The following is a 288,358-nucleotide window of genomic DNA, read 5'->3' as shown; positions in this document are numbered from 1 at the left end:
AAACCAAGATGCTAGCTTGCCACGGAGTTCCCACACTTGGCCAAAAACCCAATCACTCGGAGTTTGCCGTTGTGGAGATTTGACTGGTTCAAGCTGGAGAAAGGTTACTCTTCTAAAGGTGGGTTTTGTTTTGAGATAAGGCCGTGTCATTTACAGCCCAGACGGCTCTTGAACTCATTGTGATGCTTCTGTCTCAGCCTCCACACCGCACCCTGCAGCGTGATTGGCATGTGCCATCTGCTGAGAGCGGGCCATGGGTGCAAAGACGGTAAAAGTGATGCATGCATTAGGAAAAAAGAGGAAGCAGGAATCTAGCCAAGTCTCACAGCGGTGGAGGCTGCACTTCCTGTCCTGTCCCACCCTTAGCATCTCATTCTGAGGAAGACTCAGCTGAGACTTGGCTCCACACCCTGTCCCGGGTGGGGCCTCACACCCGAGGCCCTGACCAGCAGGGATGAGGAATGGTGGGAGGAGAAAGGGGTGTGAGAAAGAGAGAAGTCTGGACCAGGAGCGAGACACTGTGTGTCCAGTTCCTGTGACACACTCATCTATCCTCGCAGTTCCAGGGTTGAAATACGGTTGCCAAGGCAACGGAGTTAGGCGTGGGGCCTCTCGGATTTGATTAGATCACAAAGGCAGAATCCCTATAGGTGATTAGTCACCCTTAAAGAAGAATTGGGCAGTGGCTTTTCTGTCCCCCCAGTCTTGTGAACGTGCTTTGTCACAGAATCTGGGGGCGCCTTGACCTTAGACCTTCCAGCCCTCAGAACTGTGAACAATACGTTTTAATTATAAATCAATAGTTGTGGCGGTTTGAAAGAGAACAACTCCTGAAGGCTCTTGGATTTGAATGCTTGGTCACCAGGAAGTGGCACTACTTGAAAGGATTAGGAGGTGTGGCCTTGTTGCAGGAAGTGTCACTGGGTGTGGGCTTTGACATTTCAAAAGGGCAGGCCAGGCCCAGTGCCTTTTTCTTTCTGCTGCCTGAGTGAGGGCACAGATGTAGAACACCCAGCTCCTTCTCTATCGCCATGTCTGCTTCCTGTCACCACGTCCCCACGATGCTGATAATGGACTGATCCTCTGAAACCGTAAGCCAGCCCCAATTAAATCCTTTCCTTTATAAGAGTTGCTGTGGCCACGGTGTCTCTTCATAGCAACAAAACACTGACAAATCGTCTAAGATACTTTTGACACAGCAGCCTGAATAGGCTAAGACCAGTTATTTGGTTGCGATCCCTTGACCCAGAATTCAGGTGAAAAACTACATCCTTGTGGGTCTTTAGCACAAACTGGTTCAGAAGTTATGAGCTCTGTCTTGGGTCATTTGTCATTGTACTGTTCAAGGACCTAGCTCTACAACTGGAGCTCTCCCTTTATCGTAGGCATTCACAGGGACTGTCATCTGTTAGCCCCCTCCCCAGGAAAGGATAAGGCCTTTGCACAATGCTCACACAGAGTGTCCTCAGTGTCTGCACAAGGGGCACCGGGGGCGGAAGCTCACATCTGAGCCTCCCCTTAGCCAGTCTCTCAGTCTCTGCCCCTGCAGAGGGAAGAGCCCATGTTGGGCTTTCCTCTGAGATTTTACTCAAATAAAAAGCAAATTGGTTCCTCATAGTTCACCTTTTAAGAAGCAGGGTAAGAGACAGAGTTCAGAGTTGAAATGGAGAATTTGTGGTCAGCCTTAAACATGCATTTACGTGTGTTTTCCCTGGTCCTCAATTGGCGTTTGCCGATGCTCTCAAGTTTGTGAGCATAAGGTGAGCATAGAGCAGTGTTTCTCAACCTGTGACCCCTTTGACAAACCTCTAGCTCCAAAAATATTTACATTATGATCATAACCGTAGCAAAATTACAGTTAGGAAGCAGTGTTTCTCAACCTGTGACCCCTTTGACAAACCTCTAGCTCCAAAAATATTTACATTATGATCATAACCGTAGCAAAATTACAGTTAGGAAGCAGCAATGAAAAATGCATGGTTATGGGAAACCACAGCATGAGGAACTGTACTAAAGGGTCGCAACATTAGGAAGGTTGAGAACCACTGATCCTAGAGGGTTGGGATTATTTAGTCTGGAGACAAATCCAAAAGACAAAAGCCAGAAGACAGTCACCACCAAGTAATGAAACAGTTTGGTTTAAAGAGAAGAGCTACTTCAATTGCTGCACGGTGGATTTTTATTTTAATGGAGGTCATTACGGTTTGGAACAAGTTACAAGGAGAAGATCTAGAATCTTTTCTCAGGGTCATTAAACAAAACTTTTCATGATTAGCTAGTTCTGTCCTGGTCATAACTGAAGGAGGAGGGGACATCTACCTTCTATTTTTATGCCAAGGGGGGGGGATTCCTGGTTCTGGTTCTATTAGTCTAAATTGAACATTTACTCTGCTGTGCCTTTGTAACTAAGGACAAATGATTGTCCTAGGAAAATCTTTCTTCCTAATACATTATTTATGAGGAAAACTAGTGTGGACTAGTAAAGAAAAGGGATTTTTAAGTGTATGTATAATTTATGTATAATCATCACTCTTTGCTCCGATTTTAAAAGCAGCCCCATCAAAGGAAAATTGAGAAGAAAATATCCCTTAGAGTCTTGTGCACACTTGAAAATGATTTACATTTTTAGGTTCCATCCCTCTGATTCTAGAGCATCATCAAGCTCTGTAGGCTCAGTGTGACAATGACTTCAGATCATGCAGTGCCTCTGAGGCCTAGTCCTGGTCTTTCCTGGTTTGTCTCTGCACTGAAAAAGAAAAAAGACCCTTCAGGAAGAGAGTCACCGATCCCTAAGTAATTACAGCATTCCTAAGTATTTATAGTCAATTGTTCAATAAAGAATCCTGGGGAAATTGATTGGCTGTTTTGAAAAAGAATGAAGTTAGATCCTTCCTTACTTTAATATATAAAGTAAAAGAGATTCCAAATATATCAAGTAGATGAAATGAAAACAAAAGAACAGGTTAGTAACTAGTGTGTTTCAGTGTTTAGAGAGGGAAAGACCACTTCTAGAGAAGAGAGAAAGTGAAGAAAGGGCTAATGAGACTTGGAGGGTAAATGTTAAAAACTCTGGTTGGCAAAGGTATAGTCCAGTGGAGGAGTATATATGTCTAGCATGTACAGATCCTGGGTCAAGAAATACCATAACAATGTGTGTGTGTGTGTGTGTAGATTGAAAATATAAATATATAAAATAAAAGAAAAATTACATACTAGGAAAAATCTTTGCAACATGTATGGAAAAATACATCTTGAGGGTAAGAAACTCACTACCAGAAAATAAACACAATGGCAAAGGGAAAATTGAAATATGAAAAAAATAATCACCAGCATGACTCAAAATTATAGAATAAATTTTCTTACATTTATTATGTTCTTTTGTTGTTGCTCTTTTGGTTTGGTTTGATTTTTCAAGGCAGGATTTCTATGTGTAGCCCTGCTATCCTGGAACTCACTCTTAGACGAGGCTGGCCTCAAACTTGAAGAGATCCACCTGCCTCTGCCTAACATTTATCAAGTTCTAATTGTGTGGTGAAAACGTTTAAGGTCTGTCTTAGCAGCTGTCAATCATATGATATTACTCTAGTCATCATGTTGTGCAGCGCACTTCTAGAGTCTATTCTTGGCTGACTGAAGTTGTGTCCCTTTGGCTAACAATTTCCTGCTTTCCACTTTCCCCTTCAGCCCTAGCAAGTGAGTTGATTTTCACTGGAGAAGTAAGATCCTATGATCCTGATTCCTGTGCCTGACTTACTTCACTTAACTCCATGTTCTCCAGGATATTCTGTGTTGTAAATGGCAGGATTTCCTTTTCCAAGGTTAAATGACAGCTCATTTTATTAACTTATCTATCCACTGATGGACATTTAGGTTGAACCCATATCTTGGTGGTTTTGATTAATGCTACAGTGAATAAACATGGGGTGCAGATGATCCTTGACAAACTATTTCTTTTGGATATGTACCCAGAAGTCTGACTGTTGGGTCAAATGATCGTGCTCTCTCTCTCTTTGTCTCTCTCTGTTCTTCTGTCTCTGTCTTTCTGTCTCTGTTTCTGTCTCTCCTTGAGGGAAGCAGGATTTGACTGAGCTCAGAGTTTTTAACAGGGTCCAGTGGGACACAGCTGGGAAGGCATGCCTGGGCCCCTTCCACAGATCAGGAAGCAGAGAGCAAGGGGTTCTGCCGCTTTCTCCCTCTTCCCCTTTTCTGTAGATTGGCTCCACCCACGTTTGGGGTTGGTCTTCCCACCTTAGTTAATCATTTCTGGAAATACTCTCACAGACACACCCAGAGATCAGGCCTTGCTATGTCTCTGAGGCCTGGTTCTTCTTGCTTTGTTTCTGCATCGAAAAAAGACACACCAGATAACAGTGGCCCATTCTTTCCTTTTAGCTGTGTGTGTGTGTGTGTGTGTGTGTGTGTGTGTGTGTGTGTTAATCTTTCCACCTCTTTCCAGGAGATGCAGGTTACTCTCCTTTGCCCAGCGGAGAGCTACAGGAGCCACCTTTAGACACCTGCCCAGGAATGATAATTCGCACTACTGTAGATCTTTACAGGGCAGAAGCTGCATGGGCAGAAGTCGGTTTGCTTGGCTGCCTGCTGTTATTTATAGTCTAATAGAACCTTCCATATTGTTGCAGCTAAAGAATGGTTAGAGTTGCCTAATGAATAGAGTTTCTATAGCCAGCTGCTAGAAAAAATACTGAACAGGAAACTGTAAATCAGCAAAGAAATGTTTGCCTCTTGCAGACAAACTGATCACTCAAATTCAAGATGTATACGAACTTTCAGATCAGATTCCTCAGTCAAGAAAGCAGGAAAATAGCCCATTATTTTCTTCCTTCCAGCATACTTTTACTTTTTTGTGGGCAAGTATTGTTTTTTAATTAGTACCTTGGTCCAGCAGTCCACTAGCATCCTGTCCTTGGATAGGAGCAGCAAATTGCTGCCTTCTGCAGTGTCATGTTGGTAAAAGCACCGTGGAAAGCCACTTGCGATAATATAATGTTACATGACCATGATTCACAGGGCACCGAGGTTCAATAGACAGAGAGCACACACAGGATGTTTTCTGAACTCTGAGTTGTTTAGTGTAAAAATAGCCACTGAATAATAGCACTTGACACCGCGGTGACCGGCATTTAAACATTCTTGTACCTGGCTCTGAGACTGAGTGCTGGCTCTTCCCGTGCGATGCACTAAGACAAGCTGGGCTGCAGTCATCTGGGATGCTTGGTGGGGCTTTTGCGAATGGGTCTAAATTTCTAGTACACATTGTGAAAATAAAACTATATTCATAGTAAACCTGAAGGAGATATGTTAAAAGAAAATTCTGGAGTTAGGCCCAGTTCAAACAAGCACACATGCGCAGGATTTCTTTTTAATTGCGTATATGTGTGTATATGCCTGTGTGTGTGGGTAGATAAACAGGTTTGCGGATGCTCACATGCCCTTGGGGCTAGAAGGCAGTGTCAGATCCCCTGGAGCTAGAGTTACAGGCTGTTGGAGCTACTCCACAGGGTGCTGGAAACTAATCCAGGCCTTTCTTTGCTCTAGCCCCTTGCTCTGTATCTTGTTGGACATATGACTTCAATCTGTATGAGTTTTGAGCCTCCTGGGCTGTAAAACTGAAATAATCGTGACTAAATGGCCATGATGTTTATAGTTTTGCGATGTATTTTCAGATACGTCATCGACTCATTTGTTTTATCCCAGAGGGAAGATGCTATCTGTAACCTGGAGTGAGGAAGCGGGTTCAGACATGGGAGCGCCCTGCCCTGAGCAACACAGGAAAAGACACTAAAGGTTCTGGCTCGGGGTGTCATGCTCTTGCCACAAGAGCACACGGCCAGCAATAGAAAAACAGTTAAAAGAGACCTCTGAAGTGCAGCTGCTTGCCAACTTTTGGCTGAACTTGAGATCTGGTCTGGCCTGCCCTTTGTGGTGCTCTGTGAGGGGAGCCAAGCCCACAAACATCCCAGAGCAAAGCAGTGGACATCTTTCTACTTGTGTTCAGCAGCAGGCCTGGGGTAAGCAGGGAAGGGAGGGGCTGCACAGGACAGCTGCTTTACCTGTGACTTTTGAAGGTCACCCCTTCGCTTGCAGATGTGAATTGAATTCAAGCTAAATTGGCCCGAATCCATTAGGGAGCTCTGATCTACCTATTGGAAGGGGATTTTACACAGCAGCAGTCAGAAAATGTCGATAGCACAGAAATGTTCTCAGTTAGCTCATGTGAACCAAACACGAGATTTTTAACGGGAGATGCTGTGGAAATTTGGCAACGAGAGCCTGGATTCCATGAAGCAGGCTTCGATTTTGTGTTCCCGTGGTGGCTTTAAGATGTCGGTTAGTGTGCATCATTAACTCGGTTCATCACCTGTAACGTCTTTTTACTCTCTGCCGGATCAGTTTCCCGAAATCTCTGCCTGATACTATGATTTAGGAGCCTGGAAAATGTGAGATTTGTGACCTGGGGTGTCTCTAGTTATAAACTGCAATGTCCTCATTTCCATAAAATGCTTCAGGAAAACACTGAGAGACATTTTGTTACAACACAGTAAGAGTGAACTATGCTTTAATGCCCAAATTCCCTTTCAGGATGGAATGTTTGAGAGCTGGGGTGACAGCTTGGGTTTTGAAATAAGACACAGTGGATTGTAAATTAGCTCCAATTGTGGGATCTTGGGTGAGTGAGCTCTAACGTTTCTTCATAGTCTCAGTTTTCTCGTCTGGGACGAGGTGGCAATATTTGTACTCATAGAATTACAATTCAAATTTAAATGACCACGTGTGCAATGAACTCAGTGACCCTCAAAAATCATCCACACGTCTTCCTGATGGGATTGTCCATCAAGTGACTGTTCCCCAAGGTGGGCCACATTACTGCCCCAGGGAACCACAGTAGACCACGGGCTTTTCTTTTCTCTGGGTGCCAGAGGGCCAGTGCTGACTCATTGTAAGTGGCCCAGCTACAGGTCACATAGACAGGATTCAGGACCTGAATCCTTTAGCTGTTTTGTTCAGAGACCCAGCAGTCTGAGAAGATAGTAGTCCAGCATCCTACAGATGTGTCTGCCTCTCATCGTTAGGCTGCAATTACAAAGTGGGGAAACAAAGGCAGTCAATCAATCATCCCCAACTTCAGTATTGTCCCTGTGGTCAGGTGACCAGTCTTTTCTCCTCATCCGTCTCCTCTCTGCAGCAGCAGGAAGGTTCACAAACACCAAGTCCACTGAGCCTAGCATTCCCACTGAGCCGATTGTCTGGACGACATCCAGATTGATGGTTAAAGCAGAATAAACAAACCATTAGCAATGTGTGCCTTAGACTCCTCCCTACAGAACAAATGCGGCTGAGTTCTCATGCTATAGAACACACAGGGCCTGCCCCTCCCTCGCAGGAACCATCAGCATTGGGCAGCGACAGGAAGCAGTGGAGGGATTACTGGAGATCCCAGCTTGAAGACACAAGACAAGCTCCCTAACCAGAGAAAATCAAACCAAATCAGCTGATCGGGGCTTAAAATCCTTCCACTATAAATTGTCCTAACCCTGGAACTTAGAAAAAGTAGCCATCCACAGAAAACTGGTCAAGAGCTCTGTGTGCACATGTTGGAAGCAAAATTCACAGAAAAGAATAGCTGGTGCCTAAAGAATGGGAGTCATGCAACATACAGTGCTCACTTCAAAGGGAGTAAGAGAAACTTTACTCTGAGCCAAACATGTGACCATAGACTGGGAACACGGGTGCACCGGATTACAGCCTATGTCACCTGTGGCAGCATCACAGGAGCTTTTCTTGTCACAGAACAAAACAAGGCCATATGTCAAGGACCTCACCAGATACATTCATGGAAACATCAGGTGGGTTGGATATACACAGGAAGGAGGGAGACTCAGCTACGGGTTTAGTTGTTACCTGACGACATTCTGAGCTCTTGAGTTGGTGGAGGCTGGAGTTCTGTTGATATATTCCAATGCTTTACCTATTTGTTGAAACAATGCTAGGTCGGATGGGGTCTCAAAGGACTAATGATAGCTAATTTGGTTCTGGATTGTCAGCATTCCAGCTCCCTGCAGATGCGCCGGTGTAATCCCTAGCCTTGTGGGACCTTTAGTCTGGGTGTGGCTTTTCCTTCAATTCTCAAAGGTATACACAGAAAACCTCTGTATATCCCTTTATCCTTTCTGGATTCCTTTCAGACTTGCTGTGGACTCACTTAAGAATCACTTTAGACTCTTATTTCTATAGAATTAGAACTTAAAGTGTCTATAAATGAGCATACGTGCCCTGTTGACACAAAACCACATCTAAAAGGGAACAAAATACAGTTTATTCTAGAGCCACCTTAAGTGACTGTGGCCTGGGAACGTAGATTTATGTTAATCCAAATTCCATGTTCCAACATGGAAGCAGTTTCATGAAGTTTTATAGCTTTATAAATCAAGGCCAGTTTAAAGCACATTGGTGGGTAGATCAGAGAGTCGGGTGCAGTGAAATGGGGGAAGTTTTCTGTAGGTCTAGGATGCTATCTGACGACATTCTTAGCTTCTGGGTTGGTGGAGTCTAGTGTTCTACCTAGTTAATAGTTTCCAAAGGGGTTTTACCTATTAGTCGCAGGATGCTAGTTCTGACACAGGGATGGGCAAGGAACGGCGGCTTAGGAGGCTGAAGCTCGCTCAGGTTAACGGCATCAGCTTCTGGATTTGCAACATTCCAACCTCTCCACATCACGAAGTTCTATCAGTGAATCTTTGCAGACACAGCTTTTTTCCCCAGGAATTCTCACCCTCTTGTCTGGTTCTCAAGTCATAAGCACGCCTGTGCCAAACATTTTTCTTAATTTCTGCAGAAGAAACGGCCTACTGGTGTCATTTAAAACACGGCTTCTTGGTAAGACACGAGGTAGAAATGGAATGTCGTCATCATTTCTAGGCAGGAAGACCAGAAAAGGAGGCTTCATTAGGCATCATCAGATTCTTGGCAGAGAGTAAACTAGGTGGGTAGGGGATGATACAATGTTTCCATAATTATCTATAAACATTTAAATTAAAAATTTTTTAATTTAAAAATTTTTTCTTCTTTTTATTTATTTAAATTAGAAACAAGTTTGCTTCACATGTCAATCCCAGCTCCCTCTCCCGTCCTCCCTCCACTCCTCTCCCGTCCTCCCAATCCCCCTAACCTCCCATCCAATCCCCACTTGACTCTCCAGGGAGGGTGAGGCCCTTCATGGGGGTACCTCCAAAGTCTGTCATATCATTGGGGCAGGGCCTAGCCCCTTCCCTATGTGCCCAGGCTGAGAGAGCATCCCTCCATGTGGAATGGGCTCCCAAAGTCCATTCGGATGCCAGGGATAAATAAAGATGTAGTAACTGAGGCCCCAAAGCTTGCTGAGGCCTCCTCACTGACACCCCCATTCAGGGGGTCTGGATAAGTCCCATGCTGGCCTCTCAGCCATCAGTCTGGGGTCCAAGATCTCCCCCTAGTTCAGGTCAGCTGTTTCTGTGGGTTTCACCAGTCTGGTCTTGACCCCTTTGCTCATCACTCCTCCCTCTCTGCCACTGGGTTCCAGGAGTTCAGTTCAGTGTTTAGCTGTGGATGTCTTCCTCTGCTTCCATCAGCCACTGGTGAAGGCTCTAGGATGGTATATAAGGTAGTCATCAATCTCATTATCAGGGAAGGACATTTAAGGCGGTCTCTCCACTATTACTTAGATTGTTAGTTGGTGTCATCCTTGTAGATCTCTGGAAATCTCACTAGTGCCAGATCTCTCCTCAAACCTATAATGACTCCCTCTATTATGGTATCTCTCATCCTGCTCTCCTCTATTCTTCCCCCAACTCAACTTTCCTGCTCCCTCATGTCCTCCTCTCCTCCCCATCACTTTACCCCAGCTTCCTGTCCCCTCCCAATTTAAGACGCTTTTTAGTGTTATATTTTACCAGGTGTCTTAGTTAAGGCTTTTACTGCTGTGATGAAACACCATGACCAGAAGCAACATGGAGAGGAACGGGTTTATTTTGCTCACACTTCCACATCACTGTTCATCACTGAAGGAAGTCAGGACAGGAACTCAACATGGCAGGAGCCTGGAGGCAGGAGCCGAAGCAGAGGACATGGAGGCTGCTGCTCACATGACTTGCTCAGTCTGCTTTCTTATGGAACCCAGGACCATCAGCTCAGGGATGGCACCACCCATAATGGGGGTGGGTCCTCCTCCATCAATCACTGATTAAGAACAGATGGTGGTGGCGTACTAGGGAGGCAGAGGCAGGAGGATCTCTGTGAGTTCAAGGCCGGCCTGGGCTATAGAGTGAGTTCCAGGACAGCCTCCAAAGCTACAGAGAAACCCTGTCTTGAAAAACTAAAAAGAAAAACCAACAAACAGCAAACAAAAACAAAAAGAAGGGAAGGAAAGGTAGGAAGGAATGAAGGAAAGATGGAGAGAAAGAAGGAAGGAAGGAGGGAAGGAAGAAAGGGAGGGAAGAAGGAAGGAAGGAAGGAGGGAAAGAAGGAAGGAATGAGGGGAAGAAGGAAGGAAGGAGGGAAGGAAGGAAGAAAGGAAGAAGGGAGGGAAAAAGGAAGGAAGGAGGGAAGGAAGGAAGGAGGGAGGGAGGGAGGAAGGAAGGGAAAGAAGGAAGGAAAGAAGGAGGGAGGGAGGGAGGAAGGAAGGAGGGAAAGAAGGAAGGAGGGAAGGAAGAAAGGAAGGAAGGAAGGAAGGAAGTGCCCTATAGACTTGCCTGCAGATTGATCTTACAGGCATTTTCTCGGGTGAGGGTCCCTGCTCTCAGGTGACTGTAGCTTGTGTCAAGCTGACATAAGACTAGCACACTCAGAATGACGGTGTGAGTTAAACCAGACCCAGGTGAGGCTGGGCCACTTTCCTCTCACATCTTCCAGTTACCCCTTTCCTCCTATAGCTCTTACTCCCGACTGCCCCCCAACCTTGGAAGCTTGGAGATGCTTTGTGCTTCAGATCCCATCACCAAGCCCTGGTTCTAACTCTTAGATAAACCCCGGGGTGCAGCATACTCCATCCCAACACCAAGGCTGCTGCTACAGTTGACCCCTGAACTCTGGTATTGACTCCCTAAGAGTTTTCTGAGTCTGAATGAAAACAGCCTGCTGAAGGGCAAGGTGACCCCTGCCTGTAACCTCAGCACTGGAGATGCTGAGGCAGGAGGATTGAAAGCTCAGGGCTAACCTGGGTCACATCTAAAAGTCTGTCTCACACAAAACAAAAAGCAAATGGCAGCCTGGTTAAAATGTAAACTCACTGTTTTGGTACTGCTGAAAAGTACCGATGGCCCTTACTGGTTTTTCCCTGCTGCTTCAATTATGGGCTTTCATTTTATTCTTTAGTCGTATCTGTATCACACAGTATTATTTTTAATGAGGTCTTTTTAAAGGCGACCTTTATGATTGGGGAAAAAGTGTTTAAAATTCTAATAAACCAAGGTTAGCCTATAAAGGATAGCAAAGCCATCAAAGTGTGAACAAGTTTCACGTTACTGAATATAGTGTGTACATATTATAAAACTGCAGCTATTAGAACTATTAGAAACTTAATTGAGGTAGCTGGCTATGATGATGAACTCTTATAGTCTCAATGCTTAGGAGTTAAAAACAGGAAGATCAAGAATTCGAGACAAGCCAGGCTTGCTACACGGCAAGCCCAAGACAAACTTGAGCTACATGAGAAAAAAGGGGAGAAGCATTACATTGTGTGTGTGTGTGTGTGCGCGCACACACACTTGGAAGTAAAAATAAAGGATTGCTTTGTGGTCATGAAACCGCTCCCTTTCCCTGGTGACTTGGACACCTGTGCCTTTTGTCTTGAGTGTGTATTAGCTAGTTTGAATAACAAACTATGTGGTTACCATATCTAGAATGGACATTTATTACAAGGTCCCCCTCCTCTCAGGCATATGAATTCCTTCGCCCCATAAGTATCTGTAGTTTTCCTGTAGGTTAGACCTGCTTCACTTTCACTGTTTTGCTGCATATATGCCTGCAGGCCAGAAGAGGGCGCAAGATCTCATTACAGGTAGTTGTGACCAGGAGATTTTTGGGAATTGAACTCAGGACCTCTGGAAGAGCAGCACTGCTCTTAACTGCTGAGCCATCTCTCCTGCTCCAAGTTGTGGATTTCTAGAATGGTCTCTGTCTGCTCCAAAAAGCAGTGGTGAAAACGAATTCTTATCTGTGGGTGTAAGTGCAGGTGTTTAGAATGCTTTTGGGAATTTTACTGGTTTAGGAACACGACAGTAGCATGTTCTCTTCTAGGGTCCAAGTAGTTGGTTAGGTTTACAGTACTAGGCATGAATTCCCTCCTACTGAAACGGCCTTAAGTCCAATTAAGTGGCTATTGGTTATCTCTGAGATATATGTGCCACTATTATGGTTGGTATATTTTGCTGTGATGGTCAGTGTTGTGGGTTCAAAGGTTTTATATCTAGGTAAGACTTTTAATTGCTTTTCCCCATCGGCAGCTTTCATGGACACTTTTGGATGCTATGAGAACTAGTCCTCAGGGAGGAAGTTTCCAGATTAGTTCCAGTTCAACTCCTCAAAGTCCTAAATCCAAAAATAGCAATAGATATTTGCCTTCAAGTTCTAGGCAACCAAGAACAACATCAACAGCCTGTATTGCTCTTGTAATCCACTGACCAATGACTTGAAGGGAGATTTCCCATGCCTGGCATTGGGGTTTTTGTTAAGTCTTCTGTAGCCTTGGGGGAGCATTAGCATACCAAGGGCCATAATTTACTTTATGTATATACACATATACGTACATGATATATGTTACAGGGAGCAGAGAAAGCCTTGAATGAATGTATAAGGAGTAGATGAAGTATTGACATGATCACAGACATGTAAGGATCCCAAGGCCTCAGACCCCTGGGAGTGGTGTATCCTTCCCTTGGTGATGCTCAGAGAGATGCAGAACCTCCCTCTCGTCTGAATGTGTGTGTTGACAGTGTATGTGCAGACTCAACCACAGCTTCCTCTTCCACGGTGACTGCAAGTCTCAGTCTGCTCCCTACGTGGAGCTCCTGCAAAGATTAGATAAACCCGCCCCCTTGTTCAGCTGTGTGCCATGAAACCTCCACCTCACTCAGCTGTAGACAGTAAACCCGCCTCCTTGATTCAGACATATTAAAAAAGCATGCTGAGGTTCCTGACTGTAGTTGATGACATCTATCAGAACGCACACAAACTACCACCCCAGCTTCTCTGTACGTGCTTCTGTGTGTCTATCCGCATCACTCCAGTTTTAATTCCCAAGGACATGCAGACTGGCAATATATACCAAGTACACATAAAATAATGTTTCCTTATGACTTCTCAATAATCCTTAATTTTCTTTATCCATCTCCTTCCCTCTCCTCTAGTACTGCCCCCCCTCTCCCCTTCCTTAAACACCTCCTGACATTATTCCCATTTTCTCTTTCATAGCACCTTTTTCCTACTGCCTCCCTTTCTAGAGCTCCTTCTCCCATCTCCCAACCATGACCTACATCTGTTTTGTGTGTGTGTGTGTGTGTGCAGTGCCATGCCATTTTTTATTACTATAGTTCAGTAATATAGCATGCAATCTGGTATGCTAATCCTTCCATTTCCATCATTGATGTGCCCCCAGGATTACTTTGGGGGGTCTTTTGTGGTTCCATATAAATTTTAGGACCTTTTCCCCCTAATTCTGTGGAGATTTTTATTGGAATTTTGTTGAATATGTAAATTGATTCTTGTAGAATGGTCGTTTTCATGATATTATTCTATTAATTTATGATCATGGGAGGTCTTTCCATTTTCTAGTGTCTTATTCAATCTCCTTGTTCAGAGATTTAAAGTTTTTATTTAAAGGTCTTTTACTTCCTTGGTTAGGTTTATTCCTAGATATTTTATTTGCTTTGAAACTATTGTGAATGGGTGTGTGTCATCTCTTTCTCCATGTTATTGGTGTATCGAAAGGCTACTGTGTTTTGTAAGTTGACATTTTATGTTGCCACATTGCTCAAACTTGATATTTCTAGAAGATTTCTGGTGGAAGTTTTGGAATCTTTTATGTATAACATTACCTGCAAATAGGGATAATTTAATTTCTTTATCCCCCTAACTTCCTTCTCTTGTCTTATTGCTTTGGCTAGTAATTCAAGAATTATGTTGAAAAGGAGTGGGGAGGATAGAGGGGAGCCTCATCTTGTTCCTGATTTTAATGGGATTGCTTAGAGTTGTTCTTCATTTAGGATAATGTTGGCCATGAGTTTGCCATTGATACCCTTCTATTATGTTGAGGTATGTGCCTTCCATTTCTTGTCTCTCTGGGACCTTTATCATAAAGACATACTAAATTCTGTCAAAGGTCTATTGAGATGATCATGTGATTTTCTTCAATAGTATGATTTTCCTCGGGGATTAAAACTGGGGTGATGAGGATAGACACACGGAAACACATACAGAGAAGCTGGGGTATGGTAGGCTGTGCACGTTCTGATAGATGGCATCAAGTATAGTCAGGAACCTCAGCATGTTAGATGCACATATGTTTAGGGTGTAATGTCTTCTTGGTTAATTGTTCCCTTGATTAAAATGAAGTTTTGGTCTTTATCTCTTCTGATTTTTAGTGACGTCAGATGTTGGGATAGTGACACCTGCTGCTTCCTAGTCCCATCTGCATGGCATGCTTTTCCCCATCCTTTCACTTTAAGTGGCTCCTGTCTTTGAAGGTGAGAAAGTTCCTAGCAGACAATAGAAAGATGGACTTTGTTTATTGGTTTATTCAACTACACTGTCTTTTGATTGGAGAGCTGAGGATATTAATGTCTACAGTTACTTATTGAAAGGTTGTGTTGATTTTTTTATTGAAGTTAGAAACAAGCTTGTTTCCCATGTCAATCCCTGCTTCCTATCCCTCCCCTCCTCCCCACCCACCAGGCCCCCCAGTCCCCCACCCAATCTCCACTTGGATGCCCAGGGAGGGTGAGGCCCTCCATGGTGGATCTTCAGAGTCTGTCATTTCATCCAGGGCAGGGCCTAGGCCCTCCCCCAAGAGTCCAGGCTGAGAGAGCATCCCTCAAGTGGGATGGGCACTCAAAATCTATTTGTACGCCAGGGATAAATACTACCCAAGGCCCCATAGATTACCTAGGCCTTCTCACTGACACCCACATTCAGGGGGTCTGGGTAAGTCCCATGATTTCCACACAGCCATTAATAAAAAAAGAAGGTTGTGTTGATTGTCATAATTTTGTTTTCTTTTCTCGTTTGTGTTCTTAGACTATTTTGTGTTTCAATGATTATGACTTCATTTGTTTTCTTTCTATAGTCTTTTAGCCATGCCTTTTCTTCCCTTTAGTCCAAAGTAGTGCTTCCAGTATTCTCTGTGGTGGGCATGAATTGTTTTAGCTTGTTTATATCATGGAACAAATTTTATTTCTCCTCCTGCTACAGCAGATAGTTTTGCTAAGCACAGTAGTCCTGGTTAGCATCCATGGGATTAAAGGCGTGGGCTGCCACTGCCCAGCTCCTAAATGGTTTTAATGGAAGAGATAAACACCAACTAGAACACAGTATCTGTCAATAAATTAGCACCTCTGTTATTACAGCCAGGGAGGAACCAGAGATTTGGAGGTGTAGCTCATTCAAAATACAAGGGAACTCAAAGAATAATGTTACTTGTTGCATATTAATGAGAATGGAGCCTGCAGTGAGCAGTCTTTGGGTATGTGTGGTTTTGTTGGAAAGATGTCTAATTCTCACCTTCCTCATGACCCCAGCCCGGGTCCCAACATCCACCCCTCCCCTGAGCTTCATCCTGGATGCAGGAGATGGCAGGGACTGAGAATCTGGGTTGAGGTGAGACAGCTGTTTTGCATAATTACTTGGTAATTTGGGAAAGCTGAAAATTTAATCACCTTTAGGCCAACTCAAAATGCCCCCATGAAAACACCTGCATCTAAGCAGCAGCTTGCTAGTGCCAGGCCTCAGTGTTCTTATTCCTTCTGGCTCCATCCCCTTCTGTCTGGTCTCCTGAGAGTTCTGTGAGATGCAGGCTGGATCTAAGGACCTCATCTGAAGGCCTTCTGCGTCCTCCCCTCACAGGCTCCCAGGTCCAGTCATACCAGGATGACAGTTCTCCCGTAGCCATAGCCATAGTCATGTCTGCCTGCCCCCCAGGCCCCCCCCAGCCTGCCCGGGTGCCCACCTCCCTGCTTGCCTGTCTTTGAAAACCCCTTCCTCTGCGTGGAAGCCCCCTCCTCCCCATCAACCTGAGTGGTTTCCTCCCGGAAGGACTCCTGTGTGCCAAGAAGGAGCTGGTTAGGAGTTTCCTGCCCTGGAAGGCAGAGTTCTGATCCCCTAACCTCACACTCACAGAGTGGAATAATTCTCTTATCTGTCTGTCTCTGTCACCAGACAACAGGTGCCTCTCTCCAACTCAGTGCAGGATACGTCTTTATCTTTATAGTGGTTATGCTAGGTGTAGGTCATGCCAGGGCAATCATCCAATAGATGTCAAATGAAAGAGCAAATTCATTAGTAAACAAATGAACAATAAATTGGGCAGAAGAAGTCAAATACACCAGGACAGTAATGCTAGGGCTTTCGTGTGTGTTTGTTTTCAAAGGCACACACTTCTCAGTTCATTCATGTGAAGTGTCTAGTTGCTTTAGCTTTCTGCTACTGTGAGTTTCTTGTCAACTTGACACAAGTCAGGGTCATTTGGGAAGAAGGTACTTCAAGTGAGGAAATGCCCTCATTGCATTGGACTGCAGGCAAGTCTGGGGCGGGGCATTTTCTTGATTAGTGATAGATGTGTGAAGGCCCAGCTCTCTGTGGGCAGTGCCGCCATTGGCAGGGTTCTAAGAGAAAGCAGGCTAAATAAGCCACAGGGAGCAAGGCAGTCAGCAGCATTTCTAAATAGCCGTTGCTTAAGTTCTTGCCTCCAGGTCTCTACCCTGCTGGAGGTCCTACCGTGTGTTTCCTCAGTGACAGACTGTGATCAGGCTCTGGAAGTCAAGTCCTTCCTGAATTGCTTTTGGTCATGATCCTTATCACTGTAATAAAAACCTAACTAAGTCATCTGCCTTCCACACAAGAAGTGACATTTGTAGCTGGGCAGTGGTGGTGCACATCCTTGATCCCAGCACTTGGGAGGCAGACGCAAGAGGATCTTTGAGTTTGAGGCCAATCTGGTCTATAAAGATCGAGTTCCAGGATAGCCAGAGCTACACAGAGAAAACCTTTCTCAAAACAAGAACAAAAAACAAAACAAAACAAAAAAAACTATTCTTGGTCTCCATTTTCTAGTCTGTATAAGCTGTTCACAAATATTTATTGAGCATTTCTTCTGTCATCGACTGATCAAATGCTAATGCCCCATACTGAACCAAATAGACTAAACACTATCCTCGACGGGTCTGTTGTCATTGTGTGACATTCAGCAAACTGCCTCATGGTGGCTGAGAAGGCTCAGTGGGAAAACCATTGCTGCATAAGCATGGAGTCCTGAGTTAGGGCACAGTTTCCATGTGCATGGGCAGGCATGGTGTGGAACACCTGTAAAGCCAGTGCTGGGTAGGCAGAAACATCAGATCACTGGCTTGCTGACTAGCAGCCTATCCTATTCAGTGAGCCCCAGGTCCCATCGAGAAACTGTTGTGGAATAATCTTTTTGTGCATGGTGAAGATGTGTCTTTGCCAAGTCACCTTCTGTTTGGTCTAATAAAGAGCTGAATGGCCAATAGCTAGGCAGGAAGAGGTTAGGCTGGACTTCTGGGCAGAGAGAAAAGACAAGATGAATCTAGGAGGGGTAGAGATGCCAGAGGACACAGAGAGGAAACAGGACATGCAGGAGGAGAGGTAAAAAGCCATAAAACAAAATGTAGATTAATATAAATGGGTTAATTTAAGCTATAACAACTACTTAGAAATAAGCCTAAACTAAGACCAAGTTTTCATAAGAAGTCTCTGTGTCATTATTTGGGAGCTGGCTGGTGAGACAGAGAAAGACCTGTTACAAGAAACCCGATCTAAAAAATATGGAGGATCCCAAGAATCAGGCACTGGGAGCAACCTCTGGCTCCCATGCACACACGTACACCTGCACACTCACAGGGACACACACACTTCACTCACAAACAGTTCAGTAGTGGTATATGCTGTGATCGAAAACTCACAAACGCCATAGGTCAGAGCTGTGATTTTCCAGTGCAGTTTCCAGGAAAGGCCGTGTCCGGCAGATAGCACACGGTCGAGGACCTAAACGCAGACAAGAAGCAGAGTGGGACAAGACAGAGAAGGGGTAGAGCCCAGCGCTGCTTGGCGGGCGCTGTAGGAAGAGAATTTGGCAGGCAGAGGACGGGGCCGGAGCAGCACCAGGGACAGAACCCAGAGGCTGTGGGAGGGACTGGCTTTTTCTCAGAGAGCTCGCTGGAGGGTTCGGAAGAGGACAGGCAGTACGAAATGAGAATGACTGCTGAGGGGTGGAGGCCAGGAGGGCTCGGAATAATTCAGTGTAGGAGGGAGAATGCACTCTTATGGCCCGTCATCAAGATGTTTTTCTTTCTACCTCCTAGAAGATTGTTGCGGCGTGCTCACTTTTCAGAACCGCCAGCTGCTAGGAAATGACTGGACTCAGTACACAAATCTATGGTGTCTGGAAGTGGGAACCACAGCTCATTCCATTTACCCTGGGTGGCTGGGAGCCTGGGCAGGGGAAGGGGAGAATTAGAAAGACCTTGAGATATTTTTAATGTAAAAAATGGGAAGGATGAAACTTCCATGAATTGGGAAGAGTAAAAGCTGGGCATGGTGGTGCACGTCTGCAACCCTATAGGAGGTGGATGCAGAAGGAGCCAGCCTGGGCTACAGGGCCAGCCTGGGCTATTGGGTGAGACTAAGAAAGGGAAGACTATGAAGAAGATTTGTGGTGGTGCAGGCAGGTGACAGGCTAGATCTGGGGTGTGGGATATTGATGATAAGAAAACAGCCTGTCTTCTGTGATTGGTGGAGGACAAGCTAATTAATATATGCATGCATTTCTTTTCTTAAAAGATGTAATTATGTATTTTATGTATATGGGTGCTTTGTCCTCATGTATGTCAGCATACCAGAAGAGGGCACTGGATCCCACGGGACCACAGTTATAGAAGGGTGTGAGCTGCCATGTGGGTGCTGGGAATTGAACTCAGGACTTCTGAAAGAGCAGTCAGTGCCCTTAGCCACCGAGCTATTTCTCCAGTCCAGTATAAGCTACATCAAAGCACTTCCTGTCTATAGTTGCTCAATAAAAGTTAGGCATTATTTACGCATAGGACTTTCAGTCAGATAATTAACGAGGGCCCTGTGGCTGGGCCCTAGCTGAATGTGACCTTTGTCCCTGTAAGAACAGAAGGGGAAAGCATGGGCACACACTGGAAGAACTGTGAGATGCCAGGGAGGCCAGCCCTGTCGGTGCTGATCTCAGACCTCCATCTCCATGAACAGGAAAAATAACTGTCCTTGATTAACCCCAAATAGGCATTATTATAATCAGGCTCCTTACATTTTAATATTCGCATTTACATTTAGTTGCTATGTGTATATATGTATATAACTGCATGTGCATGTGTGTAGACACAGGGAAATTCTGTGTGTAGACACAGGCATGATATTTCCAAGCATAATTCAGTAGTTTATCCTAGAGTAATTTAGACTATAAATTAAAAAGTTATTTTAAATAAGTATATAAAACATATATATACTTCAGTATGCATATTTAAATTGTGTGTGTCCATAAAGTCATGCGAGTGTGTGTTTAGGGTTCTGTTTGCCTTATAAAGTGTTCTCTCCTCTTCCCTGGACCAATACGGGCTGCTGTGCCCTGATAACACAGTAACAAGGAAGGCCCCATTTAACAGTGGAGTTGTTTTTCTTTCAAAATGCCTGTTTCTATCCAGATCTGACAAATAAGACTGCTCAGACAGAGGCTGTAAACATGGAATTAAAGTTTTGTATATATTTCATGCAGTACCACTGAAGCAGAGTATTTTGATGTGACTGTTTAAAAATTACCCTGTCATTATGTAAAAGCATGCTTATTGCAATCAGGCATAACAGGCTTTTGGGGAATCCTGCATGTTCTCTGGACCACATGGAGCTGTACTAATAAAAGAAGGACTTCAGAAAATGAGGCATCCTTTCAAAGTAAATGAGGACGGGAGGTGTAGCTCAGATGGTGTGTCCAGTGGGCCCTGGGTTTGATCCCTGTGGTGATATCTTGTTTGTACAAGTAAAGCTTGCCTGACGTTCAGAGGGCGGAGCTAGCCACTAGTTAACCACAGAGGTCTGGAGGTCTGTACAGACAGACAGGAAGTGATACGGCTGGGCGATGAGAGGAAGTGATAGGCAAGGGGAGACAGAGCTCAGTCTTTTTTCGGGTGGGGAGCTGAGTAAGTAAGGTAGCTGTGGGTTTGCTCTTTTGTCTCTCTGATCTCTTAGCACTTCCCCTTATATCTGACTCTGGGCTTCTATTATTAAGACCTATTAGAACTCTTGTTACAGATCCCCAACATGGTGGTGTATGCCTATAATCTAAGCACATGGGAGGTAAGCGCAGGAGAATCAGGAGTTCAAGGTTATCTTTGGCTACATAGCAAATCAGAGGTCATTCCGGAACAGTCCTTCTCAACAAACAAACAAACAAACACCCCAGCAACCATGGAGTTAAGCGAAGTAGTGGCCATTCTGGAGGTCTCTGACAGGACAAAGAAAAAGAGCATTGCCATATAGTCTAGCATTAGGACGTTTTAGTGCTGCATTCGACTGGACACAGCAAAAGAATTCTACAGAGCTTAGTTCCCTGGCACTGTCATCCCAGCTCTAAACTAACTGAGTTGCTGGTTTTGTGGTTACTAACTTTAAAGGCAGAATAGAGAGTGTTTTCTTAAGTGCATCAACTTTTGTACATCTAATTTGAAATATGTAGTTTGGGGATACTTTTTTGTTTTAAATAAACATGTCACAATTTCAGCAAGTCACTTATAATCCCTGGTAAAGCACCCAGACTGACTCCATAGTTATTGTTCAGTTATTTTTTGTGTTACACTGGGATCTAAGAGAGGCTGTGTTTGACTTACTATGGTGTGCACAGTTTCTGGAACATGTGTCATAGACATGGGTCGTGTTGATTGAAAGAGTTCACACTAATTAGTACATGGTACTTGATACAGTACATTGCCTGGGATATAGTCAGGATTGGAAAGTCATTCCTTGTATGATTTTTGTTTTCCCCTTCAAGACAGGATTTCTCCATTTAGTGCTGACTGTTCTGGAACTCACTCTGTAGACCAGGTTGGCCACCAGCTCACAGATATCTGCCTGCCCTGCCTCCTGAGTGCTGGGATTAAAGGCAGGTACCACCGGGCCTGGCCTCTTTGTATTATTTCTTAAACAGCCACCTTATTCTGTCCAAGAGATACCTCCTGTCTAAATTTATACCTGATCTGTCTCCATAGTTCCTTTCCAGAGTTCTATTTTGGGAGATGTTCCCCGAATACCCACCCATCCTGCACTAGGGGCTCATTGTGCTGTCCTGACACAGGGACACTGTCCCCGACACTTAGATGGCAGTGCTATCCAGTAATGTATCTCCATAGCCCCACCAGATTGTCAGCTCTTAGTGTCACTAGTGGTTGCTGTCTGGACCAGGCTTCCCAGGATCTCAGTGTCTTAGCCAAGGAGTTATAAAACACATGCTCCTGGGAAGGAAAGCAACAGAAAGTTTTTATTAGGAATTAAGTGAAAGCTTGTTTTTGTCCCATGGTCAGGAGAGTCAGCGGGTCACCTGAGTGAGAGAGTACTGGGGGGGGGTGCTGGATTATCGTTTGGGGTTTCTTTTTATGGTGTCAAAGGGAAGGAGGGGCTAGCTGCTATTTGGGTGGTTTTCTATTTTGGTTGATATATTTAAGTAATACAGTCTATTTTCTATTGCATGTGCCTTCCTATATTGCATCTAATTTTAATCATATGCACCATCAGGAATAGGTATAAGATGGTAAATAAGGGGTTTCCCTAGATGTTCTCTTCAAGGACACATTTGTCTTCTGTGCTTGTATCATAAGCCAGTCTAGGCTGGATTGGAGCCTTATTTTCTATACACATATATGCTCTGGAGTAGAAACTACCTACAAAAAGGAAGCCCTTGTTAGTTCTTAGGGGAGCTTAAACTTACTCTGTTGTTCAGAGCAGGGTGTACATACAGCTTGATGCAAGTAAGTGAGGTTCTAGGTTGTTAAATCCATTGTTAGAAGAGGCACGGGTACACACCATGCACACATGAGAGTTACCAGTGCACTGTACACACATAGCCCAAGCCAAGTAGAGTTCCAGATTGATAAGATATTCTCCATGCTTATCTGCCTGACTGGAGGCCGAGATGTTCTGCTTAACATGGGAACCCTAGGACCAACATACTTTTTGAAGCATGGCAGGTATTCAATAGGCATGTCACAAACCTCAGTGGCTGGAGTTACAAGCACCACTGTGAGCTACCTGACGTCGATGTTGGGAACCTTAACTTGGGGTCCTCTGGAAGAACAGTGTACGCTCCTAACTGGTGAGCCATCTCTCTCCATTCTACCTCCCTTTTGAGAATTTATGGAGACAAAGAGTTGAAGGGGATTTCTTCCTCCAGCGAATTGCCCAAGCTACTCCAGACTAATGGTTGTTGAGCCTATTTTCAAAGCTGCCCAGTGACGGTAATGACAGAATTTAATCACCTTTGTGGCTGCGTTCTGCCTTGGGTCAAAGAAAACTCTCTTGTTGCATCCTAATCCAATTTTTTCATCTCTATAGAGATGGAGGAAAGCCAACTAGCATCTTTCTTCAAACAACCCACCCTATTCGTGATGAAAGTTATTAAGTCAGCCTCAGCCCTCAGCCCGCAGTTTCCAAGGGGAATTCTGCTCACTCTGCTCACCTTTCCCCTGGTTTTAGTCTCCATCCTCTTAATGGTTTCTGTCACTTCCTTTTGGATCTTTTCCAATTCCTCTTCAGCTCTCTAGAAATTCAGAAACCAAAGCTTGACTCACCACTAATGAGGGCCTGACCAAGGTTAAATATAGAAAAATTATAGGCTCTCAGACTATGTCTGTCATACTCTGTGCATGTCAGAAGAATGTCATTAATGTGAACCAAAGCATCTAAAACAAGGTTGGATGAGGACTCACCCTTCTAAAAATGGCTTTTTTGTGGTTTTAAAAAGAGATTTATTATACCTGTGTATAGATGTGTGTTTCTATATGAGTTTATGCACACCACATGAATGCTAAAATTATCTTCATAGACAATATATGGAGGAGAAAACACAGCAAAGTATTTGGCATGCTTATGATAAAACCATTTTAAACGTTAGGTGGGAACTATCTGGCATTATAAACTGTAACATTTCCCAGACCAACCTGCCCAAACTCTTTAAGCTCCGGTTCAGTTAAGCAGATGGTCTTGGGTGTCTGAACATGATGCTGTATTTTGATAGTCAAATACATTTTGTTCATTAGTGCTTTTATTAATTCAGTTGCCTTCCAGTTCCCTCAAAATTAGTGAAAACTTCTTCGTTTTAAGCATGATAAACACCAACCATTTTTGGAAAGTCACTAAATTTTTTCAATTGACTTATTTTCTCTTCCTTTTAGATATTTGTTAAAGACCATTCTCTAGGACTAAAAAAAAGTATTCTCAGTCCTCCAGTTTTCCTGGGAATTCATGGCAGCATGAAGGCAGAGCGAGCCCTTCCCAGCTCCTTCCTGAGGAGAAGGCAGCTTTCAGCTGCTGGCTGTCTCTTTGGACAATTGTACTCCCTGGTGTGTAAGAAATGGGTTCAGAGGCCATGTCTTAGTTACTATATATATATTGCTATGATGAAAACACCATGACAAAGGCAACTTATAAAAGGAAGTATCCAACTGGGGGCTTGCTTACAGTTTCAACCATCAAGACAAGGGACATGGAGAGAGAGAGAGAGAGAGAGAGAGAGAGAGAGAGAGAGAGAGAGAGAGAGAGAGAGAGAGTGACTGAGTCTCTGGGGGGCCTGGTGTGGGCTTTTGAAAGCCCAAAGCCCGCTCCCATCAATACATCTCCTCTAATAAGGCCATGCCTCCTAATTTTTCCTAAACAGTTCACCAGCTGGGAACCCCATAATTCAAGTATATGAGCCTATGGGGCCATTCTCATTCACACCACCAGAGACCATGAACCTCTCTGTTTTGTATACCTTCCAAATTTTGCCACTAATTTTTATGTTTTGGCCTCAATTTCTTTTGTCCCTCTAATGATCATCTATGTTCCCCTAAGTCACTCTTTTTCTTTCTTTTTTTATAAAACTGTTTCCTAGGTTGGGCATGGTGGCACACACCTTTGATTCTAGCACTCAGGAGTAGAGGCAGGAGGATGGCTGTGAATTCAAGGCCATCCTTATTTACAAAGCAAGCTCCAGGACATCCAAGACTACATTGACAGACCCTGTCTCCAAAAACATAATAGTAATGATATTAATAATAATAATAAATTTAAACTTGAAAATTACTTCCTAGTCTTTTAAAAGTATTTATACACACCATTGTAAAAGTTTCATTTGGGCTCATTAAATGTTTTCTATAGTTATGTTTTCTTCCTCAGATTTGATTCTGTTGAATTTATATTTACTCCGAGCTTCCCTGATGACGGAGTCCTGTACAGGGTCTTGCTTGCTTGCATTGTGGTTGGGTGGTTGTCCCCAAGAACAGGAAGTAGGGGCAAGGAAAAGAGACAGGCAGGAGAAGACATCACCATAACACGTTTCCAAGGTCCAGCTACAGACACCACCACTTCAGTTTTATACCAAGTGCCCCTGGACTATCCCCTGGAGAATCTGGGACAGAGTAGTGCCTCTGTCAGCTGCAACCTCATTATTTTAAGAACAGGGCCCAGGGGCATTACACCTCAGACAGTTCTGGGCTGCCTGTCATGTTGGATTTGCTCTCTTCCACTTTTTGAATGCTAGTCTAGACCCAATGAGTTGTTTATGTGCCCTTCGAGCAGGTCACTGACTACAGTCGGAAGCCACTGCTCTGGGCCACTGCAGATTTGCACACGCAATTCCACAACTGGTTAGTTTCTTTCTGTGTCATAAATCAATGTACATGTGATTTGTCATCTGCCCTCACACTGGAATTGATTTCTTATCCAGCCCTTTTCCACCTACCAAATCTGTTTCCTTAGGCCAAGAGTATTATACTGTCAGGCCTGTTGTTTTGGGTCTATTGGCAACATTTCTAAATCCTTAGCTACTTCACTCTAAGAAGGCTGGGCTGGAAAGCCCTACAAAAGAAGGTTCTGACTTTAGGTACTTCAAGTTGCAAATAATGGAAATCCTGTCTGTATTCATCTGGCCATCTTAAACACCCAATACACCTGTTCTTTCTAGCATTCAGCACAGCCTACCTCCATATTGGTTTATCTCAAGATTGGTACCAAGATGGTTGTGGATTCTCCAGGTATTGCCTCCAGGCACAACTGTATCCACAGGAAAGAGTGGCTCTCTTTTTTTAAGAGACAAGCTCCCAGTTATGAACTCTCACATCCAATTGGCTGTTACCAGGTCACATACATATTCTTAAAGCAATAGCCAGTGAGCAGAATGTTAGTGCCTTTAAAGAGACCAGTTTGGAGAGGAGAAAAGGAAACCTGTGCAACTTAGTGAAAATCCTTAAAGTTATTCTTTTTTTTGTTTCTTTCTTGTGCTGGATGCATGGAACTTGGTCCTTGCACTTGCTAGGCAAACACCCTATCATTGAACTAAATCTCCAATCCTTTAACGTTACCTTCCATAAAAATTATAATATTTAATTTAGTGTATACATGTGTACATATGCACACATACATGCACACATATGCCACAGAAGACATGTGGCCATTAGAGAACAACTTGGGGGAGTTGGTTCCCTCCACCGTGTGGGTCCCAAGGCTCAAACTCAGGCCACCTGGCTTTGCAGGCAGTGTCTTTGCTAAGATAGTTCCCCCATCCTTAAGTTATTTTTTCTTCTTTTAAACATACTCTATATGTAATTTGTCAAGGCCTGATGATTCTATCTCAAGGCATGTTCAGAATCAGGATACCTTCCGTGGTGCCCACTGTGACTTGCACAGTCATACAGGATTGATTAGTCATTTGGGGCTTGGGAGCACTCCATGACTAAAAGCAACACAGCTATGCACTCTGCTTAGGTAGAGATATTCATCTGTTCAATGATCCAGGGCTTGCAGCTCACTGACACATTTTTAACAATAAAACCCCAATCTATCCAGTATCTCCAAGTGTTCAAAGAATTATCCCTGTTTGACTAAGGAAGGAACCAGATTCAGCTTTGCAGCGACATCTTCCACAGGCCTTCTATGGGAGCACGTAGCATCTCCAAGCCTCACCTAACGTGGCCTTCTTCTAAAAGGAATGTCTGTGTCCATAAAAGCAAAACCATCACAGCCTGTGTGACTAGTGCTTTGGGTTTCTGAGACAGGGGCTCTCTGAATAGCCCTAGCCATCTTGGAACTCAATCTGTAGACCAGGCTGAACTCAAACTCAGAGATCCACTTGCCTCTGCCTCCTGAGTGCTGGGATTAAAGGCCTGTGCCACACTCACTGCTCAGCGGTGATTTTTATTAATAACAACTAGAAATTTTTCAATATTCATTGTCACTGAGCTCAAGGAGTCATGCTGCAAGGAACTGGTCCAAGTGGGTAGCCTTTTGGGGGAGGGGCGAGATGGCACAGAATCAACAGTGAAGCCTCTGGAGCCAAGTGAAGCGCTAAAGCCATTCACTATTGAGGGTATGGGCAGACCTTTTATACCCCCTGTGGGGACCCAGGGGTGGGACAAACCCGGAATGCTGTGTTGTCTCTCTCTCTCATTGGCCCAGGCCATCATGACATCAGCAGTCTCCAGGCCTTCTGGCAGACTTCTAGTTGGCTCACAGGGATGTTATTAATTTGTATGTTGGACTGGCCCTGAGCCAGCTGTTAGCCTCCTCCTACAGAGTCACCTGAACCCTATTTAATTCCTTTCATTCATGAACCACCCAAGGCATGGAAGACACAGGTCAGGATTCATCCGTGAGGGACAAACAATTCATGCTTTCTCTCCTGCTTTCAGCACTCTAATAGGATCCTAAAATGGACTCTGTATTCCATCAAAGTAATAAAGCCAGTTGATGCTGACATTAAGCTATTATTCAATAGAAAGCAAGTTCTAGTATAAGAAAAGCTAACTTTACACACGTATACATGCGTGTAGGGTGGGGATGGGGATGGGGTGATGATTTTGTGGCAGAAAGATAAGCCCAGGAATTTGACTGCTAAGCACTCAGCCCCAAGACTTCCTGGCCACATGACTTTGGACAAGCTATTTATCCTCTTCACTTCCTCTTTTATAAACAGGCCACAGTGATGAATGTCTCATAGCATCTTAACAATATGACATAAGACAGCACATATAAAACAACTGGGAGGGTCCTGTCATACAGCAAGCATTCAGTCAATATACATTCTCATTGTCCCCCATGGAAACCAAGTCTTTGCTGTGGTGATGCTTTCCTAGCGTTCCCTCCTGCTTGCAGTCAATGACTAAAACAGTGAGACGTGACCTTCTGATTTTCTCAGGATGTGCTTGTTTGCTGCAACACAAAGTCTCACTGTGTAGCTCAGGCTAGCCTCAGCCTTGCAGACTGTCGATGAGTACCACTGTGCCTGACTTAGGTCTTTAACACTGTTTGCAGGTTCAGCAGTAAACTCGGTCTGAACTGCTTGGCCTTTGTTTCATCAGTGGCGGCACAGATTTAGGAAACCATTTAAAGCAATACAGAATCCAGCACGAGCTGCTCATTTCATGTAGTGTTTTAAAAAATGAATTAAAGAATGGTCTGGAGAAGTAGTTCTTGCAGACAACCTGTGTTTGATTCCCAGTGTCCATATGGTGACTCAAACCATCTGCAACTCCAGTTTTAGGGGATCTGATGCCCTTTTCTGACCTCTGCTGGTACCAGACACACACATGTATATTATCATAAAAATATGTATTGCTACATATATGTGCCATATATATAGCCACATGTATAATGCATATCACCACATACATAATACATATGAACACATATAGATGCAGGCAAACACTTATAAACAAAATAAAAATAAATTGATGGAGTCTTCTGTTTTCAAGAAGCTGCTAGTTTTTTGTTTTGTTTGTTTTTTTGGTTTTTTGAGACAGAGTTTCTCTGTGGCTTTGGAGGCTGTCCTGGAACTAGCTCTTGTAGTCTTGTCTCTAACTCACAGAGATCCACCTGCCTCTGTCTCCCGAGTGCTGGGATTAAAGGTGTGCACCACCACCGCCTGGCTAGGAAGCTGCTAGTTTTTAAGGATAGACAGTGACACTTGGTGACAGAGTACTTGCCTAGCCTATTTGAGGCCCTGTGTTCACTCAGATCCTAGTACCACAGGCGTAGCAGCTATGAAGTCAACACAGAGCTGTGGAGTCTGCCTCCGCCTCCATCATTCATCCTTGGACACACCAGACTTCAGACTGTTTACGTATGTGGCTTCCTCCACGAGAATGCCGCATGGTTTTGTGTAACTAACACTGGATAAATGAGGCCACATGCTTGGAAGAGTCTTGACACTATGAGGAAAGAGCGCACGTCCATAAACGGAGAAAGTGGTGTTTGGTGACAAAGGGCCAGAAGAAGGGAAAGAGTTTAGAGAAGTGGTCCAGACCAGAGCAATCAGGAGGCAGTGAGCAACGACCCAAAGCAGGATTTGCCCTTGTCTTATTATCTAAATAGAGGGAATCAAGGCGAGTGGGTGACCTCCTTCTACTTCCCCAGGGAAAAATGTGTTCAGCTGCAGAACACAGGCAGGCGGGAGCGAGCCCTCTCACTGAAGGAACACAGGGCTGATGAAGCCAGGTGGGCAGGGGGAGGTCTGTAGACTCTGGGTCCCACGCTCTGGCCTCGAGGAAGATGCCTAGGCCCAATAGCCCGAGTCTGGTCTGGGAAACAGGTCACGTGGGCACCAAATGTGGGCAGATTGAGGAAGTCCATGAATGCCCGAATGAAAGAACAACAGATAGATACTTGTTTTGGGGGGACATGCACACAATGAAGGAAAAAAGCCATAATGGTCTTCTGCCACTGGAGGTACTGTAAGCGTTATGGTATTGTTGCAGTCTTTAGAATCTAGAATGCCCACAAGGTGTGTTCCTGCTGAGCTAAAGCAGTCTGAGATACCGAAGAGAGAGATGTGGGAGAGATAAGGGGTGGTAGTAATGTTTGGCTCAGAGCAGTTTAGAAGTGGCAAAGTGGGAAAATCTGTTAAGACAATGGGTGAGGCCACAAAGGGTGGTTGTGAGTTTGACCCAGGAGGGACACACAACCAGCATTCTTCAAAGCGGTTAGGCAAGACATTATTTAATAGCTGGTATGTAGAGATTAAGGTTTGAAATAAGAGATGGTATGACAGGGAGCTGGGATTAGTATTAATAAGGGGTGCCATTAGGGAAGTAAGAACCTTTGAGGAGCTTTGAACCACTTCTCCTACTGTGTCTATACTTTGAGTCTGAGAGAGTGGGATGAGTACTCTCTGTATTTTGAGTGTGCCTGATGGGCGGCTATAATAATTGTTATAATAAAGTTTACCAATGACCTCTGTCTCCCATCTGGGGTGCTCTGGGTCCTTAATTAGAATATAAAAAATTCCCCATTCTGCATAAAAGGTAGAGTGTGTTCCTGAATATGCGTTGTGTCTCTTACAGGACCAGTAAGGACAACCTCCATAAATCTTTGGCCAACGTTGACAATAATCTCTAGTCTGGTCATAGAGAAAACAGGCATAGGGGGCAGATGTTTTAGAAATGGATTTAGGTGTTATAGGGATAAGTATCTCCTTTTTGCAACCAGCTAGTGGGCAATCTCTAGATCCTACCATATGAGTGGTCCATTTGGACTGTTGGGTATAGGTTTCTTGAACCTTAAATCTCCATATATAGGGCTCGCTACTGATAGGGGTGAGCAAAGAGAGTAGAAGAAAAGGCATGACCCAATAGGGTCCTTGAGTCTTGGAAGATGTGTAATGTCTCATTCTTCTGAGACCGGAGGCAGGCTGGTCGACCTTGGTATCTTCTGAAACTTAAGAGAACAAGGTCCTGTTGGGGTTGAAATGTAAGAAGGGTTATCTTGGGCTGATATAAAAGGTTTGAGATGAGAAAAATGAATCCAATGAGGGAATCCCTTGAGCTTGGCAGCAGTTGGGGTAGTAAGGATGACCCTGAAAGGACCTGTCCATTTTGGAGAAAGAGGAGGGAGACTGTGACCTGGAGGAGAGAGCAGAACTAAGTCTCCTACATTGACTGGAGGGGGACAGGGATTAGGATGGGGCTGAGGTAGGTGATGGTGGGTGAAGTTCCAAAGAAGAGTGCGAAGGTAGTGTAACAGAGGGGTAAGGAGGTGATCTGGGAGGGGTGACAGCTGAGACATAAGGCCAGGTGGCATTATCGGCCGTCCATACATGAGCTCAAAAGGGGAAATAAGGAGGGGTTTCTTTGGAAGGGCTCTTAGTCGCAATAGGGCCAATGGTAAGAGTTTGATCCAATCTGTATGTAGCTCTTGGGAGAGTTTTATAAGAATATTTTTGAGAGAACGATTAGTTCGTTCAACTTTGCCTGAAGACTGGGGATGGTAGGGGATATGGAAATGCCATGGGATGTTAAGGGCCTTTGCCAATGTCTGAGAGATTTGAGAAGTAAATTCAGGGCCATTATCTGATTGAAGGGAGGATGGAACCCCAAAACGGGGGATGATCTCCCTGAAAAGGAGATCGGAAACTATCTGTGATCTTTTATTAGTGGTGGGGAAGGCTTCTACCCATCCTGAGAATGTGTCCACTAGGACCAAAAGATATCTGAAACGTCTAACTGTGGGCATGTGGGTGAAGTCAAGCTGCCAGTCTGATCCAGGGAGGGATCCCCTGGCTTGATGAGTGGGGAAGGGGAGATTTCGATGTCCAGAGGTAGGGTTAGAGGTTTGACAGATCTTACAAGAAGCAGTGATAGACTTTAGATAGGACAGGTCTTCAGAGGTAGGCTGTAAATAAGTTTTAACAAAATGAGAAAGAGCCTGACTATTAGGGTGGAAGATCTGGTGTAGATAGGATAAGATCTGTTGAGTATTGGGAGGTGGTGATGAAGTTGTGGGTTGTAAAATGAGAGTGCCCTGAGGCTTGTAAGGGGAACTTAGGCCCCTGAGAGCCGCAGCTCTAGCTGCCTCATCAGCTCGGTTATTTCCCTTGGAAATAATGGAATTGTTTGCTTGGTGTGAGCGGCAGTGGACAATTCCTATGGCTGTGGGAAGGTGAGAAGCCTCTAGCAAGTCCATGATTTGTTTTGAATTGGTTATAGAACCTCCTTTTGTCGTTAGTAGCCCACGTTCCTTCCAGATAGCTGCATGCGACAAGAGAATGTGAAAGGCATATTTAGAATCTGTATATAGGTTTATGGACCGTCCTTTTGCTAGTTGAAAGGCACGAGTAAGAGCCACTAATTCGGCTTGTTGGTTTGTGGTTTGGGCTGGAAGGGCCTGTGCCTCAACCACTTTGGTGTCTGAGACAATAGCATATCCTGCTTTCCGTACCCCTTCATGTAGGAAGGAGCTGCCATCCGTATACCATGTATAGGTGGCCTGGGGTAGAGCTCCCTCATGTACATGTGTAGGATGAGGTAGTAACTCTTCTAGGGTCTCAATGCAAGAGTAAGATGGGGAGTATTTTGAGACTGGTTGGGGGAGAAGATTTGAAATATTAAGAGGTGGGCATGGCTGAAAGGTAAGTGTTGTATCCTCTACTGATGCTACCTGAAGGGAGAGAACTCTGGAGGCGGGTAACGTATGGAGACCCTTATATGTTAGAAGATGGGACAGGTGGTGAGGAGAGAGGACAGTAGTAGGAGACCCAAAGGTTAACTTCTTTGATTCTCGTATGAGGAGTTCAGCTGCAGCCAGAGCCCGCAGACAAGGTGCCCAACCTTGGATAGTGTGGTCTAATTTTTTTGATAAGTATGCGACTGGTGCAAAGGAAGGTCCCAGTTGGTGACCCAGGACCCTCTTAGAGCTCGGTTTCCGTCTATGCCTTCTGGCCTCTAGAAAAGCCCTGGTACCAGGCGCCGAGTCTCTTCTGGCTTAGCCGGGCTAAGCCTGACCCCCGTTGAGTTGGGTGACGACCCTCTGAACGGCTTGGTCCTCTTTCGGTGGTCCTCCCTGAGTCCTGGGGACGCCCTTGACTACAGGCTGCAGTGACCTTTTCCTTCTCATCCATGGGAACCGTGTCATCCGTACCCTCCCATTCCCCCTTGGGATGTCTCCTAGAAAACCTCAAGTCTCTACACCTGACACCTGAACTAAAGGGTTCTAAACTTATTCGCTTCTGCAATAAAATTTGGCCTAAATACCATTTAGATAATCAGTCCAAATGGCCACGTAATGGCACCCTCGATCCCAATATTATTCGGGACCTTTACAACTACTGTGAGCGATTGGAGAAATGGAAGGAGATTTTCTATGTCCAGGCTTTCTCTCTGCTACGCTCCAAGCCTTCTCTCTGTGCCTCATGCTCTCCCACTCAACTCCTTTTGGCTAGGAAGTCTGAACAAGATGATCCCTCCACTACTTTTGATCCAGCCAATGAGCCTTCTCCCCGTCGAACAAAACCCTCAGCTCCCCCTCTTGTGCTGGCCCCTCCGATTTCCCTTCCTCCCTCTTCAGTGACAAGTCACCCTAGTCAGCATTCACTGGCACCCTCCTTCAGCTCACCACCAACAGTCCCTAGTCCTCCCACTACTCGGTCCCGCTCCACTAAGGGACCACCCCCTTTACCTCCCCAACCTAAACCAGCTCCAGTTCTCCCCTTGCGAGAGGTTGCTGGGGTGGATGGCTTAGTCAAAGTTCATGTCCCCTTCTCATTGACTGAACTCTCCCAAATAGACAAAAGATTGGGATCCTATAGTGCCAACCCTTCCACCTTTATTAAAGAATTCCAGTATATTACCCAGTCCTATAACCTTACCTTCCATGATGTTTATATGATTCTTACCAACAATCTCCTCCCTGAGGAACGCAGGCGAGTTTGGGAACAGGCTAGAATCTATGCAGATGACATCCATCAAACTGATGATACCTACCCAGTTGGATCTATGGCAGTTCCTGACCAGGAGCCTGACTGGGATTACAATACCCCAGGGGGCATCCTAGCTAGGAAGCGGTTTTTAACTTGTCTCCTGGCTGGTCTCCGTAAGGCTGCTCTTAAAGCAGTAAATTATGAAAGGATCCAAAGGGTCATCCAGGACAAGGATGAAAACCCATCCCAATTCCTAGACCGTCTTACAAAGGCCCTCTTACAATACACCAATGTGGATCCTGAGACTCAAGATGGAAACCAACTCCTTATGACCTACTTTTTTCCCAAAGTTACCCTGATATTAGGGCCAAACTCAGACGTCTAGAAAAGGGCCCCTTAACTCCACAGTCAGAAGCCCTAAATGTGGCATTCAAGGTGTACCATGGAAGGGATGAAAAGGCCCAAAAACAAAAATACCTGATGATGGCTAAAACCTCTTGGCCAGCCAAAACAAAAGCCCAGGCTCCCAAAGGACAAAGGCTCCTACGTCCTTGTTTCAAATGCGGTCAGGAAGGCCACTGGGCCCGGGCCTGTCCAAACCCTCGTAAACCACCAGGACCATGTCCAAGGTGCCATCAAGAGGGACACTGGGGCATTGATTGCCCCCATGTTCCTGACAGCATGGGGACATCAATCCCAGATCGCCCTTCAACTGACCTCCTTGGCCTGGCCATTGATGACTGACGGGGCCCGGGCTCCCTTGGCCTGACCACCGCCATCTCCGACAGGGAGCCTCGGGTAGTTATCATAGTATCAGGGAGGCCTATCTCCTTCCTCCTGGACACTGGAGCCACTTTTTCAGTCTTGACAAATTTTTGGGGACCAACCACTCTTTCTTGTTCCTCTATTGTCGGAGTAGGAGGACAGCCCTATCAGGCCCAACAAACCCCACCACTTAACTGTATCTTTAAGGGTATCCCCCTTACTCATTCCTTCCTAGTGATACCAACCTGTCCCATCCCATTGCTGGGAAGGGACCTTTTAGCCAAAGTGGGAGCCTCCATTTCTTTTGCTCCTCCTATCCGTTTGGCCTCAGGTTTGCCAGCTGTTCCCCTTCTCCTCCTCCTACAAACCACACAGTCTGACACACTTCTTCCCTTACCATCCTCTCAGGTAGATCCTCAGGTATGGGACACCCAAAATCCCTCTATAGCCAAACATCACACCCCTCTAATCATCCGACTACAAAACCCTGCCAAATATATAACTAAGTCTCAATACCCACTTTCACTCCAAAGTCTCAGGGGACTCAAACCTCTCATCTCTGACCTCCTGAGAAAAAGTCTTCTTCACCCCACTTCTTCCCCCTTCAACACCCCCATACTTGCAGTCAAAAAACCTAATGGAACCTACCGCCTGGTTCAGGATCTCCGACTTATTAACTCAGCAGTAGTGCCCCTTCATCCTGTAGTTCCCAATCCTTATACTCTACTCTCCACCATCCCTTCAAAAACTTCTCATTTCTCTGTCCTTGACCTCAAGGATGCCTTCTTTTCTATTCCTCTGGACCCCCAGTCACAAAATATCTTTGCCTTTACTTGGACTGACCCAGACACACACATTTCTACCCAACTTACTTGGACAGTCCTACCTCAAGGGTTCCGGGACAGCCCCCATTTATTCGGTCAGGCCCTAGCCTCTGACTTATTCCCTTTGTCTCTCCCAAAATCCAAGTTGATACAGTACGTAGATGACCTTCTCCTTTGTAGTCCATCCCTGTCACGTCTGCAGCGTGGCCTGTGTCCGAGAACGTGCGGAGGGTGTCGGGGATTGACAACACAGAGACTCGTTCAATGATATAAAGAGAACTTTAAACAGGCTCCAAAAAGGTTCAAGAAAAACTTCCTAAGAAAAGCTCCCACCAGAGAAACTTCTGCTCTCTCCTCTCCCCTGGCTGGTTCTGCTCTGACACCAGAGGTGGATGTGTGTGGGTTTTTGAAGGTGCGGTTAGTCTCTGGACAAGGTCGAGGTCAGGGCGGTTTCCGTGGGAAGGCCTTTCCCAGGAACTTATTGTATCGTTTTCAGTAAACATGTTTTTACTAAACATTGTCTTACAGCTGCCTACTCCCAGGCAGAAGGGGAAGTGGCCAGGAACTTATTGTATCGTTTTTAGTAAACATGTTTTTACTAAACATTGTCTTACAGCTGCCTACTCCCAGGCAGAAGGGGAAGTGGGTCTCTGCTCAAGGTCAGGTGTTCCCACAATTCACCCCTTTTTATTTTCAAATGAGGCACTCCTGGCTTAGGTCAAGTAGGGTCACCCTCCCTTTCCCGTCTTTGGGGGACCTTGAACCCCTGTTTTAGGTGGGAGGGGTCTTCCCCACAGGTTGACCGTCATCGGAGGTACCCCAACCTTAAATCATCTGTAACCAACCTTCATGGCTATCGGGATTGCCATGGGCTAAGCTAAGCAATACTTGGTTACGGATCTCTTGTCTCTGGAACAAGGCACGTTTGAGCTCGGCATAAAGCCAGAATGCCTACCGCCACTGCCACCATTTCCAGGACTCCCATTGACATAGCGCCTCTCCATTACCATACCCATCACCAGATCTGGGCCATAACATTCTACCAGCCTTCGTCTGTTACAAGGGTAACCCGCATGTGATTTACATTTACAATTTGATAAAGTTTCCAATCGTTTTAAGATCTGCTCAGGAAAGCATTTAGAAAGTGCACTTGCACAGATACATTGGGCACAATCATTGATGTTACACATGTAGCATTATGAAAAATATGAACAATAGTTGTCACATTAGGACAAGTTGCATTTCTCCAGAAAAATACAGTGGCCTAGTCGTGATTCCAGAAATAGGAACCATCAAGTCTGATATTTCAAGTGACCATGTCCTGTTCAAATACTGAAAAGAGGCTTTTGCCACTCATCATAGTCCATACCAATGTCCAAATGCTTTAAATGGGTCCTTTTTTCTCTGTTGGCTTCACGATGAAAACTCATGGGTCCGGAAGGTTGATGCAGCAGGTCTGTTGAGAAACTGGAAATCTCGAACCGACTGTTTTCTTTCTTTCCTGGGCTCTAGATTCGATGACATCAAGAATCAGGAACACTGATTTAGGAGATCTCACTCAAACTGGATTAGGTAGGCTCCCATGGTCTCAGGTCCAGTTTTTCTCTGCTCCATGCATCTCACTAAATGGTCTGACAGTTGCCGAAGCTTTATTCTTTTCCTGCAAGAAAACACAAACATGCCCTCGACCCCAAATTAGGGTCTTCTCCACTGTCTAGTGTATGGCTGTCTCCATTTGACCTGAGCAATGGTTGCTCAAGTTCCATCATGCCAGAATCTGTCTGAAGCTCACTGGCATTCACATTATAAAATTTTTAAATGAGGAGTGTATTATTTGATGAGTCATGTGGGGACTGGGGACATTATTCCCCCTTTTTTATTTTCTAAAAAAAAAGTTTTTTTTTGAACTGTTGAAGCTGGACCATAACAGTAGAAGGATTTGTCTACCCTCCTTGGTTGACTATCTCGGTAAATTGGGATTACTACTTAGATTATTTGTAGATGTCCATTAAAAAGGACATATCCTTTGAATATTTCCCAAAAACTTCTGAAAATCACTCAAAGATTGTAAACTATACTGTGTACAAATAACTTTTGAAAATTATTTGAAGTCTGTGAGCAGTCTTTCCCAATCTAACCTGCAGAGCTCTCACTAGCTGACAAGGCCTCATTTGCATCTTAAATTTTTTTTTATTAAAATATTAACAGACTGGCTGGATGTTCCTTTTGGCTATATTTAAAGCAATCTAGGTAGCTTCTTAACTATTTTTGAAGGGGTTTAAGTATCCTTTTAATCATATAAGCAGTTCACACTCATGCATTCACAATCACATTTCATACATACCGGTGTGGCCACACCATACATTCAGAACATACATGCATCTTTCAGTCATCCTTTTTCCCTAGGTCATGATTAGTCTGTTGCAATGAAGCTTCCTTAATTGAAATCTATGTAAAAGAACAACTCCAGCCAATCCTTGAACTAAAAGGGTTAAAAAGTCCTGTATGTTCTTTATCATTCCTCCATTTGAGCTACAGTCATGGGGTACAGCCGTACCTACTCCTTGTAACTGTAGATGCAAGGTAGAGAGGCCAAGCTTTTGGCCAAAAGTTTTTAGAGATGACTCACAAAATAGAACTTAAATGTAAACAAAATTTTTCATTCCATATACCTTTGTCTTTGTCTTTTTCTTTAATTAATACCAGTACCAGTTTTTTTTTTTTTGAGTCAGGGTTTCTCTGTATTGTTTGGAGGCTGTCCTGGGACTTGCATAAAGGTGTGTTGGGATTAAAAGCGTATGCCGCTGGGAATCTCTTGGATTCCCCTACTTCCTGACCCTGGTATCAGGCTTAGGAGGGGGAAACTCAGAATGTCTAGTTTCTGACTTTTTAATCTCATTGGCAGCAGCCGCTTCCAATGTATTATTGGTGTTATAAAAATTGATGAACAGGGAGCTGGCATTAACATGGGGGGGAATCCTCACCAACGCCCATATTTCCCTTACCTGAGTGTTCAGCAATGGTTGGATCATCTTTATCATGGTGAGCATTCCTAGTATCCGGAGTAGTATTGGGGTCGACATGCCTGATGCACCGTTCGGGGACCCAAATGGGCTTCTCACTTCCTGGAGGGAAAACACAAACAGCCCCTCGGACCCTAGCTAGTAGGGGAGTGGGTGGCTGCCATTTTCCTGTAATCAAATCCTTCCATCTGACCCATCCCAAGGACTGGGAGGGTTTGTTCCAATGTCTCTCCATAGCAGACAAATTATTATGGTCTATGGTCAAAAAATTTAAAATGTAAAGTATGGTGGATAACTGAATATTGGGGGAGGTAACATACTCCCCCTTTTTTATTTTCTTAAAATACTGTTTGAGAGTGGCATGGGTGCGCTCCACAATAGCCTGTCCCGTGGGGTTGTGAGGAATACCAAAAGAATGGACAATGTGATGTTCCCTGCAAAAGGCAGCAAAGCGATTGCTGGCATAGGCAGGGCCATTGTCCGTTTTTAGGGCATCGGGTACGCCCATGTAGGCAAAGGCCTGCAGGCAATGAGAAATAACATCTTTAATCTTCTCTCCTGAGTGGAGAGAGGCAAAAATCAGTTTAGAATACGTATCCACCGAGACATGCATGTATTTTAATTTCCCTGCCTGTGGCAGGTGAGTGACATCCATTTGCCAGAGATGGTTGGCCCTGAGGCCCCGGGGATTTACCCCCTCGTTGGGAGAATTATGATAAGGGGCACAATCAGGGCACTGAGAGGTAATCTGTGTAGCTATGGATAAGGGGCACCCAGTGTGAAATTTAATGGAGCGGGCATTTAGATGATACCTCTCATGGAGCTGGTGGGCCAGCTGCTCCTGAGTAAATAAAACCCTAGGGCGGGTCAAGGAGTCAGCAATTTCATTGCCCTGGGCAAGGGGTCCTGGAAGGTTAGTATGTGCACGAATAAATCCCACATAAGCAGGGTGGATGCACTGCCAAATAAGATGTTGGAGCTGAACTAATAAGGAACGAACCTGGGAGGTTGGAAGAACATATGGAGAAGTTTCTAAAGGTCTAACAATGTTGGCAACATAAACACTATCAGTATATAAATTAAAGGGCTCTCCCTCAAACATTTGGAAAGCCATCAAGCATGCAAACAACTCGGCAGCTTGTGCTGACATCTGCCCTATGGGTACCCTCTTCTGCACCTGAGAAGAAACCACCACCGCGAAACCCTTGGAGGAGCCGTCTGTAAAGACTGAGCGAGCTCCAACTAGAGGGTTCTCCTTTAAAATCTTGGGAAAGATCACAGGGTGTTGTTTGAAAAAAGACATCAAGGGGCTGTTGGGATATTGGTTATCAAACTGTGCGCCTGTAGATGTAATAAACAGGGTCCACCCATCATGGAAGATCTGTAGATGTTCCACCTCCTCCTTACCATAAGGAAGGATAATTTTATCAGGACTCTTTCCAAAGGTTTGAATGCTAAACTTGTGTGCCTTCCACAACAATTGTAAAATGAGATCATAGTAAGGGGTCACTACCTTCTTAGGGGAGGCTGACAAATGTACCCAATAAATAGGACCAGTCTGCCAAAACACGGCAGTGGGCGAAAAGCTAGATGAAAGTACAACCAGAACAAGGGGCTGCCCATAATCTATACGCCAAAGGTGGGCTTGCTCTATACTTCTTAACAACAATTGTAGGGCTTCCCTGGCCTCTGGGGTAATCTGTCTAGGGGAAGTTGGAGCAGGATCTCCAGGAAGAATATCATAAAGCGCTTTAAGAGCCCCTGTTTTAATAGAAAGAGAAGGGCGAAACCACTGCACCTCTCCCAAAAATCTCTGCCAATCATGAAGTGTTTTTAAATTTGAACAATCGATCTGGAGTCTTTGTGGCCGGAGGCCAGTTTGTTGAATTTGATGACCCAAATAAGTATAAGGGGGTCTCTTTTGGATCTTTTCAGGAGCCAAAATAAATCCTCGGGCCTCCAGAAGCTCCTGTAGCTCTGCAAAGGCTATGTAACATTGTCTTTCTTCGGCCGCAGCCAAAAGAATATCATCCATGTAGTGGATAATGTAAAGATCAGGGAACTTACGTCTGAGGGGATCTAAACAGGCAGCTACATAAATCTGGCATATAGTTGGACTATTAGCCATCCCTTGGGGGAGCACCACCCATTGGAAGCGAAGGGCAGGCTCCCTAAAGTTAATCGCAGGAAGGCTAAACGCAAACCGAGGACTATCTTGAGAATGCAAGGGAATAGAAAAGAAGCAATCCTTCAAGTCAATGACAATCAAATGCCAGTCTCTAGGAATGGCCGCAGGCACGGGCAAGCCAGGCTGCAGAGCCCCCATAGGCTGCATGGTCGCATTCACGGCCCTCAAGTCTTGTAGTAACCTCCATTTCCCTGAAGATTTTTTTATTACAAATATAGGGATATTCCAAGGGGACGTGGAAGGAACCAAATGACCTGCCTCCAATTGTTCTTGAACTAGCTGGTGAGCCGCCCTTAGTTTCTCCGCTGGTAAGGGCCACTGTTCCACCCATACCGGATCATCTGATAGCCATGTGATGGGTATGGGGGCTGGCGGCGCAACAGTGACCCTCATCAAAAATGGCCAAAACCCTTCCTATCCCCTGGGGCCCTGGTCTCCAAAGGGAGGGATGCCACAGGGCAAACCTCTCCCTGTTCTAGTTTACCTAGTTCCCTCCCCGGGCACCAGCCCCTCCCTTGCATCATCTGGGGGCCCCTGCTTTTGGACTTGGGTGCCTGAGTGGTGAGGACCACTCCCATTTCTTGCATGAGGTCCCGTCCCCAGAGGTTAATAGGGAGGCCAGGCAAAACATATGGCTGGAAAAGCCCTGTGTGGCCTTCAGAGTCTTGCCACTTTAAGATTCTGAGGCTTTTTGGGGCACAGCCTGTCCTATTCCCTGGAGGGTCACTGTCCCTTCCTCTTTCGGCCAGGCGGGGGCCAGAATTTATCTGAGAGGACAGAGAAATCTGCCCCAGAATCTAAGACGCCCCTAAAGGACTTGCCTTCTATCTTTAATGTAAGCTGGGGCGGTTCTCCATAGTGGCTACCCAAAATGCTGCCGGGCTGGTACTTCCAAAACCTTGGTTGCCCCTTTTCTCTTTAATTTTTCTAGCCTCACAAGGAGCTGTAGGGAGAAGGAGTATCTGAGCAATCTGTTCTCCTGCAGGGATGGCAACAACCCCACTGCCCACTGATGTCATTATTTTAATCTCCCCCTCACTATCCTGGTCTATAACACCGGGGTGTACCTGGATGCCTCGAAGAATAGTACTGGACCGTCCCAAAAGTAGTCCGACCATGCCTGGGGGCAATGGCCCATGCACCCCAGTAGGGAGGGCCTGGATCCCCATTTCCGGTGTTAGGATTGCCCGGGCAGAGGGAGCGAGGTCCAATCCTGCACTCCCCGAGGTGGCTCTAAGGAGGTCTGAGATATGAAGGGGTTGCTCTGGGGGAGAAAATGAGTCCTGCCACTGCCCAGAGCAGGGGTCATTGCCCCGTACACATTGGTTTTGGGGCCCTGGGGCGGGGCCCTCCTCCCGTTTCCCTGATAATTATTAGCAGAAAGGAAATTTCCCTCCCTGTCAGTTTTAGAGTAGCAGTTATTGGCCCAATGATATCCCCTTCGACAACGGGGGCATAAACCAGGTCTCTTGAGACCCGTAGTACTATTTTGAGGGCACTCTATGGAAGTGTCCCTCCCTACCGCAGCTAAAACATGTTTTTCTCCCTCCCAGAGTAGGTCTTTCTTTCCCCACTTGGGGCCGAATAGCAGCAGCTAACACTTGGCCCTGGATGAAGTTCCCATCAATGTCCCTACAGATCCGGATATAGTCATTTAGACTTTTATTGCAATAGGGGCGAAGGGCTTCCTTACAATATTTATTTGCATTTTCAAATGCCATCTGCTTTATGACTGGCATCGCAGGCCCAATGCCCCCAAATATTCTTTCTGTTACCTGACTGAGACGGTCTACTAAGTCTTGAAAAGGTTCAGAAGGTCCTTGAAGGATTTTGGACAGATGATCCCCTCCTTCCTTGGAAGGCAATGCTTTCCAAGCCCCTTGGGCCGCTGCTGCCACTTGGGCATAGACTGCGATGTCATATTGCATTTGTTGCTGAATGGTGGCGTATTGACCACTCCCGGTAAGCATCTCCACATTTCTCTGGGGCTGTCCAGCCTGTGCATTCCTTTGGGCTGTCTGGCTGCATCTTTCCTGAAACTCACCTCTCCAAATCAAATAATCTCCCCCCGACAGAGCTGCTCTGCAAAGCTGCTGCCAATCGCCAGGTGTCAAATTAAGAGACGCAAAAGATTCCATTAAGGAAAGTGTAAAGGGAGCCTGTGCTCCATAATTTAAAGTTGCCTCTTTAAGTTGTTTTATATCCTTAAAATTTAAAGGGTTATGATGCCGAATGACCTGTCCAGAATTGTTCGGATCTGTAACTTCCATTACTGGGGCCACCACCGGGCAGCATTGGACCCCTCCTCTGGGTCTTCCCTCCAGGTCTGAGAAGGACTGGGTTATCTCATAGGAGGAGTCCCTTTTTTCAGAGTATGGGGAAGGGTTTCTCTCCCTGTCCTGTCTTTCCTTAATTAGAATCTTTTTTAGTTCTTTTTTAAGGGCTGTGATCTCAGCAAGTAACCGTTCCTTTTCAGACTGTGACAAGTCTGAGTCTGAGCTACTTCCATTTTCTAGGTCTGATAGAGAAGGATATAGCCGATTCTGATCGGAGTCCTTCTTTTTGGGTCGCACCCGGAGATGTCTACCCGTTTTTTTGTTGTTACTAAGAGACTCCTCCTCATCCTCACTAACAATGGAGCCTCTAGTTTCAGTCACGGTCTCTTCATCATCACTCTCTGCCCCTGAACTCAAGGAGGCTTGAGTCTCAGTCTCTTGTAACTCTAAAAAAGCCTCTTTTGTGTCCTGAACTACCTGGCGGTGACGAACCTTATCTGTCAAAAGTACTCCCCTCACTAATCTCCATAAGGAGAATGTCGTAGGGCGCAAGGACTCAGATCCCTCTTTTCGTAAAAGTCTATGAAGATCACGGCGAACCTCCTCCCAATCTGGAATATTTAAGCTTCCCCCAGTAATGAACCATGGACTGGCTCGTTCGATCAATTTTAGAAAGCCTTCTAGGGTTTTAGACTTGACTGCAGTCCCATGTTCTTTAAGTAACTTTTTTAGTTGATACTGTAATGATTCTAGCATCCCAGAACTATTCCCCATAGTTTCTTAACCCCGTCCACTTACCTTGCTTTCACGATCTCGGTGGAACCTCCAATTGTCACGTCTGCAGCGTGGCCTGTGTCCGAGAACGTGCGGAGGGTGTCGGGGATTGACAACACAGAGACTCGTTCAACGATATAAAGAGAACTTTAAACAGGCTCCAAAAAGGTTCAAGAAAAACTTCCTAAGAAAAGCTCCCACCAGAGAAACTTCTGCTCTCTCCTCTCCCCTGGCTGGTTCTGCTCTGACACCAGAGGTGGATGTGTGTGGGTTTTTGAAGGTGCGGTTAGTCTCTGGACAAGGTCGAGGTCAGGGCGGTTTCTGTGGGAAGGCCTTTCCCAGGAACTTATTGTATCATTTTTAGTAAACATGTTTTTACTAAACATTGTCTTACAGCTGCCTACTCCCAGGCAGAAGGGGAAGTGGCCAGGAACTTATTGTATCGTTTTTAGTAAACATGTTTTTACTAAACATTGTCTTACAGCTGCCTACTCCCAGGCAGAAGGGGAAGTGGGTCTCTGCTCAAGGTCAGGTGTTCCCACACATCCCTAGAAATAAGCCAGGCCGACACATCTACTTTGTTAAATTTTCTATGTAGCCGAGGATATAGGGTATCACCCTCTAAGGTCCAGCTGTCTTCCAATAAACACCTTTGGATGAGCTTCGGGTGAAGATCTTCTTTTGTGGTGGCGACAGAGCAGAGGCGACCCTGGGCAGAGCAGAGCAGAGCAAGCAGAGGCGACCCTGGGCAGAGCAGAGCAGAGCGAGCAGCGCTGTAACACTTGCCCGGAAAACCTTCCTTGGCAGAGCTGAGTTGTTACACTCTGCTCCCGGCTCCCTGCTCTCCGCTCTCCGCTCTCCAGGAGCAGAGCTGAACTGTAGCAACTTCGCCCGAGAACCCGAGAAACCTCCTGCGGAGCAAAACTGCTACACTAGGCGAACATCCCCAGCTGGAAGACCCTGTCCTGCAGGAGCGGAGCTGACACACTGGAGAAGCCTTTCTCTGAGGCAAGGCTGTAAGCTGCCAAGCTTACTGCAACCTGTGGTGGTCCTTGGCTCCCGAGCTCCAGGATACCTTTCTACCTGAGCTGTGTAACACTCAGTATCCTTGGCTCCCGAGCTCCAGGATACCTTTCTACCTGAGCTGTGTAACACTCAGTATCCTTGGCTCCCGAGCTCCAGGATACCTTTCCACCTGAGCTGTGTAACACTGGGTATTCTGTGACTCCCGAGTGCCAGAATACCTGACCCACTCCTGTTCCTGTTCCTGTCCTGACCCATCCCGACGAAACGCTTACAGGTACAAGATGCTGCAATGCAGGACGCTCAGACCACCACCAAAGAGAAAAATCCAGTGAGCCCTCCACTTCCTTATACGTGATCGTGTCTGCACACAATGCCCCCAGACTCTGGAAGTGCCGGTGGAAATGAATTCCCACTACAAAGGGCCTCATATGGTGTGGTAGTTTGAACGTTATTGGCCCCCATAATCTCATAAGGAGTGACACTATTAGGAAGCATGGCTTTGTTGGAGAAAGTGGGGGAGGGCTTTGAGTTTTCCTGTGCTCAGGATACCTGTTGCCTGCAAGGTGTAGGATTCAACAATCACTCCTTCAGTATAATGTCTGCCTGCACACCACCGTTATCAAATGAACTGAACCTCTGAAACTGCAAGCGAGCCCTCCCACCCCCAATTAAATGTTTTCCTTATAAGAGTTGCCATGCTCTTCACTTCCAGTACCTTATATCGGTGTGGCGTGGTCATCTCCTGCTTCCTCGGGGCATCTCCTCTCGACTCTATGACTCCGCCCTTCTTCCCATTGGTCCTCTCAGTTTGGACCTCCTACCTAACCTCTTCCCGTTTAGCTATTGACCAGTTAGCTCTTTTATTAAACCAATCAGAAGGTGCCTTGGCAAAGACACAGAATGGAAACATAGATAGGTTTCTGATTGCAGTCTGAAATGTAACTACCTCACTCTCAGTAAAGAACAGAACAGCAGACACAAGGAAAGCAAGAGGACTTACAGTGAGCGGAGCTGACAGCCCCCTACAGAGAACACACCCCCTGACAGCAGTCACACGGTGTCCTCTGGTTCATGTGCTCCTCTTCAGATTGAGTCTCAGTGAATTTAGAAGGCTCCACAGCAGCAAAAGATGAAGTTAGAGATCCATAGCTGCAGTCAAATTGGAAAAGTCCTGGAATTAGGGAAATTGAACACCACATTTCTAAACAACCAGTGGGTCAAAGAAAGATCCCAGGAGACATTTAAAAGCACTTAGAACTGGACGCAGATAAAAAACAACAAACCTGATGTAGACAGCATGCATTAAAAGCAGAACAAACTGAGGAGGAATTTACAGCGATGAGTACTATGTTAAAAAAATGAAACAAACAAACCCCAAACTAAAGTCTCAAATCAGGGCTCCATCTTTCCAATTTAAGGAACTGGGGAAGAAGAGGGGCAACCCAGTTCCAAAACTATCCACAGAAGGACATAATAAGAGAACAGAGGTAAATGGAATGGAACATTGAGAAACAATGGGCAAATCAGTGAGACCAAAAGAGGTTTCCCTGAAAAGATTAATGATTGACAATTCTTTAGCTAGGTTGCCTAGAAGAGAGAAAAGATTGAAATTACTAAAATCAGAAATACAGAAATACAAAAACACTACCAACACTATAGAAGCAAAGGCACTGTAGGCTAGTGCTGTGAACAGTGCTGACACGCTGGGTAGCCATCTACTCAGGAGAAATCACAAAGACATAGGAAGAGGCCTGCAACAGATGTATTATTACAAGTACACTTATATTGTGTCTGATTATTAGAGCCGTTATGAGAACGTGGTAGTGAAGTCTTTAGCTGCTATTGTAGGACTCTTGTTTCTCCTTTCAGTGGTGCGAGGTTTTGCTTCAATATATTTTGATGATCTGTTATTCGTTATATAATCAGTAATCAAAAACTTTCCTACAAAAGTCCTGGGCCAAGTGCCTTCACTACTGAGTTCTACCAAACACTTAATGAGGAACTAATGCCACTTCTTCTAAAAAATTTTTTTAAAAACTTGAAGAGAAGGAAACATTTACTATATTACTCTATGACACTAATGTTACCCTGATCAAAACCCGATAAATCACTACAAGAAAGGAAAACTACAGACTAATATCCTTTAGGCACTACATTGTAAAATTCCTCCACAAAATACTAACAAACCAAATTTAACAGTATATTTGGAGGACTCTGCACCATAACCAAGGGAGAACTGTCTCAGTTACTGTTCTATTACTGTGAGGAGACCCAAGGTGCCTCTTATAATAGGAAGCATTTATTTGGGGAGCTTGTGTATAGTTTTAGGGGGGTCATGGCAGCAGATAGGCTTATATCCTGATGCACCGGCAGGCAGAGATAGAGACACTGGGCCTGGTGTGGGCTTTTGAAACCTCAAAGCCTGCCTCCAGTGACACACCTCCTCCAACAAGAGCATATCTCCTAATCCGGTGGTTCTCAACCTGGGGGTCAAACAACCCTTTCACAGGGGTCATATACCAGATATTCTGCACACTAGATGTTTACTTTTGATTCATAACAGTAGCAATATTATAGTTATGACATAGAAACAAAGATACTTTATGGTGGGGAGGGGGTCACCACAACATGAGGAACTGTATTAAAGGGTTGCAGCATTAGGAAGGTTGAGAACCACTGGCCCAACCCTTCCACATAGTTTAACTGGGAACTGATGTGGGATAGCCTTCTGGATGCTGCAAATATGTGTTGCTTTAATTGGTTGTTAAATAAAGCTGATTTAGCCAATGACCAAGTAGAATAGAACCAGGCAGGAAATACAAAGATGAGGAAAGAAAGAAGCTGGAGTCAGGAAGACGCCATGCAGCCACCAGGGAAGCAAGAAGTGAGGTAACAAGTCACGAGCTCATAGTAAAATGTAGAATAATAGAAATGGGTTAATTTAGTTGTGAGAGCTAGTCAGTCAATAATATGGCTGAGCCATAGGCTAAACAATTATAATGCACAAACTGATTTTGTGGAGCCCATTCTATAAGGAGGGATACCTTGCTCAACCTGGTGGGGGGCTTGGTCCTGCCTGAACGAGATTATGGGACAAACTTAGTAGACTTCCTAGCAGATGGGAGGTGGGGTGGGGGGCAAATGGGCAGAGCAGAAGGAGAGGATAAAGGGGGAACTGGGATTAGAATATAAATTAATAAATTAATAAAAATAATCTTAAAAATTATAGCTAATATTAAGCCATGGAGTAGTTATTTGGGAACTGGCATCTGGGACAAGAAACCTCCAGCTACATGTGGTGCCCAGTGAGGGGCCTGAACCCACCACCCTGAGATTAAGACTCTCATGCTGTCCTGACTCAACTAACTGGGCAGGACAGGAAACATCCAGCTACAGGGTACTAACCATGCAAAGGTATGAGCCTATTGTGTGTGTGTGTGGTGAGCATTCTCATTCAAGAACCACAAGAACTTATTACCATTTGCAAGAATAGTTTAACCCATTAGATTGGTCAATGAATACACATTAGCAGAAGAAATTAAATAATGATACCAATGGATTCAGAAAGAAAGAATGTAACACTATTTAATATACTTCATGATAAAAATACTCAACAAACCGGAAATAGAAGGTACCATACTGTAATAGGCATATAGGGAAGTTAACAGTTAACATCACATATTATGCTGAAAGGCCAAAAACTTTACCTATAATGAACAATTAGGGTTGCCTTTGCTCAAAACTTTTTATCAGTACAATACTGGAAGCTCTAGGCATAATAGCCAAAAGAAAAAAGAAAAGCAGTAAAAAATAAAGAGGAAATAAAGTCAATATTTTAATGTAAATCAGAAATAAAATTACTCTCCTCACAGATGAAAGGTGCTACACATAGAAAATCCTAATGGTTATACACATGCACAGATGCACACACACACACACCACACATATTGGTACACAAAAGAGTTGCATTTCTATACGCTAACAACAAGCAGTCTGAAGAGGAAATTTCAAAAGTAATCCAATTTGTTAGAGCATCAAAAATAACAAAGTACTTAGGGATTAACCAAGGTGAGATTTATATAATTAAAAATATAAAACATTAATGGAAGAAATCACAAAATCATAAATGGAGATTTGTCTCATGTTAGTGAAATAGAAGACTTCACCTTGTTAACATGTCAATATTATTTGTATTAGTCACTTTCCTCATCTAAATTCCTGACAGGAGTCAATTTAAGGAAGGATGGGTTTACTCTGCTTATGGTTTGAAGGGATACATACCATCATGACAGAGAAAGCATAGTGGCTAGAGTGGAAGTCTGGCCGGTCACGATGCATTGGTAGCATTCAGGAAGCAGAGAATGAATTGGAAATGGAGTAGGACTATACAACCTTGAAGCCCACCCCTAGCAACCCACTTCCTCCAGTGAGGAGACTCCACCTCCAGTGAGACTCCACCTCCTCCCAACAGCACCACTATCTGGGGACTGAGTGTTCAGACACATGGGCCTATGGAGGGTATTCACACTCAAACCTCAATATGGCCCAAATTAATCTATAGGCTAGATGAAATCTCAATCCAAATTCCCATGGTCTTGTGGAAGAAAGCCATTCCTAACATTTATATGACATCTCATGGTACTCTGAATAGTCACAATGGTCATTAAAAAGAGTAAATCTGTAGTGGGGGTGAGGCTCACACATTTTGACTTTAAAAATTTACTACAAAACCACAGTAACCCAAACAGTGTGATTCTGGCATAAGGACATACATATTGGCCTATAGAATAGAGCCAAGATCCTTGCATGTATAGGCAAATGGTCTTGGCATATGTTCAGGGACATTCTCTGAAGAGGAAAGTCTCTGATATCAATGAACAAAGAGTGAATGAAATTGGACTCTCACTGAATACTATATGTAATATATGTAATAATCATATGAAACAGCCAAAAGTTAATTCAAAACGAAACAAACACTTAAAACTACAAAGCTCCCAGAAGTAAATATAGGTAAAAACCATGTATCATTAAATTTGCGAATGATTTCTCGTATAAAACAAAAACTAGGTAATGAAAATTAGATACATTGAACTACACAAAAGACACTATTAATAGCCTGGCTGTGGTGGTGCAAACCTTTCTTTAATCCCAGTACTCAGGAGGCAGAGGCAGGTGGATCTCTATGAGTTCAAGGCCAGCTTGGTCTACAAAGGAAGTTCCACAACAGCCAGAATAGTTACACAGAGAAACTCTGTATTGAAAAACCAAACCAAACAAATAAAAAGAGGATAGCAAGGCACCCCACAAAATGAGAAAAAAATTTTACAAAAAATATATGTCTTAGTTAGGGTTTCTATTGCTGTGATGAAACACCATAAACAAAAGCTACTTGAGGAGGAAAGGGTTTATTTTACTTACACCTCTGTAGTGATATATTATTTATGATTTATTAAAGCTTGCCTGAGAAACCAGAAAGCAAAGTCAGCCTCAAGCTATAGAGATCAGGCAATGGTGGTACATTCCTTTAATCCCAGGACTCAGAAGACAAAAACAGATGAATCTCTCTGAGTTCAAGACTACCCGGGGCTACACAATATTGAATCAGTCTAAAAAGAGCTCATGCCTTTAATCCCAGCACTATAGAGATATAAAAGGTAGGATCAGGGTCTTCAGTAGTCAGTTTCAGGATTTTCCAGCTACGTCGAGGAGAGCATAGCGGTCTGGGATTGCAGTCTGAGGTTTGATAGAGCGAGGATCACCTTTCAGTCTGAGGGAGAGGTAAGAGGTAGTGGCCAGCTGCTTTGCTTTTCTGATATTCAGCTTGAAACTTTAATAAATCATAAATAATATATCACCACACACCTCCTTATCACAGTTCATCATGGAAGGCAGTCAGGACAGGAACTTAAGCAGGGCAGGAACTTGGAGGCAGCAGTTGATGCAGAGGCCAAAGAGAAGTGCTGCTAACTGGCTTTTTTCTTCTGGCTTGCTCCACTTGCTTTCTTGTAGAACCCAGGACCACCAACCCAGGGATGGCACCACCCACAGCAGGCTGGGCCCCCCCTCAATCACTAATTAAGGAAACATCCAACCGGTTTGCCAATCTTATGGAGGCAGTATCTAGCTGAGGTTCCCTCCTCTCAGATGACTCTAGCTTGATGTGAAGTTGACGTAAAACCAGTCAGGACATCATAAGTGTCTCTTATCTGCAGTAAGAAGAGAACTCCAAAATCTAAAATCATTCAATTTAAAAATGACCAGAAGGGTTGAAAATGATTTCTCCAAAGATCTTCAATCACCTGCTACATATATAAGAATGTGGTCAACAGAACAGCGTGAATTATTGGTGAAACGCAGATTAAATCTACAGAAATGGGAGATGGCTATCAAAAATAAATGAAATAAATAAATAAATAGGAAAGAGATGGAAAGAGAGAAGAGGAGGGGAGAAAAGGAGTGCTGGTGGAACATGGAGACATAGGAAGCCTTATTTACTGCCTGTAAGGGTGTAAAATAGTATGCAGCCACAGAAAGCACATAACCATCCCTAAAAAAAAAAAAAACTAAAAAGAGAACTATCTTTATATGAGATAGCAATCCTAATTTTGGTTTAATTCCCCCAAAGAACAAATAAAACAGGGTTATGGAGAAATATTTATAAACTCAAATTATTTTCAAGAGTTAAAGTACGGATGCAACCCAAGAGCCTGCCCACAGCAGAATGGGTAGCAAAATGTGGGACAGACATACAATGGCATCTTGTTCAGTCTTGAAAGGAAGGAGCTTCTAGCACAGTGACAATGTCAATGACATTTGAGGACAATCTTCATTTGAGGATGTAATGTGACTCTCCCACATCTCTGAGTTGGGAGTTCTTGTTTTATTTAACTGAACATCTATTGTTTAACATCTGCTTTGGTTTCCTCCACTGTCCTATAGAATGTGGTATCAGTAGGACAGAAGCAGATGAAAACTCATGAACTTAGGATCATTTTCTCTGTAACGTGTAATAAATCAAGCTCACAAAGCTCCCAGCACACACTCTTCAGGAATGCTAATTCTCTGAAAGACACATGTGTTGTTTTCTTTTGAAAATAAAACTTTAAATGTTTTTGTCAGTTTTCAAGTTTAAACCAATACTCCTCTATTCTTACCACTGTGTGATTGGAAGGAGGATTTTTACCTAAGATATATTGGCAGACCATGTCTAATCAAGGGACACATAATTGGATCTGTGTGCTTTTTTCCCCCAAAGATTCATTATTTGTTTAAGGTGCATGTATGAGTTCCGGAGTGTATGTATGTGTGTTGCACCTGCAGAGTCTAGAAGAAGACATTGGATCCTCTGAAGCTTTATAGGCAGTTGTGAGCGGCCCAGTGTGGGAGCTGGGAACCGAGACCTGGTCCTCTGGAAGAACAGCAAGTGAGTGAGTCATCTCTCCAGGCCCTGCCTTCACTTTCTAACTTCAGGTGTGTGATGAAGGCACTCCCTAACCCTTCTGCATATAAGGCTCTGTACTCAGTATCCCAAGGTCTTAATGGATTGCTTCTAGTTTGAGAAGAGGCAAAACAAAACCATGTGGTGATCCTGATAAATGCCACAAGAGAAGCCAGTGAGTGAGGTGGGTACTAATGGAGACTACTTCCAGACACCTTCATGATGAAGTCAAATCAAGCCTTAGTTAGTTAGGGTTTCTATTGCTGTGAAGAGACACCATGACCACAGCAAGTCTCATAAAGGAAAGCATTTAGTTGGGGCTGGCTTACATTTCTTAGTTTAGTCCATTATCTTCATGGCGGGAAGGATGGCAGCAGGCAGGCAGACATGGTGCTGGTGAGGTAGCTGAGAGTTCTACATCCTGACTGGCAGGCAGTAGGAAGAGACAGTGTGCCACTAGGCCTGCCTTGAGCTTCTGAAACCTCAAAGCCCAATCCATAGTGACACACTTCCTCCAAAAAGGCCATATGTCCAATAATGCCACTCCCTATGAGTCTACAGGTGGCCATTTTCATTCAGACCACCACAGAGGCATACCGTATTTAAGTAGAAGGAACTTGACTACAGAAGAGTGAGCCAGGCAGGTCAAGTTGTATAGAGAATCAGTTGACTGGGATGGTTTAGCAGGAGGGAAGGAGCATGGAGTCAATGGCAAGGGTCTTGTTGTTTGAGGCCTTGCCAGCCATGCGGCTCTGGAGTGTGAAAGTTTCTATCGACTACCAATTAGAATCATCTAGAAAAGGAATCTAGGCATGCCCGTGAGGGGTTATCTACATTAGCCTCTGGGCATGCCGGTGAGGGATTTTATTGTGAATGTGGGCAGCACCATTTCATGCTCTGGGTTCTAGGCTGACTAAGGAGGAAGGGATCCAGCAGCAGGGTGGTTGCTCTCTGCTTCCTGAGTAGAGACTCAGTGTGATCAGTGGCCTCAAGCTCCCGTCCCATCCCAGTGACTTCCCTCTGTGATGGACTGCACCCTGGAAGTACGAGCCACAATCAACTTTCCTTGCTTAACTAGCTTAACTAGCTTTAGTCAGTCAACTAACACACAGGATTTTTATTAGTGTTTGGCAAGAAGTCACTGAGGAATTGAATGTGGCCTATAGGCACACTCTCCACTTTGGACTCAGTGCTGACTTCTGAGCCTCAGTTTACCCATGGCCTTTTTAAGAGTTTGCAGCTCCAGGACTGTGAGTCATGCACAAGACCTATGCAAATTCAAGCCAGACACAATCCCAGAATGGCGAGGCTAAGGCACACAGACCCATCTCTGAAGAGCTATTGGCAGTTGGCAGCTGCTGGGAGACAGAGAGTTGGTCTTCTTTAAGAGTACAGCCCATGGTAAGTTGACAGTACTCCACTGGAAGACCACAAATCCAAGATGATGGGAAGCTCGAATTAGACCAGCTATGTTAAAAGAAAAATGAGGTTAGAAAGTTAAGTGGTTAGGGTGGGAGGGGGAGGGGGCTGGATCTGGGAGGAGCAGGGGAATGGGTGAATATGACCTAAACACACTGTAAAAATTTCAAAGAACTAATTAAAAGATGGGGGAAAGGATAGAGAGAGGGGTATAGGGAGAGGGAGAGAAAGATAAAGCATAAACTGGAAGTGGAGTGAAGCTATAAGTTCTCAAAGGCCACCCCCAATGACCTACTTCCTCTAAGTAAGGCTGTACCCCCTGAAGGTTCCAGAACCTTCCCAATGTTCAAATAGGTGAGTCTGTGAGAGACATTCCTCATTCAAACCACAAGTGGAGGTCATCACTGATGTGAAATAAGGCAGATTTGGTCACATAAAGATTATTGTGAGGAGCCCAACCCCAGAGGGTACATCTACATCACGGATCTTGCATCTGTGGCACAGGCAACATCTTGGAAGAGGGGGTGGAAAGATGGTAAGAATCAGAATACCAAGAAGTCTACTGGGAAACAGTCTCTCCTAGACATGGCTGCACAAACATGACCAGAACAATGGCAATATCAGTAGACATGCTAGGGTAGAAGGGGAGAATCTCAAAGTCCCACCCCTAGATAAAGAACTATGGGCAACTAATGATCGCTGAGAGAGCCAGCATCGGCCTCTCCCAATGACGAGCTTCCATCCTGGTTGCCAAACTTATTAGTCCTGAAACCATATGCACACAAAATACAGAAATGGACCCAGCAGACTGTGTTTGTACATGTGCATGCACATGCAAATATGTATATGCATATGTATCTAGCAATGATAACAATTGAAGAAGAAGCTATCAGTTTGAGAGTCGGGTCATGGAAGGAGTTGGAGGAGGGACATAGGAGAAGTTGGAAGAAAGGTATATGGGAGGGGCTGAAGGGAGTAAGGGGAAGAGGAAAGTGATGCAATTCTATTATAAAATTAATTTAAGAAAATCCTTCAGGATTATGTGTTTTCTCTCATGGGATTTTTTTCTTTTAAGACATGCAGCGGGACTATTTGGGAAAAGGAAGGGTACTGATGTTAGCATGGTAAGATCAAAGTACAGTATATTCGTGCATGCAAATATTAATTACATTTATCTTGTATAATTATATACATATAAAACTAGATAAATAAAAAAGGGAGCTCACTAAGGAGAAGCAGAAAGACATATTACTGCTGGCCTAGAACTAGAAACTAGAGTCTATGTAGTGGCATTAGTTGGCAAAATTGTGTTTTTTTTTTTTTCTATTCCTTAGCTTTATGAAAAAAGATGTTAATTAAACAAAGTAAAATATCTATGTAACCATTAGAAGTTGTCTCAGTGAATATTTAATGGCAAGGAAAAATGCTCTTTCTGAGGCTGAGCTCTTTGCTCAGACTCCATTGGCATTCGTCTCCATGCCCAGCTCTGTCCCTGAGAGGCTGCTTGCTGTGAACACCAGACACTCTGCCTGAGGCTGTTCTCTGGTCAGGACCCAGCTGGAAATCTATGCTAGGGGAATGAATGCTCAGCTCTCCTCCTGCCAGCTCTCTCCAACCCTAACCAATTGCTGATGGGAAGTAGACAGTGAGCAACCTTACCTTCCTCAACTTCCCCAGGGGCAACTGTGAGATGTTTTCCACACTCGGGTTTCTTTTTTTTTTTTTTTTTTTTTTAATCATTTTTTATTTTAATTTTAAATAGCTTGTTTCACATGTCAATCCCAGTTCCCTCTCCCTCCCCTCCTCCCGCACTCCCCTTCCACCCTCCCTCCCACCCTATTGCCAAATCCCTCCACATAGGGGATGTCTAGAGTCTATCATTTCACTCTTGGTAGGGTCAAGGCACTCCCCTAAGAGTCCAGGCTGAGAGAGCATCTCTCTTTGTGCCATAGGCACATGAAGACAGATTGTATACCAGGGATAGACACTGATCCACAGCTCAGAGCCCCATAGGTTGCCCAGGCCTTCTCACTGACACTCACATTTGGGGGGTCCAGATCAGTCCCATTCTGGCCTCCCCACTGTCAGTCTGGGGTCCAAGAGCACTCCCCCTGTTCAGATCAGCCGTCTCTGCTGGTTTTGCCAGCCCATTCCTTGCCAATTTGCTCATCACTCCTCTCTCTCTGTCACTGGGTTCCTTGGGTTCAGTTCAGTGCTTAGTTGTGTGTTTGCCTCTGCTTCCATCAGTCCCAGGATGAAGGCTCCCGGATAGTTATAGACATCAAGTTCATTATCAGGAATGGGCATTCGAGGTGGTCCTTCCACTATTGCTTAGCTTGCCAATTGATGTAAGATTTCACCAGCAGAGCTCAGTTCTGATTATAATATAGTACCTATTAGATTAATTACACAGAGTCGATCTTCTTATTGTGATTTTTTTATCAAAATTTTCCTCGTTCCTCTCATGAGGTGGTTGCGTCTGTTGTCCCCTCTCCTTTGGGGACATAACTGCTTTAACTAAAAGAGTAAGACAGAAGTGATCTTGTGTGGTTTTCAAGACTGCACTCATTATACAAGAGCATCAGTTTCTGATTGCCCTGCTGGGTACTCTCTCTTGACGAATTTCACACATCAGGTGAGACTTACAGAAATCCCCATGCTACACAGCTCTTGTCAACCTGTCTGATCCTCAGGATCACCTGGTAGCCCACGAGAGTCTTCAGGTGCCTGAAGCTCTGCAATAGCTCAAAGCTAGGTTCCTGGACTCCTGTTAAAGAAAATGTTATAAAAGACATGCTGGGGTTTTTATATCACCAATAAATAATTTGACATAGCAACAGTGACTGGAAAAATTTCTCTCTCTGTATGTCTTCACAGTATCTTACATATATTTTCTGGCATCAACTTAAAAATAAATTATGTTGGTGGTAGAACATTCATCTAACACATGCAAGGCCCTCTTTTATGACTCTAAGACTCTAAGACTACGGCTTGGTGGTGGTGGCACACGCATTTAGTCCCAGCACCCAGGAGGCAGAGGCAGGTGGATCTCTGTGAGTTCAAGGCCAGCCTGGTCTACAGAGAGAGTTCCAGGACAGGCTCAAAAGCTACACAGAGAAACCATGTCTCAAAAAGCCAAAAAAAAAGAGAGAGCAAGAGAGAGAGAGAGAACGTCAAGGCTGCAATGAATGGATGTATAGATGGATGGTTGGATGAATAGATGGATAGATAGATAGATGGATGGATGGATAGGTAGATAGACAGATAGATGATAGATAGATAGACAGACAGACAGATAGACAGACATAGATGAGTGGATAGGTAGATGGATGGGTGGGTAGGTGGATGGGTGAAAGGATGAATAAATAATGGATAGATGGATGGATGGATGGATGGATGAATAGATGGGTAGATGGATAGGTGGGTAGGTAGATGGATGGATGGGTGGATGTATGAAGAGATAATAGATGGATGGATAGATTGATGGATGGGTGGGTGGGTGATGAGTAAATAAAGTGACTCTGATACTCAGCTTTCACTGCTATAAGAAAATATCTGATGTGGAGAGTAGCTACTTAAGAAGAAAGGTTTATTTGGCTATGGTTTCAGTAATAGTTATCTGACTGCATTGCTTTTATGCCTGTCACAAGGCAGAAATGAACATCAGTGGAAAACCGCTCGCTTCACAGCAGGCAAGAAGCAGAGAGAATAGACAGGCATACCCCAGTGGATAACATCTTCTCAGTCTGCCTCACTTCCTAAGAGTCCATTTCAGCTATGAACTAGCGTATGTAATAACCCATTAATGAAGTCAACACCCCCATGGTGATTAGATTAAGAATTTTATATAGTTTTCTTCCTTTATATTTATTTCATGGCACAATCATTAGTTGGCAACATAGTTTTTCTTTTAAATTTTATTTTTATTGATGTCTGGGTATATGTGTCTGTGAGACTCTGCCACATATGTGCAAGTACCAACAGAGGCCAGAAAAGGGGGTTGAATCTCCTGGAGCTAGAGTTAAAGGTGGTTGAAATCTGTCTGGCCAGATGCTGGTGCTGGGAGCTAACTGAACCCAGGTCCTCTGTAAGAGCAATAAGTTCTCTTCCCTACTGAGCTGTGTCTCCAGGCCCACAACATAGTTTTTCATGGTCCAACTTTTCTGAGAACAAATTTCAATGTAAAGATTCAAGTATATGTAATTTATTTATTTTTCATCTTATTTTTAGCTGACAAATAACAATTGTATTTTTTTTTCTGGGGCACAAAGGGATATTTTGACACATATACATTGTATAATGATCACATCAAAGTAATTAGCATACCTGTCACCTCAGTTTTCATTTCTTTATAGTGTCATTTTCAACAAAGTGAGTAGGCCTGGAAGATGTTATGCTAAGTGAAAATAAGTCAGGCCCCAAAGGGCAAATCTTGCATGGTTTCACTCATCTGGAATCTAACAAAGTTGATCTCATAAAAGCAGAGAAAAACAGTGTTTATCAGGAGCTCAGGGAGTGTGAGGTTGGGAGAGATTAATCACATTATGATTTATAAGAAATGTCCTCAAGCATTGAAGGCTTGGTCTGTAGTGAGAATCCATGAGAGTCTGGGCAAGGTTTACAAGAGTTTATATGTAAAATAGGGGCAAACACTCACAGATACGGGACAGGTTAGATGCTGCAGCAGCTGTTCTACCCAAGGGGAAAGAGCACCAACAGCAAGCTGCCTGCTCCACTCCTACCATCCCAGAGAGCTTGAGAGCAAGAGAGCAAGAGACCCTTCCCCCACATCTTATCAGTTGTAGCAGACAAAACCATGCCCTAGAGCTGCCCCAAGTCATTCTCTAAATGGATTGAAATCGCATGACACTTCCCCTTTTTCTCTAAATAAGAAGGTTCTAAACCTAGTACAAAACTACTTACAGTAAGAGCAATTATGAAGTATTGTCCAGGAGAAAGAAAGGGAAATAACGTACACAAAATGGAGCTGCAGCTAACAAGAACAACTTCAAGCAAGAAACACATACTAAATGTCCAGGCTACAGGTAGTTGGCAAATAGCAGAGATTATTCCATTAGCTGCCCTGTCCTGAAGAGTTTGTCTTGTAGCTAATATGCCTTAGCTAAGATAAGAGAGGATAGTGACTGCGACTATCTAGTCTTCAACCCCATCAAAGACCAGTTGAGGCAAATAATATTACCCGAGGAAGCAGGAAGTACAAGCAAGTGATTTCCAAAAGATGCAAGAAATGACAGAAACAGCTGGCTACCTGGACAGTCACCCAAAGTCTTTCTGTAACATGGGCATCCGTCTTTGGCTATAGGCCTAGAATATCTGACAGACAATTTTCAGAAGCAGGAAAATTCGAAAGACTGTCCCACCCTGTCTTGGCAAGGTTCAGCAGTGGCTTGTCCTTGTTTCCTGTTTGTCCAGACTGGACAGCATGCTTACTGTCAGCAGTTTAGGCAAGGTGGTTCTTTGCCCAATAGGCCAGTTTTGACAAGAAACAAGCTCCATATGGAGTGTCTCTGGTGTCCATCATTCCCTTGGGTATAAATCAGTGCTGCCAGGAGCAGTAGTGTCTCATGTCAACAGAATTCTAAATTATTAAAACATTTAAATGCCATATTCTGCAGGCCTTTGAAGATTAGCTATCTATGCAGAGTACATCTCTGTGCATCTAGAGAACCTAACTGATATAACTATAAGCATGACAAACATGGGTGACTATTAAACTGTAAATCTTACTAACCTATATAGATTAAATACTAAAGCTTCACATTATAAAAAAATCTTCAAAATGTGTACATCATAAAGACAATAATCTCAAAACTGTAACAATATATAAAATATCTTAATCAGAGGTAGAAATGTATAGTGCAATATGACAAAAATATCCTTAATTTGTATCAATATGCGAAATATCTGAAGCAGATGTAAAAACATATGTACAATATGACAGAAATAATTTTATACTTGTGTACAAACATATTGTAAACAGAAATAAGAGCATATACAATATGACAAATATAATTTTGAATTTGTATCAATATACAAATTAGCTTAGACAGGAATACAAAAATAATTTTGCGTTGGTCTCCGTGTTGAAAGAAGACCTGCCCACATCTGCCTGATGAGTGCTGGGACTAAAGGCATGCACCGCCTACCTAGCCCAGCCACCTCCCATTATTTCTAAAGGGATTCTTTTATCAGTTCACACAGGAGTTTAGTTTGTAGGAAACGCGCCTTTGTTTTAACACTCCCACCAAAGAGAGGCGTGGCCAGCCCTGCCCAGGTTTGCACTGTGCCTTGCAGATTACAGATGTTCTGATAAAAAGGGCTTCTTAAACTCCAGAGCACTGGAATCTAGAAAGGATGTTGCCGGGGACTGGCTGCTGTGGCATCCAGGAAGAGCAATTTGTTCCGAGTTAGCTATCCCAGCTGCCTGGCGTTATCCTCGGAACTGCATTTTAAACCTTTGGGAAATCAGATTTCCAACTTGCACCTCCTGGAAATAACGCACTCCCTAAGAGAAATCTGTGACACCAACAGGCTGTGCCTGTGGTTCTCTGCATGAGGCCTCCTTCCTGTAATCATGACCCACTTGTGCTGTGTTTAAGATGCTGGTAGAGGATCTCTGCTCTTCCCTTGGATTTGAAGATGCTTTCTTCCTATTGTGTATTGCTTGTTCAAATACTGTTTAACAGCAACAATAGCTCCTTTAAAAGGCATTCTTGGAACGATGGCCATCACCAAAGTTTCTATTTTGCCAGAAAAATTGAACATAAATAAAATGCCTTTAAATCTATCCCTGACAGATAAGAGCTCAGGGCTGGAAAGATGGTTAAATGCTTAAGACCTAAGTTCATTCCCAGCACCCACACTGCAGAGTACAACTTCTGCAACTTTAATTCCAAGAAATCTAATGCCCTCTTCTGGTCTCAGCTAGCAATGGGCACGCATGTGGTGTGCATACATGCATGCATGCATGCATTCGTACACATAAAGTAAGAAATAAATCTTGTTAAACATTCAAGTAAAAGCTAAACGGAAGTCAAGGTGTTCTTTAAGAGAAAATGCTAGCATCATGCAAACCTTTCTACTCTGGACAGTCTTCCCTATCTGTAAATTACTGTAATTACATTGTCCACTCCTGATTTGGCATTTTTTTCCTAGGAGTTAGACTAGTTAAGCTAGATTCTCACCATCTCATACTTGTATGCAGAATTCTCCCAGCAATTTGTAGACCACCAATCAGCATGTTTCCCAAACTGACACGTCTAACAAGGTTGTAGCCCTCAAATAAAATAGTCTGTGAACCTATCAACCACCTGGCCCAGCCCTCACACATCAGAGTCTCCTGAAGTCTGTCTCCTAAGTCAGTCTTCCAAACAATACTCACAGAGGCATTGGAGAAGTGAGGCGTCCTTTCTCAGAGGATAGCCACCCAGAGGTTCGTTCTTTCTTCAGTGTCACAAACTGTCTGCGTAGGCCGTGCTTTGGAGGCAACTGAGGCCATTCAAGAGGCTTTTGGGATGAGGTTACATGGGTTAAAGATGGGAGCTCGGAAGACTGAACTCAAGGCTGGAGGTACTGAGCAGCAGTGCCCTCATGCTTTGTCACTTAGTGGTGCAATGTCACTAGGTCACTCTTCTCAAACGAAGCAGCAGTAGCCACGGTGCCTCCCGACACAGTTCCATTATTTGATATCAGGTCCTCTCACGTTGCTGAAATCATTTCGTGTGGGAGACGCCTTGTGCAGTACACCCAGTGTGGGAGTCTGAATGTCACTGACACCCATAATCTGACAGGGAGTGGCACTATTGAGAGGCGTGGCTTTGTTAGAGTGGGTGTAGCCTTGTTAGAGGAAGTGTGTCACTGTGGGGGTGGGCTTTGAGGTTTCTTATGCTCAGGATACCACCCATGTCTCGGTAGACTTCCTGTTGCCTGCAAAGAGGCAGGACTCTCAGCTACTTCTCCAGCCCCATGTCTGCCTGCATGCCACCATGGTCCCCACCGTGGTCTTAATGAACTGAATCTCTGAACTGTAAGATGCCACCTCAATTAAGTGTTTTCCTGTATAAGAGTTGCTGTAGTCATGGTGTCTCTTCACAGCAACTCCTATAAAGGTTTTGTTTGTACTGGATATTTTGCTTGGGGCTTACTTGGCCCTGTTTTCATCCCTTGGCAGAACTATCATGTGACCTACACTCACCAATCGGCAGCTCAGCTAGTGGTCACCATACCTGAGCCCAGAGGAAGAAATTCATCGTCTGACCCAAACTTAGCATCTCTATAGAGCCTGTCTGAACAAGTGCTGGTACTCACAGCCAGATGAGCGCCCGTGAAAATCGCATGTCTAAGGGTCAGCAGTGCCAAGTCCAGACTTTGCCCATGGTGGGATAGCATGACATATAAACTAAAGTTGTGTGGGAAACAGAATTCATGAGGCCGTTGATGTACCAAGTAGAGAATGACAAAGGAAAGTAATGAAAAACCCTGCGTGTACATATGTGTGTCTGTGCCTGCGCACGTGTGTGCTTAGGGAGTAAGACAGGAGATGTCCCAGTTCCAGGAGGATGCATTGAGCTTTTCACTCCACGTTTTCAGAGGTGCTTGCCTTCTTTCTTCTGCACGACCCTGCCAGAGGGCTTTCTACTCTTTGCCACCAGTGGGATTGCCTCTTAATTCACATCCCGTGACCAAACGCCGAAATGATCCAAATGCTGGTACTAATGAACACGGGCATACCAAGGATGCCTTATTCATCTCTCTGTGTCATATCGGAGGCAGCAAATCACGGGACACTGTGCAGGTCCATGGTCCCATGGCTACTATGAGGGGTCAGCCTCTGTCCAGACCACAAGCCTTTCCCTAGCTGCTGTTCCACTTTTCATTTCCAGACCTGCAGGTTCTAGAATGGGGGAGGGGTTTCAAGCTCCCTGTGGAGAACATGTCACAGGGTGCTGAGGATAAAGTATCAGTGTTCCCCAAACTGTATAGCAGTCGGCAGCTGCAGTAAGATGTTAATGAGCACTCACTGCTGGATGACTGAAGAAGCTGCCTATGCCAGCGTTTCACACGCCCTGTGCTTATGTGTTTTCTCCCTGTGCGCTGAGGAAGCTCAAGAGATCTCAAGAAGGGCGAGAATGAGCCAGCACACACTGGGAGAAAGACAGCAGAAAGCTAACGGTGGGCTAGCCTCGGGCATGCTGAGGTGAGAGGATAGCTTGTAGTTTAAAGACCTAGAAGCAGCACACTAGTGTCTTCGCTGATATTCCCAAAGGCAACTCTCACACCTCCATAGGGCTGCGTTTATTTTAGAGATGGAGAAAAATGAGGCTCAGGGAGAGTAAATTATTTGCCAGAGCAGAGAATGGCAGAACTAAGACTCTCAGCTCCCCACCTGGACTTCAGGATGCTACCCTTGGTTCCGATCTGCTTTACGATGGCCTTCCCCCAACCTCTGAACTGCCAGGTGAACAGTACCAGCAAACTGGGCCCTAACTCTGTTACAATGTCAGTAGTTGTTTTTTCTGTGAGTCTCTTATTAACCATTAGGAAGCAATGGCCTCCCTGCTGACATTAAAAAACCAGTTAGATCATCTTTTCATTAGCACAGCTTTTCTGAATGCGTCCGTCTTTTAGTCTGTCAAGGGCTAGCGGCAGATGTCTGATGACTGACAGCAGACGCCAACAGACCCGCCTTCCACGCCCACTCTGTGCCGTGATTCCTACAGACACGTGTCAAACAAGGAAGAACACGGCAAGCAAGGGTCACAACCGTGTCTGGAGACTCCTATTTTGTAAGTGCTGGCTCATCTGCTTATGGGGTTAACTGATGCTGCTTCTGGAAGCGAATGTTTTTGCAAAGTGTGGAAACTGAATCCCAGCAATCTGTAACGCTAGACAACGAAGAGGAAAATGTCTCTCCAAGATTTATAGAGAGAGGACAGATAATCCACATAAATAAGGAGGCTAGCATTTTTTACAGAGTGAAAGGAGGTCAGTCGCTTGTAACGATATGCCATTTCATACCTCAGCGGCTCTCCGGGTCTTTAAAAATGCAGCGCATGGCCACAGGCCAACGGTAGTTCAGGACTGTGTCTTTTGATCCAGCCTGGGAGGTAGCTCTGAAAGCGGCACATTTGACAGGAGCCATCAGAGCTTTGGGAATGTTGGGGAAAAGAAGGCAATGTGCTGACACGAGTGTTCAGGAAGAAAGAACATGCAAAGACAGTCTGGCTGTGCTATTCCCCCCAAAAACAATGACACTGAGGGGGAAAGGTATGGCCTGGGCGTAGTGGTGGCAGTACCGTCACACGACCTACCTTAGGATTGAAGAGTTTCTAGGTTCTCTGACAGCACAGCAGCCCCTAGCCACGTAAATCTCGCTTTCAAGAGCTACACTCAGGCTCTGGGTAACAAGTTCTCAACCTGAAGCCCTCAGGGTCTTTTAACAGAGCAAAGGATCACGAATAGGAAACTATGGAGGTTCGTTGGTTACTTTTCTTGGTTTTGTGATAAAATCCTTTGACAAAAACAACTAGAGGAAGGAAGGAAGGCGGGAAGGGAGGGTTGTTTTTAGCTCACAGTTTGAAGGTACAGTTTGTCACAGTTGGGGAAGGGTGAGGCAGCTGCTCACATTTCAGCCACGGTTAAACAGAGGGGAGAGATAGACGCAGACGCTCTGCTGGCTTTCTCCTTTGCAGGCGTGCCTGGGTTCCAGCCCGTGGAATAACACCTCCCACAGTTAGAGTGGGTCTTTCCACCTCATTAATGTAATCTAGAAAACTCCTCACAGACATGCCCAGGGACCTGTCCCCTTGGTGATTCTAGATCCTGCTAACTGACAGTGTTAACTATCTCATGGGTAGACACAGAGACTCAAGGAAGCCGGAGCATGGCTCAGGGAGTCGTCCATCGGGATTGTGACCGAACAGCTTTGTGACAACAGATGGATTACCCCAGTCTCCCGTTCATTTATCACTCAACAAACATCTGCTATGTCACTGCAAGCTCTTCTTGGAACCAGAATGCAGAGTCCTGTCTCTATAGGTCATCCATCCTCTCTGTCTCCAAACCTTCAAGCAAAGCTTGACTCATAGTTATAGGTCTGGGCTGGTGATGGGGAGTTTGTGGTACCCTTTAGGAGGCTCAGTAGAAAACTGGGCTCTTGTCAAGAGAACTTGATGCATTTGCAAGGTCATTTCTGGATCCCCAGTGGGGGCACTCAGGGCTAGATATGGAGTTCAGCTGCACTGTTTACTGAAAAGGCTACAGGCAGCCCTGAAGCTTCAGTGCTCCTGAGCTGCAGACATCTGATCTTGTCACAAAGCATGCCCAACTTGTCTGGCTATCTGAGCTGAGATGCTCAGAGTTTCATTCTGTGACCAAGGACCCCAGTATAATATGTTGGGTTCCAGTGTTTGCATGCCTGGTTGCTCTTTGGAACTCAACTTGGACCTTTAATGAAATTCTGATTAACAGCATGTTCGCGTGTGCATGTGTGTGTATGCAGGGAGTAAATCAGAAAGTATTAAAAAATGGATCAGGTTGACAGACCCCAAGTTAGACTGCCTGGGCTCAAATGCCACAGTTTCTCCATGTATAAACTAGAGATAAGCAAGGCTGAATACTTGTAGGAGTGAACTGAACTAGAATATAATCTAGTTGCTAGACTAATATGTAATGACAGTGATAATCCTGTCTTACCTAAAGGGGTAGGTACCATGACAGTCTCAGGACTGGAAACAGCCTTTTAAGGGGTGTCAGAAGGATGGCCCGAAGGATGAGAAGAAAGAGGACAGTGGGGATGTGTCTGCTCCAAGTGACAGAGCTGTTAGAGAGTGGTTTTAAGGGAAGTGATGGCATGGCCACACACACACACCATGCACGCATGCACGCACTCACGTGCACGTGCACACGCGTGCGCGCGCACACACACACACACACACACACACAAAGCTGAGTGGCGGAGGCACTGAGGAGCTGAGCTAGTAGCTTTTCCTCTGGAAGGACCCCGCTGCGTGACAGCAGAATGATCAAGCAGATGAGCTACCTGTCAGCCACCAGGAAGCAGTGGTCAGTGACCTAGGACACCACTTGTTAATGGGTTCACAGAGCAGGTGGCTCTAGAAAGATGAGGCACTCATTACCAAGCACTGTAGGGGGAGAAGGACTTGTTAATGTAGCCAAGGCCTAGGAGGCACAGAAAATGATGGCAGGGCAGATTCAGGTGTTAGTGAGGAGGTTAGGGTTCCTGGAGCAAGCAGGCCAAGAGGTGCAGCTGGAATGTGAGGCTGGTGGGGTAGACCCAGAGGGCTTTAGAAGCCAGGCCAAAAGTGGGGATTTACCTTGGACGGCGCTGGGGAAGTGTTCCTGGTTTTGGTGTGAAGAGATGAACTAGAGGTGAGAATGATGGGAAGCAGAGGAAGCAGGAGGCAGTCGCTAAAGTCCAGTTGTGACATCATGAGGAACTGAGCGCTAAAAGCAGAGTGTGAAGGAGGAGAGAGGAACCCAGAGGCCTTTTCTACAGCCCAGGGGTGGATTGAGGGATGGTGTAGGCTCCTGATGGGGACGCTGAGTAGATGGAAAAACATTTCACAGACCAGAGCAAGGGTGACAAATGGTCGCTGTATTGGTTATCTTACTGCTTTGTGAAAAAATTCCCTCAAACTTACTGGACTTAAACAACAAACGTGTATTTTCTTGGGGTTTCTGTGTGTCAGGCAGCGATCCTGGCATTGGGTCCTCTTGTCTAGAGTCTGTGAGAAGACCACAATGCAGGTGTTTGTGGTCTTATCAGGGTAGGGCCATTTGCAAATTCAATCATGTCTTTGTGGCAGCGACCTGGAGTCACCCCAGTGGTTCACTTCCTGTTGTGAGGCTTCACCTCCTAAGGAAGGCTCCACACCCTTTCAAAACAGCACCACTGGCTGGCAGACACACCGCACTTGAACATATGACATTCAAGCTGGAGCTAGACAGCAGGCGTGCGTCCCTCGGGAAGGAGAGAGTGTGCCCAGATATGACGGGCCCACAGAGCACTCTGGGGGCAACAACGGCAAGGCCAGCTAGATCACCATTGTCAGCTAAGCACCACAAGACTTCTGGTCTGTGTTCGTCTCAAAACCAGACCATTCTTTCTGTCCAAAGAAGCATCCCCACCCCCACCCCTCTGGCCCAGCTGGCCTCGGGACCCCATGACTTCTGTGCACTCACTGCAATCCCTCAGGTCTGTAGGTTTCTGATTCTCCTCCAAGTTTAGCTGAACTGAAGAGTTCAGTTTACAATTACAAACACACACGAACAGTTTTCGACAGAAAAAAAAATGGGATTTACCTTTTTGTGACCTAATCTTGGATGTGTCATCTTGTAGGAGTGAGCCTGCCCTGGGAGGGAGGAGAAAACGTGACCCTGAGTAGAGTTATTATGACTGAGTGGGAGGAAGAGACCCACATGCCTGCCCGGGAGGCAATGCGACACTGAGGAGGCAGAGGATGGCGGATCTCTGAGTTTGACACCAGCCTGGTCTACAGAGCGAGTTCCAGGACAGCAAGGGCTACTCGGGGAAACCCTGTGTCTGGGGAGAAAAAGTGAACCACGAAGTCCAGTCCACACTCAGAGGAGGACATTCAATAAGGATGTGTATACTAGAAGATAAGGATCATTGGGGACTGTCTCTGTGGCTACGATATGGTGACTGCCTTCAGGGATACTGTTCAGTATGACTAATGAAAGAAAATTAGGAATTGTTCCTTTTGTTTTATATTTTGAGACAGGGTTTCATGTAGCCCAGGCTGGCCCTGAATTGATTATGTAGCCAAGAATGGCTTTCAATTTCTGTTTCTTCTGCCTCTCCTTTCCAAGTGCCTGAATTACACACATGGACCACACACCCAGTTTATGCGAGACGGAGGATCAATACCGGAGTGTTGTGAATGCTAGGCAAGTACTCTATCAATTGAGTTACATCCCCAAGCCTCATCCAAATTGTGATGCAAAATCTTCTGATTTGTAAATATTGGCCCTTAATTTTTAAAAATGTTATATGGTTTTAGTCAAATAAAACATCCCAACCTTGGATTATGAGAGCCTGCTACGAGATTTCTGGCATAAGAGTGGTAACAAGGGACAGGACTGGAGAGCCGGGGAGAACAGAGACCTTGATGTGTATGGCAGGCCAGGTCACTGTTAGGACAGTGGGTTGTAGAGTAGAAATGCCAATCCTTTGTTCCAGGTATCTGTATCCCTGTAAGTTCTGCAGTCACAGCGGTGGAAATGACTTATTTCCGTTAAAGGCGAGCCTCTGAGCCTGTGCTGACAGCTGCACATCTGTATAAATGAGACACCTTGACTTCCCTGCTCTCTGAAGGAGTGGAAAGACAACTGAGCCTATCAGGTGGGAGGGAATACTTCACACAACAGGAAAACAGTGCTTTGTTTTGAGAGAGTGATGGGCAGGGGGCAGGGCTCCCGGTATGTCAGGAGAGCTGCCTGAGCTGACCCACGTTAAGGAGGATTAGGCTCTGTTTCCAGACAGATACTGGAGCATTAGCTGGCTCCGAGGAATGTGCTAGGAAAACAAGCTGACTCTCAAGTGTGTCAGAGAGCTGGGATACAGCGTGGGCTTTCATCCCCAGCACACGCACTTCAGTGAAGCCTAATTTCTGTGCATTTGCTCAAAGGCTTCGTAAGCAAGAAAACTTCACAGAAATCCTCCTGGTTGCTTCATTCAACAAATCCATCTGGTACATACATGTGCTAGCTGCTGGAGTCACAGTGGGAGACGGCCAAGGTCACTCTGCCCCAGTGCCTGGCAGGCTACCAGGCAAGACAGGTACTCATCCAGTAAGAATAAGAAAACCTGGATGTATATTTAATGGAAGCAAGCAGAGGTGATATGGGAACATCACTGAAAGTGACCTATCACAAACCAGTGACCTGACAACACATTTTGAGAACCGTGAGGTTCAGGGGCACTTCAGATTATGTAAGTGGTCGTGAAGAAACTATGCATATGTGTATATGTGTGTATACACACACAGGCACAGATACACACACACACACTTCACATTCAGCATTGAGTTTCCCTTTCACCATCCAAATGGTTCTAGTACATCCTTGAAAAGAAAATCATCTTTAGAGTAGAACCATAAAGTAGGAGTTGAACATTTTTTAGAATACTAATAACAGTGAGCCCCTTCACCCCTAAAGCAAACCCTATATATTTATCTCCCATATGTTATCATGCAGAAGAGGTTATATAAATCCAAAAGATGAGGGCACTTGACAGACACCAGCATGGGATGTGGGAAGCCTCCCATCCTGTAGGGGAAGCAAAGGCCTGTGACTGCTCTGAGGGGAGCCTGGCAGTTCAGCAGTTAAGTACAGAGTTGCCCATGGCTCCGAAGTTTCCCTGCTGGGTATGTGGACAAGAAAAATGAGGACATATGCCCACATGAAACATCTACGTGAAAAGTTTAGGGGATCCACAGGGATGACCCCAAATAAGAATCTAGGCAGTGGTGGAAAGGCTACCTTTGATGCCTTTCCCCAATAATGAAATTGATGGCTACCATGGTTGCCATTCCTAGAATCTTCATCCAATAGCTGATCCAAAGCAGAAACAGGCACCCACTGCTAAACACTGAGCCATACTCAGTGTTTCATAAGCACTGAGCCATGCCCCTGGAATCCAGTTCTGGAGAGGGAGGAGGGATGAGCAAAGGAGCCAAGACTGTGCTGAAGAAACCCACAGAAATAGTTGACCTGACCTAGTGAGAGCACGGAAAACCTAGTCATAAAGCTGGGAAACAGCATTGGACCAAACCAAGCCCTCTGAATGTGGGTGCCAGTTAGGAGGCCAGGGAAGTCTATGGGACCTCTAACAGTGGAGCCAGTGTTTATCCCTATAGCACAAATGGACTTAGGGAGCCCATTCCCTATGGAGGGAAATTATTGTAGCCCAGATACAAGAAAGAGGGCCTAGGCCCTCTCCCAAATGATGCGACAGACTTTGATGGTCCGCCGTGGAGGACTTCACTATCCTTGGGGAGTGGGTGGGGGATGGGTTAGGGAGGTCAGTGGGAGCATGGGAGGATGGGAGGGCTTCTAAAATAAAATAAAATAAAAAACAAAACAAAACAAAAAACACCTACGTGAATATTTATCCTTGATATTTGTGATAGTGACAAAGTATCGCAAATATAGAAAACAACTTAAATGACTATTGTTGATGAATGCATAAGCACAATGGAATATAGAAATATAATGGAATATTATTTACCCATATAAAATAATGGAAAATCAGAGTGTTATTTCCTCAAAATAAATCTGAAAATAGAACTTATATAACCTTCTTGGGTACACCTAGAGGATGATAATTCAGTATATCATAATGATGCTTGCATTATGTCCCTGTTTATTGCTGCATTATTCATAATAATCAGGGATAGGAAACCAGTCTGAATGTCCATCAACAGATGACCTGACAAAGACAATACTAAACAACATACAATGGAATTTCAGACAGCCATAAAGAAAAATAAAATCGTGACTTTTGCAGGGAAATGGATGAGACTAGAAATCATTACATTAAGTGAAATAAGGCAGACTAAGAAAGGCAAATAAATACTTCATGTTTTCTCTGATGTGTGGAACTAAGATTTAAAATTTGTATGTGTACACGAAGAAGAAAATTCATTGAGAAGGAAACTCAGTTTCATAGCACATTTTTTAGCATTTTGGTGAAGGGCATTTTATCCTTAGGATCAAAAGCAGGAGCATTTTCACGCAGGATGGTGTAGCGTGCCACAGTGGACTAAGACCTTGAAACCTGGCCAGTGTGGCTATGAGTCACGATGCTTGGAACCCCTGCTGTTATTAGTTGTGTTCACCAAGAACAGATAATGAAGTGACTTGTACGGCGAAACCAACTCATGCAACAGATGTTGAGGAATTCTGAGCACATTTTATAGATATGAGGATGAATTTTTGAATTCAGCAAGAATTTGAGAAAAATTACCATATGTGGCTGGAATAAAATCTTTAAAATAGAAAGAGGAACCACTCAATGTGTTTGGTGTGAATGATGTATGCAGAGAAATGAAATTCTAATTTAATGAATATATTTTTGGAAAAACATACATATAAGGGAAAATAACAGCCTACATTGAAGAATCAGGAAACAGTATTTTAGTAATTAAAAGCAGGGTCACAAAATGAAAAATAGACCAATCATAATGGTGTGGTAATGATGGCTTTGAGAGTATGCAAGAACATGTTCAGATTGTTCAGATGACCTCTCCCAACACAGACATGCCTGCTTGCATCCTGATTCAGCCTCATCTACCCCGTTCTTTTTAGTCATAGTTTTCTCTTTGGTGTTGATAAACAAGGCTTTGCATTCATTTTGCATGTCCATTCTCTATTTTCACTTTGTAGTTATCTGGATGATATATATACTTTTTCCCATGCATTAGGATCCAGCATCTAGACACTCACATATAATGTTATTTATTATTAGTTACAAATGCTCATCTTCAGGGAAAGGATTATAGCTACCACCTTGTCGTTGGCAATGGGCAGGCTTATGTTGATTGGCAGATTCTCAGCATCACGGTGAGGGCTCCTAATCCACCTGCTGGCTGGCTTGTTTTGCTGGCTTCAATTTGATCATTGCTTGTAGCCAACAAGACAGCTGCTCTAACCCTGTATCTCTCGTCACATATGCTTAGTGTAACAGCCACAGGCACACATGTTGGAGATGAGCTCTTTTAGTCTTTAACCTTATTTGATCTTAAAACCAAAATATTGCTTGTGAGCAAGCTTCCTTCCTCCACGTAATCATATGTGACTTTATTAGAACTGTTTTTAAATGCACAAGGTATGTAATCTTGTTCATGTGAACATACTTTAAAAGTAACACAAATCAAGATTTTTCATATTTCAACGTCTACCTCTTATGCCACTATAGAAGAACTTGCAGCGTTAAAGCTAATATAAAAAGTGAAGTACCAGTATGTGCTACCTATGGGTGAAGCTTGAAAACATTATGATAAGTAAAGCAGGCCAATTCAGAAGATGACAGATTGCATGATTCCATTTTAATGAAATGTCTACAATAGGAAGTCTATAAGCAGGAAGTAGAATAGGGCTTATGCAGGGGTGTGGGAAGAATAGGAAGCTGGGGGTGTCATTGTTGAAAGATATAGGTTTTCCCTTGAAGCTGATGGAAATGTCTTAAAACTGTGATAGTTGCACACTTGAACCTCAGGGTTTGGATCTGTTTTTCCTCCCAGAGTTTTAAAAGCTTAGTCCCCAGGGTAGAGCTACTTTGAGGTACCGGAAACTAGGAGAGCCGGGACTTTGTGGGAGATGCCGAATCATTGTGGGTATGACCCTGAACGGGATCATGACGACACTGATCATCTTTCTCTTCGCTTTCTGGCTTATGGTGTAAGTAGTGTGCTCCAACACACAGCCCCACCATGATGTGATCTTCAGAATCCAGGAGAGTGAGGATTCATCACCTAGAGCCGTGAACCAAAATTCACACTTCTCTTTATAAGTTAAGTGCCTCAGGTATTTTATTTTCATGACAAAAGTGGACTAACACATTGAACATAGTAAAATGCATTGATTTGTACATTTTAAATGGTGGCTTTCATGGTATCTGAACTTTGTCCCAGTGATGATACCATTAGCAAAGAAGAAAACCGCAGGACCAGCCCTCATCCATCCTTCCTAACGTGGTGGGAAGATGTTGAAACACAGCCCTGCTCTTTCAGTGACGCTCTTTATATTTCATTTTCTCATCAATAAACCTCAGGCATACTTAATACTTATTTCTCCTTAAAAATTTGTATGCACTGGCCATTCTTAATATACATCGTCTTCAATTTAGAAATCCTGTACTTTTAATTTGGTCTGGATTTATGAAGCTGTGCTTTTCTCGGTGATAACCCAAAGCCTTCCGCTTTGGATTCCCACAACTGCACTTTAAGCACCCCCTGTATTTACATCCCAGCCCTTTTCTGTGCCTCTAACCTTGCCTCTTCTCCATTAATCTTCAGGATTCAGAGTCGTGGAGTGTGTGATACCTCATCAGCCAGCCACAATTCCATTAGCGCTTTTCTCCTGGGGCTGAGGCAAGGAACCGAGGGGAGACGTGACTGATCTGATAATCCCAGCTGAACCAGTGACAGCAAATATTTTAGATGTCAGAAAAGCTGTTGTGTGAAAATTAATATTGGTGTTAAATCACACATAGGCATGATTTAAGAGTTATGTCAAAAATTAAAAATCACAAATCCACACAACAGGTTATTCTGTTTCTCCACTCAGTGCAATAAATTAAAATGCTTACATCTTCCAAGTTCAGCAACTTGGCAGGTAACTGCAAGTTCGAGGATCCAAATGCCTCCTCTGTTTAGTTTTCTAATGTATCTAACTTGTGGCTGTACATCTACCTCCATACTAACTTAATACATGACTTCATATTAAGTTGTTTGCATTTTTATAAACACACACAAGACTGGAGGTGGGAACTCAGCCAGGAGAAAGCAAGGAATTCGTGGGAAAATCTACTTACTCTCAAAAATGGTGCTGGAGCTGATTTGCAGAGAGACAAGCCACATGTGATTATGGACAGTTAGCCGTGAAATCCCCGAAGAGCGAAACACAGATTAATTATCCCTGCTGAGGGAGACTTACTGCCTGCTTCCGTCTTCCACGGACTTTACATACATTATCTCAGATTCTTACAGTAAACTTACAAGACAGGCATTATCACTTGTATTTTCTCGGTGAGAAAACTGAAGGATAGAAACATTAAGCGATGCATCAAGGGCATGAAGATGTTACAGATAGGACCCCGCCCCATGACCCTCCCCCAGTGCAGGATGCAGGACAGAAGGGCATGCGGAAGGATCTGAGTGTGCGACTCAGGCTGGCATCGAACTCGGATTCCTTCTCTTCACCCTCCCAAGTGCTAAGAAGACGAATATTCACCCTGCTCCGCAGTGATAAAGCCGTGCTGTCATAGATTTGGCTTACCAAGATACAGCGTCATTTCCTTTATTCACTCGCTCTCCTATTGAATTATTACCATAGTAAACAAAAAACTGCTCTGGTGGTGGGTCTGGAGCAATGAAGAAAAGGAGAAACATGTTTGAGATTAGTGTTGTGAATATAAATAATTTTGATGGCAAAGGATGAAAGGGTATTAGTAGAAGCCAACACCTATATGAAAAACAATAATTTTCTAAAATCGGCCTCCCCAGTCAGTAGGGATAGCTGCCAAAAGAGTTCCCCTGGGTCTCTATTTCAATTGCAGCTGTGACATCTTCCTCCATGTATGCTGGGCTGCTTTTGAAGTTAATCCAAAAAAGAATGATTTTTCTTTGATATGTAAAGTTCAAAGTGACTGTGTTAGACTAAAAGCTGAATAATGGCGTGCAGGTGAAAAGAATTTTGGGTTCATTGGTAAACTGTGGCCTCCACCCAGATCATAAATATTTGGATAAAATCAGGAAATCACAAAAATGGCAAAGCAGCAATGAAGGGAAATGGACCGCCTAGAAGTCTGGAAGTGGGCTTTGATGCCCCTGGGTTTCACTGTACAATCAGCATTTAATTCCAGCCAAGACAAACAACAGTCATAGTATGGTTATTCACCTCTTGGCTGTATGACCAGGTGGTTCACTCAGACAGAATATCAACAGGAGATCTTTTGAGGATGGATCTGGCTAATGTTGACCATTTGTTTAACAAAAGCCTTTCCCATGCTCCTCACACTTACACTACCATGTTGGAAAATTTCTTGCATTTGGGGCTTAGGAATGGGACTATTTTATAAAATGTCCCCTGCAGTACAGTAAAGGAGGGACTGGGTAGAGGTGTTTGGCTCTGGAAATGTTCTACAGTAGAGAATGCAGTTGGAATCACAAAGGTGAGTATTCACTTTTTAACCCCCAGAACCTATGAAGATTTTCCCTTCTGTGGCCAAAGAGGATTTTGAGTTGTGATTAAGGGCGGTAATCTGCAGAGAATGCCTTGGGTTATCCAGGAGGGCCCAGGCTAAGCACATCCTTCTGAAGAGTAAAGAACCTGTCCCAACTGTCTTTAGAAACCATTCTATGATGGAAGAGTTAGAGAGAAGCTACAATGTCAACCTTTAATTATTAATCAAGAGTGTCCCTTTGTTTTAGAGAAGCCTCTCCTATGGCCATGCATTCATGTTCCCTTAACGCTGGTGGCTTTGCCAAGCAGAATCCTGCAGGCCCACGAACTAATACTACCACTGTGGCTAAGACCAAACTTGGGCATGTTCCCGTCTATTGTCCTTATGGAGAAAAACTAACCCTTACACATTCGCCATGTATTAAGACATGAAGGAAAAGCATATGATAATAAGGTGCAAGGTGATGTCTGTAACTCACACTCAAATTTGCTAGTAGCGGCTAAGGCCTCGTTTGATAAGCTAGCCTTTATATAGAAGGGATTACTTTTCTGCGCTCATACCCTATTAATGCCATGCACGCTCCCTCTTTCCCATCCTCGGTGTCTTCTCTCATGCTCCTCCTCTGTCTTATGCACCACACCTTGCTTGCCCCACAGGACTCAACTAAACTTAATTCCCTGCTGCCAAAGACTAAATGCTCCAAGATTAATGTACTAATCTAATTAAAATATGTAGAATAGGCTAGTGACAAATTCACTGAGCTTTGTGAGGGGCAGGTTTGATAGGAAGATAATGAGATCTTGGCTACATGCCTCTCTCATTGTGGGTACATATATGTGAGCTCTTGCCAAGGCCCCATGTGGCACATTGTTGGTTACAGAGTTTTATAGGAGTCCCAGAAGGAAAATACTTGGATTGTCACTGGTCATTGCCTCTTCCCACTTTGGCCATCTGTCACACTGCAGTCTACTGGGACATTGGGGTTTGGTTTAATGGGATACAACTATAGGAGACACAGTCACTTCCTTATATACTTAGATGGTTTCTGTCTGGCCCAGTCTAGAATGACTCCTAGATACTTCCTGTTCCTGTTTCTGGGGTCAACTACTGGCATCATGCTGAAGAAATAGGATAAGAATATGTTCTACACACCCTAGCATGGAGAGACGTGACTAAAAGAAAGCTTAACAGAGCCAGAAATTATTCTGTGGGAAAACTCTCTAAGCAAAGGACAAGGTTCTCATCTAAACAGAAATTCTCTCCTGTCAGGAACATGCTTGACAATATGTCATATATAATTATAAACACAAACATTTTATGCATATCACTGAGATGGATTTTTATTTAGACAGGATTCTCTTACAGTAATCTATGTGAGGTTACATGCCTTATGTATTCTGTTAATAATAAGACAAAAACTTTGATCATTAATTCTAGATGAGGTAAGAATTCATTTTTAAACTAAATACAAAGCTATCTGATGAAAATTCATTTTTGTCATTCTATAGACAGTCTCGTTACAAAATTGATATAATTTAAAGAGATGATAAAATAATATGCATCAAGATGATATATTATAAAAGAGACCCAGAGAATTAATAAGAAAAACAAGTATTTCTCTGAGGCTGGGTAATTTACAGAGAAGAGATTTAGTTCTTACAGGTCAGAGGCTGGGGAGTTCAAGGCGGAAGACTCCATCTGATGAAGGTTTTCTCACAGCATCACCTCATGGTGAAAAACAGGCAAAAACACCATGGAGCAGCAGTTGTCAACCTGTGACTCACAACCCCTTGTGGTGGGGGCGGGGTAGGGGTGGAGGGGTGGGAGTGGGGATGGAAGGGTAGGGGTGGGGCTTGGGGGATGTCCAAAGACTCTTTCACAGGGGTCACATATCAGGTATCCTACACATCAGATATTTATTCATAACAGTAGCAAAATGACAGTTACGAAGCAGCAACAAAAATTTTATGGTGGGGGGGGTCTACCACAACATGAGGAACTGCATTAAGGGTCGTAGCAGTAGGAAGGTTGAGAACCATTGCACTAGAGAGAGAAGGGGAGGGGGCTAGTAGGTATCACTCTTCTGATAATGACTGTAATTTCCACTTCAAGGTTCCACCTCTCAGCATCGTGGCATGGAATACTCAGTTCCTACCATGTGGACTTTGGTAACCATATCAAACATTTATGGTATTTACTATTGTTGTAATTTTGAAGATTTATCTATTTTTATTTTAAACAAAAATTATGTTCACGTTTAATTTGGTGCATTTTTGAGGGTGCTGGTTGAGTGTTGAAGCCAAGACTTTGCTTATGTAGGACTAAGACACAGTCCCAGTCTATATGCTTTTTGAAAAATAGTTCATTGCCCAAATTTGGCAATACATTGTTCATCGCCCACGGAAAGTCTTCATTTCACTCGGTTATGTTGTGTCTAAGGCAACACAGAGAAGTAACCCCAAAACACAGTGTGATACTTTCTAGACTGACGATCTGAGCACAAGGGTCAAACAGATCAGTTAGTGCCCACATCCTGTCTGTTCTCTGTCTCTGCTTCCAGGGGGCCCAAGTGAAGAGTTAGCTTGTTAAGGTTGACATAATACAGTGCCACCAACAGTGCGACTTACCAACGGGAATTCATTTTCTCGCAGTGCTGGAAGTCAGGTGTAAGCTGAAGGTGTCACTAGGGCTGGCTGCGAGAATCTCATCTGGTCCCCCCTCACCTCTTGTGGTTGTCAGAATCAGTGTTGCTTGGCCTCTCCCTTTGCCTTAACCCTCACAGGATGTTCTCCTGGTGTGCGTGGCTCTGTGCCAACACCCACTCGTCGTCCCTGTCTCCTTCCCCTCTCCTCCCCCTTCCTCCCCAGTTATCACATCTGCAGCAGTGTACACGGTAAACAAGCATGACCACTGAGCTCCAAATTTCCCACTTTTTGTTTTATTTTGTTCTTTAGTTTCGAGACAGGGCCGCTCTCTGTGGCCCAGGCTGGCTTCAAATCTTCCAGACTCCTGCTTCACCCTCCTGAGTGTTCAGAGTGCAGACACATACCTCCACGTTTAACTAGTTTCCTGCTTTTTCACAGATAACAGTTGTGTGGGTAGGGCCCACTCTAATGGCCCTTGTTTTATCTGCATCCACAAAAAACCCATTTCCAGATAAGTTCTCATTCTCTAGTAGTGAGATTAAGACTTCACTCTATCTTTTTGTGGAGACATGGTTCAACCTAGAATTGCCCAAGGGCCTATTAAAGTTTTCTCTTCATTATAAAAGCAAGCAAAGATAATGCTAAATGTTAATGAGCAATGCAGTAAGTGATCATCTCTGGGGCTGGAGGGACGGTTCAGTGGTTAAGAGCATATATTGCTTTGGTTTTTTTGTTTTTTCAAGACAGGGTTTCTTTGTGGCTTGGAGGCTGTCCTGGAACTTGCTCTGTAGACCAGGTTGGTCTCAAACTCACAGAGATCTGCCTGCCTCTGGCTCACAAGTGCTGGGACTAAAGGTGTGCGCCACCAACATCAGGTGCAAAAGCATATTGCTTTTGCAGTTTGGTTCCCAGAGGCCACACCAGGAGGCTTATGACCACTGTAATTCTGATTCCAGAGCTTCTGGTCCCTGTGGGCCCCTGTACCACACACACACACACACACACACACACACACACACACACACACACACACACGCACACACTTAAAAGTAATAAAAATGTCTAGCAGTGGTGGTGTATGCCTTTAATTCTAGCACAGAAGAGGCAGAGGCAGGGAATATCTGAGTTCAAGTCCAGCTTGGTCTATAGAATGAGTTCCAGCACACCAGGGCTACACAAACACTGTCTCAAAAAAGAAATCCTCCCAAAACAAAACCAACTAAACAAACAAATGAAAAAACAAAAACCCACATCTTTTGAAATGATCATCTTATATATTGCTATGGAGATTGTCAATTAGAACCTCTGAAACAGAACTTAAGTTCATACTATGTTTTAAAAAAATCCATAAAATCAAAGACCTTGTCCAGTTTCCTCTCCTCAGCTGCAAAACACAAATTAGCATGTAGTATGTACTAAATAGAGATTGTGTGATGTAGAAATCCCTATACCCATGTTTTAGCAATGGTTAGCATGCCCACACAGAGATAAATTTTATTAAACACTTGTGTCTGGGCTAAGTAGATATGAAGTTTCCCTAGCCTGAATATACCCCACAACTTAGGTCTTTATAAAAATAATAAATAGATCTTTATAAAATTGATAGAATGTATAAATTATGTTTACAATGAAATTTGCACAGTGGATCACAACTATATTTATATTTAAGTTAACTATGCATAACAAGTATCTATTATTCATACACTGGGCCCCAAATAATTCAGTTCCCAGTTCCTTCTGAACTAAGATACTTGTAGCAATGACCATCTCAGATTTATAATTTTTTACTTTTAAAATGTCACTAAGAATGTCAAGTTCTCTGGAAACTCAAAGGTTTCTGTCTCTGACATCCTCTGGTGTTCACTCTCACAGGTCTCAGAGCTTACCTTTAGTGTTTAGCCGATTTGAATTTAAACCATAGTGTATATTACTACTACTCTCTTATGAAGTCTGACCCTATGATGTAGTCTCCGAAAGCACACTTTTATTTGCTTATTTAATTTTGTTAAGGGATCCCTCACCACTTGCCTAGTGTTTGGCATATACTGACTAAACTGATGGATTATAGAAATGAAAAAGAAATATAATAAAGGATTCAACTCATGGAAGAAAGTCTTGCAGTTTAGTCAGGTCCCGTTTTTCCCTTCCCTGAGTTTTGCTGAACTTTCTCATTAGTGGTCTCATTCTGTGCTAGTTTTTGCAGAAATACCAGTTTTCAAAAAGCCCTAATTTCCCTGCAGAAAGCCTTCGGTTTGCGTTTGTCTAAAATAATAATCATTATCTATTTTATTTCAAAGGAGGCTTTCTTCGCCTTCAATAAGCTCCCTAAACCTGTTCACTTGTGTTTGTCTGTCTTCAGGAGGGACTTGCTTATTCTCACAACCCTGCCATTCTCTGACTCCTTAATCTGAGTTCTCCACATTCCCCGGGCAGCGGTCTCCAGATCCTGCCCACACTGTATGATTAGAAAGCTAAATTCTCTTTTGTTGGACAAAGTAATATACTGACCAAGGTCAGGGTTACAGAGAGATCCCACTCTGTAGATATGAAAACAATAACTGGCCACCTTTGAAACATTATTAAGAATTACTTCTGGCTGTGCCAAAAACCTTTTCAGATTTAACCATTACATGTCCAGTGTTCTGCAAAAATGTTTAGAGATGCTGATATATAATGCTGTATTGGTTTACTGCTGTAGGCTGCTTATTCTGTGGAAAGGTTTGTATTTCTTTAAGATAGTCTGTAAGTATTTGATGCTGGGTCGCCAGTTGAGTGTAGACATTTCTACGTTTCTACAGGATACGGTTTAGTACAGATCTAATCATCTGATTTTAGATTATTGGGACAAAAAGAATCCTCTTTACTGAGCCTCTTAAAAACTAATGTTTGGTAACAGTGTTAATGAAATACAATCACAAGTTTTTTGGTTTGGGATTTTTGGATTCTTGTGTTTTTGTTTTTGTTTTGAGACAGGGTCTTACTTGTAACCTTGTGATGGGGAATGTTCTTCTGCATATATGTTTTTCTTATTGGTTAATGAATAAAACACTGACTGGACAGACAGGAAGTAGCGTATCTGGGTAGAATCAGGATATAAGCAGGGACAAACAGGAAATTGCTCTCTTTTCTGTGGAGCCACTGAGTAGTTATCATGTAGCAGGCAAAGGAGTTGAAGGTCTGGCATACTCCATTAAGATAAGACCACTTGGAAATATATGGATTAGTAGTTATAGGTTAATAATTAAGACAGAGCTGGCCAATAAGAAGCTCAAGACAACGGCCAACAATGTTATAATTAATATAAGTCTCTGAGTGTTCATTTGGGGCTGATGCAGTTGTGGGACCAGGCTGGCGGGAAAGAGTTGTCCTAACAGCCTTGGATGGCTAGAAGTGACTCTAGGCTAGACTGGTCTCAAATTCACAGAAATCCACTTGTCTCTGCCTCCCAGGTGCTGGGATTAAATGAGTATGCTATTAGCCTTGGGTGGTAACACATTTTTGTGTTACTTCTTTGATTACTATAAAAACCCAATATTCTAAGATGGGTGGTGGTGGTGCACACCTTTAATCCCAGCCCTCAGGAGGCAGAGGCAGGTGGATCCCTGTGACTTCAAGGCCACCCTGGTCTACAAAGCTACACAGATAAACCCTGTCTCGGAAACAAACAAACAAACAAAAACCTAAATATCTTGTTTTGAAAAACCAAAAAAAGAAATACCCTAAATATTCTTATGAATGTGAGTTGACAGGTTGAAGTTTCTCTTATGGTTAATGATCTTCCCACAAATGCTCCATTGATAAGTTGTTAGTTGGGGTATATCTATTCGCATGAGCTGTTTGTATAGAAAGTGCATCGGCTTTAATATTTTATTGGAAATATCTTCTCATTTTAGTATTTCACTTGTAATTTTTTTACATAGAAGTTTTCATTTTTATAGTCAACTTGGTGTGATAGAATTCCCCTGGAGGATGTGGTAGGAGGGGTCACAATTTCAAGGCCAGCCAAGGAGAGACCCTGTGTAATATTCACTGTGTTGGTAAATTGTCAAATGCTGCTTGAAGCTGTTGAGGAGCCAGCTCTGGGAATATGGTTGTCCACCTCCCTATTTCAGAAGCAAGCCTGTTTGTCCAAGGTGTCCTCCAAGGCCCCTTATCTGGGGGATGAGCTGGCTCCCGACTCTGTGACAGGCAGGGAAGAGAACAGAATAACCCAAGAAAACAAAACAAAATAAAACTTTGTATCCTTGAGAACAGCTAGAAGGTGAACTGTTTCCAACCAACTACCCTGTTGTTTATCTCATGATGCAAAAGGGCCAGCACCAGAAGAAAAAAAGCCAGGGACTCTGCATGGGGAAAAGCTCAATTCCAGCTGGTAGGCTTTGCTGGGTGTTGGAGCACCAGATTCCATGTTGTCCTCTCTACTTGTTGCTGTTTAGAAAGAAGATGCCTGCTCTGCTGCCCACTCTTGATGGGGGTACCCAGCTGGCCGCTTTAAGGACACTACCTCAGTTGGTTTCTGCTGGATGTTTGTAAACCCCCAGTTTGATGATGCCACCTTTTGCTTCTACTTGTTCTTTTGCTTGGAAGCTTCACCTGAGGGGATGGGACTCTATTGGGAACATCTACTAGCCTTTAAGGGGCCTCCCTAGTTGACTTCTTCTGGGTTAAAATTTTTTCTTTATTCTTGAGAATTGCATAGGCATAAATAATGAAATATGAAATTCACATTTCCCCCTCCAACTCCTCTATGTGCCCCTCTCAACACATCCCCTCTCAATTTCATGTCTTTCTATCTTGTTTTCCTGTTTCTTTTTTTCTGGTAACCTAATTCCAGTTAGAGCTTCTCATATGTGCATGAGTGTCAGGTCATCCACTGAAGCATGGGGTTCCTACCGGTTATCATGTCCTCCAAAAAGAATGATTTTTCCTTCACCAGCAACTATCAGCTGCCAATAGCTCCTTGGTAAGGAGTGGGGGGGGGGAGTGCTCTGGAGATCAATTTACCCCAGCTATGATAGAGTTTTGGCTGGCTTGATCTTATGCAGGTCTTGTGCAGGCAGCTGCAGCTGCTATGAGTTTGTGAGTGCAATTGCCTTGTCATGTCCAGAAGAGATGCCCTCTCTTCCACCGACTTTTACATTCCTTCTACACACTTTCCTGTGTTGCTCCCTGAACCTCAGTGGGAGGGGCTGATTTAGGTGTTGCATTTAGGATTGAACACTCAGTTTATTATTTCCAGGCACTTGAGGCTCTCCACAGACTATTGCTCACTGCAAAGAGAATTCCCTGATCAAGAGTGAGAGTAATCCTGGTCTATTGGTGTAAACATGAATATTTCGAAAATCATTTGAAAATCATTTGCCAGCACAACCATTTAGCAAAATAACAATAACATGTTCTGCCCTAGAGCCTATGACTTCTTCGTCTATGGTTTTTTTTGACAAGGATTACAGTACTAGACACGTAATTCTTCCTTGTGAAGCAGGCTTCAAATCCAATTAATTACACCATAAATGTCATGCCCCTACAGCTCCAATGAGCACATCTTGCCTGGCAGGTTGATATTGTAGGATACAAGGTCCAGAGCTGGGAAAGACCAATGATGTCTTTTCCTGCATTCTTCATGGCTCTTTCTGGAACTATGACAGCTGCTGAATATTTTGCCTGTTCAATTTGATGATGTTTTGCTGTTATTATTTATCTTTTTATTGGGCTTGCGGTACCCTTAATAAATTCATTCATTCAAAACAAAAACTATGGTTGTCATAGAGCAGTTTCCAGATTATATAGCATACCTTATTTCAAAAACAAAGATGGATTCAATCCATGCATCTGAAACCCAAAATTTATTAGACAAAATTTAGTTCAAGAATATTCTGCATTTTTACCATTTTTTAAAAGAATGCCAAGAAGGTGTCTGAGAGAAGTGTGCCAGGATCAAATGGAGGCTTATACAGTAGAAGACAGGATGCCTACATATGCAAGGAGCTTTTCTTTTTTCAAGTAAGAATAATTTAGTTTTCCCTTTTCAAGATCATAAAAGCACCATATCCATTCAATTGCTAAAAAGGAAAGGATGTGGTAGAATGGTCCATTATCCCAGGCGTACATTAGACTTCTCTGGCATGGCTTACAATCATTTTATCAGTTAATAAAGATAAACCATGGATACTCTAATGGGATTTATATTAAACCACTTCCTTGTCTTCCGGGATGTCAAACTCTCATGAGTGGTCTCCTGTTTCATCAGGCTCCCTCTCTCAGTCTCCTCTGCTGGGTCTTTCATTCTTATCTTAGGTTGGATGCTGGCTCTCCTGGAGCCTCCATGCTCATCTCTCTATGGATGACCTTTCCAGGCTCCTGCTCTGCCCCATCTCTCTGTCGGCGACCAAAGATGCTTCTTCTGACAGCCAGACTAGAGCACCTGCCTACCCACCACCTCCAATTGAAGTCTAATGCACACTCCATACTCAGCAGGACCCAAACCCCTGTTCTAGATCCTTTCCAAGTCTTCTCACTGGGGTTAGCAACCAGCGGCTTCAGAGTAAAGACACAGGAGACAGTGTTAATTCCTTTCTCTTCCTTGCCTCTCATATGCAGCCCATACCCCCCCTTTCTGAGACTGGGTTTAATGTAGCTCAGGATGGCCTTGGTATGTAGCCAAGACGACCCAGAGCTCCTGATCCTCATGCCTTTACCTCCAAGGACTGAGATTACTAGTGTGATCTTCAGGTAGATCATTTTACAAATCAAATTAGAGCACACCCAAAGCTGGCCAGGTGCAGTTGTCGGCCTGAAGACAAAACTCCAAGTCTTTTATTGTCTATAGGCCCCTACATGATCTGGCACACACTCCCTAACTCCCTCACTCTGCACCAATAGCAATATTTCCAGCATCTTTGCATTTTGCTGTTCCTTTGCAAGAAACACTATTCTTGTCGGGTAGTGGTGGTGCATGCCTTTAATCACAGCATTCGGGAAGCAGAGATAGGAAGATCTCTGTGAGTGCAAGGCCAGCCTAGTCTACAGAATAAGTTCCAGGACAGCTAGGGCTGTTACTCAGAGAAAATCTGTCCTGGAAATAAAGAAAAGAAACACCATTCTTCTAGACAAGGCTATTGACTCTGGACTGTATTTTATTTAAATATCTACTTAAACTTTACTTTCTTGGAGGTCTTTGCACGCTGCCATGCTGGACTGTATCCCCTGAAACTACATCTGTGCCTGCAATTCCTTGTACAAAAGGGTCTCTCACTGTGACAGGGAGTTAGGGGGCGAGGATGGAAGCAGAGTGAAGTGAAGACCCTGGGTGAATTAAGCTGGTGATGGAATTGAGAAATGTGCTCTGGCAGAGCTCCTGGGGATGGGCCAGAGGGAGTGACTTTAAGAGGACTAAGCTATAGGAGCTGTGCTGGTTACTTTAACATCAATGCAGGCAAGTCAGGGCCATCAGGGAAGAATGAGCTGCGAATGAGAAGATGCCTCTATTCATGCTTGGTGAAGGAAGCCTACCATGGGCAACCCTGGGTGGGTGGTTCTGGGCCATAAAAGAAAGCGAGCTGAGCAAGCTATAGAGAGTAAGCCAGTCAGCAGCGTTCTTCCAAGTCTCTGCCTCCCGTTTCTGCCTTTCTTGAGTTCCTGCCTTGGCTGCCCTTGGCGATGGAGTATGATCTGGATGTGTAAGCCCAAACCATTTCCTCTGAGAAGCTTTCCGCCATGTTTGTTTGTTTTGGTCTTGGTGTTTTGAGATAGAGTTTCTCTGTGTCCTGGAACTCTCTGTAGATCAGGCTGACTTAGAACTCACAGAGATCCATTTGCCTCTGCCGCCTAAGTGCTGGGATCAAAGGTGTGAGCTACCACTACCCAGCTTGGTCATGTGTTTTTATCATTATTATTGTTGTGATTATTTAATCACAGTAATAGAAACCTAATTAGGACAGAGGCCCATGGGCAGGATGGGAAGGAGGTCACACGCTACTTTGCAAAAGCATAGGATTCTAAGATAGACAGACCCGAGTCTAAGTTCTCTTTCTTACTAACAGCAAGTGACCCAAAGTAACTAAATGCATTTCTCAGGAAATATGGCTTCTTGTAGAACTGGAGATTTAAAAAAAAAAAAAAAGGTCGTCCAAAAGCTGTTTGCATAACATACAAGTCCTGAATCTTGCTGTTATAATAATTTAAGAATTAAATCAAACTCATCCTCACAAAGAGATGCACTGGTGATCCTGCTGGGCAGCCAGAGCTGGAGCAAGGGTGAGGTCAGAGAGAGAGTGCCCTGCCTGTGCCGGAGCCCCATCTGCATCTTCCAAATGTTTCTTCATTGCACTGCTCTATTGCTCTCAGATCTGTGTTTGCTTTAGCTGGTGGTCTTCTCCCCTTAGCACCATGTTGAAAATCAGAGGGTGCTATAGCTGGAAATTAAAGGATTTAAGTCCAGGGCTGTAGTGGTATCTTGCTTGTAATCTAACAAATAAAGCTTGCCTGAAGATCTGTGTGCAGAGCTAAGCCACTAGTTAGCCACACACATGCTAAGATACTAGGTAAGCACACACCTAAGCCACTAGTTAGCTATAGAGAACAGGCAGTGGTGGCCACATCTTCAATTCCAGTCCTCGTGAGACAGAGGCAGAGGGGTCTCTGAGTTCCAGACCACCCTGGGTTACATGAGAGTGAATCAGTCTAAAAGAGAAACAGAGCTCATGCCTTTAATCCCAGCATAAGAAAGGCATATAAGGCAGGAGCTCATGCAGTTTCAGTAAGTCTGAGGTTTGGTGGAGAGCATTGCAGTTTGCAGTCACACGGAGGACAGGGCTGCCCCCCCCCAATTTGGTCTGAGCCTTGGTAGATGTAAGAACTCTCTAGTGGCATGGCTGCTTTGTTTCTCTGATCCTCAGCTTGAACCCCAATATCTGTCTCTGTGTTTTTAATTAATCATGCTACACAGGGATTTGCAGATTTCCCTGGGCATCAGGCACATTTCAGAGAACGGAACCTTAGTGTATGAACAGATAAAAGCAGAACCGTTATTCTAACACCACCCGGAACCCACTTCCTGCTGCGTCACAAAGCGACTCTGCAAGATCCTTCGAAGTCTCTCCCCCAGCAGGTTCGATGCAGCTTTTTCCTTTCGTACACGGAGGTTTCTGAGTGGGAACTGACTGAAGAAGGATGCGTACATGGTTAAACTCCTAAATCCTTCCATCTTCCTCTCTGGGTCCATCTTGGTCACTCGCTGTCTGCCCACACAGAAAGAAGCAGGGGAACCGAATTCCCTCCAGCAGCTTCGCCCCAAGGTGAGGTGAGGGAAGAGCAGCGAGGCTCGACTGCCCTGGATTCCGCCGCTACTCCACAGTGATCTCATTTATCTAGGCTGCTCCACTTTTTATTCTCTCTGGTAATTCCAAATGGACTGTGCAGTCGTTATCTGACCCGTGTGGGGAGATAAACAGCCTTGTTAGCTTTAAAGGGAAAGTTTCAGTGATTGAAATTTTATTGTTAGGATGACCGTGCAAGTGGCAAGTGTGTGTGCGTGCGTGTGTGTGTGTGTGTGTGTGTGTGTGTGTGTACACATACGCACGTACATACATCCATACATACACATACATATCTGACTTAGGAACTAGCACCGAGACCTATGAGTTCACCATTGAAAATGAGAATTGTTCAGTAACTTTTGCTTGTCTTAGGTGACTGTCAAAAGAGGGCCACTGTAAGGCCCATTTGGGATCTAATACGCTTTCCGTGCTTCATATAATGACACCAAAGTCATTTCCTGGCTACAACTTAGATCCTTGGGAATGTCTGCCATAAAACAAGGATCCACAACTTCTAAGGAGGCTAAGAGGACCCCCTGGGGTGATGAGTAGTTATCTGACATTTCTCCAGCCTTGGAATTTATTCAGAAGCTTGAAGGAGTCTTTCCAAACAGTCATATTTGGTGACTCTCACTGTGTTTTTCATGTGATTTTTCTTGGATAATGAATTTTCTTTGCTGGATTGAGTTGTTAATATTTGTTTGCATAATCATATGTCTAATGAGATGGTAAAAAAAGACAGCCTAACTGTAGGACCAAGCTCCAGAGAGTGAATCCATCTTAAAAAAGATTCATTTTTCATCACGCATATGTGCTTGTGTGTGTGCGCACAGGAGTACAGTTGTCCTTGTCCTCAGAGAGCAAAAGAGGTGTTTGGGTCTCCCTAGAACTAAAATTGCAGGTGCTTCTGAGCCACCGTACATGGGTGGCAGGGAATGAACCCAGCCTCTGCTAGAGCAGTGAGTGTGTTAACCCCTGAGCCATTCTGCAGCTTCTCCATCTTCCTTTGAAGGAGACTTGGGTCAAGGGGTTCTTTTGTGCTAAGCCAGTTGATTCGGCAGGCTCCTACACAGAGTGTTTGGTATCTCTGCCTTCCAGCATGCTGCAACAATACTCATTGTTTTCATTTCTCTTATCATTGCACATTTCCTTCCTTTGTATTTAGGGAAGGGGCTGGACCTTAGGTTTGTGGGGAAACTGTGTTCTGTCATTGTGCTGGCTAGTTTTACATCAACTTGATACAAGTTAGAGTTATTGGAGAGGAAGGAGCCTCAATTGAGATAATACCTCCATAAGATCAGGCTGTCGGGAAACCTGCAGGGCATTTTCTTGATAGTGATTGATGTGAGAAGGTCCAGCCCATTGTATGGGTGGGGCCATCCCTGGGCTGCTGGTCCTGTGTTCCAAAAAGCAGGCTGAGCAAGCCATGGGGAGCAATCCAGTAGCAGTATCCCTCCATGCCCTCCACATCAGATCCTGCCTCCAGGTTCCTGCCCTGTCTGAGTCCCTGTTCCAACTGCCTTCAGTGATGAACAGTCATGAGGAAGAGTACACTAAGTAAACTATTTCCTCCACAAGTTGCTTGGGACACGGTGTTTTGTCTTGGCAATACAAACCCTAACTAAGACAGTCATCCATCTTTAATTTATAGGAACTTAACAGCAAACCTGACAGACTAGAAATGGCTCCCAGCTCTGTCCTCATATAAATGAGTGAGCACACAGGCAACCCGCTTAGTGTGGCAACTCATCACACAGGTGCTCATCTTAGAATCTAGTGGTGTCTCCAAACTCAAATTTGTTCACATAGTACTACTAAAAATAAAATTGGAAGTCAAGAAAATGAATAATTCAACTAGTATATTCAGTCTGGAATATCTGAAAATTCATATTTAACACAGGATTGAATTTTCCCAGCTGTTTACATTTTCTCTCTGCCTCTCCCACCTTCTCTGTCTGATTTATATCAAGAGCCAAAGCAGCTGTGGAGTGAAATACATATGCATTGGTTTCTAGATTCCAGCTTGGCTTTTTATCCTTACCTCTCTCCTCCACTTTGGGTCACTTTCCATCCCCCTCCACCTTCGTGGATCTCAGACTCTTTGGCTGCTCAGCATCCTGTGTACTGAGAAGCAGCTCACCTGGTTGCACGTATTGCTTGGTGCTCGTGGCAAAGGTATATGACCCCAATAACGACCACAGGCCCTGGATGTACATAGACTGTCCTGTGGGAAAAGCTTCCTGATATCTGTAGACAAAGCTTTCTTTGTCTCAGTAATCCACATGCTTAGATAATGAAGAACAACTTCCAACCAGGAGACTTGGGGGAGCACTTTGAAGATTTCATAGGCTTGGGATTTCCCAGAGTTCTTAACTGAAGAGCAGTATATTGGCACTTGTTAAAGATTCAGATTCCTGGATCCCAAACAGATGCATAAATAAAAGCACCCAGAGAAAGGGCCTGCAAATCTGTGTTTATATCAATTGTCCTAGAGAATGCTTTGCCATGACACGAAGTTAGAAAAACTATAAAGATTGCTGAGGCTCCACGCCAGCAGTTCTGCAAAGAGCCAGGAACCAAAGTTCTTGGTATTTATATAGTGCCAGTTTTAAAGTGTCAGAGGCATATTGACAGCAGGGTACAAGGAGAGGCTGGTCCACACGGACTACATTCTTGGTCCCAGGGAGGTTTTCTGGGGCCTTCTGAGTTCCGAGGGGTGGACGAGTTAAGCAAAGGGACAAGATGTCTTTTAGTAACAGAAACTGGACTCCCTTCTAATTGTCTTGGCTCCAACCTGGTTATACTCTGTCCCAGGTATGCACTTTGGATGGGTTCCTCCTCCCCAAATGGCAGCCTGGTCCATTAGTGTCCATTCTACAGAGTGCTTCTCCAGTTCACCCAGTCTCTTCCTGGCCCAGACACTGTCACAGAGAGGGAGGTGATGAAGGAGCAGTTAGAGCTGAGGCGTCGGCAGACAGTGATGTCACAGAACCTGGACGTTGACAGCACCATCACTTCTGGGGCTGCAGAAGAGACGAGGGTACTGGGTTCAACATACAATATTTGCCTTAGCATTAATTCACCAAACTGAGGGATGGCTAATTCTTGCTCTGAGCCTCTGACTTCAGTTTCCACGGGTAATTAAGTATTTTTAGAGTAAATATGAAACTCAAGTTTTTTTCAACAATCTTATGCCTTTTTAATTTTTTATAGAAGATAAGTAATTGAATTGAGATAAAAACCAAAAGTCAGGTTTTGATCATAACCTGCTTTGTATTTTATATCTAGTAACTTAAACATGTCACTCTGGAATTGATGGATTTGAAAAAAATACCGAATATTAGCTACTGCTATTACGCTAGTGGTGTGAAGATGTTGGGTTTATGTATGTTAATTTGACTCATATGCAAGTCAAAACATGCACATTCTTAATCAGCAGCTGGTTTAATATGCTTCCCACACTTGTAAAAAATGAAAAGTACCGCAAGCTATTTTTTGCCTTGTCATTCATGCTGTCAGCTGTACTTACTGTGAATCCAGTAGTAAGGGTCCAGGACCACGTTAAAAATTCTGTGGAAAACATGTCCCTTTTGTAGGCAAAGGGAAGAGAGACCCAAGATTAGATTTCTGTAGTTCATGCTTCGAGGTGTATTCTTCTAAAATTACATGTCAGCTGGGTGTGGTGGTGTGCACTGTAATCCCTTTTCTTGGGAGGTAAAAGCAGGAGAGTCAGGAGTTCAAGATCACCCTTGGTTGATAAGGACGGTTACACAAGACTCTGTCTTTAAAAGATAAACAAGTAAATAAGTACAAAATTGTTTGTATCACTTGAATTTTTTTTTTTTGAGACAGGGTTTCTCTGTGTACCCTTGGCTGTCCTGGAACTCACTCTGTAGACCGGGCTAGTCTCGAACTCACTGAGATCTGCCTGTGTCTGCCTCCCAAGTGCTGGGATTAAAGGGATGCACCACCACTGCTCGGCTCATTTGAATTCTTAAGTAGATTTTCTATATATTAGAATTCCTGAGTGGACTTATAGCCATTTTTATGGGACCTTCCACTGGCATTTCTATTAAAACTTTTAATTCATTTGGTAAGTTATACTTCTTTATAATAATATATGTAAACAATATTGTGCAGAGCATGTGCAGGATACTGGCAAGGCAGCACCATACAGACCCAGCCCGATTCTTGCCTTGTATTGGAGAAGACACTGAATCATTGCAGGGACAAGCAAGGCGGCCCTGCTCTCATCAACCGATGGGGGGGTACTCAGTGCCTCCTACAGAGCAGAGGGGACAGAAAGGGCTGCCTGATGACACTGCCTAGAGTGGCCCAGTGTCCAGGGCCCCTGTTTTTGTGGCCTCCTAGTTCCTCCTTCCAAAGAATGCTTCTATTCTCAACAGCCTTCCTTGGGGGTCTAAGGAACAATTAGCGATTGATTACGTTATAGTAGGGGGCAGTTCCTGCATTAAAGAATGCTGGAGTAAACCCTGGGGTAAAGCATCTTTTTATGTGCAACCACCTCTTAATTAGTTTTCAATTCTATTTGATTTCCCAGAGTGAAGACACACACAAGTCAGCTGTAGAACACATGTCGTGCACATCACATTTTTACTCCATTTGAACTGCGAGATCAACTTATTTCTCTGTCTTGAACTGTATCTCAGTTTGTCACCAGACTTTGCTTCTATGGTAAATTATGTATCAGGCTGTTTACTGTCTTCCTTCCAGGCTTATATCCATCTACCATTATCCACAGCCCAGACCTACCTGCCCAAGGATGGTAATGTCCACAATGACTGTGCCTTCCCACATCAATTGGCAACCAAGGAAATGTCCCATAGATATGTCCACAGGCCAATCTGATGGAGGCAGCCTGTCGATTGATGGTTCCTCTTCTCAGGTATGTTTACTTTGTGGCAAGTTGATGTTAAAACCAATCATCAAAGTTGCACATATGTAATTATGTGACATATAATTTTGTTATATGATAATATATAGCATTTTATTTACCTGTTGATGGCCAGTTGATTATTTCTACCCTTTGATTGATGGTCAGTGATCAACAATGATGTCACTGTTTGTTTGGCTTCTTATCCTTAGTTCTTAGAGAGGAGCCCAAGACTGGAATTTCTGGAGTGTCTGGGCATCCTCTATAACAACCTGGGGAACCACTGAAGGGTTTTCCACAGCAGCTACCACCTAGTAGGTAAGTACAAAAATTAAAATTCACTCTTTCAGTCTTTACCTCATTCAAATCAACAGGCTCTAAGGCAGCCTTGATTGATGCGGTTTTTGTTCCTGGTAGTTGTATTCAGTAAATGCTGCTATGAGAGAAGATAAGGGAGGAAAGCAGGAGCGAAAGAGGTGTTTTTAATATAACTCCATCCCGATCATTAGCCACAGGCACCCTGCATGCTGCACTTCATTCATTCATTCATTCTGACCCATGAGTTTGCTTTTATTTCTCCAAGTTCCTGGCTCAGTCAGGAGCCCTGGCTATGTGTTATCTGTGTGGGGATGGTGCTGCCATTGAGTCCTGGGATTACAGGCGTGCATCACTAGACCAGACTGGGCACACATACCCTCATGGGCTGTGTACTCAGTAAATGTTGGCTGTCAGTCAACTGATGGTGAATAATAAAACCAGAACAGACGTCTGATGTGTCTGCTAATACCCATTCCTGTTTTTAGACACCAAGTTCAATGGTCAGTAATTACAGTTGTGTAGTTGAAATTTTCTTTGGGCTGCCAACCAGCTCCCAAATTAAGACACAGAGACTTATTATTAGTTATGAATTCTTGGCATTAGCTTTAGTCTTGTCCAACTAGCTCCTATAACTTAATTTAATCTGTTTCTGTTCATCTATATTTTGCCTTTTTTTTAACCTTTCTTTCATTCTGTAGGTCCTACTTTCCTCCATGTCTGCCTGTTTGACCCTGGAGCCTTCCAGTTGTCTCCTTTTCTTTCTCCCCTGAGCCTATATTCCTCCTCCTGCTTACTCTCTCCACTTGGAAGTCCTGCCTCTACCTCCTCCCTCACTATTGGCTGTTCAGCTCTTTATTAGATCAGTCAGGTTCCTTAGGCAGGCAAGGTAAAACAGCAACACACCTTTACATAAACAAACGCAACATTTCCTTACATAGTTAAACAAATATTCCAAACATAAACAAATGCAGCACATCTTTGCCTGTTAGACTGATATTCCACACAACAGTTGCATTGGAAAGTCATGTGTCACAGAAGCAGAGTTCTGTTTTCAAAGATTTTGTTTATCCTTTGCCATGGCTAGGGCAACTCCTATGAAGGAAAGCATTTAATTACAGTTCAGAGCTTCAGTCCCATGTCATGGTGGGGAACATGGCAAGGGAGCATGGTGGCATGCAGGCAGACATGGTGTTAGAGAAGTAGCCGAGAGTCCTGCACCTTGCAGGCAACAGGAAATAGTGTCAGAGTCACTCTAAGTGAAGCTTGAGCAAAGGAGACCCCAAGGCCCACCCTCACAGTGATATACTTCCTCTAACAACGCCACACCCACTCCAACAAGGCCACACCTCTTAATGGTACTACTCCCTTTGGGGGCCATTTTCCTTCACACCACCATACAGATCCTTGTCAGCTGTCATGTGGATGCTGGGAACTGAACTTGGGTCCTCTGCAAGAGCAGCAAGCACTCTTTATCAGTGGTCTATCTCTCCAGCCCCAGAAGCAAAAGTTTTGGAGGTAAATAAAAATCAATGGTCACAGGAGAAATCACCGGCTACAATTAGCATGCCCAGAGTTAAATGGAGCAGGCTTCGTAAAGAGTTAGATTGCATTAAACGTGGGAAAACGTTTGTGACGGCTAGGCGAAGTCTGTGGTGTGGGAAATGGCATTTCAAAGCTGTGTGGGAATGAGGTTGGAAATACAGGGCATATGCAAGCTGTCTGCCTCCTATGAATGCAGCAGACTGGGAAGGAAGCCACCCCGGGACGTTTGGGCAATGAGGGCGCAGTCTGAGAAAGGACCTGGAAGAGGCTCCCATTCTGTTGAAGGGTTTCTCTGCTCTGTTTCTGGGCACTGGCAAACAGAAGGTTTAATGAACAAGATTTTTTTCTTTCTCTGCACAGTAAGAGCAAGCATATTATTTATTAATGGAAAAAATATGCCAAAACATCCACAGTAGTTTTCTTTGTGTGGTTTCCATGAAGGGTTCTTTAAAGGCATCTCTTAAATATTAGATAACGAGGACATCTTATTTTTCTCTGTAAGGTGAAGCGTTTAAAGTTCACGTCGTATTGATTAGGATGTTTTGGTCTGAGCAGGAAGAGCCTTTAACTAAACCAGTCAGAAAGAAAATCCACTGGGGGGAAAACAGGCTAGCTTGTGGGAACAGTGGGAGGCTGGAGAGCCAGGAAGGTAAGCAGACCACAGCCTCAGGCTGGTCCAGACCTCAGGTGGAAGGCCCAGGTAGTGCTTGGTCTTCCCCTCACTCTGCTAAGTATCAGGAAGGGAGCTTCTGGTGACTGGTGCACTATTCTTCCTATGGGGAGGGCGGGGCTGCTTCCCAGATGCTCGTAAGTCCAGTTGTTTCCAAAGCCAGAAGAAATTGAGGGACTATTACTTAAAGGAAATAGAATCACACACACACACACACACACACACACACACACACTCTCTCTCTCTCTCTCACACACACGTATATGTATGTATAGCACCTCTTTGTACTATTTTGAATTTATTATCCCATTATAAAATTTTTTCATTGTATTTTCATGTGTGCCCATGTAGGCATGTGTATGTCACGGCTCATGAGTGGGAGTGGGCACTTTCCTTCCATCGTGTGCTTCCTAGGGATCAAACTTAGGTGGTCAGGCTTTTCAAGTACCCCGGCTGGTGAACCATCTCACCAGCACAAGTTATAATAATTTTAAAGTGTGACAACTATGTCCTATATGGGATTGTTCAGTCCTGTTGTCCTCTTTTTGTCTTTTTCTCGGGGCTCTGAAAACTCATCATTTTTTCTTGTTTCTAGGTCTTTTTTTTATTGAGTTCCCCCTCCTTCCTCTCCTCTCACTATCCCCATCCCCCCACCTCCCATCTGCTCCGCAGAGACGGTGAGGCCTCCCCTAGGAAGTCTACTAAGTCTGTCCCATTGTCTCATTGAGGCAGGACCAAGGCTCCTCTCCACCCCCACACCCCTGTGTCTAGACTGAGAAAGGTGTCTCTCCATATAGAATGGGCTCCACTAAGTCAGTTTGTACATTAGAGTTAGATCTTGGACCCACTGCCAGTGGCCTCATATATTGTCCCAGTCACACCAGTGTCACCTATATGAAGGGAGTCTAGTTCTGTCTTATGCAGGTTCCCCATTTGTCAGACCTGAGTCAGTGATCTCTCACCAACTAGCTCAGGTCAACTGCTTCTGTGGGTTTCCCCATGGTCTTGACTCCTTTGCTCCTCCCCTCACTTTGATTGTACTCCAGAAGCTCAGCTGAGATGGTGTCACACACATTTAATCCCAGCACTAAGGAGGCAGAGGCAGGAGGATCTCTGTGAGTTCCATGCTAGCCTGGTCTACAGAGTGAGTTTCAGGACAGGCCCCAAAGCTATAGAGAAACCCTTTCTCGAAAAACAACAACAACAAAAATAATCAAACCAAAACAACAAAACAGACATGATAATCCACAAGTAATCACCTTTTTTAAAACATAATTTCTTTGGGAATCGTGGTCTTAATTCCACTCATTTCTAAGTCCCCCCATATCTACTTGTCACCCTTGCAGCATCCCCCCCCCCCCCGCAAAAGAAAATTCAAAAAAATTAAAACAGAACCAAAGCAAAACAAAAACAGACAAGCCTCTTCATTCCTCCATCTTTCCCGACTCTCCAAAACCTCTTCTTTTGTCCCAGTGGTATTGAGAGATGTGGTGTATCACATGGTATACCCTGTTGTCCAATCAGCTTTACTTGCAAATGTTCATTGCAATGTGTCACATCTGCTGCGCGGCCTGTGTCCGAGAACGTGCGGAGGGTGTCGGGTATTGAAAACACAGAGACTCGTTCAATGATATAAAGAGAACTTTAAACAGGCTCCAAAAAGGTTCAAGAAAACCTCCTAAGAAAAGCTCCCACCAGAGAAGCTTCTGCTCTCTCCTCTACCCTCGCTGGTTCTGCTCTGACACCAGAGGTGGATGTGTGTGGGTTTTTGAAGGTGCGGTTAGTCTCTGGACAAGGTCGAGGTCAGGGCGGTTTCCGTGGGAAGGCCTTTTCCAGGAACTTATTGTATCGTTTTTAGTAAACATGTTTTTACTAAACATTGTCTTATAGCTGCCTACTCCCAGGCAGAAGGGGAAGTGGCCAGGAACTTATTGTATCGTTTTTAGTAAACATGTTTTTACTAAACATTGTCTTATAGCTGCCTACTCCCAGGCAGAAGGGGAAGTGGGTCTCTGCTCAAGGTCTGGTGTTCCCACAGCAATGAGCCACTGGTCTTGCTCAAGGCCTCTGGCTTCTGGTATACCATTGTCACTGGGCCCTCACTGAAACTCCTCTTGGACATCCTGTGGCTGCCCGGAGTCATGGAGATCCTTCAGGTGCCATTCCATAGGACCAGTCTCTTCACAAACTCTTATCAGGTCATAGATGGAGTAGATGATAGTGTGGGCCAACCCAAGGTCTGGCTGTGGGCCTGGGTGGCAGGTGAGCTGGTCGGTCCAGGCCACTGGAGTGCTCCCTTCAGTTGAGGGGCAGAACCAGCTCTCCTGTATCCATGCCATTAGGGTGAGGAGTGGAGCCATGCCTCTTGAGTATGGGCAGCTCTCCTGTGAAGGTTTGGGCCAACTCTCTCACTACACTGACCATTGAGGGCCAGGGCCAGCAAAGGGTGTGATTTTGTCTTTAATGGCTCCTATAGCTCCCTGTGGCAACACGGGCCAAAGACATCAACACAGACCCCAGCTGCAGCAGGACCATGGACTCAGGCAAGGCCCTTGGCAGCTTCTCAGAGCTGGATAACACCTTGGCTCCGGGTGGCAATCAAGGCCACTCAGATCAGCACAGCTCTGGAGGCAGCAGGGCCCTTGGACACCAACAAGGCTACCATGTAGCCTTTGGTGGCAACATGGGCCACAGACTTCAAAACAGACCCCAGCTGCAGCAGGACCATGGACCTAGACATAGTCCTGAGCAGCAGTTGGGGCCTGGATGTCACCATTGCTCCAGGTGGCAGCTCAGGCCACTCATATTGGCATGGCACTTGGACACCAACACGCATGATTTCTGGTGGCTGATCAGACCCTGTGCATACACACGGCCCTTGATGGCAACAGGAGCCATGGACATCAACTCAGACCCTGGCTGCTGTAGGGCCATGGACCCAAACATGACCCTCTATAGCAGCTTGGTACCAGATGACACCATGGTCCCCGGTGGTAGCACAGGCCACTCAGATAAGCATGGCTCCAGTAGTGGCAGAACCCTCAGACATCCACAAGGCCACAGGTTGTGACCCAGAACTCAGGCTTCCATGTGACCTTTGGTGGTAACATGGGCTGTGGATGTTAACACAGACCCGGCTGTGATAGGGCCATGGACCCAGACATGGCCTTCAGCAGCGTCCCAGGCCCAGAGGACACCATGGCTCCAGGTGGCAGAGAAGGGCACTCAGATCAGCGTGGTACACTTACAGTTGGCATGGCTCTCGGACACCAACATGGCCTCAGATGGCAGGCCAGACCCCAGACATCCCCGGAGCCTTTGGTGGTAACAGGAACCACAGACATCAACTTAGACCCTGGGTGCAGCAGGGCCAAGACACGGGCCTCAGCTGCTGCTCTGTTCCAGACATCTCAGGTATGGTGTCAGCACAGGACACTTAGGTCAGTATGACCCCTGTGTGGCATGGTCCTCAGACACCTTCATGGTCACAGGTGGCAGCCCAGTCACTGGGCATCCTTGTGGCCTTTGGTGGCAGCATGGGTCACAGATGTCAGCACAGACCCTGGCTGTGGTAGGACCACGAACCCAGCCTGGTCCTGGACATCAATCACCATGGCCCCAGGTGAACCCAGCCTGGTCCTGGACATCACCATGGCCCCAGGTGTCAATCAGGCCGCCTGCATCACCGTCTTCATTTCTTCCGTTTCGCCTCTTTCCACATCCCGTGAACCGCTCTGCTTCCCTTTCTCTCCCATTTCCTCACCACACATTCGCTCATCATAATGTCACCCACCTCAAGGCACCAGGCTGGCCTGTGGATGCCTTCCCACCAGCCCAGGCCTTGAAGACCCAGGCTGGCCTGTGGGTGATTAGCAACCACCTGAACCCAAAACTCATCATCTTTAGTGAATGTGCGAGGGGCATGGGACCAGAGGTCATAGTGGTGGGATAATTCCAGGGGAAGTGGTTAGTTATGTTTTAGAGAAACATAGCATTTACTTTCCTTACTTTGCAATGGAAAAGAAGGCACAACATTCCTTGAACATAACAGCAGTGTTGTTTGATTTTATACCATGGCTTGCTAAGAGAAATGTGTTAGGTTGACTTAATTTGCAAAGCACTTGAGTTGGGGTGACCATGGTTTTTATCAGGGTTCTTTGCTTTGCAGATTTGAGACACTCACTTCAAAGTATCTAAAGGCAGGGTGAGAAGATGTGATAAAATAATTCTATGCGAAGAATTTGTAAACCTCGGGCACAGAGCTCTGTTGGAGAGTCTTAGAGCAGGCTGTCAGAGTGCAAAATGTGTGAGCCTTGGCAGCTGCTCCTGCTGTCTGAGCTGGTGACGATGTTTCCTCCTCATTTAGCCTCCCTTCTTTTTACAGAGGAAAAGCCTGGCAACATTGTCTCCTTCTGAGCTGCAGTCAGGGACACCCTTGCTCCTGAATCCCAGCTGGTGAGAGAGAGTCTGAGGTTTGACCTAGTTTGCATTCATCCTGTCAGGGTGTGTAGGGTCCACCTGGGGCTGTGAAAGTCTGAGAGAGAGGAGTGAGTGAGAGCTGTCAGGTCCCCTGAGAAGTTCCCTGTGTCTGGTGAACAGAGACAGAAACTGGGTAAGACAGATGAACATGTACAGATGGTGGTGTGGGAGAAATGTGGGAGACGCTGGTGATTCTAGAAGATGAAGGACGGATGAGAAACTGTCCTAGTTAGGTTTCTCTCTTGCTGTGATAATGCACTGACCAAAACCCACACTTCAGGGAGGGAAGGGTTTGTTTCATTGTATAACTCCCAGGTCATAGTATATCACCGAGGGAAATCAGGCAGGAACTCAGGCTGAGACCCTGTGGGCAGGAACTAAAGCAGAGGCCATGGATGGGTGCTGCTCACTGGCTTGCTCCCCATGGTTTCATTCTGTTTTTTTTATATATATATATATATAATCCAGAGCCACCTGCGCAGGGGTTACACCCCACAGTGGGCAAGCCTTTCCCCAACAGTCGTGAATCAAGAAAATGATCCACAAACATTCCCATGGGCCAATATGACATATGTGATTTCTTCAACTAAGGTTTTCTCTTCCAAGGTGATCCCAGTTTGTGTCAAGGTGACAAAAACCTGACCAGCACAGAACCTCCAAAGGAAAGTAATGAAGTCAAGATGCTTTCTTTCAGATGCATAGAAACGGCACCTTCTCTCAAAGTACCATAACCATGAAAGTGGTTTCACAGGCAGGAAGTCGGGAGATAGAGTTCTTTCAAGGCTGGCTACATCCGCCATGCAGTGCAGTGTGACCACCCAGGTTCTTTTATTTTTTTTTCTGTTGTCCTTGGTGTGGTCATTATTACCAGGGACCAGGTGTCACACACTGCATAGTGGATGGAGTTCAAGGGCAAGGTGAGGTCATTTCTTAGATGCAAGAAGACTCCCAGAAAAGTCTCCGTACCACACATGGCAGAAAAACAAAGCGAGGCCTCCACACTGGCAAACCACCGGGGTTCTGGACAAAAGAAGGCAATGGCAGGCAACCAGCAGTATGGGATACAAAGCAGACAACGGGAAAATCAGAGCTGAGGGAAGCAAAGAGGCCTCGGAGTCAGAGAGTGGAGGGAGGCAGGCGGGCGGGTTTGCTGAATGCAGTGTAGGCAGCCGAGATGGGGGCCATCATATCTTGTACATCAAGGCAACTATTAGAACATGCTTTACCTGTTTTCATGCCATTTATAAAAGCCATTAGCTCTTCAGTAATTAAACTTATTAGCCGTTTTCCAACCTCGGAATCTTAAATGAGATGGTTGTAGCAAAATCCCCCCAGATCTGATCTCTCCTCAAAGTAAGCCGGAATTTATTGGATTGTGATGGAGTTATATGAAATATGATCGCTTACTTATTCCTGTCTTTATTTATAATTTGCTTTCTAATTATAAAAGCAATATTTCCTCGGAAATTGACGATCAGGACCATGAAAACAAAACCACCTGCGATTCCAGAGTCTTTGTGTGCATTGCTGTTTCTGGAGGCTTCTAGAGACAGAGCTGTGTCCGGGAGGGAGAGTAAGTGCCCAGCTCTGTAGTTGTCAAAAGGGAAGTGCTTATGTCTTGCGGATTGGGGCAGACATCTGGATGACTAGACAGACACCTCATTATTTTGCTGAGGAATATATTTTAAATTGTGAGTTTGTTTCTTCTTGGGACGAGCTATCTGTGTAAGATGTCACAAACACTACGCTTCAGCCTGGATGTTCTGGGCCTGCTCATTAAAGTGTGGAATCTTCTGCACTTGTGTCATGATTCCTCTCAGCAAGACTGCAGCTAGGGCTTGTTATGGTCACCTTATTCTGGTGAGAGATTCTGGTGAGGGTTTCTGTTCAGAGACAGTCATGGCTTTAATCTGAGTTTACTTGCTTGGAGGCAAATGTAGCCTTATCTTGAGGGTAGAATAGTTCAAGCGCAGCCAACAGGCCTACAACTGTGTCACATCCCCAACAACCGTTATTTCTCAGGAAATGACTCTTAACATTTATATATACATGTGAACAATGTGCAGAGTATATCATGTACATGGTACAAGAATATGATTAACAAACATCATATTCGTGACAAGATTTAGAAAGCAAATGCATCTGTAAAAATAAAGCATATCTCATTCTCACCAATATTTTTGAGTCTCCTAGTTTGCTTCCATGGCTATACTTTTCTTATTTCCTACCATACATAGTATGATAGTTGGTTTTTGCCAACTTGAGAAGAGGGAATCTCAACTGAGGGGTTGCGTGCATCAGACTGGCCTGCAGACAAGTCTGTGGAATGTTTTCTTGAGTAATGATGGATGTGGTAGGGTACAGATCGCTGTGGTGGTCCTGCCCCTGGGCAGGTGGTCCTCAGGTCCATAAGAAAGCTGGCTAAGCAGACCATGGGCAGCAATCCAGTAAGGAGAATTCCTCTGTGACCTCTGCCTCAGTCTTTGTCTCCAGGTGCCTGCACTGGCTTCCCTCAGTGATGGACTGTAACCTGTAAGCCAAATAAACCATTTCTTCCCACAGTGTTATCACAGCAATAGAAAACAAGCTAAGACGGATGGCTTACTCACCAAGGAAATATGCACACGTTCTTGTGCCAACATCGTTGTTATTCTACCACATGGTAACCTACTGTGTATGTTGCTAAGCATCCTTCATTTTGTCATTTAACAGTATTACTAGAGATAATTCCATGTTCTCTGCCTTTAAACTTTACAATATGTCAATACGCTGGCACACTCTTCATAACCATCATCCTTAATAGCTATAAAAGTTGAGCAAATGATTCATGCAATACTCCAATAAATATTTACCACACACCTGCAGAGCCCTGGTTGAGTCTCAGATAAGAAGTGACAAGCCACACCCTAAAAGGAGTCATGGCCTGGAAAAGGTAGCCCGGTAAACAAGTAGGTTACAAGCTGTTGCTAAGCTCCAATACGGGGTGCTGAAAGAACAAAGGATTAAGGCTCCAAGATGTCAAGCAAAAGTGTTGAAGGGTCAGTAAGGCAAGTTGGCTCATGGACAAAAGGCAAGAGGACCCTGGACAGAAACCAGGAACAAGAGGCACAGGCGTGGGAAAGATCATCACAGTCACCTGACTGTAGGGAGTTGGGTACAGCCCCAACGACTTGATCTATCAGTTTGCAGTCAAGTGTTCAACATAAATAATGCTACCACATACAACTTTCAGTATATAGCTTTGTCCATATCTTGGAGTATTTCTTTGGCTACATTCCCAGACGTGAGTCAAAATGTAAAACTTTGACCTGAGACATATGGCTAAACCTCTTTCCAAATGGACCTTATCTCTCATATGCTGCAGTTGCGTAGGCCTTGCGATACATTGCAATGACATATATGTAAACCAGTGCTTATTATATTTGAAACTTTATCATTAAGTTAATGTATATTTTTATTACCAGAACGTTACATTTCCACATAGATGTTAGATTTCTTCTCATGCCTTTTGATATTTATTTATCTACTTATTTTTATTATTTTGAGACACTGTTTCTTTGTCTAGCCCCAGATACCCTGGAACTTGCTTTACAGGCCAGTCTGGCCTCAAACTCAGGTGAGATCCACACTGCCTTCTGAGTGCTGGGATTAAAGGCGTGTGTGCCACAATGCCTGGCTTGTTTTTGGTTTAGACACAGGGATTCTGTACTTTAGCTCTTATGAGCCCTTCTCACAACACAGGTATTCGGACTCACTGTTCATGTTTGCTGCCCATAGCCTCTCCTGGTTAGCTGGATACAACAAGCGTCTGACAGATAATTTATGAAGGCACACTTAGTCATATCCATTGATTATCCCCTTCCATTGTTTCTAAGTCAAGGAATATTTCTATTATGAAGTTTAACAAATATTCTATTTTATTCATTGCTTAAAATATATTTAACTTATTAATCTTCACAGAACTTTGGATATATGATGTGGCACAGACCATTCAACTAGTGTTTTTTTTTTAATGGTTCTCCAAATTGCAAATGAGTGATCGAACTGTACCTTCTCCATTAATATTTTGTGTCTTTTTTTCCTTTTGGAGATAGCACCTCAGATAGCCCAGAATGGTTTTGAAATTTAATATGTAGCTAAGGATGACCTTGAATATTCCTGTTCCCATTCCTTAAGAGTTGGTAATAAACACACACACACACACACACACACCACCACCACCACCACCACCACCACCATCACCACCACCACCGTCCATTGATGTTTAAGGCTTTATTTTTAGAGATGTTTTTAAGTTCAAGGTGAAGGAGGAGGAAACTACCTATGGGGTTTCTTCTGTATGAAATCCAAAATAGGGCGAAAACTATGGACAGGTAAAACATCAGTGGTTTCGGGGGAAGGGAAGCAAAGGTTGTCTTGGCAGAACGCAGAGGGTTTATAGGACAGAGAAAATACGTGGTATGATTCTCTAATGAGAGATACATGTCACTAGACATTCATCTAAGTCATGGATATCAGCAGCATGGATATGATGGGGCAAGGACACTTGAGCTATCACTTAAGGGTAAAACCCAGCCTTCAGTTGGGTTTAATTCTAGTCCTCTGTTGAAATGTGTCACACAGCTTAGGGGAGACCTTTCCTCTGGCTTTCCCAGAATTCTGCAGTTGCAGCTCTATTTATACACAGACAGAATTACAACAGCACGAGTAGGTTTAGGTAAAGCTCCTCAGTGCCATGTTAGTAAGGATCCATTGTTGGCATCCACACTGTCTGGGCTGGGTGGAGGGAGAGACGGCTCTTTCATCCCCTGCTAGCCGGTGTCATGGTATGGAGTGAGTAGGATTCCTGGTCCTCCTGCCTTTTGGATACCCTGACTCAAAACATAGTGCCAATCCCTCTGAAGACCAGGCCCATCTGGAAGGAGCTTACTGTGCATAAAAGTAAACTTGCCTTACCAATACTTGGCTACAGGTTGCCAGCTTGAAGCCAGTTTTTGAGCAAAAGCAGAGGCAGTCACTTAGCAAAGCCCTACTCTGGATCCCAAGCCTTCCCAGACCCCGAGGTTACCGTTTTCAGACTTTATTCACCATGCCCGGGAAGACAGTCTCAATGGGTGGTTCTGGATTTTCTTTTTTAATGTCTATCATAGATGTTTGAAGATGTAATCAAATTCCTATAGAAGCTGCCACACATTTCTTAGCTGTTCTTGCTTCTCCTACCATGAAACACCGGCACCTGTTTCCCTGCACTTGTGAAGCATGTGGATATGCAATTGCTGGGTACCTGGTCACCGATGCTTCTCAGTTTCCACCCTCTAACTCTGGTCTTTGTCAGAGGTCAGGAGTGGCCTGAGTCTATACACCCAATTGAGATTCCCCAGAGGAAGACGGTCCTGTAACTCCTGGATCGCTTCTTCAGTTAGGAAGCTGTTGTGTTCCTTGGCCTCTAATTCCATCAAGGGTGGAAGTTGACCTGGATCAAGAATCCTCTGGGTGCCCCCGTCCCCGTCCTTGCCCCCATTTGCAGGATGAAATTCATATCTCTTGCTAGTGGGAAGGTTGGGTTAGTCACAGAGAGATTCAGAGTATCCTCACACCCCTAGCCTCTTCTCTTCAACTCCCTAACTCCCCTTGCACTCCTCAGCAAAGTCCCGCCTTCCACATAGTGGTGCTGGAGGAAGATGCATGGTTAGATAGCAAGGGGACCTTGTGTGTGTGTGTGCGTGTGTGTGTGTGTGTGCGTGTGTGTGTGTGTGTGTGTGTGTGTGTGTGTGTTGGAGAGGGATTCACCCAGCTTTAGCGCCCCGAAACCACTCTCTTTTCTGGTATCCCTCCAGAGCAGCTGGTGGTCTAGTGAGGGTTCATCTCCCGCGTCGGTCCCTCTACCTAGGCTGCTCTGGATCAGCGCACGGTGGAGTGCTCCCTCGGATCCCCGGGCAGCAAGAGGCTCGGGGAGGAAGGAGCCGGGAGCGAGGAGTCGAAGCAGAGGAGCAGGCGGACGGCGACAGAGGTGGCGCGGCTGCGTGGTGCCTCTCGGGAGCTCCCGAGCACGAGTCGAGCGCGCGCGCGCCTGGCCGACCCGGGCGCCGGGCGGAGCTGCGGGCCGGGGCGGGCGGAGCGAGCGGCGGGCGGAGCGAGCGGTGGGAGGCGCGCGAGCGAGCGGGCAGGCGGCGGGCAGCGTCTCCGCCGGCTTCTGCGCGGCCGCCACTGCCTGGAGCCCGGGGACCGAGCGCTGGACCCGCCGCCTGGCGCACGGACGCGAGGCTCCCGCTTTGTGCTCCGTGCCGGTTCGACGAGGCTTCCCGGCGGTTGCGGCCACCGCGTCCCGGCGGCATCGGAGGCCCGCGGCTGGAGGTGCCGGAGCCGCTCGGTCCGCGCGGCTGAGCCCCGCGTGCCCTGCTGCTCGCCGGGCTGCTCCGAGCCGCCGTGCTCCGGGGCTCCAAACTCGGGCTGGCGGGGAAAGTGTCTTCATGAACCCAGAGGATGTCCGGGAAGCACTACAAGGGTCCTGAAGTCAGTTGTTGCATCAAATACTTCATTTTTGGCTTCAATGTCATATTTTGGGTAAGTTGGAGCGCTCCTGGGCTTCCAAGTGCCGTGGCGGATGGGTGGGCGACGGTCCCCCGCTGTGGTCGCTGCCTTTACTTTTCGCTGCCCCCGGGGAGCCTTCCCTAGTCGGGGCGAGAGGCGTCTACCTTCCGCCTTCCCGGCTCGAGCGCGGGGGAGAGAAACACTTCATCCTTTCCAGGACCCAGAGGAGGTGAAAAGAGGAACCGAGCCGGGCAGGGGGCAGCCAGGCCTCAGGGTGGCTTTTTTCTTTCTTTTATTTAAAAAAAAAAGGGGGGTTGACTCGCTTGGGCATGGATGGGAGGACGGCTCGGCAGTTTGAGAAACGAGCGAGCACACGATTAGATTTGCTTCCCGTGGGATCTGGATGTTGGGCAAAGCGTGGTGTCATAATGGGGCAGGCTAATCGGGCAGAGCCGACCCCGAGATCCACCTTCCAGCGCCGTTCTGATTGGCCGAGGGCTTGGCTCGGTGTTGCCGCGGCTGGTCTGTGGCGTGCTCAGCGTGTATCTCCTTGCACCATCTCGGGCTTTGTGTAGGATGCAGATGCCATGGTGTGTGGTTCTGTAATGTGCACGTAAATAACGCGTCCTGCATGCTCCTCTCCGCTTGTAAAGCGCTCCCTTTGCATAATGGACCGGTCAAGTGGGCGTGTGGGGTGGAGGGGTTTATTTCTCTGTGTATCCTTGTGGAATAACTAGTCACCAGTCAACATAGGTTCCAGTGTGCGCGTGCCTCACGTCCTCCCTTTTTTAAAGGGGTGACACACAGCGGGCCGGGTTTTAGTAGCCCTCGGAGGAACGCTAAGGAGAAGAAGGTGTGCGAGACCTGTTTTACTGGCTGAGCAGGCGAGCAGCTGCTTGCACACCGGGTTCAACCGTGCTCGGCTTGGCACTGCCATGTGCGGTGTGCCTATTGTAATCAGGCTGGGACCCTACTCTTTTGTTTTGGTTCTCTTCTGCGACCTCACAAATGTGTTCAGCAACCAGACAAAGAGTTCTGTAGGACAAGGGGAAAATGGTTGGCTGGAACACTGTATTATTCTTCAGCCCACCTCTTCCTATTGGGTCGTCTTCCTCTCTGATACCCTCCCTCCATGGTCGGTAAAGATGGTGGCTTTCCGTGGGGGGTATCCCCAAGTTTCTGCGAGGTAAATAAACAATGATCCAGCGGTCCTGAATCCAGGACATTTTAATTTGGACTTCCCTTAATTGTGACGGTTTGCGGTAAATGTATACATCTGTGAGAACAGTTGTTTCCCTCCTTACTCACAAGCTTGGTTTATTTTCTATCAGAATGGCCATGTGTGTTTTGTGGAAGGAATTGGACTTGGTGTCAACATGTCATCTGTTCTCAGGACCGGACCAGATTGATGAGGGGCATGGGAATAGATACCATACCCAACCATTCACAGTCAGGCTTGTGTGTGTGTATGTGTGTGTGTGTGTGTGTGTGTGTGTATGTGTGTGTGTGTGATGGTATGTGGTTCCTGGGAACACCCCCCCCTGCTGTAAATACAGCAAGAGGAAATGATTTTCTTTCTTTCTTTCTTTCTTTCTTTCTTTCTTTTTTTGCTTCTCTCCTGGACCCTTCTGGAAATGTTTAAAGTGGTGGGCAGGCATGTTTCCCAGTGAGCTATTCTGATAGCGTTGAACTACAAGAGGCAGGGGCCGTGGTATGGGGCTGCAGGGCAGTGGACGGCCTCTTCATTCTGCTTGAACACTTCCAAAAGTTGCACATCTCAGCTACCAGGCAACAAAAAGCACCCACGGGCTTTCTCTGCAGTTTCATAGCAGGGAGTGGAAAGGAAATGAAAAGGATTGGGGACTGTTTCCCAGGCAGTTTGGTGTAATTTTGTGGAGAGCACAAAGGCAAATTTAGCCCTGTCTCTGGATTAGGCTGCAGCAAAGCCCCCAAACTGTGGAGAGCTTCGACAAAACTGCAGATTGCTGGCATGGAGAGTTCCAGAATAGGGCCCACATCTTGTCTGATTTTGAAGGTATTCCTGTGGGCGGTAGGTAGTTTTGTGGGAAGCCAGAGAACAGGCTGAGGCTGTGAACCTGAAGGAGCCCTCCTGGGCAGGATCGCTGAGGAGGCCCCTGCTAAGTTCTTTACACCCCCACCTCAGTGCCAAGGCCCACCCCGCCCCTTTTCTGTACTGCTCGCTGCCTCCAAATTACCTTATATTTAAATGCCCCATTTTACCAGGCCCAGCGGCTCTGGCAGCAAGCAGCGGGAAAATGCCCATGTTATAATTAAAGCAATCCCCACTAAAATGTTAGTGACTGGAGATCTGGCAGCGGCTGTACAAACTTGCACTCCGTTCCTCTCTTGAGGCACCAACCGGCCTGTGATTGCCAGAAACAGCAGAGCCTGTGCTCTGGCTGTACAGGTATGGAGGAGAAATTGCTAGCAGAGACCACGGGTTCCTAATCTCTCATTTTCACATTGACACGTAGCCTGAATTTGAAATTCATTGAAGACATCTGAAAGTGACAGTTCATGTAAAATAAAAGTGAACACAGCCGCAGCTGTGACAGTTCCGATCTTTTGCTAATCAGCCCTTTGACTGTTAGTCACTTAACTGCCCTGGGCCTTCGATACTCAGCCAGTAAAATGAAGGAGCTGGTTGAATTGTGAGGCTCTCCCTGCTTTTGACAAAGCATTTGTTGAGTTCTAATAACACTGGGTAAGATGAACTTGAAGAGAGGAGCGGTAGTCTGTAATGGAAAAAGCACTTACGGGGAGACTTGCCTAGTTATGGACTGTCCTTTACTGAGGCTCACCCACAGACTGATTTGTTTTTTCATTTCTTCCTCTATGATTCTCTCACTTAAAAAAAAAACCTTTCACTAAATTTCCCTAGCTTGTTAAGTTATTGGCATGCAAGCATATCTCCGTATCTGCACTGTGAATCTCAAAAATGTAGTCCTGAGTCATTACTACATTTTTATTATTAGAATTACAGTTTCATGTGTAAAATCCTGATTCTTTTATGTAACAGTTGTGATACTCTTTGTTAAGCCAACATCTTGTACAGATTCCTTTCTTGTTAGTTATCACAGCGTGGTGGGGGAAAAACCTTGTTTTTCTTGTTCTATATTGGAAGAACTCGAGCCAGCAGGAATTGATTTTATTGAGGGTGTCACCATAGGAAGACATTACTCAGAAACCCTGAGTTGTCTTTGGGGCAGAGGAGAGGGGAGAAGGGGTGTTTTGTTTTAAGGCCAGTCCTTTGGGGAGTTTGAGTCCCATCACTGGCCATTCGTAGATGTTTTGTTCTGGACCTTGATGCTGAACTGAGTCTCAGTGAGTGAGTGAATGCCAGCATCTATGCTGCTGTTTTATTGCTGCACACAACAACACCCAAACTCTAGCACTTTAAAACAAAACCTCATTATTACAGTTCAGTTTGGCCACAGGGATGGTTCTAATCTGGGGTCTCTGCATAGCTGCCGTAAGCTGTGACTGGACTTTTTTTGATGTCTCCTTCAGTTGGGGAGCCCAGGCTGGTGCTCACCTGCGACCGGCAGGTGACACTTTACGATGGATCAGTTGTGGTTGTCAGTCATAGCACAGCACAGGGATTCTGCTGTCTCTCAGACTTGAAGCAGCTTCCAGGCAGTTTAACTGCACAGCCATTTGGCACATTAATAAGAGTCCTCATGGACTCGATTATGAGTTCTGTCCTTGACAAGGAAGTGTCAAGGTCACTGTGTAGACGGTTATGTGGTGCTCTGGCTAGGTTTATGTCAACTTGACACAAGCTTGAGTTATCTGAAAGGGGAGAACCTCAACTGAGAAAACGTCTCCATAATCCGGCTGTAGGGCGTTTTCTTAATTAGTGACCAGTGGGGAGGGCCCAGCCCATTGTGGGTGGTGCTATCCCCGGGCTGGTGATCCGGGTTCTATAAGAAATCAGGCTGAGCAAGCCAGTAAACAGCACCCCTCCATGGCCTCTGCATCAGCGCCTGCCTCTAGGTGCCTGCCCTGCTTGAGTTCCTGCACTTTTGATGACGAACTGTTATGTGGAACCGTGAGTGAAATACATTCTTTCCTTCCCACGTTGCTGTTGGTCATGGTGTTTGGTCACAGCAATAATAATCCCGACTAGGACATGTGGTTTCAGCCATCTTTAGAAAATGGCTTGTTAGAAAAACCTGACTCTGTTGATCAGCAGAAGCCTTGAGTTAGTCGGTATTGTTATTTTGTTCTCTGGGCTGTCCAAAGACCAGATCAGCTATTGTGTGTTTGAGGCCAAAAGTGTCTTTGGTGTACTTTCAGATATTACTCTGTGTTGCAAGCCGGGGTTCATCTAGAATGGATGACGGAATGTTGGGTATAGTTTATTTCCACAGGGCTTACATTCCAAGAGGAGGGAGGTTCAAGGAACCTCAGGCTAGGAATGGGGCGTCGAGTAGGATGTCTTATGATTCAGTATAAATTTCGAGATGTTCTGGAATGATGGTACATCAGCAGTTTATAAGTCATAATTTTTGTTTTAATTTGCTAGGCATCTGTTAGCTTCAATGGCAACCATATGGGAGTCTAAATTGCCGTTTGAATTACAGGGAGATGGAAGGAAGAGAGCTAAATGTGGCCCTGGAATTGTCACGTGAGAGAAGTGTAGGAAGGGTGTGTAGACCTCAGAGGGGAAAGTCAAGACCCGCCATCATCATGCCCGCCGCTCACTCTGGGGCTAGCATTTCTCGCTGGATGATGTTCTCAGAGGTTGAAATGGAGCCGAAGGCAAAGGTTGCAAAAGCAGGTAACTAACATGCCACCCTGCGTGAAGTTGCAACTGGGAGCTCACTTAGTTGGGTCACTGTGTACTGATTGATGCTCAGATTGGCATTTTTTTTTTTACAAAAGTGAAAGCGAGGTTCTCTTTTGATTTCTACATGGGGTCTTGCTATTTAAGCCAGCCTAGCCCAGCCTGGTGTCCAACTCTGGCTCATAAACTCCGTCCTTAGTCTCACTAGTTACTGGAGCTATAGATGCAAGCTGTGTGCATTTTCAAACGCCACGGCTTTGCAATTATGTTGTCCCTTTAAAAAGCCTGTAAAAGTACTTCACAGAAGCATATGATGGTATTTTTGTGACCAATAAAGAAATCGGAGCACAGAGGTGTGAAATGGTTTTTGGGGTGTTGGAGCACTGTGGGGTTTGCTTTGGGAGTGTCAAGTCTCTTCTGCAGTCATAGCCCCAGTTTCTCAGTCTGAAACTTATTTTAGAAGATGCTTGTTATTCTAAAATTAAACATCAAGTAAGTCATTTACATCTGTTCATAATTGAAAAGTGATAAAGTTTTTGCATATGCCACAATTAACACCACCCACAAGCACACAAAAAAAGTTTAGGGTGAAACGTTTTTAAAGGGTATGCTAGAATAATAAATTGTTATGTAGTCTGTTGAAAAGTTCATAAATGACAATTAGAGTACTAACAAGGGTATTTTTGAGTCATATGTTTATTTCTACACGTAATACCAACTGCCTTAAAATGACTGTCTTCAGAATTCTCACTTTGTCCTTCTGTATGGGATGCTAAGGGCTCCTGTGTGGGGACCAATCATTTCCTTAAGCCCAGCGTGTCACATGTTGTCTGAAACACATAGGTATTTAATAAATGCTTGTTGGATAGATGAAGTTCAGAATGTTGAGAAAGCCCACGGATTCATCCTTCTGGTCAAGGAAGCTTTACTTCTCTAACAGGCAGCCAAGCGTCTAAGGGGAGTCTGTCTTCTGAGCGTCTGGTTAGAGAGTTGCATCCGTCTTCATATCTGATGTAATGTCTCTCTGAAGTTTTCAGCCTCCCAACTTACTATGGATTCTTCTTCTTTTTTAAATTAAGAATATTAAAGAATTTATGTGCGTGGGCGTTTTGCCTGTATGTGTTCTGCGTACCAGATGTATGCCTGGTTCATACAGAAGCCAGAAGAGGATGTTGGATCCCCTGGAACCAGATTTCCAGATGGTTGTGAGTCACCATGTGGGTGCCAGCGTTCTGAACCCCAGCCGTCTCTCCAGGCCCCCAGTGGTGACTTTTCAGTTTAATTTTAAAGCATATCTCAAACCTATAGGAAAGCAACAACTGATAGTTTTATATTTAAAAATGTTACTTATTTTTAAGTTTTCCAACTTGTTTTTTTTTTTTTTTGGTCATGGCTAAAGATAAAGTTGTCTGCCTGGTGGCTCTCACAAACACTTTCAGTGTGAAGTTTGTTTCCAGGGGTATTCTTGATAGCAACAGTCCCACTATTGAAACTGGGAAAGTACACATTTCTACCTCCTAGTCCTTAGGTCTCCTTCACTCTCCCAGCCTCAATAATGGCATTTAAGGCTAAGGAGTGCAAGCCAGAGGGTGCATCATGTCTGCTTATATCTTCTAAGTCTCTTTCAGCCCTTCACTTTTAAGACTTTGATACCTCAGAAGATTATAAACGGGTGGCAGACCGACTGTTTGCGGTGTGGGTTGCCTACCGGCTCCCAATGCTTAGGTTCCAGCTGTGTGTTTCGGGGAGGCAGAGTCCAGGAGAGATGTTATGCATCCATGCATCTCAGTAGGTGGCAGTGATTTCTACCTAGGGTGTTGCCTGCCAAACTTCTCCACTCATGCAAGTACTTTCGTTGCTTTGGTGACTTAGAACTATTTTTTGCCAAGTCACTTTGAAGCTATAGAATAGTCCATTTCTCCTTGGCGTTTCAGCTAATGTATATCAGTAACGTTTTATGACTTTTCCCTCTTCCATCCTTGTATGGTTTCAACACTGAACCCAAATTAAACCTTCTTCTCTTCAGTTGCTTCTGTAAGGTATTTGGTCACAGTGATAAGAAAGGAAACCAACCCTTTGTCCCTACCTGCCAGTGCTCAGACATCCTGGACCATAGCCCCTCATCCTCACAGGGACGTCCTTCTTCCATGGTGTGAGCTCTAGGCTCTCACAGCATCCTTCTGTTACCTAAACCTTTACGAGAAGTCTGCCTTGCGTGGCCCTGTTCAAAGACTTACGTCCCTCCTTCCTTATTTTAAAATAGCCACAATGCCATTTCTAAACCCATTGTTTCACCTTTTGAGGATCCCAGGTCCTCTTTGTGTCTCATGGACAGGCTGTGCTCTGGCCTGGTCACAGGCTTTGGCCATGATGCTCCGCCCAAGGTCTCATTTGCATGCACTTTCATTAATGTAGGAATCAGAATGGACCACATTTTCTCACAAGTTCTTCCAACCCTCCAGAGGGCTGTCGCCCTTGAGCACCCCACTCTCACAGAGTCAGGTCTTGCGCCAGAAGCCTCCAGTATGCTGGTTTGGCTTGGAAGAAGTTACTCTCACATTATAGAGCAGTGTTTAGGACTCATCTCAAAAGCTGGGAGACTACACTCCAGAGTCATTATCCTGCATTAAATGAGATTATACATGTGAAAGCACTGTGTAAGAAGCAAATCTCTCAGTGCAAACACTGGCTATTAACTCAGGCTAAACCAGTCCCAACAGCCAGGGAACATAGTTGGCTCAGTTGAATTTCTAGCGCAGTTACATCTTCCATATTCTTCTCCAGTGAGCTTCTGCTAAGCCTGTGCACCCAGGGTGGCCACTGATCTCTGAAGCCTTGCCCTTCACACTGACGGTTTGATCTGGAATTGCATATGTGCGCTTAAATGTTTATTCTGTCCCATCACTTTTTCAAGCTCAGCAGTACCTGTAAGCATCCTTAAGAGCTGGGAGGGGCCTTGTGCATGGGGAAGGCGGAGCCGATGTGTCTCTCTTCTCCAGAGAAGCTTGGCTGTCAGTTTCATTACTTTGGAATTCCATCAAGTGTTTTGCATGGGGGAAAAAAAGAGAGAGAAATGTATTAGTCAGCATCCCATCACTCTGACAAAATACTTGTGGTAACTGGCTTAGGAGGCATATTCTGTTTCACCATCTCAGAGGGTCATGGTTCTATGGTCTTGTTGCATGGAGCCTGTGAACAGTACATAATGCACCGAGCACAGCTGCCGTGTCTTGGTAGGCTTGTATAGAAGCAGCTCCTCATGGAATGGTGACAGCCGTAGAGAGAAGGCAGAGGAAAGGTCATGGTCCCAGCATCCCTTTCAAGGTCATGGCTCCAGTGACCTGACTTCTTCCAGAGATGCTCCACACTTAAGGCTCCGCCTCCCTAGTAGTACCAGAAGCAGGCGCGGAAGACTTCATGCTTTATGTTGTACACATCATAGCAAAAGGTTCCTGCTTAAATCAGAGGAAGAGGATGGAGAAGAGAAATCATAGCCGTCTTTAGAAGTCCGTGGGATCCATCTTTCTAGTCGAGGAAGCCTAAATGGCTAAGATGTGTTTAAAAACATTGATTGTGGGGCCGAGGAAGTGGATCGTTGGGGGAGTTACTGCGCAGTGTGCACAGGGCCCTGGCTTGTGTACCCTTCATTGTCAAAAATCAAAATGGTATGTAGGTAGTAGGTGGTCAGAGGACAGGAAGGTAAGCCAATACATAAATAAATTAAACAATAGTGCTGATATGGAATTTTCCCTGTCAGTGTTCATCATGGGGGATGTAACTTCTGTGGGATATGGTGACTTGCGATTTTACTGCCCCTCCCCCTTTGGACACACTAGCAAGCTAAGGAACCTCAATCTTTTCTTTGGGGGAATCTGATTCAGTAGGTCCAGACAGGGTATAATTGGTGGAATTAGCACTGTGTTGGATAAAAAAAAAAGTTTTATAGATAGCACCCATAACCAGGCTGCATTTATGTTTTGGGGTGGGAGAGGCATGCCCTGACCCACCCCTCAATTTTTGGGGTACATAAGTGAGCCAAGGGTGCGTGATTGCACCAGCACGGGAGACTGCTGCTGCTCCCTTACTGAGGTAAAGGATGCAGCCCACTGAATCCTGCAAGGGATTTCTTATTAATCCAAAGGTGCCAGTGTGTTTTTAATCCCGAGGGCCCTGAAAACAGAATGAGAGCGTGCCTTTAAAGAGAGCGTGCCCTGCAGTGAACATGCCAACCTTCAGGTCTGTAGAGGGATGGAAGCTAGTTAGAGCAGGCAGGCTGGAAAAGTGCACCCATGGGTGGGGACTGCCTGTGTAACCACAGACGGCGAGGTGATTGCCACACACCGACCTCCCTCTCAAGTACCACCCTTCCGTCCACAGAAGCTCTTCCTGCCGGCCGGCCGCCATGTCCTGGGCTGCCTGAACCTCTGACCTTGATAGCACTCTCTGCAGAGGGAGGGGCAAGTCAGCAGAGAGGCCAATGTGACGACTTCACAGGTGACTGCTACAGGACATGGAAGGGACATTTAGTCTCCCAAACCTGGCTCAGCAGTGCTGTCACTAGGACAGGTGACAGCAAAGCAAACATGGACGACAAGTAGGATGTCTCAGTTTTCTTTACAAGTTTGTTACAAGTACAGTATAATATCCAGAGTATTCTGTACAGTGCAGGTGCCCTCCCTCCCTCCCTCCCTCCCTCCCTCCCTCCCTCCCTCCCTCCCTCCCTCCCTCCCTCCTTCCCTCCCTTCCTCCTTCCCTCCCTTCCTCTCTCCCTCCCTTCCTCTCTCTCTCTCCCTCCCTCCCTCCCTCTCTCTCTCTCTCCCTCCCTCTCTCCTTCCCTCCCTCCCTCCCTCTCTCCTTCCCTCCCTCCCTCCCTCTCTCCCTCTCTCTCTCTCTCCCTCCCTCCCTCCCTCCTTCCCTCCTTCCCTCCCTCTCTCCCTCTCTCTCTCTCTCCCTCCCTCCTTCCCTCCTTCCCTCTCTCCCTCCTTCCCTCCCTCCCTTCCTCCTTCCCTCCCTTCTTCTCTCCTTCCCTCCCTCCCTTCCCTCCCTCCCTCCCTCCTTCCCTCCCTCCCTCCTTCCCTCCCTTCCTCTCTCCTTCCCTCCCTCCCTCTCTCCCTCTCTCTCTCTCTCTCTCTCTCTCCCTCCCTCCCTCCCTCCCTCCCTCCTTCCCTCCCTCCCTCCCTCCCTCCTTCCCTCCGTCCCTCCCTCCTTCATCCGATAGTTTCTTTCTTCCTTCCCCTACCCCCTTAAAATTATATATTTTGATTATATCTGGGTACCTAAAGTGAAAATATTTTGAAAGAGTTGAAATTGTGAGTAAAAATCTCCATTCTTTGACATATTTCATCGGGGCTAGCCCCACTCCTAGAATAAAAAAAAAAGCAAATAAAAAATGCAAAACCAGAGTGGCATACAAACCCTGTGGTTATCCTTGTGATATTATCCGTATGTGTGTAGATGATTGCCGATTAAGAATTGTAAGGTATAATTTAAAAATATACAATCACGAATCTTATTAACAGAGTGGGTTCGAGAGTGGGTGGCAAGACAGTCTACCACCCTCCCTCACCGAAGGTATGGAGGTGTTCCGTAGGCTCCCAGCGACTGTTTACTGTTTAGATGTAGATTGTACGACACGGTTCTTCTACAGTCTGCCACCCTCCCTCACCGAAGGTATGGAGGTGTTCCGTAGGCTCCCAGCGACTGTTTACTATTTAGATGTAGATTGTACGACACAGGTTCTTCTACTCATCCAACCCTCTTTCCAAATTACACTTGGCACCAAAGCTTGAATTTCTAAAAATCTGGAGGGAACAGCTGGTGCTCTAATAAATATTCAGGCCAGCTATTTTAATGCCATGTACTCAATTAAGTTGCCCTAAAAAAGAGGAACACTTGCCCAAGCATTTCTCAAAGTATAATGTTTTGCCTCTAACAAAAATTTTCTCGCAGTGTTAATATTTCTCCCAAGCAACCTTAAGACGTCGCTGTGCTCAGTGGGTCTTTTACCCAGCCACGATGAGGTTCAGCCCTGAAGTCTGCGCTTCCATGGCCCATGCCCTTAACTGACCAGGACCCAAGGCCATTCATTCATTCACTTTCTAGGAAAATTCTTGGTTTTTGTTTTTTGAGGTGTTGTTCTCTGTTCAGACTGGTCTTGAACTCATGATCTTTCTGCCGCAGCGTCCCAAGTGCTGAGATTACTGGCATGCGCCACCATACCCAGCTTAGGAGAACTGTCAGTATGACATAGCAGTACACAGCAATCTGCTTAGGTACCTGGTGCTCTTCTGTTACCTGGAGTCTGCTGTTAAGTGTTTGGATTTCAAGAATGTGGCAGTTTTAACTCTACTCCATCCCAACCTTAGGACCTCAGACAAATTACCTACTTGCTGGTTAAGTCTTTTCTTCCTTTGCAAAATGTCATGTTTAGTAGTAGTTTTAATATGATTTTTAGTGCTAGGACCTGCATTTGAATGAGCAAGCAAGCCAGCAAGCATGCGTTTTACCATCAAGGTCCATCCCCAGCTTAATTAATATCCCCTTTTTTGAGGCATGGTCTCTCCATGTATCCCTGGCTGGTTTGGAATTTACTTTGTCAACCATACTGGGCTCCAGCTCACAGCAATCTGCCTGCCTCTGCCTCTTGAATCGTGGGATTAAAGGCGTGTGCCACCACTGGTTAATTAATATTCTTAATGGGATTATTAAGACCTAGAACCTATCTTAGCCGTGAGGGCTAGAAGAAAGATGCGTGTAAATTGCCTGGAATATCCTACTTGTATTAGCAGTTACTACTGTTTTTTCAACACCATCACGTCTTTTGATGGCTTTCCCCTCCTTTCTTCGGAACCATTAGGATAATTGTACATTGGAACATGTATTTTTTGTTCTCTGTAATGTTCTGTCTACAAAATGCATTTTGAGAATAGCTAAAGAGAAATAGATCCATCAAATGTTCACAGTGCTCTTTTTGCTGCCTTGGATAGCACAACATTCTTATGAAGATCAGACCGTGAATTCATAGTTATTGTTTATTTATTGTTAATTTCTCACATTCAGTATCCAGTACACCGGTTAATTTCTGATTGCTGTGACCAAATGCCTGTAAGAGGCAATTCAAACGAGAGGGATTAGTTTTGGCTCACATTTTGCAGGTGGGGAAGGCATGAGAGTATTTATGAGTGGGTGATCCCATGGCTGGAAATCCTCACATTTTGATAGGCTAAGATGCAGAGAAAGTAGAATTCTGGCTCTTGTGTTTCCTAGCTAGTTCAGTCAGCTTGACAATGAAGACAAAACATTGTACCTGGTTATAGCCACTCTTCATTTCTTTGCAATACCATACTGCCTGTATTAGAATTTTGTGCCAGGAAGTCTGGTCGCAGAAGCTCGGTTCTGCTACCAAGCCTGGCATCTAGTATCAGGCTGAAGGATGGGGAGTCCTCTATTGGCATCATCTAAACTTGGGGATTCCAGCGCTCTCTAGGTAGTCTAAGGATAGTCTCAGCTTTTCATTGTAAGGCAAGCACTGCACATTGGTGTCATGTCTTACTCTATATTTTTTTGATACATTCTTCAAGTCATGAAAGTGAAAGCCCTGTCAGTGATAGCAATGACTTGTGAGCTTCCTTTTGTATGTCCTTCCAGGGGATGACCAGCTAGGATTTTGGCCTGCACAACCTGGATCATTGATGGACTGAACCACTCATCTAGTGAATGAACAGCTTTTCCTCTGGTACATAAGTGGGATGCACTGTGTGCTTGTATCAGCTGCCCCGTGTAAGCACAGGCATCCTCCTGGCTAGGCTCCCTTGCGCCTAGAGGAAAAGGCTAGGGCATGTAAGACTGGAGGCGCAAAGAACATGGTCACTGGCTCCCATATAGAAGGTGTGCTCAGTCCCCCTCCAGCCCCCATGATCCCAAGCGCCAGCTCCAAGGGGCAGTCGTCGCAAGCCTGTGGCATGGCCTCGGACAAAGTCTTGTGTCTTCCCAGCGTCTTTCAGGTGCATGCCTGTCATGTGTGACCCTTGTAACCGGGCTTGGATTAAGTTGTCCAGAAGGGCAGTGATGTGTCCTGGGCCTTGGACAGCCTTCCGCCTGATGCTTCCAGGCTGATGATGACAGTATTGTGGGTCACAAGACCAGTCCATCTCAAGCTTATTCTTTTCTTTTAAATAAATCCCGTGCTTATCTCACCCTGAACTCTTTGGGGAGGGTCTAGGCCCTGTCCTGGATGAAATGACAGACTATGAACACCCCCATGGAGGGCCTCACCCTCCCTGGGGAAATGAGGGGATATTGCGGGGGTTGATGGGAGGGCACCGGAGGAGGGGAGGGAAAGGGAGAGGGACCTGGAATTGACATATGAAGCAACCTTGTTTCTAATTTGAATTTAAAAGTTAAAAAATATATATAATTAAAAAATTCCGTGCTTAGACCTTAAGTATGCTATTTAAAGGAGGAAATATTAACCTTGTCTGCTCAAACGCACAGAAAGGCGATAGCACGACTTAGTAGCCTCTAGGTAGCTGGTGGAACCTGCAGGCAGGCTGAGCCACCAGCTTCTTTCCTTTATGGAGGTGAACAGGTGTAAGAGTGTTGGGCGCTTTGCCATCAGATAGAACAAAGGGTTAAAAGGGAGTTGAAAGGGAACAACTTCCTTATTGAAGGTATTTACTGCTGTGGTTTGAAGTTGTCTCCTCTGGAACCTGAATCCCTAGGAATCTTACTTTGGTCGACCCCATGTTTAAGCAGTTTGAGAGTCATAGCTGTTTTAAGTCACGATCTCTGGAGGTGCTGTGGTTGTACAATGTGTTTGCATTCTGCGTTGGTCTTCTCTGCGTTCTGTTTCTTGTAGAGTGCTGGGCATGGGAAGCAAAAGTCTTCTCCGCTTCTGAAAACATGTGAGCCCCGTGGTCACTGAGGCACAGAAGGGAAAATAACGTGGGGGTGTGTCTAACAGGAGGTTAACCTTAAATGCTCCGGAAGTTTGTCTTAGAGTGCCCCCGCCCCACTCCCACGCCCCAGGACCCCATCTTACTGTTGGTTCAACTTGGGAGTGAGTCTTGTTATTTGATGGTTTTTCAACAGGGCATTTCCGTGTGTTTTCTGATTGTGACGGCAGTACAAAACCACTACTAGAACTTTGTAGGAAGGATGCTCACATTTGATACTTCCTTCTGATTCAGCTATATTAGACTGGAAACTCCTGCTGGAATTCTGAGAGCTGTGAACAAATGTACAAAACCAGCCACCCAGGCAAACATCTAAACGTCTTAGGGTTTCGCTCTAGTCATCCGTAAGGCTGTGAATTTAGCCAGCCGAGGCCCCTCAACTTTGAAGTGGGAACTGTTACATCGCTACCCTTTAATCCCGTGTTTGACTTTACCAGTGCCCTCCCTCCTCAGGATGAACATTTAGAATAAGGGTTTTCAACACACAGAGCAATACCATGTGAATAAACACTGGTTTCACTCAACCAGAAAGGGTTGGGGGGGGCTGGAGGAAAATCAATAAACCTCCTGCAGGCATTTGAAAAACTGTGTACTTTTCGAAGAAGGACTCGCCAGGGACGAGGAGCTCCCGTCTCTTCGTTTTCTGTGTTTCTGACTACGACTCTCTGTAAGCACAATGCTGTAGCTGGGGTGACCTGATTGCCCACTTTGTTGTTGGCCCCCACGTAGCCAAGGAAGGGCAGCCGCAAGCCCGTGGCGGCTGGAGAAGAGCTCTGCAGCCTTCTTAGGTCTTGCATGTCATGGCAGGGATCCTAGGGAAAACCGTGCTGCTTTGCTTCCTGCTCCTCCCGTTTGCCTGTTGGCTTTTGGGAGAATAGATTGAATGAAGAGCTGTCTAGATGATCTAACTGTGTGTGGCATTTTCATTATTTTCTGTGAGTCTGTAACAGTTAGTAGTTGTTGGTATTCTTGCTGTGTTTTAGGGTTTTAAATCGCTATTTGGCGAGGGTTTGGAACCACTGCTTATAAGTTTGAGATAGTGTTTTACTTATTTTTTCCTTAAGAAGAAGAATCAATATTTTAGAAATGAATGGAAGGCACAACAACGTCGAAATTTTGTGAAATATATGAGTATTCAATTTAAATGTAGATATGCATCATTAATGGATATGAAATACCCATTTAAATACTTAGACTGTTTTGAACATAGGTATGTACTGGCTTTGTGTGTGTGTGGGGGGGGGGAGGGTTGACCTGAATTGCTGCTGTCTGACCTCCAGACAGTTTCATTCATGTTAAGAGAATAAAATGTCTTTATCATAGCGTATATAAGGTTTCAAACTCCATGGGGCCTTTTATTAATTTACTTGAGACACACTGCTAGTCTGGGCTGGTCTCAACCCCATGACAATCTTACTGCCTCAGCCTTCGCAGTGTCTGGATGATTAAAGTCCACGAGCCTCCAGACCTGATGAAACGAACCGTTTGAAGTTCAGAATAAAGTTCAGATCAGCTTCATTATTTACAGAGTCATGCAGAAGGAACACTACTGTGTGCTTGATTTGTCGGTGGGACTACAAAATAAACCCTGAACTGTGAGATTGGTGGATCACACCTGGGGACAGCTGACAGTTCGTTCATTTTTGCTAAGTGCCTTTCAAAACAGTTTTAATTTTAAAGGGCCTTCCTATGAAATTTCTCCTCTCTTGCTCGCTTCTTCCTGTGACTTTAATTCTAGAATTGAGAGCCAGGGAGTTTTTCTTAAGGGAAGCCAAATCTTTCTTAGTCTTTTAAAAAAGGTTAGCCCGCTGCAGAAGAATAGAAGGTTGAATTCTTTTGAACAGGAATGGCTGTGCAAATATTTAATTCATTGTTCCTTGGTTGGTCTATTTAGGGCAGAGTACTGGAAGGAGCCGTGTTTTAATTGGCCTTTGGCAGACCTGATTATGTAACCTTAGGACTTCTATGTTGAAAAGGACATGAAAAGCCACCTGGTCTCTGTTGCTCATCAGTCATTTTTCTTCACCGGACCTCTCTTCATGATCTCTTCATGATGGATTTTTTTGTTCTCCGACCACAAGTTATAAACCAGGGGACAGAGCTTTCTTCTGGCCCTTTAGCAGTTCCTGGGTCTAAGATGCCCTCAGCCTCACTTGCAGGGACAGTGTGCAGGGATGGCAGCAGGAGTCCCTGTGGGTTCGCTAACAGGTCAGGGTTTAGCAGAGGCCGGTGGTTCAGGTATCCGCATACCATTTTCACACTGAACTGGGGTGAAGGTGGCATTTGGTGGCACTCCGGGTAGGATGCCTGCATGCCGAGTCACCGAGGCTGCCAAGTCCCAGCCCTTACACTGCTTTTGGCTCGACTTGACAGTTTTGGCTCCGTCATTTTGATTAACATCAACCTTGCTTATGTTAAGTAACCGTTCAGGTTATTTATTATGTATTACTCTTATGCTTTGGAATGAGCGGCCAAAAGCTTCTCCCTCATATGGACTCCATATGCAGCTGCTAAGTTAGCAGAGACACAATTAATTGGCACATAGGCTGCATATTGAAGAGATTAGGCTAGACGGCATAGGCTTGTTTGAGGTTGTTGTCTCTAATATTTAAGAAAGCTATTGGGTGTTTGAAGATGTGGTGGTGATAAACAATCCACGAGTTCACATACATCCCGTTTCATATTTTATTATTGAATGCAAATATCCATGGAATCTTTGTTGTTTGTTTTGCTCTGATGAGCTCCAGAGAGTGTGAAATGGCATAGTCTGTGAAAAGCAGATGTCCCCTCCTCACTTCCGTTGTCCCCTCTCAGGCTAGACAGAGAATGTCGTAGTGGGTAGGGGACAGCCCGGCTCAGGTGTGGGCCTGACACTTCCTGCCTGTGTGGTTACATATAGGCGACACCTGTAGGGTCACTGCAGAGACCAGGGCCAGCGTGCTGAGGATCGCTCAAGGACAGTGACAGCATGGAAGCACCCCCATCACTGTCACCCAGTGCTCTGGGCCACTGTCGCTGAGAAGGGCGTCGTCCGTGTCCAGGAGTCTCTAGAGCCAGTGTTAGGGATGTGTCCCCTGAAGGATAGAGTCAGCCATTTTCCAAGCTTGCTTTCGGTTGTCCTTCTCCCGTGGAAGGAACTTGGGAGTCCATCTTTCTTCCATGGGGAGAGAGGCCACATGGTCTAGGTTGCCACTTCATGTTGAGCTGTGGCTGCCCGCCATGTCCGTGTGTTGCTGTGGTCTGATGCTGTGCAGTCGTGAGGCTCTCCTCTTCCTATGCGTGCAGTGTGTGTACAGGTGCGCGTGTGTGCATGGGGATGGAGAGGCCGGAAGTCAACTTTGGATGTTATTCCTCAGGTGCCATCTACCTGATTTTCTTGAGACAGTTCTCTCATTGGCTTTGAACTCACCAATTAGGTTAAACTGGCTTACTGCATATCTCCTATCCTTGCTGCGATTGCAAATGTGTACCACTGGGCTTGGTTAAACAAACAAACAAACAAACAAACCCAAAACATAGGTTCTAGGGAATCAAACTTAGGTCCCCATAGCTATGCAAGCACTTTACCAACTAAATCATCTTCCTAGCTAGGGGGTCCTTTTGAGGCCATTTATATATGCATTATAATTACAATTAAATATGCATAAGTAAGCCTAAAATGGCTTTAATATACTAAGTAATAATTATCCATTGAAATAATTTAATTAAATTTGAAGTAACTTTTTTTTCATTTAGGAACAAAATAAGCATCCATTTGTCCCCCACTACAAATATTTGTTACACACAAATAGGTATGTTTATGAAATTACTTAGCTTATTAACATATAATTCATCCTGAATATATTCTCTTAATTGAATTTACGCTTGTATGCTTACAGTTTTTAAAATATTTAAAAACAAATGGTGTCTACGAACTGCTGAACTTAAGCACTCTGGCATTTTGAGTTGTTTTTCTGTTGTCTGGGAAGTAAAATTCTAGGTCAAAATACTTCTTTCTATGCCTTTGTGCTTCTAGGAACGAAGAGGCAGACAGGCCATGGCACCTTCAAGAATTGTGTCCTTTGTTGGGTGAGATTGAAACTCAGTGTGCTAAGTTTCAGATTGTTGCCTATGGAAAAGCAGCCTGAAGCCAGAAGTGTAGGCAGCCCCTTTGGGCACAAACTATAGCCTGGCTGAGGCAAAAATGCAGAAGTTGCCAGATTTCTGGCCCTTGAGAACAGGTGGAGATGGGAGAGACCAGGAGAGGCGGTTCTAAGATGAGGCAGTAAGAGCATGTCATGACAACAGTTGGCCTGTGATGAAATGGGGCCAGAAAGACCTTGAATCTGCTGGTTATGAGTTGTTTTCGGGCCTTGGCCACGATGCTGGAGAATGCCTCTGAGCTCACCTCCAGGCTGGCTTAGGGAAGGAAGTTAGGAAAGAGCCAAGTGCAGACGTTGGTTCAGAGCACATCTGTGTGCATTTCTTTGCGATTTCCCTATAAACATATGCATTGTTATCTGCAGTGATTACCTCCCCCCCCCCAAGAGAATAATGCCATTAATCGGGCTGAAAATTAAGGCACTAAATGGCAAGAGGCACCCAGGTAGGAAATACGATGTTGAACCTTCCTCCTGTTGTTTTCGGGGTGAATCTTATAGACATCTAGTCAGACCCTCAGCTGAAATTACATTTTTTTTTGTTAATTTAATGGTAGGAGGAAATTATTAGCTGGCTGTGGCTGCTAATTGAGATCCAGCAGGGATCAAGCTGAATCCCAGGAATCCAGAAGCAGAGTAAAAGTAATCATGGATCAGGAAATGGATTTTAATAAGATCTCTATGGGAGGGGGACCCCCTATGTCTGAGGGCTGCCACATACAGGTTGTGAACTCTCCTAGATACGATGGCTTCCATTGAAGCTGTGCTGTGTGCACCGGGAGCGGGCGTAATGGCTGCCAGTCTAAGCTGTAAGTGGCACAGACAGTCGATGGCGGTCCTTTGAAAGTTGAAGTTCTTTGGCCTTTTCTGGTGGCGTGAATTACATCTTGTCTCTCCCACTTTGAAGAGAAGCTTGGAGGTAGGAGTGAGGGACTCGTGCTCGGGGCTCAGAAGCATTGGGGATGTTGCAGAATGGCCCAAGAAAGCTCCCACTGTGTGCACTTCTCAGCCTGTCTCCACAGGGAACACCCAAACACAGCCGCAGCGGAAGCTGCCCCTGAAGCCAAGGAGGTGTTGCTCACCAGTGAGAAGGAGTGTGGGCTCGGTCATTCATGGACAAAATTGTTGTCCCTTGGCTGTGGTGCTTTTCATCTTTAGTTAATAATTCCATTCTTTTAAAAAAGTTTACGCATACATTTTTGCTTTTTTTTGTGACGTTGTTTGTGGAGTAGTAGTCTGTAATTATCTCAACTCTTGGGCACAGTATATTTATTATCAAAGTGAATAGGCTGTGTACAACTTTTAAAAAAAGTAATTTCCCTTCTAATTATACATAGGAGATGTTTAAACACATAGGTTACTAGGAAGATACTTCTTGTTGTTTTTTGAGACATGGTTTCTCTCTTCTCTCTAGTACTGGCTGTCCTAGAACTCACTGTGTAGACCAGGCTGGCCTTGAACTCACAGCAATCCATCTGCCTCTGCCTCCGGAATGCAGGGAACAAAGGCATATGCCTCCACGTCCAGTGAAAGATAATTTTTAATATGTAGTTATTTCGTGGCAAATGATTTTAGTAAGGAGGCTTGAATATTAGCACACTTTTTCCTTACCACTGGGCATAAATTCTCCTAAAGAGATGAAGACTTTCCAGGGTTTTGGAAAGGATTGAAGACACCCTTGGGCATGGAACTGTTGCCACCCTCACATCCAGGTACCATAGTTACCTGCTTGCTGCAAGAACCTATTCTGAGCTTCAGTTTGCCTTTTGAAGCAACCCATGCCAGCTTCTCCTAACTCCTTGGCCCCTATCTTGGTTGCTGTTCAGAGCAGCTGAGTCAGGCACCTCCATAAGAATGTAGAGGACCTGTCATTGTCCTGTTTGTCATTCCCTTGCCCTCTGCCTCTCTACAGGAGACACTGGACTTCCGTAATAGGATTTTGGTAGTGGAAGGCCTGAGTTACAATCTCAGCACCCCCCCCGCCCCATGGTGGTACTGGGGATTGGGTCCAAGGCTTCACAAATTCAGGGCAAATATTCTGTCACTGTAGTACTTTCTCAGCAGTCACTTCTCTTCCATGAGTTATTCTTCCTTGGGACAAACACTTTGAGTCTTGGTCTCCTTGTAGATGAAGTGGTTGTGCTGGGATACAACTCTGCATAGGTCACTCACGTTTTTACGTGGAGATTGGCTAGGGTGTTGGTTGCTTGGATGTCAGGGATGTCTGTATAACAAGAAGCTTTGTAAAGTTGATGGCTGTTACATAACATTTGGGTTCCTTAAACTCAGGAGTCCTCAGTTACTCTGAGCTCTCTGCAGTGTCCTGTGGGAGTCTGGGCTTGGGGAACCAGCACTTGCCTTCTGGAAGCTGAGCCATGCCAGAACCTGGGATAAAACCCCATCATCTAGGTCTTCTCCCACAAGCACCAGAGCAGCCACTGGGAAACGGGCCTCTAATTGAATTGGCACCATTGGGGTCATTATGACAAGGAACCGTGGAGTGCTATCCACTCCTGAATAGCTTGGCGTGGGGACTGACATGGTGGCTTCCTCTTTGCAGTAGTGGACTAACTACTCTGTGCCTCTGACCCTAGAATCTCATGGATTGTCTTAGTAGCTAGTTAGCATCCATGTAGGCTGCTGGTTGTCCAGTACTGTGAGCAGTAATACTTGGTCCTAACTTTGTCAGTGTGGGCTGATCTGCGTCTTCTCACTAGTCCACATCCTCAGACTCTGTCATTCTCTCCTACCTATTGTGATGTCTCTCTCCGTCCCTCCGTCCATCCGTCCGTCCCTCCGTCCCTCCCTCCCTCCTCACTGTATCCCTCAGCCTCTCTAGTAGTAGAGCTAATCTCTGGACAGGATTAATGCCAAACACATAACAAGCACTTTTCTGTGGTTTTCATTCCTCCTATCTTCATTTCTACATTCTGTTCTCCAACTCTAGGGGAACTGCATTCCATAGTGTGGGCACCTGTCACCTGGTCTGTCTGATCGCCCTTGGGGCATGAAGCTGGAGGACTGTGTCTCTCTAACTTTGTGCTGGTCTCTGCTTTCATCGACATTTCCGCGTCTCTGTCTTTTATTGCACGTGTGGTATGGACCAAAACAAAGCTGTAGGGCCTAGAAGGTCATGATTGCAAATCATGTGCCCCAGAAGCCAGGTTAGCTGCTACCATCTCTGTCACTGTTGTCACTGTAAGAGCTGGTTCCAGAGTAAAGCCACCATCTCTGTCACTGTTGTTACTGTAAGAGCTGGTTCCAGAGTAAAGCCACGCTTGCTTCTTCCTGAGCCTCTACCCTTCACGCTAGGCTGTCACTTAGGGAGATCCCATTGAGCTGTTGGGGCCTTCAGCATACACTCTTGATAGCTCTTTCCCAGGAAGATTTAAAAAGCACCAAAAAAGCACCTGTGGGCTTGGCGAGATGGCTCAGCAGGTCAGGGACACTTGTGTCATATGAGTTTGATCCCTGGAACACATGCTTGACATGGCAGTCTCTCTCTCTCTCTCTCTCTCTCTCTCTCTCTCTCTCTCTCTCTCTCTCTCTCTCTCTCTCTCTCTCTCTCTCTCTCTGTCCACCGCATACTAGAGATGTGGGTCAGTGTGGAGTTGTGTGCTTAGTCATCTGTAGCATCACAAAAACAAAACAAAATTCTAAGTTCTCTTGTAAAATGAAAAATGAAAATTAATGTATTTTTCCCCTTTTGGTCAGTTTGGCACAAGAGGTGTGGATATGGGATTCTGTCAGGCAGAAGTGCCACTCAAGGCTGGGTAGTCTTCTTTGTTCTGTTTTGTAGTCTGTTCTTTTACTCGCTGCACCTCATTTTTTTTTTAACCTGGTATTTTTTGGTTCACAGCAGGCTGTATCAGAGCAGCCTTTCAATGGTTAATTTGCAAACTGTCTATTAAACTGAGCCTTCCAGGCTTCCAGATCAGATGGGCTCAGTTCTGTGTGGCTAGGTTCGCCATTGCAATGGTTTTAAGCGACAGTACAAAGATGAATATGTCAGTCAGCAGCCCGCTTCCTCACCTGGGAATCCCATGGTGGATGGCACCACGGCAGTCCCTTGTCAACCCCCCCCCGCCCCGCTGTGATTATGATTCACTTAGAGGCTCATATCCCAGTGATGGTTCAGGTCCTTGTAGGAGAAGACCTAGATGCGAGAGATTCATCCGAGGTTTTGGCAAGGCTTGGCTCCCAGAAGGCATTCCATAAATTGTTTTGCATGCTTGAGTGACTAAGAAACCCTGGAAGTGCTTAACTAACTGTAAAGTGTTAGTCACATGTGAGTTATGTACCCCAGCCCCCATCTGCAAAGGAGATGGGGGCCCAGGTGCAGCAGGCGGGAGACATCTGGGTGGGGAAAAGGACCCCGACACTTGCCCTCCTCTCCTTAGTAGCTCTGTGCCCCCTTGTCCTGGAAGGTTATCAGGCTAGGCTGTGGTGCGCTCTAAGGCGCAGATGGTCCCAGTTCTTGGTTCCATTTATAACAAACTCTGAGGTCTTTCCAAGGACCGACGTCTTTCATTAATCCCACCCCCTCATCTCAGGGACTTAGAACTCCTGAACCCTTTTATCGTTTCTGCCTAATCCTCTCCAACACGTTCCTGCCTTCATCTGTAGGGATTTTGTCTGCCACCATTTTCATGTGTCCAAAATAGCTTTTCTTCCAGAGCCGTAGACCCCTTTCGTGATTCTTGGTGCTTTCTCGAGCCCTCTGTTGAGTGAACTGGAATATATCTGGTAAGATAAGGGTGAGGTCACTTTGGGACAGAGAGCAGCTACCTAAGAACCCCTTCTATGTGTGGACCTATTTTTATAGCAAACATTTAAAAATAGTATACATTAAACCATCCGTTTAATGAATGGAATTTATTATAAATAACAGAGGAAAGGTACTGTTTTTTTGTGATTCTGATTTGATAGTATTTGAAATGGAAGTTGCCATTAGTGTTTACTGTGACTGATCATTTTATTTTAAGTAGAAAATTGTTACAAGTGTGTTTGTGTGCATGTAAGTGTGAGCACTCAGGCAGGAGTTAGGAGTGTGTTTGTGTGTGCATGTGCAGGTCAGCACTCAGGCGGGAGTTAGGAGTGTGTTTGTGTGTGCATGTGTCAGCACTCAGGCAGGAGTTAGGAGTGTGTTTGTGTGTGCATGTGCAGGTCAGCACTCAGGCGGGAGTTAGGAGTGTGTTTGTGTGTGCGTGTAAGTGTGAGCACTCAGGCAGGAGTTAGGAGTGTGTTTGTGTGTGCATGTAAGTGTGAGCACTCAGGCAGGAGTTAGGAGTGTGTTTGTGTGTGCATGTGCAGGTCAGCACTCAGGCAGGAGTTAGGAGTGTGTTTGTGTGTGCATGTAAGTGTGAGCACTCAGGCAGGAGTTAGGAGTGTGTTTGTGTGTGCATGTAAGTGTCAGCACTCAGGCAGGAGTTAGGAGTGTGTTTGTGTGTGCGTGTAAGTGTCAGCACTCAGGCAGGAGTTAGGAGTGTGTTTGTGTGTGCGTGTAAGTGTCAGCACTCAGGCGGGAGTTAGGAGTGTGTTTGTGTGTGCGTGTAAGTGTGAGCACTCAGGCGGGAGTTAGGAGTGTGTTTGTGTGTGCGTGTAAGTGTCAGCACTCAGGCAGGAGTTAGGAGTGTGTTTGTGTGTGCGTGTAAGTGTCAGCACTCAGGCGGGAGTTAGGAGTGTGTTTGTGTGTGCGTGTAAGTGTGAGCACTCAGGCGGGAGTTAGGAGTGTGTTTGTGTGTGCGTGTAAGTGTCAGCACTCAGGCAGGAGTTAGGAGTGTGTTTGTGTGTGCGTGTAAGTGTCAGCACTCAGGCAGGAGTTAGGAGTGTGTTTGTGTGTGCGTGTAAGTGTCAGCACTCAGGCGGGAGTTAGGAGTGTGTTTGTGTGTGCGTGTAAGTGTGAGCACTCAGGCGGGAGTTAGGAGTGTGTTTGTGTGTGCATGTATGTGTCAGTTCATTCCTTCTGCTATGGGCCCTAGGGATTGACGTAAGAGTGCCAGGTTTCTGCAGCAAGTGCCATGTCACCAGCCCTGCTCATGTGATAAGTGCCTGGAAATCCTTGGTTTGAATGCAGAAAAGTCTAGATACTGTCTCTTTCCCTATTTATGCTGTATTTCAGAAAACGTAGATTTGAAGTTACTTCAGGGTAGTGCCACCATTGTAACCATTATGGTTCCTTTATTTATTAGATTTCTCTGGAGGGGTGACCGACTGTCAATCATTGTAAATTCTGTTTGAGAAACAAAATCATTTCTCAACGTGATGAAAATAAGTGGGGACCAGATGTGATTTTAAGATTTTCGATTCGGAAAAGCACCCAGGGTTGCAACGCTTCATCTAAAGCAGAAGGCTGACATCAGCATTACTCGGAACTCTAACAACCTCATCTTTGGTAGTGCTATAGGGTGGCATTCTGAACAGGTCACCACATACACTGAGAATTCCCAAGTTGTTTAGGTGACTGTGTCTTGCTTCGATTGTTGAACAGGTAGTTGAATTATGGATGTGGAAAACTGTGGCAGGGTAATTTTTAGCATTTACATTTCATTTTATCACAATCACCAGGGAGTTTTGAGGCTGTGTGAACAAGATTATGAGGCTACCCTCAGGCAATTTAGGGTTATATAAGGGACCTTCTTTGCTCTCTTAACATCTAGGCCCTGATTCTAGCTGACACAGAATCTTGGTAACCCCCTCACCCATCTCCATATTTGGAGTGAACCTTGTAATCCTCCTACATTGACATCACCCTGGTCCAGCCTCCATCCTACACTGACATCACCTTGGTCCAGCCTCATCCTACATTGACATCACCCTGGTCCAGCCTCATCCTACATTGACATCACCCTGGTCCAGCCTCATCCTACATTGACATCACCCTGGTCCAGCCTCATCCTACACTGACATCACCCTGGTCCAACAGCCTCCATCCTACATTGACATCACCCTGGTCCAGCCTCCATCCTACGTTGACATCACCCTGGTCCAGCCTCCATCCTACATTGATATCACCCTGGTCCAGCCTCATCCTACATTGACATCACCTTGGTCTAGCCTCCATTGTATCAAGGGTTCTGTCACCTACCTCTTGATTCCCTCCTATGGCCAGAATGTCCTTGCCCTAGAAGTGACCATTTTCATTCCTCAGAATCACCTTGGGGCCTCACACCCTTTTCTCTCACTCCAGCAATTCCCCCGCTTCCCAGTTAGGCTGACCCTTGAACTATTCTGTCGTACTTCCCAGGACTTTTCCTTCCAAGCACCTGTCATCACTAGATCAGATCACTATTACATATTCTGGTTATTATGTGGAACTAAGCATTCAGTTTAAGGGGGTGGAGCCATTGATGGTGTACTTCACATCTAAGCAGGGCCTTAAAATGCTCTGGAAGACTTGGTTTCCTATGACAACATGGTTCACACCTATAATTCTTGCAAAATTATTAATAGTGTCCCCCCTTTGACTTTGACAGTTACTGATTTGAGGTGACAGTATGTATGGGGATCCTTTTTAAAGCCCCGAATCCATTGAAAGAAAGGATTCCCTTTTCAGGCTTTGAGAGAGAGAGAGAGAGAGAGAGAGAGAGAGAGAGAGAGAGAGAGAGGGAGGGAGGGAGGGAGGGAGGGAGGGAGGGAGGGAGGGAGGGAGGGAGGGAGGGAGGGAGGGAGGGAGGCAGGGAGGGAGGGAGGGAGAGAGAGAGAGAGAGACGAGAGATGAGAGACAGAGACACAGAGAGACACAGGGAGACAGAGAGAGAGACAGAGACACACAGAGACACAGAGAGAGAGACAGACAGACAGAAAGCACCAGAGTGAGCTGGGTTGCAGATGATGTGACTTTATTTCACTCCTGATTGAAGATACATTTTGCTCTAAATTCCGGCACCATATGTAGATAGATGCCCAGACTTTTAACATTTTGAGGAAGGAAGAATATTCTCTGTGCACTTGGGGTTTTGGGATGTGATTGTGAGGGGCACGGGGCCGTTCCTGAACTGGAAAATAGACAGGAGAGCAAGGGGAGGCCCTTCTGCCAGTCCAAGGCGGATGGACTTTGTCAGAGGGGCGTGGAGGCTGCTGCTGCATGCACTTTGGGGAAATGCTCTCATTCCAAAGGGTCTCCAGGTGCCCACTAAGGGGCACTGTGTGATTAGTGGGGCTGGATGATTAATGGGGCCATTTGATTGGGGAGGGCTGTGTGATTCGTGGGATCAGTTGATTAGGGAGGACATGTGATTAGTGGGGAGCTATGTGATTGGTGGGGGCTGTGATTAGTGATGGCCACGTGGAGAGTGGACAGGCTGTTGTGTGGCTAGTGGGGCCATTTGATGAGTGTGGGTCAGGTGACGCGTGGGAGCCACGTAATTAGTGGAGCAGTAGGGGGACATAGGCTTCTCTTCTCTGTGCCCGTTTATATACTCAAATGTGGAGTGGCAGTGCCAGGGTGAGCTTGGTGAGTCAGAAAGAATGAAAACCCGAAGGTGGCATGAGGCCCTGTTTCTGAGGCCGGCTCTCAGCGTGTCCCCGGAGACTCAGTTTCCTCCCTTTGAGTTGGTGCAACACTGGCCTGCCTCAGGGAAGGCTCTGAAGAAAAGAAGTACAACATGGCATTTTCAAATTGCTCGGTCCCTTCAGGGGAAAAGGGGCTTTTGTGACACCAGTCTGAAGATAATTTTTATCAGAGTCTGTAGCCCGAGGACTCAATAACAGCAAAGAGCCCTTCCACACTGCAGTTGGACCAGCCCTTGACGTGGCAGATTCCTCTATGCTGGCCCTGCAGCTGGTCCGGGCACCCCAGGTATGTTCCCCTGCACGACTAGAAGGAGGTGCCAGAAAATGGAATGAACTGCTAAAGCCCCTGAGGGTAGGCTGTGCTTGCTAAGGGCAGGTGTGGGCAATCCTCATGTTCAGGGTCAGGATGGAATTTGCATATGACACGCCACATGCTTTTGACGTGTTAGGGTGCATATAAGGCTGGGGTGAGAGGCTCCATGAAGTGTGCCCGTTTTGTTTTTCTGGGTGTCACGGTTGTGTGCCAGGGCTGCGCTGTGCCGTGGGGAGCAGAGCCACCCCAGCATTAGAATGTGGGGGATTCACAGACTTCCCGATGGTTCGCCAGCTGGATGATTCAGCAGAGCCTTTGCAAGGCCTTGCTAATGGTTAAACATCTACAGCAGGCTGGAATTGGATTGGCTGAAGATCGAGGTGAACCAAGGTAATCATAATTACATGATTTTTTTAAAAGTTCTGTCATCTTGTATTCTCTGCCAACCAGAAATATTCCAGCACAACCATGGCAATGCCTCCCCTCTGTGGAACCTTCCAGATGGCAGCTTCTCAGCCAGTGAGCAGAAGAGAGCTTTGGAAGCCCAGGGGTATCTTAGCTCCTCTTCTCAGTGTTACCCAGTGAACTTATGGTCCCTGTCTGTACTGCCAGAACAGGCCTGGTGTCTTTTAAAAGACCTTGCACAAGCCGAGCGTTGGTGGCGCACGCCTTTAATCCCAGCACTTGGGAGGCAGAGGCAGGTGGATCTCTGTGAGTTCGAGGCCAGCCTGGTCTACAGAGCGAGTTCCAGGACAGCCTCCAAAACAATACAGAGAAACCCTGTCTTGAAAAACAAAAACAAAACAAAAGACCTTGCACAAGGCCTGGTGCGGTGATGCACACCTGTTATCCCAGCATTTGGGAAGCTGAGGCAGGAGGATTCCCCATTTGAGGCCAGCTTAGGCAACACTGAGATATTTGTTCCCACCAAAAACAAACAAACAAAAAGCCACCAGGCCTCAAATCTCAAGGGAGGAGCGTGTCACTTTTCCAATAGTAAATGACCCCCTGAATAGAGCCCTTCAAATGTTTTCTCAGAGAACTCTGTCAGCTCAGTGGACCTTGTTCATTTGGTCAAAAGTCCCCCCTCCTGTGGGAGGCACAGGACACAGAGCGGTGGTCCAACCTGTTCAGTGCCTGGCAGTGAGACATTCTTTCCTGATGGAGGGGCCACCGCTACTAAGCATTCATTGCAGCCAGGTTTATAGAATGAGCTTGTCTGGGGGCTATAAGAGAGTTGGGTTGCATCTTCTTGGGAGCCCATAATGAGGGGCGTGAAGACACATAAATACACACACACAGAGGGAGGTGGCGTGTTACCCCGAGGATGGGACAGATGGGCATGTTCAAGGCTGTGTTGTGCGGGTTGAAGAACCACTAGGGATTTGCTGAGCAGGACATTGGCTGCATTTCTCAGTGTGGTCCAGTGGCCTGTAATAGTGACAGGGCTTCCTCTGAGGGTCTCATCTCTTCTTCCCCTTGAATCCCTTTGAGAACCTTTGCAGCCTACCCTGGGTGCGCCCTACCTGAAACTCTCACACTGCTCCACAGATACTCGGAAGTGACCACTCTCTTTTATTTTTCCTGCCCACCTCAGCTATAACTCACTGAAGGCAGGAACTGCTCCAGCCACATCAAATGCAGTTAGTACAAATGGCAGGCTTCCGGGCAGACTTAGGGTCATGTGGTTCGAGTGTGTTTATGTAGGTCATTGTGACAAAACGTTCAACACCACTCCTTAGTGTAGCAGTGTGTATGGTTTTTAAAACATGGTGCTTTTTGCAGGGCTAGGGAGATGGCTCAGTCACTCAGCACTTGCTGTGCGAGCCTGGGAATGTGAGTTAAGCTCTTACTGCTCCCATAAAAGGCCCAGCATTCCCCTGCACTAAGAGATGGAGACAGGGGATCCCTGGAGTTGAGTGGCTAGCCGTTTTAGCCAAATCATAAGTTTCAGGTTCAGTGAGAGAACCTGTTTCAAAAAATAGGTGGAGAACTAAATAGTAAGACAACAGACATCAACCCTGGTCTCTACATGCACACATGTACACACACACACACACACACACACACACACACACACACACACACACACTACTTCACACACATACACTTTATTGGTTTTGTTTTAGAAAAGCACACACTTGTGGTTGGCAGCCTATCATCATTCAATCATTCATTTGGTGTCCATTCATTCATTCATTCATTCATTCAGTCAGTCAGTCATATATCATTCCTTTCTTATAGTGCTGAACTTTTTCTTCTGTGATATTGTTTTGAATCTTGGATATTTTTACTGCTCTGGGGATAATTATTTTGATAAATCTTTATCACTTAAGTAGTGGCTTAGAGTTAATTCTTTTCTATTAAGTACCTTTTAGAGTGTAAACCTTTTGAGAAATCACCACATTTTATTAATGGCTTGTGAGACTTAGCAGAAACTTACATTGAAGATAATGGAATATGCTTTGGGTGGAAATTCTTCAGGCAGACATACCAAGGTGGATATGGAGATGGATGCAGCAGGGCATAGTTTATTGTTAACCAAGGCCAGTGTGTCAAGATAACAGAAGACTACAGTTTTTGTTGACTTTTCTCATGCAGCACAAGCTTGCATATGGCAGCTTGGATAATTCTCCAGATGCCCCCATGAGGTGCCTGCACTATTCTTCATGCTGTATGGTGAGGGCCTGAGACATGGAAAAATTGTTCATGGCCATGGTTTTGTACCTACAAATAACCCCTCTGAAACAGAAAGTTTCTGGTTGTACAACGTAGATTATAACTGGAAGAGCTTGAAATTGTTCAGAAGCAGATTGTAGTATTCTTTTGCTGGTTTATGCTCAGTGTTTCTTTCAAAAGGTATATGTCTTTATGATTATTTAGCATTGTTTCTTTTTACTTAACTGTGCTAAAATATACATAGCCAAGATGGTTAGTTTTGAATCCATTTGAAAATGGTGGTGTCACATTTTCATTGCTAAGAGACATTCAAGAGATTATCATATCCAAAGCAATGTGAAGCCAGTTAAGGATGGGGAACTTGGCCTTTGCCACTGGGCCACACAGAGAAATGTTAAAGTAGGTGACATTAGCTGGCACATGCTCTGTAATGTCTTGTTAGGATGGGGCCTTGTCTTTAAAATCTAGGGTTGCAGACCGCTGGAGGTGGGCAGTCCCAGGGATGCAATGTGGAGTACTGGGTGGGGATGTAAGGAATTCTGGAGAGGAGGGTGGCCTGGTTGGCAATCTCATGCCTTGTAGAGGGGGTGACACTCTCCTCTAGTTGTTGGTTGACCTGGGAATGTGTGCATGCGTTGCCAAGCCTGATCACTTTCCAGGTGTAGCTGGACCCCCACATCTTTTCAGTTGAGAATTTATCAATTCTAATACTCAAGAAGAAGGAAAATTCAAACTAAAACAAACAACATTGGACAGCATTGGTGGGGGCACATGCGGAGAGAAGTAGGAGACTTTGGGACTGTACCGTATCAAATCTGTGGATTGTTCTGTTGGCCCAGTGGCCATATGCCTGCTTTCTTCTGTCTTCGGAGGGTTTGGCTACACTGTGTGCATCTGTGCCTTTCCAAGGTTGTTTGCAAGTTAATTTCTTTTTTCCTGAGATTTCTATGTAGTCTCTTTCACTGGATGGGAGACTGGGGGCTTTTGCTGAGTCTCTGTACAAGCCAGTAATCACTCAGTATATTTCCTCTGTGCGTTTGTGCTTTTGTGTTCAGAATGGGGAACACCGTTAGGGTTCACATACAGTTTGAGTTAAGGGGTCATTATCTGGGCCTGCTCTAGATTACACAGAGAGTCTTATAGCTGTGGTGTTTGTTGTAATGAGATTTGACCTGCCCGGGGAGCTGTAGATGCTTGGTTGAGTGTTCAGTCCTTAATATTGGCATCTAAATTCCAGGCATGTTGCCTGCAACTTCCAGTCTCAAAAAAAATCTATGCCAATCTGCTCCTTTATAACATAGTGCTATTGCTCCCCCAGCCCTTGTTTTATATTTAATCATTCTCTATGGCTCGCAACACCGGTCCAGTCCTAAGACTTACTTTTTCTATTTCCAACCCCATCATTATTTTTATGTAAAAAGTATGTTTTGAGTTACAGCAATTCATGGAGATCAAGCCTGGACTCTGTAGGGAGGAGAGAGATGTCATTTACAACGGAGTTTATACAGATGACTGTTCTGCTCCGTGCTGTGTTTCCACTGTAATCCAGGGGGCTTGTTTGCATTTATACCAAAAGAAAAATGACCATATCTGGGCTGACTCTAAGCCAACTTAATATAGACCCCAAATCTTTCTTGTAGGCAGGGGGTGGGGAGCAAGGTGAATAGAAACATTTGGAAGAAACAGTGTGTGTTCCCCCGTTTCCTCTGCATTTCATCTAGATTATCTGATGCGTGCCATGTGCTCGTGTTAGTCTAGTTTCCCTTGTGTTTTCTAGCCTCTTTTGTTTGGAAACAGTTTCAAACTAGGAGGGAAGTTGGAAAGAGACAAGGAACGCCATGTGCTTTATAGAACTCTGTTCTTTAGGTCTGTCCAGTTAGCTTGGGAAGGCGGGGCACACAGGACCACACCTCCCGACTCTGCCTCCTGCCTTTCCTTGGTCCCTGTGAGTTCTTCCTTCTTCCTCTCTCGGCAGCCACTTTTGAGGTCTCTGAGACGTGGATTTTACTCTTCAGCTCAGACTGGCCCACAATCCACTGCAGTCTCCTCCCCGGCCTCTTGAGTGCTGGCTGTAGAGAATGAGTCGCCATACCTGGCTGTGGTTGTAACATCTTTTTGAAGATTATAGAGTCAGTTGATGCACAGAATGCCCTTTCTTTTCTCAGAGGACATTTTCTGTTCTCTTCCTCCCTTTAGTACTGGCCAAGCTTGTGTTCTGTTCTATGGGAAAGACACGAAGACCTGGAGTTTCTCTCTTCTAGATTCTACAATGATTCCTTAGTCAAATATTCTTTATGTTGGTATTTAGATGATGCTTATTTTTTCATCCAGCAAACACACACACACACACACACACACACACACACGTCAGTCAACAGTGCATTGAAATGTTTTGAAAAAATGTTTGTAGTAGGGCATATGGTTCACACCTTTAATCCCAGTTCTGGGAGGCAGAGGTAGGTGGGTCTCTGTTGGTTTGAGCTCCTGGCCACCCAGGGCTGCATAGTGAAACCCTGTCTCTCTCACACACACACTTAATTTGTATTCACTGTGTACAGAACTTGTGTTACACCATTCCCTAAACAACATGGCATAATTGCGTGTTTCCATGCAATTTACATTTTCTAGGAATAATGCATAATCTAGGGACGATCTAAATCGTACAAGGGAATATGTATAGGTCATGTGCAAACAAGGTATCATTTTAAGGAAGAGACTTAAGCATTCAAGGACTGTGGTGTTCCTGGGAGCCCTGGAACTAGTCCCACAAGGATGTTGAGGGACAACTATGCTTTGGGACGCCTGTGTGCCAACTGGCCTACATTTATGAGGACAGCCGGTAAAGTATAAAATCCTGCTCTCATGCAACTTACTTTTTAGTGGGGGTAACAAATGAATAAGATAGTAAATATGTTAGATAATGATAAATACTAAAATAATCAAGTCAGGAAGGGGAGGAGGGAGGGAGCAAGACACAGAGAGAGTTCTTGATGAGAGGGTAGGGAAGGTCTCCCATGAGTCTGATTATGGAGCAAGCATAAAGACCAGGCCAGGAGAGCAGTCCCGGGCAGAAGCTGTTGGAGCAAAGACTTGTTGAGAGGCACTCTGGTAGCCAGAGATGGGTGGAAACAAGGTGTTGCTCCAGTAGTGACTGTAAGGGAGACGAACTCCATTTGTTTTATACAGCAGAGCAGTGAGGGACAAGGCTAAGGGCTGAAGAACTAAAGCAGGCTGGGGTCCAGTCTGCGCAGTGGCGTGTCCTCAGCGGCACTCAGTGATTATCAAACTTAGTCATCATCACGGGCATCATCATTACTGCTGTTCTTTTTGAGACGGGGTCTCACTAAGTCAGTCGCCTTGGCTGGCCTGGAATTGCTCTGTAGACCGCGCTGGCCTTAAACTCACAGAAATCCAAGTGCTTCTGCCTCTGGAGTGCTGGAACTAAAGGTGTGCCCAGTATGCTTGACTGAGCATTGAACCTGGAACCTCATGCCTGTTGGGCAAGCATGCTGCTTGGAGCGCTTCCTGCTGTCCTCAAACGTCAGCGGGCTTATCTGGGCTATTTGAAAGTGACTTGGTGAGCGGTCTGGAGTTCTTTGGGCCTCACCTGAGTTGTTGGTGTGAGAGTGGTCCTTGAAGCAGATGTTGATGTATATAGGAGTGAGTGATTTTGGGATGAGTGAATAATTGGGTTATGGAAAATCCTTTAGAGATACTTAGCTGTGAAGTGTTTTCAGTCTTACTGCTTTATTTTCACAAACACATTACTCAGCTTAAAAAATATGGTAGTATGCATGTTCTCAATATTTATCTGGTACAAAAGATACCGCTAGGCTCAGCATTCTTTTTTTTTTTTTTAATTTGAGAGAAGTTACATATCTTATGAACTCAACATGAAACTCTGACATTCTTTTTCTGTCCCCTAAATGCATGGTTTTAAGAAAGAATGAACAAATGTTACTAGCAGGATTTGTCCACCAAGAAGCTATTAAATGTTTCAGTAGGAAGTTGAATTCAGGGAGTAGATAATAGCACGTGCATAATTTTGGACCCAGAGGGTAGATCTGGCTTGCCCTGGTATTCCACCAGAGCTTCAAGGAAGGAGAGAGCTTGGCCCTCGAACCAAAGGCTGTTAGGGGCAAAGCTTTGAGGGACTTTGGCTTCTTTTGTGAATTAACTTCCATTTTGCCTTGATAGAATTGGGTCAATGAAGAAAAACAAGGCATGCTTTAACTGGGTGATGCTGAAGTCAACTGCACACAGCCTTTGGGACCAAGCTGGGTCAGAATCCTGTCCTGATGGGCAAGTCATGTTACCTTGGGTTTCCTCCAAGGAAGGGACAATTAGTACCCGCTTCCTCAGTTCACCGACGACTCAGAGTTCATGCTCACAAGGCACCGAGTCTGACATAAACATAAACATTCAACAATTAGCTCTTTCTCCTCCTCCTCCTGCACACTGTTAATCAGCATAGTCACATCTTAGAGGTCTCAAGTCTTTGCCTTCTGAAATACAGAATACTCTTAGCTACTGCTCTTTGGGGGTAAGGGTAGCATCGGTCACGCCTATGTTCTCCTGCATCGTCTGCTCACAAGACGTTCAGTGTGTGGTGGTGTTAGTCCTGTGTTTATGGTCAGCAGTGGCTGGGAGCAGCTTGCCGTCCGTGTGCAACATTGCCCTTCTCTACTTGTCAAAGAGGGATGCTCCCACTTGCTTCAGGGACATGTGGTGAAAATTAATGAATAACTTAATGTTTGTGGCTCTAGTCCATTAAGTACTAATGAGCATCAGTTACCACTCTGACAGTCTCTCCGAGTGCTAGCCTCACACTGCTCTCCCAAGCAGGGGTGTTGATTAGAAGGACATTTCTTGATGTAGTGTGGGGAAATTGTCTCTTAAAACATGTCCTGTTACTTTATGTGATCATCATTCTCCAAAACTAAAATTTTATACCTCCCTTGCTAGAGAAAAAAGAACTCCAGCTGAGTAGCTTCTCGGAGGGCTCTCCGTAAGGAAATGCTACCTCATAGTTGTTAATTAGATTTGGGGGGCAGCATCCTTCATTTTTGACACTGTCATAGCACTTGGGTCTGGAGCTGGCAGCAACCCTCTGAAATTTCTCATCACACATTTATGACTATCTTAAATGGTAGAGACATTCTTAGCAGTGGGTCTTGGTATTATATGAGATTTTGCCCACCGTAGAGTTATCTTAAATGATTTTCAGTGGGCACCTTTTCTGTCCATTGATGAAATCTGTTAGAGAATTTGTGTGTGGTATGCAAATAAGGGGCTTCTGTGAGGGGCTGTTCTTCCAGTGCCGGTTTGACATGGATACTGTACACTAGAGGTGTACAGGGTGGGTCTGGATGGATCTGGTTCCTGAGAGGACCCAGGGCTGGAACCCCTGAGACCTCCTGCCTGGACTTCTCAAAGCAGTGTTTGTCTGATCCCCAAACCCTTTGTTCCCATGATTACTAAATTGCAACTCAGCCCCTTGTATTGTACACCTAAAGGTTAGTTTACACCTTTGATTGATGCATGAAGACAGTTTTATAATCTCGGGAACTGTGTCTTCTGAGGAAAAAAAATAGCAACCCTGAGCTGTAATTTTGTGATAGGACAGAGGATATTATTATAGGTTTGGTCTTAGAAGTCCTGTCTTTTGATTGGACTCTGTAATTAAATAACTGGCTGGCAGTGGGGGAGGGCCTGTAGAGGAGTGTCACTCCTTACCCATGCTAACCTCTGCTGATTCCCTAGTGATCTTTGCAGTGCTGTCCGACTGTCCCTGCCAGATGTTCAGCTGTCCCCTCCAGGTGTCAGTACTTTGCAGAGACAATAGAATTTGTTAAGAACGTGACCGGGTTCTATACACGCAAATCCCCAGGAAAGGACAATTTGAAGTTAGATAGGATTGGCATCTGGACTGAGGCGCGTTTATTCACCAGTTCTGATAGTGGGTCAAAGTAGTTTAACCTCTCGCACAGCAGAGTAAGAAGCTAACAACTTCTCATTCTATCACCACTGACCTCCTCCTGAAAAGGGAAGGGGAAAAATGGAGAACCAGGATGGTGCTTATCTCTGAGGTATCAGGACTTGGACCGTTTCAGAGCTTCTGGTTTTTAGCAGTTAGGTGAACCCCACCTACTCTGCCTTCTTCTTTTTCAGCAATGATTTATAGTTTTGTAAAGTTCCATTTGTCACACTCTTCTTTGCAGACCCATTTCCTTCTACCCCGCCACACAGTTTGGGGGCTCCTAAAAGCTTAGGCCAACCCCCCAACTCCTTCTGTATTTTCCTTTGAGGAATCTTTCCTTGCTCCTGGGTCCTGACTGACCTCATTTCTAAGCCAGAGCAACTCTCTTACCCAGCAGGCCCGTTGAATGTTTTAAAGGCCTGCCAGAGCCAGCCAGATAGACCCGCTGCCTGCTCCTTCATGAAAGAGGGCCCCTGTAGCTTTTGTTTTTCCTAGTTTCCTGAGTTTGCGCGAAGCCGTCCAAAGGGCCTCACACATGCATGGCTGTCCTGGTGGGGATGCAGAACGTGCAGCCACCGAAGGCCACTTAAGTGGACTCTGGGAAAGTTTGCAGACACAGAATTGCCTAAGAGCCAGCACTCGGTAGGTGCACTCCCCAGAAAACCCGAAAAGCGAGTGGGCAAGTGGGATGGGCATCTGTGTTCATTCAGTGTCAGCATTGTTCAACAGAGTGGAGCATGAAGGGGGAAAAGACCCTAGACATTCGTCAGCGAAGAAATTGTGATATTTTCATATAGCGCAATAGAAAGGAGAGTAATGGTGCGTGCTACAACAGAACGTACTTGGAAAAAGCTATGCTAAATAACAGCAGCAAAGGAACCCACGTGTGACTCATTTCTGTATGTGTCCAGATCAGGAACCTAGAGAGACAAGGAGCATAATGGAGTGCAGGGAGGGAGGACTGAGTGGTTTTTTTTTTTTTGGAGGGATTTGAAAACATATAGTTGGAAAGATGTACTATATTATGAAACTACTAAAATCTGTGAGTTGGCCATTTAAAAATAGTCATAAATAAAAAATAAAAGCGGTGGTTATACTTGTCCCCCAGGACTGCTATAATGAAGTACCACCAGCTGTGTGGCAGGAGCACCAGAAATTGGTTGTGCTACAGTTTGACAGGCAGGAAGACTGAGGTGGAGGTGTGAGTGGGCGGGCGGGATTGCCCTGAGGACTTTGGGGTAGTGCACTCCAGGCCTCTCCCCTGAACCTGGCTGAGAACTGTCTGGCCGTCAGTGGCTTGGAGACTCTTTACCCTATTTCTGTCTTCATCTTCAGGTGACATTCTCCCTATGTGTACCTGGTCAGATTCCCCTTCTCATTAGGATGTAGTCATACTGGAGTCGTGTCCACCCTTGGTGACCTCCTTTTAGCTAATTATAGCTGTAATGAGACTGTTTCCAAATACACTGTGAAATGCTGGCTATGACTTTAACATATGATTTAGGGGGTACACCATTTAGTTTATAACAGTGACTATTACGTTGTGTGATTTACTTCAGTTAAGAAAGACGAGGGGGCCGGGTGGGGAGATGGCTCAGCAGTTAAGAACACTCGTTGCTCTTGCAGAGGACCTGAGATTGATTCCCAGCATGTGTAACTCCAGTCCCAGGGGATCCAGCACCTCTTCTGGCCTCCCAGGCACCAGGCATGCAAGCGGTGCATAGTTATACATGCAGGCCATGCACCTGTACAGATGCAAATAAACAACAAGAATTTTAAAATAAGAAAGCCATAAACACATACACAGAAACTAACGAAAAAACAAAACAAAACAAAACAAAAACCCGATGGACTACCAGCATCTGAGAGGCTCAACCCCTTATGATCTGACTCCATGGTGCCCGTTCCTCGGCCTGGCAGCTGGTTCTGTCCACAGCCTGCTTCTCCTTTATGCCTGATGGGAGTTTCTTCACCCTTCCATTGCAGGAGAACCCTGTGTGATCTCCCAGCATAGGGCAGCCTCTTCCTCACACATAGCTTTTTGTCCTGGTGACCTACCTCTTTGTGGCAAAGCACACCAACTTCCGCTAGTTAAATAGCCAATGGCCGCCATTTTCCTGCTGGTAGGGGTTTTGTGGGCCAGGAGTTCAGACAGTTCGAAGTTAGATGGCAGTTCTCTCCTGTGGGGTGAAGCCTCCTGGGAGGGCGTGACCACTGGGGAACAGTTCCAGCTGCTGGTCTGGCTTGACTGGAAGCGAGGCTCAGCACTCCAAGCAGGTGACTTCAGGGTGTTCACACTTACCCCACGACATGTAGAGTTCCAAGAACTGGAGTTCCAGACACAAAAATAAGCAAGAAACTGCATGGCCTCTTTTATCCTAGCCTCGAAGTCGCATACTGTCATTTCCACCATAGGCCTTGCCCAGATGCGCAAGGAATGGCCTGGTATCTGACTTCTCAGTGAACAAATAACTAGAATTTGAGGCTGTGTTTAATAACTGCCCAAATACTCGGTTTTATATTGTCGGAATGTTTGAGCCCCCCCCCATCCATATATTGAAATCTATTCCCCAGCCCTATAATAAGCCCTGGGGGCTTTCTGAAGTGAGTAGGTTCAAGATGATGTGGATGTCTGCTTCTATAAAGGAAGCCCGAGGCAGCCTCTTTGCCCCCTCCGAGAAGCAGACAGCAGGTGCTGCGATCGTGCGAGGAGAAATGTCTGTTGATTTATAGTTGCTCCTCCCTCCCCGGGCATTTTGTTTAGCAGTCACCTGAACAGACAGTCACTAATCAGTCTGTGTTCCTTCACAGCGCCCCTTGGTAAACCACTCACCCCTTCGCATCCTGTTTTAATTGATTTCTGCTTTTCCAGAGAGATGGCAATCTGCTTTTTCCAACTGTTGGGTTCTGAGCCTGTCAGTGACTGGCACCGAGTAGGAGCCTGGTAAATTGGTGGAAATTGAAAATAGGAGAAACCGAGAGCCCAAAGTATCACTGACCTGTACAACAGACGGAGCTAGGATTGACAGGATGTGTGACTCGAGACTTGGTGGGACCATCTCCCTGGCCTTGATCCTGCTGTCAGTCTGAGGCTGCCTTGGGAGAGCTGCCACGCCCTGTTGACACATAAATACAGCAACCTAAATCAAAGTGAGACTGAATGTTTGCCGAATGCTTTCTACAAAAGTGAATAAACAGAATTAAAAATTTAGGGTTTAAATAGGCCATCGCTACTAGGGCAATGTATGCTCACGGATTTCTGTGTTTATTGGGGGAAGGGAAGGTGGATTGTGGGACACATTTTTATTTTTAACAGACTGCCTTTCTCAGAGCTTTATGGGACTGATGGTGTCTATTTAGCACTCCCTGTGGAATTTACCTCGCGATTCTCTCATCTGCCTGGCCCCTCATTTCTTTTCCAGACTCTAGTTGGAGGCAGAGACAGGCTCATGTGACCGTGCGGGACACCAGCTCACTTACCTCCCTGCTCTGCACAGCTGCCTGACAGCTGTTTCGGGCTTGTTAGGCGAGTGCCAGTTTCCTTTCTTGGCCTGTAAAATTTCCATGCAGGTTTGCACAGGACCTTTTACAATGCAGAGGGAAATGGCTCTGTGATTAACAGTGCAGTTTTAGATTTTTTCTCCTGTACGTACAGCGAAGACCCCCCAAGGCAGTGCAGTATACTGTCGAAGCCCACTGAGTGTGGAATTGCGTGGACACAGGGGTGGACCGTGACCCTGTCACCTTTTATTGCTATAACCTTGGGCAAGTTAGTCACCCTCACCCCATCACAGAAGAGAAAAGGGCTGATAGAGGTGTTAGAAGCCAGCTCAGTCATGCCTATAAAGATCCTATTGCAGTTTGCCAGGTGGAGACCATTTAATCAATATCGGTTATTAGTTATATAGACACGATTGCTTGGAGTCTACTTGGGATTTATGTGGGGGGGCACTTGGATGACTTTTAAAGATTGATCTCATTCGGGCTTTGTTTCTCAGAGGAAAGAAAGCTTATGCTGTTTTAGGTCTGGGATATTAGTATAGTATTAGCGAGATCATTCTAAGCTTGTCTTTTGCTTTGAAAAGCTTCTTTTATAAAGAATAAACGTGGGCCGGGGAGATGATGGCTCAATGGATAAAGCACCTACCACCTAAACGTAAGGACTAGGGTTCGAATCCTTAGCACTCCAGATGCCGAGGCCGGGCAGTCAGTGAGTTAGACACGTCAAATCAGTGAGCTCTGAATATAGTCGAGAGGCCCTGCCTCAATAAATAAATAAAGTGGAGAGCAATTGAGGACGACAGCCCATTTCAGCTTTGGGCCTACGCAAACACACACATGCACACATATACATGTAAACATTCATATGTACATGCACAACACTCACACACACACATGCACAATACAAACAGGAATGTAAGCTGAAAGGAGGATGTTTGGAAACCTAATGCACTTTTCTGTTTTTTCTAACATCTGTGGTAGCTCATGCTGCCAGGTAGAATGTGGGCTTGTTTGTTTTATAACATTGGATTTAAAGTTGGTGGCTCCTCCCCTCAGGGCCGGCTCTGAATGGGCCTGGTCATTTTCCAGGTGGTGGATGAGAGCCCCATGTCCTCCGTTCAGAGGAGCAGGGATGGCGGCAGATGGAGAAGTGAGGTTGGAGGAGGAGGGTTTTGTAACAGATGGTTTTTTGGATATCTGGGACCTGTCCAGTTCTAAGCTTTGAAAACGATGGGCCAGACCCCGAACTGGCACAGACACAGGCGGAGTTGCCAGAACAGGAAGTGAGGTGCTAGAGTGATGTCTTTGGGGCAGCTGCCGCTGCTCAGCTGATGGGCTGGCACAGTGTGCGTTGGCTTTCTGGGGTTTAGTGAGATGACTCGTGTGTGTGTGTGTGTGTGTGTGTGTGTGTACAACAACCAGGTGGGAGACTGGGCCTGGAATCTGAGAGGGCCACGACCATGTGGGAGTTGTCGGCAGCCTTTGGAGTGTCAGCTGCTTTTGCCACCTTGGCGTGGATGGGAAGGTGCGACTGTAGGATACATGCATCCCGCGCTCACCAACCTGGGCTTGTGGCTTGTGTGGAGCACAGAGGATGCTTCATGGGAGGGCTTGGCTGTTCTCTCAACATCAGCCTCTAGAGACTAGGAGCCTGTCCCAGACATTGCTAACATCCTCTAATGCCCTTTTGGAATAGTTAAATCGTTCTTGGCTGGATTCTCGTACTTATCCTGCCTCTCATTAGCTGCATGTCCTTGGGCAAATTATTTAATCTCTCTGTGCCTGGTTAATTTTGCCTATAAAATGAAAAATATACAAATCTGATGGAAGGATTTTGATGTTTCTATGTATTTTAGCATTTTCTTGTAAATGTGAGCTCATAAATTTTATTTAAGACACATACCTTTCTTCTTGATTTTTTTTTTCTTAAAGATTTAGATAGAGCTTTTCAATACCTAGTGTTAAGTCGTTCGGGAATTAGAGTTTATTGTCATTATGTTAAGGGCCTACATTTTCTCAGTTGGTATTTATAAACAGTCTTGTTCCTTTTGTTGTAGGGACAACACTAGTTGCTCTTGGTTTTGGAGAGCAAAGGCACAGAAAGCAAACCATAGAACCACAGGAGTGCTTTACAGGCACTTAGAGGCCACCTGGTCAGCCATGACACTGAGCAGAGGAGACTGAAGCCTCAGAATGTTTTCGGGTAAATGAGGCTGTGCAGCATGGACTTCTGAGGCAGAAGGTGGGCTTCGAAATCTCGACACCTCGGCCTCTTCAGAGGTCCTCTAGTGGGCTGTTCTCATTTGTTGTTTAGTGACATTTGGCAGAGTGACCTCACAAAGTTTTCTCACACTGATTCTCCTCCGACAGTAGGGATGCTGTCTGGTCCTCACCCAGGTCCAGCAGCATCATTTTGAGGTAGAACTAATTTAGGAACTCCAGGTTTCCTCTTGATCATGGCTGCCTCCTGGAAGCAGGACTTGGGGCAGAGGTGTATTTTTAGAAGCTGTAACCTCTTGCGCCCTCAACTATAGTTCCTTCCACCTGGGGTTTTAATTTGTGGAAAGGAAGCAGAGGTGTGGTATGGGGAGAGAGGAGGCTTCCGTGGAGTGTGAGAAATCTGGGGGACTTAAGTTCACGTGAATTCAGAGGCTTTAGGGGATCTGTGGTGGCATCTGCCAGGCCTTGCTCATCTACTGGTATCAGGAGACAGATTCTGGCTAAGTTCTGTGGAGTTGGAAAGCTTTGAGGAGGTCGATGTGCATCCTGGGAACTGAGTTCTGCTTGCATCTCATTTTCTTTCTACTTTTTAACCTCACCATGACCACCTACCACGTGCAACAGTTCTCAGGGCTCTGGTACCAGCTCCAGTTCCACTATTTCTCCTACAGCCTCTTCTTGCTCACTAGACATCCTCTTTATGTTTAAACATTAATTTATTGACTGTGTCTCAAATTCTAGCTGATCTAAGTGACCTGGCTAACCTTGATTGTCAACTTGACTCAGTCTAGTGGCTCACTTGGGTAATGAAATGGCTTTATCAGTTTGTTCTATGGGTCCTGCCCACTACGGGTGGCACCATCCCTAGGCAGGTGGTTCTGGTCCGCCTGAGAAAACTAGGGAAGTATGGGCCCTGATGTCCGTCGTGATGGACAGTGACCTGGAAGTGTAGGATGAAATAAACCCCTTCTTATTCAAGCTGCTTTTGATCCAACTGTTACATCACAGCAACAGAAAGGAAACTGAAACGTTCAGGAACCAGCATAGGTATTTAATGGTTTTCTTTACCCGAAAACCACTGCTAGGAAGTCTCCCAAGAATCCAGAAATAACAGTAAGTTGACCCAGAGATTTTGAAGAAGAAAGAAGGTGAGGAATTGAGAGTGGAATTAATGGAGAGAGAGGCCAATGGTCGCCACGGAGGAGGGACAATTTGTTAAGTGAGGGAGCACCTTACTGTATTGCTGTGGTCCACACCCAAGTGTTCCAGTAACTGCAGATTTTCTCTTAATATTTATTTTTAATTTGCATCTATTCTGGACACATACAGGTTTCCCTATTTTATGGAATAACAGCCATTACAGTAGCATTAATACTTCATTGAGTGCCATAAGTATGTTAGAGATGACTTAAAATGTATCAGAGGATTTGCATTGCTTATATGCAAACTGTGGCATTTGATACAAAGGACCTGAACATCCTTGGAGTTTGCTGCTGGTGGGTACTGGAGCCAGGCCTTCATGACCACTAGGGGACTATTATCTTCTCTTTGACCTGAGGTTTTCATGCTGGCCTAACTTACTCAACAGCTGCCTTTCCTAAATGGGCAACAAAGTTGTGGCATTAACTTGGTTTGAAGGTTCAAGGTACAAAGACTATCCAGCAGCGATGCTACAGCAGATTACACATGGCAAAGGATGGGAGTCTTAAGAGTAGCTAAGGACAGGAAGGGTGGTCCTTGGCTAGGTCTCATGGGTACTAGATTGACAGATGTTTCTAGATCCACAGCAGCACTGAGAAATAGTTTATGACTAATAATTTATCAGAGTTTCTGCCAGGGTGACTGTGATGAGCCAGTGACCATTATTTCTGTGTAAGTAGAGCCTCAGGGAGGTGGCCACAGACTTCTGGGTATCAAGGTGTCATCTGTGTGTGTCAGAAAGGACAGGCAGAGGGAGGCTGTGGGGAAGCCAGAGCTCAGGCCTCCTTCCCACACACTTTTCCATTATCCCCCTGAACTTACACAGTCAGTCAGAGGCAAGCTGGCAGGATCGAACGACGATAGCATTCATCATCCCAATTTAAATTTGTTTCTCATTAACAGACATTCTGCCTGCAGTGCACCATGAATTAATATGTTTTATAACTCTTGTAACTGTCTTATGGAGGGCATAATTAGTCATAAGTGTTTGGGTGTTAGAAATGTTAATTTGTTCAATGTAGGCATTGAAATGTTGTGTCATTTTTTATTTTTACCCTCACCGAAGGCTCTAAGAGCTTGAGCATGGCCCTGACCTCTCCTGGCCTCTGGAAGGCCTGCTGAGCTGTGTCTGCATTGGCTGGCCTGGGTCACGTGCTCACTTCTGTTCCTGTCAGTGAGCATGGAGGCATCACTGTACAGAAACCTTTGCCCCTGACATGTGAATCAGCTTCTGCCCTCAGGAAACGCTGTGGTGTGTGTGTGGGGTGACAGGGCTGTGGCTGAGTTGAAGATGAGGAACCTGGGAGACTGGCTAGTAAGACCAAAGACTAAGGTATAATTCTGATTCACTCCCCCGGCCCTCAAGTTTTGGTGTCTGTACTTATAAAGTGCAGGTGGGTCACTCAGAACCTGGGGACACTGTAAATCTAATTTCTCAGAGATCAAGCTATTGCTAAGCTACGTCCTTAGGGTGAAGTGATTGTTTGGGCCGTTGGTCTTGTCTCCGGAAAGCTGCAGAATAAACAGCTCTATGAGAAAAACATTTCCAGAAATCAGGAATGGATAAAGAAATGCAAGGGGCCATTTAGTCAGCTAGATGAAGGCTGAAAGTGATAATTGGCTGTGCTTAGGGAGGGTTAACATTGGAAAGCAATGTGAAAACACAGTTAAAGCCGCTTGGGGGGTGAGGGATCAAAGTAAACACTTGATATTTGGTAGTTCCCGGCGTGCAATTTTAAATTTACACACCACCCTCTAGTGCTCTTTCCCCCAGTTTCTATTTACAGCCTATAACAGTTTATAGCACAGCCACCCTCAGAAGACATCTTAGGCTGGGCTGGGCTGCATCCGTCACCCTTTTTGTTGTTTGGCCAAAACTTTGATGTCTGCAGAAGCCACCAGAGGCTTTTATAGGGAGAGATTGGCATGTTGAGCAGACGATGAAGTAAGCAGTCTGGGACCCTGTTGTGTTATGAAGGAAGGGATTTTGGACCTCAGTGTTCTACAAAGGCTGCATTTGCATGATTAGAGAACACAGAATTATGGATAGAGTGTTGGCAGCTGTAAGTAGCCTAGTGATGCGGATTCTTGGTCATTCACAAAGTCTCTTTTCTTATTGAAACCATAATATAGCCGGTGGGATTTACCTCCATCACTTATGGCATGGTAAATATACCTTGAGATGCCTCGGAAGAGCTCAGCAGCACAGGCACCGTTTGAGAGCCGGCTTCTCTGTGGGGAGAGGGTGCTTATCAGAAATTGTAACATTACTGTGAATTTTTCTCCAACCCTTCATATCAAGCTACTTACTGGACCTTGCTATATTTCAGTTTATTAGTTTGCCAGGAAAATGTCAAGTTCATATTGCTCTGCAAAGGGCATCGAACCACCTGTGCAACTCAAAACAATGCAGATTTTGGATTTACCCCTGATTAGTTGTGATTGAATCCACAGGGCTGGGCCTGGGAACGGTACTGCAGTGTAGGTATTCGTGTGTGCCTGTGGGGGCCAGAGGGCAGCGTCGTTCCCCCACTTACTTTCGGGGACGGGGTCTCTCTCGCTGGACCTGAAGCTCTCAATTTGGCAAGACTAGCTAGCTGGTCAGCAAGCTCCAGGGGTCCCCTCGTCTCCCCAGTACTAGGGTGTGTCAGCACGATCAGTTTCCACGCGGATGTTGGGCTTCAACCTCACGTCCTCAGGAGTGGCAAACACTTGACTGACTGAACCATGTCCTGAGTCCCAGGTACTGAACTCGTCATTCTCGGGTCTCTCCTACCTTCCCATGTTCTTCAAGTGAACACACACAGAGCTTGGTGATTGTCACAGTCTAAAATGGTGGAAAACAGCAACGACAACAACAAAAGTCATTCATGTCTGTTTGATGATATCTATCTATCTATCTATCTATGTATCTATCTATGTATCTATGTATCTATCTATCTATCTATCTATCTATCTATCTATCTATCCATCCATCCATCCATCCATCCATCCATCGGTGTGCCTTAGAGCCTGATAATACATATGTAAATACTTGGTGGGGAAATCAGAGTTATTGCTGTGAGGGAAAATAGAACACAGGAGAGAGGCAAGGCCGGAGAGAGGAAGGGAGTTTAGATGGGAGAGAAGGTGTCACTGAAGACTGAAGGATGGAGAGGAGCTAGGAGATGGGGCAGGGAGAGTATTCCACACGGAACAGTGTCAGGGAGAGCTTGACGAGAGACAGCGGAGGCCAGGGTGCTTGAAGAGCTAGGCTTAGGGCCTTGAGTGGGGTGTGAGAAGGGACTGTGACTCTGGGAGAGTAGCAGTGGTCATTCTATGCTGTGTCTCCCCGTTTCCTTAGCCCCCTGCTTACAGAATGACTTGCTGGTTTTAGCAGTATCTGTCCCTGCTTAGGCCTGCTAAGGAGACACCTGGCTGTTGGCTTTGTTCCAGGAGTTGTAAATGGACTTCACCTGAAAAGCATTACAAGCGCTGAAAGATTAGTTTAAGCAAAAGACCTTGATGGAAGGGCGCATCTCGCTCTTGAGTCCTCTGATGTCTGGCCATTGTCTTGTAGCCTTTTCATTCTGCTCATTGGCTGCTACCTGCAGCCCTGGGCTGTCAAGCCTTCACCTCCAGCTCGTCTTTGTGAAGCTTGGCGCTGGCTTCCTCTTCCCTCTCTTCCTCCTGGATAGGAAAGAAAGCTCACCCAGTTAATTCTTCAGAAGGAACTACACTCATTTTCCAGGGAAGGGGTTCAGGTGCATTTACTGGTTAACTCTCCAATCTGGAATCAGGATCCTAAGGAATCATTAGGTCCAGCCACATTCCAGTAAACTCTGGGGACCCCTCTGCCCAAGAAGGCCCTTTTCTTACATGGTGGAGTTGGGGCTGGAAAACAGCCGGTCTCCTGTGACAAGGACATCCCTAAGGATGCACTCAGGTCACAGTGCAGAGTGAGTAGCCAGGACCGGAGGGTAGCTGTGCTGCCTTACCAGCTACTCTGCAACTACATTTGTCACTATCTCTTAGCCAGGAACAGAAATGACTCTTCAAGAGGATGACTTCAAGGTATAGTGCCCTATACATATTCAGTCACTCAATATGCACAGGGTCGTGGGTTTGATACCCAGTACTGCCCCTCCTGGCAAAACAGAGAGAGTAGGTGACTTCAAAGATAGATTCTTCATGTCAAATTATATCCTACTGATTACAAGCAGTATCCAGGGGGCTTGGCAAATGTGCCCTTCCCCGGGGGTTGGGGGCACACACCAGGCTCGTTCACCTATGGGTGTTTTAAGAGCTAATTAATTTGTGCTGACCTTGAACTCCTTGCCTAAAGCAGTGCCCTGCCTCAGCCTGGGAAGCCATGTCTGTGTCACCCTACCAGGCAGCCTCGGGGAAGATAGTGCTAAGAAGAGCAAGAAGGCTTTGGGCACCCGCTGGTCTTTGCCCTCCCGTGATGTGATCTGACCTCAGGGTGGTGAGGGACCCCGGGTGAGGTGTTAGCGATAAAAGCACCCACACAGCGAATGGCTGCCACTGACATTTTACCATTTGTCGGCAATCATCCGAAATTAACCAGGCTGCTCTCTGTCCACTGCCTCGAATGTGCTTCTTGGGTTTCGTTCACTCAGTCCACCAATATGTGCTAAGCACTGAGCGGCACGGTAATTGATGGTGTCTGTACGACGGCCTCTGCCAACCTGGCTCGTGATGAAAGCCCTGCTTTATAAGTAAAGCAGGGCTTTGAACCCAATAAGAGGGAAGCTGGTTCGGCTATTGTCAAATCTTAGTGTTTTTCCTACTGGGAGGGCTGCAGAGGGCTCAGCTGGAGACAGTGCTGCCTGAGCCCGAGGCCCTTCCTCTTTGCAGCTGGGCTGAGGACTGCAGATCACATTCGCCTGCTCGCACTAAGGGAGGGCCCTCCTGTCCTGCGTGCCTGCTCACCAAGAAGCCTCAGAATAGGCAGCAGTACCTCATGGCTCACTGCGAGCTTCCTTTGTCCCCTCAGGCCTTAGCCACTATGGTCCATCATCACTGGCTGCCCCTCTTCCCCAAGCCTGGGTTTGAGGAGGTGGCGGTTCTGCCTTCTGAGGGCAGGGGTTAGTACATTCTTCCTTAACCATCTATGGAAGAGGGATCGAGAGGGACTTAGGGCATTAGTGCCCTACACTGATGACAGTGGTGAAGAGTTGACACCCCCGTGGTGGCCAAGCTCAGTCTATAGAGCAGGCTGGACCGAGGCCCTGAGGTCACGTGGGAGTGGAGGTGGCATGTGCCTATGTCTTCTTTCCTTGGTCACCGCTCTTCAGACACAAGACACCTCCGCTGGTACTTAGAAATGGATTGCTACCAACACCTATGTTGGGTGGTTATGTCCACCCAGAAGGAGCCGTGGAAAGGGTCACACAGAGACCCATCTTTATTTGCCTCCACTGCTTAACAGAGGCCCTGCCTGCTGCCCTGGTCCCTGCCCACCTCGCTCAGCTTTAGTCTGGCCTGGTCTTCTCTGCTGTGGCTGCAAGTGGAGTAACAGGGCAGAGGCAGGCGGATCTCTGTGAGTTCGAGGCCAGCCTGATCTGCAGAGCGAGTTCCAGGACAGCCTCCTGTAGGAGGAAGCCTGTATGCCGCCATTAACCATGTGACTTACTAGAGGCGCATACAGATGAGGTAATAAAAGGGCGGTTTACCACACCGCTGACCACACCCACTTTAGGCATGACTAAAGACGTATACGGCCGGATGTAAAGACGTATACGTACATAGGCGGTGAACTACGTCACTAGCCAGGCCCACTTTTGGGCATGGCTAGGGGGGCGTTACGGGGGAAGGCATAAAAGACAGCACACAGGAAGTCTTGGTCTCTTTTCCCAGAGTTCGGCAGCGGGAAAACTACTTGGCTCATCTGGGTTACTTGTTTGGTATCTTGTGAGTAATTTCTACAATAAATACTTAGTTTTACTTTCAGTAAGTGTGTCGCTTATCATTACAGCGTCATTTGGAGCCTCAGCCTCCAAAGCAATACAGAGAAACCCTGTCTCGAAAAACGAAAAGAAAAAAAAAAAAGTCCTGTCCCCATACCTCCCCCTGTTACATCCCACTTTGCTTAGTTGTTATCTGTGGGGCTTGCGCAGCAGTATTTCTTATTAAATGATTTACTTTTCTTTTTAGTTCAATTTAATGTGGCACCTGGGTTTGAAAATCTTTCCCTCATGCTAATTTTGCTGTTTACTCTCTCACCCTTCCCGTTCTTGTTATCACCCTTTAGGGCACCTTAAACTCACCCTGACTTGCTGTATAAGTCCCTCTGACATTTCAGAGTGGTGGAAAGCTTTCTTATAAACAGAAGTACACACTGTTTACTGATGCCCAGAGTTTTCTCCCTGGAGGAGCAGAGAAAACAGTTTAGATCCAGGAGTGGGCGAAAGAAAAGAAACTAACCTGTCTTTGATGGTGCTTAAGTTTTAGTCGTAGTGGGAAAAGCCCTCCAACAATTAAACCAGAAAACACTGCTGCAGAACGTGCATCCTGAACGTGGACTTGTGGTTCAAAGTTACTGGCCCTAGTGACCAGTGTCTACTGTGCCAGCCTTGGAATGTTGCATGCTCTCCTTTTGGAGAGAGACACTTTAAAAGAGGCCACACGGATTTGCTAGAGATCCCACTGAGGCCAGGACACCTGGGGGTCATATAACCGTTGTCACCAGCAGTGAGCGGACCCTTGGTGAGTGCCAGGGGAGAGAGAGTTCAACAGAGTGGGCCTGTTAGAAGTGTGGGGCACAAGAAGACTCCACGTGACCCCTCTCAGTGCCAATGTATTCTTCCTGCAGATGCTGTAGCAAGAGGCACAACCTAGATGGAGCCAGGCTCTCCGAATGCCCCAGCCTCAAGTTACCAGCTGGGACAAGAATACCAGTTTTTAGGGGGGTGGGAAGGTTCAGTAGGTTTTCAAAACTCAGATCCAAGGAGTTAATGGAAAGAAAGTCCTTGCCATAGGATCCCTGTCACGGGTATTTGGTGGTAGTGGGGTATATAGGTTCTTGCCACAGGTAGCCTTGGTGGGGTATGTGGGTTCCTGTCACAGGTATCCTTGGGGGAGTGCATAGACTGATGTCCCAGGTATTCTTGTGAGGGTGTGTGTGCGCCTGCAGCACATTCTAGAATCCTGTGAATCCAAACAGACGTCGTTCATTCACACTCTAGCGGCGTGTCTCGCATGCTACACTATAATGAATCTTGTTCCAGAGTTAAAAGTGTTTTTCGTGAAATCCTGTGGGAAAAAGTGTCAATTTGTGGATAGGTGTGGTGTAGATAGATTTCATGTAGAGCATCACAAATGGTTTCCTTTTTTAAAAACCATGTACTTTAATTGCAAAGTAACCTAGGAAAGTTGGACTAAATATGCAGACACACACACACACACTCACACACACTCACACACACATACACACACTCACACACACACACATATACACACACACACACACACCGACAGTTGCAAATAAATGATAACAGCTGCACACAGGAAAGGGGAAATACTCCATCTGCCTTAGACTATCACACCTATTGCAGATGAATATGTTGCCTATGAGTTTCCCAGAAACCAAGACAAAGAGAAAAACGTTGTAGATGATAGATTTCTTTTTCCTTCCTCTTCCTCCCCTTCCTTCTCCTCCTCCATCCCCCTTTCCTATTCTTCTTCTTCTTTTTTTTTTTGAAGTACTAGGACTGGGAATTGATCCTAATTCCTCACTCATGCTGGGCAAGTAATCTAACATCACCCTTTTTTTTACAAAAAAAAAAAAAACAGTAAAAATGACACAGAACCTTGCCATATTCCTTAGGCTGACGTTGGGCTTATTCTGTAGTCCAGGCTGACTTTGAACTTTCCATCCATGCATCCACCCATGCATCCGTCTGTCCATCCATTCGTCCGTCCATCCCTCTGTCCATCGCAATAGAGGCTTGTACCACTAAGCCTGGCTAGAACTCTTTCAAAAAAAAGAGAGAGAGAGAGACAATTATGTCGTTAGGTGACAAACTCTGTTGTTCCTGTCTGGGATTTTATAGTCTGTCACTGTATGTATCCCCATCTTGGCGACCTTTACCAGGCATCTGAGATATCACATTTTGTGACAGCTTTCCACCTACACGGCTGGTTTTCTCATGGGAGTCTTGAGGGCTTCCTAGCTTGGGCCTCACCTCTGGCCCTCAATGAACTTAGTTCTCTTCTCTTAGTTTGTAGACTCTGTTGCGAGGCTGCTAGGAGCTGGAGGGTCTCCACTGGATGGCCCTGGGGCTGCCCACACTGGTGTGGACAGTGGATGGGATGTTTTGTTCTGCTTAGGAAAGGACCACTCAGGAGTACGAGATGGGTCTTACGGTGGAGCAGGGGCCCCGCCTTCCTACCTTAGGGAGATGAGTGGAGGGAAGGTGGAGGCCTTTGCTCCAGGGGCCTCCCTCACCCCTGCACAAAGTCCTCTGTCCTCTATCTTCTTCCAAATCACGGTTGCCTGATGATTATTCAGAAATGCCTTGGAAAGATGAAAATGTATTTTTAACACTCTGGAACAAGAACATGGTAAAGCTTTGAGCTTCAAGTTGGATTGCTTTACCAAGCTGAAGACTTCTCTTTTTCTTCCTTTAAAAATACTCACAAAATGTAATGGATTAACAAGACTCTGGGAATGTAGCCCAGTTGATACTATGCTTGCCTCATATGCAGAAGCCATGAGGGAACCGCAGTGTAGCGTTAGTAACACAGTGTGGCAGTGCGCACCTTCAACCCTGGCCGCTGGGAGACGATGGCAAGAGGGTCAAGAGGAGTTCAAGGCCAGCCTTGCCTCCATGACACAGGTACTGTCTCGCGCACAGCAGTAAGAACACTGGCACCTAAAAAGGCAGAGAATATATGTTCAGTACATGGTCTCTTTCCTTTTCCCTTATTGGAAACCCTTTTAGTAGGTAAATTTTTTCACTTTTACGTTATTAAAATATGTCGTGCTCTGTCTACATATCTTAAGTAAGCACTACCCCAGGTCATCCCAGCTTGTATTTTCATAGATGGTCTGCCTGTAGCAATAAAGTTGTACTTTGGTTGTGCTGTGGAGTGTTTTGGGACCATTCTCATGGATGGGTCCATGCAGGGCTAGCGGCTTGGTAAGAAGAAGGTCTGGCACTGATTCGTCTCAGTTCCTGGGCTCAGAGCATCATGGGGTAGAGATTAGTAAGTAGCCCTGTCCTGTTGATAAGAGTTAGCATGAGTGTGCCCAGCCTTACAAAACATTCGTTTTTCTAGAGCATAGCCTCCAGGAAGCCCAAGAACTTGTGAAAACTGCCCTGTGCTGTTGTTTGGTACCAGGATGAGACCTAGCCAAAGCCTGTGGGGTTGGGGCTGAGAGAGTTCCCAGTAGCCAACTCCCATCCTCTTGGAGTGACATTCCGTCATGGCTGTTCCCCAAAAGAACAAGGCCCCTGTGCAAGGCTGAGTGATGAAACGACTGATGTATTTCTTTTTTCTCCCTCCTCCCTTTTTATCCCGGCTCAACCTGTTTGCACAGCTGTCCAGGTGACCATCAGGCAGGGACAGGAAGTAGCATGCAGAGAGAGTGGCAGCTCAGAATGGCCTACGTAATTCGGAATAGTCGGGGAAATAGCCTTTTTCTCTTTCAGTGCCACTTGGGATCGGGCCACCTTAGAGTGTGCGTGGCTAGAAAGTGACAGGGGTTGTTTGGCTGGCTTTACCTGAGGCCGGAGCCCAAAGCCGATTGCAGAGCAATTAGAGGGATGAAGGGGGGTGTGTTAGTGGGGTTGAGGGAGGACGTGAGTAGCAGGGGAGGCACCCTCCGGAAGAAGAGCTGTACACGGCTGGCAGCCCACCTAATTGCACTGCCCCGCGTGGCTTGTGAGGTTCACGCGGGCTCGTTGTTGCAAAGACGCTTTGAAGTTGCAAGATCCAGAAGAGTTATTCCTGGGGTGAAGATAGCTAAAGATGAAAACGCAGTGGGGTGGCTCAAAGTTTGCCGTTTGTTTCTGTTCCTTACCCTGGTGCGAGGTAGCTAACATGATAGTTTGGCTTTCAGATCTATCGGCAACATACTGGCCTTGGTAGCAGATTACTTCCTTTTAAAATGTCTATTTGTTTTATGTGTATGGGTGTTTTGCCTGCATGTATGTCTGTGCTGACAGACACACCCAGATTCCCACAGTTACAGACTGTTGTGAGCTGCCCTGTGGAGATTCAAGCCTGGGTCCTCTGGAAGAACAGCCAGTGCTCTTAACCACCAAGCCATCTCGCCAGCGCTTTGGAATTGCTCCTTTACTTGAGCTTCTTCAATGCGGTTTTTGTAAAATGTCCAGGGTAGCTCTCCTCCGGCCACACCATGGAAGTCTGTGACGTTGGTGGTCGGCACTGGGGAGGAGTGCCCTCAGCAAGCTGTACACATTCTCTCCTGGGATGGATAACTGTGTGCTGCAGAGTGCCCGGCAGGACAGTCCACAGGAACTGTAGCACGAGTGACATGCTTGCTCTGGGGTAGATGACAATCAGTAGTTTATGTACGTCATCCTGTTGTCACTACCCTGATGCAAATGAGACCATCAGACTGTGGGAGAATCCGTGAGTTCTGGGGTGTAGAAGGAGAAAAGAAACCAAAGGAGAAATAATGTGTGTGTGTGTGTGTGTGTGTGTTTGGGGGTGGGTGGGGACGGGATATGACCAGGAAGGTTCAGTGTGTAAACATAGTGAACGTCCTATCCTGAAATGACAAGGTAAATTATTCTCCAGCATGTCACCTGGCGCGTTGACGTGCGTCGCCTCTGGTTCGTTTGGAACCAGGGCAACCACGTTTGGAACCAGAGCAGCCAGGTGGAACTCTAGCATGTGTCTTAACCGCAGGACCCCTGTCATTGAAGGGCCCACCAGTTCTTTGCACAGGACTGCATTTGAGGAGATGGCCTCCTTGAGCTGTACAAGTAGGTGAGCAGGGGAGGGTACTTCAGTTTTAGTGGGGGAGAAATAGAAAAAAGGAAGAACGTGGCTTTGGGAATGGGGCACTCAGTGGCCATACTCTGGGCTTCACTTGGGGAGGACTGGGCTAGCGTGAACAAACATTCTGTGTAGCAGGCATCTGTGGAGGCCAGGGAGAGGAGAGTTACATGAGTAGGACTTGGTCAAAAAGAAACTTGGCACAGCCAAAATGTTTCTAGCTTTTCCCAAAATGGGGAAGAAGAGGTTGTCTGGTTATCTCCTGTGTCATAGTCTCTGTCCCTTACCCTGCCAGCAGTGACGACATCAGGCGTGCTGTAGATTAAGAGGCATTTGTAGGCCAGCCTTAAATCTGTGTCAGGATAAAATAGCATGTTTGCTTTTGAAAATCATTTAGGAGTTAACCCCAAAAGCACATTGTGTTTATAATTAAAAAAATCATATGTAACAGCAAGAAACCTGGACATAATCCAAATAGCCATCACTTGGTAAATGGTTGGCATAGGGTGGTACAGCCATACAATGGAATACTACTCAGCAGCAGAAAGGAATTACAGATGTATGCAACAACATGCATGGGAATTCAGAAGCATTGTGCAAGTCCATTTAGATGGCTTTGCAGTGTAGACGAAACTGGTCTGTGGTTATATGAAGCAGGTGTGTGAAATAACTGGGATTTGTTCAGCGTGTAGGGATTAGGATGAGCAAGGGGGCTCTGAGCTGCGACCATGTTCTCTTAACTGTAGATGGTCAAATGGGTATATGCACTTGTCGAAACACTTAGCTGTACATGCAGCATGAGTGGACTTTAAGTCAGTTGTGCATCAAGGTTGTTTTTTTAAGATTCATGTCTAACTGTAGGACATCTATGTCATTCCTTATAAATTTTGTTATCAGTTATGACTTCTTCCGGTAGGAACAAGTTCAAATTTTTAAAAATGTAAAGGTGGAATTGTTCATATGCGCAGATTATTTTTCCACTTTAATTCTTTCTGAACAGCCTTCTGGATTCTATTATTTTCATAGGGCTTTGGAGACTGTTTCAAGTGCATGTTTCCCCAGGATTTTCCTGCACCTCTTTGGCAAGCTTCGTACTTACATTGTTTCAAAAGTATAAATAACAGCAAAAGAGTGTTCTTTTGGCATACCCTTGTCCTTTCCTGTTGTCCTGTCTCTTTTATGTTAAGTCACCCTGCAGTTCCTGACCCTTCTGCCTTTGAAATTAGAACAGGCGCTCCCTTGTCCTGTGCTCGGTGAAGAGAAAACAGAGTGACTGGAGCTAGGTGGGACAGAAGGCTGGCTTCTGAGAGCCCCTGAGCCAGGCCAGGAAAGTGGGCAAGGGAATTGCTACTTGCTATGCACATGGCATTGGAAGTCTGTGTCCCATGTGGTGCCACTGCCTCCTCCTGGGGTCCTGTGGAGCGCTTATTTGGAGAGTCAGCTACGTGAAGAACCTCAAAATTTCATAGTGTTCTCTTGTCCCGACAAATGTAAATGTGATAAACCCAAATGAGAGATAGCTGTGTTTCTGCAGACACCAGTCTTTTGAATGTTTAGGACATTGTGAGTTAAAGTAGGTTATTGAGTAGGTTATTTGAGGGGAGGGGTATGATGTCTGATGGTGTGTCAGAGTCTAGGGGTGAGTTTAATTAAATGGCCGACCGTTGGTGTCCTGGACCTGTCCTTTCTTGGAAAAACTAGACCAGAACCCAAACACTTACGTTTTGGTTTCTTGGAGATTAACTTCAGCCTCTCTCAGACACGGCACTCCTGGGGCCATCGTGTAGGTCAGGAGGCTTGGGACACCCCTCATCGTGATCCTGATCAACTCCTGAGACTTCAGGCAGGTAGCTCGTTTTGTGAGCTTGGTGAGCTCAGCTTTAAGATGACAATGCCATTTCACAGGTTGTGATAGTTAACCCGGTCACCATTGATGGGGTTTACAGTCACCTGGGAGACCAATCTCTGGGTGTGCCTGTGAGGGATTTCTGGGTTAGGTTACTAAGGTGGGAAGACCCACCAAACAGCAAATAGACAGGACACTGGCGCTGAGAACCAGCAATTCTCAGTTTATGCTTTCTGATGCAACACGGCCAGCTGCCTCACACCCATGCCACCGGGCCTCCCTGACGTGACAAACTGCACCCTAGATCTGTGAGCCAAAATAGGGCCTCCCTTCCTTCAGTGGCTCTTGTCAAGCTGTTTCGTCACAGCCTGAAGGCAAGGAATGAATACACAGGGATTTCTAGAAAATTAGACGAGGTGAAATGAGTGAGTGTAAACCCTTCTTGGCTGTGGACCAGCGGCTGTAGAGCTGAATGCCCAGTGAAGCCTGGTAGCATCTGGTAACGCCCTGCTCATTTTGCAAACCCAGGCATTGAGGAGAGAATGAGGCCAGAAGAGTTTGTGGCCAGAGGTGCGGTTTTGTTAACAACATGGTCTTTTTGAGGTGGGGACAGTGCCCCTTCGTTTCCTGGTTTGCTGTGCACTTCAGTTCCGTAATGCACAGTGATGTGACTAGAATCACAGACCATGGCTGCCAGCCTCAGTAAGTCTGCTCACTGGAGGCTCATTACCTGTGATTACAGACCCAGGGAGGAGATGCCACTGTGGAAATGGAGCTTGGTGTGCTATAGAAGTAACTCGGCAGGTTGGTATGGAAGGGCGGGGTGCCTTCCACGGTGACATCCCCTCCACACACGGCTAGCAGGATTGCAACACCACATGGAAAAGTCACAGTTTTTTGTTCTGCTTTAGGGTTTTCTCAGAAAGCGAAACAAACAAGCAAACAAACAGAACCCCATACTTAGCACAAGGGAATGAAATTTTGGGGGTCAGGGTAAGTAGTTTTAATTATTATTTAAAAAGCTTAATAATTATTATATTATTGTTGTTCCTGTTTTGGACTTACTATTTTGGTACGCAGTGTGTGGCTGCCAGCCTGCTCCCTGGTTGTAGATTTAGGCAATGGGAGAAAGGAAGCAATTATCTGGCTAATGCAAAGAAATTCTGCTAAGGAGCAAGAAAGACACCCATCACTCCCTCATCATTACAGAAAATTGGCGTTTATAGGGAATCAGATTCCCTGGGGATCCGCTTCCTCTGCCTTTGTCAGAGGCTGCAAGTGAAGGCCATCAAGTGTTTCTGGCGCCAAGCTGAGGCAGGGATCCCCCTGGTAAGGACCCACCTTTGGGGCTCAGCTATGCTTTGCGATCAGGAGGTTAGTTGGCCCTAAAATAAGGCAAGCATGCATTTACCCCAGTTTGCTGACTGTGCTGGCTGTGTGGGAACTCGGTGTTGTGGTGTACAGCTGTCTGGTGTTCAAGATGGACTTGGGTCTGGGTTGCAGTCTGCGTGAATCCTGGGGAATTCTCTTCCCATATGGGGAGCATTGAGAGGGAAGTGTCTCTCTATGAGCCCAGCATTAGGAGTCTGGGGGAGTGATTCTAGTCCCAACAGCATGGTGCAAGTCCAGGATCTGTTCTCTCATATGAATAACGTCATAGTACTTTCTATGCCATGCCTCCCATCCAAAGAATAAAATGACATATGGCATCCATGAAGACATCTTTAAAAAACAAAGTTTTCCACAAGTGCAAGCTGTGATTAATTATACACTCAGTGACATTATCTGAGCGTTTACATTAGAGAGACGATATTTGCATCTCCCAGGAGCCCACATGCCACAGTAGAGTTGTGACTTCCGCTTCTGAAGCCTTCTAGGCCACTTTAGGATGCCTCAGGGACATGAACCTGTTTGAGTGACATAATTGGATCTTGTTTGCCCTTCCGTTGTTTAGTAGTCTCTGTCCTGTGTTTTTTTGAGTCCTGGGAAAGATGGGAAACCTGTAATATTTTGATAACAGTAAACAAAAATAAGTGGGAGGCCCGTGGGAAGAGAGAAGTTATATTCAACATAGTCAAAGAGCCGGGAGAAGAAAGTCTTTAAAAGTTGACAATGGCGATGCTAAGTTTTGTCTTCAGAAATGACAGGCTCGCAGAATGAGAAACGGGGCTGTGACATTTTTGGAAAGTTGAAGTTAACACCCCACGCTGCCCTTTCTTTACTCAGTGACACATGCGGCAGGGAACAGATTTCTGTGATTCTCTGCATTCGCGTGACATTGGCACATTTGGCTCTTTTTTTAAAGGCTCAGCGAAGTCTTAGAGATGGAATGTTTCTTGCTTTTTCATCCTGCAGGCCACTAGGAGGTTAATTCCTTTTTAACTCTCTGAGACACACTGCTTTTACAAAACAGGAATATGAAAGGACTCTCAAAGGAGTGAACAGAACACCTAGCTTGCAAAGTAGACAGGCCAGCCTGAGCCACAGGGCAGGATGGCTGGCAGAGGTCTCCGTGTAGGACCTGACACTGGAGTCCCTGCATTAGATGCCCTCAGGGTGAGCGTAGGAACACTTTCAGGAGAACGCCGGAGAGGACCAGTCATTGGAAAGTTTGGAAGTGCACGTGTTTGTGAACCAGGTTGGAGCACCGAGGTCTTAGGGAGCTGACATTGTACCTGGCCTGCCTGGTGTAGAGTTCCTGATCGGGATTCAACCCCTACGAAAGTAGAGCGAAATATGCTTATTTTTCATGGAGCCAAGGAGAAGGCAGACAGCCTGAGACTGTTGTTTGGGCTTATTTAGAAGGTGAGAGACAAATTGGCCGTGCGGATAGCCAAGAGAACACAAATGGGTCTTTCTTTGCACCCCAGAACTCTAGAAACCATGGAGGCTGGGTGCTCCCCGCTTCTTCTGTCGCTGTGGGAGGTTTGGCCTGACTGTGCCAAACAAGCTCTGTAATTGGATTCCTGGTGCCCACAGCAGTGCCGCCTCTTCTCCCTAGCATCCTGGCATCTCTTTGGTTTTGTTTCTGCCGTGCCATGAATGCACCACCGTTTCCCTTCTTTGGCTTCTTCCCGTTTCTTGGAGGAAGGCTTGGGGACAGCCCTTAGCACACAGTGGCATGCGCTGGGTGCCGTCCACGGCAGGACATCCGCTCCAGGAAGAGCTCTTATCCCTCTGCCCCCTCGCCCTTGGCTGGTGGCCCCTACCACCTTCCAGCCGCCAAGGGTTCAGTTCCTTGTCTTTGTCTGTGGGGCAGGAGGGGGCACCACCTCCTTGGCTCCCCACCTCCCTTTGGGAGCCAAAGTCTCTGGCAGCGCACTGCGTGTCTCTTGTGCACGCAGGTGGCTCAGTGGGAAGATGAGAAAGGGAATTGCTCCTGACCGTTGTGTGGTGAGCTGGCGACGGAGTGTGTGCTGTGCCCTTGTGGCTGTGAGGGAGCTGCAGAAACAGAGTGACAGCGTCTGCAGTCACACCCCGTGCTCCGGGACCCCCTTCCGTGTAGACTTTGTGAAGAAGCGGCTTACTTTTCTTCTGATTAACCATCGAGATCCCCTCTTTGGAGTTTTATTCTTTAGAAACCACATTGCCCAAAGGGAACCATTGCAGATGTAAAAAGCATCAGACAGATTCTTCCTGGTGGAAATGGAGAAGAAAGAAGTTTGCCTGCCTTCTTGCCTGCTGATGATATAACTAGTGGCTGACCCTGTTCATCTGCATATTCAGTGTCCTAGACCTATCCGTGCTTTTTGAAAAACTTGTTACCTTGGAAACAGTGCCCCAGCTTAGAAATTGTATGAGGCCTGCTGTCTTATTATTTTTTTTCTTCTGAAATATCTTCAGGGCTAGGAGAACAGGGTAGGGAATGAAAAGGAGAGAGGTGTGTTTTTCTGGTAACATTTTCAGAACACTCAGTTGAAGTCATTGAAGAGTTAGATTTGATTGGCAGCGGGTGAGCAACAGTGGCCCACCTGCTCAGCCGAGGACTTTGCCTCTGTGTCCTGGTGGTGAGGAAGCCTTGAGGGCTTCTTCAGGCTCTCTGCTCCACAGTGAGGAACCTGGCCCCCAGCTGAGGTAAATCACCCAGCCCTCGTTCCTGCTGCAGGACTGACTCTGTTCCTGAAGTCAGGCTTCCTGACTCCAAGTTTAGTGGGTTGGCTTTTGTTTTTGTTTTTCCCCTCTCGTCCATCCTGACTCAGTGAATCCCACGAATCACGTGCTCAGTTGGCCGTGGAGGTGAGGCTGAGTGAGGAGGTGTGTGAGGTTGCTGTTGTCTTGAAGCCAAACAGCATTCTGCTTGCTTGGCAAAGGGGAAAGAAAAGGCTGTAGGAGGAAGCCTGTATGCCGCCATTAACCATGTGACTTACTAGAGAGTGACGTAGTTCACCGCCTATGTACGTATACGTCTTTAAGTCCATCCGTATACATCTTTAGTCATGCTTAAAGTGTTCTTTTATTACCTTATCTGTATGCGCCTCTAGTAAGTCACATGGTTAATGGCGGCATACAGGCTTCCTCCTACAAAAGGCGATGTAGCCCAAAACTCCAAGTCCCTCGTTTCAGGCGAGAGAAGGAGTTAGACTGAGTCTGCAACTTCCCGTGCGCTGAGCGCTGTCAGCAGTGTGTCTTTCAGCACGGTCCTCCTCTTTGTGTATTCCTTTTTCCTCTCGAAGCTCCCCTCACTATGCTATTCGACAATGGCCTACCTACAGCAGGAAGAAAGAAAATGACTTCTAGATGTTTCCTTCTTGAAAACTTGTGTAGAACATGTTAGCCCAAGGGAAGTACAGAAACTTTGAAAACAGACCTTAGGAAGGCAGTCATTTTTAAACACCGTGCCGTACTCTGGCTGTGGCTTTGAGGCAGAAGACTTCATGTCCTAGCAGGGACTATGTAGAGTATCTCTCAGAGCAGCTTCGTGTATTCATTCTGCCTCGGCAAACACGTTTTCTTACCTCCCGGCTCAAGGGTAGGCAGTGTATTTATCTGGTGGTATGGCAGTTACTGAGCTGACTCTTGAGTGCCTGGGAAGCAGAGCCGAGTCCTGGTCAGAACCTCTGGCTTCAGGAATACTTAGGTGTACCTGCTGATTTGGTCACAGGACATTTTCAGATGAAAAGAGGGCTGTGTGCATGTGGGGTGGGGTATGGATATAGGGGTAGATTCTCATCTGTGTGGGTGTCTGCTTTCTTCTCTGTTATTCTCCACCTTGTTTTTCCAGACAGCGCCTCTCATGGAGACTGGAGCACTGCTTGGTTAGACTCACCAGCCAGTGAGCTCCCAGAATCCTCCTTTCTCCACCTCCCAGCACTGGGATTAGTGCAGCACCACAGCTGTGCTAGGAATGTGAACTTGGATCTCCAGGGCGTGCACACGATCCCCTGCACCATCTCCCCAGCCTCTGAGAGGAACATTTTAATGGTGTACATGTAACAGGAATGGTTGAATTCATTTTTCACACAGTGGTATTAGTTCTATGTTCTTACAGTAAGAATAACCCACAGTGTCTCTCTGCTGTGTCTGAAGCTATAGTAGTGACCTGTAGACTTTGGCATGGGGGGTCATTTGAGACTGGATAGTGGCAAGGGGGCTGGGACAAGTAGAGCAGAGTCATGATGTGAGTATGTGAACCAGTGACTCAAAGGCTGGTACTGGCTGTCCAGGTGAGAGGGATTGGGGTGGGGGAGACAGTGACCCAGCAGGTGCATGATGACCCAGGCTTCCCTAGGAGGCACTTAACATAGTTTCACTTAGTTGGAGGTTCTCAAATCATGAATGATCCTGGGCACTCTTATAACCCAGCCTGGAGCTGGTATTTAATCCTGGGTCTTCGTGCTGTTGGAGCTCTACCAACTCTTGCCCTCACATACCACAACCTACTCTCTTAGAGGCAAATTACTGGTTCCACAGATTACATAAAAATCTACAGATTCAATGCAATCCCCATCAAAATCCCAGCACAATTCTTCACAGACCTTGAAAGGACAATTCTCAACTTTATATGGAAAAACAAAAGACACAGGATAGCCAAAACAACCCTGTACAATAAAAGAATTTCCGGAGGCATCACCATCCCTGACTTCAAGCTCTGTTATAGAGCTATAGTCCTGGAAACAGCTTGGTATTGGCACAAAAAATAGACAGGTAGACCAATGGAATCGAATTGAGCACCCTGATATTAACACACACCTATAAACACCTGATTTTTGACAAAGAAGCTAAAATTATACAGTGGAAAAAAGAAAGCATCTTTTATGGTGCTGGCATAACTGGATGCTACCATGTAGAAGACTGCAGATAGATCCATACCTATAGACATGCATAAAACTTAAGTCCAAATGGATCAAAGATTTCAGCATAAATCCAGCCACACTGAACCTCTTAGAAGAGAAGGTAAGTGGTACACTTGAACCAATTGGTACAGGAGACTGCTTTCTGAATATAACACCAGTAACACAGACATTGAGATCAGCAATTAATAAGTGGGACCTCCTGAAACTGAGAAGCTTTTGTAAGGCAAAGGACACAGTCAACAAGACAAAACGGCCGTCCACAGATTGGGAAAACATATTCACGAACCCCACATCTGACAGAGGGCTGATCTCCAAAATATACAAAGAACTCTAGTCACCAAGACACCAAATAATCCAATTAAAAACTGGGGTACAGAACTAAATAGAGAATTCTCAATAGAGGAATCTAAAATGGCTGAGAGACACTTAAGAAAGTGCTCAACATCCCTAGCAATCAGGGAAATGCAAATCGAAACAACTCTGCGATATCATCTTACTCCTGTCAGAATGGCAAAAATAAAAACACCAATGACAGCTTATGCTGGAGAGGATGTGGAGAAAGGGGAACACTCCTTCACTGCTGGTGGGAGTGTAGATTCGTACAGCCACTTTGGAAATCAGTATGGAGATTCCCCAGGAAAATGGAAATCAGTCTACCACAAGACCCAGCAATTCCACTCTTAGGCATATACTCAAAAGATGCCCATTCATACAACAAGGACATCTGTTCAGCCATGTTCATAGCAGCCTTATTTGTAATAGCCAGAACCTGGAAGCAACCTAGAAGCCCCTCAACTGAAGAGTGGATGGAGAATATGTGGTGCATTTACACAGTGGAGTACTATTCAGTGGGATAAAAAACAATGGAATCTTGAAATTTGCAGGCAAATGGATGGAACTAGAAGAAATATTTCTATATTTTTTTTAAGGAAGAAGGTTGAATGGAGGACAAAGGGCCAGTCTAATGTATAGCAAAATGTGTTTTAATGATGCGGTTATATCAAGATTTCAGTAGAGTAAATGAAAAGTTAATCCACTCAGGACTTTGTTGTGTTGTTCTTGTTTCTGGGGTCCTGTAGTTGTGACAGAGTAATTAGTATCCTGCGGAGGGATTAGCAGTCCAAAACTAGACAAAAGAAGCAGGGGGAGTTGCCTAAAAGACAGGGGAGTTTATAAAGTGCTGAGGCATGCAGTTCCCTGAGGTGATTTTTAGCTTCCCTGACGGAACATTTCACAGCTATGAGGCTGTGGCTACACAGGTGGCTACACAGGTGACCCAAATTGGAAGTGACCCTGAACTGACTTGGATCTGCACTTGCTCTGTAAGCAGCATGGTTGCTGCCAGAAACACAGCCCCGCACCGATCCCTGCTTCCCTGTGTGCTCCTAAGGGCCTTCTTGTTTCGCCTCCTCGCTAGGCTTTGCTTTCTTGGAAGATCTTTTGGTCATCATTTATGCTAACACACGTCCTAGAAGATGGAAGCCAGATGGGTAGGAACCCTGTGCCACGGAGTTCCTGTGTGTGTATCACAGCTTGGTGGGTGGGTCTCAGAGTACCAACAAATTGTCCTGGTTAAGTATTCTTGCCCTTTTTATTGGCTCTGGGGTGTCAGATGCTCAGCTTGTGCCTACAGCTTGAAGTCATTGACTTTGACCGAAACAGGAGGGATTTTCGAAGTCAAAAGACAGAGGAGGAAATCCAGAGCTAGCCAGAATCTTTTGTTTTCTAAAAAGACGAGAGACAGAGAAGGTTCCAGGCATGAGTATGCCGGCTCTGCCCTTCCCGGCCCCTACCCAATTAAAAGGGCTTCTTCCTATACCATCTGCTGGCATTGGGCATATTCTTAGGGGTTGGGTTTCATTTTGGAACTTATGTATATGTATACGTATATATATATAAGAAGTTTTAAAAATTGTTTTCACTTTGAAGGCAAATAACTTTGTAAACAAATCAGATGTACTTTTTGGTTGTTTGCTTCTTGCTACCAAGGACACTCCATCGTGGCATTGGAGTTCAGCTGGCAGCCATACTTGCCTCACGTTGGGTGGCTCGGCCTCCTAGGCCTGCTGATTGAAACAGCTGTGGGTGGGGCCTCCAGCCTGTTGGAACGTTTGAGCTTGGGGTAACTTGACCCTCAGGACCTCTCTCTGGCTTTCAAGAGAGTAGTGGAAGTCAGCTGGAATCGGCAGTCTAGCTGAGTGGATGTTTCTGTGAAAGTTTTTATTGGGCAAGATTGACTATGCCACTTGCACCACACCAGGCCCGTTGGCACTAGCTTGGTGATAGAGGATGGCCACAATCTAAAATAGCTTTTCAGAGACTCAGTTATGTGAAGCCCACATAGTAACGTGTGTGTTTATAATTATGATGAGTAAGTGCTTATGGTAACTGAAATCTTGGCCTCTACTAACGTGTCTAATTTCTTATTAGGATTTTCTTTTGAGAAAGGGCCCTGCATAGTCCAGGGTATCCTTGAACTCAATAGGTAGCCAGATATGGCCATGGAATCTTAACTCTCCTGACTCTACCCTCTCAGTGATGAGATTACAGGTGTGCGGTATAGATGACTATATGCACTGTGTGCAGTATAGATGTATACTGCAGTGTGTGTGTGTGTGTGTGTGTGTGTGTGTGTGTGCGTGTATGCACACCTAGTTCATGTGGCACAGGACAGCTACCTGTGCCAGCTGAATTTTACCCCTAGCCCTTAAAAAATTATGACAGGCTTTTGTCACACAACCCAGGCTGGTCTGGAATGCACTTGTTCTGCCTCTGCTTCCCAAATGCTGAGGTTACAGGTGTGTTTGCCACCATGGCTGGAAACGTGAACATATATTTTGTAGATAAATCGCTAGTGAAAGAACAGTGTGTGTTGTTAAAGTCTCTCAGCACTGTCCTAGCCTGCCACCACACAGTATGGATATGCCAGTTCTCTTAGAGGTCGATGGAAACTTTCATCCTTTTGAGTGGGGTCTGGCACCAACCTACAGATACGCCATAATTATTTTCCATTTTTCAGTGTCTGCCCTTTGCACTGTTGATGAAACTCTGAGTTGACTGGATACACCTCTGCAGCCTTTGCCTTCCAGATAGGCCTGAACTCACAAAATAGCTAGGAGTAGAGGAGCTCTTGAAGAGCATAACAGGGAGAGACTGCTGTGCAGGAAAACCTTAATGGTGACGTGCTCTGTGTAATACAGTTTTCTCGTCAGCCTCGTTATCTTAATGGTTTTAGTGGGCAAACTAATAACAATGTTATTTTTAAAAGCAGTTAAATCCTGATCAAACTTAGCTGAAGATGGAGCCTGCCCTTTGTTGGGCATTCATCTGTCCGGCTCACTTTCCGTCGTCGTCGGTTCTCTGAAAACAGAACCACAGGTCCTTTCTGTTCAGCTGATCCAGTTGGTGCTAACCCCGTCCATCTGATAGCTCATCTGGGATTGGCCGGATGTGAAAATACTGTGCCTGTATCAGCATGGAGGCCGGGAACTGGTTTTCTTTTGTAGTGGTATTTGTGGTATTTGTGTTGGTTCTGAAGCAGGGCTTCTGAAGGAGGAAAGAGGGGACTAGGGGAGGAGAGAGCGGGGATGAGAGAGGATGCTGGCGGAGGCCAGGGTGAAGTAAGGGGATGGCAGTGCCAGCTTGGGACCTCAGGGAAGAAGATGAGCTATGGATGCTGAGCTCCTACTGACTGGGAGTGGTGGGTGGCAGGTCCTCTACCTCAGTGGCCGGCACAGAAGAGCCTCCCCTGCCAGTCCCAGCCTCACTTGTCCTTATTCCCTTGACATCAGTGACATAGTGCTGTGGAGGTGTTAAAAGAACACAGGCCACATTCAGTGTTTGGGCTTACCCACAATTGAGAAGCAGCCATTGCTGTCCCCCTGAAGCTTTTAGCTGACCTGTGGATGGGTGGGGTGCTTTTTCAGAAAACATCATCCTTGGCTCAGCAGAAGTGATTCCTGAGCTGGTGGCTGGGCAGGAGGTGAGCATGTGGGTCGGGGGGCAAGGCAGGCTGACACTATCTACCCAGTGGTGGAGTGCTGGAATCTTTTGTGCTTTCTTCTGTGGTCAAGTAGCTCCACGTTCAGGGGTGAAAACTGGGAAGAGCATTCACCCGTGGGCAGGAGCAGATCAGTTCTTCCTTAGGTGGAAATAACCGCAGACTGCTCATCTCATTACTGTAGCCCATCTTATTGTTCCACGTTATACCAGAGAACTTTCCAGAGAGAGGAATCGTTCTCAGGTTCCAAGGCTTGTAACTGCCTCTTTATAAAAATCTTATCCCCAAAGCCCAGCCCAGGAACTGGTAAACTATATATGTATATGTGTATATGTATATGTACACACACACACACACACACACACACGTTTGTATGTATGTATGTATGTATGTATGTATGTATGTATGTATGTTTGTTTGTTTGTTCTTGGAACAGAGCTGAGAGGAGAATTCGCCTTGGAATGCATGGGCTGAGAGTCACTTCAGGGTTATTTTTTTTTTTTGAACGAAGTGAAAGTATTTGGGGGGTGGATCCCCGAGTGAACCCCTTCACAGCTGTCAGCAATAAAGGTGACAGGGTTTCCTCTCACGCTGCACGTTCCTGTCTCAGGAGGAGGCTTTGTGAGCCTTGGTCTGTCTCCGGACCATACAGCTTTGCATAATTGATTAACTTGGCGTTGCTGTTTGCATTCCTCTCCTAAAATAAATTCCACTTTTTAATTAACTCCCCAGAATTAATAAGTGACAAAAACCCAGGATGTGTGTTGAATCTTGTGATCCGATGTGATGCCGGCTGCTCCCGGGGGAAAAGGTGATTTTGCATTAGTGAAGGTGTTTAGTCCTGAACTGGTAAACTGGTCTCTAAAAGGGTTAGTGCTGCTGGCTTCCCTTTATATCAACCCAACACCCATCTGAGTGGCTTGGATGGTAGAGCCTTGCTACAAGAAGCCAGGGACCCTGGGTTCGGTCCCCAGAAAAGCATGATCTGGGTGTGGCGGTGGTGCTGCTTGCAAACCCACTGCCTGGGAGTAGAAGCAGGGAGCCTGGAAGTGGAGGTTCTAGGTTATCCTCTGCCAGGCTGGACTATGCAAATCCAGGAATTAGCATCGTGATAATCCCCTTTCCAAGTTGTCCCAAGATGACACTGCCAGCCCAGTACAGCCATTCTGGATTTGAGCCGCAAGGTCAGACTCCCCCACATGATGCCCCTGCCCCAACTTGGTATGCACCTTCCTTTCTCAGGACTGTGAGATGTGCTAAACATCCTGAGCATGTCCGTACAGGAAAGAACCCAGATAAAGGCCCCTCATGCAGAACACAGCATAAGAAGGTTTTTTTGTGTGTGTTTTGTCTTTGTATTTTGTTTCTTGAGAAGGGCAAATAACATCACTTGATAATGGTAGGTCATGGGCCTGTAAGGCCTTGGAGTCAATGTTGGAGAGACCCTGTGAGGGGAAAAAAACCGTGAATTTCATAGTAGCAGAAACCCAGAGTGAAAAGGCCCCGCAGTGAGGGTCCTGGGGTTTCATGGCTAAAACGCAACAACCAAGGATCCTGGTGGGCAGACTCTGGGGAAACTGGAGGACATTTCCAGTCAGTAGCGCCTCACTCCGTTCTGAAGGAGAAGTGCAAGTCTTCACAGGACTTAGGAATGCAAGAGCTTTCAGATTCCAAAGCACTGGCCCAGTTGGCCGACTTCTGAGTTAACACATACGAAAAGGCAGATGTATGGGGAATGGGTTTTATTTTAAATAGACTTTAAAGCAGTTATTTTTTTATAGCCATGAATACTGAATGAGGAGACTCAATAAAATGCAAGTAAATACACGTTTAAAAATCATTAGGCATGACAATTTTTGGAGCACAGAGTCTACACTTTGTGGTGATTATAGATGACCTATGTTGATTATTGTACACCTAGGTTATTTTAATTTTTTTCATTAAAAAATTTGTGGATATGTGGACTTATGTTCCATAGTAATGCTTATTAATTTTTTTCATTGAAAAGCAATATTTGTGGGTATTTGGGCTTAAGTTACATACTATTGCTGATTAATTTGGACTTAACTGAAATATCTGAAGCTTTTTCTTAACATGAAGGAAAAAGAGTACAAGATAGGTTAAATATAAGGGAAGAGGGACCGAATGCAGGTAATTGGCATGCATTATGAAAGGAGATATAAAGTTAATTGCTTTTCTAGTTCTAATTCTGTTGTGGATTTAACCTTTTTGGTGGTAAGTATGTGTATAAAATAGATTCAGTACTGAAGTCTTAATAACATTGGAAAAGTAGATTGTATATATAAATTGTGAGACAGAAAAAATATTGTTTGGTATTTTTTATCCTCTTGTAAATTATGTGATCATCTAGAAGATGATAAAACACTCTAGACCGTCAGAGACAGAGAAAGGAAACACAATTACCAGATGTATGAAATAGTATCTAATGTGGTATCAGGATATTTTAGTTTCCGATGAAACAGTTTTCAGAATATTATGTAGATGTGTAATGTATTGATTATTTAGCGGAGGGGGAGCCTTTAAGGAAATTTTTGTTTTTACGAGATGTTTTAAAAAGGAGATTATTATTGTTGTGAATAAGATAGAAAACTTGCTGAGACATTATTCCTTGTTCCCCTATCTAATGTAAGGAAACAAAGCTCTGGAATTAACACCAGTGGCTTTGAGTGGCTGGAATAGATCTTAATAGGAGAAGAGACTAGCAGAAGAACTCAGGCAGCTGCTTCCTGAGGCTCCCATGACACCCTTGGATGAGCGCACCCCCCCCCTGTGTGTGTGTGTGTGTGTGTGTGTGTGTGTGTGTGTGTGTAGGCTCAGGATGGAGGATTAGCAATGATGGTGTCTCCTTGGAAGGACTTCTCTAAAAACAGTCCCCCACCCCCACTGTGGATATATTACATACTCTTTCCTGACACTTTAGAAAACTTGCATATATGCACAAGAAGGATTTGAGGAAACTTTGAGAGGTTTTTACTACCCTGATGATTTATGTGAGGGATTTTCTGTGACTTTTGTTATCTGCGTCTTTGTATCTGCGCCTACATGCTTCATGCTTGGTTTGCCCCGTCTCAGTGTGCCCGAGAAGCCGCTGTCGAGGACTAGCTCTGTCTCCTGCCAGCTGTGTTTGACCTCTGTTCTGTGCTTCCTCCTCTTCACTACCGGTACCCACCCGGCTCTTGTGCATCCTGTACAAGGCCTGGACCATTCTGGCTCCCGCCTGTTTACAGTATGGCCAGCTTTTATTACTATTATTATTAGTAGTAGTTAAACTTTTCATTTATCTTACATCCCAACCTCAGTTTCCCCTCCTCCTGCCATACCCCCCCACCCGCCCCCTTGAATGGCAAGTACCTCATCCACTGAGCCGTCTCTCCAGTAGTTCCAAGCTTTCTATATCTGTGGTCCCATGTCTCATCCAGATACATAAAACACTCTGTAGAGTAGCCAAAGGCCGTGTAAACTAGCTTTTAAAACTTCGGCCTAACCACAGAAGAGTCTTCTCACTCCTCAGGAGTGGTGTCATTGACTGTGTGCTGGGGCTCTGGTCTCTTCTTCATGCTTGCGTTTAATAGTCTTAGTTGCCTAGAATAGGAGTAAGTAAGGAGAGGGCGTTTCATTTCAGAAAAAGGTGAAACCAGGACTGAGAGTATGGCGGAAGCGTTGATAGGAAGCCGGGTCTCTATTGTTTCTTTTAGTTGTGACCTGTTGGAACATTGCATGGGGGAGGGAGGTCTTGATGGGCCTCTTGGATGGCCACTGAGCATGTGGTGGACAGGAGTACCCCCACCAAGATCTGGTCTGAAATGCCTGGAGTTAGGAAGGCCCTGGGAGAGTGTTCAGGGTCAATGAGGGGTCACTCGTCCTTACTGGCCAGGAATGAGCCCATTTGTTACATAGAGAGGTGATTGCCACTTGTACAGAGAGGGGAATGCCCCGTAGCAGAACTCAGATGCACAGGGAGGAATCTGTCCATCATTAGCTGTCGATATGTTGGGGGTTGGTGGGAATGTAGTTCAACTTCATTGAGTAGGTGAACTGTGTTGAACCTTTAAAGGCGGGAGACTGGCTGTTTTGGGTGATAAGGATTACCTTAGGGATTAATGAATTAAGAGAGCTGGAGGGCTGAAAGCCTCCTTTCTGCACCATTTGATTCAGTCCAACACGGATTTTCCCAGGCCAAGCGAACCATTTGCCTTGGTGGAAACCCTTGGCCTTTTAAAATGATGACATTGCGGCCGGTTGTGTAACTATGATTTATGCTTGAGTCTGTAGAGCGTGGGTCAGATTAATTCAGTGCTGCCCTCAGGGACCCAGCTGTTGAAGATCTGGTGTCTCAACACCCAGCAGCTGTGTTAATGGCCCAGCGCTCCCCCAAGAGTCCCCAGCAGTATTGTTCTAAATCGAAGGCATACTTTGGAGATAATCATTATTCACATTTTACTTAAAAAGGAAGACAAACCAGATTCAGAACACTTGGTACCAGTACTGTTTCTTGGTCGTTGGTAGGTGATATGAAATCGCTTATTTAACAGTTTGGGAGTTCTTGGTCATGTCAATCAAAGCAGTGTCACACGACCATTTCACGCCACTTCAAACGATGATTTAAATTAGTTTCTAGTTGTCCTTCTGTGCTTGGAAACCTGATATTTCCCCATGCAGTGTTTTAAATGCAGTAGATGGTAGTGAGGAAAAGTGTTCCTGAGATGTATTTGCTTGAGTATATTTTTTCTCATCTTTCCAGGTCAAGTCACAGAGGACAAATGCGATTGTGGATTTGATGCCTGAACACTCAGTGTCTCTAAGGCCTCTTCAGAACGTTGTAGAGACTTTTAATGTTGCTTGAGTGGGTAGTCATGACCAAAGCATGGACAGGACAGAATCTCTGAATTGGAAGGAAACGGTAGAAAAGCATCGGCGTGCATCCCCAAGACCCCTTACCTGACAGGAGCAATGTGTATCATTTTCTTTGGAGAAGGGTGTGTGTGTGACTGGATCAGCATTGATGAAAACAACATATGGTTAGTTTTATGAGGACTTGGAGACAGATGGCAACCTAGAGGCTAATTATGCAGTGGGCAACATTCTTTAAACAAATCACTGCAGTTGTGACACGGCTCTTTCTCACGAGGTAGACAATCTGGACTGTTTATTGTCACACCACGTAAACATGTGCCAGGTGAATGAGGAAAGGTGTTCCCCGGGGGAGCACATTTACAGTGTCTTTTCATTTGCATATTGATCTTCCTGGCCAAAAGAACAAAGCAAGTCAAGAACTTAAAGACAACACCGACAGGTAAGGGTAGGGTGTGGCGCAGTGGAAGCCAGAGGGCGAGCATGTGTAAGGCCCTGGATTCAGATTCCCACCAGCAAACAAGTCAACAAAGCCAAGTCCTCCCATCACGCCAGGACTGTTTCCTTGGGGGATTTTTATCGGTGTCAACACTTTTAAAAAAATCATCTAGAATGGAAATATTGAATGTCCCTGCCATCTGAAGGCAGGCTGCCCAGAGCAGCAGCAGCAGCAGCAGCAGGCTTTGGATGAACAAGGTAGTCAGGTTACCTCTCAGAGTTCTGCCCTGGTTCCTCCCTGCCCAGGCCTGTGTCTGCATGTTCAAAACTGCCGTCCCTCACTCCCTCCTTCTCTTCCTTGGCATCTCCTTTTCCTCGCTTAACTTTTCTTCATCACTTTTTAACGGAGGTATTGTGTGTTGTTCTTTATTAGTGAATGTATTCTTCCACAGGGGAGTTGCACAAGGGCACTCAGCGTTCTCCGCTGTGACAGAGCTGCATATTACAAGGGCCAGTGTTTGTAGAAGTAAGGGAGAGAGATTCATTAACACTCTGCAACACAACCATTGTTTGTAGATGTGTCACCCAGGCCTGGGGTGCACATGATCATGGGTCCTGTTAGTCCAATGCCGTCCTTGAGAACAAATTATGGGGCTCATTGCAATGTTTGCCATGTCTAGTCCAACTCTATGGTGTGCACTTGTTTCCAGACTCTATGAATCAACTAATTTAGCCAAGGAGGGCTCACTGACCAGAGTTGTTCCTGGCCAGCAGCCTAAACGGTGGGCGCTTTCCCATCCATCCTGTCACATAGGCTAACCACGACAGGTGACCACGGTTTGAATCCAGGTCTGTTTGGCATCTAGCCTCCTCTTTGACTGTACCAGGAGTGGCTGACTGTTTCACACACAGGACTCCTGTTTTTAGCGTTGCTTCTTAAACCTCACAAAACCACAGTACACGTGTTTCTTACTTATCAGGTTGAGAAACTTTATGTAACAGTAGCTTAATAGTGCTTTTTAACAGTTTTTCTTAGTTGTACTAATATTATGAACTTGAGAAATATCCAGGCCAGCAGTAGGAGACTTTTCCCTGGAGTAGCGTTTGCCAGCCCTCTGAGGACGCCAATCCCCCACGGCCACCGTACACTGTGCACTTCACACCCTGAGTAGCTTCCCTCTTCACCCTACGTGTGACGTTTCGTTTCTTTCCTGACTAGCTGGCTAACTTTGCTTTGGTTGGGATTGCTCCTGGCCACCTCTTCCTCTACAACTTTGTTGCTTTGTGAAAAGCCCCAGATTTGAAAGTAGTCATCAGGCCTGTTGGAATGAGGGTCGTGGCCAGATACTTCCTGACTGGTCTGCAGGAATTCATTCTATACAGGTTTGTTTGGTTTTTGACCTCGGAAGGCCAGGTGCTTGGGTCTTCAAGGACGTGAATCAGGTGAGGAGGAGTATGTAGCACCCACAGGGAGGGTGGGCGCAGTTCTTAGGTGGGGTATGGCTGTGACAAGGTGGGCGCGTGTACAAGAGCAGAGGTGGTCCCGTGAGAGATCTTAAACCCGATTGAGGGCACAGGTAGTTGTGGCGCCTGCACCACGAGCAAGTCTAATGTGTCGGGCGAAAGCCTGGAGATTTAAATGAAAGACAAGACATCCAGCTGTTTGTGATAAGAGAACGTGTGTGGGTGCATGTGTGCTTGTGTGCGTGCGTGCATGTGTGCATGCATGCACGCCTGTGTGTTTAATTAGAGGTTGATGCCAGTGTGGCAAGCCCGGGGCTATAAGCCAGGACTAGAAAACAGGATGCACCTGTGGTTATTGGCTGACAAGCAACTCACAGAGACCCCGTGGGGGCTGGGGCCCAACAGGTCGTAGCACCATGACCTCGTGGAAAGGTTAGCTTCTTGGTGATGTTTCCTCAAGTCCTCATCTCTGATTTTGTCCCCTCTCTGCCTGAGTCACCCTTGAAGTCTGCATTTGTGCATTTTCATGCCTGCAGCTTGCTTTTTCCTCCACTCTGCTAACAGCTGAGATTTGCAGTCAGCGTGTGTATGTGTCCCACAAGCAAGGCAGGCTTGCGGTGTGGAGACTGTAGTTTTTCTAGGACAGGGAAGTGAAGTCTTCAGCCTTTCTGGTGTTCTCTTGTATTATATTGTTTAGCTTTGTTTATGGTCCCGCTGGTTCTCTGCGCAGATGCCAACCTGCTGTTAATGCAGGAATCTGTAGCCCGCATCCCAGGTGTACTAAGGTCCTCCCCGGCTTATCTTCATCCATTTGCTACTGCTAATGTCCTTTCCCTGTGACTGGGTGGAAAAGCCACCAGAGGAAATGGAGTATTTCTCCTTCTGTCCATCAGTCTGTCTACTCATCTGCTTGTGCTTTCAGACAAAATGTGTGTAGCATATGCATTTAACCTGGACCTATAGATTCCCTATCTGCAGGCTGAAATAATAGTAGACAAAAACACTAGGAAACAAAAAAGGCCCTATATAGAATGTCAACAGACTTGCACCTTGCTATTTTCCCTAAACAGCACAGTATGGCTACCACTTACTTATGTGACACGTACACAGTGTTGGGTACTTTGAGTCGTTGAGATGATTGAAAGTGTCCAGGAGGATGTGTGTGTGTGTAGGCTCTCTGCAGATACTGTGCTGTTTATATAACAGCATCTGCACACTTTGGTATCAGTAGGATTCTTAGCCAGTTCCCAATGAATAATGGAGAGTGACTGGATATAAATGTATATTTCTTGTATCCTTGATTTACAAATAAAAAATGTGATTTTATATGGGTATGTATGATTGAGAATACATAGTCAGGCATTGGTGGTGTGCACCTTTAATCCCAGCACTCAGGAGGCAGAGGCAGGAAAATCTCTGTGAGTTTGAGGCCAGCATAGTGTAAGACAACCAAGGCTACACAGAGAAACCCTGTCTCAAAAACAAACTAAAAAAGAATACATAAGGCTAATGATAATCTCTCAGTGGAAAGCATTTCTCTCAATCTCTAACACAAAAATCTATAGGGGATATGAGGATAACTAGAGTATGATATAGATACAAGTATAGATAAATATTCATATAGGGATGTGAGTATAGATAGAATACATTGCCCAATCAGAACTGATCAAATACTTATTATTAAGGGTCTTTTGTTGTTGTTTCATTGTGTTTAGTAAATTAGGTAAATTCATAAAGGAAAGGTAAGATAGTAAACGGATTTCTTATTCACTTAAAAAAGGAGAATACATGGTCAGCTTTGTATTACAAAATAAATGATCCCATTAAAGGGCCATGTAAAGTGGATACTTTGCAGCATATAGTAATATAATACGTAATGCAATAAAGCGAGAGCCATCTTTAGCAAAATCCCCATAAAGAAAACGTTTAAGGCAGACCCATGATAGCCCTCAGCGTGGACCGTTGGGGCCACAGAAGAATGTGTCCACAAGTGTGGTCCACCAGAGACCAAGAGTGCAGGGAGCACAGTTGAGATATTTGCTCCCTGATCGTCAAGTCTTCGCAAAGACAGCAGGGAAGTTACAGAGACGAGTGGAAGATGCGAGCGAGGGGGGAAAGATGTAGGCTAGACACAGCTTTCCAGTCAAGACTACTTCTGCCTCTTGCTGCTTGTCTGCATTTTTACAGTACCCACCATGCAGTGTGCTCAGCTCTATTTCCCCCTGCTGTTTATCCTAGCCAGTGACTGAAGGAGATTCTGCTCTATCTAGAATCCATAATTTTTGGCAGTCCTGCTGTGCTCTCTGTCATCTGTACACATGACCTTACTCCTGGAAAGGTCATTTGGACATGAGATAACCATGTCCTGGAATTGTCTTAAGTCTGCAATGAATGGGGAATTTGCATGAGTTGCGGTTTGGAAATTTGGCGCTAGATGATGAAACGCAGTGGATGTGGTCTCTGCGTGGGCAGTCCCCCAGGGCTTGCGTTTGGGCCCCAAGCACTCGCCTTCCCTTGTGCTGTCGCTGACCTGGCATGTGCCTCTGTTTTATCATCGGGAGTTTGTCCACAGGTTCCTGTGGTTGAGCAGGCTAGATCAGATTTTCTAGACTTCTTGGTATTCTTGTGTCATCACCCTTATGACGAAAGGACATATAGTTAAGATACTGCTGATATCCAATAGGAAAATAGCCATTTCTGTGGATTTAAAACTTCAAATGGATGGGCTAGAGAGATGGCTTAGGACTCCAGGTTCTTGCAGAGGCTGAAGGTTTGATTCCCAGCACCTACATGGTACTCACAACCAGTTTTAACTCTAGTTTCAGAGACTCCAACACCCTCTTCTGACATCTACAGGATCATGCATGCATGTGGTTCCCATACACTCCAGTACACACACACACACACACACACACACACACACACACACACACACACACACACACCTCAAAATGATGAAAAAAGTGACACTGATTCTTCTCCCTAAAATTAAGCTAAATCTTTTGGTTGAACAACTTGGTTCTGTCCCCTCAGTGTTCATTGTCTGTTGTGCTTGGTGTGAATGCCTATCGTAGCACTTGATAAGGATACTAAAATGGTGAGTTGTACTGTGAACCCCGCTATGCCGTGAGTTCATGAACACAGGGTCCCAGTGAAGCCTGGTGTGCAAACTCAGCAAGCACTTACAGAATGAAAGGGTGGTGAGCAACTTCAAGCTACTGGGTTAGGCAACTACGTGCTGGCCTCATCCAAGCTCTGCAAACCAAATCCAAGTTCAGCAAACCTTCCTTGTCACCTGGACAGGCATTTGTTCTACGTCCCTGGGGTCCTACGTCCTTGGGGTAGAAAACATTAGTCATCTTTGCGTCTCCCCCCCATGGCTAATACTGATCGCCAGCTTGCTAGGATCTCATGGCACATCTACAAGGGTTTTCTAGATTAGATTTGAAGTGGGGAGAATGGCCGTCAGCGTGGACAGAAGTATTTTATGGGCTGGGTTCCTGGACTGAATACAAAGGAGAAAGCCATCTCGCCCTGGCCCCTGCAGGTGCACCCACCATGACCAGCTGGCGGCCTCACTCCCATGCCGTCCTGTCCTCCCCCATCATGGGTGGCGCCCTCTGTGAGCCCAAGGAAACCCTTTTCTTAAGTAGCTTTTCCCAGGGATTTTGGGAAACGAATGCACTTCCCTAAGGCCCCTCTTGTCCCTTCTCCCTTTCCCTCTGTGCCCATCGCCACCGCCACTGCCTTGGTGTACACTTTTGGTCACCTTCCGTCTGTGAGCGCTGAGCTCCCTTGCTGACGCTCGTTTCCCAGCGGCCCTGTACCTCTGTGGTCTGTGCCATGAAGGCATCCCTGCAGGCAGTGTGTTTCAGCAACTGTCCTTGGTGCTTCACGCCCCTCTGCCCGCCGCACTCTTCCCTGGACATTAAAAAAAAGAAGGCTGATTTCGCCATCCAGAAAGTGGCCGCATAAAACCAGATCAGAGCCTCCTGGTTTGATCTGTTTCTAGTTCCCTTTGGTGGCCTGGGATTCTTGGTGTGGGAACGGTCAGTACACATTCTGCTCCTGCTAGCCAGGCCCCGAGGGGACTCAAATCATAGTCCCATGCGTTGTTGGCCCATGTGGAATAAAAACAGAGATGTCCAGTGCCAGATGGCATCACATTAAGTCACGGGTGTCTCCGTCATGGTCAGGGGGACTCCAGTGTGGCACCGAGTCAGTTGGCCTTAGCTGCTGTGTCTTTGTCCACTGTGAGTTCTAACATTGCTCATGACCCTTTCGCTCTGGATGCTGGTCTGAGCTCAAGGCCATTGCTGTTCTCTTTGAATATTTTCTTCGCATATCCAGTTTCAAGTCAGGACAGGCCCCTTCTGATGGGTGTTCCCCCCTTAGACTTTGAACTTTTAGCTTTCTGGGCCTCTCCCTCCCTCCCTCCCTCCCTCCCTCCCTCCCTCCCTCCCTCCCTCCCTCCCCCTCCCTCCCTCCCCCTCCCTCCCTCCCTCCCTCTCCCTCCCTCCCTCCCTCTCCCTCTCCCTCTCCCTCTCCCTCCCTCCCTCTCCCTCTCCCTCTCCCTCTCCCTCTCCCTCTCCCTCTCCCTCTCCCTCTCCCTCTCCCTCTCCTCTCTCTCTCTCTCTCTCTCTCTCTCTCTCTCTCTCTCTCTCTGTGTTGAGGGGGGTTGTTGCACATCTGGTTCTTAAAGTTCAACTCTGAAAGCAGAGCTGTTTTCCTCTTGTCAAAGCCCCACTGTGCCCTGCCCCCATCTTCTGTCCTTAAAAGCCTTTTAAGGCTAGACTCCCAGAGATGGCACTCTCCTCTGCCTGTTCCCAAGACCCTTGGTCAGCCTCTCCAAGCCAGCCAGCCAGCCTGCTTTTCTGCCCTTCTTCATGGAAATAAGGAGTCTGGGTCATGGTCCTGTCGTAGTCTACCATTGTGTCTCTGCTCAAGTCCTGAGCTCTACAGTATCATCTGAACCATCTCAATCTCCAAAGAGAGGGGCATTGGCTCACCTTCCATATCTCTGCAGGATGCTCACACAGCATCGTCATCTTGAAGCCCAGTACCATTGTGTCTCTGCTCAAGTCCTGAGCTCTACAGTATCATCTGGACCATCTCCAAAGAGAGGGGCCTTAGCTCACTTTCCATATCTCTGCAGGATGCTCACACAGCATCGTCATCTTGAAGCCAAAGCACTTTGCACACACTTTTCATTTAGTCCTCTTGCTAGGCCCAGCGGTAACAAGACAGATAGTCAGGTGTTTCTAGCAGCGTGGCTGTGCTCTGAGAAATGCATAGTTAGGTGACTTCAGTGTTGTTTGAACATAGCACACTTACTTAAACTAAGACCACTCTTGTATATTTGTCCAGGGGACAGAAACATTATTATGCAATACATGACTCTTCTTTAATATTGCGACTTTGGTGACAGTGAGCATGCCCAGTTTCTTTAGAACATTTTCTTCTGTTCTTTGTGTGCGTTTGCCGTAAACAATGCTGGTTTGTGATGTTCAGTTGATGGCTGGCTGTCCAGGGTTGGAGGCCACACACAGTGGCTGGACTGACACTAAGCCCTTTGAAGACCAGGAATGCCTGTCAGCATTTTTTTAAAAATCAGCATTCAAAGTAACAGAATTTTTATGGAATTTTCATGCGTAATTAGTTTTGTACCCCCTTTTTCCATCTCCCTGTACCCCTCCTCCACCCCGCCCTTAAAGCTTCATGTCCTCCTGGGTCACTTTCTAGTTTCCTGGCCTCAATGCTCATAAACACATACACACACACTTGCACGCACACACATTCGCACATGTTTTTGTCTTTCTGAGCCTGGATTGCAACATTTAATATAATAATTTCCAGTTCTATTTTCTTTCATATTCATAATTCCTTTTCTTTGCAACTGCATAAAATTCTGTTGTTTATTTATGTGAACCATATTTTCATTTTCCATTCATTGATTGATGGACATCTGGGCGGGGGGGGGTCACTTCATTCTCCTGCCCCTTCATGAACCCAACAAGTGACTGGAAGCTCATCTGATCCTTGCTGTTGACTTTTTGGACAGGAAGTGGAGAGACTTGGGAGGGAGAGATTTAGAATATACCCAAATCATTTGCCAGTCACTCCTTCACAAGGGTCTGTCCTGGAGCCCCTGGGGACAACTTTGTTTCTGCCCCAACCAGGATCTCAAGGTCCCCTCCACTTGGTGTAGGCTGCAGACAGCTGTTTCCACAGCAGTCCTCTGCAGTGTTTGCTGCCTCTGCTGGAAGCCAAGCCAACATTATTGGTCTGCAGGGAATGCATTCCTTGGGCGTGACTCTCCCTTCCAGTGTGCCCTGTCCCTGTCCAAGGCCGTGCCTCCCACCGGTCCCCGAGACCAGCATCTATCTCAATGTGAATCACCCTATCCCTGCTGGACTGCTGGAAGCAGAATCCCAGCCTTTGAGAGGAAGGTGCGGTGCACACATGCTGCCCGCCAGCTTCCCAGCAGCTGGGCTGCCCCTGTGAAAGCCTCTAACATCCTCAGCTCCCAGGAGAAAACAAGCCTGCTGCTTGTGGCACCAGAGCACCAATTTGTCACCCTCTTCGCTGGCTTTGGCCTTCACCTCCTCCTCTATGGCATCTTTCTTTCACAGGGCGGCTGCAGCTGGGCTTCAGCTGACATTGAAACCACATACGCTGGCCTCTGCCAGGGGGTCCGCCCTTGGGGTTGCAGCATGTGTGCCCCCTGCTGCTTTCTCCCTCCCCCCCTGCTAAGGTCTGTTCTTTATGCATTTGTTCTCCCTTGAGGCTTGGCTTCACCACCATGCCCAGCCGCTTTAGAAAAATGCAGGGTTCGCTATGCATGGAGCCCCGTTGGCACCTATGCACAGAGCCCCGTTAGCACCTGTAACTCTTGCTCTGCTCTGGTTCCATGAGTCTCCTGCTTCTCCTGACCCTAGGAAGAGTTCAGAATTCCCAGCATGGATTCCAGGAGTCACAGTGAGGCTCACATGTCCCTTACATTGATCTGCAGGACAGCAGCATGCTATGACAAGGCTGTGGAGGTCAGTAGACAGCGTGCGTGAGCTCCTTTTACCCCAGGCTTGGCAGCAAGGGCTCTTACCCAGTGAGCCAGCTCTGGGACCTAGAGGCTTTTTCACCATTTCCTCAGAGCACTCAGCCCCCTACTCTCTCCACCTTCTCCATTTGACCCAGGCTCTGCCATGTCTTTCTCTTCTCACTGAAACCAAAGTGCTTTCCACTCACGTTTGGTCACTGAAGCTCGCTAACTTCTTCTCCAGGCCTATCTTAAATTGTTTAGTGAGTTTCCAGAGAGCCTGGGGCATGGAACTGGCAGACATCTGAGTATTCTGGGATGGGGCTACTGCATGGCAGCATTACTTTCCATCCTTGCAGGGCACGCAGGTGAGCGCTTACTCTGGGCCAACTGAGGTTTGAGCACGGGGCCCACTCTGACCAGTCTCGGGGGTTTGCTTGACTGGGACTGGAGCCCATGTCATTTCTCACATGGCTGCTGGGGGGCCGGGTGTGATACAAGGTCCACTAGATTGACTTTGGAGGAGAAGCATGGCGAGTTGCTGCTTAAAAGCAGAGCAGACTCAAGGAGGGGACAGCAGAATTAGAGTGGGTGGTATCTCATCGGCACCGTGTCTTCTTGATCATGGTCCTCTCAGTGAATTACTTGCAAGAGGATTAAATGAGTTCAAGAGGACCATATGGGATTTCCCAGTAAGCAAATATGTGTGCACGGGGTCTTACTATAAAGTCTAGGGTAACCTTGAACTGATGATCCTCCTTTTCCATTTGACCTCATGTCTTCGGGGTCTGACCTTGTGTCTTCATAGACACCCTCTCCTGAAAGAGGCTGAAGAGTTGCTCAGAAGTTTGTGTATAAACCCTGGCAGCGGATTTCTGAAACATGCAGAGCCACATTGAGCAGTGATGAGCTAAGTATGATTTTAAGAGTCTTGCTGAAACACTCAACGGTTACATGAAGCATGAGAGTATGTTTGAGATTTTAACCGACATGTGGGGATTGGGTGTGACTGTGATATTAATAAAATAAATTCCATCATGCAGGGAGAAGGAAAAGTCTGTCTCCAAAAGGAAAATGCCGTTTACCTCCTCATGCAAACGGTCCCCTTGCTCACAGCCGTCACAGAGGATATGACAGCCATGTTGTGCAGGATGTGGGGCTCATGAGAAACAGCTTTGTAAGGTGGCCTGCAGTGAGCGAGTCATTCATGTCCCATGAACATCCATTCAGCTATTGTCACGCTTCCAAGGCAGCTGACACTTAGGGCAGATATAGCCCAATGTCTCCCCATTCAGTGTGAGGACAGAAAGGCTTCAGGATTGAGGGTGACGGTCTGGGGCGGACATAGCCTGTCTCTGTTTCCAGGGAAGGGGAGAGCATGGTGGTCTAAGACTTTTTGAGAGAAACACTTTTGCTGTATTTAGTGTGGTGACACTCAAAGGACCTTACAGTTTGAAAACACCATTAATTTAATGCCAGGATCTGAGCAATGATGAAGTTAAACTAGATGCCTCATTAATAAATGTGTGAGAGTCATTAACCTCATTAAGATTTTGAGAATGGGCATGGATGGCAGTTGGGGTCAGGGGTGGGAAGCAGGAATTGGTTCTAAGACATGAGGACCCAGTGAGGTTGACTCACCTCTGTTAGCTTCTGATCTCACACCACTCTGTTGAAGCTCCTCACTAGTCTTAGTTAGCTGGCAGAGTATTAACATGCACATATTAATATGCTGAAGAACAATGATCAAAGTGGCTCTGTTTATATTCCCTGGTAGTCGATGAGCATTGCTATTATTTGTGCGGTCCTTGGAAATAACAGGTTTCTTCCTCCAGACTGTCTTTAGGGCGAGAATTTGATAGAAATGACAGAATCTGCTTCATAGAAAAGCACTTAAATTGTCCTCTTGAGCTCCAAGTGGCTCTGATTACCTGCATAAGCTGTACTAACACTGTCGTGGAATGTGGGTGGGACTTCTCATGGGGCTCCACCCCTCCCTGAAGATTTATAGGTGGTTAATGGTTGATGAGGGAGGGAGACGTTTTCTCCAGTTGTTGAGCCAATGGTAAGGCACCTATGCTCCAGGCACAAACAATCTTGGTGAAACTCATTGGGGTCTCAGTGTGTGTCCCTATCTGTCTGTCTGAGTGTCAGTCTGTCAGTCTGTCTGTCTGTCTGTCTGTCTCTCTCTCTCTCTCACACACACACACACACACACACACACACGTGCTCGCACACACATACTCACACAGCTTGAAAGTAAAAGGGGCTAGTTGGAAAGAGGAAAGGGATTAATGGGAGTAGCACAGGATAAGAGAAAGTGATGGGTGTGTATGAATATGTTCAAAACACATTATAAAACTGCTTAGTAAGGCCCATTATTATTTAGAGATAACATAAGCTTATAAAGCATTTTTTAAAAAGCACAAACTGAATGCAACCTTTAGATTTCTAACGACCTGTGATGATCTTAACGTCATTTGAAAGCATTTTCTGAAGGAAGGCAGTTTTTGTGCAGGAACTAAGCTGCTGACATTGCTGCCCACTTCTTCATGAAATAGAGGCAGCCACCTCCCATTTGATTTTGCGCCACCAACCACTGTTATGCAGCAGGAACTCCACGGGATCTAAGCATCCTGGAGCTTGCCTCATCACTGATGGCATCCTGGGCCACATCATCCTTTGTTGTGGAGACTGTCTTGTACACTGTAGATTACTCAGTGACATCATTGGCTTCCACCCCTGGATGCCAGAAGCATCTCAGTCCCAGTTGTAAACGGAGTTTCTTTCCCACCTGGTCCCGCTGCCCTGCAGTCCCAAATAAACACACAGGGACTTATATAAATTATAAGCTATTTGGCCTATGGCTCAGGCTTCTCATTGACTAGCTCTCTCTTAATTATTAACCCATTCCTATTAATGTAAGTATTTCCACATGGTCTTGGCTTACCAGAGCATGCCTGGACCTGTTACTCCTTCAGCAGCTACATGGTATCTCCCTGGTGACTTTTCTCTATGTCTTCTCCCCAGAATTCTCCTTGTCTGGTAGCTCCGCCTACACTCCCTGGTCAATCAGTATTTTATTCATCAATCAATAAGAGAAACATATGCAGAAGGGAATTTTCCATCACCCAGTTGTCAAATGTCATGTGTCCCTGGAGAGAAAAGCAACTGTACTTTCATTTCTAAACATCTGGTTTGATGTAGTGTGCCATGACATAGCAACACGCCAGTGTTCTGTCATTATAGGCATTCAATTCCTGCATAGTACAGGTTTAGAAAAGCCACTAGGAAATGTCCTGCATGGTTTTTCTTCTGGTCTTACATGTTTTCAGAGGCCTCAGGAGTGCAGATGTAAGTGTGAACGTTTGGAGGCATCTCATCATCTGGAAGGAGTATCTAACCTGTCACTCACAGGCTGCATGCATTCCAACATAGGGGCGACTACAGTCCAACACATTTGCAGATGACCATGCCATGTCATAATGTGAAAAGGGGGTTGGACACCCATGGATGAGAAGTGGAACTCTGGAACACTGAGTTCCTGTAGAGAGGAGGAAGCTATTGTCACTAAACTCTGGCTATTGCTGACCTCGCAGACTCTGTTAATACCATTTAAGAGCCTATTAAAGTTGTGGGATTCTAAATGGACAGAATTTTTTTAATGATTCAGTTTTAAGAGAGACCTACATAGAAGTAGACTTTCTGTGCACCCCTCTTCTCCGTCACCCGCCTCCTCCCCTTCTCCTTCCCAGGTCTCCTCTCTGCTCTCCTGGCATCTCTTTTGGCAAGCCTGTCACCTATAAATGATTATGATAAATTAGAAAGAGGTACTCCTCAAGATGTTGTGTGTTTGCTGGCCAGAAATGTGCTGTAGTAAGCAAACACAATTTCAGTGACCCCAGCATGCTGGAGCCCCGGGAGCTGTGCAGTGCACAGCTTTCCCAGAAGTAAGTAATATCTGTGGGCAGTTTCATTACGTCTAAGACCTTCTCTGGAGCCTCAGGACTGTGTCTCGCTACTGTTTCTTTATAAGTGCCTCAGCTGTAACACACTGGAAGTGTGTTATTTACTCTAAACCTGACTTCCCTTAAAATTAGGAGTCATCCTAGAAGCTCCTGTTACATATTTACAGATATGCCCACATACATGTGTGTTTTGGTATGCACGCATATGCACGTACCTGCGTGTGTATATATATACACACACACACACACACACCCCAATGATTAATAGGAAGGGAAAGGCATATCTAGCCTCCTTGTTCCCCGGTGGAGGTTGTGATGCCCTCTGTTGCCCTGTGGTCTTTGTGTCTGTCCAGTCTGGCATCATCCGTTCTTCCTCAGTTCTGAACATCCCTTATGCACTGAGCTTGGGGCCTGGTCTAGTCTGAGAGTCAGTAGTAAACCAAGTGAGTCCTTATCCTTCCTGCAGCCACCTTCAGGGGCTGCACTGTCTTCGTTCCCTGAACTCAAATGCTCTCCTCTGTTTTGCCCGGGGACCTGCCATGCAGTGTCGGCTGGAGTTTCCGGTCAGGCCTGAGTGATGGTGTCCTGACCCTATAGAATGAATGCTCCGTGGTGTGTGTCTTCGAAGCTTGTTACTTAGGTCTGCCCTCAATATGAGTCTGGCCTTCAGGCTGCCTTTTAATCCTCTGGCATCCAGAGTAGTCCCAGAGGTGCTTAATGAATGGTCATGCATAAATGATTCAAGGCAGTGGGAGAGTCTTGGGACTGACATCCTTCAAAGTGTCTTCTTTTCTCCCTCTTCCTGCCAGGAATGTACACCACAGCACTTGTTACCTCTAAGTGGCTTACTTCATTCTTCACAAGAGCTGTGTCATCCAACCAGGCTTTTCATACATGCACTTGGACAATTGTGCTCAGGCAGGCATTTTTATGAAAAAGGGAAAATCAAACTATTCAGATGGATTCTAGTGTCATTTGGTAGTGTGAACTGTCGTTGCTGCTTTACCGGAAACAAACATTTGCCACTGGTCCCCTGAGGATAATGTGCAGATGGAAACAGGCAATCAGTAGTTAGGACTAGCTCCACTGAGTGTGCTGTACTTCTGTGTCCCCTGACTGTGGTGACGGTGGCTCACCCTGGCAGCATGCCCATGTGTGTTGGTTTAGTGTCATCGGCACTGTGTGACAGTGTCGCTGTGTTGGGCTGCCACTGTCACATGACTTTTAATAAGAAACCTTTACCAGGGGGACATCTTGAACTCCGGTTTTATAACCTACTGAGCCATGACCTTGACCAGGCTGACTGTGGACTTCAGCAAGCTGTCAATATAGCTTAAGTTCATTCAAGTTGTAAATGCTAGTTCATTTGTCTTCAGTAAGACTGCTGACTTAAAAAAAAAAAGTCCTTTTCCTGCACTCTTGAAGTTCCCTGCCCTTTCCTGAGTTTCCTATTGACAGGTCTGTCTGCTTGTTACTACTTCAGTAGCATTACGAAGTAAATGCCAATTGTAATTACATTTAGCCAGACTCTAAAGCTGTGGCTGTTGAAAAGACCTGACCGTTGTCTCCAGGGAGTCCATTTTGTTCCTGCCTTGCTGCCCACTGGGTCAGTGGAAGGGCTGGCTGTCTTCCGTGCAGTGATTGAGGGACCCAGCCCTCCTCTCACGGTTCTGTTGGCGGTATTGCACTCTGTAGAAGGGGCAAGGAGAGACTGGGGGAGATCCGTTTGCTTCCCACACCTTGCCTCTTGAAGTCCATTGTCAAAGACAACCCCAAGGCCATTCAGACTTCAAGAGGAGCTGAGGCGTGGACTCATTGGATATCCCCAAAGGAGGAAATAGTTTTGGTAGGCAGCTTAGTCATAGACTCCGTGGAACTAGTCACAATCTGTGTTTGTAGAACACTCCCAGTACACTAGAGCATTGTGGAGTTTGCAGTGTCACGTGGTCTGAGTCCTATCTCGTCTGAGCGTTTCCGGAGCTGCCTGCCCCATTACACTGCCTTTCCCTATGGCTCTCGTTCTATCGCACGTGTTTATTTTGTCTACCTGACTAGAGTTTGACACAAACACACAAGATTTGTTTGTTTGACACTGAACCTAGAATCATGTCTGACTCTTGTCTTCAAGGATTCTTGAACTTTTTACGGTAGAGACTTGTCATCTGTGTGTCCCCAGTCCTTGTCATAGGTAGGCCAGGGGCACCTGCTGGGTTTGGTGGGTAACCCTTGCTGTCTTCAAATGCATTTCCACTTAGTACCTCATTCAATGACATTTCTCTGCGCTGCCTGTTTGTGGCACAGAAGAACTCGTTAGCGGCATACTTCGAGGTCTCCTTGTAAGTAAATGTGTCACTTGGTTATAGGAAATTATGATAATGTAAGTGAAATATTTTGCAGATCATAGAGGGAAAATTTGAGAAAATAAAATCTCTCCTTTGCTGTAGCCTTTGAAAAACTCTGCTTATGAGAAAGACAGTCTCTTCAATGCTAATAATAACGCCACTGGGGGAACCGGAAGAAAGAGACATTTGTCATCAGATGCTTGTCTTGTTTGGGTGAAATGCTAGTCATTGAGGGGCAGTAGGGCTCAATCTGGACGTCTACGTGGGAGAAGAGGGAGAAATGCTTCCATTTAGTAAAAGTGCATTTCTGTTAGGTGCTGTGGATAAAAACAGCAGAAATTAGCTTGAGGTGAAAGCTTGTTTTATGGGAAAATATTCGGTTGCGTGTTTTTGGAGATTCCACAGGGAGATGGCCTCTCTGGAGGGGGAAACACAGAACAACCCAGATTGGGAGAGGCCGTGCTGCAGTGAGGGAATGTAAGGTGCTTGTTGGTTGTCTGTGGGCTGGGATGGTTGGCTGACTCAAATGTCTGCTTTCTACCAAGTATAGAGGCATAATGTGAGGAGAGCCAGACTGCCCGAACTCTGTCTGAAGACAGGTCGGGGGGATGCTGGGATCGCTTGGTGTTTGCAGCATTTGCAAAAGAGGAAGAGCATCAGGAGTCTCCCCATGTCGTGAAGTATTTTTGGCTACTGCTTGTGAAAATGTTTCAGGCAAAAAAACAGAGCCCAATGTTAGTAAGAGAGACAAAAAGCTGCCTTAAAGCAGTGTTCCAGAAAACTGAGTGCATACTTAATATTTTTGCATAAAAGGATTATAAACCCTCCGGGGCTTCCTAGTCGCTAATTTATTTTTCTATGCTTACTCGTTGATAAATTTTCCTTCTTGCAAGAAGGTAGATGAATAAAGCCGAACACCAACTTCCCCCCTCATAATAAAATTACCTCATTAGAATATTGTGTGTGGGCTTTTTGTTTGTATGTTTTTTTTTTTCTGGTGTTCTCGTTAGAGGCCCAGGTCCAATACATACTAGACAATACTCTACTACTGGAAACAGCCTTGAAGGGTTAGTTGAAGCATGTGGCTTGATTATGTAGCACCATGTAGCTGCTTATATATTTAAAGTTACTCTTCAAGATTTCCAAGTTTCGAAGCTTGGAAAGGGAGAGTTTAGGCTGGTGGCTTTGCCTCATCCCTGCTATTTTGCTGTAGGAACTGACGAAGAGACATTGTCTTCCTTATCAACAGAGATGTTCTGTCTGTGTTGTGCGTGTGTGCGCGCATGCATGTGTGCTGCATGGGTGTACTCTAGAGACAGATCATAGAAGCAGAAAGAGGGCAGAGCCTTAGGTTAGGATTCTGCTACTCCGTCCTAATGGGGAGGTGGGTTCCTTCTCTTGGCTTATTCTGTGTCGTTCTTACTAAAGAGAGAATTTGCAGGGCCTGCATTGTCAGGGTCCTAAGCAACCCATTCCCCTTCCTGCACCCAGTGCCACGGGGAGTAAATTAGCATTTTGCATTTGTTGTCTGGGTACCAGTCAGAAAAGTCTTGCTGCCTCTGAGCCATGGCCCCTGCACAGTCAGATGGACTTGCCACACTGCTGGAAGTGGCGGTGCTCTGCTGAAATTCTCTGGCATACACAGGTGTCTATGGGAGACTAGCTGAGGGCCTAGAAGAGCAGAAAGGATTGTCAGAGCACAGAGGAAGCCGCAGCTGGAGTGTGGAGCTGGCAGAAGGAGGTTCTCAAAGCATCTTGATGCTCTGTGCATGTTAAATGGGGGTTGCAGAAGCAGCCCACCTCTGGAGGGCCAGCAGAGTGAACTCTCCAGTAAGGGTGGTGGATGTCAGCACACAGCCATTCCACAGGCAGCTCAGAGCCTTCTCCTACTTCCTGCCGCTAATCTCAGTTCTGAATTCTTGCTAACCTGGAGACTGGGGGCCAGGGAAAGCATGAGATTTAGTTTCTAATTGCTAATTTCTTTAAACATTACCCTCCCAGGTATAGGAAATTGCTCACTTTTCAAACAAGTTTTAACACTGCTAAGCCTTACATTCCAGTAACATTTGAAATACTCTTAGGCCTTATACTAACTGAAGGTTAGAATATTGCCTAACTATAAATTATAGAGGAATATTTTTTTTATTCTTTATAGCTCTGGAGTTGAGCCTACAGCCTTGTCTATTGGAGGCAAGTGGTCTTCCAATGAGCTACAGCCCGGATTACATTTGGAACGGGCAGTTCTTGAGGCGCGCATACCTCTGATTTCTGTCAGCTTTGCTTGCAGCTGCTGTGGTTTAAAGGAAGTATCTGCATGAGTGACAAGATGGCCCAAGCCCAAAAGATTCCAAGGGAAGGTTCTGTGCCTTCTTCTGGATCTCAGCCAACTAAGTTTTGATTAAATAAAATCCTCAGCTCTTGGACTCCATTAGATGATTGACATATTATAGTGTAACAAATGTAACTGTAGCTAGAATGGGTAGGGCAGGAAGATCTCTGTCACCAGTATTTATATAAAATCTAGTTAAAATTTTGGTCCACCATGTGCGTGCTACACTTATGAGCGTGCTTACTGGAAAGGTTAAATAAATAAGCTTGAGTGTTTAATTATAGGATTTGAACAAAGAGAAAATTTAATTTTTTCTCATGTATGCATATTAGTATGTGTGCATGTTTGCATGTACGTGGTCACAGGTGCGTCTGTATATGGTTAAGTATGCCTCTATATGTACATGCATATAGGGTCCTAAGGTGGACATTGGTATCTGATTCCGTTGCTTTCATCTTATTTGTTGAGGTAGGGTCCCTCAGTTGAACCCAAAGCTCACCAGTATAGCTAGTCAGCTTGTTCCCAGGGGCCTGTCTCTGCACTGGAATTACAAGTGAGTCATCATGTCTACCCAACATTATGTAGCTCTGGGGACATGGATTCCAGTCCTCTTGCTTGTGTAACAAGCACTTTAGCTATCAAGTTTTCTCTCCAGCCCCAAACTGGAGAGATCTGAGTGGAAAACGTTTTATTTTCACCGTGAACGTGTTTGCGTCTCTTTACCTGCTCTGGTTGAGTTATCAGAAGTAACCTCAGTCCCAAGGAACCCATCACTCTCTTTTGTCCTTCATGGATGCCAGGCAACACTGGCTCATAGACACATGTGTAGAAGAAACACCACATATGTTGGGTAAACAGATAAAACTATAAAGGTCACTCTGAAGGCTGTTGTGGGTCCTCTGAGTTTCTGAAGTGTCCCCAATGTACTGTAGCTCTTCCTTACAAATTAAAGTCAGCCATCAAAGCCCAGTGGTCCTGAGCGGTGAGAAACTATCTTGTCTGTGAGTCTTTGACCTCACTGACTGCCCAGGTTTCAGTCCCCACTTTCCTTGTAGAACCTTGAATAACCCCAGCGTGAGTCCCCTGCTTCCAGCATCAGTAATTAAACATGCTGTGCTGACCACCATGCTACCAACAGTCACAGACCTGCATGGCCATGGTATGGTAGAGAAGGTAGGCTTCTTCCAGGCCTTCAGAGCAGAAAGTCAGCATCCTGACTCTGCAGGATGAAAAAACAGCTGCGTTTGCCCAAACTATACTGTGAAGCCTAGGCTCTGCAGAGCCACCCTGCCTTTAAAATAAGTCTGTGCCCAGACAAGTCCGGGGAATACTGCAAGTGCCCTCTCCACGGTACAGGTGATCTTCAAAGATCGGGAGATCTTCACAGAGCTTCCTGAGACTGTTCCCTGCCGTCCAACACCCTCACTGCTCTCTGGTTAAGATCTCTTTTGTTTTAATTCAACGTAGAATAACCACTGTCTCAAAAGCTGCAAACAGTGATGTATCTCTGTCATGTCAGTATGTTAGTTAATTAAGAAAACTCTTATAAAGGAAGACGTTGAATCGGGGTGGATTGCAGTTTCAGAGGCTTACTTATCATCACGGCAGGACATGGTGCTGGAGAAGGAACTAAAAGTTCTACATCTGGATCCTCAAGCAACAGGAAAAGGATGACTTTGGGCTCGGAATGGGCTTTTTGAAACCTCAAAGCCCACCCCCAGTGACACACTTCCTCCTACAAGACCACACCTCCTAATCTTTTCAAATAGCATCACTCCCTCATGACCGAGTGTTCAAATCTTTGTGCCTATGGGAGCCATTTTTATCCAAGCCAACATATCCAATTATATAGATTAATGAAAAAAATTTCAAAGATAATTCAGAGTTCCCATTTACTCGCTGCTCAGCTTCCTGTTAGTAAGAGCTCATATTAATATGGTGTATTTGCAGTCTATGAACTAGAATTGGTTATTATGAATTAAGGTCAGCACATGCTTTCCTAAACTGACCTTTGTAGCTTTTTCTGTATGTATATGGTATTGCAGATGACCCTGTCTTGGCTAGCTAGGGTCGTCATTGCTGTGTTGAAACAACAGGACCCGAAGCAGCTTGGGGAGGGTTTGCAGTCCTGAGTCATAGTGCATTGAGGGAGCCAAGGCGGGAACTTGAGGTGGGCAGGCACCTGGAGACAGGAGCTGACGGAGCAGCTGTGGAGGGGTGCTGGCCGGGCACCTGGAGGCAGGAGCTGACGGAGCGGCTGTGGAGGGGTGTTGGCTGCTTCATGGCTTGCTTCTTGTGCCTTGCACAACCTGCAGCGGAACCCAGAGATGGCGCCATTCACTGTGGGCTGGACCCTCCTCCATCCATCGCTAATTAAGAAAATGCCCTATCGTCCTGCTCACAGCCCAGGCATTATTGAGGCTCCCTTCTCCCCGATGACTCTAGCTTGTATCAAGCTGGCATAAAACTAGCCAGCAAATCTCCTCCAACTGTAGGCTACACCCAAGGTTCTGAGTCCCTTAGGGTTGGACCATTTATCCTTTTGGTTCCAAGTTACTGTATCTACACCATCATGGTTGCCTGGGCTGCTCTTGGTTTTCAGTTTCTCTGGCTGTATTTGACAGGCCTGAGGAATGCTGTTCAGTATTTGTAGAGTGCCCCCAGTTAAGACTTGCCAAAGGCCAGACAGCTCAGTGGGTAAAGGGCTTGCTGTGCACTCATGAGACCTGAGTTCGAATCCCCAGCACCCATATAAAGCAGGATGCAGTAGTGAGTGTCTGTAATCCCAGCTCTCACCATGAGATGGGAGGTCAAGGGGGCAGAATCCCCAGAAGATCTTGGGCCAACTAGCATAGCATGTGTATCAGTGAACAGCAAGAGAGGCTCCTCAGAGTGGATCATGGTTTCATGGTTTTCATCTGACCTACAGTTTGCATCATGACATGCTTACATTTACTTTACATATATGAACATGCACCACACACACACACACACACACACACACACACACACACACACACACACACTGGGTGGGAGAGAAGATCCCGGATAAAATGCCCCTTTTTTTGTCATTTCCAGTTGGCATGAATTACCACCATGTGACCATCTGTCCAGTAGAACCTGCCACGTTTCTCTGCCCTAAGTCCCCCTTTGGTCTTTCCCTCCTTTCTACCCTGTATTCTCAGAGGGAAGTCACTGCACACATACACTTAATGAATGGGAACTGTCCCCTAGCTGACTTTGGGAAGAGGAGTTCTGCTGTACTCTAAGTATGGGATTTAAAAAATAACTTTGAAGGTAGAATGCTGTTCTGTTCTGTTCTTTGTAGTTATAAGCTTGCCATGGTGGCCATTTTATTCCAACTGGAGGGAAGAGGCAGCCTTTTGAATTGCAGCCATCCAGGCCTGACCAGGGGCCGTGGGCACAGAGCATCTGCTGCAGTTTGTCTTAGTATGCCAAACATGCCAGATGCTGCCCACTCCTGGTCTGGGTCAAGACCCAGTGCTGCCTGTGTGTTTTCTTCTGCTTCAGTTAGCTCCCTGGCATTTCTGGAGTCTGCAGCCCTGTTTGTCACATATGTGTTTCTGTGGGGATGTACCCTGTTTAGAGAAATGTTAGTAGGAAAACATTTATCATGTTAATGTCCTTAAGTATTGTAAAGACATAACTGTCAGCTATGTCTTTTCATGTCCATTAATTAATTGCCTTTGACTTTAACTAACTCCTAATAAGAGTATATCATTGAAGATTTTCCCATGTAGGTCAAATTTGAATTACTTCACAGTTAGCACTGTGCACATTATGCTATAGTGTGGTTCTAAGGATGTTTGACTTATTGGTTCTTTGAAACATTCCGTATCACTTTTAGCAGATTTGTTAATGAAAAATAATTTTAATTTTTTATTGAGTATATTCTCAATGAGAATTAGACATGGAAGCCTACATACTTTTGCCCCTGGGCTTCAGCAGAGAATTAGCTGTGAGGTTGGGGTCTGTCCTTCTGCAGTGTTCCACAGATGGGCCTCCCTCCCCACAGTCCACTGCTGAAAGTGAGCAGTGATTGCTCTGGGCCTAAAGAAGGAAAAGAAGCTGACAGAAGTAAGTTTCCCACGTTGATTTTCTCCCGTCAGTTTTTCTTAAACCAGTGGCATCCAATCCTGCCTGCTTATTGGTGAGCGTTACTAAAATAAATGAATTAGCAACACAAAAGTGTTTAACAGAAAAATTCAGAGGCAGCGGACAATCCAGTAACTATTATTTCCTGAGAACACAAGTCTAAGCTGGGGTTTTTGGGTTATTTTGCTCTGTGCATGTTTTTCATATAGTATCATTCATACTAGAAGAAATTCACAGGAAGAGAAAACATTGCAGTGTCCCTTTCTCTGCCTCCATGTTGGCTTCACATCCAAGTGGTTTGTGCTCTGAGCAAGGGTGAAAGCCACCGTGCCTGTTTGGGGGGCGGCTCGGCTGGGGCCTCCTGGGTTTCCTGTGACAGGAAGGCAGTCTTCTCCCGGCTATGTAAGCATCCTCTGCACATCCTCCCCTCCTTCTGCAGGAAGGATGGGGCTCACTTTCCCACCCACAGTATTGGCATGCAGTTCCTCTGCATCTCGGGCCAACGCTGTGCAAGAATTAGGACGTCCCAGAGCATTCCCAGCAAGGTTTGTGTGCGTGCGTGCGTCCTGTGTACAGCACATGCATGTGACTGTACATGTGAGTGCTTGTGCCCAGAGTTCCTTATAGTCTTATTGTATGGAAAGCAGGAATTAAGAACAATTCTGCTAATGATAGAATTAGCTAGAATAATTAATAACTCCCCCATCACTGTGGTAGGTCTTTTCTATTTAAAATGCAGGGTCAGATTTCCAAGTTATTTTGTTAGGTTTTTGTTTTGTGTTTGCTTTGACAAGGGCCTCGCTCCATTGCGTTCCAACCTCAGTTCCCAGCTAGCCAGGACAAGATGTGTGTGACACCAAGCATAGCTTAATGTGTTCTTTTGCCCTCAGCCCTGCAAGTGATCCTGCTTTGGGCAGTGGGGTAATGGACTATGTGATAGCCATCTGAAGACCGGCACTTTGCATCAGTTCAGGCAATTTTTTCAAGACTCTTGTTTGCTTACTTGTTTTTACATTTGCCTTTTAGCAAAATACCTGAACTTTGGGGGGGGGCGGCCGATTTCCTGTATTCATTTAGCCCTTTAAAAAACAACAACAACAACAACAACAACAAAAAAAACGCATCCTAGGTACAGAGCACTGTCCGGAGAACCACAAGTGGACTAGATGGAAATGGGAGTCCTCTTGAGTCATGCATCCTAGTAAGGGACTCACCTGAAAAGCAATCGCAACTAGAATTTAAATGGACTCGTTTGTAAAGCGGCAGCGGTGGCAGAGGTGGGGAAGGTGGCAGCATCTGAGATGGACCCTGATAGGTAAGAACAGCGTGTTCTTCTAAGAGAAGGGGGGGCAGGGACTGGTTGGAATGGTAAAAGAATGGAGAGTAGACTCATGACTACAGAGAGTAGGATGTTAAATTGTCCAGAGAATAGCTCGGGATGAGGGTGTCCCCCTTAGGAAAGGGCACATGTGGGCATGTTTTCACACTCTGGAAATAACCCATATACCCAAAACCTAGGTCGGGAGGCATTGTCTCTAGTACCGTGGGGGCCTTGCTGGGCGCTGTGGTCACTCCTGTCTTAGTCTCTCTTAGGAGAGGTCCACTTAATGTTCCAGGGCACTACCTCACAGAAAGTTCTGGTGGTGTTTGCAGTCTGTTCGTTACATTCTCCAGGATCTGAAACGTAGTGCAGCATGTGGGCGGTTTCCATGCAGGCTGTTTCCCTAGGTCTTTCCTCCCATGTGTGCCTCAGTCCTGTGCCTGGAAGTACTTGTTAAATGTTTATTTGCTCTCTAATGCATTTGCCCTATGTTTTCTCTTCCTTAGAAACTAGCAAGGCTTGCCCTATAGGAGGCTCTTTCTCAGATCTCTATATCCATCCTTCAGGTCTAAGCCAAAACTTTTGTTCCATTACATTTTACTGCATATTTAATGCTTATTTTTGACACAGTTTATATTTATTCTTCGATAACAGAGAACTTCAGGGTGTGTTGTTCACTAAATCTAGAATTTTACATAAGAAGCCTGTGGGCACTCAACCAAATTTAAGATGTAAATAAATGGGAGATAATACAGTAATTTCAGATAACGTTGTATTCAAGATGAAACTTTTTCAGTTAGTACAACGGTTCTCAATCTGTGGGTCATGACCCCCACAGGGATTGCATAACCACATATGCTGCATATTGGTACTTATATTATGATTCATAGTAGTAGCAATGAAATAATTTTATGGTCTGGGGTCAGCACAACATGAGGAGCTGTATTAAAGGGTTGTAGCATTAGGATGGTTGAGAACCACTGAGTTAGTCCATAATGAACCTTCCCCCCCTTCTTCTAGACAGGGACTCATGTAACTTGGGATGTCCTCAAACTCACTGTGTAGCCTTTTAAAATTATATATATATATATATATATATGCACACACATATATAAGTGAATATATCTCACATGTGTGTATGTGTTTCTGCCTGCACGGTGTATGTGTGGTGATCAGAGAGTAACTTTTGGGAATCTGTTCTCCTCTTCCCAGAGACGATGCTCAGTTTGTCAGGCTTGGTACTGAACCATCTTGACAGCCTGGCCTTGAACTTCAGATCACCTGCTCTACCTCTTGAGAGCTGAAGATTAGAAGTGTGCACTACCATATTTGATTTGCAGTGCTGGGGACCAGAGCCAGGGTTTTAAGGACGCTAAGAGCTGATTTTATGCACTGGGGCTTGGTGGATGGTGGTGGGACTTTGGAATCAGTAGGCTCACATTTCAAATAAAATGAACTTCAGGTTTCAAAAACAAAACAAACAAGTAAAAAAGGCTGCTAAAAATCTAAAAGCTGGTCTTGGAACCAGAGACCTTAAATCTTTCTAAGGAGCTGAGGCAAGATGTTTCTTTTCATAAGGAAATTTTCATATTAGAAAATATCACCTGTTGACCCCACGCCCCTGTTAGGATTTAACATCTCACCAAGTATGCCATGGGCGTTTTCTTTGCCAGAGCAGGCTTGATGTGCTCTTGCCCAAGCTGTTGCTGCTGATGTGACACTTTAATCTAGTTACCCTCAGAAGCAACTTGGAGGCGTGTCTGCAAATGTGAAGATGGGTCTGTGCTGTTGGGAGACAGTTCCCATAAAAGCGTGTGAGCAATTTTTTGTAGAGCGTGAGTCCATTCTTATGGCATTCTCAAGGGAGAAGCATATCATTATTTTCAATCTCGATCATTACCTTGTCTTTTTTATTTCTGAATGTTCATTTTTACCCATTATCTAGATAGTGTGATTTAGATGGACCATTTGGAAATGCCCTCCCTTTTCTCCCCCACCCCCTGATTTTCTGAAATACTGCCACCTAGGGTTAACAGATTTTAAGCTGTCTAACATTTAAGATGCATTTTAGTGTTTTGGCCTCAACTTTAATTTTCCTGCTTCTTGGAGATTAAGGTTGGTGCTAAAATGCTATTTTATCCTTTCAGCTTTTATTTAATTTACTCTGGTATGCTTAGATAGAAAATTAGGTAATTTAATCCTCACAGGGTTACCTAGCAGTATATTTTACTTACTGTTCCATTTAAGATGTTAGTTCATAAAATACAGCCTTAACTTAAATGGCTGTTACGTAAGAGGCTGAAAATGGGCACTGTTAATTAATGGACACCATTGTTCCTTAGCTGGCATGTGGGTGCATCCAGGTTATGGTAGGTGGGTCACTCATCATTTTAAATCTGCCATGCATGTGAGAACTCAGTGCTCTTGGAAGGTGAAGGAGTTAGAGGACAGAGATGACACTGTTCTCAGTGCATTCTGAGAGACGGGGGTTCCAGGCTCACACGCTCTCATAATGCCAGAGGCAGTGGTCTTCCCGTGTCCCGATGAGCTGTCCGTTCCTCGCCTTTGCTGTCTCCTGATTGGCTTCCTTGTTAGCATCCCCTGGCATCCTGACAGTTTAACAGCTCTAATAAGCAAGTTTAACTCTTACTTGAGTTTGTGGGGTTAGGGGTTAGCTGAGTTGGCATGGGGGTAGGCATTTGATTCCTAGAACTCATCCCAGCATTGAGGAGGCAGCCTTGGCACCGCCAGTCTGGCTTAATTGGAGAGCCCCAGGCCAGTACGCATGGAAGATGCCTCCTGAGAATTCCAGAGATTATCTTCTGTCCCCTGGTTCCCACATGCATGTGCACCCCCACACGGCACCCACACGTGCACGCATACTTCGCACACACAGAATGTTAGGTTTGCGTCTCATTGACTTGGCATTCCCCAGCTGGTTCCCACAGCAAGGCAGGTAAAATGCGTTGATCACCAGAACTGGGTGGTAGATCTTCCATCTCATGCAGCAGCAGCCAGCATCATGCTGCCTAACGAGAGACAGGAAGAAGGAAAACAGACTCGCAGCATCCACCAAGCCCCAGTGTCCAGGGAGAGGATCAGTGAGGAGTGATGTTTGATTCATTAAACTATTAGCTGGACCATTTAGTTTACCTTGTGTTTGTGTGAAGGAATTGTATTAGCTTTATTATAATACACTACAGCTTTATCTTGGCATCATTCTATGCAAAAGTTCTAAATAATCTAGACATTTCTTAAATAGGTAAGTCTTTGTTTTTGTTGTTATTTTATTGCTGCTTTTTATTTTGGTTTTCGTTTGGTTTTTTTTCAAGGCAGGGTTTCTCTAGGTAACTTTAGCTGTTCTGGAACTCACTCTGCAAACCAGGCTGACCTCAAACTCACAGAGATATACCTGACTATGCCTCTCACGTGTTGGGATTAAAGGTGTGTGCCACCATCATCTTAAATAGGTAATTCTAGCAACTTTTTTTTGTTTTTTTTTTTTTTTGTTGTTGTTAACTGGTAGTAGTTTTTATTTTTCCTTATTTTGTTTTAGTATCATTGAGATAAAATAACTCTGTAAGTTATTTTATGGAGAGTTTTATGGGTAGATTGTATTATTATTATTATTATTATTATTATTATTGCCATATTATCACACATGGCAGGAAGCAGAGCAGGCAGCTCAGAAGGGAGCATATGCCTCCATGCTTGGGATTCCATCCTTTGCCACATCTAACAAGCATGCACAACTAAGGCTGAAATGTGATATGGATTAGAACCAAGGGTTGTACGCTTTCCAAAGGGCCTGTGAAGGGTTTCAGTCATGTGTCCCTAGCAAGAAGTCCTAGCAAGAATTTGTCACACGTCCACGCCTGTGAGTACTTTTCTTGAGAGAAGGACCAATAACTCTTACTACATGTACAAAGAAGGATGCTCTACCCACAAATGGCTTCCAACCACTGCTGGAAAATGCCTTTTGTCAACAGAGAGGAAGTGGTTCCTGTCTTCCGGAAGTTAAATGAGTCTCTGGCAGGGGATGCAGTGTGCTGCCAGTTAGGAAGAGCACAGCAGACTGTGAGCCCGGGCTTATACTGTTGGCCATGTTAACGAATTTGGTCCATGCAGGATTAGAGCGCAATGCATTATGGATGAACCTGTAATGAAATAGGCTCCTTGGCCCTTCCAGTTTCACAGGTAATGGCTGGAAACTCGCTGCCAGCTGGTCTCGGCTCAGAGCTTTGAAGCAGGCTCAAGCCAACCTCTTGCCATTTGGAAGAGGAAAGGAAAGTGATAAAATGTGGCTTTATTCTCATAAGCAATTTATGACAGCCATTTAATAAAAATTTCAGGAGTTTCCTTTCCCTCTGAGGAGAGCCAGGGAGCCGTGGGGGGAACTTTTAAATTTAAGGTCGGGTGTGAAGGTCCTCTATCTCCCAGCCTCCCCAACCCCCTTCTTGGCTACCCATGAAAAGATGGAGGGAACATGGGCGGTGGGCCCTAACTTCTAACTCAGTCCGAGATCCCATTATGTTTTTACAGTTTGACACCCCCCCCACACACACACTCTGAACTCACAATTTCCTGGTGAATTTTGACTTCAGCCTCATGGGGGTGCGTGCGGGGGCTACTGAGAGTTCCGCTTTTGTGCAGTCTGACATGTGAGCCTCGTTAGCTAGTGTTCAGCCCATCCTGTCTCACAGTGCCCTCATGGCTCTTTTAAGTTTTGAGTGAAGCAGTATCTGCATGAACGCCGGACCCGGAGGACCCCGAACTACTCTTGGTGTTTAATGTTTAGTTAGGGAAAAAGGTCCCCAGGGAATTGTCGGATGCATGAGTTTAGGGGATTGCTTCTGACAAATGGACTGCGGTGTGGCCCGGTTCTGATGTTCCCTTCACCCGCGAGCCTGTTTGGCTTTGCTGTCCATTTCTGCTGCCTGAGCCTGTGAATCTTGGTTTAGGCAGTTTTACAGTTTTACAGCTAACATTCACACTTCTGCCATTGTCGCCTTCAAATGGTTTCTGACCACGATATATGACATAACGAAATATGTCTTATATCATGTCACCCAGTGTAAACACAGATATATGTATATTTCACAAAGCACTATTGTAAGAAATGGACATACTATATACTATATCCTGAGAATATATTTTCTGTTTGGGGAAATACTCTTCTAGTTCCTACTCATTAAACCGGTGTCGTGACTGGCTCATGGTTTGTAACCTACAGGAGATGCTCTGTGCACTGTGGTCATTTAGGTAACTGTGGTAAGGGGAGGCTTAGGACATCCTAAGTGGCTGAGCACAGCAGAGCCAAGCGGGTGGCCTTTCAGTAGCAGCAGAATGTTCTAGAGGGGTGGAGTAGAGTGTCAGAGAGCAAATGCTCTGCTTTAGTGTTCAGCGCCATCTGCCTCTGACCCCACCGTCTGCTGAGGGATTGGGTAAGTTTTGTAACCTCCCTGAGTCACTTTTCCCTCATTTACAATGAAGCCAGTAAAACTTTTTACTATAAAATATTGTGGGGGTCATATATAAGTCCTATATCAATGCACAAATATTAACAGCATTTATAGTATTAATAGCAAACATTTATTTCACATCACATGTACCTTTTCTAGGTTAGCAGAAAATTCCAACTTGCTGTTAGAATTATTAATACAGTATCTTACATTTGTATACATTCCCAGTTGAGTGGCATTTGAAGCCCATTAAGAGTAGGTGTCTTAAGTATCAGGGATAAGCTCCGTGTCCCAGGTCAGTGGCGTTTGAAGCCCATTAAGAGTAGGTGGCTTAAGTATCAGGGATAAGCTCCGTGTCCCAGAGCATCAACTCTAATAAACGTGATTAAGTGAAAACAGTAGATTGCAGCAAGATATTTACAGTTTGAATTTGTTGGCACTCCCTCCATCACCTTCCCAGACCAGCTGGCTCATGCACTAACAGGAATTTGTTGGTTCCCCTAATGAAAGAGTCGGTGAGCCTTTTACTTGGAATTGGCCGTACCCACCTGCCCCAGTGATGTTAGAAATCTTTCCCCTAGTTTCTTTCTCTGCCTTTCTGTGTTGGCTGTGTTGGCACGCTTGTCCCCACGCCGTGTTAGAAACAGCCACTATCTGCTTTAGTTTTACATCCTCCAAGCAGAAAGATGAAGTCCTCCCCCCATCCCCAGCACAGAGGGATCAGCTGGATGCAGGCCACCCCTGTTGACCACTTCTACGGGACATCCCAGCAGGCCTCCCCTGCGCACAGACATCCTTTCCCTTTGTCCTGGCCTTTCTAGATAGGATGTCTGCTCTGAACGACCCCGGATGGGCAGTGAGCACCTGAGAACGTCTTCCTGAAAGCCACCCGTATTTCAGCTCTCAATGCGCGCCCGGCAGTGGCCGTGGTTGCATCGTCCCTCCCTTTTGGATCAGTTCAGGTCAGGTTCTTTTACAGCTAGCCAATCCGTGTGTTGTGATTGAGAAACTACCCTTCCTTTGATCCCACGGACTGCAGCCCTCTCTCTTCTGCTTTCCCAAGCTTTCCATACTCGTTGCCTTAGTTATAAACCACAAAACTCAGACACGGGTACCCCACCTTCTCAGTGGTCGTACCTTTTCATTTTGTGGTCCAGCCAACCCCAGGGTCAGCCCTGCATTTTACAGCTTCCCTTTCATCCACTGGCTGAACCTGAGCCTGGCCCCTCAGTTGTTAGACAGTCCATAACTTCCCTTGTGATCTCTCTCTCTCTCTCTCTCTCTCTCTCTCTCTCTCTCTCTCTCTCTCTCTCTCTCTCTCTCTCTCTCTCTCTCTCTCTCTCTCTCTCTCACACACACACACACACACACACACACACGCCCTGGACAATAAGTGCTTTGGGTTTAGTGGGGGACAACAGATGGTACCATGTGGCTGCCAGAAATTTAAGAGAATTATGGGTCTAGAGCCAGGAAAATTCTGAATCACCCCAGAGCCTTTTATCTGCTGTGTGTTGAATATCTAATTAATAAGGCAAGCATACCTTTAATTCCTAAGACAATATTGTGTTGTATCATTTAAAACTGTATAGAATTGATAAGTCAAATATTTTGAAGTCATATATAAACAAAGCTATGAATTTAGATAATTATAAAGAGATGTTATTTTGTGGAGAAATTGAAAATTCTCTGAAGACATTAAAATTTTCAAATCCTGGAACTATTACATGTTCATATCCACGTATGAAAATACATATATCACATAAGACATTCCAGGTGAGCTGGATAATATTGGTGCATGTCTTTAATCTCAGTATTTGGGAGGCAGAGACAGGCCAATTCCTGAATTCAAGACCAGTGTGGTCTACAGAGTGAGTTCCAGGACAGCCAGGGCTATACAGAGAAACCCTGTATCAACAAACAAACAAATAAACAAAAGGCCATCAATTATATTTGCTTTTTTATGTGAGCTTGAGAACCTAATAGTTATTTTGTAATGCTGGAGTTGAAGTACTGTTATTACAATACAATTAAGACATGAAATTGGTGAGCTAAAGTGATGAGGCCATATTTAAAATCAAAACCATGTGATAAATGTTGATTTTTAAAGTGCCATGTTAATTAGCATTTTGTTTTCCCTGTTACTGCTGTGTAAATGGAGACCTGGGTGTCCTTTATCCCAGTGGTTTGTCACTTGATATAAAATTATAAGTACCAGGGGTGTTTAGATGTAGGGTGGAGGCCTTTTCCTTGAGATATTTCTTGTATAAACTATAAGTTATCAACCACAGTTTCCATTTATAAGCCTACAAAGTGGATCTAGACATTAGTAACATTTGTAATAGTTTGAAGATTTTCCTCTAGATTTTAAAAATATTTTTTTGTGTGAGTGCTCTGTCTGCAAGTATGCCTGCACGCCAGAAGAAGGCATCAGATCCCTCTATAGATGGGTTGTGAGCCAGTATGTAGTTGCTGGGAATTGAATCTGGGTCTTTTGGAAGAGCAGCCAGTGCTCTTAACCAGTGAGCCATCTCTCCAGCCCCTTCCTCTAGTTTTTTATGGTCACCTCACACCCGACTCAACAGTAGAGTATTTTCTTGGGACACTTAGCAGTCAACAAGTGATCAGCTTATTTGAGTGGGAAAAGTAGGCAAGGGCTAGCTGTGTTGGACATCAGTGATGATCAAGGATTCCCCAGAAAGGATGATGTTCAGCTTATCATTGTCTGTGCCTACATCTGTAGCATCTCAGGACCAAGTGACATGGTTTTCAGCCCAGGAATCAAGCAAGATTAAGGGGGATACACCACTTTCCACAGTTCAGCCCTTCCTTGGCCTGCGTATGATTTGATTGGGTTGGAACACATGGTCCTCTACTGGTGGTGTTGCTTTGGAGGCTGCAGGGCCTGGCAGGAGGACGTAGATTGCTGGGTGTTGTGTCTGTCTTCAAAATGGACTCCTCTGCTTCTTTGTCTGCCCAGATATGAGCTGCCTGCACTGCCAACAGTATTCTCCCCACTGTCTGTCTCTCCCTGCCATGATGGAGAACATCCCCTCAAACAAGGAGCCAAGGTGAATCCCCCACCCTCGTGCTGGATCTTGTAGATGTTACGGTGTGGAAAAGTGCAGCACAGACAGAGAGTCTACACAAAATGAAACTTAGAAGACCACTAGGCTTATTTTCTTGTTTGCAAAGGTAACTGTGTTGTCATGACTGGAGAAAGCTAGGGGAAGAATATGGAACTTGATGTTTCATCAGTTACCTGTTACTGTCTTCCAAATTACCCAAAACCATGCACCATAAAGCAAACTTAAATTCTTACATGGCCCGAGGATGAGGTCAAGAAGTCTGGGAATGGCCTAGATACTGGTCTCTTGAGGCTCCGGTCATAGGGTGTGGAGGATCTCTTTCAGGGTTGCTCCCAGGGACACTGGCTGTACACTGTGTTCTTACATGTACACCTCTCCCAAGGGCTACTCACAGCATGACTCCTGTTAGTGCCGTGTGCCAGAGAGTGACCAAAACAGAAGCCAGCATCCTTCACAAGCTCGTTTCGAATCGATGGTCCATCACACACGAAGTGTTCTTTCTGTTGCCCACAGTTCGGGGACCATAATGGTTGCCAACTACAGAGTGAAAATTATAATCTTGTTCTTGTAACCTGTTTGTACCTGTGGTCCCTCTCTTCCTCCAAAAGTATGGCAAACTATGGAAGATCACCTGTAGACCACCAGTAGACCCCTGTGATGGGCATGCGATGACACATGGTAGATGCCCCGACAAGCTGCTGACTGCTCTCTTCTGCTCCAGTAGCCCCCTGATTGCCTTCCAGGTCTGCAGTGCCCCAAGTGCATGGCTTGGAGAAAAGGAGAGCAATGGCAATAGAGTGAACGGACAGATCTGGGTGCACCTTGGTTTCACCCTCATCTGTCCTTTGAGGGCCCGAAGCTCTGCCACCTCTGAGATGAGATGGAGTATTTAGGGTTCAGTCCCATTGACACTAGTAAGAGGCCTATGACTCCCCCACCTCTTCGTTTCTTGGATGCAGTTCAAGATAGAGAGACCTTTCTTAGTGTGTGTTTGTTGAGTTTTTTTCTGTATCGTGGACACCAGCCCTCTGTTAGAGACAGAGTTAGTAAAGACTTTCCCCCTTTAGCAAGCTGCTTCTCTGGATGACGGTGCCCTTTGCTATGTAGAAGCTTTTTAGTTTGTGAGGTCCCATTTGTCAGTTGTTGGTCTTAATGCCTGTGCTACTGGGGTCCTGTTCAGAAAGTCTTTTCTTCTGCCTCTAAGCCAAAGCATATTCTCTATCTTCTCCTCTAACAGATTGAGGTCCTTGATCCACTCAGAGCTGAATTTTGTGCAGGGTGATATTAGTAACTAGTTTCATACTTCTACATGTAGCTAACTATGCAGTTTTGACAGCACCATTTGGTGAAGATTCCATGTTTTTCCAAATTACATTTTTTTTTTGGCCTGGGAACACAATCCCATTACAGATTGGGCCATGAAACTAAACTGAGTGTTCTCAAAAGAAAGAAATACAAAGGGCTGGGAGATATTTTTAAAGCATTCAACGTCCTTAGGCTTTAAAGAAATGCAAATTAAAACTGTTTTGAGATTTCATCGCATCCCAGTCAGAATTGTGTGTGTGTGTGTGTGTGTGTGTGTGTGTGTGTATGTGTGTGTAAAACAAATATTGGAGTGAATGTGACAGGCAGGAATCATTTATCCATTGTTGATGGCAGTGCAAACTGGTTCAGCCAGTATGGAAATCAGTGTGGAGGTTCCTAAAACATTAGAAATCAATCCATCATACAAACCAGCTGTAACACTCCTGTGCATATTTCCCAAGGATTCTACATCCTACTACAGAGATACCTATTCATCCTTTCATTGCTACTCTATTCACAGGAGCCAGGAAATGGAAAGGGCTTAGCTGTCCATCAGCTGATGGCTAAAAAAATGTGGTACATATCCACAATGGAATATTATGTAGTTGCTAAGAAAAGTGAAACAAGGAAATGCACAGGTAAACAGATGGGGCTGGAAATAATCAGTCTGGGTGAGGTAAGCAAGCTCCAGAAAGATAAATGGTACACGTTCTTCCTCATAGGTGAATACTAACTGAACCCTTAGTAGATGTGTGTGTTTGCATGGGAATACAGACAGAAGTCAGAAAACTAGTAAGGGGCCATAAGAGGAAAGATTTCAGGGGAACGGAGATAAAACGCAGGTGGTGTGAACAGGGAAAAGGGAATAATGGAGCAGGAAGGGTTAAAAAATTTGTGGCGTGTGGTAGGGCATGGTAGAGGAGGGAGTTAGGGGAGATACTGAATACAACAAACCTTTGGAAGAAAAGCACATGGAAACCGCTACTGTGGAGGCTTCCATACTCAACATATGCAAAAGGGTTTTTGTTTTGTTTGGGTTCTCTGTATTGTTTTGGAGCCTTTCCTGGGACTCACTCTGTAGACCAGGCTGGCATCCAACTCACAGAGATCCTCCTGCCTCTGCATCCCAAGTGCTGGGATTAAAGGCGTGTACTACCACTGCCTGGCAATACATGAGGAATTTAATGGAGTTATGCTATAATAGGAGCAAACATTTCTCCTCAGTATCATAGGCTTAGCAAATAAAAAGCCCCATGCTGGATATGGGTTACTTCTTCAAGTTGTTGATCAGTGAAGTCCTGTAGAAACACCCAAACATTAAAGTATTGTTACCCCTGGTTACCTTCCAGAACTCGATGATTAGACTCTGTTTCAGAAGATATCACAGAGGTGAGGCATGGGATGGACAAATCAAACTGGTACCCATTTGGAGGCGTCATACCTACCAATTATCTTTTATACTGCTGTCAGGTTCTGTGTATATGAGTGGGCGAGAAAACAATTAACAGTGGTACCCATCTGTGAACACTGAGCTACAGTAATAACTGTGACTGGCTTGGTAAGATAGTCTCACTGGCACAGTAGTGATACCAGTGTATGGGTGTAACAACCACTTTCTGATTGGATCTAAGGCCTGCTACCCAAGATGGAGCCCATGCCTTGTACCATTAATTTGGCCAAAAAACAAAACAAAAAACAAAAACAAAAAACTATGGCTGATTGACTAGGTCATAGTCTAGAAAAAAGATATAAAAATGATAGGATAAAGATAGATTATTGAATCTACTCTGAAAAGAAAAAAGGGAAGATATAGATATAAGGTAAAGGGTATATTGCATCTCCTTTTAAAAGCAGCTACTAGTTTTAAATATTTTACATTGATATGGATTTTTGTATACTGATACAAGTTTAAGGTAATTTTGTTAGAACATACTGTACATACGAAAAATAAAAGCCCAGAGATAGATATTGGGTTCAAACTTCAAGCTGAAGATCAGAGAAGCAAAGTAGCCAGCCACTAGCTCTTACCTCTACCTCAGGCTAAACGTGCTGTCCTGTTCTCAGTGTGACTGGAGGATAAATCTCCCACCAAACCTTTGACTGAAATCCTTTCTCTACCAAGCCTGAGACTGTAATACCAAACAGTTGTCTCTCCTTTTATACCTCTCAAATCCTCTGATTAAAGTCATGTGATCCCAAGGTCTGAGATCACCTTTGTGTGAGCTGTTTCTGTTTATGTCTAGATCAATTTTATGTGGTTCATTGTGGCTTTGAACTAGCAGAGATCCATATGCTTGTCTCTTGAGTCCTGAGATTAAAGGTATGTGCCACCACCGCCTAGCTCTGCGGCTAGCTAGGCTTAAAGGCTCTTATATGGTTTGTGGCCAGGTTTACTTTCCGTATCCTCAGATAAGCTTTATAAATCATAAATAATGTATAACCACATACACTTTTAATCTTGTTGAAGGTATTGTACCTATACAGCTCATTTAACAATGCAATGTGAATTTCTAGTCCTTGAAAAATACTCCTATTTAGGATAATAAATACAGGTTAGTTAGTCACCTATTACAATCAAACTTGTAGTCATGTTAGGTATGTTTTAAGGGTCAAGCAGTTATAGTTTAAAACACTTTAGATGTCTGCAAAATACAGCATTTAAAATGTTTTAATAACATACGGTTCTTTTTTTATGACAATGAAATAATGTCTGCTCCTGGCAGTACCAATCTACTTCAGAGAAGATGATGGACATCTAAGAAACTCCACTTGGATGTTACTTTCTTTGTGGCAAATGTAAGCCACTGGGCAAGAAAGTGCCCTTGCCTCAACTACTGACAGTATGGTATCCAAATCGGACAAGCAGGACACAAAAAATAGTGACTGCCAAACCTTGCCAAGACAAGGTGGGAAAGTCCTTGAAAAATCCTGCTTCATCGAAAAGTCTGTCAGATATTCTAGGCCTGTAGGCTGAAGATGGATGCCCCAATGTTACAGAGGAACTCTGGGTGACTGTCCAGACAGTCAGCTGTTTCTGTCATTTCCCACATTTTTGGAAGTCATTTGATTGCACTTCCTGCTTACTCAGGTAATATTATTTCTTTCTCAGGTCTCTGAGGGAATAGAAGACTAGACAGTTATAGTTTTCCTTCTTTACCAGACTCAAGAAAAGAAACTCACTAAAGAGGTGTAAAATATGTAAGGTTGAAAAGAAAGTGAATTAGTACAAGACTTTGGACTAACCAAGATAGGATAGATAATAGAGTATTTTTTTCTGAATTTGTCAAATTCAAATGGACTAGATATTGGTGATGTATTTATTGCCTATATATATTGTATATAGTTATTGTGCTTATTGTATAGTTTTTCTTATATTAGTTATAACCCTTTTTATTTTAGATAAAAAAAATGGAAATGTGGTGATATTTTGTTTGTGCTTTAACAAATAAAGCCTGTCTGAAGATCAGAGTGCAGAACTAGCCACACTAGTTAACCATAGAGGTCAGGCAATGGTGGCACACACCTTTAATCCCAGCACTCAGGATGCAGAGGGGGGTGGATCTCTGTGAGTTCAAGGACACTCTGGGCTACACAGGATTGATCTAGTCTAGAGAGAAACAGAGCCAGGTGGTGGTGGCACACATCTTTAATCCCAGCACTAGGGAGGTGGAGACAGGAATGAAATGGCTGGGTGGAGAGAGGAATATAAGGTGGGAGGAAACAGTAGCTCATTGCATTCAGTCAGGATTCGCAGGGACAGGATCACTCGCCACTTTGGTCTGAGGATTCAGTAGCAGTAAGAACTAGTGGCTGGCTGCTCTGCTTCTCCAGCATTAATCCCTATATCTGACTCTAGGAGACTATTATTCTGCTAAATGGAAATAGTTTTAAACTCCCACCTAAGTTCTTATCTTTATAACCATAGTTTAGTGCATCTCTCAACCTCGGTCACAGAAGCTTCTCTTTTCACTGCATAGGGATGGATTTGGAGACCTAGAACTGGTCGGTGTAGTGTGCAGAGGCTGTGGAGTTAAACTTCACATGGGAAAGTTGCATCATCCTCTGTGCCCCCAAGACTCAGGAGTCGTCTTGGAAGACTGAGAAGCAGCGGGCATCCGCAGTGCCATAGCATTTGCTAGACGTGGCAGCATCTCAGCACACACGACCTCACAGCAGATACAGCTGCATGCACAAGATTTGCGCAAGATGAAGCCAGCCAAAACCCCTCCCAGCAGGGAGGAGAGTCAGTTCTTTTCAGGCATCTGGCCCTGTGCACCAGTGATGGTCCCTAACCTGTGCACAAACAGGCAGCACTAAGTAGACTGGGTGTATTTAAAACAAAGAGCATGTGACGTTGGGAGGGAGAAATATTATTTGAGAGGGACAGGGGAAAAAATTGCAGGTGAGAGAGTAAAGGTAGACTTGATCAAAACACTATTTTCATGTATTTCAAATTTTTGAATTTCAAGCAATAAAAAAATAAATTAGAAGAAAAAGTATGCATAACTTCGGTAGTTTGCTAAGCATGCACATGGCCCTATTAGGTTCCCTAACAGTTCAAAATATATACCTGCCTACCTACCTACCTACCTACCTACACACACACACACACACACACACATACACACACACACACACACTCTGCAGATTTATGAAATGCATTCCAAATTTTTATTTGTTTCAGTATTTTCATTACATCTGTATGTGTAGTGCTGGCGGAAGCCAGAACAGGGCATCAGATCCCCTGGAGCTGGAGTTAAAGGCAGCTCTGAACCACCTGATGTGGGTGCTGGGAGCCAAACTCTGGTCCCTGCATGAGCAGCAAGCCCATGGGTGTTACTGCTGAGCTCTTTCCGGCCCCCATCCCACGTTTTAAAGTTATCATCTGAGGTGAAATATTTCAGTACTTTACACAGGAAAGTATTGAAAGAGAAACCCCTCCCTCCCGCTTTGTGGGGAGAGAAGCCTTTTGCTGCTGTCATTGCACTATCCTGAGACAGGGTGGGACGTCTCGGCATCTGGCGGGGTAACTATTCCACACCCCCCTCCCTCATCTCTAAGTCACAGACAGTAGAGGAAACTTGCGGGTAAACAGTGGCTGATGTAATTTACAAGTAGGGGGCCTCTTGTCATACATTCTCAGCTTTTAAAAACAAACATATACTTTGGTGAATAATGGTAATAAAAAGCAAATTGTAATATGAAATAAATTTGATTGAATACTTTCTTAGTACATACAGTCAGGAAATTTATCAGTAACAATCGGTATGAAACAAATAGCAAAACGGAATAAATTTGAATAAATTCCTGAACAGGCAGTCATAGAACACGTTGATAAATATTTCTGCCTAAACCGATACAAAGCATATCATAAAATATTAACTTTGAAGGACTTTCTCTGCTTTGCATTCAGTAAAGGCTAGTATTTCACCAAAGAGCACATACATATCAGGCAATAGGGGAAAATAAAACCAATTTTTACTAGATGACTCTACCCTAATTGATGATCTTGTCTCTACTGAACCAGAGATCATAGTAGTCATGTAGATGTGAAGGGTAGACATCCCAGCCCTGCCCTCCGCTCCTGCCTATAACTCTTTAAGACTAAGGAGGCAGTGTTGTAAACTGATGACAAGGTGGTCCAGGTGACCACTGGTTTCTGACCCTGCTCCCCTTAGCCAGAGAGAACCAAAGATTTCTCCATCTGAAAAGATCCACCGATGACCAAGGGTGAAGAGCAGGCTGGGTGACCACAGAGTCACTGGTCCTTGCCCCTGGCATAGAGTTCCAAGTCACTTATTTTCAAAATGCAACCACTTCATAACCATCAATTAAAAGCCTCTTCTTTGAGGACTGGGTCCCTATGGCTCCCCGCGGTCCCCAGTTTGTGCCCTATGTTGGATCTAGAAGCTTCTTTGGACATGAGTGGAGAACTGGAGAATCCTCTTGCTAGGGATGCAGAAGAGAATGCCAGGTGACAATAGCTAGCATCTTGGGTACTGGTTCCCTTATCTAGAGTAGGAGGCAGTGCCCACATAAGGACCACAAAGCTCCTCTGTCTTATTGTTCACGGGTAAACAACCCAGCTCAGGGTATGAATAGGTGTGTGCAGGTACAGGGATCTAAACAACCCAGCCCAGGGCACAGGAGTCTGTGAATGGGTGTGTGCAAGTGCACGTGGGTGCCCGTAGAGGCCAGAACAGGATGGTGGAGTTCCTTGAGCTGGACCTGAAGCTGGTCATGGGCCACCTATACTAGGTCCTTGGGAATGGATGCTGGACCTCTTAAGGACCAACCAGTGCTCTTAACCGCTGAACCATCCCTTCAGCCCCACGTGAATCTTCTCCAAGATTGAAGAGTTAGATGATTTGGACTTGGGTTGAGCCTCGTTTCCCTGCTCACTAGATAGGCAACTGCTCTAGTCCAGGCCATCTTATGTCTCTTAGGTGCTCTGTCCATACAGTAGGTGGGGGTTTAACCTTACTTTCAAGAAATGTATTTTTCTTTTTCTTCTTGTGACACTGGGGTCTAAACCCGTAGCCTTGTGGATGGTAGTCAGGCACTCTGCCATTGAGCTATATTTCTGTTCTTTTTACTTTTACCTTTTTTTTTTCAGAGCAGGGATTTGAACTTGGGGACCTTTGTGTTCTAGGCAAGTGCTCTACCACTGAGCTATAGCCATAAATCAATTTTTGATAGTTCAATGAGATGATCAAGCTGGATGCTTAAGTAGACCAGGTCCATGAAAAAGACAAGAACATAGGCTATTTATTTATTTTTTTTTTTTTTGCTAGAGCGCGTGTTGTTTCTGAACTACCTGACCGATTCTGGCAGTTATTACATTTTAGAAATAGCTGTGATTGGTTTCAACTTTGAATCAGACCCTCTCCATTGAAAGAGAGTCTCCAATTTCTTTGACCTTTGAGGGTACCTGTGTTAACTGAACATTTAGGGCTCTCAAGTAGACAGATAAAAATGCAGGCGCCTTCAGGATCTATGCTCATGTACATTGTAAGTGAATACTTGGGTAGAGGGAAACCCCGTACCGTGTGTGTGTGTGTGTGTGTGTGTGTGTGTGTGTGTGTGTGTGTGTGTGTGTGTGTGTGTGCGCGCGCGCGCGCGCGGCAGGGGAAAGGTTGTTGTAACATCATAGCATGTTATACTATATCATCATAGCGTGCTATACCATTTACATCATAGCATATTATACCATATCATCAAGCGTGCTATACCATTTACATTACAGCATGCTATACCATTTAAGAAATGAAGTGTCCAAGAGGCTTCTGTGATTTGGAGCGTGGGTTATGGAATCAGGCTTCTGGGTCTTGCATCTAGACTTTACCACTGTGTGACCCCCATGAGTTCCTTAACCTGCCCCCTCATCTGGCAAATGTGGGACTCATATGCTTCTGCCCCAAGATAACTGTGGTGACTGGATGAGAGGAATGAAAATTGATTTGCAGTGTGCTCATTTAGAGTAAGTAGCATGCTTCCGTTTCCAGTGGACGGTGCGCACCCTTGTAGGTGCACCTCCCAAAGCTGATCATTACTTGTCAATATCTGGTAAATAAATGAGGGGAAAGCCTCTTTCTCATTCAGCAGAGATTGGATTACTTCCACATCAGCCTGAAGCTCACTAATGCTGCCATGTTAAGTCTTCAAATGAATCAAGGCTCACCCTGTGACTCCTTGTCATAATTGGCTGGCTTGGGTTAAGTACAAGGGCTAATTACTCCAATCTGGCCTCTGGGTTTGGCTGTTTTGTTCAGTGTACTTATATAAACAGGTGTTCTCTATGTAAACATTTGTGGAAGTCAAAATACCAAAACAGATTAAACATAGAAGCAGACTGGATGTTACATCAGTGTTTTAGCGACAGTGAGAAAACATCGTCTGTTACTTTTCATTCTCGGGGCTAGTGTGAGCTCTGTTGGTTTGATAATGTTCCTTGTTGTTGACTGATCAACTCATCTGGGATTTATACCACTCTCGCATCTGCACATTTAAGGGTATTTTATGGAAATGTTCACACCATGGGTCTCTCTCTTCTATGTAGAGACACCCTGCACTGGGTCACCGGGAGTGTGGGAGAAGATCAGAAACAGTTGTGGTGGCCAGCAGACCTGGCCTCCAGCTCGTGTCCTGGCTCCTCTGCCCACTGGGCCGTTGGTTATTCTGGACATGTGGAAGCACGGCTTCGATTCTCTCTGGTGGTGTTTTTAGCAGAAAGGGGAAGACTGATTCCCTTCCATTGCTCAGTATCCCTCCTGTATCATACTCATTGGAACTAATGACTTCCAATTCCTTTCTTTCCTCCTTCAGACACACCATTGTTCTATCAATATTTCTTTTACATTGTTTTTCCCTTTGGGGCAGTTGGTGTGCTCTCAGCCATCCTGAGGGCTGGCATCTGGGTTGTTTGTAGCTCAGGCCTTTCCAGGCTACGAATTGATTCCTCGGGTGTTCCCGGTGTGGACAGGATCAGAGAGGATGCCTGCGGGGGAGAACAGAGGCTGCACTGAGTTAGTCTGGGGAGGCAGTGGGTTCCGTCTTTCATGTCAGGATTTCTGCTTCAGGCTGCCTTTTGCATTTCCACCTATTTTTATATTTTCTTCAAAGCGTTTCTTCAAGTGATAACAGTCATTAAGTTCTTTGCTGCCAAATGAAGTAAGAGGGATTTAATGCAGCCGGTGAGAAATGAGACCCTTTGCTCAAACCCTTTTGGGGGTGTTGTTAAGAACAGTTGAACTCCTGAGTGTGTGTGTGTGTGTGTGTGTGTGTGTGTGTGTGTGTATGTGTGTGTGTGTGTTGGTTTTTTCTTTTCTTTTGCCTGAGATTTGGAGAGTGTTAAATTGATCTCATATTCTGAAATTGAGTGATCAAAAGAAACTCCTCAAGTAATACGGTCATGTGATGTCTGTTCACATGAGTCCTTTGAAGGTGCAGGATTAAAATCCCTGGAAGGCCCAGCTCTGACCACTTCACAGTTTTGTATCTCTTTTGGCTACTCCAAGCTTTGGATTCAGAGCCATGGCCTCATGTTGTGGGCTGGCTGTCAAGTCTCACTGTAGTGGCCGGAGTGGGTACCACCTCAAAGCGTGGCTCTTGTAATTAAGCGGGAGCCGGTCGGAGAAGCAGTGAGCACTGCAGGTGTCATAAAACATGAAGCAGAAAAGGCGAAACCCTGGAGGCATCTTAGGGCCTCGTGGTTCACCCGTTATCCAGTCTGAGTGCCGTGGTGCCGTGTTGTAGATAATGGCCCGGAATGACCTCATAACGTGTCCTCTTCTAGCCAGGCTTCCCATAAAGCAGGACACACCTTTTAAGCCAAGACCCTCTGTGTTTCATTTTAGCGGCGAATCAGAAACTTCTTGAAGTAGTCAGTCCTTCACCTTGCCATGCACAATAACATAGTATTCCATTTCATTAAGGAAGAAATCCCTGGCCCTGACCTGTTACACCGATGCTGGGAGGGCGAGACCCGCTGTTTGAAAGACAGTGGTCTGGAAGGCCCTCCATGTTCATTTCTCGGCATCCTTGGCCCTCCCGGGAGTCTCGTGCCCCTCGTGGAACCCTCCCTCATCTTGGCATCTGGAGCCTTTGTGACCTTCTCACTTTTCTCAATCTCATTTACAGCATTTACTGCATATTGGCTCTCATGCTAATTACTGATTTACAACTTATCTCCGTGGCCTGATGGTGAGTGCAGTCAGGGCACAAGCTCTGTGCTAACCTCTCTCGTCCATCAGTCCACGAGTGCCGCAGAGTGTCCTGGCCACTGAAGCCCTTGGAAGCCGCACAGTGCCCTAGATGCTCCCCTGCCTTTGCCCTGACATTTGAAAGCCACCAAATTAGGCTGCCACTGCTATCACTCCAGTACGCTTATTTACTGGGCTGCCCTAATTTCTTATATATTGGAAAAAGAATGCCATTAAGTTGGGGGGTTGCAAATTTTTAAACCTTGGACCTTTGCAGCATGTCACAAGTAATTGCTTCAGCATTGAGTCGTGAATTTTACTGCAGAAGTGACTCCTCATGTTGATCGGTAGATCTTGACAGGAGGGTATGTATATGCAGCATTTTACTTATTTATATTAAAGCCTTTTACCTACACTGTAAAAACATCACACAGAGAAGAAAAAATACAGAGACCTTAATTATATGCCGGCTCTCACATTTAGAGCTCAATTTGTGCTTCTAATGATGACATTCAGAAAAGAGCAATGCCCATTTTATGTTTACACAAATTATCTACCCAAAGGCTGACCTTATTTAAAGGAAGTGATTCAATTTAGGAAGGTTGTTTCAGTCCCCATTTGATCTAATTTCAGAAGCTTGACTGATGTAATAGGACCTGCCCTGTACCATCTCCACTAACAGATGTCACCGTGGTCCCATCAGTCTTGGGGCAATACCTTGATTAGAATACATGCCATCCTTGTACTTCCCAGACTTTATAGTTTGAGCAACAAATGTATGCTGTTTATAAATTTCTTTAAAAAATGACCTGCCAGAAACATCTAGGAACTCATAACTTACGAAGGTTACTCAACAGCTAAGGAAGCAAGCAGTTAAAGAACTAAATTAGAAGCCACCAATGACTGCATCGTCGAGTCTGGGAAGGGTTAGTCAGTACTGCACATTTTTGGGGGACGGTGCTTTTTATTTTAATTATTCACAATGGATTTCATTATGACATTTTCATAGGCAGATACAATGTATTTTTTTCCATGTTCACACGGTTATCCTCTCTTGTGTCTCCCGCCTCAGCGATTCCCTTTACTCTTCCCAACCGACCCACAGTAACTTTCATGCCTGCCTCTTTGCGGGCAACCATTAGCTGTGAATAAACTGGCACACACGCTTCCTATAATGACTTCTTTTCCAGGCTTGATGGACTTCTCGGTATATTTAGCAAGTCTGCTCATCCATAGGCAAATTTCTCCTTTGAGCATCAAACACTTATGGAGACTTTGGAATGGGTTTAGTTTAATTCAGCACTCAGCGAATTTGCAGACAAGTTACTTTATCCCGCCTGCCACTTACCCCAGCTCAAATGTATGTCAGAGGAAGCTGGTGTCCTTTTTAAAGGAGATTTGGAGGAAATCTTCCTTCAATATTTAAAGTGCTTGACAAAGTCATGTTCAGGTGAGACGCCAGTTCTGAGATCAGGGAGTTAAAATCGGTGACTTATTTACATTGCTGGCAGAAAGCCGGGCTGACAGGATTGACATGGGGCACTAATTAATCACCCAGGGTCTCCCCATTCACTAATCATATTGCACGCGCCTTCCCTGCTGGCTGAGGCTCAAGGGCAAACCGTGGGCTTCCTGCCAGCTTACTTTTCATAGGTGTTATGCTACTGCTATGAATTAATGCAAGCCTAATATATTCTGCCAGTGGTTTACTCTCCCATGGCGATCTTCTCTGGTTAAGCAGCTTTAAATGAAATTTTATATTAAGTATGAAAAGAAGTTTCTTTCAAATGAGGGAAAGGGGATTTAAAAGCCCTCTTTGTAGTCTTCTCCAGCCAGAAGTATATACTCTTTCAGTTCTGATGGAAATCTGCTAGATTAATTGTATACGACACAGATGGCGTGTTAGTTTCTTTCCATTATCTGAGAAGTGACCTTATGTTATGCTTAGGAAACTTTCTCCATTACATTTTAATTGCAGCAGCAGTGGTGTTTATTAAGTGCCTACTGCACACAGAATGTCTTAAGTACCAGTTCTTACGTCTGTCTTTGTGATATAGTTACTGCCTGTACACATTGTTGTGAAACCAAGGCTGTCAGCCTCCCCAGCATCACATCTGCTAAATGCTGGGGCCAGTTTTGAACCAGAGTTTGTCATCCAAGGTCTTGTTTATTGTGCCACATTACTGTTAATAATCGTGCAGCCCCTCTATACTTTTTTTTTTTTTTTGGTTTTTACGAGACAGGGTTTCTCTGTTTTGGAGGCTGTCGGTCCAGCCTGGCCTCGAACTCACAGAGATCCGCCTGCCTCTGCCTCCCGAGTGCTGGGATTAAAGGCGTGTGCCACCACCGCCCGGCCCTCTATACTTCTTTTTACCTTAGAAAGGTCCAGTGGCCTTAATCTTTAGTAATAAAGTTTCTGTTTCCATATTGCCACTTTATGTTCATCTGAATCCATTGTTTTGGAAGCATGTTGATCCTGGGTACATTATTTCCCTTTCTGTTCTCTTCACCATCATCAAAGTGACGGGCATCTTTGAAGCAGGGGAAATAAATATAGCTTATTCATATCCCTCATGCTGTTCTTCATCGCGCGCCCCCAGAAAACAAAAATTCTAATAGAAGAGGAAAATTCCAGAGTGTGTTCACTTGGATAGCTTCCAAGGCAGCGAGCGCCTGTTGAGAGCTCAGCCTTCCATCTTCTTCAAGCTGCACGTGGTATGGCTACAGCTTGTCCTGTATGCAAATGAATTTCCAAGAGTCTGGGAAATAAACGCTGATGGAAAAGAACATATAAATGGCCCATGTGTCAGAACCCATTCCCCGCACCTAACTGCAGAGGGCAGGTGGACCCTTGGCTTCCGTGGCTTCCTGTGAGGCTCCCACTCCTTAGCATGCACAGCGTGGTTCTTGGCTGGAAGGCATCCGCCCCGGTTTCTTTTTATAGTGTCACGAAAAAGTTGGAAAGAGGAAAAACTGAGCTGAACATACAGAATAAATAACTAACTGCCGCCGGCAGGCTGCCCTATTGTTCTTAGTCATCCCCTCCCTCCTCCTCTGTGAGTCACTGAGCCAGTGAGGCTGATCAGAGATGCACAGTGTATAGAGCATTTTATATGGGGCTTGTTTGTCACCCACAACAAAGAACTGATTGCTTCTGAGCCTTCTTTCACATGATAATCAACGAGCTTGGATCTCCTTGGTGTGTTCTCTGTATCTTATATTCATCTCCCCTAAGCTGTGCAACCCCCCTCCCCCGCAGGTTTTGATTGAATGTAAAGGATCAGAGAGATGACGTCAACCCAGTGACAGTACTAAGGGATTTTTAAGCACGGGCAGGGAAGTGTAAGGGCCTGGCCGTGAAGGCACCTGCCAGCCACCACTTTCCTTGCGAACGACGTGATCACAGCTGTAACGTGTAATGGCTCCTAACCAGGTCCCCGTAGTGTTTCTAGGAAGCGGTGTGTTTCTCTTAGGACTTAACCCTTCCAGAAGGCCCTCCGTGGGGTGATTCAGCTCCTGTTTGCAGGGGCACAAAGTACTCTCAGGCTTTCCTAGGCGCCTTTGTTACTGATGTTACCTGCATGTGCTCACTTCTGAGGTGTTATCATTCCAGCGAGAAATTAGACTGTTCGACATGGTTTTCTGTAGTAGCTTTGTCTGGATGTGCACTGTGTCCGTGTGATTGTGTATGTGTTTGCGGCGCATACATGGCTTTACATTTTAGCATCACAATGTGGACTGAACAGACAAAAATCTCTACTTCTCTGGAGCTTCGGTTTCCATAAATACCCCCATTTTCTGTACTTGGAAACTGAGGAGCTGGGAGGCTTTAATGACTTGGCCAAGCTCACGCTTTTGGGATTCATACCTAATGTCAGATAGGAAGACAAGGAAATGTTCTGAGACCACGAGAAGGGAAAGGGAGCCCCTCAACCAGGAATCTATATGATGCCAGCCACTCAACTGCATAAAAGTGAGAATTTCTGTGCTATTAATAACTGCATATGGCCTTTCTTCCTTCCCAGCTACAAACTACCATTTTCTAGTAATTTCCCCGGAAACTCCATTTATAGGGGAAGGACACAGGCTAAACTACTACCCTTGTCTAACCCTGGTGGTTTCTGGTTTATCACATATGATCCATGCAAGGCATCTCACACATACAAGAATGAAGGGAGAAGATAGCAGTCTTTCGGGATGTAACTTGAGAGCCACCTAAATGGTACACACACACACACACACACACACACACACACACACACACACACACACACACACACACACACGGCTAATATTAAGACATTGTGACTTACCCTTGTGAAGCCCACACCTACCTATGCTGTTCCCCTGTGTCTCTGAGAATCCCATAGTCACACACTTGGGTATGTCTTACTTTCTTTTGAGTCCCTCTCTTTCTCTTAATCTTTATGCTGGAGCCCACATAAAAAGTCTCCAATTCTGCTCCATAAACCAGTTAGCCCTGAAATTCTCCTTTGTGTTGAAACCAGGAATCCCAGTGTGGCCCACACAAGTCTAGGAAAAGTTTGAGCACGAGTGTGGTGGGGTACAGCATAGTCTTAGTCCCCCCATCACCAGCAAACAGGGACCTAAGAGCGGGAAATCTTCACCATCCACCCTTCTGCCTGTTGTCACTAAGTCCTCTGGAGTCCCCTTTCCCCAGATGTCCCTATCTTTTTCCTCTTGGGCTGCTGTCTTTCTCACCAGGTTGGCTACAATGGCCTCCCAGCTTGCCTAACAACCAGCAGCCTGGCTCCCTTCTCTTTGTTCTCTGTACTGTAGAGAATAAGTTTCCAAGATGCAAACCAGGTTCCTGCTCCTGTTCTGCTTGGAGTCCTCACTGGGTTTCCTATGGCTTGTAGCCCCTGGGTGTTCACACCACATGTGGTGTGCTACCCTGCCCTAGACCACCCTCTAGCCTCAAGGTTCTTGAGTTTAAAAGCCATCCACCGGGGATTGGGGAGATGGCTCAGCTGTTGGTAGCACCTCCTGCTCTCACAGAGCTCTCGGGTTTGCTTTCTAGTGCCTACATGGTACCTTACAACCCTCTGCCACTCAGTCCCAGGGGTCCCAATGCTTCCTTCCGGCTTCTGTGGGCACCAGGATGTGGGCGCACATTCATACATGCGGGCAAAACGCTCAAGCACATTAAATAAAAACAAATCTTTTTTAAAGCTGTGCATCACAGTGGCCTTGTGGGCATGTCACTTAGAGAGCTTGCCGACTCTTGCCAGTTTCCCTGTAGCAGGACAAGCGATTGCTGGCACCTTGCGTTTCTGGTAAGTGCACAGGTGCTGTTGCTGGTGCAGAGACATCCTGTGGGGACTGATGCCTGCCTAGAGCCTTGCAGACTCCTAAAGGGACTCACTGTGTCAGACTTTCATCTTTCTGCATAAGCCTGTGCCTCTGCATGAGAGGGCTCTCGTTGCCTTCCCTTTCAAATACAGAACAAGTGTTGATTCCTAGGAAGCTACTTCTGACAGCACCCCCAACCCCAATACCTCTGTTTCTATGGCAACTTGTCTATGCCTCTGGGAAGGCTCCATTCTCTGAGCCTAAGTTGTGATTTTATTTATGTGCCCCCATTAGTTCTTTAATAAAAGGCCATGTCTATATCTCTTTCACCCCTTTCCTCCCCTCTCTCTCTCTTTCTCTTCCTTTCTTCCTTTTTCTTTTCGGGTCAGGGTTTCTCCGAGTAGTTCTGGCTATTCTGGAACTTGCTCTGTAGACCAGGCTGACCTTGAACTCAGAGATCTGCCAGCCTCCGCCTCCCAGGTGCTGAGAGTAAAGGTGTGTGCAGCCCGGCTTTGTCATTGGCCTTTCTGCCCCTGGCATCTTGCATGATGCTTCCTCAGTACTGAATATATGAAGTCCATTGAATAATATAATCCTTCTTGCATCCTTAAAAAGAGGAATCCTGTTTTAAATTTAACTGTGTTCTTTTAAGACACGTCTATGGTGTTTTGCTTTTATGTTTACAAGATATTTCAGCACAAAAGCCGTGCACCTAGGAATACTGGACTTGCAGAGTCTCTGAGTGCTGGCCCTCTTGCTGCTTCACTCTGACGGCGGGAGCTTGGTCACAGAGGCTCATGCCCAGCTGCAGACTTACTTCTCCGGCCTGTAGGCTGCCATGCTTCCAGCCCATGTCTCCTTTAGAGCATCCCTCTGCTGTGTTTTCAGCCTTGGCTGGGGGAGGAGTGACAAATGGGACAGCCCTGTCAGGGTTAGCAAAGATTAGTGAGCTGTAAGCTTGCAACTTCCATGTTTCTATCCAAAAGTGGATAGCTAATCCCTCACGTTCCTTTTTACGTGCGTGCCTTGCCTGGGTGATTTCCAGGAATATGGATTTTATTGCTTACATAGCCCTCCCTCACCACATCTCATATTACTAGCTCTTGCTAAAATGTCAAGGTCCAAACTCTAACAAAGAGCTTTCTAAACCAGACTTTCCCAGACTGTGGGCATTTCTTTAAGGCCTTCTCCTGGAATCATCCCTGGGGAGATACTGCTGGCCCATTGTGCTGGACAATTCCAAAGAGGCCCCCTTCCTGGCCCCCTGTTCCTTTCCCAGGATGTGTGATGTACTCCTTCCAGATCCAGTCCTTGGATCCGAGCCCTGGCAGCCTGTGCCTACAATTCCATTAACAAGCCAAGGATAGACTTCAGGTGGATGTGTAGACTAAATTCTATATTCCCTTTCATGCCAGGTCAGGACAGTTGGCCCAGCAGGTCAGAACACCTAGGGTTTCCACTCAGTTACCTGGAAAAGAATAGCAACCCCCCAGGACAAAGGAAGCCCCTGAACTATGGTTCTAGGCTGCTCTAAATGTTTTACTTACAGTATAAGAATTCCGTGTGTCTTAGGACCCTGTGGCTTCAGGTAACAAAGTCCCCTGAAGCAACTTGAGCTGAGGGGGTTGTTGTACTAGAAACCTAGGGTTCCCACATGGAAGCCAGCCTCAGAAAGTATAACCAGGTTCCCCACATGAGTCACCAGAAGCAGTAACGTCTGGTCTCCCTTCTCCATAGCACAGACTGACTACCTCTCCGAGTTCTTTGTAATGTAAGGTGATCGAGGCTGCAGAAGTCATTGCACATAGTACCAGAACCCTGGGAAAGGCGACGGTGTGGCTTTGTGTAGTGTTACGTGTCTTAGGTTTCTCTTACTATGGTAAAGCACCAATGAGCAACAGCAGCTTGGGGAGGAAAGGGTTTATTTCATCTTACACCTCAGGCCACACTTCATCACAGGAAGAAGTCAGGGCAGAAACCTGAGGCATTAGCTGGAGCAGAGGCCTTTGGCTTACTGGCTTGCTCAGCCTCCCTCCTTATATATCCAGGACCGGGAATGGCAACACCCATAACGTGCTGGGCCATCCCACATCATATTAGGAAAATGCCCCCACAGGTTAGCCTGGTAGGAGCATTTTTTCTTTTCACTTAAGGTTCCCTCTTCTCAGATAACCCTAGCTTGTGTCAACAACAACCTATCCGGAACATGTAGAATGATTTCTTAAGACATGTGACCCGCCTTGGTGGGCTCACATGTCCAGAGGAAGGTAAGTGAAATTCAGCCCATGCATGTAGGCCATCATACCATAATGAGGGGTGGTGGGCTGGAAGAGCCCGAGGACGTGGGAAAGCTCTGTAGATGGGGATGGGAGGGGCGAGGTGGCTTAGAGGGTAAACTGTGTGCCACGTAAACGTGACGATGGGAGTGAGTTCACATCCCAAGCACCACGTAGATGCAGGGTGGCTGTGGCGGTCTCTCCGCAATGCCAGCACCTGGGAGGCAGAGGCAGGGAGGGGCTCCCAGAGCAGGCTGGCTGGCTAGAGCTAGATGAGTGTAATTGGCAGGCTCTGGGTTCAGGTAAGAAACTTTGTCTCAATATACAGGTGGGGGGCAGTTGAGGAAGACATCGATGGCAGTCTCTGACCTCTGCACACAGCTCTGCCTACGTATTTGAAAGCATGCATAAATACATGAACACTACACACGGGGAGGGGGGCGAGGAGAGAGGGAGAGAGAAATGGAAGAAATGTCTTTATTTATGTAGCTGTCCATCTACATACTTACTTATTTTTGTACTCTCGGGGAGCAAACCTGCATATGTTAGATAGGTAAGCGTTCTAAGCTAAGGTCCCCAGCCTGAGAAATGTCTTTCAATGCGGATCCCCAGAATTTTCAGGGTTAAGTATTTCGAAGCCATCCAGCTGTATTGCCCTGAAAGGAGTAGAAAAGATTTCAAACTCTAGAGTTTGTCTCTTAAGTGCACAGATAGTTGGTGCACTCTTCTGGAAGGATGCTCAGCTGGTAACAGAAGAGAGAGAGCTGACAGAGCTCAGGTGCTTCATTTGTCGCGTGCTCCTGACTAGCCTATGGTCTGATGTGAGGTACGGTCGTTCTCTCCCAGTCCTGGGTGCGTCTGCAGGCGTGGCAAGGCCACCCCTGGTGTGGTAGGGGAAGCTCTGAGGACACAGAGCCTGTGCTCGCCTGCACCAGGTGTTTTCTGATGCCGAGAGGGGAGCCGAGTGCTAGGTTGAATTGGGGACCGGACAGGGAAATGTCTGAGGAGAGATCCCGGCAGGGAGAAATCTGTATGACTACTTGTTGTCCCAGGCAGGGAGATCTGCCTGTTGACTCTCTCTCACTTGGTCTCGTGGAACCCACGGTTTTGAGCATGAAGCTAGATCTTTATTCCGCAGGCAAGGACCGCAGGGCTCTGGGAAGCCCTAAAGAGATCCTTGTACCCTCAGGGGACATTGCAGTCTTCACTGTGACCTCGGAAGCCTGACACAGCCTGGCGACGGTGCTGACCTTCCCAGCCCCTGACACTGTGTCCCACATTGTTCCCCACTGTTGAAGGCCTCAGCCCAGATGTCTGGCTTCAGCTCGGATGCCGTTCTAACATCCGCCAGTCAACTCCTTCTTCTCTTCCTGGTGCCACGTTGCTTATAGGTGGTTTTTAAGATTTATTTTGTCTTTATTTATTTAGAAGAGGACGTTTAACTCCTGGGGCTGGTTACCAGTGGTTGTGAGCTACCCTACATGGGTGCTAGGACCCCAGCAAGCTCAGTTTCTGAGCCATCGCATATTAATTCCTGCCCCTCATACGGGTTTCCTAGCGGAGACCCCTTGTCTGGTCCTGCATGCACACTGTGGTGGCTGCGCCTGCCTTCCACAGTGCTTCCGTCCCCTCACACCCCCCTGACCCTCCGCCGCCCTGGGCAACCTATCCCTGCATGGCTTGTGCTGCTCCCCTCTCCCCGCACACCCCAGCTAACACGCCGTGTTCCAAAGCAGGCCCCTGTCTGTTCAGTTCCCTCTCCTGTCCGAAGCCCTCCAGTGAGATGCCCAGCCAGCGGTTTGCAGCTGTGCCGAGCTGGGGCTGGAGCTCCGTGGGCACTGTGTCCTCGGGGCACGCTGGGAGTGGCCTTGTGACAAGCGAGAGGCACTGACCTCGACGGGCAATGTCCTGTTTGCAGATTGTGAGTTTTATCCATCATGCCGTCTTATCAGGGCAGTTTGTATAAACGGGGACACCAGAACCCAGTGGCAAGAGTCGGATTGACTTTTTGTGCATTGACTTTTCCCCAGCCCACACTTTCCTCTTTGCTACGGCAGGCGTTGTCCTCGGGAACTCTTTACTCCTGAACTGAGTCCCTACTCTGTGAGGACGGGAACTGTCTTGGTGTATGCGCTTGGCAAACCTTTGCAAACCAGCCACCCGTGTGCCCAGAACTGTAGCGTTGGCTGAGAACAAAGAGTGCCGAGAAGTGTGTGTGCCGCTCCCAGACAGTAACTTTCCCATGGTCTGCAGTGTCCGGAGACAGCCTTAGGTGCACCTGTCCTGTCTGTTCAGGCAGAGACGCTGACCCTTTCTTTTTTTATTAATTTTTTTCAGTTTAAATTTAGATTAGAAACATGGTTGCTTCACAAGTCAGTTCCAGGTCCCTCTCCCTTTCCCTCCCCTCCTCCCCTGCCCTCCCCTCATTTCACCAGGGAGGGTGAGGCCCTCCATGGGGTTGTCCATAGTCTGTCATTTCATCCAGGGCAGGGCCTAGACCCTCCCCCAAGAGTTCAGGATGAGAGTGCATCTCTCATTGTTGTCCGTGTGTATACTCGGGATGGGTACTGATCTGCTGCCCAAGGCTCAATAGATTGCCTAGGCCTCCTCACTGACACCCACATTCAGGGGGTCTTGATCAGTCCCATGTTGGATTCCCAGACATCAGCCTGGGATTCAAGACGCTGACCCTTTCTTTAGACTTTCCACATTAGTTCTTCCATTGTTTCCTAGGCGGGTACTGAGGTCCTACGGTAGCTACCTGGCGATCTGATCTCAAGCACTGTTTCAGTCTGGGCAGATGCCCCGATGAAAACTGCTACTCTTTAAGCAAACAGGAGTAAAAGGTATCGTTTAGAAGCCGCCTGGAAACTTCGAAGAGCTGCACCCTTGTATGGAGTTGCCCCTCCCTTTTTTTGAATAAAAATAGCAGAGGTGGTAGAAATATTTGGTGATTTTAAAGTAATTTGGTTTTCAAAAATACAGAATATGAGATTTGCTTCACAGAGATAGCAGCCAGGTACTCATTCAAGGAAAACATCCTTCAGAGTTGCCGCTGGGTCCAGCCAGCTCTGAAAACAGCACCCAGAAGTTAATTCTATCTACGGGGCAGTGGGTTTCATTTTCCCTGTACTGGAAGCTGGACTTGGGGCCCACTTTGGAACGCTGAAGGGCCATGGTCTCCAGGGATAATGTCATTTGTCTTCACACCTCTGTGGGGTCATTACTGAAAATGTCGCTTTAACTTTCCAGTAGCTCTTGGTTGCACCAGCTTCTCCTCCATCTGCGGGACACCTCCAGTGCCTGTCTGCATTCCCAAGCCTCTGGATCCCTGCGGGTCTACCCCAGATGTCTGCACCCCACGTGGGTGGTGATTCTTTTCATCCGTACCAGCCTGCCCCACCCACTCCCAGCCACCATACAGATGGCCCCCGAGAAACTTCCTGTCACCAGGGTGATGAATGGGCGGCGCCTCCTCACCGGGAGCTTTTCTGATTGATGCCACGCCCCTCCCCCTCGCTGTGTTCCTACCACACCAGTCTCCGTCCAGCCTCCGCGACCTGTAACTTTCCTCTTACTACAGAAAAAGTTCATTCTTTCCCTATCTGATTATCTTCTCTGGCTGAGCTGTACTCCTACTGCAGACAGGAGCTGTGTCTGTCTGTCTTACCTCTCTTTATCTCGAGGCACGTAAGCTACAAAGCGGGAATGCAAAGAAACGTGAATACCGTAAAGGGATGGATTAGTGGCTTTCTGAAGTGTCCGTTTAGTGCCAGTGAGGCTGAGACGCCGCTCCATTCCAAGGTAATGGAGAGCCTGCCAGGATGAAAATAACTGGATATGGGAGAGGTTTTCCACTTGACAAGGCGGCAGATGCATCCTTCTGGAATCACCCCATTCGACTGTTTTCCTTTGCGACTTTGCCAAGGGATCAGTTGTGTTGGCCCGGGAAGCCAAGTCTAACAGGCTACCACTCTCTGTTTCCACTGGGCGCCATTCTCAGTTCTGTCAAAAGAGTGTGCCTTTGATGCCTAGACATCAGAGGAGCAACTTAGAGGATTAGTGCGCGCACTTCTCGGTACTTCTACCCCTGGGCTGGGGCTGTAGACGACGTTTTAGACATATTAGGAAAGCATGTCCCTAATCTGGAAATTGGGGTGCGGTTCTCAGCACCCGTGTAGCACTTTATAGCTATCTGTAACTCCTATTCCAGAGGACCCGATACTGGCTTCTGCCTTCTGTGGACACTGCGAGCAAAACGCCCACACACATCAAAATAAATAAAATATTAAAAAAATAAAACCTGTAAAGGAATATTCACTAGTACTTAATTCCCTGAGTGACCCAGCTCAAGCACCTATGTGTACAATGCTGGGGAAACACTTAATGTTTCTAAACCTATTTGGTTATTAGTTAAATATGAGTAATCTCAGATATCTACTGCATCTAATTGGTGTGGGATACTTTAGGCCAACATTCTGCACAAATGTAGTTTAATGCAGGCAACAAATATAACACATTTTCTGGGAATTATGCTTAAAAGAGAAAAGATAAAATTAATTCTAAATTTATATTTGCCAAGTAGACTTAAAATATTAACATTTCCACATAGAATAAATAACAGCCATTAATGGGATTTTATATTCTTTTCATTCCTATCACATCTTCAGAACTGGTGCACATTTAACACTTGGTCTCCATACCTCACTTTGAATTAGTTCCTTTTCAGGTGGTCCCTGGTTAGCACCAACCACATTGTTAGCATTGCTTTTTCAAATTTACATTAAAAACAGAACCGGAAGACCAGGGATGGTAGCATATACCCTTAATCCCAATACGTGGGAGGCAGAGACCTCAGATCTTTGTGAGTTTGAGGCCAGCCTAGTCTACAAGACAAGCTCCAGGCCAGCCGGTGATACACAGCAAGATCTGTCTGAAAAATAAAAGCAAAAGTAAGCTTAATAAGACAAACAAAAACATTAGGTGGTAAGGCCCTGTTGCTGATGATACGGAATGGCGTTGGTTGCAGGACAGAGAAATGGAAAGCTGTACCTGATCTGGGATCCTCTCACTTAATGCATAGCTTTCGCGGTGACAGAAGGCATCATGCAGGCTGTTGGGGGAGAAAAGTCACCAGCGGCTTCCCCAGTGGCGAGTCTTGCATGCTACAGTACCAGCCTTGCAGGAAAAATGTGTCCACAGGTGCAATAGTGGCATGGCTGTTACAGAAGTAACCAACTGCTTTCTGGTTAGATTTGAGGCCTGCTCTATGGAGAGAATTCATGGCTGGTCAGAAGTTTGTGGGGGAAGTGGTCGTAGATCCTTGGAAGCAACATGCTACTGTAGTTCTGCAAACAGACATGCTACCAAACTTCCTTCTAAATGTGTATGTTTATACCCATAGGTAGTGTTACTCTCAGCCTTGGTCGGGGAAGCTCCTTTTTGTAGCAGGCAATAGTCGGTGCAGAGTCCTGTAACTGGTCAGATGCTGAGCATAAGGGACTGTTAAGAATAAGTGCTCAGCCTTAAATAGCGCTTCTCTATCAATCTCCCTAAGGCTCAGGGCCATCGTGCCAGAGCTAGAAGATGGGCGGGGTGCTGTGAATCTACTCTAGACATGGCCGTTGCAACTCAGAGCAGCTGCGCTTACCTGCATAAGACTTGCTCAAGACCATGTCCGTCCAATAATTCCTGCATGGGTGAGGGAGGGGCTTGTGGTGTTCCACCCCACCCCCACCCCCGGAGCTATTGGCAACTGAAGCCTGCTGGGGTAGGAGGAGTCATTTTCCTTTGGGAGTGTGGCCCACATTCATTCACACAGCACTAACGGGTCTCAGTGAATTATTAATGAAAAAGAGAGAGCATGGGGATGGAAGAGAGACACGTGGGGGGGGCTTGGGAGAGTAAGAGGGGGTAGTTGGAGGTGGATAGAATACAGATTCTTTGTATACATGTATGAAAATTTAAAAAAAAATCTAGGACCTTGGGGCTGAGAGTATAGCTTAGTAAAGGACGCCTGCTTGGCTGTGTAAGAGGCCCAAAGTTGGCTCCAGCCCCACCGACAGAAATGAAAATAGTATCTTAGCTCATATTTGCATTCAGCGCATTTTGACACAAGTACCATTACTCATTTTACAACCTCGGCAATTTGATGGACAGACATTTCCGGCACACATTTGCATACGCTGCTGTGTGGGACGAGTGTCAGTTTTGGTTTCGCTTCCATCTCAGAAGAGTAACAGGTTGCCACTAAGAGTTCCCAGCATTCCTCTGCAACAGTCTCTGTGGGTTTGAGAGGGAGGTCAGTGTGGGGTTTCTGGGCACCTTTCCTTCAGGAAGTGGGAAGGGGAACCGGTTTCATGTGCTGCGTGCGAGTCTCTGGGCTTTGGCTCTTCTCTCAATTATTTGGAGCTGGAACAACTTGGTTTTAAAACAAACCATATGGGCCGAGAGCAGTCGGGAGGACATTGGCTACTGATGTAGTGCTGAAGGCTTGCAGCCAGCAGAGGCCCTGCCCTGTGCCATTGGCTCACTGAGGTGTGGAGCATGTCCCTTAATCTCAAACACAAGTCACACAGGAAACCCTGAAGGAAAATTGTAGCAGGAATTATGAGTCTCTCTTTTCTTCTTCTTTTTTCTTTCTCCTGTCTGGAAAACCATTTCTTTCCAAGTTTTTTTTCTTTTGTTCTGATTCTTGAAAGAAAAATCTTCCCCAAAGTGCCAAGAAGAGGAAGGAGAAGTATGTAAGGAGAGGAACGTCTGTGCCCCTCCCCCAGCTGACCTTCCCACTGTCCTCCATGCTCAACACCAGCATGGAGAATGTGCTCCCACGACCAGTCTTTATGTGAAGGCAACGTTTTGTCTCTTCTTGCCAGAGACGGAGTCTCTCGTAGCCAAGGCAGGGCTGGTCCTCCTGGCGCTCTTGCCTCCGGGTGTCGAGATTGCAGTAGGCGCCCATCTCCTACTTCAGCTTGCTGGTGTTTTCCATCCCCGGAGGGAACAGGACTTCATTAGGATTCCTGAGAACACGTGCCCCTAGCCAAATCTCCATTCCTCCTCTTAGGAGCTCTGTGATCTACACATCTTATCCAAACCTGTTTTCCCTTGTCCTAAGAAGGGGCCGTTGTAGTGCCAGTTGCAAAGAAAAACGGCTGTAACGTTCAAGAAAGTCACTGCCTCCAATACAGTAAACATGGGGCCTCACAGACATGGAAAGCAGGGAAGCCTGAGTGCCTGGCACACGCAGCATGCACCCAACCTGCTAGAAAGAGGAGGCAGCTCACCATTTCACCATCCCACCCGCTGCCTGTGGTGACACTGTGGCTGAGCGCCGTCTGGGGCAGTGACTGCTGTCCACAGAGAGCTTTAGCCTTAGGAAGTCAGACATTACCCCCCTCCTACCCCCAACCCCCCCCCCCACCTCCACCTGGGCACATCTGATTTCATTCACATAAAGCAAAGCTAGAACTCTGTCCTGTGGCGTGATCTGGTCCGGAATCCCGCGTGGTCCTATCCACCTGTCAGATGTGACTCATTTGACTAGCACCTGTAAATATGACACTAGCATGCCGAGTTGTCTTGTTCCTGTGCTTTTTCTCGTGTCTTAGATCAGAAGCATAAAATGAAATAGCACACTGGCCAGCATAGCAGACGGGCTGACCACAGCTTTATCATAGGGTGTTGAAAACAAGAAATCTGTCTAAGCGCTTGTGCTGGCTAGTTTTATGTCATCTTGACACAAGCTGGAGTCACTGGGGACTTTCGATTGAGAAAAACGTCTCTCTAAGGTTAGCCTGTAGGCAGGTCTGTGGGGACGTTGTCTTAATGATTAATGGGGGGAGGCCCAGTCACTGCGGGTGGTGCCACCCCTGGGCAGGTGGCCCTTGGTTGTATAAAAACAGGCTAAGCAAACCCTGAGAAGCATTCTGGTGAGCAGTGTTCCTCCGCGGCCTCTGCATCAGTTCCTGCCTTAGACCCCTGCCTTGAGTTCCCGCCCTATCTTCAGGGCTGTGGTGTGGAAGTGTAAGCCAGATAAGCCTGTTGCTCCCCAAGTTGTTTTTTGGTCATGGTGTTTTATCACAGGACTGGAAAGCTAACCATCACAGCACGTTTAAAGTAGCTCCCTTGGAGCAAGGGTAGGAAGAATGGAGGCCTAAGTTTTATTTTATTTTATTTTTCCAAAGACACACTGAAGCTTTTCTGTGGGTGTTTAGAATATATTGCACTCCATCTTACTGTCATATTGGTTTTTGTTTTTTGTGGGGTTTTTTTGTTTTGTTTTTTTCTTGAGCTCTGGGGAGTTCTACCCTTTTAAGTACGACCACATTTCTGAGGAACCGATTATCATTTTTTTCATTCTCTTTCTCCACTTGGATTTACTATCCCTGCCTCCCAAGTGTCGGGAACTCCTTGCTGTGAATGGCAAGGTCTTGCTGGGCGGACAATTCTCGGGCTTCCCTGAGACTGAAGAAAAACCACCCCCCCCACTATGGTGCTCTTAGCCCACTGTCAGAGCCTTTCTGACATTTAACTTAATCAAGATGTTAGTAAAACAAACAGTGATCCTACACCGCTGTCAGACTAAAACTGCTGGCCACCGCGCCCCCACCACTTACTTCAGTGTTTGGAAGTCTCTGTTGAGAATAAAGACCGGGAGTGGGTGAGCTAGCCAGTTACTCTCAGTCCTGGTCGTGGCTTCCTAGTGGCTGGGCCGTCCTGTACCGTTGACACCCGGTCTATGGTACCCTCATTGTGAGACACACTGTGGTTTTACATACGATCAGGGTGTGGGATGAGACTGCGATTTTAAGCCATATTTCAACTTCAGGGATGTTAAATGTAGAGGGGGAAACGTGTGTCTCAGAGCTTCAGGATATAGCGAGAACCAGTTAAGGTGGAACGCCCTTCCCACCATCAGTGCTGGCTCCGTCACGGCCCTCTCCTACCCCCAGTGTGGCTAACTGACCGAACTGCAAGGCCTTAACTCACCGCGCATGTTTTGTGTGTGCCAAGTTATCCATGGTGTTATGGGATCAGTTTAGGCCAGGAGGAGTAAGGAGGCCCTAAAAAACAACAAAACAAACCTCAAAGATCTGGGGGTTTGCCTGATTCACATTGAATTTAATAGGACTCTTATATCGCCTTTGAAGGATGATAAAGGGCTTGCTGGAGGACATGGGGGTCCTGTGTCCCCTGTCTTACCTGGTCCACTCATAATGGTTCAGCGGGACAGAGATCACCGAGTCTCTAAATGTGTGCCCTGTATGTCCGTGTCTAATGAACAGATTCTCCAACACACTCACCCTCTCTACTCTAAATGTTTGTTTCAGTCAAGAGTCTTCCTAAAGATTACAGTTCATGATTTGAATTGTTTTAGTAAATGTTATAGTAATTTTAAGCAAGGAAACAATGGTATTTCTTTTCCCAATTAACTAAGATTTTAAAGAAACCTTTTTTCCCCGGATCAAGTAATATATTCAAGCAATTAATTGAAAACTTGCTTTAGTTAGGCAGTGCTGGCCAATGCTTTTAATCCCAGCATTAGGGAAGCAAAGACAGGTGGATCTTTTTTAGTTGAGGCCAGCCTGGTCTACAGAGCTTATTCTAGAACAGCCAAGGCTACACAAAGAAATCATGTCTCAAAAAAAAACAAAAAAGAGAAAGAAAACTGACTTTCATGAGTAAAAAAATGTGGTGTTTTCCCTGACACTTACCCTGATCTCCCCTTTTCTCTTTCAGTTTTTGGGAATAACATTTCTTGGAATTGGACTGTGGGCGTGGAATGAAAAAGTAAGTTGAGCACCATGAAGACGAACAGGTTTGGTTTAAGGCTGCAACTTGAATGTTTCCCTTTTGTCTTTGGCCACACCACAGGGTAAAAGCAGACAGTTGTCTGCTGAGAGGAAGCACTCTCCAAGACTGTGTGTCTGAGGTGATCACCATGTCAAAATAATCACTACCATCACAATGCAGCATGTACAGAGGGGATTCAACTGGGATTTGACCCAGCTATGATGATCTCATTATGCTTATAAATGTCACTGTGTGACCTGGAACCTTTCATCCCCCGCCCTGACTTTTGAACACTTTTGGAAGATGTCTGGTTTTCCAGTGTGCCATATGGTAGGATGGAAGGCAAATCTAAATTCCTGCTTAAATATCAGATACACTCAGCACTAATGCTAAAAGGTGTGAGCAGAAAACAGCTGGTCATAATATTAAGAAATGCTCAAAGTCAGTGGTCACATGCAGTACAGAAAAAGGAAATCAGAAATGCCAAGGGGCGTGGTTCAAACTATAGTGAAAATCAGGGTTCTGGGCAGTTTCTATCCCAAGCTGGTGACATGTAGCTTCTCACTGCATCTTTTGATTTTCTCTGACATTGCCTGGCCACCACTGAAACTCAAACACTAGAATCGCCCACTCTTTCTTCCTTGTTTGGAAGTGAAATCACTAGCAGCATGTTTGGCTATGGCAAAGTGTCCATCCTGTGTCCCCACGCCTCACCCCCCCCGTGTGTGTGTGTGTGTGTGTGTGTGTGTGTGTGTGTGTGTGTGTGCGCGCGCGCACACACGTGCAGTGGCAGTGTTCTGGCAAACTTAGGGCTTGGCTTATTCTTCTCTTCTCTTATCTCCTGGGTGTTTGTCTTCTAAGTCTGGCTGTGCTTCAAGGCAAAGGTTCTTTTGAAGTGTTAAATGTGTTAAGAACCATTATCAGTAAATAGAAAGGAGACCCAAACCAAGGCTCCTTTCAATCAAAAGACTTTCAGATGTCAGTGGGATTTTGTAGAGTCTCTTGCAAAGTCAGAGTAAAACCTGTGGGGAGTTACTCAGTGGTAGGGAATTGTCTGGAGTTAGTTCCCAACCTCGTACAAAAGGAAAGAAGACATAAATTCTGTTGGCAGAGTGTTTGCCACACAAACACGAGGACCTTAGTTCATCCCTACACTGGTGCAGAAAGCCAGATGGCGTCATGTCGTTGCACATATTTTTAAATTCTGTACTGGGGCAGCAGAGCCCGTGGGATCCCTGGAGCCAGGCTGTGAATCAGTGAGCTTCAGGTCCCTGTCTCTAAAACATGAGATGGGTGACACTTGATGCTAACCTGTGACCCCCACATGCATGTGCACACATGTGAATGCACACTTGCTCACACACACACACACACACACAAATGCACTCTGCATATGTGAATGCATACACACATACAAATGCATTTTTTAAAGAAAGAAAATAAGCGTGGTGAAATGGCCTAGAGCAGTGGCTCTCAGCCTTCCTAATGCTGCAACCCCTTAATACAGTTCCAACATTAAATTTATTTCATTGCTGCTAACTGTAATTTTGCTGCTGTTACGAATAGTAATGTAAATATCTGATATGCAACGCCCAAAGAGGTCACGCCCCACAGGTTGAGAACCACTGGCCTTGCGAGTAAAGGCATTTACTGCCGTGCCTGACCAGCTGAGTTTGATCTGCAGGTCTCATCCAGTGGACGGAGAGAACTGAGAATTGTTCTCTGACCTCCATAGTGTGTGTGCCTCACGCATATACACACGTGTACACACAGACACTCACGTACACACATACACAGAAAATGCCCAAGTGTAGTAAATTTAAAGAACAAGGAGAAAAGGGCACCACCCCTTTTACATTTACAGAACTCGCCTCTAATATATAAAATACATCCAGATATGCACCACTGCCCAGCAAACAGTAACCTTTTAGACAAAGCCCTCCTTATACAAAGTAAGACAAATTAAGTTCCCCGAACAGATAAGTTCATCCCTCGAAACTTCTCTGTTGAATACCAATCTTCTCTTGGATTATGGTTGGCTGCCGCTTCATCCCAGTTAAGCCTTGGGATTTGTCTGCGTGGAATCTCAGAAATTCTCCCTTTAGAACCCCGTGTTTGGTTAAGTGCCAGATAACACGGCTTCTTATCACCCGTTTAACAAGAGCCCGTTTCTGGCTGCCTCAAGGGCAGCAGAAGGCAGTAAATGAACCAGTTGTCCATTCCAGCAATAGACAGGGTTGGTCACTTTGAAGCTTTTTTTTCTTTTTATGAAATACGATTGGCAGCGTCTCCCAAATATGTGGGGTGCCACCATGTTCAGAAAAGGATGACATGGCAGTCATTTGTCAGGGCCGCTTCCAGAAAGTGGAACCTTTTTCTTGAGAACTGAAGTTACATGACCCAAGTCACTTAGTTACCACCTAACAGAACTTGATAAGCAAGGTCCAAGTAAGAGGAGCAGGGACTAAAGGTATCCGACCATACAGTGACCCAGCCTGTGGCACACTGCTCCCGAGCCAGGACCTCAGACAGAAGGCTGTAGCAGAGTTCTGCCTCATGCGCTAACAATCTAAGAGAGATGCCGGCCGGAAGGACGTCACTGACCAGGAACTGCATCCAAACGCTAGCAAGAAGCACTAAACACGGACTTCTTAGAAAGTGACAGGAGACTGGTGTCTACCGCTCTTCGGTTTGATTGTTGCAGTGGTAAGGATTGAGCCCAGGGTTTTGTGTGGGCCAGGCAAATGCTGTGTTACCAAGCCATACCCTAACCCTGAGATGTCGCTTTTAGAACTTGGAACCAGCGTCCCTGAAGTGGTGGCCTTGGGATCTATGTGAAGTAAGAGAGATCTACATAGGAACAGTCTGAGGACATCCCAGGAACAGGGATGACAAGGGCCTTGCTGACTCCACCTTCGTAACTGCAGGAGTCCCTTGTCCAAGACCTTTGAGCCCTCACCAGGCCAGGTCTCTAGTTCAAGGTGAATCCCAGTTGAGGGTGGAATGTAATTTGAACCTGCTGAGCTAACACCAGTTTGAGTCAGTAAACTCCCAGAAAAGGTGTGCCATTTGCTCTAAAGGGGGAGGCATGGACCAAGTTTGGAGCTGAGTCAAAGCTGGAGTGATATTAAAACCACTACCTGGATCAGATCTCCTTAATACACACACCTGTAAGCACACTCATGTGGGATACAGAAGCAGCAGAGGTACAAATTACTGCCCTTCAAACGTAGTATCTACCTGCCTGAGTTAATACTGCAGGCAAATACTGGAGATAATTGTCAAATAATTTTATCTAAATTCCAAGGTGGCCTTGAAGGTACAGAGAATGGCTGTGTCTCCAGGGGAAGCTGGTCTATGCTTAGATTTCCGTGATCTCAGGATCTGCTCCTTGGATTCCAGTTATGTAACAAGAATCTCCTCTCTAACACCCTCGGCAGCACATAGCTGTAGTGAACTCATTTGTCCCAATTAACATTACCGATCACATAGCTTGTGATAGATCTAATGCTGAATCTAGCAAGATGAAACAAAGAGTTTCAGTCCTCAACCTCAGACCGTAGGTACATGAGGGTACAATATGCATCTATCCATAAACAATATGCATATGATATTGCAGTAAATAGTGGTTGGGAGTGAATATGCATGGCATGTCAAAAACTTTTTCCCATCACATGAGGGTCGTGTACTGTGGGTTTTCTCTCTGTTTTTGAGTGGTCCTGTTGGGTCCCACAGAATAAATCCTTCCACATGCTTGCTCTTGAGGTTTCTCAGAACGGAGCTCTACTTCCTTTGGGGTTGCCAGACGAAGCATCTTTTCTCTGGGTGGTCCTCACATGCTGTGGACTGAAGTCCCCCCACCATCCTCTCGGTCATGTCCCTCTGGCCCCCTACAGGATGTCCTTTCTGTCTTTGGGAGGATACCAGAAGAGCCATGGCAAGTATGCTTAGGGGCTGGAGAGATGACTCAGCGGTTAAAGAGCACTGGCTGCTCCTGGGGAGGACCTGGGTTCAGTTCCCAACACCGACCTTGGCAGTTCACAACGGTCTGTAACTCAGTTCCAGGGGACCCAGTGCCCGTTCTGGGCACATGATGTACATGGCACAACACATACATGCTGACAAAATCATGCACAGACATAAAATATGAGTAATAAATCTTTTTTTGTTTTGTTTTTAGAGACAGGATTTCTTTGTGTAGCTTTGGAGTCTGTCCTGGAACTCATTCTTGTAGACCAGACTAGCCTTGAACTCACAGAGATCCACCTGCCTCTGCCTCCCAAGTGCTGGGACTGAAGGTGTGTACCACCACTGCCTGGAGAAATGAATAAATCTTTTAAATATTTAAATACACTTTTTTTAACCAAGGGGATGTGCCTGGATTGTGTCCCAGCTCCCTTCTGCAGGGGCCATGCAGTCTGAGACACCCTGCCCATCCCTGTGTCGACAGCTTGCTGTCAGGTCCGGCTCTTTCTCAGACCCAGCCAGTTTACCACGTCTGCCTCACATGTAGCTGGGTTGGGGCGGTCAATGCAATGTGAAGCGTGCCCATGGTAACGGGGGGGCGGGTCCGCACTCCTGCAGCCCAAGCCCAAGCCTCTTATCTGGAAGGCTGTCCTTCCACACAGTGTGGCTTCAGCCATGGTAACGGGGGGGGGGGGGGGCGGGGGGCCCCCCCGCGGTCTGCACTCCTGCAGCCCAAGCCTCTCGTCCGGAAGGCTGTCTTTCCACTCAGTGTGGTTTCAGCTGCACATTTTGGTCAGTCTCCTTCAGTTCCTTCTTCTCCATCAAGTCTTCCTTTCTCCTTTTCTCTTCTTCCGCGAATATGAGGATCTGACTCAGAAGGGCTGGAGCGGCCCTGTGGACCCTGTTTGCACAAGCCTCCTCAGCGGTTCTAGTGGCTGTCACTAATGAAAGCCGTGGCGATGTTGACCAGGTGAAGGACACGGCCCGAGACACCTCATGAGAATTCCCTTGGGGACTGACATTGGAAAATGTAGTGGAGATCGCAGATCGTGTTGCTGCTGTTGCAGACCCTGCAGTGGGCTTTGTTCTGCAGCTGTGCAGGAGCGCCTGTCACTTGTGACCTTATCTCCTGTCCTGAGTCCTCCATTTCTGTGCACCAGCCCCTGCATGTCTGGTCCTCTGCCTCCCAAACATGGACCCAGCACACCATGGCCCCCAGCGTCTCTTCTCGGCTCAAGTACACTTACCCCGGAGGTGGCTCTTCCGATCTCTTCCGATCTCTGCTTTCATGCCACCCTGCCCTCAGGCTTCTTGTATGTTCAAAGGGGTCACTCTCCCCATCCCTAACCCATTCTTCCCCCTTCCCGTGCCTTCCCACCTTGGAAGACTTCTGCTTGTGCTATAAAAACGTATTGCTGGGTTTCTCCACAGGACGAAGGCAAGCTCAGTGGGGGCAGGGAGCCTTGATTTCCTGCTGGGCTCCAGTACCTTACTACATTAAATGGCACATTTTTATTTCATTTTAAATCACGGGAGTGCTATGTGCCTATGAGTACAGGTGCCTGCAGAGGATACAAGAGGACATGAGATGTACTGGAACTGGAGTGCTTATGAGCTGCTTGATATGGGTGCTGGGAACTGTACTCAGGTCCTCTGTGTGAGGGATAAATACTCTTTAATTGCCAAGCTGTCTCTTCCTCTCCAGTTCCCAAACGGCACATTTTAGTGTGATGTTCAAGAGATGCTGTCTAGCCGGGCGGTGGTGGCGCACGCCTTTAATCCCAGCACTCGGGAAGCAGAGGCAGGCAGATCTCTGTGAGTTCGAGGCCAGGCTGGACCGACAGCCTCCAAAACAATACAGAGAAACTCTGTCTCGTAAAACCAAAAGAGAGAGAGAGAGAGAGAGAGAGAGAGAGAGAGAGAGAGAGAGAGAGAGAGAGAGAGAGAGAGAGAGAGAGAGAGAGAGAGATGCACTGTCTAGGGGATATTGGGGATGCTGGGGATGTAGCTCAGATGGTGGGGTGCTTCCTGGGATTCACAAGGCCATTCTAGTACTTGAACCAGATGGGTGATTGATGCATTTAATCCCATCACTCTGGAGGTGGAGTCAGGAGGGTGGGGAGTTAGAGTCATTTGGGGTTATATAGAGAGTCCAAGCTACATGAGATCCTGTGTCAAAGAAAGAAAAGGTAGGAAGGGGAGAAAAAGGAAAAAAAATACCGTCTACACAGGGCATGATGGTGCATGTCTGTAATTCCAGCACTTGGGGGCAGTGTAGGCAGGCCGATTACAAACTTGAGGTCAGCTTGGGCTACTTGGTAAGACAATGTATTAGAAACAGTGATAAGAAGAACATCTTTGAAACAATGCAAGAGCGGATGAGCGGGATGAATGGCGAACAGTGGCTGCGTTCTTCTGGATCCTGGCCATTCCATGGCCTCTGTTGCTGAGCTGCAGAAGTCATCGTTGCCTAAGGGCTCTATGAGCTGACTGTGTTCACACCTCCTACTGCATGGACAGAGATGAAATTACATCTGGTCTGTTTCTAGTGTCTGATATGAGTGGCACAGCCTTTGAAATAGCACGTTTGTGCGTTCTGGGAAATGGGTTTGCCGATTTCTATTTTCCATTTCTATTAAGAACGGGAATCTATATGATTACCTTGTTCGTTTCCTGGGAGAACTGAGGTGCTTTCCCTCTGCTGCTCTGCTCATTGCTTGTTTCTGGGCAGAGCCAGGAGAGGGATTTGCATCGCTGACGACTGTACGGGAGAGTTCTACAGACAGTTGTGGACAGTGGAGGAGGGGGTTCCACCTCCCAGAATAGGAAAAGCCCTCCCCTGATCCTGCATGTGACTTTGGGGTTTCCAGTGTCCCCCTGCCTTCTCTGTCTAACACAGCCCCTGCCACTGGCAAACCAAACTCCTTGAGGGCAATAGTTGGTGACTTCTGCCTCTCAGTCCCCTCCTGTAGAGTAGACATTCAGATGTTCACAACCGCAAATGAGGAGCACAAAGAACTCCACGCTTGCAAAGTGCTGACTGGGATAAAGGCATCATCCTAGGGAGGTTTCATTTTTACTTCTGTGATCCGTGCACTACCTTGGGTTCAGTCTTAAGAGGAAGGTGGTGTTCTGTTTCAGAAATAGGGAAACTGAGGCCCTGGGATGTGAGGCTGTCTCTCTCTCTCTCTCTCTCTCTCTCTCTGTCTCTCTCTCTCCCTCCCTACCCCCCTCTCTCTCACCCCCACCTCTGTTATTTTCCCTCATATTCTCACCCGGGTTCCCTAGGTGGGGAGAAAAGAGCAGGTACACAGCCGTGGACCCAGGAGGACAGTGGAAAGTGAATCCCGTACTACATTTCCGCCTGCCTTTCCTGTGTTTGGGGACAATTCCGTCTCTGCAGAGCCCTTTCCCGTCCCTGATAGTCTGTATCTGGAAGTCTCTTCATCACCACCTTGTAGTAGACTCATCCTGGAAGAAGGCCCCCTGGTTCCCAGGAGAGAGAGTCAGGAATGCTGGGACCTGGCCAGCCAGGCAGTTCATGGCAGAGGTCAAGTTCCCATCGCTGAGGAAGGCGGTGGGTAGAAGGACTTGCCTGCCCCGGCTGAGGGGCCACTTTGAAGGGGCCGCTGTGAGATGCTGCAGGGCTCCCTTGAAGATCTCCCTTAATGACTGAAGTGTAGTAAGTTTGTCTGCCTCCCTCCCTCAGTTATCCTGCTATGTCTTAGGCGCTGGCACAGGCAACTTTTGGTCAGAGCCGGGAAGGTGACCCTGTGATCTCTGCCCTGAAGCAAGTACAGGACATGAGGAAAAATCAAATCAAATCTCTCTTTTCGTATGTATCCCATGAAGTGTTACTCAAGCAAGTTTCCGAGGTACAAAAATTCAAACCTGTTAAAGGGTCAGTGGCTTCCTTACTAACGGTCAGATCTCCATTCCTGGCCCATTCTGGGACAGACTCCTGTCTGACACTAAGACTGTATCTTTTACCCATGCCAAACTGCTTTGGTCCCTGAGGAGAGGACAGGGATAGGGGCCTTGGCTATTCCTTAGAGCACGTCCTGTCATCTCAGAATAGGGATGAGATTTTGCTCCTGAGCCTAGTGATTGCTGAGGGGAATCCTTTGGCTGTTACTGAAGCTCCCCTACTGAGTTTCTCTGTAACCTGGTTGCCTTGAGCTGGGGTATATCCGAGTGGCCACCTTGTCCCCTTGCCAGCTCCTCTGTCTGCCTTGTGTCTGTCGCTCTGCATTCTGCTAATGGCTCATCTCACCATTGTAGACAGCTTTGTCTGATGGGGGTCATTGTGGTTCTCATGTTTTCTCTTGGTGACAGTCACCTGCAGAAGAGGCCAGTCCACCCAGAACAGCTCTCGCCTGCCGGCAACACCAGAGCAGTCAGCAGCCCCCTCTCTCCAGGTTCCCAGGGCAGGAATGAGTCCCCAGGGCCACCCCCTTTCCCTGGTGAGCAGGCCCTGAGTCTGTCACAGACACCACCACGTGCAAGCTCCCTGATGGCCCCCTTGACACTCCACATAAGCAGTGAGTGAAAAGAGAAGTCTCACCACCCACACGCACCCCAGGGGAGCGGTTTCACTCGTGAGTCACGTGCTTTGGGTCTGGGTTCTGGGGATCTGGCCTCTGATCGTCACTGACTGCGCCATCTCCCCAGTGCCCAGAGCAGTCACCTCAGGACAGTGAAGTCCTCTCATCACCTTTTGCACGCCTGACGTGGCTGGAGTGGTGCCTTTGGCAGCGGTGGGTAGAGAACAGGAAGTGCTTAGCTCCTACCCACTTTGGTTTTCTGTTCTGGTGAAATCTGAGACAAAATGTTCTAACGTATTGCATGTTTCTTGATTTAACTGTGCTGCATTAGAGATAAGAAGCCCCTCTGTTGCTGCTGCCTGCAGGTGCCAGGAGGATAGACGTACAGCTCAGTGGCCAAGTGACCAAGCTCTAAGTCCCTTCTCAGCTCCTCCCCCTTCAGTGATCTGGGCCTTGTGCTCTCTCTCTCTGTGTTTTTCCACCAGAGTACCTCGCTGGTAGGTTGGGCATGAGGATGAAGTAAGGAGGCATCCCAGGGCCTAACCTAGGCGGTATTAGCAGGGTAGCTCAGCTCTTGGGGCAGGGCTTTTGTTGACCTCTCCACAACGGGTCCACCAGCTGCTTCTGTGTTGTCCAGCCACTGCTTGCACAGGGTTTCTCAGCACAGAAATGCCTGGGCTCTCCTCGCCTGAGAGCCTGAAGGACCGATCCAGTCTCCCCCTGACACGCTCTCCTACTTCCGTCACTTGTCACACACATGCGCGCGTGCACACACACACACACACACACACACACACACACACACACACACACACACACGAGAGAGAGAGAGAGAGAGAGAGAGAGAGAGAGAGAGAGAGAGAGAGAGAGAGAGAGAGAGACCCTGTTGACCAAGTTCTGTTTCTTTGCCTTCACGCATGCTGACATGACCTTCGATGCCTCCTCTCTGTGCACGTGGCACCACTACGGGTCTCTGCCCGCTGGCCTCTCCCTGTAGACATGCTATGGGGTGTCACTGAATCTTACTCAAAATGTACTGACACAGTACTTGGCATCTCACCGTTGGGCTGCACACTGAGACAAAATAATATACCGTGGACTAAATGACTTGAGTGATGGATGGTCCCTCATTCCCCATAGCTCTGAAACCTGGAACTCTAGATCAAGGTACTGGCCAACTGTTCAGTTCCAAGAGGGTGACTACTCACTGTCATCCTGGTCACCTGCAGAGGGTGACTACTCACTGTCATCCTGGTCACCTGCAGAGGGAGACTGCTCACTGTCATCCTGGTCACCTGCAGAGGGTGACTACTCACTGTCATCCTAGTCACCTGCAGAGGGTGACTGTTCACTGTCATCCTGGTCACCTGCAGAGGGTGACTGTTCACTGTCATCCTGGTCACCTGCAGAGGGTGACTGCTCACTGACGTCCTGGTCACCCGCAGAGGGAGACTGCTCACTGTCATCCTGGTCACTTGCAGAGGGTGACTACTCACTGTCATCCTGGTCACCTGCAGAGGGAGACTGCTCACTGTCATCCTGGTCACCTGCAGAGGGTGACTACTCACTGTCATCCTGGTCACCTGCAGAGGGAGACTGTTCACTGTCATCCTGGTCACCCGCAGAAGGTGACTGTTCACTGTCATCCTGGTCACCTGCAGAGGGAGACTGCTCACTGTCATCCTGGTCACCTGCAGAGAGTGACTGTTCACTGTCGTCCTGGTCACCTGCAGAGGGAGACTGCTCACTGTCGTCCTGGTCACCTGCAGAGGGAGACTGCTCACTGCATCTGCACGTGGCAGAGGGAAAAGGGACAGGCTCTGGTGTATTCCTCTTCTCACAGTGACACCCGTCAGGTCCCCGGGCTCCAGCCGCATGAATTTGCCTGAGCCTGACTTCCTTCCAACGGCACCACGTCCAACCACTGTCACGTTGGTGGTGATTATGTTTCAACGTCTTGATGGGTGGAGAGGCATTCAGCTCTAAACAGGGCCTGTATTATTATTTCAGTTCAAGCATGCTACTTATGACTACAATGTTGTAAGCACGCTTTCTGAATTCTGAAGAGGTCCACGAAAGTATCTGACAAGTGGCAAGGAATATGGGGACCTTGGAACGTGGGTCACGCCTGTGTAGGACTGTTTCTGTGACTGCGGGGCAGCCGCTCACTAGTGTGGGTGGGGACCGTGTGTTCTCTGCCTGTGAGCATTACCAGCCCAGTGGAGCTCAACCAGCCACTCTCCCAGCATCTGTTTGGCAGCGAGATGTTGTATTAGGTGTAAAGGATGACCCTCCTCATCTTCTCAAAGATACCCGTGAGCATTTTTTGTAATGTGCGAGAACGATGACTCGAGTCACTCTGATGGCCCTTCTTGACAAGGGAATTGGAAAGGACCGAATGCCTTTGAAGCAGTCGCCTTCCTGCAGGTGAGCTTTTCTGCCAGGCATGGACTAAGCTGCTCTCTCTCCTAAGTCTCCTGCCACCCCTCATCCCCTCCCCTCTCCGGGCTCTGCAGAGGTTCCTCGGGTAGATGGAAAGTTGGGTTTTTACAAAGTGGCTTTGCCAATGGAACATTCTCAGAGGGGCTTTGATAATATAGTCCCCTGCCTGGTCCTTCTGTGGACATCGTTCAATAACCACATTTCCAGTTATCCAAGACCACCCACTCTGTGAGTAGCTGCGTTTTCTTTGAAGTGTTGCACCTGTCACAATTTGTCAGCATGGAAATGTTTCTTTCCCTCATGTTCTGGGGAAGTTTCCGGGCCCACCACAGTAGGGCCTGGTGTGTGGAGAGGTAGGTGAGTCAGGACCGAGTGGCATAAATATCGCAGAGAGGTCCGTGTGGTCTGGGTTTGCATACACATTTCATGTGCCCGTCCCTCTGACTCTGGTCCAGCAGTTGGAAGGAATGTGCTTGTGTATACAAAGGCAGGGGAGTCCCAGACCCTGGGGGTGCATTTGTGCTATTTTTGCATTTCTTCTCTGTGTGGGTTGACAGAGAAGAGGCTGCAGCCTGCCAGGTGGCATACAGAGGCTCTTCTCTGCCGGCGCTGAAGAAAACCACAGACACTCCTGAAGTGTGTTGGCTCGGAATACTCCAAAGCTTTGTTTGCCTTTTTGTTTCCGGCGCTTGCAGAGCAGCTTCCTTTGAAGAAGAAATTGTTACCCAGAACAGACTCCTTTATTGTGGAACCATGAGGGAGAAGCTGCTCGAATCACATAGATGGCTGGCCAGATAAGGTGCTGACGAGGCGGGGAAGGCGGGCAAGAAGCTTGGTGGATGTTTCCACGTTCTCCCTGAGACATACTATGTTTTCAAGCCATGGGACAGCCAGAGCTCATGGGGACAGAATGTGGTTGAGCCACCAAGAAGGTTACTACAGAGCTCTGGTCAGCTCCCTGGCTGCAGAAGTATCCAGCTGCTGAGTGTCAGGTGACTTCTCTGCTCTCTGTCCTGCTGTGCCATTTCTGTGTGCCTGCAGAAGCTTTCTGTTACTCGCGGTTTCCCTCTGCCTTTCTGTGCCTGTCTTACATTATTTTCACACACACACACCCTAAAGATCCAATTAGCATGCTCCAGATACTGCCACCTCACGAGGCATAATCAGCAGATGTGGCCACAGATTTCCTTACACAGGCATCAGGCAGGGCAAGTACTTGGATCGAGGAATTCTTCTCCACGATAGCAGGGTTAGCGTCTCAGGAGTCCCCGTGGATGCAGTAGCTTCCTCTTGGTTTTAGCATCATAGTGATGTAGGTGACAGAGATGAACTTGCGTTGAATTCTCCTTTTGTGCCAGGTACTTAGCATAGTGTTTGCATTTACTCGATTTATTTCATCTTCATAATAACCTTATGGCATAAGGTATAATTTCACAGATATGTAAATTGAGGCTTAGGCAGGTGAGGTATCTCACCTGTGATCACATAGGTAGTAAGCCGAGTAACTAAGACGCAGAACAATTTTGTCAGACGGGAGATAATAACAGGTGCTAACAAGGGTGTGGCAAAGGGAAGGCTTGCACAGTGTTGATCGGAATGTAAATTAGAACAGCCATTATGGAGAAAGGCGTAGGGGTTCCCCCAAAAAAATTGAAGGTAGGAGCCAGTTGAAGTGGTATGCCACATGTGTAATCTCAGCACCTGGGAGGCTAAGGCAGGAGGATCGCAAGGATTGCCAGCCTGGATTGCACAGAGAGTTTGACACCAACCCGAGCACATACTGAGACTGCCTCAAGGGAAAAATGAACAGTAGAACCATCATGGCTGGGGGGGTGGCTTGAGGGGTAAAGTGCTTTCTGCACACGCACAAGGACCCTGTGTAAAACCAGCACAAAGTGGCACACACTCGTAACTCCAGCACTGGGGGCGGGGGTGGGGTACAGATGCAAGAAGAGTCCAGGTCTTGCTGGACAGTGTGGTCAAACTTGAGGTTCAGCGAAGGACTCTGTCTCATAAATAAATAAATAAATAAATAAATAAATAAACAAACAAATTTTGGAGAAGCAATTGAAAGAAAATTCTAGTGTGCTGTCTGGCTTCTCACATAGCAAACAGGCACACATACATGCATATCCATGTAATGCACACACACACATACACACATACACACATCTGTATCATTTGATCCAGCAACCCACTCTTTTGGGTATAAATCCCAAGGAAGTGCAGTCAACATTTGAAGAGAAGCCCACACTCCCACATTCATTTAGCACATTCAGAATAGGCAAGAAAATGAACAGCCTAAGTGTCCACCAGTAGTGCATGGATAAAGAAAATGTATTCCCACAGTGGAATACTATGCAGCCACAAACAGAACAAGTCCTCCTGTGATTTGTGATAGCATGGATAGAACTGGGGAATTATTTTGTTAGCAAAACAGTCCAGACACAGAAAAAAACTATGTAACCTCAGTCATATTTGAGGTATAAAAAGTCAGTTTGTAGAAGCTAATTGGAATGGCAGTTGCTAATTGGAGGCATAGGGAAGGCGGTGATGAGGAAAAATTGCCCCATAAGTTCTAGGTATGCTTAAGAAGTTCTGGTGTGCCAGGCATTGGTGGCGCATGCCAGAGGTTGATCTCTGTGAGTTCAAGGCCAGCCTGGTCTACAGAGCAAGTGCCAGGGTAGACTCCAAAGCTACACAGAGAAACCCTGTCTCAAAAAACCAAAAAAAAAAAAAGTTCTGCTGTGCCAGCAGTCATGATAGAGAAAGCACTGTGTAGTTTAGAGAGCTATGTGAAACATTCAGATGTTTGGATCATGAAGAAATGTTTGCATTAAACACTAGGGTGTGTAAATTTGTTGACATATCCCATGGGTAATCCATAACTGAACATACATTTTATGTTTCTAATGTCTTAGCTTAAAAACAAATACCTAGTATTTTTGAGACAAGGTCTCATGCAGCCCAGGCTGGCCTTGAATTCACTATGCAGCTGGGGGTGACCTTGAATTTCTGAGCCTTCTTCCCCCCATCTCCAAAGTGCTAGGATTACAGGTATGTCCATCATGCCCTGTTTATATGGGCTGCCTATGAACCCAGAGCTTCATACGTGCCAGGCAAGACCTCTATCAGCTGAGCTATATCCCAGCCAGCCCTGAAAAAGTCTGTGATCCAGCAATTGTCTGGGCTATCCCTGAGGATCACAGGGAAATTGCAAATTGAGTACTATGTGTCCAAGAGGGTGGCTCTGGAATGTTCTCTGCCCCGCTGTGGTGTCAACTTTCTAAGCTGCTGGAATATCACTGTTACCATGATAGACACCTGTTTGTTGGCTGTTTCTGTTACTATAGATACAGTTTCAGACATTCCCTTAACATGTCTTCCTTTTCAGCATATACTGGTCTCTGCTGAGCTCACGTCCAGTACTTTGTGGATAACGGAAGTCTGTTTTGACTGAAGGGATGTTTCTTTGCAGCTTCAAATTGTCACACCAAAATTCCAGTTTGTGGAATGTCAGTTTGGTGATTGACATATTCTTATGTGCATTGGTGTTTTGCCTGCACGTTTGTCTGTGTAAGGACGCCAGATCCCCTGATACTAGAGTTACAGACAGTTGTGAACTGCCCTGTGGGTGCTGGGAATGGAACATTGGTCCTCTGGAAGAGTAGCTGGTGCTCTTACCCCCATAGCCATCTCTCCAGCCCTGATTTCAACCTTTTTAATTTTTAATTGACTAGTGAGTTCCTTGTGTTTTAGTATTACTTTATGTTATAAATGATTTCTTTTCTCTCCTACCTGCGCTAGCAGTCATACTAAAAGTGATCTAGGCCAGAATGCATCATGAATATGAGATATGCTTATGAATGTGCTCACTTATATCAGCTCTTATTAATTTAATCTTTATAATGTCTAATGAAAATGTGTGTCTGGGAATACCCCCAATATTCTTAATCTCCTCATATGTTTTCTTCTTGTGACCACTATGTTAGTCTCTTATTCTCTCTCTTGGTCTGTCTTTGCTCCAAGTGTTCAGAATCTCCGCTCCATGAAAGCTGAAAGAAATGCTTGATGGAAATTAGTACATGTGGCCAGGGGCCCCACTTCTCACTCCGCTTAGACTTGACTTCTCAGGGTGGTGTTTTCTGACAGCCTGCCAAGATCAACACCTTTGGCATCACCAACCCCCAGGGCTGTGCTTGCAGGATGTAGACAGAAGGATAAAAACTCATGACATCTAACGCTGAGCCGCCCGTGTGCTTATGGTATCAGCTCTGGCCCCGGAAGACAGTTGCCAGAGAGTAGTTTGTGCTCATTTTTAAAAAATAAGTTTGAAAACGTAAAAGTTAGCATTTAAACTCAGAAGCTAAACTTTCAACTTTACGTGCAGAATTAGGACTTATTATTATTAGCCATATTAGGCTTTGCTGGTCAGCGATGTAGATAGATCCCCTCCGGTTTCCATCCCGCACTGCCCGTCTCCTTGATAACGCTGAGTTGAAAGTGAGGTCTCATGAATGAGACTGTGCCAGCCTTAATTGCTGTCAGCTTGAAATATCAGCTAGCCTGCAGAAGTGATCCGTTAAATCCAGCACTTTCCTCTATTCCTCATCTGATCCCCTAAACAACACTCTCCTCCTCCCAGTGTAAGTGTGAGCTTTTGTTTTAGTCATGCGTGTGCTCCCCCCAAATTTTCAAGACCATCAAAGTAGGACTCATTGGATTCAAATGAAAACCAAAATAAAACTTTCTTTCTTAAACCCCGGGTTTTTTTCTTTTTGTTTTGTGTTTTGAGACAGAGTCTTATATGGCCTGGCCTTGAACTTACTGTGTGGCTAAGGATGACCTTGAACTTCTAACCCTTGAGCCTTCACCAGCAAAGTGCTGGAATGCAGGCTTGCACTGCCATGCCCACCAAACAGAGCTCTCTACACCTCCAACAGGCTGTCTTCAAATATCTTAGTGACAGGAGGATTCGGGACTCTCTGGACCCGAGGCACCTGTAATGTAAACAGATTCCCCTTCCCTGCTCTTGTGGGTTTTCTTAAGCACTGCCTTTATGTTTCTCTACGTGGTACAAAGCTCATGGTTTTACATGGTTACATGGCTCTGGCATGTACAGTTCCACAGCTTTAGTCCCCAGAGAGAAATGTCTGTCCTAAATGCAGGGGGACTAGAGGCTTCTCTGTTCTCTGGGGCAGGGGCTCTTGTGGAGCTGTAGAGCACTGATGAAGAGGATGAAGAAGAGAAATCCTCACAGAGGAGGGTGGTGTCACAGGTAACGAGGTGTCTGCCATGTTCTTCCCACAGGTTGCTAAGGGTTTACTACAAATCTAAGCACCTGCTTCGTACTTGGCTGACTTAACTGTGACCTTAGAGTCTTTCTCCTCCAGCTTCGATTGGGTTCTTCAGTGGGCACGCAGTGGCGCGTCTTCCTAGTTTGTCATATTGTGAGCTTCATGGAATTAAAAGTTCAGGGAGAGACCTCCTGCTTATGACACCAGAGAAGTGACACGTGGCTTCCCCGTCACTTTTGTGACCCAGAACCATTGTTCCCAGTCTGCTTTGAGGTCCTGTGTAGTCAGAAATAGACCGGTTCTCTGCAGTGTACACTGCACTCACTCAGAATAGACCGGTTCCCTGCAGCAAGTGTACACTGCACTCACTCAGAATAGACCGGTTCCCTGCAGCAAGTGTACACTGCACTCACTCAGAATAGACCGGTTCTCTGCAGTGTACACTGCACTCACTCAGAATAGACTGGTTCTCTGCAGTGTGCACTGCACTCACTCAGAATAGACCGGTTCTCTGCAGTGAACACTGCACTCACTCAGAATAGACCGGTTCTCTGCAGTGTACACTGCACTCACTCAGAATAGACCGGTTCTCTGCAGTGTGCACTGCACTCACTCAGAATAGGCCGGTTCCCTGCAGTGTACACTGCACTCACTCAGAATAGACCGGTTCCCTGCAGCAAGTGTACACTGCACTCACTCAGAATAGACCGGTTCCCTGCAGTATACACTGCACTCACTCAGAATAGACCGGTTCCCTGCAGCAAGTGTACACTGCACTCACTCAGAATAGACCGGTTCTCTGCAGTGTGCACTGCACTCACTCAGAATAGACCGGTTCTCTGCAGTGTACACTGCACTCACTCACGGGAGCAGCAGCCTCCTTTCCCTCCAGGGTGAGGTATCTAACCTCGTTCCCTGCGACTCAGTGAGCAGAGATGATATACTGCGTTCTTAAAAAGTGCTGGGAGTGGATGGATGGATATACTGTATTTCCACCACAAAAAAGTTAAAACCATGTGAGTTATTACATATTATCTGGATTTAGTCATTCCAACACATACATGCATGCATGCATGTGCATCACACACACACACACACACACACATACACAGAGAGAGAGAGAGAGACAGAGAGAGCTCAGAAACATTCAGCTTATTAGGTAATATACAATAGTACAGTGTAAATGCATACTTGATGTTTGTTTTGGAAGCATCATGTTGTGGTCTCTGCCCCCAGGGGTGTGTGTGTGTGTGTGTGTGTGTGTGTCGCCCATGCTAGCTTCAGAATCTAGTTCAGGCTGGTCTGCAACTTCAGATCCCCTGCTGAGTGCCGGGGTGCTGGGATTATAGGTATGTGTCACCACAATGGCGGTTTATGTAAGGTCATCTGTTAATTACATTTTAAGTTTTTTCTTTCCTTTCTGGAAAAAAAGAAATGTGAATTCATTTACAACTGATAACAGCCTGGATCTGTTCTTAAGTTTTCCAAAGTAAAGTCCTCAGGGGCCCTACCTGTGCTGAGTAGTACCTGTCTGCAACACTGGATTTTGCTGGAATTTAGAATTAGATAAGGAAACTGGGCCCCCAAATTATCAGGGTTTCCATGGAAACAGTTGGAAGCCTCTCAATTAAAAGTGTCCCTGCAGGCTAGGGAGAGTGTTAAAATGAGTTTCTCTGAGAAGCCAAGTTATCATCAAAGTAAAGCCAGAGAGAACGCGTGAGTGAGGAATCTGCTATATACTAGTTGGGATTACCTCCCCCCCATCCAGGGAAGAATTTTATCTTGATATTTCAGTTACACCATGTTTGTTGGCTTTGGCAGAGCCTCCTAGATAATTGTCCTGTTATCTGCTAAGCTCTTTCGTTCAGTCATGGATCACGGAAATGTTTGGGAACAACCAGAACTTTGCACACACTTGACCATGAGTCACAAATGACAAGCCCTTTATTCTAAGTTGGACAGAGTCTGTAGGTCATTAAGTACTGACTTCCCATCCATTTGGGGATCTTCTTAGAATATAGTAACAGAGGGTCACAGTATACCTTTTTTCCCTAAGGATTTACTTATGTTATATGTATGTGTGTTGTGTGTTCACTTATATCTGTGTGCTACATGCATGCCTGGTTCCCTCAGCGGTCAGAAATCCCCTGGGATTTCTGGAACTATAGGTGGTTGTGAGCACCATGTGGGTCCTAGGAACTGAACTCAGGTCCTCTGCAAGAGCATCAAGTGCTCTTAACCACGCCAGCCATCTCTCCAGCCCCCTTACATTACACTTCAAAGCATGTGATGCTCATTGCCACAGACTCACTCACTGCACTCGGCTTTTATGTATGCTACAGCTTGTGTTTGCACAGCGACCCCTTTCTTTACCAAGCCGTCTCCTCACACTCTGCCCCCAACACTTCCTCACTCTCAGGAAATATGGTACTTGAAGTCTTAGCCAGAACAATAAGATAAGATTAGGAAAACAAACGAGATACAGACTGGGTGAGAAATCAGTTTCCATCTTTGCGGTTGATATCATCATACTCAGAGACTCTGAGAACCCCACCGGAAAACTCAAGAGCCGATAGTCACTTCCATCAAAATAACAGGATGCAAAATTCACGTGCAAAAGGTAGCCTTCCTATCTACCAATAACAAAAGTCCCGAGAAAGTCAGCCACATTCACAATTACCTCAAGAAATGCCTCGGAACAAACCTAACCAAGGACGTGAAAGAGCTCAGCAGTGAAAACTTCAAAACACCGAAGAAAGATGGGAAACCCCCGTGCTCATGGGTTGGAAAATTTAATATTGTGAAAACGACTATGCTACCAGCAATCTACAAATCCAGTTCAATCTCTGTCCAAATTCCAGTATCGTGTTTTTTTCACGAAAATAGAAGAAAATTTTTCAATTTGTATGGAAGCAAGAAAGACCCCAGGTAGACAAAGCAACCCTGAGAAAAAAGAACAGTGACAAATTGATTCATAGCGCGTTCCAGGGACTACAGAGCGGAAGCAGCAAAACAGCAAGGGAACAGCCATCCAGACCAGTCACGCAGAAGAGAGGACTAGATGCTAGCACGCAGTTACAACTGCCTGGATTTTGACCAGATTTTAAGCGTATACAATGGAGAAAAGAGTCTTCTCAACAAATGATGGTGGAAGGAGGAAGCTAGAGCCTTATGGCTTGCCGTACACGAAGATCAACACTAAGTGGATCCAAGGCCCTAGCATAATCCCCCCCCCCAAACTCTGAAACCAGCATGGAGAACATTCCCAGGTGTTAGCACCGGGCTGGAGTGGATAAGAGCGCTTGCTGCTCTTCCAGGGAACTGGGGGTTCGGTTCCCAGCTCCCGCGTTTGGCTGCTCACAGCTGCCCGTGTGGGTCCAGCTCCAGGGACTCTCACACTTCTTTGGCCTCCTCATGTACCTGCACACATGTAAATAAAAAATAATCTCTAAAAATGATACTGGCGGGAACTTTCTGAATAGGACTCATAAGGCAGCTAACGAATGTGATTTCATGACATGGAAACTGTCTACACAGCAAAGGAAACAGCAGAGGGATGACACGGCAAGATGGAAGAAAATCTTTGAAATCTGACGGAGAATTAATATCTAGATTACAAAAAATGAACCAAATAATAAATGGGCTAATGAATGGACAGTTACCAAAAGAGAAAATACAAATGGTTCTGTAAACATGAAAAACTGTTCAACTGGCTCCCAGAGAAATGCAAATAAAAACTACATTGAGATACCGTCTCACCCCAGTCAGAATAGCAGTCGCTAGAACAACATCAAACAGCGATGTGGGTATGAACAAGAGAGAGCCCATATGTGCTGCTGGGAGGTTGTGGGCTGGTCAAGTCACTGTGGAAATCAGTATGGAGTTTCCTCAAAAGACAGAAAAACAAACAGAAAAAACAAAAGCCCCACCATGTGACCCAACTATATACTGCTCCTGGATGTTCTTTAAAGGACTCCAGTCAACACAGGACAGAAACGACGACACATCAGTGTTTGTTGCGGCACTGTTCTCTATAACTAAACTGTGGTACCTAAGTATCCATCAGTATAGGAATGGATAGAGAAGATGCAAGGTGTACTCAAAATGAACTGTTTTCAGCCATGAAGAAGAATGAAGTTGTCATTTGAAGGAAACGAATGATGGAGATCATTGTGTTAAGCAAATGAAGTCATCCTCAGAATGACAGATTCCAATGTTTTTATAGATATATAAAAATCATGTGTGTCTAGGGAAATTCAGAGAACTAAAGACAACCAGAAAGGGGAGGTTAGTGAAATTGGAGGCAGGGTGTGTTCTGTTCAAAGCATCTTATACAGTTACTTGCCTTGTATAAGCAAATCTTAAAAAAGGTAATTTTGCTGAGAAGATGCCTTAGTCTGTAGGATGCGGGGTGTATCAGCATGAGGACCTGACTTCCATTCTCAGCATCCGTGTAAAATGCTGGTTGTGATGGTCATGCATGTAATCCAGGACTGGAGAGGCAGACATACAGACCCCTGGGGCTTTGTGCCCAGGCAAGCTAGGCTAATTAGAGAGCCCAAGCTCCAGTGAGGAAGTCGGGCTCAAAAAGATAAATTAAAAAATAAACCAAGAGGATGGTGCCTGAAAAATAATACCCAGGGTTGACGATGGATGTACACACACACACAACATATGCTGCACATATGCATGCACGTTCGCACACACATACTGTAAACGCTTAGTATATGTAAAACTGCTGAAAAGGAATGATAAATACCCAAGGTGATGTCAAGTCAGTTACTCCCATCTGATCATCACACACTGTAGCCGCCTATGGAAATGTTGCATTGTAACCCCAAAGTAACATGTGCAATTACTATGTATCAATTCAAAAATTTTTAAAAAGAAAAACAGCATGCTTCTGTCTTCCTTGCACCTCGGCTACTTTGTCTTTTGCTCCAAGTAAATGAGGTCGCCTGTAACACCCGTGACAAGCCCAGGGGTGGGCCTCCCAGCTCTGAGTCCTTATCTCCACTGCCTACATTCTATCTGATATCTCTAGCAACAGTTTTTTTTCTCGGCATCGTTTGTGTAAATGCAGGTTTGTTCTGGTGTTTCTGTGTTTTCTGTACGGGTTCTCCCTCCTGGGTTGTGTGTCCAAGTTCTATGCTTTAACACCAAGCTAGACCTAGCCACGTGTCTGTGCATTTGCCTGAGGGGCGCAGCTGCCATGCCACATCCTGGTGCACACGCCCACATCCCCCTGCTTTGAAACAATTGCCCAGCTTGCCTTTGGGACTTTATGTAAGCCCTGCACCATTTCTGCTAAGCTACAGCTTTGTAGATGTGTGGCGTGGCCTCTCTGCAAACACATTCTGTTGTCCTCAGGTTCACACCCGATAAGGAAGCAATCCCCAAACCCTAAAATGCTGTTCCCAAAATGTTTCAGCAGCTTTCAAGTGAACTGAAAGTTAAACCTCCTACCCCCTGGGAAGCACATGCAGGCAAACTCGTGGCCGCTCCATCGGAAAGTGCTGAGCTAGACATCTGCTCCCATTCTAAAATAACCCATGACTTTCAGCCCGTCACCACACTACTCCGACTTACATTTTCCTCATCCAAAATCAGATGCATCAGCCCTGTTCCAGGGTGGTGGCGGTGCTGTGTAGACAGATACCTGTTTTGGGTTGTATGGCAAGTAATACTGCAATTTGTCTATAGGTATTTTGATTGAGAGTTCAAAAAATGTTATAGGAAAATAAAATACTGGTGATTCTGGGCATTTCAGATTCAGGGTTCCAAAAACACTGTCACTGGGTCTCCATATTACCTAATCTAAGTGTGTACGTTACATTTTGGAGAAGTAGTATCATAATTTCTGGTAGGTTTCTATGTGTCCTCACACTTCAGAACGGAGTTCTTTTAAGTAGGTATTGTTTGTGGAGAAATAGCATTACTTTGGATTTCTTGTGTAGTCTTGGGGTAGAAGATAAAGGAATTGAAAATAAGGGAGAGACTTTTGTTGTGTTTTAATCTCCACCTCTGAAGTGTAGGGAACATCTCCAACAGCTAACCCTAAGCACATGAAAACAGGACTCATAAGTGGACCTTTGGGGCCTGATTCTGGTGTGGCCGCCCTCAAGGCTCCACGGTGGTGTCTGGGGATCACTGTTCTTTGGGAAGCCTGGGGGATTTATAGCCAAACCTGCAAAGTTCATTTTCAAGCTCCTGGCGCCCCACCTCCTCATATTTCTGGAGACATGCCAAGGACTTCCAAGTGGCCCTGGGGGCTTAAAATGATTGCGCTTTCTGTTCAAGGCAGGATATTTGTTGTTACATCCACTTTTTACTCAAAACTATGTGTTTGAGGGCACTGAGGCAAAGGTGCCATCTATATTTTCGGCATCCACAGTGCTTTAATTATGATTGTTTTACCCTGTGTCATTTTTACCAGAACTAGGAACACAGTCAGTCTTGTGAATCTCTCTCCCTCCCTTTCTTTCGTTTTCTCCTCCTGACTCTCCTTTTTCCTTTCTTTCTCTTCTGTTCCCTTCCCGCCTCCCATCTCAGTCCCCTTCCTCGGTCCTCTGCATGGTTCCTTAGTGATCAGCCCAGCCAACCAGATGACTGAAGAGTTTCTGTGGGAGGGGAAAGGCAAGCGCGCCAACCCTTGCTCACTGGCAGTTTGGCCTCGGGTTCTCACGCCTCGTGTGTTCTCTTCCTCTCCCAGGGTGTCCTCTCCAACATCTCGTCCATCACTGACCTCGGTGGCTTTGACCCTGTGTGGCTCTTCCTCGTGGTGGGAGGAGTGATGTTCATTCTGGGGTTCGCAGGGTGCATTGGCGCACTTCGGGAAAACACCTTCCTTCTCAAGTTCGTAAGTATTGCCACCAGCTCCACTCTCGGTTTGAGATCCAGGCTCTTACACCAAGGTGACACTCTTAACTGCAGACAAGATGGTAAGCACACCAAAGGCCTAGGCAAAAGAAAAAAAAGGCCCATCTTTATTTCAGGAGGGCTCTTCAATAGTGTGTTGGACCTCCTCCCCTGCCTCTGCCCTAGACGTGCCTCTTTGGCCGTCTGAGTACCACCCAGCCTTGTCATGCATGGAGGCTTTGTAAACTTGTCTCTAGTCCCTGAAGCGGCCTTAGGAGTGCATAAGTGTGGTGGTGTGTGCTGTCTGTGTGAGCGCACACATGTGGCTGGCACAGGTGATGGTCTCGGAGAACGAGGCCCTGGCCCTGTCCTGCAGCCTGTCGAGCTTGTGTAGTTTGGATAGACATGGTGATGCCTTCAAGGCGGAATCCTCCCTTGGATGAGCAGTGCCTGTTAGCTACGTTCCAGTGTGTGACTGACTACTGTGTTTGTAGAGGAGGGCGTTAGCCGGAGGGAGGTAAGTGTTTGGGGCTGAGTAGGGAATGGACGGCGAAGGCCTTCCCTCCCTTTGGCGCTCCTCTCCAAGCAGACCAGTGGCATAAATAACATCCTTGTATCTTAAGTAAGAATGGCAAACATGGCTACCTCTGTGAAACTTTGCAGATATTTGGTATGGATTGAATTTGGCCTCCTTATGTGTGGGGGTTGGCGTTCTAAGGATTTCTGTAGGAAAAGGCATTCACTCTCTCCAAAGGCAGAGGAAAGGTAAGAAGGACCCATCTTCCTGTGATGAGGAAAGACTCGGAAATTTCGAGAAACCAGCTTTGTGAGCTACTGCCTGCTGTTGTAGCCATTCACATCTTCTAGGGTCATTTTCACTTAAAACCAGAGCTTGTCCTAGAACTCGTCTGAACAACCACAGAGCATGTCTGCCGGATTGATCTCTGACATCTCTTCCTGAACATCTCGAAGAGGAGAGCCACCCTTCCAGTCCTAGGGTTGAATTGGGACAGCTCCTGCTCCCTGAGAGTCTCAGTGGTTTCCCTGACTCTTTCCATGTGGCTCCCTCCAGGAGGGAAGACCTGGGTCTCAGACATGGTTTAATGAGGAGCTAGCTCCCTTTTCCATGTGCCTGGTGGAAATGGCTAGTTTCCCATGGTTCTAGCTGCCTTGTCTTCCAGACCCTGTTCTAAACGGGCACACACAGAGGCTTGTGTGACCCCTCACTCCCTATCCCCACAGCTTTTTTCATGGAGTCAAGGAACTATGTAGTCCCTCCAAGGTATGTTTGTCCCTGATCATGACCGGCTGCCAGTCTTATTGATATGAGGCATCTCTAAGTGCCGACTTACTTAACCATTGAAGTTTCCATGTTCCCAAATGTGGGGTCCCTTTAATATGGTGTCCTTGAACATGACTTTGTTTATTAGAGCAATCCCCTTCCTAAAGTCTCATATCAGATATGAAAGAGTGGCGTTCTTACCTTTCCATCTTGGAGAGTATTTAAATGGCCTCTCTTTGTTTAGTACTAACAGTAGAAACGGGCCTTGAACTCTCTCTGAGCAGGAGCTATTGTTGAGTAGGAAATAATGTCAGCATGCCTCCAGACAACCTCAAAGACAGGTTGCCCCAACACTAGGAAAATTGCTGGGGGAAATCCAAGAGGTATGACTGTGAATGGAAGTGGTGTTTCTAGGCTGACCAGTGCCCTGAAGTGAAGTTTCAGGTCACTTTCTGCACCTTTGGGAAGGGGGGAGTTAGCTCACAGAGCTGGGCATGTGGGTCTCTGCCAATATTTGAAATGGATTGAATTTGGACTCAATATTTGATGTGTATATTATATAACTTGAGAGGATTTTCCAAGGCAGCTGGAAAGTGAACTTTCCTAACCTTTGTGGGGGTGAGACCAGAAATCCAGAGTCTTTGTGCGAATGTCCCGCAGTTTCACAGACATGCATGCCAATTTGGGTTTTATTCTTTCTGTGGTGCGAGGCCTGTATACGTCCATGTCTGGGGTGCTACCTGTACAGGGAAGGGGGTTGTTTTATATGGAGAGGAGAGCAGGGAGCACAGATGCTGATTTTGTCTTTTCTAAGGAATCTCAGTTTGAAGTTATTGGTGGCACTGATAACTAAGAACTTTACATTTTATCTCCAGAGAACTCACAGAGGGCAGATAGATGAGCAGCAGCTCGGTGAGAGCCTGGAAGGCTGAGGTGAAGGGCCAGGAAGTGGAGCCTGCGCCCTGGCATCGTAGACACTGCTTTGGTCCTTCCGGTCCCCTTCCCTCACTCCCCACAAAGACACACTTGCCACTCCATACATGAAGAGAACAGCCGGGCAGTGGTGGTGCACGCCTTTAATCCCAGCACTCGGGAGGCAGAGGCAGGCGGATCTCTGTGAGTTAGAGGCTGGGCTGGACCGACAGCCTCCAAAACAATACAGAGAAACCCTGTCTCGAAAAAAAAACAAAAAAACAAAAACAAAAACAAAAAAAAACATGAAGAGAACGGCCACACCTGCTGTCTCCCCAACGCGTCCCCCACGTTTCACCTCACAAATCGGTTTGAGGAGGGTACAGATGCAGGAGGAGGGAGGTGTGGAAGGGCCTGTGGGCGGAGCAGCAGTCAGGATGACTGAGATGATACTCTGAAGTACAGGAAAGGAAGTTTCCCCAGGGTTCTGAGCGGTTGCCCCAAGGCCTCACGCTTTCCAACCTTATACCTTGTTATCTGCCTTAGCCAGAAGTCTCCTTTAGATTGCACTGTGGTGTTATTTAAAGAGTTTCCTGAGGCTGCTGCTTCCCAGACTGGAAAGCCCTTAACCCAGGGTTCCATTTTCACTGGAAATTGTTTTCCTGTCACACTCACAGCTCCTCCTACTTCCTCTCTGACCTCTTTAAGATGAACGGGTCTGTTTCACACTGTATGGGATGCAAAGGAGGAATTAAAACAGCTAATCTAGAACACGGTACATGTGGAATCAAGCCATGGGGGCAAATGACAGGCGATCGTAAAACATGGGATGTAATCTACCTTTCAAGTTAGCAAAAAAGGCCTCCTAGAGGTCAGGCAGAACATTGTTCATGTGTCTGGCAGTACATTAATCACAGGCAATTCATTAGGCCTTAATGTGGGTCTAATGAGAAATTCCTATTACTCATGTTTGATTTGGGCTTTGTTGGTTAATTATCAAATGGAACCCCAGAGACTCCAAAATGTGATTATGAAGTGATCTTTAATTTTTAGAAGTCCTTTTTTTGAAGTATAATATTCCATTAGCAAACCTGAAGAAGCAGAAGGCTCCAGTTTGGAGCTGTGTCCCCGTTGAATGTAATTACAGCCCTTTTCAGAGCGTGTGTTTGCGGGGGGGGGGACTAACGCCACGTGATCTAAGCCTTGTGACCATTCTCTGTTGTATGTTTCTTTCGTCGTAGTTTTCTGTGTTCCTGGGGATTATTTTCTTCCTGGAGCTCACTGCTGGGGTGTTGGCGTTTGTTTTCAAAGACTGGATCAAAGACCAGCTGTATTTCTTTATTAACAACAACATCAGGGCTTACAGAGATGATATTGATTTGCAGAACCTCATAGACTTCACCCAGGAATATGTAAGTTCAAACTTCCTTTCCTCTCCAGTGGAAACAGCTTCTCCCAGGGGGGACTCCCATAATGCCTTGTGTGTCTTTCCAGCTGGAGGCCAGCAGCCGACTCCTCCGCCTGGCTTCCAGTTGTTTGTATACTTGTTTGCTTCCTAGCTCCATGGTTTACCTTTGTACCCTAAACAGGAGTGCTCTGCTCCCTCTTGCTTCAGCTTGCGATAAATTAGAGGAAGGAAGACATAACTCTTAAGCAAAAAGGTGATCACCGTGGCTGTACCCGTCAGCCCCGGAGAAAATTGCTTTTCTGTACGCTTGAAGTTCTGTTTGATTAAATAGGAATTTGCCTTTTCCTTCCCCTACAGCCCACAATAATTAACAGGATATTTGTTCATAAAGTTGCTCAAATGTGGGGCTGGAGAGATGGCTCAGAGGTTAAGAGCACAGGCTGCTCTTCCAGAGGTCCTGAGTTCAATTCCCAGCAACCACATGGTGGCTCACAACCATCTGTAATGAGATCTGGTGCCGTCTTCTGGCATGCAGGCAGAGCACTGAATACATATAAGTAAATAAATCTTTAAAAAAAAAAAAAGCTGCTCAGTGCCTGACCAGTTACCACATGTGTACAGTCCAAAACAAAAGTTGGAGACTTGTAAGCCTATCCCCGCCTGCCACAGTCTGAACATGGCTGTGTGACTGAACATGACTGTGTGACTGCTCCTGTCCTGCCAATAGAACGGGCAAATGTCATGCCACTCAAAATGCAAAGTGGCATGGACGGGAAGCCGAGAGACACACAGTCTCATTACTGTGGACTGACAGAAACTTGAACTCTTTCCCTGACAGTGAAAAGAGAGTGAAAACGAGCTATTGTCTAATTCCTGTGGATATCCGGACGCTCGAATGATGTGCGTGGTCTCAGTAGGCCTGAGATGCTATTGGCCTAAAGATTAGCAGGCCCTCACACTCCTTCACTGGAAGAGTAGGAGTGGCCAAGCAAGCTTGGTCAGTGGTGTCCATGGCATTAATGTGAGCAAGATTGGGGCCACGGAAGAGCTCAGTGGACCAAGGTCTTGCTTTGAGTTGGGAAGGTTCATCTGCATAACCTTTAGCTAGAGTGGAGAGGGCCATGCTGCAGCAGCATTGGGTGGGTGCTCAGCACTCTCCCGAGGCCTTGGTTTCTTCTCCTCAGTGGCTACAGAGCAGCTGCTAGCTGCCCTCAGGTGTGAAATGAGGCCCTGTTTCCTCTGGTCCACAGCCCTCCAGTTATTGCTATGTTAGGTTGCAATGGATGTGAGCTCACTGTTTCCCAGCTAGTCTTCCTGAGTAGTTTGCATGACAGAGCTCATTGGACTTTGCAGGGAAACCTGTGGTGCCAAGGCCAGAGGAGGAGCAGGGCCTGCACAGCATGTGTTCACACGTATGTTCACACGTGTGTTCACACGTGTCCCTGCAGAACGCTTGTGTTTGCACCTGTTTCTGCAGAGCATGTGTTCACACGTGGTCACATGTGTTCCTGACATACTGCCTGCTCTACTCAGAACCTTTGTTCTGGAGTTAAATGTTTTGACATGGCTGTTGGTCCTGAAAGCCTTAAAATGGCCAAGGGTTGGTTTTAGCTTCAGAAGCCAGGATAATCCATGCCGGGGAAGTGGTGGATAGTTTATATGGTAACCATAATCAGCCCCTCCCCCCATCTAAGAGCCACTGAATTGAACATCTTGTTTTATTTTTTAATTAGCGGAATGACTTTGTAAACTTGAAAATATAAAAATATGTTCTTTAAAAAAGAAGCAGTCTGGCAATAAGGCTCAGAGTTAAAAGCACTGGGTACTTTTCCAGAAGACCTGGGTTCAATTCTCAGCACCCACGTGGTAGCTCATTCTTGATTGTAATTCCCGCCTCAGAGCTTCTGACACCCTCACACAGACACACATGCAGGCAAACACCATTGACTATAAAATAATACAAATTAAGTCATTAAAAAAGAAAATAAATTCAACATAAACAAAGATAATGAAAAATTAATCTGATGAGATTACACAGAAGTTGGTTTCGTTCACTCTGTTTTTTTGTTGGTTTGTTTTTTTGTGGTTGTGGGGATTCCACCCAGGACCTCACTGTGTTTGATGATGTAGCACTGACCATCAGCCCTGATGGTCACCGTCTTGTGAAGTGGTAACAGCTCTACAGTGTTATCCACGTATCAGAACTTACAAAGTGACTGTTGTTCAACTGTTGCCACCTACACTCAGTGAAACCATTGAAGAGCCATTAAAATAAGATCAGATCCTCAAGCACAACCATAGTTGCCTCATTAGACATTGCTGTTGTTGTTAGTATTTTATTTTCCCTTCTAGAATGTTCTTGTTTATACCTCTAGAACATGACCAAGCCAAATAGATCTCGAGCCCTGCTCCACTGTGCCCCGCCCTTCCCCATCTAATGACCCCTGCCAACCCATCTGTAGACCCTTCAGCCGTAACTACTTTGCAAGGCTTTACCGGGCCGTTTAGGTTAATTGCGACTTCAATTTTGAAGTGCTGGACGTGGCAGGGGATGGTGTCGTGTGGGTGGAGTGCAGGTGGCTGGTCACCCCGAGCCCAGGCAACCTTCTAACTCTCTCCTGTTTGCTCTAGTGGCAGTGCTGTGGGGCTTTTGGAGCTGATGATTGGAACCTAAATATTTACTTCAATTGCACAGATTCCAACGCAAGCCGAGAGCGATGCGGTGTGCCGTTCTCCTGCTGCACTAAAGACCCTGCGGTAAGAGCAACGAGCTAGCTCCCTGCCAGCTACTGTGCCCTGTGCCCGGGGAGCTGGCTGCTGTGCCCTGTGCCCAGGGAGCTGGCTGCTGTGCCCGGTGCCCAGTGAGCTGGCTGCTGTGCCCGGTGCCCGGTGTGGGTGTGTCAGGGTGATCTTTGTCTTAAAATGTCTCCTCACAAGCTCATGCCTGATTGTAGCTCATATGTGGGGGTGCTGTGCACCAGTCTTCCCAGCCAAAACAGGATGGCTGGTATTCATTTAGTGTGTGTGTGTGTGTATGTGTGTGTTTGTACATTGGCTCACGGGAGGCCAGAAAAGGAGGTCTCTTTCTCAGGTGAAAAGAAACCATGGCATGTAGAGCACACGTGACTTATCCCAAATCACAGTACTGGCAGGTGACAGTTGGGCGCCACATCCAGGCAGCTTGCCTATGTCACTTGTCCCTCCTTTCTGAGAATGTGGGGCTTGCAGGTGATCCATCTGCAGTAGCTTGGGTTTATTAAGCCCTTTCCTCTCCTATGATTCCTGGGAAGAGAGTTAGGAGTAAGAGACGAGATTGAGACATGACAAAGTAGGAATGCTGCTTAGGGAGCCTCAGTGACCCAGAGGCTGGCATAAGGTTGGTAATAGCAGCTGCCGTTTGTGTTTTTCTTTAAAAAGAAAACACGCAACCTGCTCACAAGCCACTCCTTTTTAGTACATGCCATACTATGTGCATGGTTTGTAGAATGAAAAAAATAAGAGAAAGAGAACCTTCTGTATTGTAAGTGAAAAGCCAGAACCGAGGGTAGTGTGACCCGTGTGGGGAGTGGCGACTGCCCTTCTTGGACAGCTTGCCCTGGCCCGCAGTGGAGCATAGCAGGTGCAGACACTCCACAGGCACCCTCTCTTGCAAGGTCAGAAACTGTGGGACTCCTGCACAGAGGCTAGTGTTTTTTTTAGAGTCGGAGGGCAGGTCAGCCTGTGCCGAGCATCACTGAGAACTATGCCACCTGGCGGTGATCCCGTTCCAGCCATGTTGTCTTCCTCTGAGGCAGGTCGAGTGGCAGCAGGATGCCCAGCTTGAAGTCTGTGGTACCCACGCAGGCAGCTGGACACACGCTGCTGGCATCTTTCCTGCATCAGCTGTCCATGAGAAATCACAAGAGTCTCCAGGAGGCACTGGGCAACTGCAGATCCCTCATTAGGTCTCTCTCATTCCGTGAACTCCAAGCTGATGAGCTCCATCACTGATCCCCGGAGGGGAGGAAGCAGCTAACCCACAGTATTTCCAACCAGGTCGTGGAGATGTCAGGCTGCCTGTTTGATATTAGTAACAATGCATCTTCATGGAAACAGAAAAACTTTAAGTGATGGAATTTTATAGATCGAAAGAGACAAGCACTTACCTGGCATGCATGAGACCCTAGATCCACTCTGTAGCACTATTTTTTTTTAAGTAGAAACTGCCAAAGAGCTTTTTGTCCTTTCTGTTTGATTCTTGCCTATGTCTCTACCGTCCTCAACTCTTGGAGCTCTCTGAGGTTGGCAGTATTTCGAATCTTGTTCCTTCCCCTACCCCCGGAATAATGGACCTGCTAGAGCCTCAGTTTTCCTCATTTCTAAGGTGGAGAAGTTTTTACTGTATACTTCTGAAACTGCTCTCCTAAGCACATGGCATGTAATGCTCATGGCGTGTTGAACCCTGTGACCTCATCGGGTCTCACCACTGACACTACAGGGGCCCCTGTTCATTATCAGATGGGCTTTCTGTTGAACAAGAATGAGTTCCACTTTTCTCTCCCTTTCTTCCCCAGGAAGATGTCATCAACACTCAGTGTGGCTACGATGCCAGGCAAAAACCAGTAAGTGGAACCTGCCCTTGTGGCTTAACACACAGCGTGTTTGGAGGAACGTTCGCGCATGCGCAAGGCTGTATCTGTGACACTCTGCTCTCTTCCCTTGTAAAGGAAGTTGACCAACAGATTGTAATCTACACGAAAGGCTGTGTACCCCAGTTTGAGAAGTGGCTACAGGACAATTTGACCATCGTGGCTGGTATTTTCATAGGCATTGCATTGCTGCAGGTAAGACATGGGTCCTGGGAGGTATAGCTCAGACAGGGGTGCCCAGAGACACCTCACAGGGCAGCACCTTTGCTCAGTGCCAAAGCTTCTGAGACACACCGGAGGTCCTGGGAACAGACTGGAGCTATTAGGTTTGGTTTATTGAAGGAGGTCCAAATTTAGATCTGGAAACATGTTAAGAGGCATCCTTTTCACCAACAGAAGGTTGGTAGGGTCACTGGCATCTATCCCCTGTTTCCATGGGATTAGAGGACTGTGTTGTGACAGCTGGGGTAAACTTGGCTGCTCAGAATGGACCTCAGGAGCAAGGTTAAGGCTCTGTGGAGTTGCAGGAGTATGGCTGTGTCTTCGGCCTCTCTGGACCAGCTTGCCAGAGGGCCGGTGAGGGCAGTCTCAGGAGCCGACTTCTATTGATGTGATGGTTTCTGTGCTGGGTCACAAACAGGCACAGAGTAGAAGGAAATTTAAAAAGTCTCATGGATTATAAAACTCAGTATCATTCAAGTGGCTTCACTACTCACAATGATCTCAAGATTGTGTGTAGTCTGTGTCTCAGGTCCGGTCTTCTCATTCTCAGTTGGGCAAGCTGGGCCTGAAATCACACAGAGAAACCAGAAACCAGAATAGCCCAACAAGTTTGAAAAAGAACAGAAGATGTTACCTAATTAAAACTTACTACAAAGTAGCAAGATTCAAGACAGTCTTGTATTCTTGTAAGGTTAGCTATTATAGACAAACAGGGTTGAATTCCAAACACATCTGTGAGCTTTGCTTTGATAAGGGAATTAAAACTATTTAGTGGGGAATGGGAAAAAGGTTTCCAGGGATGGAAAAATGTCTCAGTGGTTAAGAGCATTGAATGCTTTTCCAGAGAACCAGGATTCAATTCCCAGCCCCCACATGATAGCTAACAATGGTCTTTCACTACAGTTCTAAGGGATCTTATATACACACTGTATGGATGTGGTATTCAGGCATGCTTGTAAGCAAAACACCTATACACGTTAAAAATTTTTTTTCACTAAATGGCGCAAGAAGACTGATTTTCTATCTGGAAAGACTTTTAGATAGCTATCTTATATCATATTTAAACATTCACTTAAAACAGATCAAAGACTCAAATATAAGTGTGGTATACTGTGTGTCTATAATGTAAGCTATTAAAAAAAGATTGAAGCAGGATGTTTTCTTAAGACCACACCACCAGCCTGGCCTTCTTAGTTGGACTGGCGTAAAAAACAAATGAACAAAACTCTCCATTTAAAGCCAAAGCGGTGAAACTCTAGAAGAAAACAAGGTGTAAGTTGGACAGTTACCTTATAAGAACAATGATGGCAAAAATATAACCACCTAGTAAACCACAGATAATGGGACTTCATCAAAATATTAAATTCCTACTGAAAATGATGCCACCTGTGGTTACTCACAAAACAACAGAAAACATTTGCCAGCCCTTACTTGAAAGGGATCTTAATATCTAGAATATATGAAAAGGGCTTTTATTAAACAACAAGAAAAAAAAAAAGGCCAGCCTGAGCTACCTAGAAAGACCCAGTTTAAAACTGAAGTATCTCATGAGACATTTCTCCAGCAAAGATAGACCTGGCCCATTACATACGAGATGTCAACAGCATTTGCCGTTAGAAAACTGCAAGTCAAAACTATGATAACCATTGCACACACACTGGGGTAGCTATGAAAAAAAAGATCTGGAGGGAGGGGACAGAAATGGTTCAGCTCTTTGGAAAATAAATACAGAGTTGCTGTACAATGTTCCATGAATGCAGGCAAAAGGAGTGAAGTTACATTTAGCAAAACATTTGCACACACGCGTGTTCATAGCAGCAAGCATTGGAAACAATGAAGACTTCGTCAGTGGATTTTAAAGACCTTGGTATGTACTTACAATAGGGTTAGTACTCAGCCGTCAAAAAGGAACGAACTGACAGGTGTGGTGAAACATGCCCGTCTGCTGTCTCAGCTCCAGAGAGACAGAAGGATGACAACTTAGACTATCCAGGAACACCCTGTCTCAAGAGCAAAGCAAAACCAATCGAATGACTGGCTGGACATTTCTTTGCAAGAGTCACCAGTTTCTCTCTTCAGCTGCTTCTGTATAGAACCCAGCATTTATTCCCCCCCCCACACACACACATACACTCCCTGTCTTCTCAGTGCCCTGGGAGTGCCCCAGGGTCTCACCATCCCCACCTGCCTCAGAACTGACCTACCCACTCAGCCTGGAGCCTTCCCTCCTGTGTTTCCTGCCTCCTACTGTGACCTCCTTGGTAGGGATTGACACTCTCCTGGGGAGAGAGAGAGGAGGGAGTTGCAGAGCTGAGGACATTGCAGACCCAGTGGAGTGGTGGGGTCAGTCTTCAGAAAGTAGCAAACTTGACCTCAGCAGGGAGGGCTGGGCAGGTGCAGCAGGAGGCACATGGGTCAGATAGGCAGTTCATCAGCAAAACTGTTCCCCTTTGTGAGTGCCGTTGAGGTTTACTTCCTGAAAGAGCAGGTGAAATCCATAGATGGGTTGGGTGGCTGAGCTTCAGACTGCCTTTCCCATATACACGTGTGACGTCCCCGGTCACCACGGCAGGGCGTGCATGGTGAGGGTCCATCAACTTTCTGTACATCATATCAAAACATTCACTTAAGTTCTTCAATTTGGGTCATATAAATAAGGGAAATTGGTAGTTGGGTCATGAAGTTTTACAACACTGATCAATACCTTGCAGAACAAGAAAAGAGATTTTTTTTTTGGTCTCATGGTGGAGAAAGCATAGAGGCCAAAGCAGCTCAGAAGCAGAGAACAATTTTGTCACTGTCCCTAGCAACCCGCTTCTGCTCACTAAACTACAGTCTCAAATGTCTTAGGACCGCCCTAAACAGGGCCACTAGCCGGAGACTACGTATTCAAACCCATAAGATTGCTTGGACTTCACATTCAAACAGGACCAGGGGGCGAACCTGGAGAACATTTTGCTACATGAAAAATGGGCACCGCATTCTTACTATGTGATACCGTCTGCATGCCAAGTCCAGAACAAAGCATAGAGAGGGAAAAGGTGGATGGGAGCTCTGCCGGCCACTGGAAGGGTTGGATATAACTTCTCTCGGTACAGGCTGAGCTTGGGGGCAGGGAACATCTTCTGCATTTAGTACTGAAGAGCTAGTCATGGTAAAATTATGGATTTCATAGGATATTAATTGCACATCGGTTTTTTTTTTTCTACCCACTCTTTTTCCAGTGGTTGTTTTTGAGACAAGTCTCGTGTATCCCAGGCTGGCCTAGAACTTGCTATGGAGCGGAGGATGGCTTCTACTGTGCCTGCCCCTGCCTTCTCGAGTGCTGGGATTACAGATGCCTACAGTTGTGCTTGGTTCCTGTAGTGCCAGGCATAGAATGCAGGTTTTGTGTATACTAGGCAAACCCTCCACTGACAGAGCTACAGCATCTCCATCCTGTGCATCGACTTAGGAATTAGATTCCCAAACAGGGAGTGGGCAGAGCCAGTGGCCACGGAAAAGCCAAAATCCCACCGTCTCACTTGGCTTTCTTTCCTCTCTTAGATTTTTGGGATATGCCTGGCCCAGAATTTGGTGAGTGACATTGAAGCTGTCAGGGCTAGCTGGTAGAACCCCGCGGCCCCTGCTGCAAGACACTGGACTGACTCCTCACTGACCCTCCTGTGCTGGCCGATGGCGGGCTGCAGGGACCCAGTCACCGACCTGCAGCCCCACCTCACGGAGCTGCCAAGGACTTACTTTCTGTGGGGGTAAAACTGGGAAATGCTGCTCACGGACGGAACTTCTAAAAAGAAAACCGGAAGAGTGTGAGAGCCGCCGCCGAGTCCCTCGCTGTGCTGTGACGGGCAGACGGACGGATGCTACCAGAAAGGGAAAGGGGGTGGGGCGGGCGCTGCATGCACTTGAATCTGTGGAGAAGACAGTGCTGTCCACTTTTTGGCTAAAACTTACCCCTGACCCCACCCCCCAGGGCCAAGTGTTTTGAAATCTCTCAACACACATTTCCAGAAACTGTTGGAACTGCCCTCTGGAGAAGGAAACAGCTGTCCCCTGTGTTCAGATGTTGAGATGGGTGGAAGGGGTCACGTCCAGGGCGCACACTCTGGAGAGCCCCGTAAGGAAGCCAGGTGTTTGGGTGCAGCAGGTTAGGGTAGCAGACATTGTGGTCCACGTTTCTGCAGGACTGATCTTTCCTCTGAGAGGCCAGCCTGAGCTTTAGCAGTGACACCCAAGGAGCAAATGAGGTTAATGAGAGGCACCAACTATACACCCTCACCCCACCTTACCAAACTAGTGCTTGGGTTCTTCAGATACTCTGGAATACTCTGGGCTGCGTTTCTGTGTTTTGTTTCTTTTTTATTGGTTGTTATTTTGGTTCTTGTTGTCTCCCAAAGGCAAAGGCTATGATACAGTCCTGCGTAATGTTTTCTTACTCAGCTTAATAGTGAGTTTGTGTAGAACCCTCACCTGCATGCGCTGTGACCCTGAATCCACCATGTTGTTTTCCCGTGAGACGTGAGAGCATTCATCAGCGTTTATGTCCTAGGTCCCCAGCCTTGGGTGGTTGTGGCATGTTGTCCTAGCCATGTCTTCAGATGCCCCGTGGGCTCACTGTCTCTCCCGACATCCAGCTCAGCATTTTAAATTACGTCTTCCTCACTGAATGATATAATGCCCAGTTCCAAAGCAGGGCTGACATAGTCAAAAGGCATTTAACGATGGTTTTCTGCTTCTTACAATTTTAGTTTTGCCATATGTTTAAAAACAAGACAAAACAAACCTAGTTTAGTGCACGGCCAGAGCTCTGTCCTCTTGAGGTGGCCTCAGGGTAGTATCAAAGCACAAATACTTGAGGGGCTGCACTGAGGCCCAGCTGGGGTTCTGTGACGCGAGGTGGGAAGCCATCTTCAGGTCCTTCTGCCTCATGCCCACTGGGTGGGTGGGTTTTGGCCCCAGATTTTCACCCAGCTTGTGATATCCCCTGGGTATTGCTAGCATGGGGACCGGTTTTAGACCGTGGGTTTCTGGGAAGACTGCATTTGCCAGCTAGCTTTCTGAGAGCAGGTTTAGCGAGGCTTTCTGTTTCCATGACACGTGCATCACTGACGGACAGTCTGCTCAGAGGGAGGGCAGGCACTCCCTTAAGGTCCCATCTCCGCAGTTTGGGTGTGTGTGGCTCTGCATGTATGTATCTGTGTCTGTTGTAGGTAGAGATAGTCATTCCATATGTGGACGCGAGGTCACGTGACCTCGCCTCTGTCCATACCGTCGTTTGTGATGTCTTTCAACATGGACACTTGTGCTCTCGGATCGGCACTCTGTCTTCTTTATTACCTCATTCTCCAGTGAACTGCATCTGGCCAGTTTATTCAGAATCAGGCAAGATCCCCACGCTGTGGTACACCAGTGAAAGCCAAGCCACAAGCCCAAGTGAGTTTTAAATTTTAATCACCCTTTATTTTTTACACTCGAGAGTGATTGTAATAAAAGCTGTCGTTAATAAACTTGGTTCTACCTTACCCAGGATTATGGCGTCTTACTTTTCTCAGTACTTCTCACACGCTATTGTAAAACATTCTGGAATGGCTGGTAAAAACACAAAAGGCCTGGGCCAGAGGGATAGCTCATTTGTAGTGTGCCTGAAACTTTGGGGTTCAATCCCCGGCCCAACACCTACCACCATGCCCAGAATCCCTCAGGAGGCAGGTCGGAATGGACCTCAAGGGGCACCACTGAGTTCCAGAGATGCAGATGAAATCACAAGTAACACCTTCAACCCTGGGAGGAAGGGGAGACATGGTTGAAGGGGCTGAGTTGTCCTCTATTTGTTATAGACACCCTGGGAACTTTGTAAAACACATTTCTGACCTTGACCTTGCTTTATGAACATTTCATGACAATGGACCTATATAAAAGTTAGTTTTTATAAAAAAGTAATTGCCAGTAGACCCGTGAAGCTGTCATCTTAACTCATGGGAAAACACCAGCTTACGTGTCTATTGTGAATTATTATTTTAAGAACAAATGGGAACAAAACCTCCCATTTCATGTAGTTCTAACTCTAGGAACGGGCAGAACAATGTGTTCTACGATGTGAGAAGTGTTGTGCCTCATTCCCCTGGATATAGGAAACAAAAGTACTTTGATTTTGAGGAAATTTGTTCATGACTAAAACTGGGCAAGCCCTGCTATGTCCCTAATTATCTGATGTTATGGGGCCTGGCCATTCTCCCCATGCTCTGCCAGCAGAGAAAGATTCGAGCTACAAGGATGCCTTGTTGACAAGGCTCAAAACTATAGCAGAAGTTTCTTCCTTGTTCTAAGTAGATCCTAGACTTTAGGGGAAGGTTACCAAATTTCTTTGTATTTCTATCGTTTCCTGGTTCTAACAAGGATTGCCTCTGTAATATAAAAAAAAATGTTCTATTCAAAAAGAACAGTAAAACCAACGCATCGGAGAGTACTGGTTTTCCCAGGGTCTAACCCCTTGGCATTTCTTTGGGCTCTCTCCTGCCCCATGTCCCAGGCTATTCCTCTCCAAGAAACTCTTAGAAGGGATCCTGTCCAAGTTTTTGCTTCTTTGGAAAAGCAATTGATCATGGGGGCGCGGGGGGCGGGGCGGAGCTGGTGTTTGCGTGGCAGGAACGGAATCACTTTGCAGTGTGTGGCTCTCCCAGCTCCTGTTTCCGGCTCTCTTGGAGAGGAGCCCTGGGAAGTGGGTGGGCTGAACAATGAGGGTCGGAGCCCGGGGACCTGGCAGGCCTTCCCCAGAAAGCTGTGTCGGTTTACACATCAGTGCTTGCTCCTTCCCTTGGGAAATCTATGCAGACCTCCAAGGAAGGACTGGGAGTCTGTCCATAAACACTGGCCACTGCGGCCAGCACACTGGGGCGGGGGACGGCGACAGTGAGGTCCTGCCATACTCAACAAGTGGAAACCAAGAAACCATCGAGAACAAACAGGGCTGCTTTATGACTTTTAGTGGAAACATGACGGCTTTGGGCACAGGAGGGTGGGGAGGAGAAACTAAACTCCAAAGCCGCCTTAAGTTTTTCCTTGGCATTTGTTTGCTTTGTTTGTTTGAGAGACCGGCTATAAAGGTAGCGTCTTCATGCTGCGGTTTTAGCAGATTCTTGATTTGAGGAATTACTTATGACTTTCCTCTGGAGACTTGCTGCTCCCTTGTAAACATCCTGGGAAAGTCATCTGTCCCCTCCCAGTTAGCCTGAGCTAGACCCCCCTGGTCTTACACCTCCGCTTCAAGGAACGGGCGCTAAAGCAAGCGCACAGAGGAGCAGGTGAACTCATGGGTTTACTCGGTGGGTACGGAGATTCCAGTGCGAACCAGGGCCCAGCAAGACAAGCTGCACCTGTGGCGGTCACCTCCCTGAACCTGCTCGCCGATTAGAACAGAAAAGTTTTAGTGGCGCGCCCTCTAGCGTCGGCCATGGAGAACCACAGCTGGCTGGAGTTGGAGGAGGAGGTTCCTATGCAAGCTCCCTTGCACAGTTGGGAAATGATGCTGATGGCGGGTGCCTAGGGAAGGCCGGGGCATTCCTTCATCCTCTTGAAACCCGGGGCGCATTCTGGGAACCTGGGGAACAGAAATTTTGTTCTCATCAATATCCGCGCACTGATCCTGCCGCTGGTGTTTTATTACCTTGGTGCGGCAGGCTTGTACAAGCCTGGTGGAAGCTGGCCCTGCCTCCTGTGCAGTTTCTAGAAGGCAGTGTGGTCACCAGGTGTTTATCTGCCACTCTGGAGGTACTATGTCTTCCGGGCACGTGTCATCCCGGTGGAAGGTGGCATAAGCTGCAGCCTCTCCCAGGGCTCAGAAACCCCCATCCCCACCCCACCCCCAACTTAAGAGGTTTGTGTGAGGCGAGATCCCAGGTCCTAAGCTGCACCGCAGTTCTTCAACATAAACTATCCAGGACAAAGGAGCAGACTTTGCTGACCTTTCCTCTAAAACCGTGACCGAGGGGTCTGGTGGAGCTAGCTTTGTTTTGAGGATTTCTAACTTTTGTTATTTGGGTTTTTGTTTCTTGGCTTAAGGTCTTAACAGTAACGTCGACAGGCCTGGTACTTCTTGTTCTTTGTCTTAGTCTGCCTTCAAACTTGCAGCAATTCCCTTGTATCAACCTTCCAAGAACTGTGATGACAGCCCTCATGCCATCTGGCTACAACCTTGATTTAGAGAATGTAGAAACCATGCTTACATCCTAGGAGTTTATCATGGCTTACCCTGCATCTTTTAATGTCTCACGCCCTGAGAGTCTAAACAGGAACTCAGACACTGGCCCAAGGAGTGCAGGGAGTCCTCTGGAAGGAAGGCAGATTCAGGTAGTATGTCCATAGTCCTAGGAGCGCCAAACTTGACAGCAGCTACCAGAAACTGGGAGTCACAGGAAACACACGGTTCTAGCCTCTGGAACTCTGAGGGAACAAATGGCCTGTTGAAACCATCTCATTGGTGCGTTTTTTCCCCCTGACGGGGTAAGACAGAGCACATTGCCTATTGCTTGAAGGCTGCAAGCTAGATGCTTTCCCTGGCAGCAGGAGTGCCCGTGTTCTCATCTGTTGAGTGGAGGCAGCTGTGGTGCATGCATGATGTCAGCCTGCTTTATGCTCCTGTAAAGTAAGTCTCGTGCTTTCTGGTTTTGCTAAGATAGGGTCTCAGTATATACCTGGGACTAGCCTTAGGTTTGCTGTGTTGATTTAGGTTGCTTGGAACTCATTCCTCCTGCTATGGCCTCCCAAGTACTAGAATCCTTGCTATGTACCGCTATGCCATCTTTTATGGGGTACTTTAAATAAAGAATGCATTATTATATTTAAGGTTATGGTGGTGCATTTTGTATTTATTTGAAGCAAATTCTCTTAAATGCTACCTGCTGTGATAATTAAAATCACATAAATAAAATGTTAATAAATCATCTGTGCCTTTTGTAGTCCCTCGTGTTGTTACTGACTCTCAATTGCAAGCAGCTGGTGGGGTGAACGACTTATCTGTCCCTTGAGCCAACAGCACACAGCCACACGGTTGCTCTATTCCAGGTTGCACGGTTGGGAAAATATGCTCTATTCCAGGTTGCATGGTTGTGAAAGTATGCTCTATTCCAGGTTGCACGGTTGTGAAAGTATGCTCTATTCCCGGTTGCACAGTTGCGAAAGTATGCTCTATTCCAGGCACTGCCACAGTTCTCAGGTAAAGTTTCAGAGGTGGAAACCAGAGTGGAATCTCCACGGGCTGAGGGTCTAGATGTGGTCATAGCTAACCTGCTATCTTTCCAGGGAAGAATAGACTTCAAGGGTTCAAGAGGGGAGAGGTAAAAGTGGTAAGTCCTGGACTGCGGGGAAGCTTAGTTATCGCGGGCCTATGATTTCCAGACTCCGGGGAGTAAGGTCAGGTGTGGACCATGGAGGGGGTGTGGGGCACGGGGCAAAGGAAAGAGGAAGTGTGGAACCAACGGGCTGGTGGCGGTGATTTCGTTTGCAGTAGTTTTCCATACAACGTGATAGTGAGGGAACAAACTCACTGTGTCACAGGAATATTTTAAAAACAATCCCAAAACAACGGCTAGGGTTGTCCACCACAGCCTGTCGTTACAGGTAAAAATAGCAGTCTCGACACTCATCCCACTCAGTCGTCACCACGCTTACTCAGCACACCTGCAATTAAGTGCGCTCCTGGCTCTGCAGGGCAGGAGGCAAGCTCGCTCTAGTCTTGGCGGGCATGAGGGAAGCCAGCTGCTGTGGCTTGGATGACTGTATCCTTGAACTCTTTCTGTATTCCACAAACACAGCTGACTGGACAAGGGGGAGCTCACCCAGACTCCATGAATGTGGTGTCAGTGAGGAGACCTCAGAAATCTCTGGGGCCTTGGGTAGAAGATCAGGGTTTAGCATGGCGTATGAATAATCTTTGGGAGCTCATTCCACATGGAGGGATGTTCTCTCAGCCTGGACACATGGGGGAGGGCCTAGGTCCTGTCCTGGATGAAATGACAGACTTTAGAGATCCTCCAAGGAGGGCCTCACCCTTCCTGGAGAATGATGTGGGGATTGGGTGGGGGCTGGTGGAGGGACAAGGGAGGAGGGGTGGGAACGGGAGCTGGGATTGACATGTGAAGCATGCCTGCATGTTTCTAATTTAAGTAAAAACATATATTGAGAAAAAAATTTCTGTATTAAAAGTGATTCCAGACTTGAGGGATGGCTCAGTGGCTAAGACCACTTACTGGTCTTGCAGAGGAGTGGGGTTCAATTCCAAGAAGAGTGGGTACAAACCATCCGTAACTATAACTCCAGTTCCGGGGACTGTGACCCCTTCTGACCTCTGCAGACACCAGACACACCAGGCACACAAGATGAAGACACACACAATGCATTTACAGGCAAAATACTCACAAAACAGCAGAGAAAGGTGTCTCTAGTGAAGCATAGTAGGGGGAGGAGCTTCAGGAGACTGGTGCACGCACGAGGACTCCACGTCTTAACTGGGCTGAGTGCCTTTCTGAAGGGGGCTTGGGGGCATTTGTTCCTCCCTTCCAGCGAGTGCAGAGGCCTGGATCTCCGCTAGACACCGAAGCTTCAAAACTTCAGTTGGACTCCACTGCCTCCAGAACTGTAAGCGATTCTCTTCTGCTGTCTGTAAAATGCCTGGCCTACAGCACTCATATTTGTAGTGTGAGTGGACTAAGCCTCTGTTCGCCACCGGCTTCCTTCGGCCGGCTGAAATTTCTGGGACCCAGGAACTGGCAGGGAGGTTGGCACATGTAGCACATGTAGTGGATGCTGGAGCCACAGGCTTCTAAGAAGTGGTTATTGGAGGCTTCAGTTTTATCTTTGTAAAGGTTGAAACCAAGATCCTCAAGTGCCGTTTTCTGGATGTATGGTAGAGTCAGCTGGGAGCAGATCATCCCAGCATTCCTCCCAGGCCTGTCTTTCTGAGCTCCCAGGTGCAGGCAATGCTCTGTCAGGAGCAGGTTCTGGGCACAGGTTCTGACTCAGCAGTTCTTGACTGGGGATGGAGAGTCACAGCTCTAGCAAGCTACATGACGTGCAAAGTTTTATAGGAAAAAGTAATTGAAATGTATTTTTTATTTTTTTTTACATTTTGTGTGTGCATGATGGCAACAACTTGTGGGGAATTGGAATGGGTTCTTTTACCAGGTGGGTCTTGGGGATCACACTTTGTCAGGATGGGTGGCAAATATCTTTACCAACTGAACTATTTTGGTATCTCCAAAATTAACTTAATTTTTTTAATTGTGTGTGTGTGTGTGTGAATGCAGTACCTGTGGAGAGTAGCAGAGGCCAGTTGATCTTCTGGAGCTGTAGTTACAGGTAGCTGTGGGTACTGGGAACTGAACTAAGGGCCTCTGGAAGAGCAACAATACATGCTTTTAATCACTGAATGATTTCTATCCCCTGCCCCAATAATTTTTAAGGCTTTGTAGTTAAAAAGGGGACAGCTGTGAGTGTAGTTCAGTGGTTGGGTGTGTTCATAGGATGTGCAAGGCTCTTGATTCAATTCAAAGCATTGAGAAAAAAATTAAGGAACAACTATTTTAATGTATTTTACTCAAACCATGTTAGCATTGCTGCCAACCTAGTACAATATCAGGGTGCCCATTATACCAGAAGTCAAAATCTATCTGAGATAGGCAGAGTGGTTCCTGAGAATCTCCGAGGGACTGGGGCTTGCCCCCTTAATCCATACCAGAATCTGCTGATGTTCAATTTTTTTTTTTTTGGTTTTTATGAGACAGGGTTTCTCTGTATTGTTTTGGAGGCTATCGGTCCAGCCTGGCCTCGAACTCACAGAGATCCGCCTGCCTCTGCCTTCCGAGTGCTGGGATTAAAGGCATGCGCCACCACCGCCCAGCTGATGTTCAATTTTTAATAAAGCAGTAAAATGTTGGTGTTTAAATTAGATGTAGCTCTTTGTGAGTAATCTCTCAAGTGCTTACCACATGCCATACAGTGTAAATATTATACACGTGGCTAGACTGTAGTCTTTGGGGATAATAAAAGAAAGGGTCTACTTGTTCACTACAGACGTAATCTTGTGTATGAGCTTCCAGTGGTTGAGTGGTTGTCTCAGCAGAAATGGAGACACACACACACACACACACACACACACACACACACACACACTGTCTCTCAGTCTCTCTCTTCCTGTCCTCCTCAGTCTCACACACAGACATGTTCTCTCTCTCTCTCTCTCTCTCTCTCTCTCTATCTCTCTCTCTCTGACACACACACACACACACACACACACACACACATCTCCTCTCAGTGCTCTCCCCAATTACTTGGATGGGGTATGAGGAAATAAGAACATAACCAGAACACTAGGCATGGTGACACATGCCTATAATCCTAGCCCTGAGGAGGTGGAGGCGGGAAGTTCAGGAGTTCAAGGTCATCGTTGGCTATATAGCAACTTCAACGTCAGCTTGGGCTACACGAGACCCTAACTCCTTCATATAAGAAAACGACTCTTCAGAGTATGTTGTGTCTTTTTTAGAAAAGAGTATCTGAGGCTCTGACTTCAAGTCCCAATTAAATTTCTGCTGTTTTCTTGAGTAATTGCTAATGCCAACGCTCAACGTACATCTTTTGAACCTCATGTATGCCAAACATTCTGCTCATTTCTAGGGTATGAGAAGGTCAGGAAGGCATTCAAGTGAGTCAAACAGGGCTTCCTCCTGCTGTGCTGCAAAAAGGGAACCTTCAACATATTAATCTCACTGTCGCCTGTCGTGGCCAGGCCACTTTCTTCTGCTCTCGGGGCCTGCCCTCAAGAGGTGTGGCAGCAGTAATGCCAATTTGATATGGTCTCTGCAAAGGTGAAAAGAGTTCAAATGTTCTTACTCTTTAAATCAGATTAGAGCCTCAGCCTGTCCTGAAGAGCTTTCTCAAGGAAGTCCTCTGAGCTCTGTTACCCTGGCCCCAATATGGGCTTCTGTGATTTTTTTTTTAACTCCATCTTTTCTGTTAGAATGAAGGCCCGGCAGACCTGGCCTGTGTTGCTAACCTCTGTGTCAGTAGCATTCCAGTGCTGTGGATTGGGACCATTCCCAGTAAAACTGACATGAGGCATCCTGATTATTTTGCTGGAAGGCAGTTTTTGAGGGTCAGCAAGCTCTCTGACAGATCCAGTGTCTACTTAGACCAACACTTGGAGCTGCTTGCTAGGAAGTCTCTTCACACAAAGATGTGACAGTTTTCTTGGCAAGTCAGAACTCAGTGACTCCAAAACGGGTAGAAGTTGAACAATGGTCCATGCACACTGGCTGTTGACCATCTCATTTTTTAGGTGGGCATTTTTTTTGAGACAGGGAGTCCTACTATATACCCCAGGAGGGCCTAGAACTTGTGATTCTTTTGCCTCAGCTTCCCATGGGCTGGGGTTATAGACAGGAACTACCACACACAGTTTTCTATGAGAATTTTGAGGATTGCGTGAATGCTGTTGGTTTTTAACAGGCCAGTGTTGTCTTAGGGTTTTCATTGCTGTGAAGAGACACCATGACCATGGTAACTCTTATAAAGGAAAAAGTTTCACTGGGGCTGGTTAACAGTTCAGAGGTTTAGTCTGTTATCGTCATGGTTACTGACTTGCAGGCAGGTGTGGTAATGGAGAGGAGCTGAGAGGTCTAATCTTGATCCACAGGCAACAGGAAGTTGACTGTGTCACTGGGCATGGCTTGAGCATGTATGAGACCTCAAAGCCTGCCTCCACAATAACACACTTCCTCCAGTGAGGCCATACCTCCTAATAGTGCCACTCAGTATGTGGCCATTTTCTTTCAAAGCACCACAAGTGCTTTTCCACTTAGCACAGAAAATGGGTAGACTCACCTTTAGAACTGTAAGTAATCCAGCTTCCCGGTTCCAGTTTCAGGAATTTGATTCCCCAAAGTCTGCAGTTGGCATTATGAGGGAACACTAATGCAGCCCAGAGACAGAGCAAGAAGGCACCCAAGAGCTTGCTGTGTCTATAGAGCTTGCCTGTCCAAGGTTGAACCAAAGCCCTGCCCCCTGGCTAACACCCCTGCAGATCCCCTGCACTGCTCCTCTCTGCCTAGAAAGCCACCTATTGCCATGTCCTCCTCAGGAATGACTACCATCTTCTGCCCTGGAGTTCCACAGCAGCCTTCTCTCGGCTGTGCTCCTGCCAGTCCTGTCTGTGAGAGGCACTAGAGACTGGGAAGCAGTCGGAGCCTGCCCTGCTGCCGGTTCTCAAGTCAGCAAGCCTCAGTGTTGTAGACGGTGAGAGAAGCTTCCTGGGCTAGAACGGATCAGTTCCTCAAGAAATGTGTTTGGCGTTTCTGTAATCCTCCCCCAGCCCCAGGCCCACTGGGAACTGTGACCCAGGTGGGTGTGTATATGCACTAAGCACCTAGAGTCTAGGAAGCCCGGTCCTATGAAAGAGTCTGCAAACAATCTTGTCCCAGTTTTGCCCACAAGAGACTTTGTTATTTGCCTGTATATTAAAAAACAAAACAAGAACAAAAAAACTGTTCTTGGTTCCAGGGAGAGGCTGTATCTCTTACACAAGGCTGCTTGCTATCTAAATGGCCTTGAAAAGAACTTCAAATAAAAGCTTTCTGTCTTTTCACAGAAGTACAGAAACACAAGACACCCAGAAGAATTGTTTCCCTGGATGAGGCACATCCCTCCCTCCCTCCCGCCACCCCATTAGCAATAATTCTGGTTCTGGAACAAAACGCAAATGAAATCTGCCAATCATCTGTTCAAACCCCGTGGTTTTCCCCACAGTATATAAGAAGGCATTAAGACACATCTAAGATCCCACCTGCTTTCCAAGTCTGGTCCTTTGTTTCCACCCCTCCCCCCCCCCCCACCGTGCGGATGCTAAGAGCCCAGAGTCACCTCTAGTCATATGTTACTGTCTGTGCCTCTCTTAGCAGCCAGACTTAATGGTTCCTATCTCCTCCTCCTGCAGTCACCAGCCAGTGGTTCTCCGATGTCAGGTCAGGAAGGTGGCCTTTGGTGGTTTTCTGCCCTTGGGAGTGAAATCTGGGAGTTCTAGGTTCAACGGCTGTGACTATAGGCAGAACAAGATCATTAGCCTTATGGCATCCTCCTCCAAGGGCAGGGTCCCTCTGGTTCTTGAATGCGCCTAACACCTAGGTTCTCTCTAACTTCCTCTCCCTGGTTCTTTTCTCTCTCTCTCTCTGTCTCTCTCCCTCCCTCCCTCCCTCTCTCCCTCCCTCCCTCCTTCCCTCCCTCCCCCTGGTTCTTATGTCAACCCACTTCGTCAATGCTGGCAAGTAGGGAGGGCTGTTGTACTTATGGGGCTCGTGTCAGCGTCTTTAAGTCCATGATTAAAAAAATAAAGCAGTAGTTCCCTTTTTGGGGATTTATATTTCTGGGAATCGTAGCACGGGTTTGGCAAACTGGGAAGGTAGGAGTTTTCCAAGCTTGTCATATTGTCTCCAGAACAGAACTGGAGTTCCATAATCAAGGAGGTCAGAGAAGGATGTTGAGTAAACACCATGTACCATCACTGTCCCTTCACGCCGCTCCCTGGTGCCAGGTGTCCTCTACATAGAGCGGGCAGTGGGTGAGGAGCTTGGGCACTGTTCCTGACCTGGGCTGGCCAATCAGGAAACCGGCTTTGACAACTGCCCCTGTGTGATGACCACCTTCCAGCCTGGGTGCCCTTCGGTAGCTTGAGGCTTGGAGCATGATGTCATTTCCTGAGCCTGCTAGGTCTTCTCTGGGTGCTGCGCACCCTCCTATGTCCCGATGCCACTGAACAGCAGGGTGTCCTCTTCACTGGGGCTTTGGCTGGATGTGGAACAAAACTTCTGATTTGTTTAGCCGTTTAATACGAGGAGGCCTGTTTGCCTAGGGCTGCCTATGCGGTGGAAATGTAGGTGCTTGGATCATCCCGGGGACATGGCAATGCAGTGCTGTGGGATGAAGTCTCCCCAGGGAAGCCTCAAGGAGCGGAGAGCCGCGAGCTTGTCTTTGCGGGACCCTGCCTCCATCAGGGTCTCTAAAGCACAGTATTTGGCAGGGATAAGGACTGTGCGCTGCCTAGTTTTGTCAACTTGACATAAACTAGAGTCACTTGGGAAGACAGAAATTTAACTAAGGACTTACCCTGCCAGCTGGCCTGCAGGCATATCTATGGGGTTTCTTCTGGATTAATGATTGACATGGGAGGGTCCGGCTCGCTGTGGTCCTGGGGTGTGTAAGAAAACACGCTGAGGAAGCATGAGGAGCAAGCCAGGAAGCAACAGTCCTCCTGGTCTCTTGTTGTTGGTTGTTTTACTGTTTTGGTCTTTGCTCTTTGGGGACCCACCACCCAGTTCCTCAATAATTACACACAGAGGTTTATTATTACTGATCAATGCCTCGCTTTAGCTTGGCTTATGTCTAGCCTGCTTTTCTTAAATTATCTCATCTACCTTTTGCCTCTGGGCTTTCCCTTTTTTTAATTCTGTAACCTTACCCTGTGGCTGGATGGCTGGGTGGCTGGGTGGCTGGGTGGCTGGGTGGCTGGGTGACTGGGTGGCTGGCCCCTTTTCTTGTTACTTCATCTCCTCCTCCTCCTCCAATTTATTCTGCCCGCCAGCCCCGCCTACCCTGTCTCCTGCTTCACTATTGGCCATTGAGCTCTTTACTAGGCCACCAGGTATTTTAGACAGGCAAAGTAACACAGCTTCACAGAGTTAAACAAATGCAACATAAAGGAATATAACACATCTTTTTGCATCATTCAAACAAAAATTCCACAGCATCGACAAATGTGTTCTACAGCAGTCTCTACTTCAGTTCCTGCTTCCAGATTCTTGAGTTCCTGCCTGGATTTCCCCCGGGGACAGACTGTGTCATGGACAACAAAATAAGCTCTTTCCCCTCCATGTGTCTTGTGGTCATGATGTCTATCACAGCACAGAGGAATCGGGCTAGAGCTGGCACATTCTTAACCTAATCCAGAGGGGGCATTGTAAATTCCTGCAGTCACCACGGGATGCTGCCAGTGTTGAGGCACAGTGGTACCAGCACCAGCTCCGTCCTGTTAGCAAGGTAGGTGTGGCACAAGCTTGGGAAGGGTTGCTGCTCTGCTTTTGTGTTCCTGTCATTTCTCATTCAGTCTGCAACTGTCACTGGCCTTCAGGATCTCTAAAGGAACAAAGTCAGTGAGACTCTGTACAAGCCATAGAAGCGTCCCTGAGTCAGTTACTCCAGCCTCCCATGCATGTGACCTTTTTGTCGCTGAAACCTACTGCCTTCCTTCTGCGGGGGGCAGCATACATGTGTGTGAGGTCTCCACGGGTTACCCTCACATGAGTCTCCTGGGCTGAGTTAAGGTGATGTGAGCTGAGCAAGGACTCTCACAGGCGGGACAGGCAAGTCTGGCCCACAGCTGTCCCAGAGCTACGTGTCACCTCTGAAATACAGGCTTCTGGTTGCTAGAACTCCCTGCACTTCCCCCTTGGTTTGGAAATTACACATTCTAAATGTGTGTTTTAACACTGAAGTACATGCTCAGCCTCAGATCTCCCTAGTGTGTGTGTGTGTGTGTGTGTGTGTTTGTGTTTGTGTAGGCCAGATGTCAGCATGAGTTGTCTTTCTCAGTTACTGTCCACTTATTTTTGACACTGGTTCCTTCACAAAACACAAAGTTCATCAGTTCTGCTAGGCTGGCCGGCTGATGAACTTCAGGGAGCTTCCCATCTGTCTGTCCAGTGCTGGCACTACAGACATGTGCCACAATACTTGGCTTTTATGTGGGTACTGGGGATTTGAACTCAGATCTGTGTGCACGTGTGTTCCAGTTGAGCAATCCGCTAACCCCTTAGGTTTACTTTTAAAGTCAGAGATCTAGATCTCTGTTTAGTCATTCAAAATTCCAATGGATGTACCCATTTTTTTTTCTTAAAAAATGCTATGTGGACCAAGCAAGCATGTGTGAAGGCCTCCATGCCATCTCTGGCTTATGGGGTAGGAATATCTTGGTCAGATTACAGAGGGTAGAGTGCTAAATGACGGTTCTTGTAAATGAAGGGACTTCGTATCTCTGTCCCTTTCCATGTGAGTTGTGCCTGCAGAGTGTTGATTAGGTGGAGCAAATCTGAGTGGTGGTTCACAGGCTTGGTAAGAGGTGTTAAGGTACGATGGGCAGCTGATGACAGTGCTGAGAGGCACTCACACGCCAGTGAGCTGAATACCAACTCCACGGGTGGTGACAGCTCTACTCACTCTTCATCTTTTGTGGCCTCTACCACTGATAATGCTGGATGGCGATGAATGTGGAGCCAGTAGGTGAGAGCCAGACAACTAGAGGGAGGTGCTAATGTGGGGTTCCTGGAGGTCTGGGCGGATGGGGTATAGGCTATCTGGGAGTTGTTGAGTCTAGAAGGGTTCATTAGTGACAGGTCAGAGTTTTCTTACCTTTTTTTTTTTTTTGAGACAGGGTCTCACTATGTAGCTCTGGCTATCCTAGAACTTCCTATGTAGACCAGGCTGGCCTCAAACTCACAGAGCTCTGTGTGTCTCTGCTTCCCAAGTGGTGGGATTGAAGGCATGTGCCACCCTGGCCAGGTCAGATGGTTATTGCTGTGCCTAGCTTTACATGGACTCTGGTGAACTTAGGTCCTCATGTTCTCTTGGCAAGTACTTTAGTCACCAAGTCATCTCTTCAGTCCCGAGTGAGATTAATGACTCCCATTTTTGTGTCTTTATTCATCTTTCATAGTGTCGAGGGCCAAACCCACAGCCTTATGGTTGCCAGACAAGGGTTTTACTGAGTCAGGCCACAGCCCCTCCCCCCTGCTCACCTTACTTTGCTCGGAAATGGGATCACTGGAGAGTGAAGTGCTGTACCTTCTGGGGACTGAGGGAGGAGAGGAAGGCAGAGTGACAGAACCGTTTCAGGGCTGGGTGTGGTTGAAATAAAGGGTGATAGCAATGTTTTGTAATGTTTTGGGAGTCCCTTGAGCAACCCTGACTAACAATTCAAAAGAGGATTTCTCACGCCTGGTCTAGGGTTTTGTTAGATGGTCTTTGATTCGAGGAGACAGCATTGCCAGTTCAGTTGAGAAAATTTCATTTAAACTATATATACATACATGTACATGTTCACATGCATATATATAAACAGTATGATTCCCTACAACTTTTTCAGGAATTCTTACTGTTTTATTTCCTCTCCTTCCTCTGTCTCCCCATAACTAGAGCCCCCCATTTTTCCATTTCCTCAATCAGACCATGAGTACCCCGTGATTCCCCTCTCTTGCTTCCACGGTCCGTCACTCTAGCAATGGTTATCTTTTTACTTTCTTAATTTTTGTAGTTACTCCATGACATGTACTCACACCTGAAGATTTGGAGCTAGGAGCCTCCAATAACACAACATGTGACATTTGTCTTTCTGGGTCTGGGTTACCTCACTCAATATGACCTTTTCTACTTCCATCCTGCAAAGTTCACGATTTCACTTTAGTGAACAGGTAAGCAGTATTTCATAGTGTATCTGCATCACGGTTTTCATTATCCATTTATCAGTTGAAGGACATTTAAGTTGTTTCTGTTTCTTAGGTATTGTGAATAGAGTACGTGGCTGAACAAGTATCTGTGGAGTAAGCTGTCAAGCCCTTTGACTATATGCCAAGGGGTGGTATAGCTGCCTCATGTGGTAGATTGAACTATAGCTTTAGGAGAATTCTCCACTGATTTCCAGAGTGGCTGTGCCAGTTTGCAACCCAGCAACACTGAATGAGGGTTTCCTTTTCCCTGAATCCTCTCCAGCATTTGTTACCAGTTGTTTTGTCAATTCTTGCAATTCAGACTGGGATAAAATGAACTCTCAAAAGTTGTTTTAGTTTACATTTCCCTAATTTCTAGAAATGAACATTTTTTGAGATATCTCTTAGTCTTTTTTTTTTCTTTCTTTTGAGAACTCCTTGTTTGGGTCTCAGGTCCATTTCTCAGATGAGGCTTTTGTTTGTTTTGACTCTGTGCTTTTGGGTTCTTTCTATATTGTGGATACTAATCCTGTTGTTGAATGTCTAACCAGCAAAGGCACTCTCCCATTCTGTGTGCTTTTGAGTTCTTTGTATGTTGTGGATACTAACCCTGTTGAATGTCTAACCAGCAAAGGCACTCTCCCATTCTGTGTGCTTTTGAGTTCTTTGTATGTTGTGGATACTAACCCTGTTGAATGTCTAACCAGCAAAGGCACTCTCCCATTCTGTGTGCTTTTGAGTTCTTTCTATATTGTGGATACTAACCCTGTTGAATGTCTAGCCAGCAAAGGCACTCTCCCATTCTGTGTGCTTTTGAGTTCTTTGTATGTTGTGGATACTAACCCTGTTGAATGTCTAACCAGCAAAGGCACTCTCCCATTCTGTGTGCTTTTGAGTTCTTTCTATATTGTGGATACTAACCCTGTTGAATGTCTAGCCAGCAAAGGCACTCTCCCATTCTCTATGCTTTCTCCTCACCCAGTTCTTTAGCTGCACAGAAGCTCTTCAGTTTCATAAAGTTCCACTTGTCAATTGGTGGCCTTAATTCCTGGGTAAATGAAGTCCTATCTAGAAAGTCCTTTCCTACACCTAATTTAAGGGTTCTATTGTCTACGTTTTCTTCTAGCAGTTTCAGTCTTCATGTTTAGGCCTTTGACCCATTTTGATGCAAGGCGATAGTTTTTGTGCAAGGTGATAGATACAGGTCTATTTTTATTCTTCTATACATGGACATCCAGTTTTCTCAGCACCATTTGTTGAAGACGCTTTTATCCAGCTTATATTTTTGGTACCTTTGTCAAATATTAAGTGGCTGAAACGTAAGATGGGGATTTTGATTGCGATTGCATCAAATATGTAAATAGCTGTTGGTAAAATGGCTATCTTCACAATGTTAATTCTACCAACATATGAGCATGAGATGGCTTTCCATTGTCTAGTGTCTTTATTTCTTTATTCAGAGGTATAAAATTTTCATTGTAGAAGTCCCCCCTCTATTGGTTAGGTTTATGCCTAGATATTTTATTTTCTCTGAGGATACTGTGAATGGAAGTGTGTCCATAATCTTCTCTGTGTGTTTATTGTTGATATATGGAAAAATCTATTGATTTGTGCAAGTTGATTCTGTATCTTGCCACCTTGCTAAGTTTTAATAAATTGTTTCTAGAAGCTTTCAATATATATTTTTGGAGCATTAATCTATAATGTCATGTCATCCTCAAAATGGGATAGTTTGGCTTCTTCTTTCCCTGTTTGTATCCTTTTTTATTTGTTTGCATTCTTTTAATTACCTTCTCTAGCTGTACTGCTCTGGTTAGTGCTTTGAACACAGTATTAAAAAGGAGAGGGGATAGTGAACATTCCTTTTTCATGACTGACTTCAGTGTCATTGCTTGAAATTTTTCCTCCATGTAGGATGATGTTGGCTGTGGGTTTCTCATGTATAGCTTTTATATGTTGAGGGATATTCCCTCTAGTCCTATGTTATATGAATTTTATTACAAAGGCAAGATGGATTTTTATAGACTTTTTCTTTATCCATTAAGATGATAATGAGATTTTTGCCTTTAAGTCCATCTGAGTGTTTATTATATTTACTGACTTGCGTATGTTCAACCATTCCTGCATGTCAGGGATAAAGTTAACTTGGTCATGGTGGATACTCTTTTTAATATGTCTCTGCTTTGTTTATTTATTGATCGTTTTGAGTCTGTTTGTTAAAAATATTGGATGGTAGTTTTCCTTTTTTGTTGGCTTCACTGCTTTGGTATTAGAGTGCCACTGGCATCATAGGAGTGTGGGAGTGGTCCACCTGTTTCTACTTTTTTCAATAGTTTTAGGGAGGATTGGCTGTAGATGTCTGAACATCTGATAGAATTCTACTGTGAACCCATTGGGCCCTGGATTTAATTTTATCTTTTAAAGCTAGATGGCTTTTTATTACTTTTTCAATCTCATTTGCTATGGGTCTATTTAGGATATTGACTTCTTGGTTTAATTTGACTGAATCTTGATATTCTAGATTTTAGAGATCTAGATATTCTAGATACTCATCCATTTCCTTTAGGTTTCTCAGCTAAATGGAGCACATATTCTTAAAAGCATTCCTTACAATATTCTGAAATTTTTTGGTGTCTGATGTAATGTTTTGATATTCACTTCTATTAATTTGGGTCTTCTCTCTCCGGAGTTTGGTTGAGATAAAGATCTGTCAGTTTTTATCTTCTCACAGAACTGGTTCTTACATGACTCTTCATATTGTTTTCA

At 45.9% G+C, this 288,358-nt stretch overlaps 1 protein-coding gene and 3 long non-coding RNA genes across 4 annotated transcripts; 3 read left to right on the top strand and 1 right to left on the bottom strand.

Moving 5' to 3' along the window:
* Positions 1-669: 669 nt before the first annotated feature.
* On the top strand, positions 670-14,760 carry LOC121142312. The gene is made up of 3 exons (XR_005879297.1): positions 670-1,091; positions 5,716-6,029; positions 14,634-14,760. It is a non-coding gene; the product is annotated as an uncharacterized LOC121142312 (long non-coding RNA).
* A 70,856-nt stretch (positions 14,761-85,616) lies between these two features.
* On the top strand, positions 85,617-93,886 carry LOC121142311. Its single transcript, XR_005879296.1, has 3 exons — positions 85,617-85,814; positions 90,570-90,741; positions 90,942-93,886. It is a non-coding gene; the product is annotated as an uncharacterized LOC121142311 (long non-coding RNA).
* A 10,006-nt stretch (positions 93,887-103,892) lies between these two features.
* Positions 103,893-271,594, top strand: Tspan5 (tetraspanin 5). The gene is made up of 8 exons (XM_005081959.4): positions 103,893-104,302; positions 234,460-234,510; positions 257,475-257,621; positions 261,056-261,226; positions 263,854-263,979; positions 265,776-265,823; positions 265,929-266,045; positions 269,619-271,594. The coding sequence occupies exons 1-8, from the start codon at positions 104,222-104,224 to the stop codon at positions 269,682-269,684; spliced, it is 807 nt and encodes a 268-aa protein (XP_005082016.1). The 5' UTR covers positions 103,893-104,221; the 3' UTR covers positions 269,685-271,594.
* Positions 271,595-273,040: 1,446 nt separating this feature from the next.
* LOC110343075 lies at positions 273,041-276,977 on the bottom strand. The gene is made up of 3 exons (XR_002385277.2): positions 276,486-276,977; positions 274,320-274,511; positions 273,041-273,669 (listed from the first exon to the last, which is right to left on the bottom strand). It is a non-coding gene; the product is annotated as an uncharacterized LOC110343075 (long non-coding RNA).
* Between the last annotated feature and the right edge of the window lie 11,381 nt (positions 276,978-288,358).

Source organism: Mesocricetus auratus, unplaced genomic scaffold, assembly GCF_017639785.1.
Source record: "Mesocricetus auratus isolate SY011 unplaced genomic scaffold, BCM_Maur_2.0 Super-Scaffold_100009, whole genome shotgun sequence".
In the NCBI taxonomy this organism is placed as follows: Eukaryota; Metazoa; Chordata; class Mammalia; order Rodentia; family Cricetidae; genus Mesocricetus; species Mesocricetus auratus.
This window is presented reverse-complemented; position numbering and strand designations above follow the sequence as displayed.

What these genes read in the sequence shown, in the direction of transcription:
- Tspan5 (XM_005081959.4), top strand. Translation starts at nt 104,222, where the DNA reads ATGTCCGGGAAGCACTACAAGGGTCCTGAAGTCAGTTGTTGCATCAAA. An exon ending in TGTGGGCGTGGAATGAAAAA is followed by an intron (nt 234,511 to 257,474) that starts GTAAGTTGAGCA and finishes TTCCTCTCCCAG; the next exon opens with GGTGTCCTCTCCAACATCTC. An exon ending in ACACCTTCCTTCTCAAGTTC is followed by an intron (nt 257,622 to 261,055) that starts GTAAGTATTGCC and finishes CTTTCGTCGTAG; the next exon opens with TTTTCTGTGTTCCTGGGGAT.